This window comes from Musa acuminata, chromosome BXJ3-4, assembly GCF_036884655.1.
Source record: "Musa acuminata AAA Group cultivar baxijiao chromosome BXJ3-4, Cavendish_Baxijiao_AAA, whole genome shotgun sequence".
In the NCBI taxonomy this organism is placed as follows: Eukaryota; Viridiplantae; Streptophyta; class Magnoliopsida; order Zingiberales; family Musaceae; genus Musa; species Musa acuminata.
Genome location: NC_088352.1, coordinates 3448882 through 3733329, shown reverse-complemented (window position 1 = coordinate 3733329; position 284448 = coordinate 3448882). Strand labels below are relative to the sequence as shown.

Below are 284448 nucleotides of genomic sequence, written 5' to 3'. Positions count from 1 at the left end.
TAATACCAGCGATCCTACTCAGCAGCTTTCACAATGCCTACTTCACCAAACCTAGTCATTGGTCATTCTGAACATCAAGTGGTTTGCAGTCTGCACAAGAAGCTTATACTCCTGGATAATGCTAGCTGCTAGTTGTTACAGTTGTTGCTGGTTTCTCTATACTATCACTCTTGGAAGTAACAACAGTGCTTAGGGAACTACTCTTCTCTGTTGATGGGCCAGATTTACTTCTTTCTTCCAACCTGACAGCATGAGCAAAGTTCCCTGATATCTGGCTTATGAAATCCCCAGAGTTCGCAGCAGGGTTCCTTCGATCATCTTCAATAGCTACTGGGCCAGGCGCTGCCAAATTGGATAGCTGCTGGCGAGCCTTCCTCTCCTGCATAGCTTTCTCCCTGTCCTCATAAAACTCAAAGTCATCAAGAATCGATACTTCGTATTCATGCTTCTTAAAAATGCTTAGCATCTCCAGACCCTGTTCCAATTTCACCTGCATTTATTCAAACAAAATATCAAGTCAAACAATTTTTTTTAAAAGGAAAACAAGTTAGTAGACTGGATAAGTATGTGAAATTTTCAAATGTCAAAAAAATGAAAAAAAAAAAATGCAAAACGCATAACTAAAACAAGGCGAGCACTGAGTTAAATAATGAAATAGAAAAATCAATTTAATCAACAGACTAATGCTCCACATGGTGATTGAGATTTGAGAAAGAACAGACCAAAGAGATTCAACCTTTAAGCACAATACAACCATCTCATACAACTGTCTTAATGGATTTCAATCTTGACTAGATTCACACATCCATTTATGGGACTTGATGAATAATTTTAAAAGTTCAACTAGTTAGAAATACTATGAACAATAAACCAAACAATCCCAGAACTGATTTATTTCATTCCTTTAACTTTGACCTTAACTGACTCTATAAATGTCATCTGCTACTCCATAGGAAAATTCTAATATCAGCATGCTTACTCCAAAGTATAAAGTTGAAAATTGCTGACAAGTTTGCCTTGAAATAAAATTCCTATGGTTCTGTCTACCAGCTTAAAACCTAGCATGAGCTTGTCAGATGAGCACTGACCTCTCTATCTCCATATCCATGCAGAGTCAACTTTTGTCTAACAGCACTATTTAGAAAGAGGAAAAAAATGGCTGCAGCCTAGAGATGGCTAACATTAAAATGTTGCCTCCATGCAGAGATGACTTGAAGCTAGTCTCACTATTTGCAAAAAAGATGGAAAATTTGGTTAGATGCCCAAGGACTCAGTCTAGTGCATTTAGAAGAATTTATGACAGTTGCACAATTCTACGATCCTGTATTTGAAAAATAAAAGATAATAACTTCCAATGAATGAGGGGTGAAAAAGAGGGGAAAGGAGACAGAAAGGTGACAAGAGGATGATGTAAGGAAAGCAAGAAAAATTCCTTCACCCAGAGTATTAGCACAGCAGAAAAAGCACAACCACAGCTTGATATATCGGATGCAGATTTAATATGCACATAATCCGGAATAATGATATATCATTATATTTCATCAGATCCATATGGCAGATACTAGGATGTTCAACATGGACTTGATAACCTCTTTGGCAAATGATATTAAAAGAAGTCGATACAAGCAATTTAAAGTTCCAACGTGGTAGTTATATACTTTTATATTATAGATCAAGTGCTAGGACTCAACAGATATTCAAAATCTTCGTGACCACTCGAACAGCGACACCAGAAACTAGATCGCTATGATGAAACTTCAGCCTGAATCCATGAGAACTATTGAAGTAAGCATTTTGGATAATAAGATGGATCACCAACCATGAATTGGATTCTCAATTAGTGAAACAAGACCCTAGGCACCAAACCCAAGTTAAGCGCTCAAGAGATACAATCAGAATAGGTAGTCTAGCTTCTATATTCATGGTATATTAAATATTTCAAGTTGACTAAATGGGTAAAAAAAAATAACATAAAGCTGATGTACTTGAATTAAATAAAACAAGATTCATCATACCATGGCGTACCATTCGGTACAGGCAGTATGTACTGGTCCAACAGAGGATCGGTATGGACGGTACATACCAGTCCGTCAGTACACCCCACCATACCATGTGTTGATACTTTGGTACACATCGTACCAACAGCCGGTTGGTATACCGGTATGGATCGGTAAGATGAACCATGAAATAAGGACCTGAATTATTTAAAAGAAAAGGCTTACGATACAAAAATGGGAACATGATATCCATGAAAAGATCATATAGGTCGGTACCGGTTGTTATTAAATTTTTATTAATTAACCTGTAATACTAGGGAGTACAGTTTGTTATACAGCCCCTCATACCAGTATCATTCTAGTTCGACTGGCTGTCATTGGAATGATATTTAAATTTTCAGTCTATGATAAATTCTCATTAGGCCTAATGCCTATAACCTCGGGTCAGGTACTAATCATAAAAAAATAACCTGACTACTACTACATTCCATCCTACCATTGGTCTTATCATCCCAAATTCTAACAATAAATCTCAAGAACTCCATCTTTCTTTAGCAAATCTCTCAAGTTACACTCTCATGGACAATTGATATCCAACATAAACAGGTTTGCTGACTCCTTCATATATTTATAATTAAGTCATGTTTTACAAATTTGAGTTGCTAATTAAACTCATTTTAAGGGAATTTTCACATGACACAATTAATTCAAGAGTAGCTACACATAAACTGTCTGTATAATCACGGTTCATATCAAAAGGAAAAACTTACCTCTTGAGTGTCTCTGCTGTTGGTGACAGGCTTATTTTCATTGTTTTCAAGAATAATATGCCGAAATAGATTGTTTGGTACATCTTTCACCATATGCCACTTTAAAGGGAATTGACCACTCCACTTGTCTTGCTGCCAGTAATCCACACTCCTTTCAAAATCAACAGGTCCAATCATTTCAGCTACCCCACAGAAATGTGCACTTGCATTTACCTGTTCATGGTTTTCTTGTGTGAACAAAACTAATTAGACATTGACAAATTACAAATCAGAGAGTAAATGGGATATAAGTATGAAATTACCGAGAAAAATAAGAAAACTGGACAAGGATCTTCTTTCTTTTTTGCTTCATGGTATGCAGAATCCAACTTCTTGTTCCCATTAGAAGTGCTAGCCCAAACACCATACTTAATGCTTTTGTGAACATTATCCTCACTGTAAGACTTAATAATGAAAAACTTGGCATCCTTGTACTCTGTAACAAAGTCAGCACTATTGTACAATTTACGATCAACCAACGAAGTAGAACTGCCATTGTCGTTGTCAAGTGATGAGTTGTGTTCAGTCATCTGATTCTTTAATCTATTTGCTCTTGGCCCTCGGTTTTGTTCATTAAGAAAATCAAGAGTGCCATTGCGATTGTATAAAGTTCCCTTGCCTCGACTCCTACTTCTGTCTGCATCAATTAAGCTCTGGCCCTTAATTCCTGAGCTGGAAAAAGATGCCTCAAAGGTGCTACCATGGTACAGCCCACGAGGGGGGTACGCTCTGTCTATAGAATTCACAGAGGTCCCAAAACCATATAAAGATCTCTGTTGTTGTGAAGCCTGAATGTAATTAGACAATAAAATGAATATACTGAATGAAAAACAAATCATTAGGTCAGAACATTTAAAACAATAACACAAACTGCCATGCACAATGCATAAATCCAGCCTTGCAGCCTAAAGGTACATCCAGTAAAAGGATACACATTTTGTTCTCTGGTGAACTAATGGATGATGAGGGAATTGATTTAACTCATACCTAAATTTAACTAATGCAAACCAAGTAAAAGCATTGCCAATTCAGATCTGAAGACTGAAAAATATTAAAAAACTTGACCACTGCCTTTAATAAATAAAAGGCCAGTATAACCCCACTAATAGTCAAATGACTAAATCCTTATCAAGGCAACTCTTTTCGTAGCATGAAACCAAGCAACAAATGCGACTAATTTTCTCAGTGAAAGCATTTATAAAAGATATGTTACATCTAAAATCTCTATCGAGTTTTTTCCTTCTTTTTTGGTTGAAGCTCTGGCAATCAGAACATAGAAAAATGGTAACTAATATAGCTAATATGACAGTATGTAAAAGCATGAATATGGCAAAAGCTATGTCCTCAAGGAAAGCAGGCCAAATCATTCTGTAAAACAGAAAGTAGGTTGAATCATTATGTAAAACACTTCTAGTCATATGAAGGCTGCATTTGATTCACAAACTTCTTAAAACATACTTATTTGTGGCACCATGGTAGTCCGCACTTCGTGCAAAATACAATGATCATAAAGAAAATAATTTTTAGGAACTGATGTGACCAATTAGATTAATCTTAAAGTCTTAGAATAAGCTGCTTAATGATTATCTTCTACCTTTCCCTACTTAAATGTATGCATCCATCTTTCCATCTATGTTGTTGCAAATCAAAGGCAATCAAATCCAATTTCCAGCAATTATTGGTTTAAAATACAGTACATTGTAAAAGAAACAAAACCATAAGTATGTCTTTGGAAAGTCGCAAAACATAAAATGAATACAATTATAAATTTAGAAGGAAAAAAGAGTAGTATTTTATGAAATAGAAGATGCTCACAAACTAAGATTAAAAAAATAGAGTATATCAGAAAAAACAACCATTCCAAAAGTTGGAGGCATGGTGTTTTGCCCAAATGACACTGGGGCACCAACTGGTTGAGGTGAAGCTGCTGGTGATGATAATGGAGTCACAGTCCTCGTCCCTTCTGGGGATCTCAACCAATCTAACCAAAATCAACCATTAACAAAAAAAACCATCAAATATTGTCGCAAATAACAAAAACCAGAATTTTCTGTATTGCCAGCAATATTACCTCTACCAAAAGAACCATAGGATAGCTGATAACCAGGTCTTGGTCCAAACAGCTGGGTGTTGAAATTTTGGGTATTGACAGGAAATAGTCCTTGTCGATCAATTGGCAATGTCAAATCAGCTTGTGGTATTGAAGTTGGCGAAGGCAGATATGGCATGTTAGGAGGAGCTGGCTGCTGGTAGTATGTGCCTGGGAACTGAAATTGCTGAGTGGAGTATAGTTGACCATCTCCACTAATAGAAGGTAGAGGCGTCGTAACAGGGGAATAGGGTCCATAAGGCATTTGAGGACCGTACCCATATCCAGTATGATATAAGAATGAAGGATTCTCATTGTAGACACCCTACAATAAAATAGAACCTTATACGATTTAAAAGAAAATAAATGGTAACAAGACAGGGTCGATATTAAAAATACTGATACATACAACCGAACCAACTTCTAGGCCTTCGGCATTTAAATATGGGGAGTACTCATCACCAATCGGATTGTCATATCCTGAAACAATAGGACATGATCAGACATGTTCGTCTCCAATTTCAGATTTCATAATCAAAGAACTCAGAAGTTAGATAGGGAAAAAGAACATTGACATAACTAGAAAAGAAATGCAAACCCAACAAAATCTGGACCATTTTATTTGGATGCAAAGTAGAAGTTAAATGAACTGCAAATGAAGGTAAACTGCCAAACAAGAATGGAGGCAAACAAAGAATCTAATTCTGATAAATAACTACAAGCAAAGAAATAGAGAAGCCACAAAGGATTATAACACTTCATCATAAAGCAAAAGTTAGAAATTTCATCCAATGGAAAAACTCAAGCAAGCATCTGCTAAGGAAGAAACATGTGCATATCATCATACAATTTTGAAAAGAAACAACATTTGGACAATTGCAATGCATATTCAAATTGCAAGAGTTAATTGATTCAATAAAACTTTTGAATATACAGAAAATTCCAAGCTTGTCATAGAGATGATGCTGCATATAAATTTGCCAGAAACTAATGCTAACATGATGTATAAATGAATATAAGGATGGATAACTGACCTCTAAAGAAGAAGGACTGTGCCTGAGGGGCAAAAAGGTTCGGTGGATAAATTGTACTGTGGCCACTAACTCCATCGGAAGAATCCAAATGGCCTTGTGAATCTGCTGAGATATCCATGCTATTTGTATCATGGGTGGCATTAGAGGTCATCACTTTCTCATCTTTAGCAGAAGGTGGCTGATAGAAGATGAGATAATTATCAATAACTGGAAGTTGGACATAAGAAAAGAAAAGTATGTTGAGGCCTTGAGGAAGTAATTACCTGTTCATTTGAGTTCTCAACATCAACAGGTTTCTGGTTAGCATCCGCAATTGATGATTCCAAAGGTTCTAGTGAGTCTATTAGCAGAGAGTTAAGAACAAATTAGTTTAACTATGTAGAAATGGGAGCCAAGTGCAACTACAATGCAGGTGCAATGGTGCATGACTGCATGTACATATGTTTTAGATTCATTTGAACAGATATGTATATTCATATCTGTATGTAAATACATGCAAGCTTATGCATAGGTAAACACAACTGTCATGTCTATATAGTAAAAAATACATATAAATAAACATATGTACATATTTAACAAAACTCGGTCTAGCATCTATATATGTATATATAAAACATTAAATCCCTCTTCGCACACAAAATCAGAAAATTGAAGGTCAAAAAACAGAGCATAACTGTAAATAGCAAACAGAAGTACTAATTTAAAGAGCACGAAATAATTTAGCACAATATGTTCGTGCATTATTAAATATTTAAAATATCTGGAACAGTACTCTGTAAGCAGCAGAATTTTCAATTGCAGTATATCAAAGTTCTCAATTTAACCACTAAATCATGAAAAGATACACATATTACATGAGAGAAATGATAATTCAAAGCTCTTTCTAAAGCTGAATGTAAGAAGCATCAATAACCTGAAATAATGAACATCAACACCCAAGGCCGCACAAGAGTAATGATATCCTAACTCAAGAAGTGCTCAACCAAATGCCAAAAAATGTTTGAGCTTGCAACAAGGGCTTGATTTGTTTGATCACCATTGTACAACTCAACTAAGTCATTTGACAGATTTAGATATCAAAGAGAAGTTGAATATAGATTAAATCAAAATGTTTATGTTGAGCAGAACCCAACACTTTCTAAGCTTAGAATGTCCAAGACGTCACTAGATTCACTCTCTAGGGTAACATTAAGGGGACTTCAAGTCACTAATGATCTCTTTCCTAAAAAGGCATAAAACTGTGTACATTAACACTTCCTAAACCTTGCATTGGGAAGACAATCACGCAATAGGCCACCTTTTTTTATCAATAAAGATATAATGAGATATTATTTCATTTATAAAAGTCTAAGTATCAACCATTCATGATAAATCAAGACTTACAAATAGCCAGACATGTTTGTAAAAGATCTAATAAAGTAAGCAGAGTCAATTTAGATTTGAGGTTTTAAGACTAACAAAAGAATGCTAATAATAATAATAATAATAATAATAATAATAATAATAATAATAATAATAATAATAATAATAATAATAATAATAATAATAATAATAATAATAATAATAATAATAATAATAATAATACTACTTAACTAGTGTATTGCTTATAATAAAGCTTAATGGAAAACAAGAATCTGGGTAATAAATAATATGATTTTGTAATTGCATACAAATTGTTAAAGTAGATGAAGCATTTGATCTTCAACACAACCACAAAGGGAGACTTTGGAACACCGGATTTCTGGTTTCCAGCATGCTATAACCATAAAATACAAGATATGGAGACCACAATCTTGAAAAAAAAAAAAAAAGAGATTCATATTCTTAATTTAGCACAAAAGCTTATGTAAGTCATGGCAACACCAAATTCCTACTATCCTCGTGGATCAACCCATGTCGCAGGTCAATGCAAACTCCCTCTAGTCTACTACATACCACGAGAAACACAAAAATTATCTAAATTATAGTAAAAATTGAAAGGGAGATCTACTCAAATACCCCCAATAAAAATCACCAGACCACTCTCTCACTAGCGCTTCCAAGGTCACGAGAGACTTCAACTTACTCAATTCCTTAAACCCCACCGCCGAACCATCCACCCCCCAACAAAGAACAAGATTAGAACACAAGGATCAAGTCTTCAGCAAGAACTCTAGACCGAACCAACGCCCAAACCGCAAGAATCAAACCACGCCCCCATAAAGATCACACCTTTCCGAGTCGGACATGCGACAAGAGCGAACTCGGCGAGAAAACATCACAAGAAACGCATGAATCTGGTGAAAGAATCGGGGATACCGATACGATCCGGCGACTGCTGACTCGTCTCCATCTCCATCCGAGATCCCGAGGCCCGCCTTCTTCCAGAAGAAGTAAAAGGTAAATAATCTACGGCCCTCTCTTCCTCAATTCCCTTCCCCTTCCTTGTGATCTCGTTGGCAGCAACTAAGCAGCGCGAGGGATGGAGGAGTCTTTTGCTCCAAGATACGACTTGGATTGGGAGCCGAGAAAGCATACAGCCGCGGCCTTATTTATTCCACTTGAAGCCTTGAGGGAAAGAATATTATATTATATTATATTATATGTAAAAGAGGGAGAGCAATTTGTTATTATTATTATTATTATTTTCTCCTTCTTTAAAGTGATTTATTGTAATTTACATGTATTATAGGATTTTTGTTAATAAATTTCTTATATTTATAAGCATTTATCCTTCCAACTTTTGGAATATTAGCTTTATTAGGAAAATAATGATTCTAATCTAAACAATTTTCGTATCCCTTAAAATTATTTTCTCATATTATTATATAAATTTCATAATACAAGTCTAAGAAAAAACTATTTGAATATACTATACACACACACACAAACTTGGACTTCAAAATTCTAATTTGATTATACGGGAAAGAAAGTACATGAAAATTTCTTATCTTAATATTTAATCATATCTTTCTCTCTTCTTTCAACTAAGTTTGGATATCATTGTCATATCAAATAGGACCTAATCATCATATTATTAAAAGGTGCTAATCGATGATGGGGCTCACCCAAGTGTCAACCTAAGTGCCATTTGCCTTATTTAAGATTAGTTTACTTTCTTGCTTAGTTATTCTTGTTATTTCATAACCATGACATGAGGGCGAAAGAGAGAATATATATATATATATAGTCATTTATGTACTGTTGTTGTTGTTTCACAACAACGAGAGGGGGGAGATGGAGACAATGTTTGTGAGAGCCACTGTTGATATTTGTATTTGGTCTCTTTCTTGGACAGGGAGATGGTAGGGAGAAGAAAAAGGTTAGTGATGATGTGTAGATGAGACCTAAGGCTTAGTGAAAAGCCTTTGGGAAGGACGGAGACCTAAGGCTTATTAGTGGAATTGGATCCAAGTCCAGCTATTAATGGATCCGATCCAATTGGAATCCTTTATCATAATTATTTAACTCAACTATTTTATTTTATTTTTAAATAATACACTTTTGCAAGAATAAAAATTACTATTACTCATAAGTCATTTGGCATGAGAGTTCTTTTGGACGGACTCCTACAATTTTGTCTCTCACAATTATAAAGCTTTGCTTCCCCTTTAAACTAAATAAATATGATTATTTTTTTAAATTACTCGTATGAAAAAAGGTATGCCTTCCAAAAAAAAATCTAAAAAGAAAGATTTTTTCTTGAAAATCATCCCTACAAAAAAATAAAAATTGATTTTACAAAAAAATTTATGTTAAATTGTGCTTCTCTATTTCATAATCTTTACACAACGAGTTAACAACTTTTGCTATGCAACTCAATTTCCTGAAGAACCAATGCATTAGAGTGGTTCATATGATTATATTATGAGTATTTACGATGAGCAAAATTTAATGATGGAAAAAAAATCTTTATAATCTATTCTAAACCATTAGAATATTATGACTTATTATTGTTCTTAGATTGATTGTAAGCTAAAAGTATCTAACACTCAGCCCCAAATCGGCTCCACTAGACCGGCTCATGAGGTATAAATAAGATGTAATTCCATATTATATGAACTATGAGAAACACCCTTTCAAAATGCACGTAACAATACCAAAATTAATCTATGTCGAAAAGATATCATCTCCGTAAAATTAATCTTTTGTGATATGTGTGATCAAAGTTCAAACCACCACAATAACATAATAGTCTCTGCTTTCAAGAATAAGATTGCATAAGGTATTAACTATCCTTCATATCCACTAATAGTTGTCATTCATTTTATTTAAATCCACTTACTGACAGAACAACTATTCTTGTAAAATGAAAAGACATTCAAACAATAATATTAGCAAACATAAACTTCTCAATTACTAACCTTCTTCTGATAGATTGAGCAACATTGACCAGTATGAGCTGACATATTCCAAGCCTGACCCAAGCAATCCATAACAACAATAAGCTATAATGTTCTAATGGATAGAACATTGTCTTATTTCAACCACTAGAACACATTAGCCAACATACAATGACAAAAGGACTATTCTTGGTTTAATACACTTCTCAATGACCAATCTTCATCTGATGAATTGAAAAACGCTGATCAGTATGAACTGTTATCCCTGCTTCATCCGAGCAATCTTAGCTTGATTTCTTTTCTTTTTTGGAGGATGTTAATCTTGATGTTACAATAGCCAAGTAAAATAGAAAGAGCACTGCTTGTGATTACTTCTCTTCAGAAAGGAACTGTTAATATTAATTTCACCTACACTAACATAGACAATATTTTCATGTAAAAGCTATTGAAATAACTATTTCTTGAATTAAAGATGTTTGGCACGTAATAATTCGGGAAGAGAGATAGAAAGAGGTGTTCCATGGGGTATAAAAGACTCAGCAAGAAAAGATTCATTGATTTGATTCACCAGAATGACAGCAACAAAAAAGACTAACCATTGTAAAGTTTCTCAAGAACTTCGGTGATGATTGCATGATCCAATGTCCTGATAAAACACATGAACACTAAATATCATGTCCCTGGCATTTCATAGTATCAAATCTTAGAAACAAGTTGACCTTAATCCAACAAGTATTTCCCCAATATGCTTCGTGGAGAGATAGACCTAACAAATCATTGTTGCCTGTTAATTAATTAACATTCTAGCATGCTACACAGAAAGAGAAGAAAACAAAGCAAGAAATATTGCTACCTACAACATCAACAGGAATGTGAACCCCACCCCAGGTCAACTTTTGCCTGTTTTCCTTATTACTTGCACATGTGGATGGGCTGCCTGTGGGTAAAAACCAAACAGAACAAAATCCAATTACATCAATGCAAAGCAGGAATAAATCCATTAACTAAGAAAAAATATGACCAGACATTAAGGGGAAAATGATAGCACTAAGAAGCCAATTCCACAGGGATTTAATAAGGTACTCATCCTTAAAGAAAAAGCCTGCATGAATGGATTAGACAGATATAAAACAACAAGTCTAATGAAGAAGAGTCCAGATAGTGCATCATTCCATCTTCCAGAGATAATGTCATTTTGGGACCTTTTCAGTCTTTGTGATTCAAGATGATTTGTGCATAATGACTCCAGAGAGAAATATTTTAGGTGGTGTACCTGCTTCATAATTCATAACATGGTTTGATTGAAGTAAAGCAAATCAACAAGCCATTCTGATAAGCTGAAATGGTTACTGTTCCTATATGAGCAATTGGGACTAGTTCAGCCATCCTCAAACCAAGAATCCACAAAATACCAATCGTAAACTGATACAGACTTGGCACTTCAAATTATGCGACATTGTGAAGAACCATTGTGCTTCAAACTGCTGGACTGTTGGATCAGATTGGCTCATCAGTCGATCAGCTGCACCTTGTCACTTGGACTAGTTACCCATGTTTTCTCTATGGAAAGATTCTTCTGGTTACCCAGTTCATCAAACCGACAGGAAGAATGGTTAAAACAAATAAATTTTAGCACACTGCTGAAACTAGCCAAGTGCAGGAGAGTTCCAACAGTTTCTGCTTGCCACATCCATCTTTCCATTGGGCCATGCTAGAGGTATATGTTTAAGAGAATTTATAAGATATATGATCCATCCATAACACCTGATTGAAGGAAAGATGTGAAAACAAGGTATTGAAGAATTCACACACCTTTATCTTCTCAGACATGGATTGGATTGCATGAGCAATTGCGCGATATCTGCGACGCCCCAATATAACGAAGATATTGGAAGCATTTCTCATGAGCCAGCTGCTTCTCCCGCTCCACCTCGGGCAGAAGCCCCTGCACGACGGATGGGAGAGCGGAGGAATGGCTGGAGGGAGAGAAGGCGAGACCATGGAGTCTTTAACTCGGCGGTGGTTGCCGCCATCGATTGGGGGAGAGAACGGAGGGAGAGGGATGATCGGAGCGGACGGTAACGATTAAACCATGTGTGCTTTTTTTTTCTCACCCCCAATTTTAAATTATTTATTAAATAATAATAATTATAATGTTAAATATGTGTGTGTAAAGACTCGTATGGGTATCGGATAGGGTATATCATAATGGAAGGAGAATTCCAAACGTAAGCATTATTCATTTTCGACACGTCATCTCATCTTCCCTCTTCCTTTTTCTTTATTTTTCTTTCTTTTTTTATTTCCTCCGATGTGATTGATCTAAGCCGACAAGCGACGGTATCGTTCGTCTGGGATAAGGATTAGGGTTAGGGTTTGGTTGGTTGCATCAGAGGGAAGAGATCGATCATGACGGGCAAGGCGAAGCCGAAGAAACACACGGCGAAGGAGATCGCGGCGAAGGTCGACGCGGCGACGACGAATCGGGGCGGCGGTAAGGCGGGACTGGCGGACCGGTCGGGCCACGACAAGGGCGGCCACGCCAAGCTGGAGTGTCCCCTCTGCAAGACCACCGCCCCCGACATCAAGTCCATGCAGATCCACCACGACGCCCGCCACCCCAAGGTCCCATTCGACGAGTCCAAGCTCATCAACCTTCACGTCAGCTGCGCCCCCGAGACCTCCAAGGGCCGCCCCGGCGTCCGCGGCAGCTTCAAGAAGTAGCTTCCTCTGGTGATTGATGTCATCGGTAATACCACTAGAGACTGCTCCTCAGTTTGCCCTTTCCCTGCTTCTAGCAATATTAGTATCTTCATCTTCGTCATTGCTGCTGTCTTGAACGATGTGTTTCTTGCCCGCCTTTCCACCCATGGCCAGATCCTTGTCGCCCCCGAGCTGTTTGTTCTTTTGTGTTTGTGCGCTTGAGCGATTGGTCTTTAGTGTGGCAGGCAGGTATAATGTTCGTGCGGTGGAGAGAACATAGGGACATGTGATCAAGTTGTCATGAACAGCTGGATGTTCGACTTTATAATTGCCTATGGTAGTTCTACTACTATCGGTTTGTTCGATCCAATTAATCGCCTCCCTTTCTAGTTTCCTACATCTTTCTCCGGATAATTCCAATCCCTGTTGCTTATTGTAGTTGTTATGTTTGTTTGGAAACTTTTGTTGATATCTGAAATTATTGCAGTTGTTGTCTTCACATATTTATAGATTGCATCTGTGTGATTATGTCTCTTAAGATAGTTGTATCCAACTAATTCAAATAGAAATTTCTGTTTGCTTGTAGAAGCTCATTGGGAAGTATAAGGAAAATACTACCAGCTTCAAGGATCTTTCAGAAACAGTCTCAGTTTTGTGGAAATTATTTCTCTTTGAAAGTGGTGAACATTGTGGCCTTGGCATTGGGAACAAAAGTTGGTGTTTGAAGTGCCATGATAGTTTTGTAGATTTAGTGCCACTAATATTCTTGTGGGTTAGCTTACAGCCCAAAAAGAAAAAGGAAAGACTATGGTTGTATGGAGATTTAGGCTTTAGATTCTGGTTTCTGGCTTCTAAAAGAGTTATACATGGTTAAGAGTTTAGCTGTTAAGATGCATCATATCTTTAGACATTGATCTTGCATACTTTTACTTTCTAGAAATCGAGGAGGCAATAGGATTTTGACAGAGGAATTTTGAGCATAACATGATATTACACTTGTCAAAGACTTCATGTGCTAAACTTTCAATAGAGGATGCCAAAATACTGTGATACTGATGCATCCTCTTTTGATAAATTTAGAGTTCTGCTGATGTAGAATAATTTTTGTGTATGTTGCTTCTATGTACTTATGTTCCTTTTGAGGTTTTGGATTGTGTTGTGCAACCATAACATTCAGAATCTTGCTGATATAAGGACTCGAGCCTATGCAAAATTGATACTAGCTTTCATGCACATGTGTTTGCTTTAGTAGCGATATTGCCGGTCACTAGTAAGTGAGAATTTTGGTAAGAAGAAAATGGAGGAAGGCAACAAGAAGATGATTAATTGATCATATGACAATTGGTGAAATATTTACAGATAACAGGAATGAATCTTGGCCAATTTCTTCTTGTTACTGTTATCAAAAGCTGGGTGTGAGGGACTTCTGTTAATCTTTTAAGGATTAAGATGTGTGAGCTTCTGCGTATTGCTTAAATAGATAACTTCTTAATTAAGTCCTCTTTCTAGAGCTTTTCTTGCTGTTCCACCCTATGAACTTGTAGTTGCTTGCTTACTTCCTATATGATAATCTCACATTTCATCAATGGTGGCTGTTTCTTTGAGAATTTGCATCTCGAGTTGAACCAATGATGATGGTAGTAGAACTGTGGTTACTACAAAAGCATTTGACCTTATCATCTTCAATAAACAAATTCATCATGAAAGAGAAGCTACTTTGAGAATTTTGTGGGTTTAAAGTGAAAAGACTAAAACATATTTCTAAGAATGTTTCATTTGAGTAGCAGTTTAGAAGATTAGCTGCATCTTGGCTCCAAAATGTTTCATTTGAAAGTTTCACAATCCTTGTTGAAAAAAGAGTTCCATACAAAATCCATCACTCTTATATGTGAGGCAGCTGATCAAATTAATTACTTACATATGTATGCTCATTTAAAACTGCTATCGCAATTATATGTTTAAGCGTGTCCTTGTGTATAAGAGACATTTGGCAATCATGCTACTCATCTAAACTCCTCGATTTACTTCTTTGTGAAGGCCACCACATTTTCCTTGGATTTTATTGACTACTTGTGATATGATTGTATATCTTATTTAGTTTTAAATCTAAGGCTAGCCAAGCGTATATTTTTATTCATCTCCTTACAAGCATCACGTCTTTCTGTTATCTCTGCCTGGGGTTAGGTTAGATTTCATATAGCAAGAACAAGATGTCTATATAGTGAGTGACCGACTAAGGCATCTTGTTTTGCATGAATACAAAGATCATTGTTTAAAATTTGAAGTTCTACCGAAAGAACTTCAAGTGATTGTCGATGGGCATGTAAAGATGCTCTTGGAGTCAAAGAATAATAGGAAAGAGTCAAACTGGGTAGTGGTTTTTTAGTCTTGGATAATGAAAATTATGATCGACTAGTAACAAAAGTTTGCTTCTTTACTATGTAAATTAACAAAGATATAACTATTGATGCTGAGTTCTCTTACTGTGGTTATTGTTGTTGTGAAATTGTACCGGAGAACCGTTTTGCTTACTTGAGTCTTACATGCCAAATCAAGTGTGGTTTGGTGCCATGTTATATAGCGTCATGACTATCAAGTTCATGGCGTTGTAAATCAAGTGTTACACTTGCGTTGTAAATCTCTTATTTGAATGCATTGAAAGACAATTCTCAAATGTTACAATAAACTTCCACTGGTGAGGCTTTTGGTTGATGTTTTTGAAGATTGTTTGAGATTGTTTACACACGATGAGTTTAGGTGGTTTGGAAACCTTTGTTAATATCTAAAATTGTTGCAGTTGTTGTCTCCTGATGTGTGTAGATTTCATGTGTGATTATGCCTTTATATTAAGATGAAATTTTTAGGAGATAGATGTTAAAATCAACATATTGATAGACAATTATTTGACCTCAATTGGTGTTAGAACAAAAAGATTGATTAGATTTAATAAAACTTTACGATATTGATGTGCTCGATCTGCAATAATATCCCATAAAAACCTGGTAAATAGTGTGATTTCATGAAACATGTTGCATCTGCTTTTAATAATGTGATAATTTCTTCGTAATTAACATATATACCCAAAAAAATCACAACATTGATTTGCATGGTGGAAAAATAAAACAAGTGAGAAAACCTTTCATACAAAAAAGAATGACTTATTTCGGCACAAATCTTCATAACCAATGATCTGAATCAAGATTGCAAACCATGACACCAAGGTTTATCTATTGATGATAGAAGACCGGAAGCTTCATGTCTCTTCACAGGTGTTGCATCTTTTTTAAGAAAGAGATGTAGATTCATGATCTCCATAACTGATCCCTGGGGTGATTCTCTCTCTCTCTCTCTCTCTCTCTCTCTCTCTATATATATATATATATATATATATATATATATTCAATGTCAATAGAAGTGATTAATTATGTAAAACAAAGTTGAAATGAAGATATTGAAGAAAAAATTAGCAAGCAATTACGAGTGGAACCTTCCAAGATAAATGGTACTCCCAAGAAAAGACATTGCTGGTTGAAGTAGATTGTATTGGACCATGTCATTATCCCGTAGCCCATTCCCTGGAAAAAGTCAAGTAAATTGTTCTATTAATAAGTTATGCAGATAGCATAATTTGAATGCTTCAAATGTCCCTAATGCCAACCACCATGTCGAAAATTGCTGCGAAACCATGAAAATTGTGTTTTCTTCATAGTACCAAATAAAAGAAAACAAGATCAACCAACATATCATCACCTATGAAATATAGACAGCTAAATGAATGGTGCACAACCATTTGCAAGATTTTTCATTGCCTTCTTGAATCATACATTCTGCAATATCCTTAATTTCTCTTGATAAGAAAATTTGATTTGTTGCTCTCTCTCTCTCTCTCTCTCTCTCTCTCTCTCTCTCTATATATATATATATATATATATATATATATATATATATATATATATATATATATATATATATATATATATATATATATATATATATATATATATATATATATAAGTAGACAGAATGACAACAGGGATCAGTTATGGAGATCATGAATCTGCACCTCTTCTTCAAGAAGATGCAACACCTGTGAAGAGACCTGATGCTTCCACAAGGTTGCCTTCTACGACTCCTTAGTCCTCATGGATCATAGTAAGTTATAGATCATCAATGGATAAGCCTTGGCGCCATGGTTCGCAATCTTGATTCAGATCATTGGTTATGAAGATAAATCCTCCTGAAATCCCACAAAGGTAGCAGTCATGTCATGTGCCGCAATAAGTCTCTTTTTTGCATGGAGGGTTTTCTCACTAGAGGAAAACAAATGCTTGTTGTTTTCTTTTTCCACCATGCAAACGATGTTGTGATTTTTTTTGGGATATATGTTAATTAGAAGGAAATCGCCACATTGTTAAAAGCAGATGCAACATGCCTCATGAAATCACACTAGTTACAGGGATTTTATGAGATATTATTGCTGATAGAGCACATCAATTTCTTACCACCCATTGTTGACAAAATATGCGTATCGTAAAGCTTTATTAAATCTAACCAACCTTTTGTTCTAACACCAATTGAGGTCAAATAATTTTCTATCAATATATTGATTTTACCATCTCCTAAAAAATTCATCTTAATATAAAGGCATAATCACACACATGAAATCTACACATATCAAGAGACAACAACTGCAATAATTTCAGATATTAACAAAGGTTTCCAAACCACCTAAACTCATCGTGTAAACAATCTCCAAAAACATCAACCAAAAGCCTTACTGGTGGAAGTTTATTGTAACATTTGAGAATTGTCTTTCAATGCATTCAAATAAGGGAGTTTCAATGCAAGTGTAACACTCAGTACTATGCCAAACCCTACCGACCTTAGCAAATGTGAATTTGGTAGTCATGACGCTATATAACATGGCACCAAACCACACTTGATTTGGCATGTAAGACTCAAGTAAGCAAAACGGTTCTCCGGTACAATTTCACAACAACAATAACCACAGTAAGAGAACTCAGCATCAATAGTTATATCTTTGTTAATTTACATAGTAAAGAAGCAAACTTTTGTTACTAGTCGATCATAATTTTCATTATCCAAGACTAAAAAACCACTACCCAGTTTGACTCTTTCCTATTATTCTTTGACTCCAAGAGCATCTTTACATGCCCATCGACAATCACTTGAAGTTCTTTCGGTAGAACTTCAAATTTTAAACAATGATCTTTGTATTCATGCAAAACAAGATGCCTTAGTCGGTCACTCACTATATAGACATCTTGTTCTTGCTATATGAAATCTAACCTAACCCCAGGCAGAGATAACAGAAAGACGTGATGCTTGTAAGGAGATGAATAAAAATATACGCTTGGCTAGCCTTAGATTTAAAACTAAATAAGATATACAATCATATCACAAGTAGTCAATAAAATCCAAGGAAAATGTGGTGGCCTTCACAAAGAAGTAAATCGAGGAGTTTAGATGAGTAGCATGATTGCCAAATGTCTCTTATACACAAGGACACGCTTAAACATATAATTGCGATAGCAGTTTTAAATGAGCATACATATGTAAGTAATTAATTTGATCAGCTGCCTCACATATAAGAGTGATGGATTTTGTATGGAACTCTTTTTTCAACAAGGATTGTGAAACTTTCAAATGAAACATTTTGGAGCCAAGATGCAGCTAATCTTCTAAACTGCTACTCAAATGAAACATTCTTAGAAATATGTTTTAGTCTTTTCACTTTAAACCCACAAAATTCTCAAAGTAGCTTCTCTTTCATGATGAATTTGTTTATTGAAGATGATAAGGTCAAATGCTTTTGTAGTAACCACAGTTCTACTACCATCATCATTGGTTCAACTCGAGATGCAAATTCTCAAAGAAACAGCCACCATTGATGAAATGTGAGATTATCATATAGGAAGTAAGCAAGCAACTACAAGTTCATAGGGTGGAACAGCAAGAAAAGCTCTAGAAAGAGGACTTAATTAAGAAGTTATCTATTTAAGCAATACGCAGAAGCTCACACATCTTAATCCTTAAAAGATTAACAGAAGTCCCTCACACCCAGCTTTTGATAACAGTAACAAGAAGAAATTGGCCAAGATTCATTCCTGTTATCTGTAAATATTTCACCAATTGTCATATGATCAATTAATCATCTTCTTGTTGCCTTCCTCCATTTTCTTCTTACCAAAATTCTCACTTACTAGTGACCGGCAATATCGCTACTAAAGCAAACACATGTGCATGAAAGCTAGTATCAATTTTGCATAGGCTCGAGTCCTTATATCAGCAAGATTCTGAATGTTATGGTTGCACAACACAATCCAAAACCTCAAAAGGAACATAAGTACATAGAAGCAACATACACAAAAATTATTCTACATCAGCAGAACTCTAAATTTATCAAAAGAGGATGCATCAGTATCACAGTATTTTGGCATCCTCTATTGAAAGTTTAGCACATGAAGTCTTTGACAAGTGTAATATCATGTTATGCTCAAAATTCCTCTGTCAAAATCCTATTGCCTCCTCGATTTCTAGAAAGTAAAAGTATGCAAGATCAATGTCTAAAGATATGATGCATCTTAACAGCTAAACTCTTAACCATGTATAACTCTTTTAGAAGCCAGAAACCAGAATCTAAAGCCTAAATCTCCATACAACCATAGTCTTTCCTTTTTCTTTTTGGGCTGTAAGCTAACCCACAAGAATATTAGTGGCACTAAATCTACAAAACTATCATGGCACTTCAAACACCAACTTTTGTTCCCAATGCCAAGGCCACAATGTTCACCACTTTCAAAGAGAAATAATTTCCACAAAACTGAGACTGTTTCTGAAAGATCCTTGAAGCTGGTAGTTATACTTCCCAATGAGCTTCTACAACAGATAAATTGCTGTCAGTTGGACGAAGATTGACCCTTTGGTTAATAACATCATATATCATCTTTCTTTTTCCCCTGTTTCTGAATTGACGATGAAGAAAATTGGAAAAGTTGACAAGGAAATCCCAATGGCAAGTGGCAGACGAAGAACAAGGTGGATATTCTTTTGTCTAATGGATGAGTGCGAGAGATTGATCTCAAGGACATGAAAAAGAATTTATTGACAACACATTACAGAAATTGTAACTGAACAAAATTTGTCAATATTTATTTGGCTCTTCGGTTCTAGTTTAAAAATATGGGACAGAGATATATAATTAGTATCTCAAAAAGAAAGGGAAAACTTTAAAGGATCTTACTAAAAATTATAAATAAAGATTTTTTTATAGAATTCTACAATGGCAAAAGATCTATATACCCGACCCAAAATAATTGCGATAGTACAGCTTTGTTTTTGTTCTCATTATTTCAAAAAGGAAAGGGAAAAAAAACAAAAAATCAACTAAAATTTTTCTAATTGATGTCCGTAAACTTTTTAAGTGTCCTCAGCATAAAACTAAATTAATTCCTGTTAGGTTATATGAAACCTTTAAAGGTAAAATATAACCAATTGGGTGGTGCATCGAAGTAATTAATAAGTCAGTTTTAGACGTTTATAGAAAGAGCAATCTCAGAAAGTTAAAAGCAAACTTGATTGACTGAGCATATAAAACTTTGATAATTGAAAAAAATAAGACACGAGGCTTACTGCATATAAGACAGCAATTATTTCTGATGGTGTCAACATCCACTCTGTATGACAACCAGTGGTAAATATTCCAGTCAATACCATCCCCAAAAAAATACAAGTATGTTGTCAAAGACAAGCAGGAAGGATACTTGATCAGCATTGGAACCTGAAAGAGTTGACATCTCATAAGCAAATGAAAATATCACTGTATAACAAACAAAAGAAATGAAAGAAAAATAATCATTGCAATTACTATGTAAGACTACCAATCAAACAATAAGCTAAACTCTAGTGGCAGCTTTATGTCTCTTACATGTTACAAAAACATATATTGTTAAATAAGATTGCATAAGAGAACTATTCATAATGTGGAAGATGCGGGCAGTTAGAGATAAACTTGACAACTTAATTTTTCTTCGTGTTGTTATCAATTCTTTCACTGCTCATCTTCCACAAATGATAAATGCCGAAACATAATGTCTGGATTCCAGAAATGTGGTTTGCAATGGTGTTCCAAGCTAAAGTACCTGTCAAACAAAATAAGCAGTCATGCAGAAACAGTTCCCTATCAAGCACAAAACACCAATATGCCACTTCTCAAGACCAAAACGAAGGAGACCAGATGTTAGCCATCCAACTGATTCAGCCTGAGGCTTCATGCCTACTGCACTTTCATCAGAAAGATTGTAAATAGTGGATCCAATTATTGCTCGACCCCAGTAAAGTATCATTAGTATTGCACCAGAAACACAAACAAGCGTGCCTACAACCTTCATGTACACCCAAGTTTACCATCTCAACACTGTAACCATTAAACATCTAAATGAATATGGAAAATTTATCATCTAGTAGACACCTAGCAAAATCCAAATCAAATCGGATGTCAATCACCCCAGTACTGCTGCCAAGATAAATGTAAAAATTGTTATCGCAGGCTGAATAGCTGATGTATAGGTTGGGTTTGTGTAGCTAAGGCCGAGAAGAAACAAGCTGGTTCGCAAATATCCTGATCAAAGGATATCCAAACATGATGTTATTTTCTTTTGTGGGCAGAGAATAGCAATTACGTTTTATTTCTACAATATGTTAAGAAAAATCAAACTAAAGTTCATTAGCGAAAAATTGAGCTTACCCAGTTAAACCAAGAAGGAAAAATGATGCCAAGAGTTAGTTGAAGGTGGACACTTCTGCCAAGGACAGTACTGAATTTACCAACCCTGATTCTTATCATTATATCAAACAAGAAAAAACTCATAGGAAAACAATTCAATCTAAAGACTCACTAATTTTTTATTAAGGGTAAAAGATAATAGGAACTCATAAGAACTATATTAAATTATTAAGTCCTTTATGAACACATTGCTTCCAAATGATGTTTTACCTAATTAGTCTTTGTCCATCAAATCTGATCAAAAAAAGTGAAAAAAGTAGTTAATACTCCTACAAATGTTATAGTATATCAAAGAGTGTTAAACCAATAAACTCCCTATAACATTGAAAACGTTTGGGTAACCTGTTGTACTAACTAATATATCAACTAAAATCCTTGCTGAACTATTACAAATTGTTGCAAGTATTTATGGCCTTCACATCGTTCTTATGCCAGACTTGTGTTGATGATTAAGATTAAAAATCAGTTAGCAGCTTGTGTTGTTTCAAGTATTCCAGAGAGGAGATGGGACCTAATTATAAGTCCTAATTGCTTTTTGTAGGATCATGAATCACTATGAATTTGCATTCTGAAGAATAGGTGCAATAGCTCATTCAATATGGCAAGTAAAAACAAACTAGCAGCAGAAGACTTCTCACCTTCTACAACCTGATCATAGTGATCGATGACCCAAGATCATACACACCTCCTCCGTTGAAGAAAATTCTCATTTTCTCTATTCGTTTTTTTCATTATGGGTTCAATAAAACCCATAATGAATCTTTCCCATGTGCTTTTCTTGTATCCTAAGATAGGAGCTTCATCTTTCTTGCATTAAGAATCTATTTCTTTACCCAATCGTTGCAAAACGATTGCTTTCTCATGCAATCTACCAAATTTCTTAACCATCTACTTTTCTCGCATCTGAATTCTTCTCATTCCAACCTCCAAACTAAATCCCACTTCTGACTTATCTTGACCACAATGCCATTCGTTCATTGATTCCCTTTTCTTCCCTCCTCAATGATCAAACACATGAACACATCTCCTAACTTCTTATCGTATACGAATCAACATCATCATTCGTGCAAGTCAGAAAGAGACGGCTCATATAAGAGAAGATAGGGATTCTTTCTCCTTCTCTTTAAAGAAAGGAAAGAGGAAAGGAAACCTGCATCGTTGGAGGAGGGCGAGGATGGAGATGGCGACGAAGTCGCGGTAGACGCAGAAGGCCACTTCGTTCATGCCGACGTTGAGCACGGACTTGGTCAGCACGTGGAAGCCGCCGTTGGTCGCCTGCACCAGCGCCATCCCAAGGTGCGCCCGCAATGCCTCATTCCCCCTCATCACCATCACTCCTGCCGCCCACACACTCGTGCAAGTTCTCCTCCTCCCCAAAAGATCAAGATGTGGGGTTAAGGATGGAAGCAGAAGTGTCGGGCTACGTCGCCGTACTCGTGTTGCCTCGAACGGTGTGAAACGCGGAGGAGCCGACCGCAACATGTCGGATTGATGTCGCCAACAATAAGGCCATCAGAACCGTCCAGCCTCAATGAATCATATCTCAGCCGTTGATATAGTTGACGGGCTAATTGACTAAGTATTACAAGATTATCTTCACAAAATACCTAAAAAACCTTAATTCTGATTAAGGCCCCCAAACAATGATCAGACGGCCAGGAGAACTCCATGTCATACACCCTATTCTCACGTGCGACATCATTTGTTGGATCATCCATCAAGTGATCTGGACCGTCCAAGTTAGGGTTTTGTTTCCTTTCCTTCTCTTTCTTGCAGCTCCGCCACCGTGAGCCTTTAAAACCCCTTCGAGCGAGCGTCTCCAACCCCTTCGCGGACCCAAACTGCGGCGGAGCCGAAGGTGAGGCGGCATCGCATCCCAGTGAGGGTCTCTTGGTCTTCGCTCGATCCATGTTCCATCTGTTCTCCTACTCTTGGTTGATGATTTTGGATATCGTAGCGGGGAATAACTTGACAGCGTGCTATCATAGTTCTTCAGTTATATCTTGGGGAGAATGTTTATGGATTAATTTGAAGTCTTTTGATGATTTATTCGATGATTTTTATGCCGTTCTTCAATGTCCCTGGTAAAAACGATTCGGGGATATGTGTTGATGGCGTCTCAGATCTTGTCGATGTGAGAGCGTTAGATCGGTAGGTATGAAGCTAGCAAGACAACAAAGTTCCGATATATCAGGATTATGAGTTGGAAATATAATATGAACACTTTTTGCTGGAAATGCATTATGATGATTATTAGTTAGAAGTATATTGAATTAGTCATTAGTTTTTTTGCTAGTGGTCCATCCTATCTATCCTTACCATCTGGAAGCTGATTTTTTTGCATTACATTAAGGAACTCAGTTGGATATGGATGTTTAAATATGGTACCTTGGTTGTTCCGTGGAGGAGTTTGGTTTCAGAATATGATTTGTAGAGGTGCAGTGCATCAAAAGCACTACAGGAAGATTGTATCTAACATTTCTGGAGAAAGAAGAAAATGAACTTGAGCCAGAAAGAACACATTCAAGCTGGAGTAGGAGAGATATAGTTTAACATCTTGTTGCTTAACTTTCGTTAATTTTGCTCTTTGTTTACCTATTTCTCTTTTTGAAGGCCCCTCCAATGTGAAGATGTTAAGTTGGAAATAAGAATTTTATGGAGATTGATAGTTGTAGGTTTTCTGCTGAGCTGTGGGCTGTCTGTACTTGTCCTAAAAATATTCATGAAGTTCTTGATGCTATTTTCTCTCCATGGAGCCATATGCTCAACTTGGACTGGCTCTTTATTCATATGCTTCCCTTTTCGAAGGTCATTACAATTGAAGGATGTTACATTAGGAATAATAGTTTAATGGTGACTGATAGTTGTAGGGTTTCTGTTGAGCTGTGGGCTGTCTTTAGTTGCCTTAAAGTTTATCAGAAGTTCTCACTGTTATCTTCTCTCCATGGAGCCTTTTAAGTTTGCGATTATAGGGGTTTGGATTTCACTTAGTCATGGTGACCTTTTGCACCATAGGATCATGAACCATGATTACATGATAATTGTTCAAACAGGCATTTTATTCACTAGTATTAAAAATATTTGCTTTTCTTATTTATTCATATGCAAGCTTGTGATGTTGTTTAGGTTATGTTTAGTAGATTTGAAAATTATTTTCTTCTAAACTATGTTGTTATTCAGGTGAGCCATGGTTAAGCATAACAATGTTGTGCCAAATGGACACTTCAAGAAGCACTGGCAGAATTATGTGAAGACATGGTTCAACCAACCAGCTCGCAAAACAAGAAGACGCATTGGTAATTATCTTTTCTTCTCTTTTTCTCACCAGCATATTAGCTGGTCTACTCCTGCGAATATAGATGGCTTTGAGTAATGAGTATGGTCTCTCATTGCCTGCAGCATTGTGTTTTAATCTTCTGTCCCTTTCTCCTTCTCTTTCTCTGACCTGCTTATTAGTTGGTCCACCATCACTGATGTAAATGACAGACTTGATTATGGGCTCTCAGTGTCTGCCTTGTGTTTCAATCTTTTTCATTTCTTATTCTACTATTTCTAGTAAGATTTGTTGACATTCCATTTTTTTCTTTGTCGTACTTATTGATATATGCTATCATTTGGATTTAACAGCACGTCAAAAGAAAGCTGTGAAGATTTTTCCCCGTCCAACTGCTGGACCTTTGCGTCCTGTTGTTCAATGTCAGACGCTCAAGTACAACATGAAATCTAGAGCAGGCAGGGGTTTTACTCTTGAGGAGCTCAAGGTTAGTGTTTTTCTTAATCTTGCACATTCTCTTTTAACATGTTAAACATATTTCTAAGTATCTTACTAGTTATGAGTTCTTGTTAATCGATCCTCCTACATGCATTATAGTTCTCATCTGGTCAAGTTCTGCCAACGCACCTGTTGTACACGTTGCACGCAATTGTTTTGGAATGTAATAGAAGTTATAGGTTCAAGTGCTGAGGGGGGATGAGAAACTAGTGCATATTTGAGAAAATGTTACCTTGAAATGACAAAAGATGCAATTTACAGATTGGATTACATATCTGTTATTATGTTTTCATGTCCGGAATAATATTTGCATTCATTATTTTATTCTAAAACCTCTCATGATATATATGGCTTTGAGGTCATCTTTGGCATAGATATATTTATCCAATAGCTATTTACTTTCTGCATTTGAGTTAAATTTTGCTCCCAAAACAAGATTGGTTATTCCTTGCAGACAAATACGTGGTTTAAGCATTTTTGTGTAAATCCTCTTGCCTTAAGTTGTCTGTTGGGTAATGTAATAGCTTTGAATTAAAGTTAGGATTAATTGGAAGACCTTGTTTTGTAAGTTCTATTACATGGCCCTTTTTTGTTTCCGATCCAATTTTGGCTAGAATTTGTTCTTAGAGTGTTTATCGAACCTGGCAAGCTTACTTCTACTTGCTGGATATTTTTTTGGAAGGTATTTAAAATTATTGTCTTGGCTTTTCTTTCCTTTGAAAAGTAGTTATGAGAATTACTATTTGCCAATTGCTAACTGAAGTTAGAATTTAACTTGGAGAATGAAGCTTCTTTACCATGAAGCATGAATATGGACTGTGATAAGTGTCATCCGATCTTATATATAAGTATGGACAGAACGCGGCATGGACATGACAATGAATACATATATATTCTCATATGTCATAGTTATATTCTTGCAGGATGTATACAATATGAGTATCATATATGAGGCTTATGAGAAGCATAACAACCATTCATATAAGTAGCAAAAGCTCACGTGTAGATGTTACAAGGATCTCGCCATTGTTCTTCACTAAGTATGCATTGAGGAATGCTCAACAAGTGTTGGTGTCCAACAAGACTTCGATCTCGAATTTGGACTAGTCGATTGATGCCATGAAATTATTCTGAAAGGTTGAACTTGGTTCTATACTTGGCCTGGTATTATCTTGTATGAGTCTTGCCATTAAGTATGTGTGTCAAGCCATAGTATGCATGATCTAGGTGTGGCAAAGGCATTATAAGACTGATTTCCATATGCCAAGGGATAGGTTTCTGATCCATATCATATCTGAAGAAAGTAAAATGTCCACCAAAATTCATTAAAGGTAAAGTTTCTACCACCTGTATTTCACAAGCGAATAATGATTGCTTCTGCCGCAAATGCAGGCTGCAGGCATTCCAAAGAAACTTGCTCCAACAATTGGCATTGCGGTGGACCATAGGCGAAAGAATCGCTCTCTTGAGGGACTCCAGGCTAACGTGCAAAGGCTGAAGACATACAAAGCTAAGCTTGTCATCTTCCCAAGGCGTGCTCGCAAGATCAAGGCAAGCTAGTTATATTTTAGGAGCTGCCAGTAGTTGATCAGTCGTTGATCTGTTACATTGCTCATGCTTTTGTGTACAATTGGTTTCTCAGGCTGGAGATTCTGCTCCAGAAGAACTTGCAACTGCTACCCAGGTCCAAGGCCAATACATGCCCATTGTGCGTGAGAAGCCTACGGTCGAACTTGTGAAGGTTACAGATGAGATGAAGTCATTCAAAGCTTATGCCAAGCTCCGTGTTGAGCGGATGAACGAGCGTCAGGTCGGCGTCAGGCTGAAGAAGGCTGCAGAGGCAGAGAAGGAAGAAAAGAAGTAACCAACCAATCTGGGTGAGGGTCGCAGTTTCCTTGTTGAGACACCTCCGTGAGCTCTTTTCCTGTTTAGTCAACTACAGTACAAGTTATCCTTTTCATTCTGTCAGTACAATTCTTAATGCTTGGAGCCATTTGCTTTGACCTTTTTGGTTACTGTTATGATATTGATTCAAAAGATCAGCACTGATAGAAGGCAATATCTTTTGTGGTGGAGGAAATGGAATGAACATTTCTAGAAGTGAAAAGATTTATCGTTTTAGTAGGATATCGTAGTTAAACATGACTGCTAAACATACATACCAAAGTCCAATATTTCGGGAATTGATATGAGAGAGTTGGAATTAAGTAGGCACATTTATTTAAAAAGAAAACCATAAAACAGTATGGAATAAAGCATGAAATAAGAATATTTCATTCATCTTTTGATAGATTGCTATAAGAAATAATGCACAACTATCAAGTTAACAGTCCTAAACAATGAGCTCTCTCATCTGTTGTGATCTTGATTCCTATTAACAATTTACTGGTCGGTTCATATAGTGTGCATGATGCCACAAAGATTTAGATCTTCCCTGTTGCTGTGTGAGTGAGTGTCTTCGTAATGTAATCCACAATATGTTCCACCAATACACACTGAAGAAACAGTGGAGCATAGGCATCTGAGACAACAAACCAATTCAAAAGGTCCAACATCTGCTCTCGGATATGCTATTGTAGGGGATTCATAACACACTGAGAATAAATCCAACTGGGTTTTATTATTACAAGGGCTGCTATTCATTATGCCAACACAACGCTCAAACATAATCTGATCCGGAGACAAGCCTCCCTGTGCCATCATAGCACTGAAGGAAAGGATTAGAAGTGGAAGTCCCAGGAATTGAATAGAACAGCAATCATCAGTCCATGGATTGCTGCTGAGACTCACCAAGGAGACGACATCATACCATTAGATACAGGCTTAAGATATTTAAACCTAAGTTAATGATTGATAAATACATCTATCAGATCTTTATAGGTCAATATAAGTCTTAGTTCACATTAGATACAGGCCTAAATCAGTCAATATAATGTGGTTTGCATTTTTGTTTATTCTTGCAAAATATAAAAGAAAATTATTTATATGAAATTAATGTGGTGATTTTGTTCTAATAAGTGATGATGGGAATGAAGCAAGTAGGGTAATTATTTTTCAAAAATAATAATCCCCATCAAAGTTAATCAAACTTGATATATTGAAATGAATTAAGCTAATGCAACTATGTAAGTAAGAAGGTGCCAGCTAGCTTGATAAAAACTTTAATATTTTATCGCAAGGTCCCTATGTTTCCAAATTAAAATCAAAATTGCTAGCTAATATCTATCGAGTTCAATTGATATGAGTTTTATTTAAAATAATAATATGAGTTATTCATTTCTGATCAAGAAAGGGAGAAAAGGATGTAATTTTCAGATACTGAAACAGATAAGAGGCAATAAAAGAATTTAACTTATTCTGGTATCATCCATTCCTGGCATTCAGGGATGGGAACAGAAATGGCAGGCTGCTTTGCTTTATCATCATCCCCAGTGTTCTTTAGAAATAAGGAATTGTAATTGGCATCGATCAGATGAACGAAGCAAGCCAATGTCCACCATGAGTTTTCTCTTAAAATGCTGTGATATCCACTGGAATTTATGAGAACAGAGGAGAAAAGAAATCCATGGTAGCTACATATGTTACAACTCATCTATTGCCACCCAAATAGATACGAGGGGCTTTACAAGAACGAACAGGTTAGCAGAAACAAAAGGGAAGAAGCTGTGAAATTGGAGGTGGCTGTTGTCACACAAATGTTTCTCCTACTATGCCCATCTAGGAATGTAACTATTGTTCTACTAAAGAAAGGTTAATCACCTAGGAGGGGGATCTGATGCTTGACTATTGTTCAAAGGAGGATTGGAGGAGACGGGTGGGAAAGCTCCATTTTCCTGCAGAAGGGCTACCCCCCATTTTGAGTCTGCCTCGGATGGTTCCACTACGTGCACCGCACCATCGCTCATACCCAAGGCTATCTGATTGGGTTCAGATGGGTGAGCTGCGATCACCATGGGATAAGCTGCTCCAGGACTGCAAAAAGAAAGAAAGAAAGAACAAAGCACATCAGAGGACAACATATTTCTGATCCCCTAATATAATACTGATTTCATAAATGCCTTATACATTTGCATAACTTAGGTAGTACATGCTAATATAAGGTTCACGGCGCATAAAACATAGAGGAGGAAAAACAACAGAGTGAATACATGTTTCTGATCACCTAGGAAACATCAAAGATAAGTCACCAGTAATTTCTTAAATGAATAGATGATTTTATAAATACCTTACTGTATAACTTAGGTAGTACTTGCTAATAATGTTCTACCGGCAAAAAAACAACAGAAACGACATTCGCATACACAAAACAAAGCCTTGCAGATTCCCAACTTTTTTGAGATAGCACATGAAATCCACTGAAAGCAACTAGCATTACCTAGAAATGGATGGGCTTATGTAGGCAGTCCGTGCAATCCGGCAACGAAGCCTCAGGCTATCTGATTCAAAAACTCCAATGGCACCATCACAAAATCCAGCGTATACCAGTAGACCATCACATGAATACACTGCACTAGAAATTGGTGCTGGTAGTGTATCTCTAGGTAACCACTGCACAAGAGAAAAAAAATTTGTAAGTGCGTTGGCAGAAGGTATATTGTAAGTTAATAGTGGAAGCATAAAAACTATGGTCATGCTACTGTCATGTCAAAAAACTTTAATATCATAATCTAAAGTCAAATAACAATAGATTAAACTTAAGATGCATACCTCTCGATATCATTTAGAATACATTTCTTCTTATATGTAAACACACTGTTATTCGATTCGAAGGAAGTGATTTGTAAAGAGAACTAAACTCGTCTTCTCTTCTTTTCCTATCCTTCATAGGATCACTATAAACAATGAACTAGGGACTAAGGGGTGATAAAAGGCCATGTCTATTTATAGTCAAGAGTAGATAGCCTAAGATAAGTAATTATGAGTCTTTCCCATTAGAGTATCCCTAATAAGGAATCCTATTATAATTGAATTTTTATTGTATTGGTCGATAACCATAATCAGAATCCAATAATATACCTTATCCAATTAAACAGGGTCACGTAGTCTAACATTCTCCCACTTAGCCCATTAATTGATATGATATAAAAGAATTTAAAATCATAATAAATAAGAAAACCTTTTTTAAAAATAGTTTTCACTAATTAAATTTTAAAAAAATATTTTACATGTGACCACGAATTTTATAAAGCAGGCCAATAAATCCAATAAATACAATAATACTACATTAAATCTGACTATCAATACGAGTCATACGATTGTATATTATTAATATCATACTTCTTTCTATGTATTACAATATTGTTAGTCTTTTCTAATACAATCCATAACGACCCCCGTAATTTATCTTGTCAAGACAATCCTATTATTACATTTAATCATAATATATACATACATAAATGTGAACAAGATAACAAAAACAAATAATTTTAATTACGTAAGAGAAAATATCAATTATGATGGCCACTCAAATATGCATCATCATATCTTTTATGAGTTGTCCACAAACACAATCGTAAGAACATGTTTTTTAAATACCTTAGGTTGTGAGGCCTTAGTAAATAGATCAGCAATAAATACACTAGTTATTTTTGGAATCTTTCTTTGACGATCATATACTTAATATGATAATGCATAGAACTGCTAGAGTACTTGTTATTCTTAGAGAAGAAAATTATTGTGATATGTCATAAAATATCCTTAGTAACTTGGCAATTGAGTCTAACCACACCAAGTCCTGAGATAAATTTTCGCAGTTATAAAGCTTGATTAGTAGCCTCAAAGCATACTATGAAATAAACTTCTATTTTCGATAATACACTTTGTATTATACTATTCTTAAAAATTATCCCTCTAACTAATATAAAGATAAATCGTAAAATGAACTTTCTATTGTTAAAACAATTTGCAGAATCAACACATGAAAATTTCATCATTTCAAGCTGATCTGATCCCATATATGTGAGCATATAACTCTTTGCTTTTTATAGACATCTTATCAATTTATTTGTAGCCTTCTATTGTTCTATTTATGGGAAATTCTATATTTGCCTAGCATTCTTTATTGTAAAACTAATATCTAGTCTAGTAGAAGCTTAAGTATATTATAAACTTCCAACTACATATCCATAACCAATATTTCTTATTGATTCTTTTCCAAGTCATTCTTTGAACACTAGTTTAGACTAAAATTTTCACATACGGTAATAGGTATATCAAGCTGAATAAAGTTGCATACTAAATCTATCCAAGACCCGATAAATATACCATTTCTGACATAATCTTAGCAATATTTGAGATATATTCCTAAATATTTTAATGCCAATAATGTAAGCTATCTCATTTATATCATTAAATATTATCTCTTGAGTCATGTTTAATCTTAAAGACCAATTTACAATTAACTCTTTTACAATTATTGGATACGTCGATGATTTTCCAGACATCACTCCAATCCATTAATTTTAACTCTTCTTTTGTTGCATCGTATTACTCTTTAGAATAATCACTTTTTATAACTTGTAAAAACAATAAGAGATCCTTCTGAATCCTATGTTATAATCCAAGGTATGCAATACCGTACCGTACCGGTATTTCGAGGTTGGCTCGGTACGGTACGGTACGGTACCGGCATACCGAGCGGTACACCAGGGCTTACCGAGCTATTTTCCTCTACTGTAGCACTGTAGTACTCTATAGTGTACTACTGTAGCACTGTAGCACAGTCCGTCCGGTAGCGAGCGATCCGCGTACCAGTATATCGTCGGACCGGTACGTACCGCCCGGTACCATTCAAAATTGCATACCATGTTATAATCTAGCTTTTACACACATATAACATAATTATAAAAATTGACAGATCTCCTTTCCCTTTAAGATTTTTTCAAGACTATCGATTGTGGTTATTCATCAAGTTCATTAATAGTGATATCAACATTATGTATGAGTTTATCAATATTATTTTGTTGTTTACCTTCATCAAATCAATTTGTCTTTACCCAATACTAAATTTCAAGATTATTACTCTTATTAATTCACTACTCTATAGGAATCTAGCAAAAAGATCAAAACCCTGATCCTTATCTATAAAATTCACCACCCCTATCGAATCTGATAATTTTTAACTTTTCTATCTAATTATCTCTCAAATTTATTTATATACACGTAAGGGTGTCAACAGCCTAAAACATTAAATGAATTAGATATATATAATTATATTTTGACAAATCTTTTATAAAGATGATAAATTTTCTTTCTTCATACAATAGGAAACATGGAATGATTCACAGATGTAAGTATATATAATCTCAAGGAGTTTCTGAAACTACATTTCATTTCAAATATTTGACTGTAGAGTCGTTATAAATTTAAAATTCACATTAAATCAGTACAAACCATCATACAAAACTTCATAATAAACTTTTATTGAATCATAAATACATTGAGTTTGTCATTACTAAAACAAAGGATAATATCCTAATTCCTAACAATTCTAAATAAGAAATTAAATTCTTCAAATTGTAAAAACATAGTATGTATCCTCAATATCCATCAAATGAATCATCTTTAAACGTAAGCAATGAGTAACCATAATTATCGCTTAAAATGATTCCCTATAACAATAAATCTTTTATGCTCCTTTGACTTTTTCGAGTTAAAATGAAATCGTATCCATTATTAGTAACATGAGCTAAAGAATCAAATACAATCCACCGAATATTAAAAAAGATTTTCATAATATTTGATTCGAAACATATAAAGTTTGTATAGCCCTTATAAACTTAACAGATATATTTGGTGAATTATGTTTCAACTTTTTTTATGAGTATGTAGAATATCATGAGATATTTCCCACTTTAATCTTAATTCTTCCTAAATACGTATATTAGTCAGCTCATTTAAATTTAATTTCTACTTTATTTGTATTGTTATGAATCTTAAACGCGTCTTACTAAGAATGAAGAGAACTACAAATAAACTATACGAGAAGGATACACCATGTCTAATATTCTTGAAATTTGTAGCCTTGTCAGTCATATCGAGGATATATTATAGAATTCCTCGAATGTTGTAATACTGATATGTAATTAGTTCTTTCATTAATGTGTCAGCCAATGACTTGTTAATAAATTTTAGTGTGAAAGTTGTATATTGCAATAGAATCTAAATATTACTAGTAATTGTTATAAAGATAAGCCTAAATAAACCTTTCTTAATTATTTACTCCAACTATTTATTCTATAGAATTTTCATTAGTTAATTATATGATCCTCCTAACAAGTTCGGATAAGGTCTGACATACCTATTATAAGTTATATATGTCCAAATCATTTATAAAAAAATAATCCAAAAAAATTAGAGACACTAGAAGCATAACAATATAATAGAAAGTATCACTTTAACAATAAAAATAATATAATATTAATGTTTTGAGTTTTTCAACAAATGTTAGACTATTGATATAATCTTTATTTCACCTTTGGGTGAAATATTAGCATATCATCCTATCCCATCACATAATTATTCGACGTAAATATTATTTTAGGATTATCTAAATCTCCTAATTATGTATGTCATTATAAATATTATTTTTTAATATCATTTAAGACTAATTCTATAATATAATTTTATAAATTTATTAGTCTATACCACTTTGGTGGCTATAAAACTAATACAAAAATATAAAATACATCTTAAATATCATGTATATGGAAAAATATTATTGTAGTTTACACTCCATAATCCTATCATCAAAGGTCACTTTAGCGACTATAAGTTAGATAAAACTTAGGAATATAAATTACAAATAATATTCACTAAATTTTCTTCAATGTAATGCAAGCAGAAATAATTTAATAATAAAATAATAATAATCATAATAATTATTGAACATTAATTAACATATAAAAACTTATTTGAAGATTATAATCATAATAAAATAATAATCATGACTTTATGTGAAAAATAAATATTATTTTATAATTTTTTTAATATGTATGTGAATAATCATATAAATATCCAAAAGCAATAATTGGAATTTAAGTACCACAAGTAAATAAAAATTTTTACAAATATTTCATATGAGAAAACTATAAAAGAAATTTATAATTTTTAAATACTATATGAAACCCTAAATTAGGCCAATTGATCTTATTTAATTAGACAAGCCTAGAATTGAACTATCTAAATTGGGCTCATCGATTTGGGTCAAACATCAGCCTAATTAGACCAGTCAAAATTAGATATGACCAAGGTTAAAATTAGCCAAAATTAGGGTTCGATCAAAAAAAAAGTTGACCGAGGTCAAAATCAGTCAAAAACTTAGAATTTGAGCCAAATTAGGTCTAAATTAGGCTATGATCAAAATTCAATCAGGCTATGGTCAAAATCAAATCTGATCATAAATTGGGATTGACCATGGACAAAATTGATCAAAATTAAACTTTCCCAAATTAAGTTAAAATCAAGGTTAACTAGGTCAAAATCCATAGGATTGGTTTGAGGTCACAATTAAAATTTGACTAAGTCAAAATTAAGGTCGGATGAAAATTAAATTTAGGGTAAGATTTGATCAAATTTAATTTTGACCACAATCCTAGTAGACTCATTCCCCATTGTTGGTTCTTCCTCGTAGCTTCTCCATAGCACAGACTATGACATCCTCTTCACATTTGCTAGTGATGGTGCACCATTGATCGTGTGTCGTCGTCCGCAACATAGCAAACCATCCAAATCGTTGTCGTCTATCGCAGCGCAACAATCCGCCGTCTACCCTGTGTTGCATTGCAGTGCCTTATCGACCACCCTTCACGTCGCTGTTGGGAGCAATACCCAAATCACCGTCGCCCAAGAAGCCCTTCAACGTCACTTGAGGCGCTGCACTGCCGACCGCCTACACCCAACTAGTGCTATGCACAGCCATCTCACCATGGCATCTCTATCGCACGGTTACTACATGACCCTCGACCTTTCACTCCAATGCTAGGCTATTGTCTGCAAGTAGCACCTAAACTACCATCGCGGATCTCGATGACTCTAACACGGATAAGCACATGTCTACAAAAAACCATCCCATTGTGCACCTCATCTGCGACACCTAGATTGGTCTCAGGTTGCCATCAAGTTGGTGTTGATGACCGCCATCATGATGTGCCATCCGCAGCAACACTTTCCTGCCATGATGCCTCCTATCTCGTTGCAACATCTAGCGACCTTCGGTGATGCTTCCATTGCCAATCCCATCATCATAATGACACACAATGGCAATCTTTCCTACCATAACATGCCATGACCTTGTGCAACTACCACCCTCAACAAGGCTATCACACTGCCACTATTACCCAGGTCTCTATTAACACTTTGTGGTACAACCCTACAACGGTCATGAGACTCCTCATTATAGAGCCCAATATCGTAACGCCACCATCACCTTCGGCCATCACTAGAACCAGCGCACGTCAATGCTAGCAGCTAGACTGCTAGAGTCCTATTGCCACGACTCCCTATGATGCCACCGACAATAGTTTGTTGCCCACAGCAAGGTCGATGATAAAGCAAATCATCGCCCTATGTTGTACCATCATGGATAGCAAGTCGTTTGCCAACATAGATGACAGCTCACCGACGACCACCTATCGCGAAACCCTTAACATCGTCCCCCTCTTGTACCACCGTATTGACACGGACTTAGCTGGATTTGCCTAAGTCGTGCGGCACCCTCGCGCGTCCGTCCGCAAAGGTTAGCCTCCCCGAAGCCTCCCATTGTCCCTTAGGACCACCAAAAGAGAGAACGGGTTAGAGAGAACGCCTCCAACGGGATCCACAAGCAAACATCTCCGAAAAACACTTCATAGACAATGCAAATTACAAACAGACTTTACAAGCTCTGAACAGTGGCACAACAAAGGGTAAAATGGTCCATTACAGACCGAAAAGCTCTCGCACGTGTCTACATGACACAACCTTTATTTACAAGCCTAAAGAGGCCACCAACCCAACTAAAATGGGACTATTAAGCCTTCGGCCGCCCCTTTACATGTTGTACAAGGCATGAACATGCCAATAGACACGGACATACATAAGCATTACATCAAACACCTTGTTTAGAAGTTTGTCCGTGACATTCTCCCCCACTTATCCCTTCGACGTCCTCGTCGAAGCCTTTGTGAACACTGCAACTCTTCGCCTTTGCTGAGTCTTCAATCTTCTGCTCCAGCTGCAATGCGCCTCCTGGTTCCCAGCTGCTCTCCGCTGCTGTTTCTGAGTAGTCGAACCTTTGATCTGCCATGCTGCTTCAACTCGCCAATGACTCTGACTCTGGTGTGGGGTTGGCTGAGTTGTATTGATCCTCGTTGATTCCTGCGGATCCACCAAATGAAGGAAAAGACCATTCTTACTGCGCCAGTTTCTCAAAATTTCCACATGCTGCTTGAACTGGGTGGATGCTTGTTGGAGCTTTAACGAGCATCGCCTCACAAACTTCTGAAGTTTTGGGTCCTTCCTCCACAAAATCTGCTCATTGACTCTTCTTTCAGTTAGTTGTCACATCCAAGTAGGTTCGCATCACTTCCGCTTTCGATTGGCATTTCGTTGGGAAATGAAGCGGACAATCTACTCTCAGTAGCACTGATCACCGTTGGTGAGGATTTGACAACTATTGTCTTCCATTATCTTCGAAGGGTCTTTGAACTTGTGCAGAGCTCCTCTGCTGGATAGATAAGAGAACTGGGGTACTCGGTTTCGCCCATTCTCTTAAGAGTTGAGAAGGCAAAGGTTACTTGACTTCGCCCGCCTCCTCGAGGTTGTACTTCATGCATCGAGCTGGTTACTGGCCTTCGCCTGCTCTTTGCTCACACTTCTGAAGCACTTGAAGTGTTTGCACTCCTTGCGTTGAGTTAGCTACAGTGATTCACCTTCTCAATGCCATTGAACTTCTGGAATGCAGGAAGTTTTCACCCCAACTTGGAGTAATTCTCTGATAGATGAGGTCGCCTCTGGGATTGTACCGTCTTCTCCATCAACCATGCCGCCTACTCCACTGAGTAGCAAAGGTACAACACCACGTATTGCCTGCTTCGTTCCTTGGTCGTGCACTCTTGCATGACCCGAAGTCCTTCACTTACGGCTATCTTGATGAGAAACTTGTTGACACCGGTCTTACGAAGTTTTTTGGCCTCTGCCCTTCAGCCTTGTCTCGGTACTTGGAGATTGCCTCTGCATGCTCCACCTCCTCGGCCCCTTTCACGACCAAGCGCTCTCCCTCCGTGAGAGCAAGGGATCAATGACCTTCACGGAAGTCCCGCCTCTGCGGTACCATGGCGCTGTTATGCCCATGGCACTACTATCCATCGCCTCGCATCTCCATCCCTTTTCTTCACAATCAGTAGATATGCCTCCGTGACACACCTCCGAGTCCACCTTCATTCTAACTGATTGCTTGATTTTAGGTAGCTAAGTCCCTCTGGACTCGTCGTCGCTTCCTCGCCCCTTTCGACCTCCTGCTTCAACACCTCTGTGTTCTCCAAGCAGTCTGTTTGGTCGATGGAAAGACAGACTGCAACTCCCATGCATGGCCTCTGCCATCACGTTGTAGGGTTTGCACCGATTCTGTTCTCCTTAGCTTCCTTGGTAGCAACGTTCGCTTACTCGGCCTTGTCCTCTGACTTGCCGGGCTCCCTTAAGCGAATATGAGCTCTGGAGCAGTCCAACTCTCCAGCTGCTTCGATCATACCTCTGCATGATCAAGTTCCTCCCATGGAACTCACTGGTACTTGCATTCGAACTTTTCCCTTGGTGGAACCCAGCCCCCATATGCTGATGACCAAGGCTTTCATCCGAAGCAAAATTCGATGCACGCACGGAAGACCCGCCTCTGCAGTACTATGGCCTTCACTCCTTGAATCCATAGCCCTTCTTGCCGTCATGTTGTTCACCGAAGTGGAGCTCCCAGTAGCTCCCGATCATACCTCCATATGATCTAGTCCCTCCCGGGACTCTGTCGTGTGTATCGCATTGCCACGAACTGTCCCACCACGATCCGCTGCACCATGTCGCCTCCTGGTGACATCTCCATTGCATTCTGATCCTTGTGGAATAAACTCGAATTGTGAACCCTCCATGTGTGGCCTCTGCCAATACATCGCAGGGTCTCCTCCACCTTCGATTTTGTTCGCTCATTTGGCAATCGACCTTCATCCACCCACTCTTGGGTCACACCTAGATGAAGCACCGCTCTAGGACAGTCCGTCGCCTAGTAGCTCCCGAAGTCCACCGACTTCACTGTAATTTGTGCACCATTGTCTGGATCCTGGGCCTCTGCCCCTACCAACACAATCTCCGCTGCGCACTGCTTCCTTCATGGCAACTTTGAATGGCAACATTGTGGCATATTCTTCAAGAGTACCCGCCTCTGCGTCCTCTTGCCCCGTGCTAAGGCCTTCTGAACCCAACTTCGCCTCCGCAAATTGAGTCGCCTTAGTTCCTCCATCAAATGCTCCTCCGAGATAAGGTGCATATGCCTAGAAGCTCCCTTCGTCTTTGGCACCATGCAAGATGAGTCCGCTCCGTCAGAATGAAGGACCCATGGAACAACATGATCCTACTCTTGCCTCTGCAAGAGTTCATGTCTTTGACCTCTGTCTAAGGAAAGCACTGTGCTTCTGCTCCATGTTCCAACTTCTCTGCTGGCTCCCTTCATGCGGCTTGGGTACTTCACCAAGTTACGCCCAAGTTGCTCCGCTCCTCGTTTTCGCATTGAGTCGATGGTGGCCCTCGTGCCCACCATTCCACAGGTCAGCCCTCCCTTGAGTCCGATCTCCACATCGACTCCAAGTGTGCCTTCATTTAAGTTGCTTCAGGTCGCTCCCCCACTTGATCTCGCAATGCATCCACTAATGCATTCTCTCGAGCGAGATCATGCGACAACTCCTCGCCGCTTGCTCAGTCCATCGAGCTTCGTGGAGTTGTTGTTGTGAGGTACTCCTCCTCAACATGTGAGGTCCGTCTCACATGATTCTCCCTCTGGAGAGCCGGGACTTATCCCTCCTGGATAACTATCCCGTTGGAGCAACATCTCTCTTCATTTCGGAGACCACCTTCCCCTTGGACTACTCCGATCTGCTGAACAAACTGTGCATTGTTCTGCCTCCTGCAAACGCACTTGCTAGATTGCGACTCCACGTCAATACAGCCCCCACTGCACCCCTCAAGGCCTAGCAACATGCTGAACTCATTGCACACTTCAGCCTCCTACGGACGTATCCTTCGCTTGCCAAAGAGAAAGTTTCAATGCTCCATGGCGCCGAGTCTCGGTCGCCTTGGGATGGCCACGAACATTCCGTCGTCCGCATACAAGCCCATGCATGGGTACCAAATTCTTCGAGTTAGCAATTCCCCTCACCTTTGTGAGCTTTGCATAACTCTTTTGGTCGTTGCGCAACTCATTCCACCTTGCATGGTCTCATTCTTGCCAAGCGCCTCGCTTGCCTAGAGCACCATCAAGTATAGTTGTCAACGTTGAGTCGTAGCTCAAACTCAGCCATCCCAACCTTTGTGCGCTCCAAATTCTTCCAAGCTTGCCTGTTCTCGTGGTGCCTCTTGCGCGAAGGGTTGGCCATTCCTCTGAATGCCAATTTCAGATGCCCGCTCCTCTGAGCGACTCTTTTCCCTACATCTCCATGCCCGTTTTCCCTCAAACGGTCGCGCGTTGCTGACTGCCCTCAACGCAGCCCCGCTAGGTCCCCCACGTTTGCATGTCAAGTGTTTCTATGAGTGCTTGTCCCGCTCTGATACCATATGACACGGACTTAGCTGGATTTGCCTAAGTCGTGCGGCACCCTCGCGCGTCCGTCCGCAAATGTCAGCCTCCCCGAAGCCTCCCATTGTCCCTTAGGACCACCAAAAGAGAGAACGGGTTAGAGAGAACGCCTCCAACGGGATCCACAAGCAAACATCTCCGAAAAACACTTCATAGACAATGCAAATTACAAACAGACTTTACAAGCTCTGAACAGTGGCACAACAAAGGGTAAAATGGTCCATTACAGACCGAAAAGCTCTCGCACGTGTCTACATGACACAACCTTTATTTACAAGCCTAAAGAGGCCACCAACCCAACTAAAATGGGACTATTAAGCCTTCGGCCGCCCCTTTACATGTTGTACAAGGCATGAACATGCCAATAGACACGGACATACATAAGCATTACATCAAACACCTTGTTTAGAAGTTTGTCCGTGACAATATGTAGCACTACTGTAGCTTATGTCGTTGCTGTATACAATGTTGTCACCTACATAGTCGTAGCCCGCAATAGGGCTAGTGACCAAGGCAGGCTGCTGGCCTTTATAGCACCATCGTTGACAGTAAACTGTCGAATCAGCCTGTTAACCAAGATCAGGCAGTAACCTTCTATCCATAATTCCACTCGTGTGGACAAGAAACCTTCATTGCCCGTAAGCAGGCAACTACGAGAAACAAAATAGATCGGATCACCCTTCATTGGCAGGCTACTAGCCTTCATAGCACCATCGCCGACAATAAACTACTAACATAGCCCGTCAACCAAGATCAAGCAGCAACTTTCTATCCATAATTCCACCTGTGTGGGCAAGAAACCTTCATCACCCACAAGCAGGTGACTACGAGATAAACAAAATAGATCATATCACCCTTCGCAAGCAAAGGGTGATAACACAAAACAGATATAATGCTTTTATGATATAGGATATTTGATTTCAAAATAAGTTTTGATATAATTGTAAGCATAAAAATTATAATCATGCTACTATTATGTGAAAAACTTAACAGAATCTGAGATCAAATAACAATAGTTTAAATTTAGGATGCATACCTCTCGATAATATTCAGAATACATTTCTTCTGATCTGCAAACGCACCATCATCTAATCCGAAGGAAATAATATGCAGTGAGAACTAGGCTCGCCTTCTCCTCTCTTTCTATCCGACCACTATAAGCAATGGAATAGGGGCTAAAGGGAGATGAGAGTAGATCTATAATTTCTCTTCTGTATATAGTCCCTAGAAGATCCTGTCTATTTATAAACGAGAGCAGATAACCTAGGATAAACAATTAGGAGATTCCCTCCTATCAGGGTCATCCCCAATAAAGAGTCCTATTATTATTAGACTACTTTTCTATTGGCCGATAACCTTAATTAGAATCCAATCAGAACTATAATATACTTTATCCAATTAAACATGACTACATAATCTAACAAATAGAACTTGGAAGGCTTGAACAACAGCTATCTATTATCAAAGATAGAAGTGATTCTTCATTCTAACCTTACATACATGAAGCAGCATATCAAACACAAACAATCATTAGGATCTAGACAAAAGCATCTAAAATGCTTGGCATTTTCTCAGCCAGAAATTCCAACAATGTTGTAAATTTATTAAATATCAGATGGGTAATAACAGACCTAAGAATATAGTCACTACCAAGTATAAATTGAGTGTCTTACTGGGAAACATGCTGTGATACTTGTATTCTCATTATAACCAGAAATTAGATGAAGTATAAGAAGTGCCCTCAAGGAAAGTGAGAAGCATATGAAAACATGAATAACTAATAGATTCGAGAAATTAGCAACAACAGATACTGACTTGTTAACATGGTTCCCATGCATTCTTTAAGTAGAACTACAATGATTAGAGCACAAAAACTAACCGAGCACAAAGATTCAAGCTTGTTGTCATAGATTGCCAGTTGGCTTTCATGGACAACTAAGAGATGTGTCTGGTCATTGTGAAATTGAATTTTGGTGTCACCAACCATTGGAGCTGCATGAGTAGCCGGTGTTTGGATAATTCGTGACTTTTTCATTTCCCATCCGTCAATACTCCACATGCAGAGCTGCCATTTCACTTCATCAGTTAACAACCCTTTCGAGTGAGAATATGATGAAGTTAAAAAATGTCCTATTCTAGAATAGGACCTGCTTAAAAATCAATAAGAACTATAATTCATAATACCCATAAGAACTAGAACTTGCATAGTTAAGAGCCAAATCAATGCAAAAAACATTTTTTTTTAATTAATTTAATGACAAGAAACTAGTAATTCCTCTATTCAACATTAGTAGAAGTACAAAGCACAATACTAAAGCATAAATATTATTTGGTCTGCATACCTGAGTATCAGCACCTGAAGAAATGAGAACATTTAGTGGCTGCGAAAATGCTAGGCCAGTTATCTTTTTCTGATGACCCTTGAGCTTGATTTTAACCTACAAGCATGCATGAAATGGGAAAAGAAATAAGAAACAAATAAATTTATTAAGTTTTCTCCATGATCATGAAACGCAAAATATACCCAATATATTTAAACAATTATATAAAAAATGTGATATTGTGTTTATTTTTTATCTGAATTTATCTGAATAAGAAAGTTCCTATGGGCATATAAAGAAGCCAAATTTCTGATAAGTCGGTAATGTGATAGGATGCTAGAAATGCTGTTTTAAGTCTGATTGCAAGAACACACAGACGGAGCATACTCATAGAGCAAATACAAAAAGATGAGATTGCTCACCTCATCAAATCGAACATTGTATATCTGAATAGTAGAATCTTCCATTCCAATCGCAATAATGTTGTTGTCTTGAGGATGGAATGCTAGGAAGGTGGCTGCAGGTGGGGGTGGCATGAATGTTGTCATAACCTGTGAAACATTTTTGGTGTGAAGTGACAACGGGAAGATGCTCCTAAAGTATGTTCACTGATCCAAGGTACAAAAGTTGCACATAGAATTTAAAAACTCCTCATACCTTGAAAGTCATCATGTTAAATAAAGAAACTTTTCCACCAGATGCAGACATAACATAGGAGTCATTCTTGGACAAAGCAATACATGCAGTTGCTTCTTCTGGATTGCTATCACTTGTTTCATTGGCCATAAGAATACCGTTTGATGGTTGCCACAGCTGAGGGGCAACAGATGCAGTTGACTAGAGAATTAACACAAGAAGAAATTAGAAAACAATTTAACAGTGTATGTATTATTCTAATAAATGATAATTACTGACTTTGACAGAAGGATTTCTCTCAGTACGTGTCCATTTCCAGAGTTTATGGATAGCATTGGAACCAAGTGCCAATACTCCTAGCCCAGAGTTTGTATATAACAAACGAACAACCTGCATATCAAAAGATTATAATGTCAACAGATCAACACTTTTAAGTCCACAGCACAGCAGTCACAATTCCAACAGATAAATGTGCAGGAAAAAGAAAACATGATTTCTTCAATTAAAAATCACTGTGGTAACACAAGATCTGTAAAACACAGAGTGCATGCATGGATAGATATGCTTCTAGTATGTTCATAAAGCAACATTTACGTATATTGGGATCCAAATAAGTGTCATGGATTATTAGCAATAGCTTGTATAATATAAAACATATGTAGTTGTCGAATTTTTCAAGAGGACCCATGACTACAGCAAACTACCCAACAGCAATCAAATTCACAACTATGAAAGATGATAAGGAAATAATTCAATTTCAAAGATCTAACTGAAGCAGTTGAAAGAAGAAATTTTTTGCATATGCCATGTCAACAGATTACTAGCATGGTAGAGACTATAAAGATGTGTGCCTTATCAGTACAGTGCCAATGCATGGCACACCACATCAAATCTATCATATGTAGGCTGTAAAAATGTGATTTGGACACATGCTGGGGGTGGACACAGGACATGTATTACACAAGCAGATGATGACTGCAGGCATGGTCTGCAAGACCTTAATATTGATTGACCAATTTACAACTGCTACTCCCTTACGTATTGTATAGTATCTAAAAGCATAGGAAAAACCCTCTCCCAAGCATCTTAAACATCTAACAGAATACAGGCATTACACCTATAGTCTGAATATAGTAAGTATCCTACGGAAACATATTATGTTACAGGGTTGAACCATTTGAGGCTGCTCTGCACTTGGCCCCTCTTCTAATTACAAATATCAAGAAAATTACAACCGAAAACAATCACCAGAGAAAGCAAAAAAAAATTAAAACATTTTCAAGGAAAGAATATGTCTCATACTTGTTCTTCCCTCTAACAAAAGCCAATACGAGAAATCCATAATTCTTTTTAGGGGAACATAAACATACCTTGGTTGAGGTCGCCAATGTATCTGGCAACCGCAAGGTTCTCGGATTGGCAGAATCAACAATGTCAACTAACTTCCAGTTTTTTATCTTGTCAGTGTCATCTGAGATCTTTGGCTTAATGTCTGCTGTCCTATTATTATCCATAGCAGCCTGCAGTTATTTGATTTATAGTTAATCCCTTAATACTTGATGAAAGCTATTGTAACACTTCGTAATGCATTGCAAGCTCACTAAGCTACTCATTGACACAGCAGGTAGGATTCGATCAGCTCGTTCAAGGGTAGCTGCTATAGGACTTGAAACATTTGAAACAGTTCCCAGTGCACTGACAATTTGGGGCTGCATGAAGCAAAGAATGAAATATTGAGAAGATTGAATAAATGCTTAAGAATTTGAAAGAAACACAATCTCCCAAACACTTGAATCTACCATCAGTCTACGAAATACTTTTTCTAAGATTACTAACATATAGCAATATATATCATTATATAAATTTGGACATATGCAATCTTCAAATTGGCCGACAACTTTGTTACCTTAAATGGCATACTAGTCATGAAAATCTTTAGACTTCTTGAACAAAATCTTTAGACATAACTCAGATGAACCCCAGAATCATGGATACTGGAGCAGAAGTAATTCAGAATACAAAAACCTTTCTGGTTGCTATTTTCATTAAGGAACAGAATACCAAAAAAAAGAAGAAAAGAATATGGTTAATGAAAAGATATTAACAAAAATATTGACAAGAACCAGATCAATAATATGGTTAATCAAAAGATGCAAATCTGCAGGAGGAAAATTAAAAGAATAAATAGTTGAAAGCAGAAAAGTCTGAAAACCCTACAGAAAGATTTTCTTTTTCCAAACCAAACAGTAATCTATTTAAATCAAACCAGGACAGGAGTTCTCCTCTCTATCAGAGGAGAGGATTTTTATATGCAGCAGGGTAATAATCATATCAAATTAGAGAGCAAAAGAATAAACAGAAGGAGAACCAAGGAAGAGATAGAGATACCAGGGCCAACAAGCAAATAAAACTTTTTTAATTATCTAAATTCACATACCATCCTTTTAAGAAGGAAATAGGTGCCTCTTTGGCAAATACATGACTAAGCTAATAGAAATCCCACTATGACTCTCAAAATCTAGAGGAAACAAGATCATTTAGAGAGCTAAATTTAAAGACTAAACGAAGACTTAAGACTCAGTTTCTGTAGCATCATGTGAAATGACATCTATTAATGATACAGAAGCATGAATAATAATAGAGGACTGATACACATGATTTGACCCAATCTCAAGAATAACTCCAATGAAACTAAATAAAACACTGAACCAAAACTAAACAACATAAGATTCAAATCTGAACCAATTTGATACAGTCATGGGCCTTTGGCTTCATCCAAAGCTTGAATTTTCCCAAGCCTTTCCACAATGTCAAATCTTTACAAGATAAATTTTCATCTACCTACATGGCATCAGCAGTCCATCCCTTAGTTTAACATTGATTGCTATGCTCAAGAATCTGTATTGACTAGAGCACAGGATGTAAATAAAGCAATTTCTACTCCAATATTTTAATAAGGCATGCATCCATTTGTGACTTAATATTCCTTTGTGTATTACATAAAAGTCCAACATATGCACAACACATCAACTAATAACAAATATGTTCTACATAGAGTAACAAGATATCTCTCAAGAGTATCTATCAGAGATCATTTCTCTGAAAAAAACAGTTGGCATGAAGAATACCTTTAGATTGGCATTGATCTGTTGAGAAGCACCTCGAGAGTTTTCAAGAGCCCTCATCTCAAGCAGCCTCACCAACCTTTGCCCATCACCATTAGCTAAGATTTTAATACCATTGTCACTTGTGGTAACCGCAAGCAATGAACCCTCACGGTTGAATCGCAAGCGAGGACTTGCCTGAAGAAGAAAAGCAAGAAACTTCGGCTGAAACTTTCATGTGCAGTATAATCAAAGCAAAATAGCAAAAGGCAACTACTAACAGGCAATCCACCATCTGCATCAGTTGTAATAAGAACATTGGTATTGTCCATATCCCAAAACTTAATCATGAATTCATCACCAGCAGCCAATAAACGGTTTCTAGTTGTGTCAAATTGGACAACTCCTAGTGAGTGCTTCCTAAAACCAGAGTATGTCCTTTTAATAGCTCCCTCTGTCTCATTCCACTCAACTAAATGTGAGTCACCATCTTTACTTGTTCCACAAGAAAAAAGCCTACAAGAAGATTAAAGGACAAGAATGTCAATATTCAACAGTGACCTGCGATAATATATAAAGTTGAGCACATCTGAATGATCCGGAAGTTAAATCAATGGCTTGTATGGCCAAGTATGAACATGAACACTCAAGAAAGAGGGGGAAAAGGACTATGGTTAACATGAAAAAGGACAACTATAACACATGAGCTGAAACTTGTTGCAGCATACAGATGTAATTTACCAAACTTCTCGGACACAGAAAACACTATGCACAAGAACACACAAGAAAGAGGAAGAGAAACTGATAAGATGAAGGATGGATACCACACAACAAGTTGAACCATGTTACAGAATGCAGACATTTGAAACTTCTCGGAGCTTAGTACTTTAATTGCAATGTCAGCATTAGTTCATGAGGCAAATGTCACCTTGTTCCATCTGTACTGTATGCCATTGTTGTGCACGAATGCCCAGGAGCATCATAGTCAACTCTAGACCCCAAATAATCATAGAGCCATGCATTGATTTTACCATCAGTGGCAGTAGAGAAAATAAACTGCATAATGAAAAATTATGAAAATCAACACTTAATAGGTTTATGATTGAATGAGCAATTACCAGCTATCTCCCAACACAAACAGAAAACCAAAGAGACCAAACCAACACGTCAACTACAGCAAGCTGAGGATCTAGCAAAACTATCTTAATGGGCATGATCAAACCTGGATAGACTCTTTATAGTGTGGGCATACAGAATAGACAGGAGCTTCATGGCCCTCAAATGTGTATTGCTTCTGTCCTGTAATGGCATCCCATACCTGCCATTCATGTAATAAAAATTAAGAGACATGCATTTTAGTTTTCATCATGCTGTGCAAGTAGAAGAATATATTCTAGTGCTCACTTTGATTGTTTTGTCATCCCCACATGTGATTATTGACAAACTCTTCTTGGGATGGGAGAAGGCAATGTCGTTAACACCACCTACATGAGCATCAATCTATACAACAAGCAGTTAGATGCCAATATATGGATGCTCACAAACCAACAACCTTTTCACTTACCTCCAACTGTTGCTTCAATTCCCCACTTAAACTAAAAGCATATGTCTGAACAATATGCTTTGAAAAAGCAACACCTATAAGAGGTCATAGAGGATACAATCTGAGTTAGAGCAAAAAAGAACATGCAGTGAAGCTCAGATTACGTCATGTAGAATCAGAATCAAACGAAAACAGATTAAGTTTTGGTTTCTGTACCAAGAATAGATCCATCAGGACTCCATAAACATCTATTGACAGATACTGAAGCATCTTTCATTAGTGCAGCCTGCAAATTAGACAGAAACAGAGATTTAAATACTCCACAAAAATCCAAATGAATCAAAATTTTACATTGTTGTAGGAAAAAGAAAGGTAAGAGAAATGTTCAACTTGAGGAAGTGCCTGCAAGGGCAAAGTACAAGACCCAATGTCCCAAACCTTGAAAGTTTTGTGTGCTATCCTCTCTCGAGACCCAACTTCCCATATGCCAATGTCGCCAACATTTGTTCCAACTATGAAGCAAAGACAGAGCTGAGACAAATACATAGACAGATATATATATATATATATATATATATATATATATATATATATAACCATATGCTTTCGCTGAATAAAATGGTTCCAGAAACTACCAAGAAGTATTGTTTGATGCAAAGGGTGGAAATCCAAGCTCATGACACTCGAACCCTGATTAAGAGTTCGTATTACAGTTTTTGGAATATCATCTTGGGAGTAAATATTGGGTGGATGAGATGCACCAGAAAATGACACCTATTGAAATCATTTTGGTTGCTCAGGCATAATTAACCAAATCAATTCAGATCTTAGTACAACAACCAAAAAATGGCTAATGAAGCATCATAAAAGAGCTCAAATTTTTCTCTTCCATACCTCGTCAGATTGACCCATACGCATTCTCTTCATCAAGTATTCAGAATCTGCTGTTTGATAATCCAAACCAGGAGCACTCGTAGGGGTCCTTGGGTGCTTCAGAAAAGCAGCTATAGAAGACAAGGTAGTGAATCAACAACCTACTGTAAAATATACAAGGCCACTAAGTAGTGCATGAATTTGGAAGTGGTAAAACCTGTACTTGGAGGCTGCACAAGACCTGGAGGAGCTTGTGCCACAACGGCATGTGGCAATGATGGGTTAGCATTTGTCATCCATCCTGCTATAGCACTTGCAGGCGGAGAGACAATTGGTTGAAATGGCTGCATACATAAGGAATTCAACATTAGTCAATGAAAAGAACAACAATAAGATATCAACAAAGGAGTTGAATATTCCACTTACGCTATGAGCACCTATTGGTGGAAATGCCCCTGATTTGGGAATGGCTCCAACAAGAGGACCATTGGTAGGTGGAGGCACACGAGCTCCACTGGCAGGAGCAGCAGCACACGAGTGATCAGTAAAAAGTGTTTTAATATCAGGGTTTGGGCGTGGATTCTTGCAAAGTTGATGCTGCCAATTAAGACTAAACAAGAAAACAGATAATTGGTTTAAATTAAAATGTCAATCATTTGCTATCAATACACGAGCAAATAAACAATTATATGCATAATGATAAACCAAAATGATGCCACAAATGTTAGGAAACAAAATCTTGAATGGAAAAAAAGTCTATATTGCCAGATTATAACCAAATTGTTTGCTTATTGTCATTCACACTGAAATTGTAATTGTGAAGGGCATGGTATTGGTGATAAATGTATAAGAAAAGGAAATGCATACCTTTGGTTGATTAATGTCCGTAGCCTAGAAGCTCTAAATGGTGGAAATGTCAGCTTATCATGCAACAAAGGATTAGCTTCAATAAGCTTCTTAAGCTCCATAAACATTATATTTCTGGCTGATTTAGTATCCCCATACTTTGAAAGCTGCTCATTTTGTCTGCCAATATTTTAAAAATAAGGTAATACACAAATTATTGTGCCAAGTTGTAGAAGCCATCACCACTGAAATCCAACCTAGCTTACCTAAAATTCTCCAGGGTAAGCAAGTGGGTAATCTCCTTGAATAGCTCCTCATTAAAAGAGGCAAAAGCTTTGAGATCTTTCATAAGTATATCAACACCCTTTGCCCTGTCATGTCTGAGTACAAACACAAAATAAATTATTGAAAAAAAAAGGTGAACTAAGATTGAAAATTGAACTTTCAAATGAGTACCAAGATCTCACTTATCAAGGGCTTCAAGGTATTTCTGCTTCCTAATCTCAAAGAAGATTTTCATGGAATAGCGATTGTCTTCAACCTTGGTGAAACCACTAAGATATTTTTCAACTTCATCCCATTCCCCTGCTTGAACCAGATCCTCAAAATGTTTCATATTGAAGTAAAAGCCTGAGTCTTGCTCCAACCTACAATTCAACCGGTACCTTAATTAAATGGGAGAAAGAAAGAATACCCTCAAACGACACACGGTTCAAGAAATATAAGCTTACTTATGAACGGTTTCCTTCAATTTTTCCTCATCCAGAAACTGCAGTATCAGGAAAACCAATTCCCTGCTCAAGGAAGACATAGTTCCTGGAACCCCTAACCGCTCCAGCGTAAAGGTCTAAAATCCAAACAAGGAAGCGCGGCTTCTGATCAGAATTCAGAACTAAATACTCCCTAGCCTTCAGATAAATGTTTCTTCTTATCCTGTGATAACTGCTTCAAAGATCTAATTCGGTCCCAAGTGTTCCTCTCAAGCACGATAAAGGAATTCCTTGACGATGCGGCGCTTAGATGAACAGATCTGAGCTGCTAAAACAAATCAAATACAGATAAAACTCAGCTTGCTAAAACTGTATTCGAAATCAGATACAGTTTCAAGCAAGAAAACTCAGCTCGCTAAAAGCATCGCCCACCAAAAAAGTAATGAAACTTTTAATCCAACCAAACTTAAAAAACCACCATGAATCACAACAGAACAGGAAGATACCTCTGTAGGGCAGCCATCCAGGCCTACAAAGAACGTCGCTCGAGCGATCCAGAGCCGATCCAAACCGAGACGAGAGCTCTCTTCGCCAATCCCCACGAATCAACCTTCGATCTGGACCTCGATTCCTCAGGAACCCAGTGAAAATAGAAATCTTCAAAAACTTAAAGCACAGTCCAGACAGAAACCTTCTCTAGATCTCTAGACTTTCGAGGTTCGCCCCGCCACCTACCTTCCTCCCTCTTTCTTCTCCCCTTTCTCCTCTCCTCTCTCTCTTCTCCAGCCGCCGTGTTCTCTCTCTCTCTCTCCTCTCTCTTTCTATCTCTCTCTCTCTCGCTATATATATATATATATATCCCTGTGACCTTTGTGTAGCTTATATGGGTTTCGATACCAATCCGCCCTTAACTTTCTCGAAATTACTTCTCTGCCAGCATGACGTCACGTCCGCCCGAACTACCGGACGCTAACACAAGGTTATGTTCGTAAAATATGTCCGAATCGCAGGGGCAAACATGAAAAAGGAACACAATAGTCATTTCACAAGCCGTGTTAACAGGCTTAAGGTACACAGAAGTCATCAATCCTCAGACTCATTTTTCCGGCAGAATTAAGGCATTGTTCAATTTTAGGACCTGTTAATCTCACTCCTAATATTTTTGCGTTGATCACTGCTTGATTTCTTTTGACTTTAATAGGTGAGTGGAATTGGTGCAAAAAAGACGAGTGCGCGTAGCCCCACGTTAGCCTATCTGGTCGTGGCTTTCTGGTGGCTACATACGACTTGACAACTTATCACTTTGATAAGCACATCGCCTTATCTGACAAGAGGCTGCCCTCTTTCCCATTTTGAATACTATCCGGGAATAAAGGCGTACGGCTACATCAACCCCGAGACGGGCAACTGTCGATCCCAACCAGCGGAATCCGCATACGTGTCAGTCCTTTCGGCAGGCTTCACGTGAACCTGAAGCTCTCGCGCTTCGTGCTTTGCTTCACGAAATATATATAACCCTTCCTGTTTCACATCTAACCGTCCTTCCCTGGCACGACAGGACAGCTCACACCGATAAAGCTACGGGTAGAAATTGAGTGAACGTGGACGCGTGGACGAGCAATGCCGTTTGCAGGATGGACGCGGTCGTGTCCCTGCGCAAAAGCAAATGGGTCAAATCCACGACATTAAATTATTCCTCGAATGGGCATAAACGTCGATCGGCAATATTATACACGGAAGTGGCTTTCCTATCGTGGGCCCACCCCAGTCACATGGCTGGGCCCTGGTGATACTCACACCAAATCGTGTTCCTCGTGTCGGCGTACCATTATTCTAAATTGGGCCCCGCTTTGGCGGCCGTCATGTCCGACCTGTCCGAGAGCAATACTTTTCCCGTCCTTGCGCACGTTTACTCGCTCCGCTATCGTTGTGGTGACCGGGGCCTCGGTTCCTCCAATCCGAAGGCAGGTGTGTGAATGGGGAGTACGGAAATTGAGAAGGAGTGTTTTTTCTCGCTCTCGGGATGCTGACACGTGTGAAACGATCTCGCGGGCCCCATCTGTTCTATACAATAAATTAAGGAGGACGCGTTGGCTGATGACTCGGCGGTAATGCGCCACATTGGACGGTCACGAGCGTCCCGGTCGGCCTTCACGTCTCACAACTTCGGCCGTCGCTTTGTGTTGCATCCCCTGTCGCGTACCGGCATCACGATTTGACGCAGCGGTGGCCGTGAGCTGGGTCCCATATAGTTCATCCCTCTGCAGCCAATCATACGACTCTTAGGTGAGTGAGAACCGACATGCGTCGGCACTTTTGCGATTAATGAGTGAGAGGTCCTCTTTAGGATGTGACTGCACAAAATAAGTGTGACTGACTTCTTTAGACAATGTAAACGTAAAATTATTTATATTATTTTAATTTGGAAAGATGTATGATTATAGGTTTATTAAAGTGTTCATCTTGGATTGTGACAATAGGCGTCTATAAATAAAGAACTATTAGTTGTGTTTCCAGGAGACATTATTACTGGAGGATGGAGTTTTTTCAAAGCCACTTTTTACTTTGAATTCCATACACATCACAGAAACTTTCAAAATGGATTAGTGTATACTATACTCACACGTCACGTAAGCTTTCAAAATGGATTAGTAAATACGATACGCTTCTTGAATATGTTAAGATATAAGCATACAAAATATGATTATATTATTATTATAAAAAAATTAATATCAAAATCAAATAATAATATATCAAAATCTTTAGCCACAAGTTGATTTTATATTGTTTGATATTGCATCTTGAGTTATATTATTTAAAGGCCTAATCAATTTCTTTATAGTTATTAGATAATTCAATAAGTTCTATGACATAATTTTGATTTATCGATCTCAACTCTACTTTTATTATATCGTACTATTTTTTAGAATCGTTGTTTTTCATATGTTGTGAAATTAATAAGGGACCTTTTTTTTTCTTATGTCAAAATTTGGTTCTTTTAAGTATATCATATAATTATAAAAAATAGTATGTATCCTTCTCTTTTGAGATATTTTCATAACTTGCGATTATGGTTGTTCTACAAGATCATTAATAGTCATATCAATATGGAGTTTATCAATATTATTTTATTATTCATTCTTATTAATTTATCCAGTGATTTGAGGAACACAAACTTCTCGAACATGATAAAGGTTCATAAACCTATATCTCCTCTATATCAAATTATTTTTTTTAGAATTATTTACTCTCATATTGCTATCTTCTAGGAATCTAGTATTATCATATTCTATTATCCTCATATGATTAGGACAATAAAATTTGTTCTTTCGATTTTCTTGATAACTAATAAAATACTCAAATATAGTTCTTGGACTAAATTTATTTTCATGTGAATTGAAGACTTTTATCCAGGATAACTTCAAATATATAAATATCTTAAACCAATTTATAACTTAAATGAAATTGATAAAACTAACTTATATGAATCTTATTCAAGATATACATAGTTGTCATAAAGGCTTCGCCCGCACATAGACTCAAGTAAAATGGAAGAATTCATCATGCTCCTAATTATGTCCATAAGAGTAATGTTTGATCTTTCAGCAAATTCATTCTGTCGTGGCATATATAATAAAACATACTAAGTATAAATACCCTATTATTTTAGTGATATAGTAAAAGGATTAGGATTTTGACTTAACTCATCATATTTATCATAAAATTCACTGCCCTTATCAGATTTAATAATTTAATTTTTTTTATCTAATTATCTTTTGATTTTATTTATGTATACTTCAAGATTATAAATAGCTTAAGATTTTTCATATATGAAAAGAAAATATGAAGTAGTCTACAAATATAAGTATAAATAATCTTAATGAATTCTTTACTTCTTGTATCATTTTTTATGTATTTAGTTTAATTTTTTAATACAATATATGCAAACATCAAAATCAATAAAGTCTAAATATTTCAAAATATTATCTTTTAATAATACTTTAATTCTTTCTTTGGAAATATACCCCCAAACGTCTATATCATAATATAAAAAAAATTCATCATTAAAACTATGTTTCTAGCAATAGTAAGAATAAGACATGTATCCTGAAGATATATCAGATGGCCCATCTTTAGGCGTAGGCTATAAATTTTTACTATTATCACTTTTGATTTGAGTTAATTCCTCGTAACGATAAATCTTTCATATTATTTTTATTTTTAGTTTGAAAGAAATCTCTACATATTATTAGCAACATAAGCTAAAGCACCATAATTAATTCACCAAATATTAGAATAAACCTATGTAATGTTTTATTTTTAACATACAAATGTCAAATTTATACATTTCGTTTTGGACTAAACCTTGTGTTTAACATATTCTTTTTTATGTATCTTTTCTTATCACAAAAGAAGTATTTTACTATAAAGATATTTTTTTCATTAGTCTACTTAGCATTTTCAAACTTACAAATTTATTTGATGGATCACCTTTTAACCTTCTGTTTTTTGTTACCAATTCTTTAAGTAGTAACCAAAACATTATGATATCTTTCTTGTCTTAACCTAAATTCTTCTTAAACACATATATTAATCTAACATATTCAAGTATATTTTATCCTTATCTATATTATAAATAAGCCAAATTAATGAAGAAGATGACTAAAAATTAACTACACGTGGAAAGACTCATCCACATTCATGCCTCATGATTTAAGTTTCACAGTTTTATTAGTTATATTAATGATGTGATCCTAAATCCCTCGAGTAACGTGATTTATAGTTAGTTCCTTCTTTAATGTGTCAGTCAATAACTTATTAACAAATTTAAACCTATCTTCAATAACCCTCAAATATTTTTTTTTTGTTAGTTGCATGTGGTAATAAAGTTATTATGCTATTTACAATTGTTATTCTTATAAATATTAGATTGAGCCTATTAGATCTTTTCAAATTATTTATTCCATTAATTTATTTCATAGTGTTTTTCTTAGTCAAGTCTATGGGTCTTTTAATAAGCAGTGCTAGATCAAGATCTAATACACCCAATACGAACAATATATACTCTAATTTTTCTGAATAATTTAAATCAGTTATTACAATGACACCAAAAGAATGAAAATGTATGGAAATAAATACCACCATAAAATATAAAATAATAGTAATGCTTTGAGTTTCTAAATTATGATGAATTATTGATATTATCCATGTTTCACTTTTGATATATTTAGTGTTGACCTAAAATTATTTATGGAGGACTAATTTTATCCTTAAGAAATAATATTGTTATATTTAGGTATACAATCTTAAGCAATAAGTTATATGTGTCATCTTACTCTATCACATGATTATTTAAAATATATTATTCTTTTTTATTATCTAAATCTCCTAAATATATATGTTGAATATTTTTGGTTAAACATTTGATTGAGATAGGTCAACATTGGGTCAAAATCAATTTGGATATATTTGGCCAAGTTAGAATTAAGTTTGATAGGTCAAAATAGAATTTGACTAGATCAAAATTGAATTAGGCAATTGATTCGACGGTAAATTGAATTGGGTCAAAATTGATTTTAACTTATTCTTCTACCTAAACCCCTTTTCAGCTTTCTTATAACACACGATTTTGCACCAATTTGGCCATGGCTATGAGCGTATGCTCCTCACCGACGGTTAATGTTACTCGATGACATAGTAGCGTCGTCGCTTGTCATGCATAACTGCACGACTTCCTTTGTGGCATTGACTCACAATCGCATGACTTCCTTCACGATGTTGACTTACAACCGCATAATCTGATCAAAATTAGGATTTACCCTAATCACATAACCCCATAACCCCATATAGTTTGGCACACACAACCGTCGCACAACTACTAGGTGACCTACATCAACGATTGTTCCATGACCAATGACTTCACACAAGTGCCAGCGACGCACTGGAGAAACGTAGCATCGGCCACTATGCTACTTCACCTGCATTGTTATGAATCGCAACCTTTGACGCCCCATTGATGTTGACCATGATGAACAAATGTCATTGTGACACTTTTCTAAGTGGCACGTTTGCTGTGTAGTCGTCGTCTATCGCATGCCATTGGTCATGGCTAGCGCCCAAAAGAGCTACTACCTCCCTGTGCTATCACACGTTATGGCACCATTGAGTATGTAATGACAACGACCTAGTCCTACCATCATAGGCAATAGTGACACCATTTAAGGCAATCGTTACCCATGGTGGTAACTGGCCCACATAATGATGTTGTCTAACACTTCTACTATCGTGGCTACTACAAACAACAATCACTAAATGTAGTAGTCACCCATCTTTGTGACCAATGACGATTGTTGCCCTTAATAATGATGTTATTGATAGCAAGCTATTGACGGTAGCTCATCAATTAAACATAGGTAGCATGTCGTCCCCGATTCTACTTGCATAAGATGAGGAATCATGTATCGTCCGCAAGTAGGCGACAAGATAGATGAGATAGGACAGTCAATTGATAACATAGATGAATTGTTCATTATATTATCAAGATCAAATAATACATTTTCGCAAGTGAATGGTGCCAACAAATAAATCTAGATATAAAATAGATATGATATATTATTATAATGTAAGGTATTTGATTTCAAAATGATAAGTTTTAATACCACTTGTAAGCATAAAAACTATAATTATATTAATGTTATGCACAAAAATTTTAATGCCAAGAACTAAAATCAAATAACAATATATGATTGTATATCTTTTGATGTCATTCAAAAAATCTTATCTAATTCAAGAACAGCATATTATGTAATTCAATTAGCAAGCAACAATAATATAGATATGCAGTATAAACTAGACTTTCATTCTCCTCTCTTTATATCTTTCATAAGATAGCTATAAACGTTGCAACATTGACTAAGAGATGAGAATAGATTTATAATATCTCTTCTATATTTTATTACTAATCCCTATGAGATATTATCTATATATAAATGAGAACATAAAATCTATGATAAATAATTTGAAAATTCTCTTTTATCAAAGTTATTACTTTAGAAGTCATGTTATAAATAAACTTTCTTTTTATCAATTGATAATCATAATCAATATGCAATCAAATCTATAATATATCTTATTTAATTAAATAAAATGATATATTCTAGCAAATACTAATCTATTGTGAGACATTATGCTAGACCTCACATTTTACTTTGAATTCCATACACATCACTTTTCCAATTTTGAATGGACTTGCTGATGATTCTTACGAGAGAGAGAAAGTGTTGCATCGAGGATTAGTGTATAGTACACGCAATTTCCTTTTTTTGGTACGTCGTTATCAAGTTATGGAGTCAAAAGGAATAATCTTTCAATGCCTTTCAATTATTCTTGAAAATTTGGTGACGAGGAAATTGTTATAGAAGACAAGCATTATTAGATCGGAATTAGGAATTGACTCGGTAAGTCTTAGGTCATTCGATCATTTGCTGAATCGATATATATTTTTAATTTTTAAAAATATAAAGAATACTAAAAACACTAGATATGTTAACTAAAATAATCTTAATCGCTAAAAGGTATGCCTTTGACAATCTATAGATATTAGAAAAAAGGTTTATGTATCCTACAATGATGGTGGGTTAAAGGGCCATCATGTAATGAAAGTGTTAGATGCAACTGTTCTCTCTTACAGTTTCTAATGGCGTGTTAAGAGAGAAGAAGAAGCGAGGACTAAACAAGATGATGGGAAAGATTATGAAGCCATTGAGTTGATGACTGGGGCAAGGAGGTGGTGGGGAAGATGGGAGTGATGGGTTGGATGGTGACTGCAACACAGAAAGTAAATGATAGTTGCATCAACTGGAGAGAGAGAGAGAGAGAGAGAGAGGATAGCAATATAATAAGCAGTGACAGGTGTGGAAGAGAAGATAATTATAAGGAGGAAGAGAGAGACAATGGCTTGAAGGGGTCAAAGAGGAGAGAAGATAATGATAGGGAGGAAGAGAAAGACAATGGCTTGAGGGCAGTGATGGTGGATCCAAAACTCTCCCCCCTCTCTAGTTGTAACAAAGTTTGTCAATCACTAAACAATCATAATCCTTTTTTTTTTTGTGTATATACGATTGACTTTAAACTCAACAAAAGATTTTACAAAAGCATGTACATTCTTAATTATCTTGCTGATTTCTCCAAGAAAGAGGAATTCTTGAGGGTAAGCAAAATACCTTTAAATGTATTCTTTTCATTTCATCTTATTATTTTCATGGAAGTAAAAGATGTGGAAGTATGTAATTTATGTATGTCTCTATTTTTATCTCGATTGGTGTGAGAATCACTAATATTACTTACTTATATAAATGATCAATAAATCATTATTATTGTATATAAACATTTATTTTTGCCGATCATCCTTAAAATAAGACGACATGTTAATATTTAGATCATTTTGGTGATTTGAGGATGAAATTACAACACCGAAGAAGCAATCATATAAGCATGAAAACAATAATCGAGTCATTGCCGACGTCGATGTCCTCCAAGAAAAGGACGTGATTAGTTTCCTTTCCATGAGGAAACTTCACGTCACACCTACCGACAGATGCATGAACGAGTCCTCCCATCCCACCTTATTCACCCAAATCGTTATTGCTCGAAGCAATGGGTGTTGCAATCATTGTTATGATTGCAATAGGTTTTTTGTTTGCTTGATCATAATTTTTCCCGATCATCGTAGCTCATCCTAATAATCATGGTTGATACCTAATTAATCCCATACAATATGTCAACATCAAATTAAGTCAAACCCATGCCAAAAGATAATAACGTTGCTCTCGCTACACAATGATGTGTGTTCCCCCTGTGATTGGTGTAGTATGCATTCCACATAAATAAAGAGATTATTTTGATGATGAATCAAGAACACACTCGAATGATGTGTTCTTTTTCTTGTGTCATCATGCAAATTGAATTAAACACTAACCATCCCTCAGCCCTATACACAATGTTCTTTTAATTGTAAATTCAAAGGACTCTAAAAGCTTAATTCTTTAATTCATAGATAAAAGTATAGGGTCATTAGATGATTCACTTTCCTAGAAGATTATGTTAGCATGTTTGATTGTAGTAATCAAGATGAGTGACCTATAATACCATTCTAATCACTTTCACTAACAAACACCATAAAATTAATTACTCCTTTTATTCTTTATATATATATTTTTCAAATATTTTTTCTAGTATTATGTATATTTATTTACATAATTGAATATATTGTAAGTGTACATGATTAGTATGGGGGCATGGAATAAAGTAAACCACCAACTAGCTTGACCTTTTTCCCCACTCCTCACCACTACATACTCTTTTGCTTCTAGGCCAAGGGTTAAAGAAGACTCATGACTAGGAGGGTAAGCTCACCCCTACTGACCTCCCCTGTTCAGGAGTGGTGACCCGATCCCTCCCGACGACTTGGACCGGCGATTGATCACGAGTCGTGTCACCGCCTAGCGCGTCCCACGTCTCCTTGTATCACCCTCACCTTTACTTCTACCTCGAGCCCTTCGATCACACAGTAGTCGGCTCTTTCTAGCTTTCCAGGTGCTTTCGAGGAGGAGCAAGAGGCGGAAGAGGATGGTGGGGATTTTCTCTCGGATTTCCGGTGGCTGGGGGCACCGCCGGTCGCAAAGCGCGATGGTGAGCCTGCCAATCATCTCAAAGATGAATCTTTTGCTGGGTTTTCAAGAGAAATAGATTGATTTGTGCTGGATTTTTGGTCGTTCGACTGCTAATCGGCTCTTTGTTCTGTTGCTTCTTCTGATTTCTTTTTAGTCGAGAAATTCCAGTTCCCCCTAAATCAAAATATTATGAGAGTCATGGTTTGCTTGAATCCGATTGTTCGATTGATCTCTTTCAAGAAAAAATGCTAACGATAAACATCAATGTTTGTTAATCATGTGCTCGTAAGTTCTAGTTTGTTATTTCTTTAAGAAAAGATGGAACTTGATTTCCGTATGTCAATGTTGGACTATGCCTGCGTTGATTTAAAGAAAAATGGTGGTTATTTGAGGAATTGCTATGTTGCCTGATCTCTTGCGTATGCTAGGTTACCAGGGAAATCTTATTACATTCTCTTCCGACTTTAATTGAATTTTTGTGTCCTAGGATGCGAGGAACACACTGTCGCCAAACATGGAGGAAGGAAGCTCTGTTCCGGCTGCTGTCAGCCATGGATTTGAAGCGACAGTTGAGTTCAAGCCAGTTGAGCACCCATCTGAGCCCCTTGTCTGTGATCAGCCAGTAACTTGCCCGCTACCAGAACCTTCTATACTAAATGTAGGTTTGGATCCCTTTAATGATGTATTCTACTCCATCAAAAACCTGTCTTTGTAGTAGTTGAGTACTTTTATTGCCGTTTCATTCTTATCCTTCTTCATAACCATTCCTACTGCAGCATATTTTCTTTGTCTGGATGGTTGATGATGGTTTATCCAAGAGAAACAAAGATTGACTATGCCATACTTCATAGACATTTTTAGTGACAATTAAGTCCAAAAATATTTACTACATGCTTCTTCGTGTTTCCAGCTCATTTTTGTCAATGACCTTTATATTCCTTTTGAATCTTGTTGGCCCAACATGTTATCGGATTGACTCCTGGACATTACATCTTGTTTTCTGTTATTAGATAATGGACAAGGTTTTCCAATTATACATTCCATCCTGTAGGATACATATTCCCAGCATGACATACCGTCAGTGGCCAATAATTATGCTTGGGATATGCAGAAATATATTATTTTAGTTTCATCCTAAATATTTCATCAGGAAAATCATTATGTTGCTTTTGTATGAGTTTTGATGTGATTTTCAGTGGTTTAAGACTATGAATATATTATGTCAACATCTATGTGTGTTTACTAAATGATTAGAAGATCAAAGATTGCAGATCTTGCATGTAATGATGGGCTTTTGGGATCATCATGGGGATTCATAATTATTATATCGAACATGTCTTCACCTGATGATAAGATTAACAACCTTAAGGGCATGATAGATGTGAAGTTCCTGCTATGGATCAGCAAGAGCTATGTGATATTATAGAACGAGAATCTAGAATTAACATATCTGTTGCAGTTTGAGCGGATATGCACTACCATGAGAACAAATGCCCCTTATTCTGGTCAACTGCCTGATATACATTTTGTCTTACTCAAATTGTTATACTTAATTCTATGAGTAGTTTGAACTAATTCCGACTTCCATATAATAGATGTGTGAAAGTTGTTCAAATTTAAAATCTCATGATGGTATCAGTAGAGCTTGCTTTTTCATATTTGTGGTTTACTTTTTCAAGTCCTTTATGACATCATTTTCCTATCAAGGATTCAGGAAAATTATTTAATAAGCCACTATGTATTTATTCCATATCCATACAACTTCAAGATTATTTTTGCATAAATACACCCTTTGTCAAAATAGTTCTGCTTTGATGTACTTTTTGCTTTATACTCCATTTCAACTTCTGAACTTTTTCCGTCAACTCATCTCTGAACTACTCATTATAAATTAACTAAACATTTGCCTCAGCATTCATTATATTTCTTTTGGTTATTTAAATAAATTTTAGCTCCTGTGGTGTATTGCAAGCATGTCCTGTTGTGGCCTCAAGATGAAAAGGTATTGTTAACAGATGTTTGATAAATGAGAAGAATAGGTAATAGAAGTTTACTGGTATTGTTTATGGTGCCTATTAAATGAAAGAGAAAAGTTAATTTGATCATATCAATTTGAAAAGTTAATTCACAGTTAATCAAATTGACCATATCATAGAGGCTTTAATTTCAGATAATGTGGAAGGGTTGAGGATTTCTCATTTCTTAGACCCATTTTTTTGTCTAAATAGGGTCATAGTTTTATCTTCTTAATTATGTATTTATTGATTATAATTTTCAATAAATTCCAATTAAGCCATCTTCCCATATGTTTTCTTTCTGCCTGCCCATGAACATTTAAATGTAGTTTCTTTTAAAGATAATCTCACATATGATCCTCTTTAAGGAAAAAAAGAAAGAAGAATTTTGCAACTACCCTAGTGAATCCTTATTTCTCACGTAGATCTATTTAGAATTATTAGTTTTGGAAAGCCTGTGCTACGTCATGTAATAATTTAAATGTCATTATTTTCTTCAAACTTATTTTTTAAGAGGGGTTGCAGAAATCTTAGAGTCTAAGACTGATAACTTTCCCTTTTGGTTTGTGCATATACAAAAGCTGTTGAATGCTATATGCTAACATTAATATTGTATTTCAACATGCTTTTCATAAAAGCAGGTTATTTTGGCATTATCGTATTACTTCACTGCACATGTCATGTCTGCATGACCTTCACACTGACAGTTTTGCTATTCCACTGAATACAGTACCTATCGAACACGTCAAATCCTGAACTTACATATTGCACCAGAATTAGACAATTCTCAGATCCTCACTGAGCAAAGTGGAATTCTGATATTCTTCATTTGATGACTCTTGATCTCTCATGTGTCCTTGTCTTTCAATCATCTTTAGTGCCTATTTCGATTTATAAAGCAAACCTCTTGCTAGCAAGGATCACAATTTTCAGATATGCATGGCTGACAAAATCATAGTTAAGTGCAATTAGTTGATCCTAATGCCACGCAAGTCAACGCTCTTAGGGGCAAGATCTAGCCGGCTGGAACCCTAGATTAGACAGGAGTTGTGGTAATACATGGTATCCAGGTGAAATGGGTGTGTTCATGAAGTTACTGTAACTGTTGGGTGGATGGATGTGATAATTTAATATCATGAATACTTGTGTATTGAGTTTCTTCATGTATGTCATGGATAGTTTACCAATGGAAACATTCATTAAAGTTAAATGTATTAGACCATGATGAAGATGACAAGAACTATTACAAGATATGCGAAATTGGGAATTTCCTAGAAATGCCTGTGCCTAAGCTGGGTTGCAAGTCATGTTTGGTGCTCCTGGAATATCCAACTTCTTTGGTACGGGGTCATAATTAGAATGCCAACTTCTGCAAGTATAAGAAGTTTTTGACATATAGTTACCGAGTGTCCACTACTTTGGCAAATAATAAGATCCTCATTGGATGAGGTGTCCGCTATGAAGTGGAAGTGCAATCAGACATATGAAAAATGCTTTAGAACTGCTATTTATTCTGTCATTCATTGCCTAATATGTATAATTTTCAATTTCAGGATAGAAGAATATGGAAAGAAAGAAGAACTTCAGCTACTGCCCATGCGAAGGCTGATTTGCCAGTTGTTAAGGATGGATCACACCTCCAGTCCCAAGATGGCCGAGCAAACCCTACTCCGAATCCAGCAAAACGGCTGATATCACCGACTCTTAGCGCACCTGAACATAATATCATCACTCTCCTTGAAGAGTGTAATACATCCGAGGATCATGCAATTAACTAACAAAAGCCTGTCTGCAGCCACTCGTGTAGATACGGCTTTTCTATGTATTATGCTATACTTCCAAGCCCTTCTGTCTTATAAACGTTTGCTGGTTTCCCATCGATGAATTACGACCATGAACCGATGAACCATAAAAATAGTTGTAAAGCACCTCATGTATTATGCAATTGCTTCTTTTGGTCACATTATGCTTCAAGTAATTCTAGTGAAAAACTCTGTTTTCTCATCCGGTATGATGTCCATGATATGAAATGCATAGGGCTATGGCAGGAATATGAACAAAGAGACAGATCCTGATTGCGTATATAGTTTTGATATGTTGCCCTCTCTCTGCAGAATCTTGAAAGCTGTGTATCCTGCAACAATAATCGTCAACTACACACCACTCTCCATCATCAGTTTTTGCCATTGTTCATCAAGAGCTTCTGCAGGTCTTTATAGTGTTGCTTTTACCTGTGCAAGTTCTTTTAGAGTCTTATCAGATTTGTGGGCGCAAAAATAGTGCCTTTTAAGTGACCCTAAATCAATGAAATTGGAGTGTCACAGTGCTTGAATCTTTTTTTATTTCCAATCAAATTTAAAATTAATATTTTATAATCTCTTGTGGAATTATTACCTTAAAAAAGAATATATATATATATATATATATATATATATATATATATATATATATATATATAATTATAATGAGACTTATCGTGCCCTTAATAATATGAAGAGCAATTGTATCTTTTTTATTATTTCTGTGAAAGTTGTTTATATGTTTTCCAGCATCATTAGCGATCCTAAATAACTTATTATCATTCAAATACAATAAACAACCACTCTCTAATCCACCATCAACAATGCGTACGGTCCAGGATTACTATCCCGAATCTCAAAGCAAAGCAGAAATGGCCCCCAACCCGTCTCGAGTCCGTTCCGTAAGGCCTGCTCTTCGAGTCGGCCGTAAGAGGTAACTCAAGTCCGTCTTAAGCCCAAACGGTGTCGAGAAGTATCGCCGGACCGTGCAGGCGACTTCGAACGGCGGCAGCGAAGACAGACGGTAATATTACTTTTAGTGTCGTGTGTTTTCGTCTTTATCAGCTAATTTTAATCTCTATCGGGTCTTTAAGATCTTTGCCTTTCTCTTTGTTGTCGAACACAAGAGAACACGTTTTGAGTCGACATTTCTAAACGTGGATTGTTGGATTGACTGTTGGTAATTGGGAGTTCGCAAAACTCGCGGAAATGAAGAGTTTTTTTTGCTTGTAAAACGATAAAAAAGGCAAATTTTTTGGACTTGAACTGAACGAATGAGCGGTCGACGTTGCAAGGTACATTCTTTCTTCTCACAACCAAAGAAAGTGAAAGAGTTTTGCTTCTATGCATTTGTGAGATCGAGGTTCTTTCACGTTGTGTGATAATGCAGTTTTATTTCTTATTTTTTTGAAGTGATTATATATATATATATATATATATATATATATATATATATATATATATATATAGGAAGTTTTCAAGATTTATCTTCTTGAAAAGGTATGCATGTGGAGTACTGGATGGATTTAAAGGGTAGAACTTACTAATAATTTTATTATGCTGGCTTGGATGTCTTGTTAGCATGTGATTACTTTCCTTAGAGGAGCTTAACCAAGTCTGAAAGGGTTATTCCAGTTAATTTCAACTTATTGCGTTGCTAAGATTTTTGTTTCAGGTACTTCCTGAGTTCGGTCCTGCAGAAAGATGGTGGAGCTTGTTTTTTAAGACATTTTCACTTTGACCAGACTGGATCCAGATGGTAAAAAGTTTGATAAAGGTATCTTACATTGTTTTATTGATTGGATGGTATTTCAGACTTGATGGAATCAGAGTTGTGATGACTTTGGCTTCTCGAAGTCGTTCTTAAAGAAGTGTATAAGGATCGATATTTGCAGAATAATATCTTGAAGAGTGTACCTGATTTGTCAAAAATTTGATGCTCTGTTATCTAATGGTTTTTTTTTTGGTACTTCTTCACATGGCTCAGACTCTACAAATACGCAAGTCTGAATTTAAAAACAATGTACAATCAAAATCTGAGTAGGAGTCTAGTCTCAGAAAACTGCAAGGAGAAATCTAGTGCTGCTTTAAGTCTAGTGATTATGAAGTCTTTGAATTGGTTTTAGATAAAGGATGCAGATGCAAAATCTTTGATAATAATATGGCAAATGTTTCAGGGTTGTGCGGTGAAATGTAAATGTACAAGACTGTTTAAGCAGTCATACAAGATGCATGTACTAGTCTTTTCTTTTTTTCAGCATGGATTATTTTCTTTAGATTTATGCTGCAAGCATTGTTTTTTCTTAATGGATTTTCAATTTTTTTACTTTTATGCACATATAACTTATGTCTGCATCTGCACTAGTTATCTTGTATGTCATTTACCAGCATGGAATGCTAGTTTAAGCTAATCACTTATTGACAAAATTCTTCTATCAACCTCATTATTTTTCACCTTAAATATTCTTTTAGTGATTTGCAGTGTGATGATGCAGGTCTTTTCTGTGACCATCTATTTTATCATAATCATCCATACTGGCATTTTCATCTTAAATAACTACAGTACAATGTGCCTGAGACATCCTTTATATGTCTCGACCTTTCCATATTCGTAACTGCTCATTAGGAACCTGAATCAAACTTTAGCCAAACATGGTTTAGACTTTGTCTCACTGTTGAGGCTTGCTGAAGATAATTTTTCCTACACTGACATGGTAGAGTCTGTTATACTTCAATTTAGTCATTTATTGCGACGAACATGACTTGCAAAAGGGACTAACATGCTAGTTAGATCTTTTCTCATCTGTCTTCCTCATTTTATTTTAATCACCCTCCAAGTTGAATCAGTTTTGTTTTCCATGATCTGGTGAGTCATAGATATTCATCTTTATCATACTTCTATTGTCATACGCATTTATTGTTATTTAATTCATTTTATGCTCTTGCCTTAACTAGCGATATTTGAGGCTTGAGTCAACACGGCCTTCCCGATATCTCGAGTGAGTCCATCTTGGCAGTGGTTTCTTGATTCACTCCATCCTGTCAGTGGCATCTTGATTAAATTCTTAAATATGCTGTCAGGGAAATCTATGCTTCTTTTGGTGGACTACTGATGATGCTGAAGGGGTATCCTTCTAATGCAGCTCAGTTCGAGTTGGACCAAAGGCTTTTTCTTTTGATGAGAAAAGTGTAAATCGTACTGTCTAACTACACTGAACCGAATGAGACTTATTTGTTGAGATTACAACTGTAGACTTTGTTGGTCTGTGCTATTGCCTTTTGATTAGCTAAAATACTTTTGACCTCGACATGAAACTTATTATGAATGAAGATCTTCTGGGAAGTTGGTTTCTTCGCCTGTAATTTCTTCTGCGTCTCATATTTAGATCTGTCATGCAATCGGTATCGCCACGAGTAGGCTTTAGAAGTTCTTTGGAACAAACGAAGACCAATAGTTGCAGAAATGTTGGCATAAATTTAGAAGAGCATAGCATAGAAATGTTAACATGTTCATTGTTCATTAAAGTGTTGAATACACAACAATGCATTAGCAAGGCTGTATATTGGCAAGAATTGCTGTACTTACTAAATGAACTATACTCGGATTTATCTTCGATTTAAACACCTGACATGATAAAACACAGGTTCTTTGTTCAACAATAAGATGAAAGTTAACATTACAGCATTAGCAATAATTAGTTTCTCATGGAGCAATACATTCAATCAAAGGTTAAGCATACAAATAGGCGAGTGAGAAGGGTGTCACACTAGCCATGCTGACAGAAGAGGAAGAGGCTGGGCCTACCCACCCTATCTATATCTGCCTTAGTAGTGACAGTTTTACCTAATACCAATTGACAGCAACAACTGTAATATGCTCGGTTCTTAACCATTTTATGTTATCTGGGCGTGGGGATCCTTTGGGGTTAGACTCCAATCTCGAGCAGGGAGGGGCTAGACGCCACTCTGCCCTTGCTCTGTTTCTGCTGCTTGAGCATCAGAATCTAAGTTCCTTTTCGGGTTGTCATCTCCGGAACATTGTTCTTTTCCATCAAGACTTTGATCTTCCGCACCTTGCTTTACTTCACCGATTTTCTCCTGCAAGGTTGCATTGACAATCAATACATGCTAGAATATGCCGGCATGGATTTTAGGAGACATCAATGGCGTATTAAAGGAAAATAAGACTCATCACCTTAAGCGATGTGTTTTGAGAAAGAAGTTGCTCGTACTCCTCCTTGATCCTGGTGAGCTCTGCCCTCAAGGAAGCATTTTCCTCTCTCAAAGTATCGGCACGTTGAGCCAGTTCTTCATACTCTGCCTGCAAATCATTAACCATTAATGACACTGTTATCTTCATAAGTTGGAGAGTTATTTAATATTTGCAACAGAAAAAAAAACATGTGGAATTGTACCTGCTTACGTAATCGGGACCGACGTGCAGATTCTCTGTTTGATTGCTTTCTTCGCTGCCTTTTAAGTTCTCTATCATCCTGAATGTAGCCAAAATTGTTAATGGAAAAAACATGCTAACCAAGATAACTCTACTTTCTGTTGCTAGATCAAGTAAATCTTGTTAAGCACTTCAGCATTTGTTTCAGAGAACCTAAACTCGAGGAAAATATTAAATAAACAGTTTATCTCTGTATTTGAGAATCTACATAAAATAAAATTACTAGCACTATAATATAAATAGCATGCACATACTCACGGGTGTGCATGTGCACACACATATCTGCATATGCACACATGGGCATAGTTATATCCACACGCACACAAGCACACACAGCAAGAACCGCATCTGAGCTATGATTTTATTTGAGACACAAATAGGGGAAAAGGAATTTTTTAATGAAACTATCTAGTCCTCTAGCAACTATCGAAGCCATGGCAATGACAATGATGTGCAGCCTAATCCAACCTTTTCCATGCTGAACAATATAGATGAATCTGACGCTTCATGAAAAATGACATTTTAGGTTGCAGTGTGCATGGTTCACTGTTTATGCACATTTGGTAGGAGATGATTTTAGAAATAGTCTTACTTGTCGGCTTCTATCTTGCTTCATTGATGATCACCAAGTCCAAACCTCATCCGGATGCTAGATCGGCAGTGTTAGATATTATTATCAACTGTCTGCATCTGCTATAGAACCAGGATTGTGGGTGTAAATTATGTGCAGATTGAAGTGGTGTTTGTGACATCTAAGGTGAGTTATTGTAATAAAGTGGCCCTTGTACCATGTTGGATTCTACATGTTTGGAAAAATGAAGCCAATGTCTTGTTTAGCTTTCTGTATATTAAATGCTTTCCTTGGTATCTATCTGTGTTGTACCTGCTCCAATTGCTATTTTACCTTTTCCAAAACCATTTACTTTCCAGAAATTTATAGGTAGCATCTAAAAATGTAAAAGCAATGTTGTTTACAGTCATTTGATACTTTTCTAAACACTAGAATAGTTGTCTTTTCCAAATGCAGTGCCTTTCAAACTCTGGTGAACAACGCACAATATTATATGGATGCCCTCTATTGACATTAAGAACACCGCCAATACCGTCCAGATGAAAAAGGTGGAGGGTTGCGTTAGGTTACTAACAACCAGCGTAAGACTATGTCAAATCTCATGAATATGAATCTTAATCAATCTCAGTATAAAGCTAGGTCGACACCTAGAAGTGACGCGAGGTACCTTCATCACCTAGGTGTCCCAAATTGCAAACGATGGGCTAGGAGATTGCTTAGAAGCGGCCCATCACATTGGTGTCCGGATATGATACCAAATAGGCAAGAATTCTCTCATTGTTTTGGACCGATGGGAGTAAGATTAGTCCAAGAACAGAGAGTTAGATTAGCAACTTGAAATATAGAAACACTTTCAGCGAATGGATTAGAATTGGTATACATTATGATCAAAAGAAAATAAATATTATTTGTTTACAAGTGACTAAGTGGATATGAGAAAATTCTAAAAAGATTGATAGTACTGGATTTAAAATTTGATATATTATAAAAGTTAAGTATAGAAATGATGTAGAAATTACTACTAATAAGGATTTTAAGAAAACAATGTTGTAGATGTAAAAAGATTTGGAGATAGAATTATAGTTCTAAAATTTATGAAATGATAAAATGTTTTGAATGTCATTAGTGTTGATGCCCCTCAAATTTTATAAACAAATCAAATGAAAATTTTGGAATAACTTAGATGATATCATTCAAGGAATGTCTATAACTGAAAATTTTATAATTGAAGGAGATTTGAATTATCATGTAGGGTAAATGTATGATTCATATAAAGGGGAACGTGGGAGCTTTGGTTATGGGGAGAGAAATGAAGATGGTGGTATAATTTTAGATTTTGCAACTTCATATGAACTTATATTTGTAAATACTCATTTTAAGAAGAAATATAAATATTTAATTACTTATAATAGCGGTCACAACTATAGTCAAATAGACTTTTCTCTCACTAGAAAGGTAGATAAAGTCATTTGTACAAATTGTAACGTTATACCTAGCGAAAGTTTGACGAATCAATATAGGTTGATGATATTAGATATTCACTATAGAAAATAAAAGAAAAAAATGATGGAAAAAATTACTAGGACTAGATGGTGTAATTTTAAATATGATAATTTAAATATTTTTAAAAATAAAATGAAAAAGGAGACGACTTGGTACTTAGATAAGGATCATATTAATATTATTTGGACTACGATGGCTAATAAGATTACGAGCTTAACAAAGGAGATTCTTGGTGAAACGAAAGGTAGAAGTGTAACTTTAAGAGAGTTGGTGGTGATGCGAGGAAGTTCAAAAAATATTTTTACTAAAAGATCATGTTTTAAAGATTAGCAAAATTATAAAAATAAGAAAAAATTTAAAAGATATAAAGAATCTAAAAATGAAACTGAAATAGCGGTTAGTATGGCAAGATACAAAGCTTAAATTAGGTACTAAAGATGGTAAAAAATATATATATCGAATTACTAAAGCTAGGAAAAGAATGTGCAAGGGTTTAGGAAATATTATATGCATTAAAGACGAAGATTAAAGAATACTTGTTAATGATAACAAGATTAAAGAAAGATGAGAAAATTATTTTTATAAATTATTTAATGAATATTCCACACAGGACTTAGATTTAGAGATAAATAATGATGGTAGATTTAATAATCATAGATTTATTCGTAAAATTAGAACTAATGAAGTAAATGACGCATTAAAAAAGATGAAAATAGCTAAGAGTATGAGGCTTGATAATATCCTTATTGAGGTCTGGAATAGTTTAGGAGACAAGAGAGTCGCTTGGTTAAGATGAGAACAATTAAGTACTGCTTCGATAGAGGATAAGATGAGAAAAAATTATTTAAGATAGTATAGGCATGTGCTGAGGGGACCTCCGAATATGATAGTCAGAGAGGTGAAATAATTAATGTTAGTGGTACGAAGAGAGATAAAGAAAGACCTAAAACTACTTTAATAGAAACTATAAATAAATATTTAACTATTATGAACTTAACTAAACATATGATTTTTTACATATATCAATGACAACAAAAGATCCATGTAGTCGACCCTAAATAGTTGGGACTTATGACTTTGTTGTTGTTGTATTGACATTAATATGGAACATAGGAGACTTGAATAGTTTGTGAAGCATTAAGCCATTTATGCACTCTTTTATGAACATACAACATTGAAACTTTAACACTCATAGAAGTATGAAACATATTTAATAACCAGAAAATAGTTTGCAAGTGCAACTAGAAAAGGAGCCAAGGGAATACCTGCAACCAAAGATCAGATGGAGCACCAGGAACTGCAGCTCCTCCAACTGCAGTCGCAGGAATCTTACCATGCACCGGAACAGGGGATGAGCTTGGAGCACCCCAGTAGTCCATCCCTATATTTAAGTTTGTGGTGGGACCAACAATTGCTCCAGGTACAGTTGCTGACATAGGCACCATAGACAAAGGATGACTCAACGTTGTCTGTGATGGCATTTGAGTAACACCATTCTGAGAACCACTTGCGGAATTGCCATTCTGGGAAGCCTCTGTTGTAATGCATATAAATTGAAAGTCAGCAAACGTGATAATAAAATTAAATAAGCAAAAATATATTTGCATTCACCTACCACCAAAAGACTCATGCCCACCAGTTGTCTTTGGGTGTGAATCCTGTGGAAACCAATGAAGTGAATGGTCTAAGCTGATAAGTCTTAACCAAAAAAAATCTCAAATTTGTTCTTATGTGCAAATGCAAACAATTATTTAATCAAGATCGACAAGTAATGACCCAACTATTTGGGGTTTCAATACATAAATAGTTTCATGTCATTAAGCTCCACATAAAGCAATATCTCTAGTTAAATCAAGAGGATTAAAATATGTTTTTAATGTTTCTAGTAAAAAAATCTTTAGGTCTCTCTTTACTCTCCTTACACAACTATTTCTAATCAACAAACAGTATCTAATCACAATATCTATAGATAGAAAAAACAACTTAACTAAATCCACATCAACTTTCTGTCAGCATGTCAATTCTTAAAGAATCAGGAAGCCTTAGCACAAACTCATATTGATTTTTATATGTGCTTTCACACGAGAGAAAATACTCTTCTGTAACCACATCAGTCCTCTTCTACTGATATGATTCACTATCTATTATTAAATTAAACTTAAATTTGCATGAGCATCTTTCTTCAACCAAGTGATACAAGTAAAAATGTATCTTTTACTCCTCTAAACCAAGGTCTGCCATACTGAAGCGTACCGTCCACACCGGGCGGTATGTACCGGGCGGCACATACCGGTCCGACAGGTTACCGGTACGCGGACCGCCCGGTACCGCTATAGTGCTACAGTACTATACTGCAGCACTGCTACAGTATGAAAAAGTATAAAATTGTTCGGTACACCCTGATGTACCGCCCGGTATACTGGTACCGTACCATACCGAGCCCGGGTCGAAACGCTGGTATGGTACGGTACGACGAACCTTGCTCTAAACCATGTCTAGCTTCCAAATTTATATAAAGTCAAAACCATCATGAGTTTATGACAAATTAATATCAATTAATATCAAGTAAGGTGAATGGATACTTTGATCTACTGTTAGACTATAAATAAATGTCTAATATCCAGTGTTAAAAGTATAAAGACATTGTAACTCTTTAAGTCATAAAAGACAGGAGACCAATGAGGCACAACATAAACATGAATTTGCCCAGTTGTCCATGCAGAGTATCAAACCAAAGTAATAAAGAACACTTGTATGGAAATAACAACAATGATGGAAAAAGTAACCAAAGATATGACAGAGGTCCTGTATCTTCTCCTAGTGTCAGTAGAGGTTATAATTTCCAGATGAACTTATAGGAACTAAAAACTACTACACATCAAAGTAGGAGAAGCACCAGGTAGTAAGTGAAACAATTTAAGACTAACCTACCAAGATAAGGGACAACAAGAAGACAACCATTTGCAAGAAAGGTAAAGAATAGCATGACATTAAATTAAAATTAAAAGAAGAAGAAACATAAAAAAGCATAAGAAATGCTCACATTTTGAGAATTGGCATCACTCCCCTCACTTGAACTCTCACTTCCACTTTCGCCACTACATAAACCATGTTATCTTAGAAATAAACAATGTCTTGTGCAAAGGTGTCACCTGAATATAGTAACTAAAGTCATGATAATCAAGCCTAGATTTTGATGTACCTCTGAGAGAACGCTCCATTAACTGGTTGCGCTGATGTTTTACCTGGCTCGCTGTTGTTCTTTCCTGTAATCATATTCAAACTACCTAAACTTCCTTTGGATCTTCTTATGGGACTTCTTTCCTTACCTTCAGATGACTTACCATCCATTTCCACTCCAGGAGCACCTCCCTAGAGATATGATATGTCATAACTAGTTCAATTATTCCAGGTATATAGTGAAAACATAAGATAAAAGGCTGGCTGGCACAGCGGGTAACTCACAGAAGCCTCAACATTGCTGTTTGCAGATGTCATAGCATAAGGGTTAAAAGGGTGTGCCCCCTGTTCAACATTTGCAGAATGTGAAGTATCAAACACAATTCCATTATGGGAAAGAAAAACATTCTTGTAAGATAGATTGCAGCCAGGTATGATTTGAAAGAACATACAGGAGGCATAGATGGATGAGAATATAACCCTCCAGGAGGATACATCACATATGGAGGTGGTGGAGTCCCATATGGTGGCATAAGGTGCTGCAAGCAAAAGGCTGCAAATGAAGGTCTGCTAGCATGTTGAAAAATTTAGATACCATGCAAGATAACTATTTTGTTTTCCTACTGTTACTTCATGAAGATGATAAATACTAACAGTATAAGCAGTGGCAAATTTTGCGAGTAAAGATAAAACGAGGTGGTCCACCTAAACTTTTACTTCAACCCAACAAGTAGCTTTTGCCTGTAGGGAAAGAATGATCCAGTGTATGATTTTCCTTCTTTGATTTCCGCATGGACTCACATAGCAAGGGTTTCAAGTTTGAATAATCAAACCTAGCCATTGTATTGTAGAAAAAAGTCACAAAATGATCTTGAAAAAACAATTAGTAGTTCTTAGTGTATGGTTAACCTGCAGACTAGACACACTACAATGATTCAAGAGGCTTTTATAACCCATATAGCTTTCTGACTTCATGTAATTCACATGATGTTACCACAATAAATGAATTAGATTGACTCCCATAGTACATGTTACTGAAATTGACTAAGAAAACAAGTTTTTCTAGTATGATTATTCATAATTCACTTATTTCTTCTTCTGAAATACCTCAAAAAAAGGATATATTGAGACTCATCCAACATAGAGATAGATAAATATTCAAAAGAATCAAAACAAACCCATAAAGCAAAACAATCCTTGGAATAATTCAATAACAAAAGGCACCTGAGGTCCCCACATGTAAGGATGGGGCTGGGGATTCGATGCCACTGGAGAATGAAAAAATCCATGTGGTGGAATCGGTGAATATGCCTATCGGAATGAAAAATAATGCAACTTGATTAGTTCCCCAAAGCACATAAATAATCAACAAGCAAGAACATTTAAAGTGCAAGAGGAAAGACTTCATTGACAGAAATAAGGTGCACCACCTGAAAGCTTGACCAGTCAGGGTAAACGGTCACAGCAGGGGTGGAGCTAGTGGCAGGAGTTTGCTCCTAAAACAATAACATTAAAGAAAAAAATGATCTTTTCCAGCAGACTACAATCCAAAGAGAGATTTTTAGACCCCAAGGATGACATCTGAGTACCTGAGCTGCAGATGTCTTTGGAGCCTTGGCAGATGGGTCGGCCTCACTGCTGCCCATAATCCAATGACCCCTCCAACCGCTACTCCCAACGAATCAAATTCTTCTAAATCATATGCTAAATCAGGAAGAAACAGAGGAGAGGGGTCATCCAACTCCACATTGTTGATCCAACTTCCAAACCCTAATCTGCAAAAGAAACCAAGAAGCACAAAAGAACGTGGCAATGAAAAAGAGGGTAAACTGCATAAACTGATATCATAACAGCTCTTTAGCTCACAAGATAACCAACTTTTGTCGGATGAGATTGAACTTTTAACTGTGAAGAGGGAGATAGATACCACAGTTAGAGCAATCTTTCTAGCGAATGAATTGAAGATGGGAAGCAAGATTCAACGGTGAAACAGTGTGAGATTTTCTTGACTGTGGGACTAAATTGGACGACATCTAAGAAGTGTAAGGAGCACATAGAGCAGGATGACAAGAACATGTGAAGAAAAGGGGAAGTACACAGTGAGATGTAAGAGGAGCAGGAAGTCACAAATCTAAGGGTGGCAGCAGTGAGTCCCTTTTTTCTCTTTTTTTTTTTGGTACATGGGTCTATCTGACCTGTTTAAATCGGTTTCAGGTACCCTTTAATCAGGTTTGGCATAGGTTTTGGTAAGAAAAAATAGTACCCTAGTAGGGTTTGGGTAAGCTGAAATTCATGGGTACCTTACCCATTTCCACTCTATTACTAAATGATAATGGCAGCAGATCAGGTTCTTAACCAAGTCCTCACATCTATTTCCTGCTTAAACCAAGTTTGAGTACCCATTAGGTTGGTTTGGCATGGGTTCAAGTAGGAAAGTGGGTACCTAAATCAGTTTTGGCTCTAAATAATTTGATAACCAGACAGGTTCAAGTTAGGATTCACGTTATGGTGAAATCAATGAGTACCCTACCCATGGCCAATTGCTACACAAAACCACAGAGTGAAATAAGAGGTGAAGTTATTAGGGTAATGGTTTTGGAAACAACAAGGTGAGTGACTGCGTTGGAAAAATGTCAACAAAAATGTTTGATGAGGTAGTGTATTTTTCCTTCAAAATTAATGCTGCCATCGATGGTACACCATAGTTACCATATCCAAAGTACGCTGATCATATGCAATATAAATTGATTCCGATGAAATACATCCTATTGAGCTGATAATTACTTGTGGGCAGCATAAAAATCACATTTTCTGAGTATTAGGATTTCTGATGTTATAGTTGAGAAAACTTTATGGTAGTGTTTCAGCTCTCCTCATTTAAAAGAGAGTCTAAAGATGAAGACTAGTTTCACTTTATGATTAGAAACAATGAAAATTGAATGTAAAGTTGAAGAATTTTAGGGCTAGAGAATTCATAGAGTAGTTTAGTATTCCTAGATATCAACTTCTATGTCAACTTTAGGATATATGATCACTAAAACAATTTTTTACTTGTATCATCCAAAAAGTTTGGACTGATGGAAAGAAAATGCATGGCAAGGATGACAGGTGATTGAAGAGAGGAGGCAGAAGGATCTCAAATATAAAGCTGGCAGCCTTTTACCTAACACATTTAGGTTTGAACTACTGAGAAGAGCAGAGAAAACTAATAATTAGGTATGAAAAAAAAATTAGAATACAGATCCATCATAAACAAGATAGACACATTAGCAACGATATGGAGAAGGGGTTAAAGAAAAAGGAGTAAAAAGAACAAATAATTTATGTGGTGTATAAAGAATTAGCCAATCGTAACTCCAACTAATATTGTTTCTCACCGGATGATTCTTTTGGAACAGACAGTTCTTTATGCTTCATTCTAATCGCCCTCACAGGCAACCAAATCCAAGTAGCCAAACCAAATTATATTCTGCAATACCTTACAGTTTCATCTCTCAGTTGATGACTAAGTGATAACAACAGAAACCCCATTGATCTCGGAAGCATTTCTACCAGTGTTTCCAGATACATTGCAATAACAGGCAAATATCGAGCAGGACAACCACTAAGCACTAAAAATGTAACTTCTCAGAATTCCTAGTCAAACAACATTTCAAATACAAAACACCCAAAAGACAAAGAGGTGTGGAGAAAAAGCAGAATTTTTACGATTCTTCCGTCTAAAGACTTAGAAAATCCATACCAAATATAACCATAAAGAAAAATAGGTACGGATCGGGATAGAAAAGAACAGAGGAAATAAGCAGAACCACCACTCACCCTAAATATGGAACTTTTCGGAATTCCTACACCAAATTTCAAGCGCAAAGAATATCCAAAAGACAGAGAAAGGTATGTGGCGAAAAAGGAGCGCCTTCACGGTTCCTCCGTCTTCGACCCAAGCCTTGAGATCTAAATAGAACATGATGATAACGGCATACTGACGCAGATCGGGGTGTATATATAAGAAGAGGAAGAGGAAGAAGAAGGGACAGACACGCACCTGAGAGAGAGGGAGAGGGAGGCACTGTGAAGAGCTCGGGCCCGTCCTCTCTGCCCACGCCAACGAGATGTACTTACACCTAGGGCAGTTGCTTCGTAATCCGGGCCCATGGGCCCGGTAGCAGGACCCGGACCAGGTATTGGTTTTTACTTACTTAAATTGAATACAATTAATTATAATATCACGTTTATGTCCATAATCATTTAATTAAAAAAACATAATACATATATATAACATTTGACATTATTAACTTAAATTCGGGTGAATAAATATAGAAATTAGTGGATTCAGAGGGAGACATATGTAATTTTATTTAACTTACATAAATTGAATTAGTATTTCTGGATTCTTGGCTTCATAATTAATCATATGAAGGATATATAATTTTTTATATCAAAAATAAAAAAAAATAATATTAAGCGATTGATCCCTTTATCAAATATTAATAGTTCAAATTCTTATTGAATAATGTTAGGTTTCTTTCTTATTTTTTAATAATATTTATTGAGTTTGTTTAATTTAGTTAAAGTGAGGTAAAGATTTATTTAATATTTATTTATTATTAAGAGTCCAAGTCCTAGTGGATCCTAAGTGGAACTCTATAAATAGTAATGTAACTCTTTCTTTTAATCAATCAATCAATGAAATATTATTCCAATCGATAACAAAACCCTAGGAGGTCGATCCCCAAGAATTGATCAAGGAGGTCGATCCTCTCGAAGCGATCAAGGATGTCGATCCCCTCGAAGTGATCATTCCCTTTTCTCCCTTTTCTTTCACGATAAGATCTTAAGGTCTTATCAATTGCTCTGATACCAAATGATAAGACCTCAAAGTCTTATCGTAAAAGAAACAAGAGAAGGGAATAAGAATGATCGCTTCGAGTGGATCGGCCTCCTTAATCGTTTCGAGGGGATCGGCCTCCTTGATCGCTTCGAGGGGACCGACCTCCTAAGGTTTTATCACAGGCTGAAATAATATTTCATTGATTGATTGATTAAAAGAAATAATTATATCACTATTTATAGAATTCCACCTAAGGTCCATCAGGACTTAGACTCTTAATAATAAATAAATATTAAATAAATCTTTATCTGATTTTAACTGAACTAAATAGACTCAATAAACAACTGGATTAAATATACTCAATAAACATTACTCAAAAGGATCATAACAAATAAATTTGATATACTGATTTACTTTTGAAAGACTCAAGGTTTAAAATATCATTTAATACATTTTCATTATGTCTAATTACTCAATGCAATATATGTTTAAAGAATTATTCATCGTCATATAAAATAATATGAGGGTCTTATTATTTTATATATGAAAGAATAGGCAAAAATAGTAATTGTTCGTTGTAATTAGATCTTATTGTTGCGATATGCAACTTTGAGAGCCGTGGCCTTGGGGCCGACGCGACTCGATTCGAGTCCGGACATTGGGGATCTCTCCCTGGGGCGTCCCTCGAGCCCGCTGAGGCAGTCGGGTGCGGCGTCCGATCGGGATGGTGTGGCCGTCTCCTCCAGGCAGGAACTCCTCGTTCGCGCATTCGGCGGGGACCCTCGGCTTTGCACCTACACAAAGGTCGGGTCGGGGCGCTCGGCCCGACCCCTCCGACGATCAAGTTAGAAGATGTGGAGGGGGTTTCAGGAGAAAAAGTGTTTTTTGTCTGTCCGTCCTCCTCACTCGTTCAGAGTGCGAGGGTATTTATAGGGAAGCTTGCTATTGTTTGATGTGCCCGCCTGTAGGAGGCAGGGTGATAGCGTCTGACATGGGGGTTGGCGTGGCGTGTAGAACCGCGCCTGCGTATGCGTTAATGTGCCTCAGCCGGTGTTCTAGTTCGGTTGACCGAGTGCAGTCGCGCCGATCGAGGCGTGAGGCGTCGGCCGACATCAGCCGAGTCTTATCATAATTACTATCCTCATCATATTTTTCCCCGGAAAGAAGCTATGCGTCGGTCGTTGTAACGGGAGTCTGAGGCATGGCTTTAGTTTTCAGACGGGCTGGCCGCGCAGGTGTGTCTTGGCATTCCGAGAACATGGGAAGATGACGCCGAGGAGCACGACGTAGGCGGGCAGGCCGTGCAGGTGTGTCCCAGGAATCATGGAGCCGAGGAGCACAACACAGGCGGGCTGGCCGCGCAGGTGTGCTCTCGGGCATCATGCGATCGAGGAGCACAACGCAGGCGGGTAGACCACGCAGGTGTGGTCTCGGGCATCATGCGACCGAGGAGCACGACGCAGGCGGGCAGACCGCGCAGGTGTGTCTCGGGACAAGAGGCCGAGGAGCATGATGCAGGCGGGCAGGCCGCGCAGGTGTGTCTTGGGGGGCATTCCGAGAACATGGGAAGATGACGTCGAGGAGCACGACGTAGGCGGGCAGGCCGCGCAGGTGTGCCCCGGGAAGCATGGAGCCGAGGAGCACGACGCAGGTGGGCTGGCCGCGCAGGTGTGGTCTCGGGCATCATGCGGTCGAGGAGCACGACGCAAGCGGGTAGACTGCGCAGGTGTGTCTCGGGGAGCATGGGGCTAAGGAGCACGACGCCAGCGGGCTGGCCGCGCAGGTGTGGTCTCGGGCATCATGCGATCAAGGAGCACGATGCAGGCGGGCAGACCGCGCAGGTGTGTCTCGGGACAAGAGGTCGAGGAGCTGAGGAGCACGACGCAGGCAGGCAGGCCGCGCAGGTGTGTCTCGGGGCAAGGGGCCGAGGAGCATGATGTAGGCGGGCAGGCCGCGCAGGTGTGTCCCAGGGAGCATGGAGCCGAGGAAAACGACGCAGGTGGGCTGGCCGCGCAGGTGTGTCTCGGGGAGCATGGAGCCAAGAAGCACGACACAGGCGGGCTGGCCGCGCAGGTGTGTCTTGGGGAGAATGGGGCCGAGGAGCACGACGCAGGCGGGCAGGCCGTGCAGGTGTGTCTCGGGGAGCATGGGGCCGGGGAGCACGATGCAGGCGGGCAGGCCGCGCAGGCGTGGTCTCGGGCATCATGCGGTCGAGGAACACGACGCAGGCGGGCAGACCGCGCAGGTGTGGTCTCGAGCGTCATGCGGCCGAGTGATGAGGTTCGGACGGGAAGGCCACACTGAGGGGAGCTCGGTGCAGGCGGACTGCGGCCGTCGGTGAGGTGGGCTCGGTAGTCGGTGGCCGAGGAGCTCGGCATAGGCGGGCTGCGGCCGAGGGACACGACTCAGGCGGGCAAGCCACGTTGAGGTGGGCTCGGTAGTCTATGGCCGAGGAGCTCGGCGCAGGCGGGCTACGGCCGAGGGACATGACTCAAGCGGGCAAGCCGCGCTGAGGTGGGCTCGGCAGTCTATGGCCGAGGAGCTCGGCGCAGGCGGGCTACAGCCGAGGGACACGACTCAGGGGATTTCGAGCCGGGGCTAACCACGAGCCGAGAAGGGGTCAGGTAGAGACTGAACCTTGGCTCGAAAGAGGCTGAGGCAGGGCTTGTATTTCTTTTAATGGGGACTACATGGGGCAGCCACCGCGGGTGCTTGACCTCTGTTATGGAGCCCGTGGTCGGGGACCGTCCCTTCTCCTCACGGTCGTCCAGGCCTTCGCGGCGATGTACCGGTTAGCGCGCTGGAGCATCTCTGGCACCGTGGTGGGAGGTTGCTCTGCGAGGGACCAGAGGAATCTGGAAGGTCGCAGGCCTATCATAAATGTCTGCACTAACAGAGAGAGGTGAGTGTCCGACAGGCCCCGGATTTGCGTGGCAAAATGTTCCACAAAATGGGAGAGGGGCTTTTCCTCCCTTTGTTTGAGTCCGAGGAGCAGTGCCACGGAAGGCTTCGGCCGTGCATAGGCCACGAAGTGGAGCTCGAAGTCCCTGATGAGCTGGTTAATGGAAGCGATCGTTCCGGTCTTTAAGGCGCCATACCACGCGTGGGCCGGCCCTCTTAGAGTGGTAGAAAACGCTCTGCACATCAGGGCATCAGAGGTTCCATACAGCGCCATTTGGGTGCGAAAAGCGACTACATGGTCCACTGGGTTGGTGGAGCCATGGTAAGCGTCCAGAGAGGGGAGCTGGAAGTCCGGGGGGACCGTCAGGTCCCGTATCTCGGGTGAGAAGGGAGACCCTTGGTGTGCATTCTCCCCGGGCTCTCCCTTGGACCTGCAAACCTCTTCCTGCACCTCGTCGAGTCACTGGCTGATGAAGCGCAACTGGGCCTGTAGGGAGTCCGAAGAGAGTACCTCGGGTTCCGGGCGACCGCTCGGGTTCGCCATCACTGGATCCCCGAGTGGGGCCGATCGGACCCGAGGCGAAGTGGGGGGCTCCGGTAGCGTCATATGGGCCCGAACAGGCGCCTTGCGTAATGGTTTGATTGCGGGCAGGTGCGCCGGATGCGAAACGAGCGAAATAATGGTTTGCACCATTTCCATCAGAGCTCGCACTTGACGAGCGAGGTCCTGAAAGGCCTCGGGTGACACGGGTGTTGAGTCGGCTGGGGCGCCGTCGGGCGGCGACAAGCCCGGGTCGTTGAATATTCGCTAGTATCGTTCGGAGGTCGTGGCGGGGTGTTCGTCACGATGGTCCCCATGAGGGGGATGTTCCCCCGAGGCTTCGATCGGGTGTGACCTCTCAACCGTGGGCTCATCTGAGCCGCTCGGGTGATCACCCGACATTCCGGGCCCTTCCTCTAGCGCCAATTTGTTGCGGTAAGCAACTTTGAGAGCCGTGGCCTCAGGGCCGACGCGGCTCGGGTCGGGTCCGGACGTCGGGGATCTCTCCCTCGGGCGTCCCTCGAGCCCGCTTAGGTGGTCGGGTGCAGCGTCCGATCGGGATGGTGTGGCCGTCTCCTCCGGGCAGGAACTCCTCGTCCATGCGTCCGGCGAGGACCCTCGACTTTGCACTTGCACAAAGGTCGGGCCGGGGCGCTCGGCCCGACCCCTCCGACGATCAAGTTAGAAGATGTGGAGGGGTTTCAGGAGAAGAAGTGATTTTTGTTTGTCCGTCCTCCTCGCTCGTTCAGAGTGCGAGGGTATTTATAGGGAAGCTTACTGTTGTTTGATGTGCCCGCCTGCAGGAGACAGGGTGATAGCGTCTGACATGAGGGTTGGCGTGGCATGTAGAACCGCGCCTGCGTAGGCGTTAATGTGCCTCGGCCGGTGTTCTGGTTCGGTTGACCGAGTGCAATCGCGTCGATGAGGCGTGAGGCGTCGGCTGACATCAACCGAGTCTTATCATAATTACTATCCTCATCACTTATTAAAAAGAAACTCATAATTATAATCTAATCCTAGTTTAATTATAACCTGCAGCAAATGAGTGCTGTAGAGAGTGTGACTCAAGGGAATGTGATGGAGCCACCAATCTGGTGATCACCGGAAGGAGAGTGAAGCGCGACCCCGAGCAGTGAAATGGTGATGGCTATGAGGCCGGACCAGATGAAGACTACGGTCGGCGTCTTCCCTCCCGATCGCCTCCACATCAGCCCCTTGGCCAATGGGTAGAGATGTATCAGCACCCAGACGCTGAAGACGAGACCACCCAAGAGCTTGCTCCACTCCGGCGACGAACTGTATATGGTGCGGCTGACCCCGACCGCGATTGCGATGAGGTTTACCAACATGATGGTGATCGGCGGAATCATCAGCCACGTCCATTTCAGTCCGTGCGGTTCGCTGGACTCGTCGCCATCTGCGGATGTCTTGGTGCCGTTGGACGAGACGTCGACTCCGGTCGTCACCTTCAGCACCCCCTGGAACAGAGCAGCGAGGCAGGCGCTGGTTCCTCCTATCACCCACCACTGCTCGTTACGCCACCAGTCCACGAGTTGGATCCCCGACCACCTGATCTCGAGAATGGCGAGGATGCAGCGCGTGACGGTGAGGATAAGGATGTAGGCGAGGAAGGTCACGCTGAGGGTCTGCACGATAAACTGCCCCGAGAAGAGGCAGAGAACGGGGAGGAGGCAGTAGACGGTGAGGAAGAGGGAGGTGAAGGGGTACGTGGAGAGGTTGAGGTACGCAATCCGCTGCAGGATCTTCATGCCCGGCGTGATGAACAGCGGATTGTTGCGTGAGAAGAAGACCTCCACGAAGCCCGTCGCCCGCCGGAGGATTTGGTTTAGCCGGTCGGTGAGGTTGATGACGGCTGTCCCGCGGAACGCGTCGCCGCTGGTCACACAGTAGACCGACCGCCACCCCCGGTTGTGCATCCGATAGCCGGTGACGATGTCCTCCGTCACGGAGCCGTAGATCCACCCGACGCGCCGACCCCACTGCGTCTTGTCCTCGTAGCTGCATGCGATGACGCTCACGGCGTCGGCCACCATGGATTGAGTGACAGGGTCGTGAGGAGTAGTGAGGGCGCCCCAGGGACGGCCGTCCATCACCGTCGGGTGATCGGCAAGAGGTCGGCGTTGGAACTCAGCCATGGGGATCGAGTCGATGAGAGATGCCGAATTCCCAAACCGCTTCTGATAGGTGGAAAGGGTCTTCTCATCCTCCCTCCGGGAATCCTGCCTCTCCTCGTCCGAGTCGACGCCCCCGGGGGTTTTAGGCTTCCGAGGGAAGCAGCAGCGACAGCAACCACCATGGCGCTCTTGAGGTGGTGGAGGGTCGAACCCGTAGAGCGCCATTCGCCGGAAAAGGCAGCCACTGCCCAAGTAAACCGGCCCCTGAATACCATCAAGTGCTCGCATGTTGACCTCAAATACCACGTTGGTGTACCCTGCGTAGCCGTCGGAGGGGTCGCCGCCATCGAAGCGCCGTGGGAACTGGACAAAGCAGACGCGCTCGCCACCTCGATCCATCATGTAGCACATTCCCTCGCGGAACGCGCGCGAGTTGCAGACATAGTTGTCGTAGTCCAGGTTGAGGAAGAAGGGCCTATTCGATACGACTGCAGAGGCGCGGACGAGCGCATTCATGGCTCCGGCCTTCTCGTTATCTTCGTAGCCCGGGCGCTTCTTACGGGCGACATAAACCAGCATGGGTAGTCTAACGTCGACGCCGCTGAGGTCAAGGCACCTGCTTTCTTCATTCTTCCCCTGCACTGACTCGTTGCTCGGAGACTTCAGCATTACCTGCAACAGAAGGTTGATTCCAATGTCTGCAAACTTGTAGTAGCTTTCCATTAACAAACAAAAGAAATCACTGAAATTTGCTGACAGCACTAAATCATTACTTGAACGATAGCAGCATGATTGCTGTAAGTATGATGTGGTGAGGAGTTCATCCAAGTTCCAGGCCAGTGGCTGCCATCAGCCATCCATATCGCTTTCGGAACCTTGGGACGTTCTATTGGTTCATCACCATAAAGCTCGCGATGTCGTCTTAAGGCCCTGCTCTCCTCACGAGCAGTATAAGCATCGGATCGCCAGCGGACCGTGTCGAGCAACGCATTTATGCGGACCTTGAACTCGTCGTACTCTCTCTTCATCCTCCGCCTGTCCTTGACAAAGTCGGGGCGCATTTTGTTCCTGTAAGGATCCTTCTTCAAGCTGAAGTAGCTCTCGGGGCCTCTGGGCTCGATGTTGTGCTTGCGGCAGAAAGGAACCCAGACGGTGGCGAAGCTGGCGACCTCCGCCATTGTTTCGAAAGTCAGAATGGAGCCAGCATCGTCCGAAAGATAGCAGGCGAGATTTTCGACCGGGTAGTCAGCAGCAAGGACGGAGAGGACGGTGTTCGCCATGACCAGCGGAGGTTCCTTGTCAGGGTCCGCGGTCGTAATGAAGACGTCGATGCCTGGGAGATCGGGTCTCCCAAGTGGGTTCTGCGGACTCACAGTTTCGAACTTATCGATCAGGACTGCAAGTTCGGCAGTGCGGTTGACAGGGCTAAGCTTGGGGAGTTGCTCCAAAAGCCAAGAGAAGGTGAACCAAATCTCGCAGATGACAGACATTCCCCACAGCCAAATTGCATATTCGTTCCTGTTCTTGATTCTCCATGCAAGATACATCCCGAGCACAACAATCCGGAAGAAGATTAGCAGCCTTCAACGACACAAGATTCGAGCAAGTAAGAATCAGTGAGCTTAAGGAAAGGATTGCCGTATTGAGATCATCATGACAGTTTGCAGAGCAAGCTCAGGAAATTTACAGAAACTAGCTGCTTGTGCTTGTTACCTATATGGAGCTAGGATTGCAACAGAGACATTAATTTTGCGAGAGAGAGGCCTATCCTGCTTGCTTCTAATTAGTCCATTGCCATCGTCTTCGCCGCCATGTTCCTTCTACCAAACTGCACTTCCACGCCCATATTTCGTCAGATGCCGATCACCGTTTGGGCTTCCATTTGCCTTCACATTGGATGCACTTTGCAGGGACGGCATCGACGACTGTGGCAGCACAACTCCCGCATTCGTCATGGTCTTCTCCAGCTCCTGTGACTTATATGTCAGCATACATCTCGGACCGACATAATTGCCCACCTTGAGTTGAAAGAAATCCGAGCGGTAAACCGTCTCCTTTTTTGATTGTACAGTGGAATATATCATCAGTTTAAGCATTAAAAAGAAGGCTTTTCTCAGAAGATATATAGAAAGAAGTTTGAAGAACAGAACAGAAGAAAACATCTCCAAAATCCCAACTTTCTTAAGATAAGGAGTGCAGAGAGGCTCAAAGCATCGACTTCATGGTCAGAGAACACAAACCTCCGTGTATCAACAGGGAAGCGGGCAGCAATGCAGACAATCTTGTTCTTCTCCGTCTTAGAACGTACTACGAGGTGAGAAGATGGAGGGAGAGCTACCATCACAGTATTTAAAGTCAGGGTTTCGGCAGCTTCATGGGAGCTCTCAAACCGTTCGTTAGAATCTGCTAAACCAGAGGCCGCGAAGACGAGACCTTGAGAGAACCCGAGTTCGTCCTGGTGCTGTCCTTTTCGGGCGGAAGAATGTGGCGGCACAAATGGAACCGGCGGAACGCTTTCTCGGGTGACGACGGAGCGAGGAACGAGTCCAAGCACTATGAGAGGCGGGAAGAAGGGGGCGACAAGCCATCGGATCTGCTGTCTTTTTTTAGCTAGCAATCGTCGTTTAGCTCGACACATCTCTGGGTCCCACAGCTCTTCACTAGCAATAGCACGAAACGTGTGACATTAATATGTTTGACGCTTGAAAAGATGCAGCAGATCAAAGCATTGTCGGCCCAGCGTCGAGTACTGGGAATATTTTAAGTATTATACATAAAATATATTAGAATCATAATTAAAAGTCTTATTTCTCAAAAAAAAATAAAAAAATAATTGGTCCGTACATGATAAAATTCCTCGGTACGTCGACAACTATACTATACGCTTCGTAAACCCTACCAACCCCAATGTAAGCAATTTGGTTTCGAAGGGCCCATCCAACCCATGTCTTAAGTGGCCGACGGCCGAGGTTTGACCCGATCGCAAATTGACACCTAATTTTATTTGGATTTATCGATGACAGGAAGACGACATGTGGCGCCGTTTTGTGAGCCTCAAGGAATCATGTATTGTCTTTGCCTGTCGCGTTCTCCAAGATGATGATGAATCCACCGTCCATCCGTAGATATAATAAGGGTTATGTTTATTTGACGGCAGAATTCACACCAATAGATCTTAAAGTTGTCGAGATAATGTTCTATGTGGTAGGTGGTGTTTCATGCATGAAGAGTAGTTGATGATTATATATATGTACTTATATGGTTGACCTACATAAGAGTAGTTGATGATTATATATATATATATATATATATATATATATATATATATATATATATATATATATATATATATATATATATATGTGCATGTGTGTGTTAACATTTTAAATAAAATATTTGATATTATGGTATTTTACATATTTATCTAAAATATATATCATTTCAAGTGTGTCTGTCCGCGCGCACGCGCATATTAACCTTTTAAATAAAATATTTGATATTATGGTATTTTACACATTTTATCAAAAATATATATCATTTCAAGTGTGTGTGCGCGCGTGCACGCGCATATTAACCTTTTAAATAAAATATTTGATATTATGGTATTTTACACATTTATCTAAAATATATATCATTTCAAATAATTAAACTCCTTCATACACATAAAATATAAGAAATTATTTTGGTTAAGATATGAGAAAATAAATGTTCTTAAATTACACTCTAGAGTGAGAGATCTAAACAGGATGAAAAAACAATGTGTGAGAAACTATTCAGGATCTATATGAGGTGTATAAGTTTGTACTTGAGTTGAAATTATATTTATAATTGATTTGACGTAAGGAAGAATTTGAATTTTTTTTTTTATGGATATAAACAAGGAGTGTTTATCCCTATCGTCTGTCAACTTTTTAGTTTATTCTTTCATTGCTAATTTTTATGATTGTTTTTTCTTAGTTTTGAAATCTTTACTTCGTCGATAATCCATAATATCTTAATTTGCTTCCACAAATTTAGGGAATAGGATAACTTTGCCCCTTAGATTTAACATAGTATTTATTGCAATCATTGAGTTTTCTGTATAAACTCTTAAAAACTCAACTTAACCACTTAGAATGTGTTTAGAATTATATTTTTATTTTTAATATGAATTTAGATAAAGAGGTGTGAATAAATATGTTGTTGTGGAATGCCTTGAGTGTTTAGTAAATAATAGATGAAAACTATATTTTAAATATGTATTGACGTAAATGCTATTTAGTAAAATTATATTTCAAAAACTCACTGAATATTTTAAATTTGTTAGGATCGGAGCGGCACTAAGAGGGGGGGTGAATTAGTGCAGCGGATTAAAACTTCGGTTTTAATAAAAAAATCTTTCGTATGTTAAGAACAAAACTTGAGAAATTTAACTTGAAGGCGTGTTCTTAAAGTTGCGCAGCAAGAGTAATAAGGAACTAAAGCAGTAAGAAGATTTGCAGTAATGTAAATGACAATAATAAAAAGCAAACCAGAGATTACGCCGATTTTTAGAGTGGTTCGGTCAAATGACCTACTCCACTTGCGAGGCCCCTCTTCGATGAGGCTCCCACCTTCCACTAGCAAGTCTCTTGAAAGTGAAGGGTGAATACCCCTCTTACAACTTTTACAAGCGGTTCACTCTCTTACAGATTTTCAACAAGAAAGAAGGAGGTGAACACTAGCAAATTGAAAACAAGACAAGCTAACACTTTTCTAAGGCTTTTCTCTCAAACACTTGCTGCTCAAAAAATTGTTCTCTCAGCTGAGATTTGAGGGGTATTTATAGGCCTCAAGAGGATTCAAATTTGGGCTTCAAAATTTGAATTCTCTTTGGGTTCCCGCTGTTGGAGGTGCCACCGCCCAGCCAAGCGGTGCCACCGCCCAGGGCTCGGGTGCTGGGCGGTGCCACCGCCCAGCCAGGAGGTGTCACCGCCCAACTCTCGGGTGGTGGGCGGTGCCACCGCCCAGCTAGGCGGTGCCACCGCCTACAGTGTTTTCAGCCCAACTACAGTGTTTTCAGCCACTAGTTGGGCTTCAATCTTGGCTCTCTAGTTCGCTGGTTTAGCTTAATTTTTAGCCTAAACCAACTCTGACTTTGGGCCCAGTTGGCCCCTAACCAGGATATAGGATTATCTCTTAATCCTAATCCTAATTACAAGTGGACTACATAACCAAAACACATCCTAAGCAAATTTTCAACCGCGAACGTCGAGTCTTGTTCTGGCGAGCTTTCCGACGAACTTTCTGCTGACGGGCTTCTAGCAAGCTCCCGAACTTGTGATGACTTTAATGAGTAGCCGAGCCTTCTCGGTGATCTCCGTGAACCTCCGACGATCTCTTCGGCGAACTTCCGAAAATTCCGACAGGTTCCCGATTTCTTCTCGGTTGGTTCTGGCAGCATCTCCGACGATTCTTCGGACTCTTAAACGTCCATCGAACTTGACTCCGGTATTCTCGCTTTGTGTTTTTTGGTTATCGTAGTTAATCCTGCACACACAAGCAAACACTCTACTCCGATCTAGACAATTATTATAACGCAAATTGACATTCTGTTGCCCGGCACGTCATTGGTTGGCGCTTCATCCGATTCTTCGGTGCATCGTCCTCTCTTGCAGCTTGTTGCCCAATCGGCGGTTGACCTCCGCAACCCCGATATCCTTGGCGCAATTTCGCTCTCCTTGGCCCGATGCCCGACGCCCGAAGCCTTCTGCCATCCAATATCCTGACGTGATCTCCTCCGACGCAACGTCAATTCCTCCTGCGTTAATTGTCTAATCCTGATCGAGTAGACCTGTATCACTCAAAATGTAGTCAAACATTTAAACACAATCAATTAGTTTCATCATCAAAATCCGAGATTCAACAAAATTATATGATAAAGTTACCCTTATATATTTTTATTTAAATTAATAAGTAAATAAATAAATTAATTAATATATGTAATCTTACAAAAATAATTTCGCATGGTCCAAATATATAATAAATAAAAAATATAATCATACATTATATTGGTTTTGATGACGGTAAAAATCAAGAGAAGGGGAGAGGAAATGAAAATTACAGTTTCTATTGTACAATGATAATCTTATGATTTTAAAGAATGTTATAGAATACTTTAAAATTTTTAATATAGTATCCAAGCCAAATACGATTTAAAAAATTAATATTAAATATAAATTTTCATTTGAAATATGTATTGGGTTATTTGAATCAATATATATTTGAAATGTATTCCCAAACATAACCTACCTATTGTGATTAGCCTTAGCTAATTTGAATCAATATTTTCTTTAAAAATAAAATACCTAACTATATTAGAAACTAAGTATGAGAGTACAAAATACTTGTGAGGTCATTATAACTATGCAAATCACCATTCCAAGTACAAAAAAACCCCCCTCAACTCTTACAAAACAAGCTAAGAAACAATCACGATTCGATAAGGATACCTTGTCAAAATATAAGAAACAATCACACAAAGTATTCCTCAAATACCAAAGCAATAGCCACAAAACTATTGAGAAATATCACGGTTTGTAGGGAGTTTAATCGGATCTATATATTTCTAAAGCCACTTTCAGCAGCAAAATGAGGGACTTCCAAGATTACCTCTCGTTCTACTGATACGACTAAGTTAACTTTCATTGTTTTGCACCCCGCAGCCATCAAATTACCTGCTTGTTTTTGAGGATGAATCCCAACCCTACAATGTCATTAGCACTCAGGAAAGACACATCAGTTTCAATAGAAAGTTCAAACTCAAACTTGAAAGGGCGACACATGAAATCTTGTTGGATCTGGTGTTCCTCATCTACCTTAGGTCAGTGTATGACATTCACTTTACCACTAGTTAGAACAAGCATCTTACACCGTAGTGACATAACTTAGAACCCTATGATTACGAAAATGACAATTGTTCCAATGCTTCCATAGGATCCATAATGACATTTAGTCTTGTTATGATGATTTTTAAAGAATATTAATGCTGAAAACAAACCTAACCACAAAGCGCACACGCACACGTGCACGCGCACACACGTGCGCACATACACATATATACATACATACGTATGTATACATATACATATATATATATATATATATATATATATATATATATATATATATATATACATATACATAAAGTTAGTGAAATAAAAAAAAATTATAATTTTCCTACAAAAGATCCTAAGTACCCCTAATTTTAAAAAAGAACCGAAATACCCCTAATCAATTCTTCTCGTCAAAACTTTTTACTAATTTTTTTTTATCAGTTTTGAATTGCTAGTGTTTTTTATTTTGGCTCATTTATAATATTTTTCAATAGCATTCATATTATTTTTATTAAGGTGTTGAAAACACTAAAAAGTTATTGAAAAATTCTATAATTAACATTATATTGTATCTCTTTAGTCGTTATTGCTCGTAGACCATTACGACACCATTTTTTTAAACTTGTAATTGTTCTCATTGAAGTTAGGAGTCTATTTGGATCATTTATAATATATTTATTGTGATTATCAAAATATTATAATTTTTTTTATTTGAGTGATGTTGTTCCTAAATATTATATAAATATCTATTTGAATCTAGTATGACATATCAAAAGGTTTTTGATGTGTTTTGATTCTATTTTGCTAGCTTATAGTGTCTCATAATAATGTTATAGTATTTTTTAAATATACTAAAAATAATATAAAGTTATTGAAAAGCACTATAGGTAATATCATATTATGTCTCTTTGATTATATTATTTATATATCATTATAATATTAAAATTTTATACTTGAAGTTAATTTGATTGATGCTATGAGCCCATTTGTATCAGTTACAATGTTTTCAAATATATTTTACAATATATTTTTATTATAGTAGCCAAAATACTATAACATATCAAAATAGTATAACAACCTAAAATATTATAACGAGAGAGAAAAGTATGATCAACTTTTTGAGGGATAATTTGGATATTTTTAAATTAAGAATAATATTTAAAAAAATCAAAAGAAATATTTTAAAAAAATGAAAAGAATTTTTTAGAAAAAATCATATAATAAAAATTCAAATAATTTATAAGAATGTATATAATATAATATAATACAATCAATGATGACGAGAAGAGAGGACAGATGACGGACAAAAGCTTTCAGCGTCAATGTCGGGCAGCGGTGGTGCGGTCGCCGTCAAACACGGGCAGTGGCGGTGTAGTCACCGTCAAACACGAGGAGCTTTGTCCGCTGTCCCCAATCATAAAGCCATGGAGTGCTTTCATTTCATAATCTCCTCCTTCCTCTCTCTCGCTCGATCTCTCTCTCTCTCGTGCCTCGGCTGCCGCGCCTTCGCTCGACTCCCGCTGTCCCTCTTTCTCTCTCGCGCGCGCGCGGGACCCGCCGCCTCTTTCTCCCTCCTCTCCGGTCCTTTTTCCACTTCCCATACACGTCCTTTTCCCGATCGCCTCTGTTATGCATGGCTGTCCCCTCTTTCTCACTAATACTGTAGCTCCTTTCTGCCGTGGCGTAGGCTGAAGCTGGTAATGAACAGTTGGGATAGTACAGTCCTCATAGTTCCTGTTGTGGATTACTAGTATCTCTTTTCTTCCTCTTGTCTTGTTGTATTAGATGAGATGTTCTTATTAATACTTTGTGTTCTATGTGCTTAACATTTGCTGATTCAATCAATCCTCCTTGTTCAAAATAAACTGGAGGCAAGAATTTACTGATTTATTACTGACTATTTTGAAGCAAATCAATGAGACTGGAAGCCAGTGGTTTCATGGAATTAGATTATCGTAACAATTTCCTACATAATATGTGGAAATATTATGATTTTTGTTGTAGGATGATTAATGCAATATTCATTCTTTAGGTTTTTGTTCAAAGGATTTATTATCCATCTTATTCATGTTTAGCTTGTCAACTTTCATAGTTAGCTATTCTCATCCTCTTTATCTCTTTTTACACCATCAGTTTGAAAGATAAGATCTTTGTCTGCAGCCATCTTAACAAATCAGAGTTGTCATTAGAAAAATAAGAACTTACATAGACATTACTTAGGGATATCTTTATAGTTGAGACTAAAGATTGTAGACTATGGGCAGTCTTTTGGAACAATAATCTAAAGATATCAAGTTAAAGCTTTGGAACGATAAATTGGGAATACATCATTATGAAACTTAAGCACAATATATTTTTTATTTGAAATACTAAAATCATGGATCAACTTGATTATTTCTTAACCTTAAAAGAGTGGAAAAGCAAAGTTGTAGGTCATATATTTATGTTAATCTAATTTATTATTTTTTTATCTTAAAGACTAATCATCCTCTTAATTTGATTCGTGCTAGAAATTAACCTGCATAGGAATTCAAACCTACTCGCTTTGATTCCATTCAAGCTCTAAATTAAATTCCACATATATGATGTTTTAGCACCTCTCAAGCATTTCTCTTTGATCTTTATTTTGCCACTGGATTACTTCCTGTGACACATGAAAGCACCTTCTAAGAGCTATAGATAGTGACATCTGTTCTCATTCATCTGAAAAACTAATCTAGAACTTGAATTTATATGCATTTATGCACTTAACCTTATATATAAACATGTTCTTTACTGAATGAGTCTTACAGGCTCTTATTGGTGAACAACCTGTAAATTAAGTAGATAGAGAATAGTGGATCCTTTCCTTCATAGAGAGAGAAGGCCAGCAATATAATGATGTTGATATACCTACGAATCCCATTCATATTTGTGCAATTAGCTTCTTCTAAGAACTCTCACAGAATGATATGATGGCATTCTTGTGAGAGAATACCCGTACATGTTACAAGAATCTGCTTTGCAGAACTAAGACATGCAAGATGGTAAATGTATCAACACTACAAGTCTCTTGCAATGATATGAGATGCTTAGCTTCATGATTGCCTTCTCTCTTTCTTGGGAAGCTGTAAAGAGAAGGCGTGCACATGCATGGAAGGCACCAACTCAGGCAATTTGAGTCACTGATTGAGGCTTCAAGTCTCTGTGGAACTTTGCCTCAATCTTTCTCCTTTATGGCTGTCTTCTTTTCTTTCTTGCTTTCTTCCTTTTTCTTTCTCCACGATCAGTGAGGCCTACCCAGGGTGATCTCAAGGTTAAGCCTGCTTTGGCTTGTTGTCCCCGAGAGGCAAGGTGAGTTCAAGTCACGATACATTTCAAATCTCTCGAATGGCATCTCCTGCAGAAGAAAGAAAGGAGCTCATGGTTGTAGTGAAAAGAGGCAGGTTAAAAATACTGGATCCCAGCTGTGTCTGATACCTTGAAGGACTCCATGCTTCCATTGGTGGTGGAATCACTCACCAAGTCATCAGAAAAGCTTCCCCAGCTGTCCAAGCCACCACAGAATTCCATGCATCAAAATAGTGTCGCAATACACAAGGTTAACCTACTCAAGTACAAGAACAGATTACTGCACCATAATGGGAACCATGATGGAGGTTCAGATGTTGACTAGATCCTGGACATATGCAACAGTGTTTCTCGCTTTTCTGAGCACTTTGCATAAGTTTAATGGTGTGAAGTCAAAAAATGTCGGAAGAGAGCTTCTACAGGACACATAACGTTGACAGCTTCTAGGAAGTAGCAACTATCAAGTGGCAGAAACTTTGTTGGTTCTATCAATGTGTTCTCTCTGAGCATGGCTAGTTATGTCACCCTAGCAGCATGAGCACCAGAGAGGTTCAACTTCAATGTACAAGAATCCAAAAATCTCTCTGGGTTTCTTAAACTGTTACACTTGTTGTCTTCCCTATGTACATTCTGGAACTCAAAATTGAAAAGAAATAGGGTACTCAACTTAATACTGTTCTGGTCCTATTTCTTATCACCCAAGTTGGTTTCTTGCCATTCTTCAGCATCTGACTCTTGGTATCTGCAGCTTTATTACCTATATCAAGAGCAAGTAAATCTAACAGGAACTTGGGTTGATGCATTCTCAGCTTTAACCAGTGACTTAATACAAATTACTTTGTGGAGTTGTAGTTGAAAGGACAGCATTGTTAGTCAGACTCATACAGGCATTTTTGGGTTGTATTTTCTCACTGCTTTATCAAGAAAAGAAAGCATTCAACCAGTTAGACATCAATGCCACCAAGTGTTTAGACCCTCTCTCACCATCTACATATTGGCAATTAGGAATCTGGACAAGTAAGAAACATAGTGGTTTGGGAGAGAAGTAGACATCTAGAAGAAATGTCAAGCCTCTTGTACTGGAGGCTTAGTGTCACATAAAAAAGGGGTAGAATTGGATAATAATTTAATACAATATATCCTTTGACAATTTATGTAAAATTGATATTCATTTTGGTAACTTTTGAAAAAGAGAAGCTTATTTTGTACATCAATAAAGGAGTATAACTAATATTAAAAAGTTACACCACAAGTCCTTAAACTTTCAAACAAATTTAGATCGGCCGGTGAATTATAATTTGTTTTAGTGAACTTCAAAATTCATGTTAGTAAACCTTTTTAATTATTCCAAGATCAAGCACACTAATTATTTATGTAAGTAAAACCTTGATTCATCAACACCAAAGTAGAACAAGCTTTAATTCCTTATTTGGATCCCATCTAACTAGGCTTAAAAAGGTTCCAGACAGCAAATTGTAGACCTTTGGAGTGCTTTTAAAAATATATGTCATGTGTGATATGATAAAATTATATTGATGCAAACAAGAAGTTATAAACTAACTAAAATTTCTGAATATTTGATACTTTCAACCAAGCACTAGTAGTTTGCAAGGACAAAAGCAGTAGACATGGTTATCCAGACATTTTAAGCTCTAGTTACTAATACAATTGTTAATATTGGCAGGAAAGCCTACAGGGACAAAAAATCATAAGAGAGCTGTTGTTTTAATATTTTATATGACCTTTTTCCTGTTCTGTATATATTTATACTTATGTGCATGATCATTTATTGCTTTTAGTTTGAATGAAAAATGGAAGTTGTGTGTGCTGGATTCACAATGTAGAGTGTTGTGGCATCCAACATCTGTTATGCAAATCAATGGAGCATATGAAATGAAAGTAGTTGTTGATTTCATACTTCCCTACTCAATGACCTTAAGAATCCTTATATTTATATTCTTTCACATGGCTTTGTTTTCTTGTTATAAAATAATAGTCTGACAAGCATTATTCAAATGAATATTTGGCTTCAGAGTTTACTTGTGAAGTGAAGAATGATTATTCGAATGACTTTGGCAAGCACCATTTTTTTCTTCAGTAGTAAACCTCATTTTATTTACCTTTGTTTATAAGCATTTGGCATACAAACTATTGTGGAGAAGGATATTTTCACCTGGAAGAATGGCCCCATTGATTGATTCCATGATGTGCATCAGGTCTCCCGTTATGAGTTGACGATTCTGAATTCTGCAGATCATGGACTTCTACCAAATTATCATCCGAAACTTCTCCGAATGATCGATTCTCGAAACCATCAGATTGAACTACAAAACACAAAAAGTAATAATCGACACATTATTTGGTAAGCGATTTTACAGTCTTTGGAAGCAAACTGGAAGGACTTAAAACAAAGCTACCTGCTGAAGGATTTGTTGGTCTATCAGTTGTCTTCACGCTCCTATACATCTGCAAATGCATATCATTTCTTTGAGAAACTTTAGAACACTAGCTAGTATAACCCATCTCATCTTGGCTTTGTTTCCTGGCTACATGCCTTAAATCTGAAGCTAACTAAAACATCATCAATCTATTGTAGAGGATATATATATATACATCAAATGGATAAAACATTGAAGTATTTGTTAGAATATGGTGTGTGTGTGTGTGTGTATGTTGCGATGTGTTTATCATTTTATAACAGTGGCTTGCTTTTGCAAGCAAGTAAAACTGAGATGCTTAAAAATGGCAAAAAGGAAAAGAAAAGCTGAGACAACACTCAACCTTAAGGCAAGAAGGATTAAAGGAAAACATTCCTTTGCAGTGCAAGCCAAATGGCCATTTTAGGTTTCCAGACACAGGGAGATCCTTTACCTGTAAGTGAGATTTCACGTGAGCCAGTGTGAGATCTTTGACATCCATTAGCTCGAGAACTGACTTGGGTGTAGCCCCTGAGCTCAAAAGTTGAAGACGAAGTTACGATTGGGAAGTAGGAACAACACGTTCACCTAAATCATCTATGTATGGTCGAAGCATATGTATATACTGAGATAAGAAAATGAGAATTGTAAGCCGTACTTTCATGGCCTCCCAAGAGCTCCACAGCATGCACAAAGCGGGCGTGGAGTGCGCTTGTCCACCGCATCCGTGGACCTCTCATGCTCCTTTTTATGGGGATCCTCGACGGCAAGTACCTTGATCTTGACAGGCCTTGTGTTGTCGCAAAGTGATTGAACTCAGAAGAGGGAGAAGAGTCACACAGAAGCTGCTGCTGCTGATATGGTGGCATCAAAGTTGAGGTGGGCGGGTTTTGGTACACAGGAATTCCCCTTATGGGCCTCATCAAGCTAAAATCTTGGTGGTACCCTTGATGCAGCAGAGGGTGGTGGTGATGGTGGTGGTGGAAGTGGAGGTGGTGGTGATGGTGGTGGGGTAGGGGGTGTAGTAGCAGAGTGGTGTTACTTGTTGTGGTGGAGACAGCGGTGCTTCGAGCAGCTAAAGAGACCTCAGAGGTGTTGCTCTCGGCCTTCTCCATTAAGGCTGTCGTGATACTGTTGCTCCTCAGGAACCCTAAGTCCATGTCTTCATCTGGCTTTCTCCAACCTGATGCCGGTGTCATGTCTGGGGGGCTGATCTGAAGCGATAGATCAGGTTGTGATGAAAAGAGCTCCATCTCTCAGCCAACTTGGGACCTCTTCTTGTTCTGTCTCTTCCTCAATTATTGTCTTGCTTTCTTCTGGTAAAGCTCTTCCCTTCTCCTCTGATCAGTCTTTTGGGAGAGAGAGAGAACTGTACTTTTGGATCCATAAGTGTCTTGCTGTTTTTTACTGTGGAAATGATTACATGGTTATGGTAGCAGTATGTGATATAAAGGAGTTGCATGGAGTTAACATGGAGAGTAAAACTTGAAGTAAATAAGTGAGGTGTGTAGGGACAAAAGTAGTTTCTTGGGTTTCATGGATAGTATGTTCTGTAGACTGATGCCACTTGATGCCCATATAAGTATTAGCTAGAGAGGGAGTGAGAGTGAGAAAGAGGCTCAGATTCCCCTTGTTATCAATATGCTTTCTCTGAGTAAAAGTGGTATCTCAGCTGCAACTTGATGTTGCGTTCACTGACTCACCATGTTTTTTCTCTTTCCCCGCAAAACAAGATCACTCACTACATTAGTAAAAGTCAATAAAAGTTACAAGATTGACGAGAAGGTATGCAGTACGATTAGCTTTTCTAAGCAAAAAAGAAAATTCAGGACTGTTGATCTCATCGATCGATCATAAATATTAGCAAAAAGAGATGACTTTAGACCCATTAGCAAAAAGAATATAGTCTTTTGAGTCGGATCTAATCAAAGTATACCTATCAGTAGATTTTTTTTTGGCAGGTCACCCATGGGTCTAAAGATCGAGGATTTTTACACATTCCAAGAACATTAAGTGTTTAAGGACTAAAATTTCAAATTCGATTATTGGTTTGACCCAGGTTGAGTTCAATGTTAGTTGGTAAAGCTGCTTGAGTCCCCAAATTGGGATTATGACTAACTAGGCCATAATCAAAGGAGATGTTCTTGAATGCAATAGATTAAAAAACTTAGGAGTCTTCAATCTTGACCCAAATCCCTTGAGGAAGTGATTTTGAGAAATCTAATAGAACACAAATGCCACCAAACTTACTTCATCTAATAGTTTGACAATTGGCTCATGTTATCCGGTAAGAAATGATCATGTCAGTTAGTAATTTTCTTTGTATATATTTTATTTAAAGGATATTTTATCTCTTTCTTAAAATATTAATTAAAACTCTAGAATGAAACTATTAACAGAAGTATATTTATTGTCTACACCAAATTATTTCCTTTATATTATCTTCCTTCAAAAAATTATTCTGATAGCTCTGTTTTAAAGTATGGTGGTGTTGGTACACTTAACAAAATGATTGATCCATAAAACAACATATCAAACCATTAATGTCCCATGATAAATCTAGTATCATATTCCTTGTAATTTTATATTACACTTGGGCTGGAGAAAAAAGAGTATGTATATTAAAGAAGACAACTTGCAATCAAGAATGAGTATAGTAAATTCCATTTGCTATCTAGAGAGAGCACATTCAAGAAGACAACTTGCAATCAAGAAGACAGAATCCATTTAATATTTGCCAAAAACACACACATGTATATTTGTTATCTTCTTTAATTCTGCTGCTTGCATAGTACATTTTGTTCCTTTATACTCTTCATATAGGACCTACATTTGAATCAAATACTATCACCAATCCTCATTATGACAGATTCCTGATCACATGAAGAATGAGCAGGAGTCATTTCTCTGAACACAGGGGTAAGAACCTGCTGTCAGCCAAATAAAATGATGTAGAAAATGTGAGAAGAAAAATCAAAGACTATGATCACATGATTAAAACTAGTAGCTTGACCGACACTATGTGACACAAACATGCTGTTGTTTTATCATGAGAATGATGTTGCTACCAGGAAGGACTGTCTGATGGCAGCTAGGTGGTCCACAAATAAAGATGGTTCATTACTTGTTTTATCACACTCTTTCTTCCCCACTGCATTATTGTATTAATTGAAACATCTGTAGATGTAAGTATATCTAGTGGGGAATTCCCTTTTGGTAGTAGTTTTGTCACTGTTAAGAGATTTCCTTTGTTAGGAAGGAACAGAAGAACCTTGATGCCAATACCCACAGATGTAGAAGCTAAATATATGATGGCTGCATCATGCCCTTCTTCCAATATTTATTTCTATCTTAATTTCTTTTTCTTTGTAAATATTCTTTTGCCCTTTGCTTAAAGATTGAGAAATGAGAGATCAACAATGACATATTCCTGAAGTTAGCATGGAACCCCAATGGAGAAAAGGCAATATATATTGATAAAGAGCTATCTATACCTTCATCAGATATATCTACTCAGACTTCCACAGCATAGTTAATGAGACAATATCTGAAGTCTACACCTGTGTGTTTGTGCTACTGTGAACTGTTGAGTGGTAAAACAGAAGTGATGTCTTATCCTGATGAGCATTTTCTCAATCTCTCTATGTTCATTGCATGAATGGGAGTTTCCTATTAACTAGTTATAGACAATTTCCTGCTCTTCTTAGGGCATTAGGTGAATGATAATTTATGTTTAAGAGGGCAGGTGGCATCTGATGTCTTTGGAAAGACCCAAAAAAAAAGGATGCCAAGTTGAGCCTGGAACTGTAATATTTGATTGCATCCTTACCTGCTAATGAATTAGTATGAAGTTTGCATTAAGAAGATCACTTTCCTGTTAATGAAATCTACTATATCTTCCATATTTTTGGTACATAATCCTGAACTCAGAGGAAAGTTTGTCAGTAGACCAGCTTTTCCATGGCCAAACCGTAGGGGAATAGTGTTTTCTATTCATATCAGCCAGTGTGACCTGCAGTTTTTGTTTGGCAAATGACAAAATTCTATATATAAACGTGTATAGGCAAACAAAGAAGTCTGCACAAAGTAAAAGCCCACAAACGCTCAGAATTCACAGACATGCAAACATAAAGCTCCAAAAAATTACAGAGAGAAGAGAACAAAACACATCAAAACAAGTGTTGCTGTAATCTGCTAAATGTAGCTTCTCTCATGCAACAAACAGCAGCATCTCATCTCTACGCTGGTTCTTGTCAATGTGATTACTTTGTTCAATCCAAAAATTGTACAGAAGAAGCTGCAAACAGCGTTATCTCTGCTGCGATGATCATATGATCTATTATTCTATGGCAGTAGAAGATCTATGCTGAAATGGTCATATAACTGCCTTGAGTACTGTGCATAAGAAATTTTCTTTTGTATGCTTCATTGAGATGCTCACTTTATCTATTCTAAGGGATTGTCTGACTGAATCACAGGTAAATGAATCTAATCATAATGGCTGGCACACATACAATTCATATAGTGAATTTTATGATTTCTATGAACAAAAAAGTAGCAGAAATATGTACATACTCATCTATTATATTATTAAGCAGAACAACAGTTACCTCTAAGTTACAAAAATTCTCTAAAATCTTAAAAATAGTAAACCTATGAGGAGTATCTTTTTTTGACACATGACAGCTTATTTTGAGTAAGATTTTAATTAAATGATTAATATAATGTAGCAACAATGCAGGCATTGTTTGTGTGTAACATTAGCTATTTAATATTCAAGTACAGACATTGAACTAAATATTTACAGACTCAGAAAAGACAGAATTCCCCTGTGATGGACAAAGGAAAGATGGGAGGGAACATGCAACACCATCTAGGCATCTGCCACCTTTTCCACCTCAAGAGTTGTGTGTACTTTTCAGCTGGCTTTGATACTATTCTAAGTTGCCTTTGCCTAAACAGAGCATTTAATATTGTTGTCTTTTCTTACTCATCATTTCTGTGTGTATGCAGGTGATCCATCCAAAAGCCAAGAGGGCATCGAATTTGAGGAACTACATTTGTACTACTTGTGGACAATCATACTGTGGAATCCCACTGTATACACCTTATTCACAGATTAGGCATTGGGAATAGGCAACTTCATGCTACTTTGATGAGTGCTAACTTCAAAAAGACAAGCTAGATTGCTGATTTGGATCAATGCTTGCCAGCACCAATGGCGTTGTCATGCTGTGTTTTGGAGTACCTGTCATTTTTCACACCCATTGGCAACTTGACTAAGAGTTAGGAGTAAAGGAGTAAAGGGAGGTGAGGGCGATTAGGCACAAGTGACGAAAGCAATAGACAATGAAAAAGGGTGATGATAATAAAGAGGAAAATGTCAGAGAAAGAGGGGAAGAGAGGTAAGAATAAGGGAGAAAAAGTGGAGAAAATGCGAGAGTAGACAACAAAGCAATGAGTGATGATGATGATAAAAAAAAAAAAGTCAAAGAAAGAGAAGATGAGAGACAAGGACGGTGGAGAAAAAATGAATAAGAGATGAGGGCGGAGAAAGATGAGAGATGAGGCAAGGGCTAGAACTAGAGGTGGAGACAATCATAATGACCCGTTAGAGGCTATAGGTAATTTTAATTTTATCTTTTAGTTAAGAAGAAATATTCAGTTGGAATAAATAAAAAAGTATTAATAAAAAATAAATATATAAGACTTTTTAAAAAAATGACTACAGTAAAAAAATTTACAATATTATCACAATATTCAAGCCTTTATATCTCCTATCAACTATTTATTATTCTCATATGAATGTTGGTAGTTCTTTAAGTATTTATTATCTCTAAAAGAGTTTTATATTTTTTTTTAGAAAAATCAATAGATCAGATTTCTTTAATGAAAGGCCTCAAGGTGACATATTATATTTTTCCCTCTAGGAACTAAAAAAAATTCTAATATTGTATCATCTTACATTTTTCTAATACCTACATTACTATTTATTATCATTTTAGTTTATATATTGTTAATTTTAATAACAATAGTATATTTTTGAAAAAAAAAAAATTCTCAGAATATATTGCTAAAGGATACAATATTAGTAATGCCAATTACTATAATATGAAATATAAAGTTAAAAAATGTTTAACTTCACTGTGATTAGACTTTCATGGGAAGAATCATTATTTATAAATTACTTGTTTATATGTTATTTCAATAGCCATTTACACAAAGGCAAGTGATGATGTATCCTACTTTTTTTAATTTTGATTTTAATTTTTTTGTTCCGATAAATGTCTTCGACTTAGGATAATACCGTTTTTCCTACTTGTTAACGTTACCCAGATGTTTACCTTATGATCGGTCCACCCGTGGAGACCACCTTATTCTCCATAGTTATGCAGGTATATGCGGCGAGTAGCTAGAAATGGTGGAAAATATATGTCCGAGATATTTCTGCCCTTCGATCTAAGTGACTCCGAGTGTGTGCTAAACAGTCAGGATCCTGTCCAAAAATCCTTTCAAAGATAGGTTCGTCTCGGACCAGCCACATTCTAAATCGCTTTCTTAGAACCGTCGATCACTAGTGAACCGTTTCGATGCGAGTTGATGCTCCACGTATTTTATGGTATCATTTGAGAGGATCCGAAAGAAGAAATGGGTTCGTATCCCAACCATCAATTTATTAATCGATTTATTTATTTATTTTCGTGAGCGCCGCTCTCCGGCTTCATCCCCGTCTTCTCCGGCATCTCCTCGTTAGGGTTCCTTTATCGCCCGAGAATCCTTCCTCTTCCTCCTCCGTCTTCGCTTCCCTGACATCGATACCTTCTTCCGAAACCTGTTCCCCGCCCCAATTCTTTTTCTATCGAATGCGCTCCCTCTGATACCCCACCGGTTCCCGGCGGCCCGAGCGATGGACGGCGTCGGAGGAGACGGGGGCGGGGCCCAGACGGCTGCGGCGACGACCGCGAACGCGAGCCTGAATGGCGGCGCTCCGCCCCCGTTCCTGAGCAAGACGTACGAGATGGTGGACGATCCCGCGACGGACGCCATCGTTTCGTGGGGCTCCGCCAACAACAGCTTCGTGGTTTGGAACACGACCGAGTTCGCGCGAGACCTCCTCCCCAAGTACTTCAAGCACAATAACTTCTCCAGCTTCGTGCGCCAGCTCAATACCTATGTACGTCTCTTTCTGTCTTCCTGAAATCTTCTGGTTGTCTCCTTCAATTCGTTAGAAATTTTCTTTTCTTGGTTGTTGGATTTGATGCGCCCGAGTTTGGCTGAGTCGATTAGGGTAGCACGGATTGTAAACAATCGATGGTTAAAATGGGATTTATGGATTAAGGCCTTATTTTGTTCAATGAAGAGATTATCCTCAGAACTCTGTGGTTTTGATACTCTCTGGGTGAATTGGGAGCAGCACAGGATGGATATGGAGAAAGCCTTGATGACTGAATTGAAGAGGAAGCTTAAGTTGATCCATTAAAAGGCCTAGGTAGAAGGCTTAGATGCACAGGTGGATGCCTAAAGAAAAAAGTTCCTTAACTAAGTCTAAGAAAATTACTTGAATTATTGTACTACTCAAAATTATTATGTATCTTACTTGAAATAAAAGTACTTGAAGTAATTTCCTACTTAAAATGACAAGTTTCTTAATCATATAATGTTTGCCAAGGTTAATTGGGTTAAGCATTAATGACTGCTTATAAAAAGTGACAATTAGATGGCTGTTAAGAAGATCTGGGGGTCTCAGCAGCCACCTAATCATCATCTAAGTGCTCCAACCATCACGTGGCATCAACTCGAAAAGCATATGGAACCTAGCTGGTGAGGTAGTGAAAGTGATTACATGGTTTGCTTAGCTTTCGGATGAATATACATGATAATTGTTTCAAATTGTTGTAAACTTAATTAGTTACTTGATATAGAGATACCATTGGGTGTTGTATTCTTTTTCTGTTCCTTTTAGATATTTCTGTAATCTTGTTCTTTTTCACAAATCTGTTGTTTCTGATCTTATCACTAATTTCTATCTATAAAAATGTTATCTGTCAGTGATAGACTATTAGACTCCTAGAGTAATTTTTTCCTTCTTCTTAATGGTGCCAAATGAAGGGTTTCAAGGTGATACAGATAGCAATTTAGCCAGATCTACATGTTATATGGAGCTTTTCAATGGTGTAGATATTTGTAATTCTTTCAAATTTGACACACAAGATATTCTTCTTGCTTTGCCTCTGAGAATCTTTATAAGTTTTATTCCTCATCTTAATGAAACCATATGATACATAATTTTTCTTGCCATAAAATATTCTCCTGTTTGTGTTAACTAAACATCATTGGTATCTATAATAAAAGAATTGACCAATTGTCGAGGGTTAGCGAGAAATACTACATCTTGGAGGTGCTCGCACATGCATGGCCAAGTTAAGATGAACTTTCCTATTATTATGCTTTGTAGAAAAGCATCAATCTTGATTTTGTGATGGAAGGAACTTTTTGGTTCTTGTTTCAGATTTTATATTATAACAATGGTCAATTTTTTAGACCTTGTAAATTAACTATGGAATGAACATGAATGGTGACCTGCTGTTACCAATCATCCGTTAATTCTCTAATTGGACACTATCAATCATCCAACTTGCCCATCACACTAGATACCAAGGATTGTAATTTCGTACCGTACCAGAGTTTTAATCTCAGCTCGGTATGGTACGGTACGCTTTAGCTCATCGCTCTGTGTGTGTGTGTGTGTGCGTGTGTGTGACGTTGCCTCGTTTCTTCTACCGCGTGGGGAATGGTTTTTTCTCCCGCGTGGATGAGGAGAAGTTGCCGACGACGCCGAGGCCTTGTCACCTCAGACGAGGAGGCGACATCTCATCTGTGGCGTCCGGCGACGGATCGGGATCGTCGAGGGAGAGCAGCGTCGGATCTCCAGGTTCTCCCTTTTCTTCTCCCTCCTCTTCCTTCTTTCTCGACTAATACCAGTCTGTAGTGGGCGGCGACAATCGAGATCGATCGTCACCGACCGATTTCGCATGGTAATGGGGCGGAAACAACCCCAATCGATGGTATCACCCGGTAGTGGGCGGTCCGCATACCGATTTGTTGGCAGACCGGTACGTACCGTCCGATACGTGCAGTATTATTCGAAATTAAAAACCTTGCTAAATACTTTGAACACTCATCCATGACCTGTATAAACTTGGTCAATAAATTTTCTTTGCTCTGAATCTTGTTCAATGTTAGTCACAGGGTACAACCAACCTATCTTATACCGATCTTAGGTGTATTCTTTAGAATCCAACCAAGGTCTCAGCATGCTGCCTTTGGATCGTTCCATCTCATATCCCTAAGGGTTGGGCAAGAATGTTTTAATCATCATCATCATCTGGTTGGGTGAATATTGTAGGAGGGGAATTTCTTGGTCATCTATTGGTTTGAAATCTTTGTGGGTGTCTTTTTGTTTTTACTCTCATTGTTCATCAAAGCATTGGATTGAAATTGCCATTCTATTGGATAATGGTGACACTAGAGAGGTTAGGTAGCATTAAGGAGACTCCATGGGGTCACTTTAGATGATCCCAAATCTTTTATTGGTGGAGAGTTTAACAGTCATATGGTTGATTGAGATGACTACCTTCAATCAGCTGAACATCAGGAAGTCGAGATCGCATTGTAGGTCAACAGTGGATTGTCAACTAAGAACTTATATTTTTTACGGTGTTTGTTTTAAGAGTTAACTTTGTAGTCACATGAAAATCGATCATATTGTGGAGTTGGACAAAATCTTGAACGAATTTGTTGGAGGAAGTCATCAATGGAATAAGCTTTTCTAATATGGTCCAGCCTGAATAAGGTAAAGGTCAAGGAACATTAGTGAGATTTCATCGTTGATCAAGGTTCTTGTTAGGACCATTTTATTTTATGAGCTTTTGAATAATGTTTATTGAGTATATCTAATTCAGTTAGAGTCGGGTAAAGATTTATTTAATATTTAATTATTATTAAGAGTCCAAGTCCTTGTGGACTCTGGGTGGAACTTTATAAATCATGGTGTAACCCTTTCTAATCAATCAATCAATGAAATGTTATTTCAGTCTATGGACAAACTCTAGGAGGCCGATCACCTCAAAGCGATCAAGGAGGCCGATCCCCTCGAAGCGATCATTCCCTTTTCTCTCCTTTATTCCATGATAAGACATTAGGGTCTTATCATTTGGTATCAGAGCATTTTATGATAAGACTTTAGGGCCTTATCATTTGGTATCAGAGCAACGATCCCTGGTGTTCTCGCTGCAGTGTTGTTGTAGCTATTAAAAAAAAAAAAAGAGAGAAATTTGTGTGAGGAAGGGTGAAGTCGGCAGCCACAAACGCCGATCCTTCTCAACCGAGAAGGAACCTTTGCGTCCCGGCCAACGACCACCATTGCCCCTTCTCCACCGTCGTCGCTACTGCCCAGCCAGTAGCCACCATCGCCACCGTTTCCCCCTCGCTGTAGTTATCTTCATCTTAAAAAAAAAAAAAAACGAAGAGAGGAAGAAGAAGCCGCAGCCACGCACCCCTGCTTCCGGCCAGCCCACCCGTCACCGCTGCTCTCCGGTTAGCGATCACTGCCACCGCCGCTTCCCGACCGAGGGACCACCACTGCCACCACTGTTGCCCAGCTAGCAGCCACCACCGTCGCCGCTGCCCCCACTCGGCCTGCGACCTCTCCTCCTCGCTTCCCCATCTCGCTCGAGCGAGAAGGACCGCCGGCGTTGTTTCCCAGCCAGTAGACCACCCCATCGCCGCTTCTACCGTTGGCGATGCTGCCCTAGTCCGCCATCGTGCCCGCCCCCCTTGGGTCGCAGCCGTAGTCGCCGGTTGCCGCATCCCCTCCTTGCAGCGGTTGTAGAAACAGAGCTTCCTCTGTTGCCGCAGCCCCTCGTCGATCGCAGTCGCGACCCTCGCTGCCTCCTTCTCCATCGTCGTCGCCGCTCCCCAGCCAGCAACCTCCCCTCCTTGTTGCGCCATAACCGCCACAACCATATCTTCTCCCCTCTAAAGCCCATCTGGTCGAAAGGGGCCCTTGCCTCCCCTGCTTTCGGCCAGCCCCACCACAGCCGCTGCATTCCGGCCAGCGATCACCGTCGTCGCTGCTCCTTGACCAGCAGCCTTCCCTCCTTGCTGCTCCACCCTGCTCGAGCGAGAAGGGCCGCGGTCGCTGTTTCCCGGCCAGCGGACCAACCCCCTCGTCGCTTCTACCGTCGGTGATGCTGCCCCAACCGCGCCACCATCGCTGCCTCCCCTTGGGCCGCAGCTGCAGTCGCTCGACCATCCCTCCTCGCGGCGATCAAAACAAGGCAACCACGATCGTCGCAGCCACTGTCGTTTCCTCAACCGCACGCGATCCCTCGGCGTCACCAGCGCCTCCTTCCGCAGTGCGACAGAGACAAAGCAACGCTGCCTTCCATCCGCGCCATCGCAGCCACCGTAGCGGTGAGCCCTTGGCAGCGCTGCCCCCAGCCGCACCACCATTGTTGCCTCCCAACCCTTCCGGCACCCTCTGCTACCGCAGCCGTCGATTGCAACCACTGCCGCCGCTGCTCCCGGCCAATGTCTCACAGTCGTGACCCTCGCTGCCTCCCTCTCCACCACCGCCCACCTCCTCTTGGGTCGCAATCGCAGTCGCTCGACCTTCCCTCCTTGCGGTGACCAAAACAGAGCAACTTTGCATTTTCTGCCGCAACCATCGATCACTGCAGCTCCCGGCCAGCAACCACTGCTGCCGTTGCTCCTGGCCAACGACCAACCCCTCGTTCTGCAGCAGCCGCCCTCTAGTAGCGCACGCAGCAACCGCAGCAAGTATGCTGCCCTGTCTCAACCCCAGCAGCGCATGCACCACCAATTCCTCTTCTCAACCTCGACCGTTTCAACACCGCCTCCCCCTTGCTTAGCATCTTCGGCCACAACCGTAGGTTGCCATCACCGCAGGTTGACATCACTGCAGGTTGCCATCATCGCAGCCTCAACCCTGTTGCTCGGTGATTGCCCCCTTGGGTCGCAGCAACTGTAGCCACACCGACGTAGTCGCCTCCTAGCCCCCGGCGCTCTCACCCCACGTAGCGATAGAAACAGAGCAACAACTCTTTCTCCAACACAGCGACTGCAGCATTGCCCTCGGCAACTTCGCATCGACAGTGCCGATGCCCTTGACCAGACATCAGAAACAAGATATGGGGATTACAGATTTGCAGTCTTACACAATGGCTATCGATAACTCAGTGAAAGCACAAATGGAAGCATTGGAAATCAGAATTGAGAACCGACTGCAAGAAACACTTAATGATTTTAAAAAGAGCCTAGTGGAGAGCCTTGACAAATTTCAACAAGATGGGGGCTTAAGTTCTACGTTGCACAGATCTGAAAATACAGGAAAAGGACCCCAAGATTGTGACACAAACTACTCACACATGAAGGTGGAATTTCCGAGATGGGAAGATGGAGATCCGACCAGTTGGATCTCTAGGGCAGAAATTTTTTTTCGTTTTCACAGAACCCCAGAAGAATCTAAGGTAGAAGTGGCCTCAATCCAGCTCAATGGAGATGCAATCCAGTGGTACGATTAGTATGAAACTTGCAACGAAGTTCCTTCGTGGGAACAATTCAAAAGAGGGCTTCTTGTTCGCTTTGACCCATCTGAATATGAGAATGTTGATGGCCAGCTCGCCAAAATTTGTCAGACTTCTACAGTGTTAGAATATCATAGTAGGTTTGAAAGATTGTCAAATCAAGCTAGAGATTGGTCGGAACGATAACTTCTTGGTACATTTATTGAACGACTTATTCCAGAGATCCGGTATGAAGTTAAGGCTCGTCAACCCCGCACTATGATAGCTGTGATCTCATTCGCACATCTACATGAGAAAAAATTAGCAAGGATCAGCAAGGGGTTTGTACTATGATGAAAAGTGGAGTATGGAGTACCGATGTAAACAAGGGCAACTTCTGATGATTGAACCAATTGGAGAAGAACCGAAAGCTAAGAATGTGGATTCCGATCATGAAGGTATAAATTCTAATGAAGATGTTGGGCCTACCATACATACAATGCATACATTAGCCGACTACTCTAACCCGCAAACTATGGAAGTTGGCGAAACTCTGGAACATCAGCCTGTTATAGTTTTGATTGATATTGGTAGCACTAACAATTTTATGGACAGTGAGATTGTTGACCGATTGGCCCACCACATTTAAGGATGTGACAGATTCGAAGTAAAGATCGTTGATGGATGGATTTTAACTTATGATAGCAAATATTCAAAGATAAAATTGATTATACAGGGCCAGGAGTTTCTTGCAATGCTTAATATATTGAAAGACAGACATATTGCTGACACTATCGAAAAGTGGAGACCATATTTACTTGATCAACGGGTTGTGATGCGTTGCAGATAGCCTATGAGTGAAGTGCTGAAAGAGAAGCTCCCGTGTTTGATGCTGCTCAGCCTTGAGGACAAGGCTGATTTGAAGAGGGAGGAATTGTTAGGACCCTTTTATTTTATGAGCTTTTGAATAATGTTTATTGAGTCTATTTAGTTCAGTTAAAATCGGATAGAGGTTTATTTAATATTTAATTATTATTAAGAGTCCAAGTCCTAGTGGACTCTAGGTGGAACTCTATAAATCATGGTGTAACCCTTTCTAATCAATCAATCAATGAAATGTTATTCCAGTCTATGGACAAACCCTAGGAGGCCGATCACCTCGAAGCGATCAAGGAGGTCGATCCCCTTAAAGCGGTCAAGGAGGTCGATCCCCTCGAAGCGATCAAGGAAGCTGATCCCCTTGAAGCGATCATTCCCTTTTCTCCCATTTCTTCCACGATAAGACAAGCGATCATTCCCTTTTTTCCCCTTTCTTCCACGATAAGACTTTAGAGTCTTATCATTTGGTATCAGAGCATTTTACGATAAGACTTTAGGGTCTTATCAGTTCTTTTTACAAAAGCATTGGAACTCCATAATGATACAACTATTGACATCCTTACTTGAAGATGTTATTACGGTCACTCTCTAGCAAATTGTTGTGGTTAAGTTTGTCTTGACTCTCAAGCTGGAAATAAGAGATGCCTTGGGTTTTCATTTGCTAATCACGTGCACCAATGTTGGTCTTGTAGGATGGATAGATTGGTGCCAGAGTTTTCTATGTTCCTAGTGGAGTAGCTCTAATTTACAGGGAGAATTCTGGTGAATCTGTGTAACTGTTTTTGTCTTATATAGATGGGTCTTGTTTGGTGAAAGAAGTGTCTAGGGGGTGGTGTCCCATGTGTCCTTGAAAGCTTCTTCATGTTTGGATGTTCAAGAAGTACATATTATTTTCTCACCAATAATAAAATGGTAGAGGAGGACTTTAGTGGTGACCAATAAGGTGTAATGGCCCCTTGTCCATGTAATTTCCTTGTAGGATTCCAGTTTGACATGAGTTTCTTGAAGAAGGCCATGTGGATCTCCATGAAACTTGTGTATGTATCACGTATAGCCCACATCTTATCCAAACAAATTGCGATAGGTTTAGAAAGTGTTCCAATAGAAAAGGTGAAGTAATCAAACACTCCTTTTTGGGAAAAAAGTCTTAGACTTGATAAAGACATGCCAATTACATATATGTTTGTATCATATTATGTACACCATGGTTTTAAATCTCAGTAGTCAGTACTAGACCTGGTTTGGAATTGGTATGAGTCTGATACATACTGATGAACTAACGCAGTGTACGCTGGCATATATGTTTGCATCAATAAAAAAAAGGGAAGGTGGGGTGGGGGGAGGAGAAGGAGAAGAGTAGGAGGAGAGGATCAATGTAGGAGGTGTAGGATTTTGTTTCAACAGGCTTATAACAAGGTCCCTTTGTCTACGAAACATATTGTTATGTGGTGTCATTTGTTTCAACAGACTTAAAACAGTTTGGTGTCTTCTTAAGGCTGTAAATGTATGCACTTTTTTTTTTTCCGAGATTCATTTGTATAATAAATGGTATATAAGGTGGGTTTTGGAACTTGCTCAGATTTTTGCATGTTTTTATGTTCAAAATGGTTGGATCCAGGGGTTTTAATCTCATGTACCAGTCTCGTACTGGTCTGTATCAGTGTACATGGCGTCAGTTGAGGGACAGTATATGTACATAGGTGCATACTGGATTTCAGGGTTAGCCTAAAAAAGGACTGGAAATCAAGAAAAAAACACCATTTTTATGGTTATTTGCAATCAAATTAAGTTGCTCGGACTCATATCGGTACATCCAGTATCGATACGGGTCTAGTACCTCATATTGAAGTCCTTATAATGTTCCTACTACCAAAATAAATGACGCGAGTTGATGGACAGTGGTTCGGGGTTCTCGATCTGATGAGATTTATATTGATATAGTGCATTTGTAGGACTTTGCAGGAGTGTATTTGTAGGACTTTGCAGGAGTCAGCAAGAAACAGATCACACAGTGATTTCAATAGGCGCTCGGGCGAGGCGAGGCCCGAGCGCCTCGCTTCATTTCTAGGCGGCGCACTTCAAAGAGGTGCCGCTTGGGCGTTCGCCCGAGCCCAGGCGCCGGGTGCTTCGGGCGAGCGCTTGGGGTTAAACCAGGCGACCGAACCAGATTTTTTAGGTCTGGTTGGTCTCCGGTGCTTTAGTTGGTTTGAACCAACTAAATCACTAATATCAGGCTCCCGATTGAACCAACTAAAACATTGATATCAGGCTCCCTCTCACGATTTCCCCGACTTCCCCAACCCTAACACTCGCGATTTTGTCGTCGAGATTTCTTCTTTGTTGCCGCTGCCGCCGTCGCTACTGTCGCTACTCGCCGCTGCCACAATCGCTGCTCGCCGACTGCCTCGGTCTTCTCACACTCTTCTTACTATACTGTTAACAATATATTAACAGTATACTGCTAACTGTATACTAATGATAATATTTTTATTTATTAGATTAATAATATATTATTTTGATTTTAATACTATTAATTTTTATTTATTTAAAATTATTGTTGAGTTTCAGAATAAATGACAAGTGCACAGAGCAACTCAATAGATTTGATGTAAAATTTTATTGTTTTGATTTTTGAGACTTTTTATTAATATGACATTGTGATTTTATACCCGATTTTCTTAATTTAATAGCATTTTTTTATTTAAATAATTATATTTATTAATTATATTATATATTTTTATATTTTAGCGCCTCCCTTCGCTCGGGCGAGCGCCTAGCGCTTTTTAAATCACTGAGCTCACATAACATTCGATACTATTTGGGTGCTTTTTCTAGCCTCCCAAAACCTCTCCAACAGGTTACCCAATGGTTAGTTGGGTTGCCTCATTACTTATGTATGGTTACCCCCTGGTGCAGACCTGTACAGGGTTTTATCCAGTGATTTAAAAAACGCTAGGTGCCAAAAGGCACCAACATCCCAAAATGCCTAAAGCGCTAGGCGCTTGCCCGAGCGAAGCGAGGTGCTTTGACAGTGGAACTTTCGAACAGGGAGAAAATAACTATTAAGAGGGGGAGGAAAAGTTACCGACGGTGGAATTTTCGGACGACAGCGATGGTGGTGGAGGAAACTGTAAATGGCAACAACGACAACTACTGTTGATAACAGCGACAACGGCGGAAGCCACGAACGACGACTTCGTGGGTGGCGGAAGCTTCAAAGGTATCCGTCGGTGGCGGAGGAAGCTGCGGTTCTCTCCCTCAACGGTGGAAGGAGTTACACGTGGAAGCAGTGGCGGCGGAAGGAAGCTACGGATGAAGGCAGTCCGTCGACAACAGAGGAAGCCTCGGTCCGCTGTGTCCGCGGCGAAGGCAGCAACAGAAAGCATTGGCGGCGGAGGCAAAAGCTACGCTAGGGTTGATGGCTCGGGGTCGCGCGGTGGTGCGGGAGGTGTCTTTTGCGGGTAATAAAGTGGCTAATTGGTTCAATCGAACCAACTAGCCACTGTTGAATCGAACCAGACTTAAAGTCTAGTTCGGTTGCTCCATTTGAACTGGGCTCTCACCTGAGGTGCGTGACGCCTGGGTTCAGGTGAGTGCCTAGGTAGCACCTCACTGAAGCGCATCGCTTGGCCCATCCTTGAGGCGCTTGGGTGGCGAGCACCTGGGCGCCTATTTAAATCGCTGGTTCCATCGAGTGGTAAGTTTGGTACCCCACTTGTATCGGCGGTACCAAGTTGGTAACAGTCAGTATCATGTATGCTGGCCCTGTATAGGTCATGTTTGTGTACCCCATGTATCGGTCCTCCATTGGAACGGTGAAGACTGTATGTATCACACTGCTGGATGGTTTGGTTTTATCTTTTTTAAGTCCTCATGGCTTGTTGTTGTTGAGAATGTTGGATCAGGATCTGCTTGTGAGTGTTTATGCATTAAAGAACTAAAAATTGTTTTTTTTCACTCCTTTTTTTGCTTATGCAGGGTTTTAGAAAGGTTGATCCTGATCAATGGGAGTTTGCCAATGAGGGGTTCTTGAGAGGTCAAAAACACTTGTTGAAGAACATCAGTAGGAGAAAATCAACCCATCCACACAATCAACAACAACAGCCTCAAACACAGAGTAGCATTGAGGTGGGGAAATTTGGGATGGAAGAGGAGATTGAGAGGCTCAAGAGAGACAAGAATGTACTCATGCAGGAACTGGTTAGGCTGAGGCAGCAGCAGCAGGCCACTGATCAGCAATTAAACACCTTAGGTCAGCGCCTTCAAGGTATGGAGCAGCGGCAGCAACAGATGATGTCATTCTTGGCAAAAGCCATGCAGAGCCCTGGCTTCTTAGCCCAGTTGGTACAGCAAAATGACAGCAATCGACGCATAGTTGGAGTAAACAAAAAACGAAGACTGCCTAGGCAAGAAAATAAAGTGGATGGCGAAAGTGCTGTCCACGATGGTCAAATAATTAAATACCAGCCCTTAATAAATGAAGCAGCAAAAGCAATGCTGATGCAGATTTTAAAGTTTGATACGTCTCCTAGGTTGGAATCTTTTGGCAATTCCCAGAACCTTTTGCTTGAGAATTTTTCTTCACCCGTGGAAGCTTTTGATGGCAGGAGTTCTTTAAAGAGGATATCTGGAGTTACTCTATCTGAAGTGCCTGCAAGTACGGGCTTTCCATCTTTGCCTACGAACTCTGGGTATTCAACAATGCCCTCTTCTGTGCCATCTGACGTTCATTCTTCTTCCGTTGTAGCAGATATGGTTGCAACAACTGAAATGCCTAATATGAATACAGGGGCTGGGTCTGTTGCTCCATCACATACTGCTAATGGTACGTTGAAACTTTCTGAGGGGCAGTCTGCAATGCCTAATGGATTCAATAGCTATGTAGGACCTACTGGAGGAAACATTCCTATGAACCCGGAGTTCATGGATCAACTGGCAGGAATTGATACTGAAAAGTTTTCTTTTGATACCGATGTGGATATCTTAAATGATGATGAGAAGCTTCCAAGCATAAATGATCCTTTCTGGGAGCAATTCCTTACTGCCAGCCCACTATTAGGAGATGCTGAAGAGGTAGACTCAGGCATACATGAAACTGAGGAAATGAGGCTAGAATCAGGGGATGACTGGGACAGTTCTCCCAACATGGACCACCTCACAGAGCAGATGGGACATCTCACATCGGAGACGAATAGGCATTGAGAAGGCATGCCTCGGCGTAGTTGGTGGTGGATACTGGGAAGCAGTTGGTAAGTTGCATAGCTGTTGCTGCTCAATAGCGAGTCAAACAGACGTGTAAGAGGCTCTGTTCTACTTTGTATTATCTTTAGGCAGTTTACTATCCTGTTGCTTTTGCTGAAGAGAATTTATATAGAATGTAAACTTACGTGTTGGATCACTCTTTGTCTTATATATGTTCTTCTGTTTTGAGGCCTCCTGGGTCCTGTATAGCATCACTAACCTGCTAGTACCAATTGGTCATTATTTTGTACTGTGCTTCTCCACAGTACAAAATGGACTTCTATATTGGGTTATGACTCGTGAAAAATACATCTCCAACATCTGTCTTCTATATTGATTATATCTTCTTTGTGAATCACCATAGCTCCTGTATAACTGTTACTCCATGATATATCGATTTCTACTCTTAATGCTAACTCAGCTTAGCTGCCCTCATGAAGAACAGGTATGTTTCCACTGGAGGATCCAATGCTTCAAGTGGTGTAGGATCAAAGACAAAGATTATGTTGCTGCCTAGCAAGAACAAATAATATGATTGATACCTCAATTGGGCCATCTCTATAAAGACTTTAGATCATGTCCCAGTATTAATTCTTTGATATTCTAATTTTCATGGAGTCACACCATCTACTTCATCAAACACCTCCCCGGTAATGCATTCGGACACTCGAGAAAGAATTGGATTATTGTGTCATGCATCCTCTTTGTTATGTTCTGCATAACTATGTGCATTGAGGTCTTCTGAAGGGACTCGATTCTTCGATCATTTAACTGCACGTACAATATTTAGCTAAATATAAAGTATATGTTGTTATGATCATTATAACGGGTGATCTATACAACATAGATATAACGGACGATATATTAAACCATCAAACAGAACTTTGTAGGTGGCATCGGGGCAGGTCTGGAACTAGACGACAGATCCCGTTCGAGTCATCAGTCGCCGCCGCCGCCGCGCCGCCGCCCAGTTGATTAAAGCGAAGAGGAGAACAAGGAAGTCACGAGAAAAGAGGAAGAGAGCAACGGAGCGGAGTAATAGTGGAAGGGGAAATGGTGTTGTGGGAGATGACGGTGATCACCGCCTACTTCTTGGGCCTCAAGCGAACCTACCGGCTCGCTCTCCGAATCCAACGCCGCCTTGTCGGCCCCAACCATCCCAGGATCCGCCAATTCCTCTACAGGTTCTCTTCTTTTACGTTTGTTGTAATCGTTCTTTAGTTTCCTCCGGAAGATTTAAAATGAACAAAAATCTGTTTCCCCCCCCCTCTTTCTGCGGCTATTTCGGAATACCAACCATGTAAGGGATGTCTGTTGATCGATTCTTTTATTATATGAACAAGAAATTTTTTTAAGATTACAATTGTTGTAGTAAAATGATGTCGTCTTTTTGCTTAAAAACCTTGACTTTTGATGGATGGATGGATGGATGGATGTGAATTTAAGGAATAGTAAGAGATGATGTAAGTGCTTAGTCTTAGCCGTGTTAGTGGTTGATACATGTCCGTAACAATAAGTATTGCTGTAGACGTCGTCTGTTCAGATGCACATTACTTCTTGATGGGTCTCCAACTGAGGTTATCAAATTCTTTGAGACGTATAGTTCGCCAATTATAAGGTTTCTCCTGATCATGTAGGTTTCAATTGAGAACACAAGTCTAAGGTTTTACTCCAATAAATTGATCGTGTATTTGAATGTTGGTGTTCGGTGTGAATCCAACAATAGCTATTAAAAGGATTATGGTCAGGTTGAATAAGTGGTGTAGATTTATGCTATGTCATTCTCTGCAAACTTAGGACTCTGCATTTTAGCATTGCTGGGGAGTTCAAATGGTTGAGGGTAGGTTTGGTAGTTAGTATGGGATATGATATAGCCAACCCCTCATTCTGTAAAGGAAATCAAGGAGTGTACATTATGGTCCTTTTGAATGGCCTTGCTGATGACTCATGCTTTCTCTTTAACTTTAAGATGGTAGCAGAATCCTGCAGCTATTAGGATAAGAAATCATTCAGATTCTTTGATACATAATTATTAGACTTTGTTAGGCCTTTCATATTGGTGACAAGTACATCTAAAATTATCAGTAAATTCATCAGTTTAAGAGTCGTGCAGTAGTTCAGGGGCACTAGTAATGAGGATTGGTGACATACTGTATTTGGTGCTTTTGCTTTTCCAATTGAGTCAAATTTGCTTCTTGCAAAATTATATATCTCTAATGGTTGAGGTAACTGCTAATAGTCTTGCTACGATATTTGCATTGAAGATTGTTCTTTCTTGGTCATTCTAGTCATTTTTTGGTTTCAGAGTTGTTAAAGGTTCAGTGCATATTGAGGCTCCAAGCTCTCTTACAAGCTAGGCATGAGGCCAAGGAGAGGCATGCACCTTGGTTAAAGGATGTAAGTTACCAACTTCCTAGTATCCATATTAGAAGTTGGGGACTATAGGATTTGGACACAGGATTCGACTAGTAGTTCAATTGTAGGTCGCTAAGGCCAAATGTACGAGGAAGACATGCAAGACTATACAATGCAAGTTTCAAGATTTTGCTTAGCTGGAGAAAAAGTTGACACCATAAGGTAGAATTCACTATCTGAATCAAATTATGAATATCATTAGGTAGATTTAGCATCGAGAAAGGTTTAGTTTAGTAAACTGTAAAAGAATTTTGTAAAGATCTTAATTGGTTGAAGGGAATATTTTGTAGTCACTTATTTTTCCTTCACAGTTAATATTCTTTTCATCTTCATTACATTTCTTTGACCATATAAAATCTCTTTGTTTTAAGATTGTCTTTCCACTTAACAAAATTTATCAATTGCAACATTCTTTTGCTGTTAAATGTTTCTTATGATAAATTTCTTTCAGCAATTTTCTATTATGAAAATTTCCATAGTTAGGGAACCATCACAGGGAATTGACAAGGGCCTGAACTTGAGAAGAAGGTGATGACAGTTTAGGAAAAAGCCTAGCCTCTTCTAGGGCTCCAAACAATTATCACATTAGTGAGAAATAATTTCCAATGTCCATCTTGTCTTACTTCATGGATTCAATTTGATGGTCATTTCTGAGTTGCAAAATTTACAAGATATTGCCTTTCCTGATAAAATAATATTTGTTTTTAAAAGCCTAGTTTACTCACTGAGTGGTAAATTAGCCAACTAGATGTTCTTGAAGAAATTGCATAATGTATCGTTTGTTTGTTCTAATTGTAAAATCAGGATATTTCTTTCTTCCCAGAAATTAAATTTTTTTCAGGAAGATTTTAATCTCAGCTTTTTGTTGATTCTTGATTTTCACTGCAACAATTAATCTTAATTATTTTCTTGTATAGTAGGGTAAAAGAGGACTGATATTGGTGTATTTTTATTCTTTCGAAAAACGTATTAGTGTATTTAGCAATATAAAAGGAAAACTTGTAAAGTGAGATATTAAGAACAGGACAAGAGTATGAATTGGATATTAAGAATGCCCTGTGTCATTTGAATAATATGCCTTTGATACTGAAGTTCTGGTCCATCTGCAACCTCATTTAATTAAAACCTAGAACATCCAATGAATGATATTGAAGTTCTAGTTTGACAAAATCTTCTAGATGGAATACTGTTCTCCTTTTTCCCCCATTTGATGGTGGCAAGAGTTATTCATATTTTCATTGAAATGCAGTTGTTCAAATTTCCTTGGTCTCTAAGAATGCTATTGAGCATGCTAGCAGGCACTCGCCTTTGTTGTTTGTAGACTATAGGAACTATCTTTATTGTGCCTCTTCTGAATAGTTATGAATCGAAAATCATTTTTATGACGTATCATAGTTCCCAAGTTTCTCTTTTGCTTTTCTCAGGCGCACACGAAGTGTGTTCGATGTGGCAGTCAAAGTTCACAAAAACATACAGCAAAGGGACAAAGAAGTAGGTAGGAATCTGGGGAACTGGATCCTCCGTTGGCTCCATCGCATGAAACCTTCAGCAGAAATATGTCCACCAGTTCTGGAGGAACCTACCAGCACGAACAACATTTCAAAGCATGCTGCAAGTTCTAGCCAGCCTCTTGGGGCAAAGGAGGCCAACAACAAGGCCCCCAAAAAATCTGATGGACGAGTGCTATTCACTCCCTTGAACTCAAGGTCGACTTCCTTTCCATCCATGTCCATGATGCTGCAGCCGAGAAATTCCATGGACTGGAATTGCCAACAGAGGCACATATCCCGCTCCACACCTTATGGTATATCATTCCAGCAAAGAAGAGGGTTGGCAGGTGTTTTCCGAGATGATATTTCTCAGTGGATGCTGCACTAGTAAGAAGCCGCACCTGTCTCCCCTTCCACCCTACCATGGTCAGCATCCTGTGGCTTAAACTCCTCTCTACATGATAAATGCCCGGTGGATGATTGAGCAGGGTTACTGTCCATGCTTTCAACAGCAAAAAACATCAAGCAGCAGCTTTCCATTAATATAGACACAACTGGTACCAATTTTTTTATGTTGGTTTTCCTGAAGACATTTTGATCACAGATCATCTGTGAGTTCCTGATCAATCCATTGTTTTTGCTCGGTCAACACAGTCATATGATGTGATACACTCGTTTGCTGCATAGATTTCTGCATCTATTAGTTTCAAGCTCTCACGGTTGCAATTCTCTTCATGTTGGTAAATGCTGATATTTTTCTATAATTGTTTCGTCAAATATATATGCCTCTTCTTATTACTATGTCTTAACATTGAATTGTCGGTATCATTCTGGCAAGAACAGCAGGATTTCAGGTACGAACAAAGAGTGTTGCCATTTGGTCTCGAACAGTGACGATCTCTTAAAATTAGGCTCTTAACAGTGTCCTTTCAGTTTGAGATTGAAAGGAAAGTGATGGTCGAGGATGAGACGACAGTAAACGTCAAGCAGATTCTGGTACTTAAAACTCACAAGTGGTTGATAGCTCAGTTGGCATCCATGGAGGATGCAACAGTTTCAGATGCCAGTAATGAAGTAGCTGCTTCATCACTTAAATTCTCTATCGAAACATGGATGAAGTTTCTGCTTCTGAGGAGGATTCCGTCGAGCATTCCAAACCTCGCTTCTACAAATTCCGTGAAGTGAGGAGGATCACTTGTCTTGCATATTATGTATTATACTATCAGATCAGATTTTGTTTCTACAAATTTTTCGATTAAAGTAACAAATGCTGCCACAATGTGTGACTTAAAAAACCTTGCTTTCTTTTCTTGAGAGCTTTTTTCCTCACTTTTACATTCATTTATCACTTGCTCATCAGGTCGAAAAATAGAAAAAAAATCAATATAATTATCTACTACACATTAGTAAATAATAATAATAATAATAATAATAATAATAATAATATTTCATTTTTATGATCTACGTAAAACTAAGTTCCCATCACACCGGATGATGACATGTTCGAACGACGGCACCGCTAGGTCCAAGGAGCACATCGGACACGTGAAGTGCCCGACGAGCCATGGGTTAGTGCACCCGACGAAAACCTGTGGCCACAGCTCGATAGCATCTGGAGGGGGTCGTCGTTGTCAAACTCAGTCAGGCACACAATGCATTCTTGCCCAACCATCCCCTCTCTACCACCTGTGGCTTCGATGTGCCTCACTACCGACAACATCACCAGCGCAGTCGAGTCAAGCCCCCTTACCATCCGCTGTTAGCATAAAAACCATCTTAAGCTTCTGTAATACAAAAAAAAATTAATTTTAAAATCTGAAATCAAATAATAATTTATCATATTTATGATATATACCTTTTTGATATCATTCAAAAAGTTTTTATTTGATCTATAGGTGCACCATTGTCCAATCCGAAAGCTATAATGATACTAGTATGTAAGGAGAACTAAACTCGTATTATTTTCTCTTCTTATCTTGATAGAACCGTTATGAACGATGGACAAAAACAAATGGGAGATGAGAGAAGATCAGAAAGCTATAGTGATATCGATCTAGAACTAGACACGTCTTCTCCTCTCTTCTTATTTTTCATAGGATCACTATAAGCTATTGATTAAGGACAAAAGAGAGATGAGAGAAGATATGTAATCTCTCGTTTGCTAGTTTACATGACTAAGGAGAGATAAGAGATCCATAATCTCTCAATAATATCACATATCCCTATCTCGTCTTATCTGCATATCTACATATTTATGTATCTACCTCCACATTAAATCCCTAGGAGATCTTGTTCTTCTATAGTCAAGAGTAGAGGGTCTAGGATAATTAAATAGAAGAGTTTCTTACATCAAGATCATCTCATCTCTTAAGGAATCCTGCCATAATTAAACTTTTTTTCTATTGGTCGATTACCGTAATCAGAATCCAATCATATCTATAATATATTTTACCTAATTAGATAGAGTAACATAATTTAATAATTTTCCACTTGACTTATTAATTGGTAAGATCAAAATAAATAAATAAAAAATTATTTAAAAATAATTTTATTTAATTAGATTCTAAAACTTTAAAAAAATATTTTACATGTGCCCATAAATTTTATAACAAAAGCCAATAAGCCTAATAAACATAATACTATATTAAGTCTTATTACCAATATGAGTCATTAATTGATAAGATGAAAAATAATTAAAATAAATTTTTATTTAAAAATAATTTTATTTAATTAGATTATGAAATTAAAAATATATTTTACATGTACGTACGAATTTTTATAAAACAGGCTAATAAGTCAAATAAACATAATAATACATAAGTCTAACAACTAATGTGAGTATAATGATTATATATCATTGATACCATATTTCATTATATGTATTATAACACTGCTAGTCCTTCCGATTAAAAATGATCATTATAATTTATCTTGTTAAGAGGTTTTTATCTAATCTATAGATGCATCGTCATCAATCCAAAAGCTCTAACAATATTAATCTATAAGGAGAATCAAACTCGTCCTCTTTCTCTTTCTATCCTTTTCCAAAACTGTTTTGAGTAATGAATTAGGGATAATGGGAGAGATAGAGAGAAAATTTAATCAAATCTATAATATATCTTAATACGATATAATCTAATATTTTTTCTTTCTTTTATCTCTCCTCCTCCTCGTAAGATGAGTCGAGCGGGTGAAGGGAAGAATGAAGAGGAAAGTATCTGCCTCTATAACGAGTCTCGAGTTCCCAGGAGGTTCTATACTTTTATAAACGAAAGATTTAAAATAAATAATTAGAAGCATCGGCTAACTAGCGGGCGAGAATGAAGAGTGAGGTGAGGACCAAAGAGCATCTGACGAAAGAGAAAACATGGGGATGGATTGGTCGACATAGAACAGAGGCTTGCCATAAGGGACGGCCGGAGCCGTCGTCATCGCCGGGGATGGCCGGCGACAGGGCCGTCTCCGGAGAACCAGCCATGGCCGGCGCCATGGTGATAAGCGTCCTTCGTTTCGGCGGCGGGATCGTCTCCAAGCGCGGCCCTTAAATGGGACCCACTGTCGTCAGCCACTAACCCCGCTCATCGGGCGTGGGTCCCGTCAGGCGCCGGCCGGCCTCAACCAAAACCACACTATGCATGTGTGGGAGGCCAGTAAAGACCACAATGGGGCCCGCAACTCCTCCTCCAATTAGGAAGGGTACGTAACGGCGGGCGATAAAGCAGGAGGTCACGGACTTCGTCCATCGACACTTGCAAAGAGAGCGACATGCAAGAGTTACCGATGCGTGCCATCTGCCGCTCCTCTTTAATCCCAGCCTTCCACTCACACAACGTTCATCACACGTACGACTCCTATGGCTACGTCAAAGGATCGAAGTATGGATCAAGATTAAGATCACGTAACTCTTTGGATGCTGTATGTTCTTCCTTCTTTTGCTTGGAAAAGGAGTCGAGCTAAAGGGAATAATAGAAAGTCATTAACTCTATAACAAATAATAAAGTGTGAATTATGCTAAATGACATGAACTCTTGCTCTCAGTTACCAAGACGTAAACAGAAGAAAGAAGAGATTAGGTCGAACACATTGAGGAAAGGCTTGAAACAAACAAATCACTCCATGGAGACGATGATGCCGTGGGCGATGCTGGCCAACCTGCCGAAATCCTTGTCCACTGCGGCCAAAGTAAAGGATCCCTTGGCATCCTTGAAGGATTCCTCGCACTTGTCCGCCGCGTTGACGGCGCCGCCCACCAACGCCGACGCCCTCGGATAGAGCCGGTTGGAGAGGTTGTCGAGCGCGTCCTTCATGTGCTCGACCGCGTCCCCGTACACGTCCAAGCAAGCGCCGAAGCACCGTTTCACCTTGGGGTTGGTCTCCAGGTCCATCAGCTCCTCGATCTTGGCTTCGGTGCTGGCCGCGTGGTCGACGGCCAGCCTCGTCGCGACCACGGCGATCTCTCGCAGGTCGACGGACCCGGACAGCGACGTCACCTTGCCGAGCGACTTCACGCAGAAGTCGTAGCCGACGGAGGCCTGCTTGCTGGCGACGAGCTTGCAGGCGTCCTCGACGGTGGCGGGGCTGGTGCAGGTCTGCTGCTGGACGGCCGTGGGGGAGGCACCGGAGGTGGTGAGGAGGACGGCAAGGTAGAGGGAGAAGAGAGGTCTCATCTTGCGGAGAGGTGAGAGGAGAGAAGGAGCTGATGAGGAGAGGAGGAAAGGGTAGAATGAGGTACTTATGAAGAGTGTGGTGGAGACCTCTTCTTTGTGGGGGGAGAGAAGAGCATTGAATCGTTCATAACTAGCGAGTCTAACGTTCGATGAGTGAGGGTGAGAGAGAAGGAATTGAAGCTCGTAGTGGCCACTCATGGACGCCATTTCAGCAAATGCTTGCGCGTGGAAGCAAGTTTCTGATTGGGTTTTAGCTACATAAATGGCACATAATTGCGGTGATCGGTTTCATGGTCGTAATATAATATGATTCGCATGCTTTAGATATTAGTAGTTTAAGAGATAGGAGAAGAGGCAGAAAGACTTAAAGTGTATAATTGTATTATTGACTCATATGATATCGCACGAAGTTGGATTGAGAGCTTCGTCGGGCTCGTGATTTAGATGGATTGGGTCAAGCCGAGCTCGGATGGTTCTTTCCATGTGGCCCAATTGAGGGTTCCCATGGGAAGTTATTATCGTTAGCTAATACATGTCGGTTAGCTAACGAGGAAAAATCGATGGATTTTTTTTCTAGTATTTGAGATTTTAATTGTCTCATATATCAATTATTTGGATCAGAAGACTCGAGTAGCGGGGACTCGATAGGTTTTCTTAACACGTACTCGATAAATATTCCTCCAATGCTTAAGTCGATAAAGTTGAAAGAGTTGATGTTTTCAGATAGCCTAAGGGTTAGTTAGCTACGGAGACTAGCGTTCAGCCTTAGGTTACAGAACAATCTCATCTGAGTGATATTATTTTTATTTTTGAACTTTAAAATTATTTAATTTTTTAATCATTTTAAGTCATACCTACATGAAAAAAAAGAAAGTAAAAATAAGAGAATATGTATACCTATAAGAAAAATAAGATCACACATACATCACTATCTATACATATCTCCTAAAAAAAGTCAATGATATTTTGTAGCTAACATAAAACATATATGGATTTAAAAAACATAAAGAGAAGAAAATATTCAAATAATTCCTAACACTTTCCAAGATATAATCGAAGATTGTCCATCGATGTGCATGAATTTTGAGACAGATAATAATGATCTCAATATAGGAATTAAAAGATGAAATCCTACCTCAATCATGTGCAAGAGAGATTTATATGAACTTAAGAAACGCAAAAAACATATGGAGGCACATTGATTACCAGCATTAATCCGACTGAGATTTCTCATCCATGGAGAACTTAAGGAGCAAAAGTCATCACATTTCAAGACTTTATCCAAAAATAAATTTTAATTTTTTAATAATTAAACACTAGCATCATCTAATGCTAAAAAAGCCAATTGATTAATCAGCACTATCTAAAATTGTGGTCTATGAATCAGCAAAGGCTCAAACTGAGTTGCAATGGCAAGCAAAATAGGTGGATCAATCAACCACTGTTGTTGCTATCATACCAAGAGTTAGGTGTTGGAATCAATGCAAACAAGGACTGACTTCTTCTTGGGGCTGGTTGAGGAAGAGTTGAATTGAGGTTACACCAAAAATTCATGACGAACAACTCAACACATCATCAAAGTTTTGACATCAAGGAAACGGGAGAACAAGTAGTTCATGCATTAAAGAATGGGGCTTAGATTCATAGAACAATGTTTCCAACTCGATTCTGGTTTAAGCCGAAGTTAAATTTATATTCACTACCTTCCGAGTTTATATTTTGTTATTGATTATCTTCATGGTTCTTTTAGTATCAACATCTGATCTTATTTTACGACGAGAAAAGTGGCTTAAATACTATTATTCTTAACGTCAACATCTTCATGCATTATGAGAATGATTCGATATATTTTGTGGGAGGCCATCGCTACTTCTCACATGATAGCAGATGGCGTAGGAGTGCAAGGAACAACTATTACACGGTCAAGCTTGTATGCATGTCGACCTCAACCTAAGGAGAGCCAGGAAGAACACAGTACAATAATGGAGAAGATAAAACGATGGTGTCCGACGACAGCCGCATCCAATGCGTGGCCTAAATAAGACCTCGATTTCAATTATGAGCATCTTTAATTTTGGAAATACTTAAGGATCCAAAGCTTTTGGTGGTCAATTCAAGATATTGGGTGAAGGACCAATCAACGTCGTCCAAATTGTGAATAGCAAAAGGATTATAAATGTGTTCATATGTCAATTCTTTCGTTTCCCCGTTAATCACTCCATTGATAACCACCCAAAACCTATTTATTCATGGGAAATAAATACAAAACAAAAACGTCGGCAGAAAAATTTCTGCATATATAATTTTTTTCGTTATTGAATTTATATTCCACATGTTAGGTTTGAACTATCATATCATGATAGGATAATAAAGAGATTTATTAGTTTGTGATTTATACACGAGATTGGATGTATGAATATGTTCTTTACGTATAATCATACAACTCGGCTCATATTATTAAGTTATCTTTAAGTAAATCCTATTTTTCCCAGAAAATTTTCACCCATCGCTTCTCTTTTACCATTGCATCACTTGCACATTATTTTCTGGTACTTATCTTTTGATTGAACCTTAAAAACCCTTATATAAGGTTATTTTTCTCAAGCGATAGTTCAGATATTAATTTATATGAAAAATAAATTATTTTGTTGATGCTATGTTAAGTTAAGTTTTGGTTGTTCAAATTGGATGTTGATTCACTAAGATCTTTCTTTCGCGCTTGTCTTAAAATGATTTCAACTAATATCATCTTACTCTAATCCAATCGTGTCAAACCCTTAAAATTACATCGGGGGTACTTCCGATACTACTCCTTTGATACCTAAGTTAATAAAAACTCTAAGAATTTGAATTATATTCTTAAGAAAGAGAGAGTTTGTTTTCGGAATGCACCTAATGAGTTTTTTTATAATAAATTCTGAATATCATAGATGATATATTTTTGTAGACTTAATTACAATCGTAGTATGTCAAATTTAAGATATAACAACATTCGACCCACTCGACCTTACACTAAGGTGTGATTGCACGATGCTAAGGAGTCGGTCACATAACAATGAGGTGTTAGTTACGTTATAAGATGTGTCAATTACATAATGTCGATCATATGTCTACCCTTATATCATATTGTAATCAGAGTTTTGATGGTATAACGAATCCCTAATCGATGTGCCCTAACAATGCCGAAGCCAGGTATGTCAATTAGATATTTAATAGATGGAATGATTAACTTTCACTATAGAATGATTTGTCTGAAACAATGACATCCATGCTTAGAACACATAATAGATTGTGTAGTTCATCATTATTTGGTTGATGCAGCTGTGTATGTGGGACCGGAGATGAGATTCAAAAAATGATATGACTATTTTGGGTAAATGTTCATGTAATGGATTATATTCTATTTTTTCTTTTAGTCTAACTCTATTAAAAGAATATTCATGTATAAAATGGACACCAAAAATAGGACTAGTCTCGTCTTGCTAAACATTAAATGAGCCCGATAATATATATTAGATTTGATCTATGACGTAATGGATCTAATCAATTAGATCAAGCTGGTCATAGATTATAAAATCTTCGAAGTAGAAGAATATGACGCAATTATTATACTTATGAGATCAAACAATGAGGACATTTTGACATCAACTAGATTGAATTGAACAGTCGTTCCAGGAGATTCACAACTCTCCTAACCAGAACTGAAATGACAATGACACCTTTGGTGATGATGATGATGATAACAATAGAAACCAAACACACACCGGTGTGCCAGTGGTTTCGCTCCAGCTTGACCGATCTCTCATCTTCGAGATCAAGGATGAGTTCTCTTCGAGTTCAAGGGTCACACGCAATGTCACTAATAGCATTCAATGATAAGTTCTACCTTTTGAGATTTATTTATAGGTGTTTAAATCTTTACATATTATAGATTTTATTTGTTTCTCAAGATTTAAGTAGTATATATATATATATATTTGATATAGGGGAAGGCAATTTACTTGGTGGTTTGCAAAGATTAGGAAAAATTAAAAGAGTTAATTATATAAATAAATATATCATGTATCGCAAGATTTTGACATGAGATATGAAGACAATTTTAGTGGTCGTATAGCGTTTGTATAGCGAGAAAAAAATTTAAAGGTTTATATGAGAAAATATACAAGAGCCTTAGCCTACGTTTAATCTAAAAAAAAATCTTGTAATTTATGATTCTCATATAGTAATAGTCATGAGTTTTCTTTATCAATTTTATTCATTTTTTATTAATTGTTCTTTTCGTATAAAAGTATTCTTCCCCTCACCTACAATGTTTTATTGTATGCAATCTTATTCCATGGCATTCCTCCTATACAACAATGATCTAAAAAAATATCAATTTAAAATCATAAATAAATTGCTAGGTAATTATGCAAGTAATTTTAGATCTTGGACGTTAATCAATATTTTTTTTATTATTGTTGCAAATAATATTGATGTCTTATATCAATGTAAATTATTGGATTAAACAGAACCCTTTTCCTCCCAAGTAGGCATATATTGTGATAGGGCGTATTTTGGGTCCATCACAGCCGATGTCACACGCTAGGTCAGAATCCGTACTAAGCCGCTGCTCAGCACATCTCGGGAATCCTGAGACGGTGTCGCCCCTAAGACACGACAAGTCGAAATCCGTACCAAGGCACACTTTGGTACGTTCGTCATGTCGACCCATGTACGACCGACCCTCGGACGGTAGTATAAAGACCTCTGGCCGAGGGGGAAAAAAAAAAGGGAGACAACTGACTTACTCGTCGGAGGGGTCAAAGTCAAGGATCACCCGACGAAGGCTATTTTTGCAGGAAGCAGCCCAACCTCGGGAATCGTGGACTGGCGCCCCGTGGCAAGCCATCGACCAACCCACCCCTTGATTCAAGGATCTAGTCGGCTCCGACAACCAGCTCAACCGGTAGGAGGCTCCTGACATCGACCCGTGGACCTAATCGTGCTGACTCATTTAAATACAGCCTTTGATGGTAAAGCAAATTGTGGTCGATGACATGGGTTTGCAAAGCCATCGTGATGCTTATTAATGTGATTAGGTCGTCAAATGGACGCTCTACCTGTCATCCAAATTCATGTCCCACTCGAGCAAAATGATACTGCATAGTCCATTGTCGATCGAACCCCGCCACCTAATTAATGCAGATGACTCCAAGCATGCCAGGAACTGTGTGGGTCATCATCAGCCATGCAAGCAAATCAAGAGACGTGTGTAACACGCAGCAGCGTATACTCTTCCACAGTCTTACATGCTCGAGATTAACATCTACACAGCAAGGGAGCTCTATGATTTGGACACGAATTATTATTATTATTAAGATGGAAGGATAAGAAATCTTAATAAAAGAAAAAAATGGTTTAGTAATTGAATAAATATCTCATGTATTTTCTATTTTCTAGTGGAAGGAGGAATACAAATTTTCAAAGGATAACTCAAAGGTCATATAATTAATTTTATATGATGAAGAACTTGATTTTCTCCATAGATTGTTGAATCACATTAATTTTACATTGACTTTTTGATGTATTATTAATCATAAATCTTTGAATATTTTTTAGTTTTTCAGTTCTCCTCTACCTGTCAACAGTAAAGGGGAAGAGAAAGTGATGGCGATGTCAGCCAAGGCAAAGACTCTCTCGTGTTGTGGTGCAGCAAAGGGAGGAAGAAACAGTAGCAGTAAGTTGGAAGAAGTTGAGGGTGTTTAGGTAGTAACTCGCTGCTCATTTAGTGCTGAGAGTGTGTTCCGTCCAATGATCTTTGCAGTCTGCTTTACCGTCTCACAAGTTCTTCAAGGTCGGGCCGGCCATATGAAGACAATTAATATACTAGGAGAGAGAGGACCACTCGGCGCTAGATTACGAAATGTCAGATAATTATCAGGTAAGACCCAGAGAAAGTAATTTACCGATGAAAATGCCGGAAATGAATGAGATAGAGGACCAAGGTGTGAGGTTTGCTCGGGCATCAGACACCGGCCCCAAAAGGACAATCTACTTTAATACACGCTTTAATGAGGATTAGTTGGGACGGAGGACCACATCTCTCTCTCTCTCTCTCTCTCTCTCTCTCTCTAGTATCAAAAATATCTTGAATCCCAATCTCTTGTTCCTTCTTCTGATCAAATTGTGCAGAAGGCCAACAGAAGCCATCTGAGAAAAGAAGCATCGAGTGGAGGAGAGAGAAGGAAGGGAAAGAAGATCTCGTGGTAGGAGCCGAAGGGAGAAGCGATGTGTTGAGTGTTGTAGTAATAAGGAGGGGAGAGAGGAAGGAGTCGGAGAGGTTTACATGTCAGTCAGAGTTTAGGAAGCGATATCTTACGTACTGTTTTCCTTTTCCTCCCCTTGCTTCTTCTCTTCTTTCCTTGTAGTTCGAAGAGAACTATGATCTTTCATTCAGAATAATCTAACTTGTTGTAGAGGAGACACGCAAAGGTTGAGATCTGTTTATGAATCATCCGTAGAACTTCTTCATCATGGCTCAGGAATACAGTCAGTTCTTGCTGGGAATCAATCCCTTGATACAGGGCTTGGAGCATAACCATGAGCTCTTGGGCATCCAATCAGGCGTGGAGATGCTGGGGGTTCCATCCAAGCGCCAGGGTTCTCACTTCATGAAGAACTTCGTCCACCGAAACCTCCCCGAATCGTCCAACGGGAACTTTGGGATGGGGTCTGCAGTGAGCACATGGCCGGTGGATGATTCCTCGTCGATCTCCCTTTTTGATTGCCAAGAGGGCGAGCAACTTGACAGGAAGCTTTCCTTGTCCCACTTCAGCGTGAAGTCTCCTGATGGAATCGGGCTGCCCGACTCCTTGCAGCAGCAGCAGCTCTTCGTGCAGGCGAGGAGGGAGCACTACTTGAAGAGATCCAAGTACCTAAAACCAACACAGGAGCTTCTGAGTGAATTCTGTAACATACAGGAAGGACATAACTCAAAGGAGGGACCCAAACAGGGAAGCCGCCGGGAGGAAGGGGACCCTTCTTCGTGGCAACAGTCTCTATACTCCATGAACCATTTGGAGCTCCATAAGTTGAAGGCAAAGCTCTTTTCCATGCTAGAAGAGGTAGGTTTCTTCCTTTTTCTTCTTCTTATCATTGATTGTGATCTCTACATCAGTTATTATGATCTTAGTGATCCAATTAATTCGTCTAAGAACTGGAAACTGTGAGGCTCGATCATGTGGGACTGCACAATTAAATGGATCCCACCATGCTTCTCACAGTACATCTACTACTAGTTTCTTCTCAGAAGAATTGCTTTACTCCTATGATGTGTTATTTCTATTAGTACTACTCTTTTGTGCCTCTAAATTGCGTCGCCGATTTGGATTCAGGTGGACAGGAGGTACAGAAAATATTGTGAGCAGATGAAGGCCGTGGTCTCATCGTTCGAGACGATGGCCGGGGAAGGAGCAGCTGATGTCTACTCAACGCTGGCGTCCAAGGCTATGTCGAGACACTTCAGGCGCCTCAAGGACGGCATCGTGGACCAGATCAACGCGGTGAAGAAGGCGATGGGGGAGACGGACCCGAGTGCACCAGGAGGAACCCGAGCGGAAACACCACGGCTGAAGCTGCTCGACCAGTGCATTCGACAGCAGAAAGCACTGCAGCACGGCATGGTGCAGCAGCTGCCATGGCGGCCGCAGAGAGGCCTCCCCGAACGCTCTGTCTCTATTCTTCGAGCTTGGCTCTTCGAGCATTTCCTTCACCCGTTAGTCCTCAAACCCTTAAATCGCTCATTCTCTGCTGATTATAGATGATGAAGTTCTAATGTCTTTCTTATCCTACTCTGTCTTCCCTCTCTCACTAGCCTTATTAGTTGTGCTTAATCAAGAGAAAAAATCTGGAACATTTGTTCTCAGGTATCCAAGCGATGTTGATAAGGTCATATTAGCTCGGAAAGCTGGACTGTCACGAAGCCAGGTACATCTACATGCATTTCTTTTGGTTTTCCTTTTCTGTTGATGCCACATTATAAGTGCATATTCATCAGCATCTCCGCATGGTTTGGATTGCAGGTCTCCAATTGGTTCATAAATGCAAGGGTGAGGATATGGAAGCCAATGGTGGAGGAGATGTACTCGGAGGAGATGAAGGAACTGGACGCCAAGTCCAACCAAAACCCTAACCCTAATTCTGCCCTCAGCCTTGTCCATAAGCCTTTCCTCAACGACTCGGAATCACTCTCATCGATCATAAATAGCAGTCACCATGGAGTTCATCAACCTCAGCAGCAGCGGGTCTCCGGCGCAGACCACTTTGGAGTCGTCGACTACGACGTCTTCTCCTCCTACAGCAACTTTGCGAGTGACGACTTGAGGAGGAGCGTGTCGTTGACGCTGGGGCTACAGCAGCACAACGGAGGAGGCATGAGCTTATCCTTCTCTGCAGCCTCTCAACAGCCCCTTCACCATGGCCGACAGGGTGAGCTCTCCATGTTAGATGGGGAGGCACAAGGCGTTCCCCGCAGGACCTTGATGGGGACTCAATTGCTGCATGATTTGGCAGGATAGAAAGAGGAGGAGAGTACTACAATATGTTGTTGAGGCTAACTGAGAGCAAGAATCGATTCACTGCAAGTAGTATAGATTATATATATGGATCGTATCGATTGATCCTTACATGTTAATGCCAGTGATTAGGCAGGCCTACGTTGACTATTCTTATACATGCATACCTCTTTTGACATTTGGAGATTCACTTTATATTTACATTAGCATCATATTGATCGATATGATTAGGCTTTGTGGTTTCATACAACTTTTCATTGTGTCTATGTTCCTTTTTCTCCATCCTATACGTACATTTTGGTTTCTTTAAGCTTAGTGCATGGTGATGGTTTGTTTCTCTACCTCTCCACCTTCACTTTCATTTCTTTTCTTGGCCTTTAGCCATTTCACAGCTTCACTTGGGCATACATGAAGCTAACAACCAGAATCGAAATCGATCAATGATTCTACGATTCTACAATTCTAGAACCAAACTTCTAGAGGTTCTAAAACCTGCAAACGGAACTGAAGCTGACGATTCTGATTCGATTTCGAAAATAAAAATATAAGATTAAACGTAAATAAAAATAAAATAAAAGGTTCCGATCTGAAATTTTGTAGAACCGAAACCACACTTGGTTTGGATTGCAGAACTGCGGTTCTAAAACCACACTTGGTTTGGAATGAGGTAGAAGAAGAGAGGAGGCAACTCATCCTTTCATGGTGTGCTGTGCTTTGTTAGCCCAAACACAGGAGAGAGGAGGAAGGAGAAGGAGTGGAGGACTGCTGTTGCAGCATCACCATCTCCACCAGTACCTTTTCACCCGATTCCATCACGGCCGACACATGCAGCAACTTATGGTTGAGTTAAAATGCTGGGCAAACACAAGCTGCAAGTACTAGTGATGGCTGAAATGGTGCCAAAAAAGCCATGTGCTCCAACCCCACCATGCATGTCCCCATTCTTTGTGGCCATGAATGCTGTGTATCTAAGTGGTCATGGACCCTCATTAATTCCATAGTTAGGTTATGCCATTCTGTACCACTTGGGGTTGTGCTGCAAGCCATTCGTGTTCATCCTAGATTCTACCTCACTCCAAAGTTTTGGCCTCTGGTGAAGACATTCCAGGTTGGAATGGCCCAACATTGTCTAGAATTAATGTGAGATGTGTACCAACCTTAAATATTCCTGGCTAATCCTCCAAAACCTATTGTCACTGCACTTTCCAAGCTTGAGAATTTTGTTTTAGTAAAAGAAAATCTTCAAAACAAGTACACAGAGATTATTTGTGGTATAGATTTGGTGAAAGCCTGATCACTATGCCAAGCATCTGTTCTGGAATAGTGAGACCCAGGTTTTTTTTCTTGCTTCCAACAAGTAGATAAAATTAATGGTATGAATCTAGTACAAATATTGACAACTTAAACATGGTGGAGAAGATAAATGTTTTCAGTGCATGAAAAAGTAATAAAGCAATCACCATTGAAAGATCCACAAGATTTAAATGCTTAAAGATCAAGCAAATAGAACACATAAAAAGGATTTTTAAGACAGATAAATACAAAAGCTAAGACATATATTAGTTTCATACTAATATTTTAACATAAACAGTTATATTTTCAAAGAAGATTCGGGGAGAAAGATCTAATAACAACTGCTTCCAAGTAGTTGACAAAGGAAGATAGCACATGAAATAATCTCCCATGCAAACAGCACAAGCTTCTCAAAGAATACATTTCCGAGTAGGCAATTAAAGCACTTTTTTGGATTCAGGCTGTCCAAGTTATCATATTTCCTCAAGCCATGAATCAATTTGCAGAAGTCCAACGAGTTGCCCAATGATTAGACTTCACTGGTTTAGCAGGCTTCATTTCAAAGATTGGTTCCAACTACAAATGCCAACGGCAAATATAGAACATACAGAAAAATCCTAGCGCACTGGATCTGGATTGAACTTCAATGATTCTCTCCAAATAAGTTCTTTAATATCTTCCTCAGTATTTGATGGATGTTCAAAATCAAAACTGAATGGAGTTGGGCAAACAGGTTCATCATTAATGTCATGAAGCGACGCTAAGTATGGATGGTGCAGAGCTTCGTCAACTGCCACAAGAACATACACGAAATGGTAGTCTCTCTTGAAAACGAAGACAGCAGTCTAAAGCTCAATCAAAAATCACTTCAGCCGCATACCTGTAATTCGCTTGCTTGGATCAAATACAAGCATTTTCTCTAGCAAATCAATGGCTCCATTGGACATGGTGGGAAACTTAGCATGCAACTGTTGCTTTGGGTATTGAGGGAATTGTCTCACATATCGTCGAGCATTGTCACTTCGGAGAAATCCAAGGCTCGAATCATCAGGTGAACCTATTAGCTTTCATGATGAAGAATTTCAATGTCATGTCAGATTATTGGCTACAAGAAGTTATCAATTAATTCTACAGGACCATAAGACGCCAACTATAGGTGCTTAAGTATTTAAAAATGATTGAATTTCAAACACAATCTAAACTGATTTTTCAGAAGCACATTATTTTTCTGCATTTGTCACCAATAATATCAATTACACCACATCTACCATAATGGAATTTAACTGCAGCTAGATTACCAGAGGGAGTACACCAAGTGATGTAGATATTATGAATATGAGAAATTCTTCATAAAAACAGAGACCAAGAATTTAACAGTATGCCATTGGTTGGCTGGTGTTGACCAGTACAAGTCAATTACACTGCCATGGGCGTGTAAGCACACTAGGCTTGTTACAAATAAATAAAAGTACATGACATTGGTATACTGCTTTGGTAAACATTCAGCCACGGATATGGTTGCAAAAGATGGACTTCAGGTACTATCAAAGAAGTGCACTTGTCCAACTGAATAAAAAGGCATATATGCCTGATGGTTGCATTTCAGATGTTAATAATTGCTTTTGACCTTGTTATCAAGAGTTAAATAACCTTAGCTACATATGATAGCCTCAAGAAAAACGCAACCACCAAAATGTGAACAATGATAAACTTTCTATCAGAAAGTTTGGAGTAGAAAATAAATTGTCACTACGGTTAACGTGTTTACGTGAAGAGAATTCAAACATATGCATACTTTCCTGGTTTTTCTGATGTACATGAATATGCACAAACTGCAAACAGGAACAGTCATGGCATATCTGTTAAATAAACTAAAAATGAACAAGCACTGCAATTGGAGGTAAATGGTTCATTAGTTGTAACTAATCAAAATACACAGTCAATGTTTAGCAACCACTTAATCATTACAAAGAAAAAAATTGATCTTAGAGAGTCAAGGCACTGTCCTGACTCAGAGAGAGAACTTTTGTTGTACGGTGCACTAACACTCTAACAATATGAGGAAAGTTAAATACCAACAAGAACCATGACCTTTATCACTATGTAAACCATTATCTGCAATAATATTAAGTTGGTTGATAATAAGCGTATCATAGGAAAAGGTAAATCATCTCCAAACATTCAAAGTAAAAATTTTATTCAACCATGGAATACATTCAACGAGTGTACCTCGGTTATCAGCCTTAACTGATGGACATAGTCTTTTCCAGGAAATAAAGGTTCTCTAGTCACAATTTCACCAAATATGCACCCAACCGACCAGATGTCAATAGCAGCAGTGTACTCTGAACAGTTCAGCAGCAGTTCAGGTGCTCGGTACCATCGTGTGACAACATACTCAGTCATGAAATCCGTCTCAGAAGTTGTCCTTGCCAATCCAAAATCTCCAATCTTAAGGTCACAATTTGCATTTATAAGCAAATTGCTAGGCTTCAGATCACGATGCAAGACATTCGCTGAGTGCACATATTTCAGGCCTCGAAGTAATTGATAAAGAAAGAACTGCCAAGGATATTTGAGTGTCATGGAAGTCAAGATACTATTAGATAAGAAAATCCTTGTGATATATCAGACTATCATGCAGCACATGTAAGAAAACTAAGGTTCTTTGATATTGTGAACAAAACTATTTACTAATGAAAACTAAATAGATGGTTGGTAACTGAAGTTTGCATTAGCAATTTATTTTTAGAATAGCAAGCATTGTTACATCTTGAGCCTAGAAAAAAGAACTGCTAAGGAATTCTAGGTTAACAAGCTAGAAACCTTGAACATGTCAATAACTGAATTTTGACAGTTAATATTACAGTAACAAACATGTACTCTACTATGCATTAGAAAACTTTTCAAAATGCAGTACAGGACAAAGATTCAAGAAAAGTTCATGTAAATTCTACCAAAGTCACAGACAGATCTAACGTAAAATGTATCTGTAGATTAATTAATATTTTTGTCAATGGGTTTGGGTCAGTCAAGAGAGCCATTGAGGTTTACATCTTATGTTTCCACAGATACCCGTCATCTCATTATGCATCAAAATACCATGTCTTTTCCTTGACCTTTAAACAGTTTGCTACATGCAAGAATAAAGTCATTGGAAAGCTGTAGAGATGACACACATCATTGGATTCTTAAAGTTACCAGAGATATGCACTCAATTGATACTTCATAGCATAAATTATGAGATTTAGCTCTATATTATATGCCATAATCATTCCGAATAGTAGTTATTATGAGATTACCATCTCTGTTTGATGCTATAAACATTCCAAAAAGTAGTTCTCCATTTTGTGTAATACTTTCGGTACAATGCAAGTTTCGTTTCATCCTGCATGATTTCATCAATATTCCATTTGACTATATTATTCATGAGAAAATCTGGAATAACTAAGCTTATTGAGCCCATGAAATTTTTTTATTTAGTAATTCATCTAATGTTGCTTTTTTTTTGTCTTTTTGTCCTTCTATGTGAGTTTCTTTTGACATCCAATTAATTTAGAAATTCTTGAGCTTTGCACTTCACATAAAGTTTATAGTTTCTTTCCAAAAAGTTACATATGGACAACAACAAAAAATTGAGAAATATTAAAATCAAGGGAAAAACACTCGATGACAAAATGGATTGAGATTACAAGTGAAGGAGACTAATAACTGGAACAATATGTCCATCCAAAGTCCAAACACAAACATTAGGGCTCAGAGAAAAACTATATGTAACCCATTAGAGGATCAAAATATAAGATTCACTCAAAAATATTGACAAGGAAATGTTTCACTTGATATCCATACATGATATTTAGACATTCACAATAAGAAAAAAATTAGAATATTATATAAAACTCATGAAGAACTTCATTCCTTATTCAAGTTGGTCCAATCCGCAGAAATTGCTAGTAACAAACCTGGCAATGGTTGTCAGTCAATGGTTTGCTGGAGCGTATTATCTGATGAAGATCAGTATCCATTAACTCGTAAACAATGTATACATCATTGAAATTTTCCCTGTTTGGAGGGCGTACGATGTCCTTTATTGCAATAACCTGTAATGGATAATAGTTATCACAATGTGCAAGTACTATAAAGTATAAACTATAAAGGCAACGCTGAATGATAACAATTCCATCAGTCAAACACTTATGCTGTCTCAAAAAAATTAAATACATATGTCCTGAAAAGATGAAGATCCTCTTGGGAAACATTGAACTTCATTTTAAAAGTGTCAGATCAAACGCAACTATTCAAAGCATAAGAGAAATCTAATCTGACCAAACTGTAGCAGTAAGTAATAGTACCAAATGAACAAGATTTGTCATAACCATACATTATGCATAATTGTTTCCTTTCTTAAACTATATCCTCCAAGAAAACAGATAAATTATATATATCATATTGAATAAAAAAATATCCTCTTTCTATTTCCATCATGACTACTGCTAGATTAAGTATTCTTCATGACTAATAAAAACAATAAGAATTCCACATTTTTTTCTTTTTAGTTTTAAATCATTTTTCAGTAATTGAATTTTTTTATTACCAAGAATATTACATGAAGTACAAAGTCAAAATACAAAAAAAAGGGAAAAGAACTCAAAACTCTAACACAAGGATTACAATTCCCTCTATCCACCAACAGAAGCTACCAAAGATAAAGGCAATCAGAAGTAGCTCCCACCCAATAACACAGCAACAAGCTTCAAACAAACAGACTTCAGAGTCTATGATTACAGAGTCTCATGTTCAGTCTGTTATCTTCAACAGATTCGTTGAAGAAGCTTTTTTCATCCTCATTCATATCAGACATCCTGCTAAACTTCATTTTCTACACATCAGTGATTCTCTAAATAATTTGTATCTCAGTGCTTCTGCAATCAGAGAAACAAGCATTTCTTTCAGACAATATCAGATGGCCTGCACAATTGCCAGTGCACATTGCTGCATCCCCTTGCTTAGTGTCTTTTCTTTGATGTTTCTTTTATATCAGAAAAATCTGATCCAAACTCATGATTTATCTGCTATGTCCCTCTATTCTAAGATATCATTCCAAATTTTTAGCTGAAATATTAACATTGAAAGCTAGATGCAATCTTGTGAGACAAAGTTTCATTAACCTACCCAACAGAGCTTGCGTTACAAATGTATGATTTTGAAGCTTGTGTTAACAATAATTAGTGGCAACTTATTAGGAATTGAACAAAGGATAATTTTTTTAAAAGCTGAAAATTGTGGAGCTCCATAATTGCAAAGAAAGATAATGACTGAAATCCATAGACAACCTGATGGAAAGACCAAGAAACATCTGACCATAATTATTCCTGGGTTGTAAAGATTGGGCATCATAAAATAAAACCATAATTATTTCTGCTGGTTTTATCTGAAGTGCAGAATTAAGTCATTTCAACGATGGACAACAATTATGACAGGGCCATCCATCATCAACCATCACAAAACCTGTTTTACTTATAGATAACTTGTAATTGATATTAATGACTGAAATCCATAGACAACCTGATGGAAAGACCAAGAAACATCTGACCATAATTATTCCTGGGTTGTAAAGATTGGGCATCATAAAATAAAACCATAATTATTTCTGCTGGTTTTATCTGAAGTGCAGAATTAAGTCATTTCAATGATGGACAACAATTATGACAGGGCCATCCATCATCAACCATCACAAAACCTGTTTTACTTATAGATAACTTGTAATTGATATTAAGGAAAAATGAATGAGGAACAACAATGCAAATTAATGAATCATAGCATAACTAGAAACAACTTCAGAGAGAAAAACTAAAATCAAGGAAAAATGAATGAGGAACAACAATGCAAATTAATGAATCATAGCATAACTAGAAACAACTTCAGAGAAGCTAAAGGAAAGTTGAAGTCATTTTCATGCTTAACTTACATTCTCATGGTTCATATGACGAAGAAGCTTTATTTCCCTTAAGGTTCTTTTGGCATCAATTCTGTTATCAAATGCATTGCTAATCTTCTTTATTGCAACCTCTTCATGGGTCTGAGAATTCACTGCAGCACTAGAGACAAGGGAGAAATAACTCCTATTTAGTCTTGGAAGTACCAAATATTGATTAGAAGAATTAAGCTAACAAAGTCTTCAGCAAAGTAGATGGATTATCCTGTGCTGACAAAATGAAAAAAAAAAATCTAAATTAATTCAGAATTATAATTTTGATTCCAACTTGGTTGAAGGGTTATGCAAAGTATGTCAATGTAAAAAAAACACTCAAAAGCAAATAAGACAAACAAAGTTTGAAACAATGTACCACTTCTAGGGAAAAGCCAAAAGGTAAAAGAATGCTGCAAAAAGGTACCATTTATGTCTGCAATACAATGCTTTTTCTTCCATGCCCATGGGATGAACATCTTACCCACTTCAAAACTATAGCCTGATTGGTCATGTATATACACATTAAGAGTAGTATTTCACTCACATTAGATGGCTAACAAACGTTTGGTGTATACATGCAACAATTAAGAGTATCACCCTCTTTCCCTATTAATATCAATTGGTATCACAGTATTACGACTATACACCCCAAGTTGTTAGAAGCTCAAATCATAAAAAGCCCCTACAGTCTCTTAGAACCTACAAGTAATGTGTAAGTACAGAAATGTATCACAATGAGATATTTTGTGTAGAAGTAACAATAGAGCCAAGGAGAAATCAAGCAGAGGTGGAACAAAATATAGCAGCATAAATAAGAAAATTAAGATCACCCAAACATATGGCTACTTTGAAATGCAACAGTAGTAAAAAATAGAACAGAAAAAGAAATGGAACATACAGAAACAAGAAAAAGCCACAAATAAACATTAATTTTTATGTTTCAAGTTTGATATTGAAGATGACTGAATTGAAAATTTTTTGGCACTTCTGCAAAATAAAAGGGAGAGGGTTGACAGCAACAACAGCAGTACAGCCAAGCAGAATAGTTGAAGTGGTATCCAGAAATAGCAGCATACAGCAAGATAGGAAAAAAGCAGTAGTCAAACAATAAAAAAACAAAAAAGAGGAAAAAAAGAAAAGGCCATTAATAAGCAGATCCTTAATTGTATTCTGTTTCAAGTTTCATTTTGAGGATGACCTAAGTACAATTAATTCTTGCACTTCTGTGATTATGGGTCACAACCAGTGATTTCGTTTCGGCCATATTAAATAAAAAAATGACTCTCAGTAAATAAAGAAAAAAAGAAAATATTTTTTATGCATCACAGGACGTAGAGATACCATTAAGCAGAATTCTACTATTTTGATTATAATTTATGAACACAAAAGTATAAATGAAAAATGAAGCATAGGGAAATTAAAAATATTACTATAGGATAAGTGCCCAAGTTGTCCATAAATTCGCATGAGGTGTGCAAGGGCATCCAGGGGTTTTGGAAATGAATCAAATGATTTGGCCAGAGATGCACATTGGATGTGTATAAAATTGTTTTTTGTACACATACTTATGGAAATGGATTTTTGCATGCAATAATAAATCCACATATATTAACCTTCCCTAGTGCCCACATTTGATAAAGCCTTGTGTACCCAACAGTCCTTTTAAGAGGGTGAAGCTTGGTGTCAATGGTAAGGTTTCTCATTTGTTGTACATATAATACTGTTACAAATTCAAGGCTGCGGCATCTTTATGTCGTCTATCTTGGAAGTCTTAGGAGAAGAGGCCAAAGGACGAAATATATTATTTGGCTTTAGAAGGAACAAAGTTTGGAAAGGATAAAAAATTGGAAGAAGCATGGAAGTATTTGTGTGAAGGTAAACATCTTGTCCTTGTCTCATACATCAATCCAGTTCTGAATTCAAGCTGTTGATTAAACTGATACATTTTCAGTTTTAATCAATGTAGCCAACCAAACATTTCCCTGCTTTGGCTTTGAACTTGAGAGAAACATACTTGAAGCTTAAAATCAATTCCAAAATGCAATGCCAGTAGCCCTAGTGATAGAGAAGAATAAAGAAAAAACAGAATATGAGAGCAAAAGAGCAGAGAACAAAAGAATGAACAAAGCTTAGTAGAAAGTAGAAACAACATACAAGTGCAGTGAATTTAGTGGCGATGCTAGATAAATCACCTAAAATTGAAGAAACTGAATCTGGAAACCAAGAATCACACATATTTTTTCCTCCATCAAGCACATGGCACATTATTCAAGCATGCCATTGAACCTTATACACACGGAGTGAGTCAAGGTGTAAACTGTGTGCCTTGTTGTGAACACCATGTGCCTACTGCACATTGCTCATGGTCGTAATGGAAAAACTTGTACCTCATTATCCCTAACTTCCACTCAAGGCACATGTCAGGCATGTCTCTCATTAGACAACAGACTGGTCTTCGTGGTCATCACAGATTTCATGTCAACATAAGATCAACTACGAGCTCAAATATTCCATGGTAAATGATAGCAAATTTTCAATAGGAGCAATTCAGGTAAAATCAAGCAAAATGAGTTTCCTTTCATACTTTCATTTTAAAAGCTTAAATTATATTTTGTTTTCTTGAATATATATATGACAAATTGGGAAAAGAGTGCAGTGCCTCTTCCACAGGCTGACCTCGCATAACTAAAGTAGACAACATAAAGCTCAGGATCAGGATCCACTATAAACATCAGTCAACTAAAAGCAGCAAGGAGCACTAGCGGGATCATGAAGATGGCATGTAATTAACGTTGCAGTAAAGGTTTGACATTGAAAAGCATACCCCATAATATAGGTTGTCTTATAAAAGTGTGATCTAAAGGAGAACCCTTAAGCAAACTTCATTCCAATCATCTCAAGACTCAAGGTCATCTTTCTTGTCTTATAAAAGTATTTTCCTATGGGACGATATAGATTTCAGATCGCCTCAAGCCACTACTAGTTTAGTGTCCATCTCTCTGCTACAAGAAGTTCTGCTCGGTCTTTTTGGATGTCTCAGACATGATGATAAGTCGGAACTCCAAACCGCTGCATCATAAATCATTCGGAACCCTACCTATTCTTCTTTTTTTTCCAATTTCAATCCAGCACAAAGTAAACACAAGAACCCAATTGGAACTCGACGCTTCTCCAGCATGTGCCCGCCAAAAGCAATTCGAAACAGATGGAAAACTACAAAGATGGAAACTTTTTGGCTCACCAGATGATGCCGCAGGCGCCGCGGCCGATGGAGCGGAGCGGGGGAACGTACTTGGCGGTGACCTCGAAGAGGTTCCCGAACACATTGTACTGCACGTAGCGGCCGCCGTGCGTCGGGACGCCCTTGATGTGCCCCTCCCCGGTGGAACCGGACTCCATTCCGAGGATCTCCTCACTGGGCTCCTCCTCCTCCTCTTCCTCTACCTCCGGAGGGCTTTAAAAGGGAAGAAGAGATAGAAGGGATGGTAGAAAGGGAAAGGTAGGATCTTGTGAAGAAGGAGGAGAGGAGGAGGCAAAAGGCGGGAGGGAAGGAAGGGGAAACCCGTGAAATGGGAGTTGAGGAGTGCTTTCGTCTCTGCTTCGGTGGCTGCCTCTTCTTGCGGACGCTTGTCACCGCCATCGAAGATATCTCTCGCCCCTCTCGCTCTTTGGGCCTCACGGTGTACGCCTCCAGCCTGAGACGAGTTGTGAGGATGCAGGGGAACGTCGTCTTAGTTAAGTCCGTTTGGGGCTTTTTACACGCCTATCCTTATCCATTGCAAAAATATCATACTTGCCCCTGAATTAATATCATACATTGAATTCATCAAATAATAGTCATAAAATCCCTCAAATATTAAAAAAATAATGTAATGAAAGTTAGTATGATGTTGGAGTACTAATAAGAAAGTTTAAGATGGTTTGGACTTTGGAGCAAGTTTATTAAACAAAAAAAAGGATTCGATGACATGATTAAGTAAAACGATGAGAATCAAGGAGATCTTTATTGATTACTATTGCATTTGTAATAGCTCGCATAATAACATCTTTATTCGATCACATAATCTCTCCCATCTTATTATTGTAAAACAAAATTTTTTAAGTAATATTGTATTTGTAAATTCTAATCAAAATGGATGAGATCTTTCCTCTAATCAACGACATTCTAATCAAATGTCAAATGGACTAGCATTCTTCTATGCTCGATATAGATCATGATGAATTTCGATACATCAATATACTTTATGTCAGACAATACATCGATTACTTATCTTTATAATTTATCATGGATCACCTCATTTGCATGTATGTGCATGCATAGTTTGAGATGAATGACAGTGAATTGAATGACAAGAACAGAAAATATATGATAAGTTATTATGAGAATTCCTTCAATATCCCCTAAGGAATCCTATTATAATATAAACTTATTTTCTATTGATTAATATTTATCATTAGAATCTAATTAATTATATTATATATCTTATCCAATTATAAATGATCATATAATATAACATATAGAGCTCAACTTTAAATTTGGAAATGCCATATTTCAGCTAAGGAGTTGTAGATACTGTCACGAAGAAAAAGAGAGGATATGGAGAGGGATTGATTTGGATTGATTGATTGATTTGAATAAATTTAGAAATTTTTGAAAAAAAATTAGTTAGATGGAATTAAATGTAAAACTAAAATTTATATAAAAAAAAAGATAAATTCTGAATAAAGGAACCTAGTCCACTAAAAATAAATTAATGGGAATTTTCTGGATAAATATTTAAACACCAAAAATTTCATATTACTTGTATGGAATCCAAAATGATGCAAAATTACCAAACAATATTGCTAATACCATATATTTAGGTTTTACCATGAGTTTTTTTTTTTTTCATATTATTACTATTTTTTTTTTTGTAAAATAAAGAAAAATTAATCGATGTTTGTTAAAATTGATTGACTCTTGGATCGATTCAATAAAAGTTTAAATATTTGATTTATTCCTCTTAAATCCTAGATTATCCTTTTTTTTTTTCAAATTATATCCTGCTACCCTCATTCCCAAATTGCCTTCATCTCCTCCTTTTTTTTTTCTTTTTTTTTTTCTGCTCCTCCTCCTTATACTCTACTAGATTAGTCGTTATACCGTACAGTAATTCACTGAATATAATAAAACTAAGAAACTCAAGTTATCCTAAAAAATATAATATATATACAATTATCCTTAATCCATCATAAATTAAAAATATTATGTAAAATATCTTATAATAATATGCTAGTAGTTCTAGATAAGTTTGGATTATTTTGTTAAAAATTAACTAAATTTATACTTGATTACATATTTAACCAAAAAAATATCATTCTTGAAAACTTATCGTCCAACTCAAAAGAAATAAAAATAAAAATATTATATATTTTAGAATAAGTACTAGTAGTTCTATAAAAGTTTAAATTGATCGGATGAAAATTAACTCGAATTACACTCAAATTATGTTCGATTAAAATTCAACATAAAAATATTAGATTTCAAAAATTAATCATCATAAATTCATATAAAATAAAAAAAGTGATAATAAATGTATTAGCATCTTACCCTAGTAGTTTCAATAAAGTTTGGATAAATTTGATGAAAATTCAAGAAGTTATGCTCGATCGTGTGTTCAACAAAAAAAATCATATTTCAAAAATTAATCATCCTAAAATTATATAAAAATAAAAAATAAAAAATAAATTAGCATCTCACCCTAGTAGTTGTAAGGTACTTTAAATAGATTTGATGAAAATTTAACCAGTAACATTCGATCACCGATTTAACCAAAAAATACCTTGGTATTCACCCTAAAATCATACGAAATAAAAAAAATGCTAAATATCTTAAAATGACATACAAGTAGTTATAAAGAAGTTTAAATTGATTTAATAAAAAAATATCTTGGTTATGCTGATGGATTCAATAAAGTAGAACCTAATCTATTATCACTAAACTCGACCCGATATAAAGTGATTTGATCGGAATCACTTATAATGAAATGAATCGGCTCGTGGATTTGTGACTTGAAATAGCATAATTCAAGGGTATTAATAATTTTTTTTTAAATTTTTTTAGTAAAAACTAAATAAATGTGTATCATCTGGTAAAAGTTTAATATTATAAGCTTTTTCTGGTAAATTGTCACTAATATTTAGCATTACAGGTATCGGACAAAATAACATCAGGCATTGGAGATCCATTCGGGGTTTGTATTGGGCCGGGCTTCATTCTCTCATTCGCTTATTGGGCCTCCAAACATGAACACTTTGGGGGTTTATTAACCCGCTCCCCTTTTCATCAACCCATCAGACCTGGGGGTTATTTTGATCTGCCTTCACCGGCGCCGCTGTACCCGGCGAGCGACTTGGGGAACCCTGACACCTTTTCGAAATGATGCAGGCTGGTTGGAGGCGCTCCGGGCGGCGATTCCTAGAGCAATCGCCCGCTCTCTCGACCTTGAAATCCATCTATCCTTTGTCTTCGTCTGGTAAACTCCATCGATTTTCTTTCTTGATATCGTCCTCCTTTAATTCAATCGTCTCTGCATTGTTGATTCTTTTTTATGGGGTCAAAAAACGTAAAAATTGGTATCATTTACTGAAAGATTTGTGGGCGTAGAATGTGGAGTCGATCGCCCTCGTTATGGATCTACGGTTGCTGTGAAGGGAACGGGCCATCTCATCCGCAAGGGAACCGGTGGACGATCTTCTGTCAGGTAAATCATGCGCTTTCGTGTTCAATCTCATGCGGTGTAGAACGATTTTGGTTTATCATCTAGTGATTGTTTTTCCGGTAGTTTATGAAGTGGATTGACCTAAATTTGCTTCATTTCATGATAATTATGGTGATCCGGATAACGTTGCTGATTTGTAATTGTTGCGTTTGTTAATGAAGTTACCTGATTGAGTTTTTATGATGTTTATGATTGATAAGGCCAAAAATATCCTTTGAAGTCTGCAACATTGTTCTTCTGGAGTGCAAGTTGTACTGGAATTTTACTCTGGATAGTTTGCTGTCTTGTAATGTCTATTCAGTTGTTGTTTCATGATCTAATTTGATTGGCCATCATGGCAGTGGAATTGTTGCTACTGTGTTTGGAGCTACTGGATTTCTTGGCCGTTATGTTGTCAGCCAGCTTGGTGAGTTCTGACTTGATTTTCTCTCTCTTCTTTTGATGGTACATCATTTTGGTTTTCTTTTCATTTGCTGGACCGTGTAATGTCTCAACGTGATATGACTAATGGTTAAAGATGATCAATATAACAAAACATCATTAAAATTCTTATTAGGGAAATGGCTGATTATTGTGGTTAAGACTATTATGCATCTTGACTATAGGTTTTCTAGGAGTCTTTAAGATTTTTGGGCCATTACTGTCACCTTCAGAGGTGGAGACCAATAAGAACCCTTCATTAGTGCCTATCATGAGATATGTTTTCTTCTTCCATGTGCAGCTAAAATGGGCTCACAAGTGCTGGTTCCTTTTCGGGGATCTGAGGATTCTCACCGGCACCTCAAATTGATGGGCGACCTTGGTCAGGTATGAGAGCTTTCAATTAGATTATCATAAAATTTGCTTTCTACTTAACATAATTATTTGCTCAAGATCTTATTTCTGGATTGTTTCATTTCGCTCCCCAGATTGTCCCTATGAAGTACAATCCAAGAGATGAAAATTCAATTAAAGCTGTAATGGCAAAGTCAAATGTGGTCTTCAATCTAATTGGTTAGTATAACTTGTGCTTTCTGTGGTGTTAAGATCATGTTGGAGGTTTAAAAATTAAGCAATCATAGTGGTCATTTGATGTGACAGGAAGAGAGTACGAGACTCGAAACTACAGTTTTGAAGAAGTGAACCATGCCATGGCTGAACAACTTGCAGTGGTATGTTTTTGGAAAGATTTTTTTATCAATTATAGCAATGTATTCTCGACCATTTCAGGCTTTAGCGTGGTTTTTTCTATGCAAATGGCCTTTGGTGATTGGTCTACCTTGTGAAATTGGGAAGAGATGATCTAGATCATTTGGGTGGCTGACAACTGATTAACAATTTTCATTTTGTTATGTTAAGTTTAAATTACGATTAATGACACCGAAGAACATTTAGGATCAATTTTTAGATGGTATGCTAACTTCTATACTTCAGTATTATCAAAGGGAATCTTACAGAGCTAAATCAGTTTGTTAAAGGTAGTTTGCAACTAGTCCTAACCGATTTTTAGTAAAAGTAAACCAGATTATATCAAATCTAGTTAATTTCTTTGGTTTGTTGATGTTAGATATATGTTCCCTTCTTCATATGTTGGTTGATGCTCAAATCCCTTCCCTGAGGCCTCAGTTTGGACTCATCTTGGTTACAGCTTGTGTTTGTTGCCAACTGCTAGGACCAAGAGCATTAGACTATAGCCGTTGCTAATGACATTTCTTATTTTCTTAAATGATACTCTGTCTAGGGTTTCCTTTTTCTTTTCCCCTTGAGAATGGATGAGATCTGCGGACACCATCATATGCTGTGTTAGCACTTGTGACTATGTTGGGTTGTGCTGTTATAAGGCTGGGCAGTGTGTGTAATTCTAGGAAGACTCTCACGATTCTATGTACTGAAATTCTACAGTCATCAAACTAGGTGGCTCTTTGATTCCCATATCATTTTGAACTTCAATCAGCCGACATTTTGCTTGATTCATAATTATGATGTTGGTGTAGGAAAGTCTTAATTAGGGATGTGGTACTAATCAAAGGGGTCATGGGTGTTATTCTACTAATGAAAATCTTGAAAGGCATGCTTATCATCATAGAAGTTCACATTCAAGAAATATTTGCCACAATGGAGAACATAGGTTGCAATCGGCCAGGATGATTGATGCGTTGGCTAAATTGGAAATTTTGTTTCCAGTGTGACATTAAACAAGTTAGTGAGTGGTTTCTTGTTACGGGTTTGTTGAACCATGGTAGTGTATCGGCCTAAATTTGTCTCAAAAGATCAGAAAACGCAAGGATTTCTCATGTCTTAAGATTGCTGAACTGATGTGGTACTCTTGTATGTAGGATTTGGTTTTAAGGGTCTGTACTCATTCTAAATGAGTTATTATAGGACAGTGGGTGTTTATCTTGCAGGTTTTAGGATCTTTGTAAATGGGTTTGGGTGGAATTAAGTAAATGACTTAAAGGAATAACTGACTAACTGCTAGATAAATCTTGTTGATCCTCTTCAGGGGTCATTCAAGGGTTTATTTGGCTATGATTTCATCGGGATAAGGTCACTCAGGGATGGAACATGTTTTGGAGTTTGGTGGTGGTTAGATGAGTTTTGATCAAAATTCTGAGTGGGTACCGGCCAGTGGCAACATGGGATTGCCAACAACACTAAAAAAAGAAATCCAGCAATGAAAAAATTGATGCAAACCATAGGCTAATTATTATTGAACTCCATGCTACTGTGGTCTCGTTTTAACACCAATTTTTTTCGAAAATCTCATTTTTGAACTTTGATTCCTAGTGATTTAATCTCTTCCAACCTATAAAATAGAATTCATAAATAAGTTATGAAGCACAGACACTTCAAAGTGATTGTTTTGTCCATGTTGTGTTTGACAGATAAATTGGTACTTCTCAGATGCTTTGTGACACTTATCAGATGTTTCCATGTATGTATGTTTATTGGCTTCTGAGGTTTACCCGCACCACTATGTTCTCTCTAAGTTCAATATTCTTGTTGCTCTTCTTTGTGTTTCGAACATGAGTTGTATGATTATGTTTTATAATATGCTTAGTCTACCATTTTTGACATTGCTTCTTTGTGGTAAATCGTAATTGCAATATAAAAATAAGATGCTACTTAAGTTTGTCGTGGACTGAATTTTTTTTCTTGTGCAGATTGCTAAAGAACATGGAGGTATAATGAGATTCGTACAAGTTTCTTGCTTAGGGGCATCTTCTTCATCTCCTTCCAGAATGTTGAGGGCAAAGGCTGCCGCAGAGGAGGCTGTCCTTAGACAGTTCCCAGAGGTAATAATCATACTATGTCTTCAGTTAGTTTTAATAGTTAATAGAAATGTGTGATCATACAAACATGAAGTCTCAGATGCAACATTAAATGGTTTTCCTTGCATTGTCTACCTTTGGTCGTCTTGTTTTTCTTTAGTTTGTTATGGGCTGCTTCCTGTTGTAGGGACATTATTGTGCCTGATAATGCCAAAACACTCAATCTAAGATTTTGGCTATGAACTAGGATAGGATGGGTATGGATCTTGTGTGATTTGTCTGTATATACTTGATTATGTGTACAAATCATATGACCAAATATTAGAAACTAGCTTTCTAGGATATCTTCGATACAAAATATGATTGTTATATTGTTTGATATTAAAACCACTGAAGAGTCTGATAAGCATGCAACTTCTGGATACATAGAATACTTTAAGAATTTGGTTGATGGGCATAAATTACAGATTCCAGACTGTTGAAATTTTTTGTGATTTTTTTTAATGGTTTATAACTTGCACTAAGCTTATTGGCTATTTGTGTTCCTTTCTTCAATTTTGATAAATTTATGATTTCTTGTTGGATGTATGGCCTGATACTTTTGTCCCTTCCTATCTAGTTTTATGTTTATTAATTTTTTTTTTCTTCTGAAAACAACTAAAGTGATGTTAAGTGCAAAACTTCGTTTTTCTTGACTGAGTACTCTTGTTGTCATGACAAAGCATATATTAGTTTTTAATATCACACTTAGAATGATATAATATGGAATGTTATCTTATAAGGATTGTTGTTTTACGACTTGGGGCTGTTTTGCTGTGTTTCTGGTGTGATCCATTTATGCCTCTTGCACCAGCTGATATAAATCAAATATTGGCCAGGCTATGTGTCAGTGCAACTGGCATTTGTCAGCATGATTTGGCATTTGGGAGCCTGTGCAACCAGGGTCCCGATGCTTGGCATCTTCCTTTATTTTTCATTTAAAATTTTTATTTATGATTGTTGTGTTATTTGAGACAGATTCATGTTTAGCTTTTAGCTATTGGATGTGATGTTCTTTATTTGATCAAGGTAGGAATGTTTCTTTGACAAGTATATCAGAAATTGCATGAAATTCTAAAGGTTCTTTTCAAGGTCGTAATGTTTCGATCTGTCAACTAGTTCAGCTATAAGAGTTGGCAAACTAGCTTAACTATGTTCTGTCTTATAAGGAAACCTGAAATTTATTTAGCATTTTAAATTATTTTGGGATAGTTTTCTTGTACTGATGTGTTTTTCTTCATACGAGCTAAAGTTTTGGAATTTTTGATGTGGCTCAATTGTAATTAAAGAAGAAGACTAATTAATATGGACAGTTGTGCATTCTTCACATGGTTTTAATTCTTGTTCTGTTGTAGATGATGATTAGTTTATTATTTCAATCTTATGCCATGAAAAATGGTATTGAAAGTTTATCTCTAATCTGTGTTGAGGTTCCTAATTTTTTCAGTGGAAGGAGAGAAGGCAACTCTCATTATTCATTGGATCGCATCATACTTCATTTTGAACTAATAAAGTTATGTTTTATTTTCAGGCCACAATTATGAAGCCTGGAATTATGATTGGTACAGAAGATAGGATTTTGAATAGATGGGCACAATTTGCCAAAAAATGGAGCTTTCTTCCACTCATTGGAGATGGATCTACAAAGTATTTTACATATCTTATTTCAACTAAATTTTTTATGGAGATAGCTATTGTCATGAATTATAAATTTTTTCCCATAACAAATGCAAACTTCATTATGCCTGTGAATTACATCAGGTAATCAATGTCTGCAGGATTCAACCAGTTTACGTTATTGATGTGGCTGCTGCAATTATGGCTTCCTTGAAAGATGATGGTAGTAGCATGGGAAAGGTTTATGAGCTTGGTGGACCAGAGGTTTATACTCTACATCAACTGGTCAGTATTCTGCATAAGTTTTTAATATTTTTAGATGTATTGAAAAGATGTTATAGCCTTTCAATGTGACATACTATAAAAGAAAATTCAAAAATACCTGTTTGAAATTCATTCCCCCATAATTCTGTTACTTCGTTTGAATGAACTACAATCGAATTAATAGTTAATACTAAGATTGGAGTGATTGCAGGCAGAACTGATGTATGACATGATACGGGAATGGCCACGATATGTGAAAATTCCTTTCCCTATTGCAAAGGTATGAAAACACTAATGTTGATGCGTTCCTTGTTTTAGAAACTTTTTGACCTCATCTTTAAGAGAACTGTTATTAACATGTCTTGATTTGTCAGAACAACCAAATGAGCAAATCTTCATATAAGGTATCTGCTTTGGTCTCAATGCATTTAGGCAATGTTTTGGTAATAGGTTACACATGGAGGTCTTAAGTTTTCTTCTTTTGGTCCCAATAAGACCACTTAATTGATAGCAAGAGTATCATTTGGTGACTAGTGATTTTCCATAGCAAGTAGTATCTGGTAAAGGACTAGAGCATATACCAAGATTTGGAGTACTCCGTGGAGTATGGGTTGCTATAATTACATAATATCAAAGCCAGCTGAGGCTTAGGGAGCTTTTTTAAAATTATTATTCTTCCATCATATGAATCATATAATCTTGTGAAACACATTACATTAAGAGCTATAGTCTTCCATTGTGGAGTTGTTTCTCATAGATGTGAACCTTCTATCACAGAAATTTTGCTTTCTTCTGCTCTTTATAAGTTACAAATAATTAGAATATAGTTAGCTGCTGACCACCAGAGTCACACTAGTGTTCTTAGTGAAATATTCAGTGGTCTTAAAGGTTTTTGAGTATAGACATGGGATGTCAAAACCTGTCTGGATCCCTTGGGATTTAATGACTATAATGAAGCTTTTATGTATTTAGATAATCAATTGAATGCCATCTCTGAATATCTAATTGCACAACAGCGTGTCAATCTAGGCCGATAATGCACAGACCAAAGAATGTAGCTTCTGAAATTGTGGGTGACAATGACCTAGAATGTATAGACAATACGTGCAGACCAACATGAGAGTGACATGGATGGTCATTACACCTACTGTGTGGTGGGATCAAGGGATTAAAGTGGATGAGGGAAACTTTTTGGAAGTATGTAAATTTGCAAACCAGCAACTGTGGTTGCCGTTTCCAACACTTAACAAAGTTACCTGGAAGTGGAAGTATCCAATCCTTTATCAGCCGTTTATTTTCAACAAGTAGAACATCAACAGATATTTTCCTGAAATTCATCCTTAATTGCCTATGTGATCAATATGCTAAAGGTACTTCCATTGGTTGTGCGAGGCTGTAAACAGTTGATGCCATTGCTACCAGAGATTAAAGTATTGGCTGAAACTTAAAGTTTCGGCTAATGCTTTTCTTTCGATCAAAGCTTTGGGATGTGGAACAGTTGTGTACTTCTGGGCAATGCATTAAGGCTGAACCAGATGGTGAATCAATCCTGCTCAGTAATACCCAGTCTAGGTTATCGGAAGAGGTCAGGGACTTCTATATTTTCTGAGTCCTAGACCCTTAATTCACTGCATGCAGTGCCCTACTTAGTACTATACTGCAGAGATGGCTGCCGGCATTATTCATTGTGCTTGCCAGAACTCACTGGACCTCTCTAAGATGGAGAAGAGATGGAGACAATATTTTTGTTTTGGATCAAGATTTAGCTGCATGAACTTTTTCTTCTTTCTTGCCTTTCTTTTCATGGTGACACAACAATCAGGCAAACAGAGCTGACATTCTGGCTGCCAGTAAACACCAACTGTTTGATTGATTGCTCAAATTGCAAGTACAATTTATTGGACCTTTTTTGTTATAGCTTGTCATTTTCTCTTTTCTACGTGTATCTATGAAATTCAACTCCAACTGAATCTAACATCTGCCTGCTACTACTACTGATATTAACTAAATAGAACAACATGGGCGTTTAAATATACTAAATACACATGGGACAAGTTTAGAGATCATAAATGGAGGTACTATCTAGCTACGTTAATTGGTCTTTAAGGCAACAAAATGTATTATCAGGTGCATAAATTCATGAATGGTAAGCTTGTTAGGAGTCAAAATATCATATTAGTAAAGCCCTTGCTAGGTAGATACAAATCGACACAGTAACTTGACTTGATACATTATCACTTCTGCAATTCTCAGCACATCAGCCTATCCAGCTGCCCCAATCACAACTTTATGCTTGCAGGTATGTATTTTTTTGTCTGACATGTTTTCACTGGTTACAGGCAATTGCAACTCCTCGAGAATTGTTGTTAAAGAAAGTGCCATTCCCTTTACCCAACCCAGACATATTCAATCTGGATCAGATCAACTCTTTCACTGTGGACACTGTAGTATCAGATAATGGTAATATTAATATTATTAACATTAAAGCCATAACTGCCATCATTCTCATACATGACCATCTTGTTGTCTTACAGCTTTGACATTCAAGGATCTAGGTATTGTTCCTCACAAACTGAAAGGCTACCCTGTAGAGTACCTGATATCGTATCGCAAGGGTGGACCATCTTTTGGCTCTACAGTCAGTGAAAGAGTAACAGCAGAGTAAAATTGACCAGCTTTTGTCAATTTTAAGCCTTGGTCGAATTGACAACAATATATAAAGGATGAAGATTGTTGTAAGTACAATTTCTTGACTTTGGCTGTCGTCCAAGTTACCTATTTGGTGAGATATATATCAAACTCAAATCAAGCAGTGACTTTGCCGCTCGTCGCTTTCTGGGAGTGGTGCTTTCATTAGATTAATAAGTGGCAAGGATAGTTGTCAAAACTTCATTCCTTTGTTGCAGAGAAGATTACATATTTATAACTTCTCGTTCATCTTGTTTTACCCTTTTGAAGCTTGTACGCTAGTGTTTAAAGCCATTCTAATCAGCATCATCAGCTTTTACACATTTCGTTAATTTGCTGGTGTGTGTTGGCAACGAGTGGATCAGCATCATTCTCTCAATTCTTTATGCTCTTCAATCGCCGGTGTCCTGTTCTTTTCTTGGCAGCTTCCATGTTACGCATCATCTTTAAATATAAAGCACAACGAAGATTTCTAATTATAATGTAAAATAGAGTTAAATGTTGCTGACGAATCACTAGTTTGGACTGAATCACGATTGAAGTAATCCTCAAATGATGTTTCATGAAATGACGAGGCTTGGAGTTTCAACGTTGTTTTATTGACTGGCAATTTGATCGAGATCAATTGCACCTACATATTTGTTTGTGTTTGCTGTATAATACAAAAATTAGTGCAAGGTATGCATATGATTAATTCTTCCTTTTTATGCTTATTTTACTACAGCAAGTTTGCCTGTCGAGCTTTTCGAACAGTTAGTAATCAACTACGTATAGCGCACCCTAATAGCCCTCCAATAACCACTGTTGAAGAAGGTTGAGGTTGCTCTGTGGATTAGATTTGCACAAAAATACCAGGCACTTAAACTCCAGGCTTTAGAGGCCTTCGGTTCCATTTCTGATGAAGACGGCATTACCGTGTCATCATCAGTCTCACTCTACAAATTAATTGAGGTCACAGATATAAAGCGACATCTCTCCCCAAGCAGCAGAAAGCTCTCCTGATGTACTGTATTTGTTCTTTAGTGGCTTCATCTCGTTACAGGAGATTGTGCTGCTGTGGGCGTGGGTGTAGTGAAAAGGTGATGAACAAAGTCCGTTTCTCTCTGTTATTTAGTCCCACATGTAGAGAACAGTGTGGTTGGGAGAGTGAAACGAGTTTAAAAGGAGACCTGTGCCCGACGTTGGAACATACTTACCTGGACGGGGTTTACGGGCGATCAAAAAGGCTCGTGGCTTAGGGTAGCGGTCTCCATTGCACATGGGAGGCGCGCTGCTCTACCATCTCCCCAAAGTGGGAGAGTGGACGTCATAATTTGTGGTAGCGGGGGTACGCGTTCGCGCGGCCCCTCCCCAATCTAAATGCCAAATATTCTTCGTTGTTATGCAATTATACATGCATATTAAATTAATCAAAATCCATCATTTTTTATTTGAAGTAATAGCCAAAATAGATTGAAAAATATTATAAGGTTCGTGTTAATCATTAGCTAAATTGTTTAAAATAATATCATTGTCTCCTCGAAACATACGAAGCATCTAGCACCTTCTTGCAACGTGACTTTTATGGATTGGATTTGTACAAAAGCATCATGCAGTCAAAACTCCAGACTTGGATGCTTCCCGAAAGGTTGGTTCCCAATCAACCAATTTCATGAAAATGTCATTACCGTATCATCAGCAACGATCGATGTGCTTTTAGTCCCACATTGACTGCAATAGGTGGGCAGGGGAGGCAAGAGGTTTAGAAAAGAAGACTCGTGGCCAACGAAAGACCATACTTACCTGGACGGGGTCGACGGGTGATCAAGAAGATCCGTGGCTTAGGGCAGCGGCCTTCATTGCACTTGGGAGGCGCTCTGCTCTACCATCTCCCCGAAGCGGGAGAGTGGACGTCATAATTTGTGGTAGCGGGGGTACGCGTTCGCGCGGCCCCTCCCCAATCTAAATGCCAAATATTATAAGGTTCGTGGTAATCTTTAGCTAAATTGAATAAAATAATATCATTGTCTCCTCGAAACATACGAAACATCTATCACCTTCTTGCAACGTGACTTCTATGGATTGGATTAGTACAAAATCATCATGCAGTTAAAACTCCAGACTTGGATGCCTCCCGTAAGGTAACCGGTTCCCAATCAACCAATTTCATGAAAATGTCATTACCGTATCATCATCATCAGTCGTCTCTGTGTCAGATTTGTGATCGTAGCTAAGAGAGTGTGCGGTGAGTCCGAAACATAACCCGAAAGAAACGCAATGATCGGTATGCTTTTAGTCCCACATCGACTACAATAGGTGGGCGAGGGAGGCAAGAGGTGTAGAAAAGAAGACTCGTGACCACCCAAAAAACATACTTACCTGGACGGGGTCGACCGGTGATCAAGAAGATCCGTGGCTTAGGGCAGCGGCCTCCATTGCACTTGGGAGGCGAGCGTTCTACCATCTCCCCAAAGCGGGAGAGTGGACGTCATAATTTGCGGTAGCGGGGGTACGCGTTCGCGCGGCCCCTCCCTAATTTAAATACCAAATATTATTAATTGTTGTGCAATTGCACATGCATATTAAAGTAATCAAAATTCATTATTTTTTACTTGAATTAGAAGTCAAAATAGGTTGAAAAATATTATATGGTTCGTGTTAATCATTAACCAAATTGTTTAAAATAATTTCATTATCTCCTCCAAACATACGAAGCATCTAGCACCTACTTTTTGCGTGACTTTAATCAGATTTGCCTCTAAATAATGAACATCTACTATAATAGTATGTGATTAATATACACATACAAAAATTACTAGGAGGTATATAAAATTAATTTTTGCTTATTTGTGCTTGTGTTACTACAACAAGCATGGTCATCTTTAAACTCTTACTAACCATCAGCTTGGCACATACTTCATATAGCACCTCAATAGCCCTATAATAACCACTGTTGAAGAAAATTAAGATTGCTCTATGGATCGGATTTGTACAAAAGCACCATGCACTTAAACTCCAGACTTGGATGCCTCCAGTAAGGTTGGTTCCCAATCAACCAATTTCATGAAAATGTCATTACCGTATCATCATCAGTCGTCTCTGTGTCAGATTTGTGATCAATTGACTTCGTAGCTAAGAGAGTGTGCGGGTGAGTCCGAAACATTACCCAAAAGCAACGCAACGATCGGTATGCTTTTAGTCCCACATCGACTGCAATAGGTGGGCAGGGGAGGCAAGAGGTGTAGAAAAGAAGACTCGTGACCAACACAAAAACATACTTACCTGGACGGGGTCGACGGGTGATCAAGAAAATCCGTGGCTTAGGGCAGCGGCCTCCATTGCACTTGGGAGGTGCTCTGCTCTACCATCTCCCCAAAGCGGGAGAATGGACGTCATAATTTGTGGTAGCGGGGGTATGCGTTCGCGCGGCCCCTCCCTAATTTAAATACCAAATATTCTTAATTGTTGTGCAAATACACATGCATATTAAATTAATCGAAATCCATCAATCCTACAGTAATAATCAAAGTAGATTGAAAAATATTGTATTGTGCGTGTTAATCATTAGCTAAGTTGTTCATTAGCTAAATTGTTTAAAATAACATCATTATCTCCTCGAAACATACGAAGCATGTAGCACTTACTTGCAACATGACTTTTATGGAATGGATTTGTACAAAAGCACCATGCACTTCAAACTCCAGACTGCCTCCAGTAAGGTTCGTTCCTGATCAACCAATTTCATGAAAATGTCATTATCGTATCATCATCAGTAGTCTCTCTGTCAGATTTGCGATCAATTGACTTCGTAGCTAAGAGTGTGCGGTGAGTCCGAAACATTACCCAAAAGCAACGCAACGATCGATATGTTTTAGTCCCACATCGACTGCAATAGGTGGGCAGGTGAGGCAAGAGGTGTAGAAAAGAAGACTCCTGGCCGGCGTAAGACCATACTTACCTGGACGGGGTCGACGGGTGATCAAGAAGATCCGTGGCTTAGGGCAGTGGTCTCCATTGCACTTGGGAGGTGCTCTGCTCTACCATCTCCCCAAAGCGGGAGACTGGACGTCATAATTTGTGTTAAGGGGTTACGCGTTCGCGCGGCCCCTGCCCGAACCAAACATCAAATCTTTGTCGTCGTTTATAATGCATATCCATTTCGAATCTTTATAGTCTCTCAATGGTAAGTCAACTCTGGCCCTTGGATTTGTACGGCGCCAGTCCTTCCTCGACTCCAGGAAGTGTTTGTGCTTCGTCTCGCAGCAGGAGGTGTCGGTAAGGAATGCGGCGAAGTCGGTGTCTTTGTACAGCTTCGGATGGTCTTTGTCGACGAGATCTGGCGACAGGCGGACCACTCTGTCGAAGGAGACGCTGTGGAGGGACGCCATCGACAGCCGCGACTTGGATGTGTGTTGACGAGTGCACGGTGCAGGACTATCTTGTACCTCCGGTTGCTATATATCTGAACACATGAAGCAAGTTGACCTAAACGAGACTGCGATAGGAACTTGTCAAGCATCGGTATTGATTACATACCTCCAGGTGATCGCCGACGTTGACGATGACGGAGTTGGGGAGAGGCTCGACGGTGATCCACTCGCCCCTGTGCAGCACCTGCAGGCCCTAGAGCTCGTCCTGGAGGACGAAGGTGAGGAAGCCATAGTCGGAATGGGGTGGCATCCCGAGGGTGAGATCGGTCTCAGTGCACGCCGGGTAGCAGTTGATCGCCATTAGTTGCGATCCATCGTCGAACTCTTTTAGGATTGCAGGATCCGCACCGAGGCTCTCGGGGACGGCCGCCATGAGGACCATGAACAAGGACTTGATGTGCTTGGCATATGAGATCGCTTTATCCCGGTCACTGACTGCGTCAGATTAAGAAGCAGGTATGCAATCCCTCTCGTTGGCACCTTGATGAGAAAGCAAAGTGACGCAGAATGTAAATAAAATAAAAAATTACTATTAAAAAAGATTGTAGTAAACTGACTGATAAAGAAGAATGAGAAAAATTAAGTGGAGAAATTTTTTACAATATCTGAAGATATTATTTTTTTTGATAATTTTATAGACTTAGATAGATCTTTATTTATACTAGTTCTATATTTTAAAAATTAACATAACTAACAATGTGAGATTATTGAAATAAATATAAAATATAAAAATTAATAATATGAGATTAAAAAAATGATAAGTGATAACTTTAGACTCTATGGAGAATAGTTTTCTTTTTTTGTTCTACATTAATCCATTCCATTTGAGAAAAACTCATCATCGAGTTTACGTTTGGATATAATAATGGATTCAGTTTACGTTTGGATATAATGGATTCTCACTGGAAAGTAATCATATAAGTTTGGAAGGTTTTTGAGATTCCTCAATCATCTTGTAAATTAATCACATAGACATTGTTATTGATTTTTTTAAAACTTTATAGGGACCATACTTCTTCGGCTTCAATTTTTTATAAATACTTATGGGGAATCTCTCTTTTTGTAAGGACACTATAATCATATCTCTTTTTTGAACACATTTTCTCTCATGTGCTTATATACTGCTTCCTTGTACTTAACATTAGTAGTTTAAACTTTTCTTTTTTCAAACCGTCAGTGATAAGAGCAACAATACTGTTAAAGTTTCTAATGAATCTCCTATACAAAGTAGTAAGACTATAAAAGCTCTTCACTTATGTGATAGTCTTCGAGGTAGGCTATTCTTGAATGATATGAATCTTTTCTTTATCTACATAAATCCTATCAACACTCACAATGAACACCAGGAAGATTAGTTAATTTGTCAGGAAGTCACACTTCTTCAAATTGACATATAACTTATTATCTTGCAAAATAGTTAAGACTTGTCGTAAGTAGTCCATATGTTCTTCTCTATGTCCGTAGGTTAAAATGCCATCAAAGTAGACTACTATAAATTTTTCGATGAATGATTAAGCATATGATTCATAAGTCTCATGAATATACTATATTGGACAACCCAAATGACATAACTAACTATTCATATAAGCCTTCTCTTGTCTTGAATATAGTCTTCTATTCGTCTCTAGGCATTATGCAGATTTAATGATATCCATTGCGGAGATCAATTTTTAAGAATATCTTAGAGCCTTGTAGTTGATCTAACATATCTTCTAGTCGAGGTATGGGAAAGTGATACCTAACCATGATTTTGTTGATGACCTTGCTATTTACGCACATCCTTCAGCTTCCATCTTTTTTGGGTGTCAGCAAAGCTAGGATAACACATGGGCTCATAATTTCTCAAATATGTTTCTTCCGCATTCCTTTTTGGGTCCATCCGGTAGTGAGGTAAATTTGGTAAACTTATTTCTAAAGCCAAATCAATTTAGTGTTGAACATCTCTCATGGATAGAAGTCCATCTAGTAACTCTTTAAGGGTGATATCTTTAAATTCTTTCAATATCAATCTTAACTCTTTTATAATCTTTGCTTCAAGTGACTCTTATTCCTTCGTAACAAGAGTATAACATACTTTTTTTCTTAGTATTAGCAATGAATTTTTGCAATAAATTGAAAATCAATAAGAAAGACTTCCCCTCCACTTTAGAAGTATTGGATTCATCTAACTTTTTATTAGTCAATTGAATGATAATCTTTTTCTTGTTCTACTAGAATACATAAATATTCTTTCTTCCAAGATGAGTTACATTTATATCATACTACCATGGCCTTCTAAGTAGTACATGACATATATCTATGTCAACTACTTCATATATAACTTACTCTTTTTAGCTTTTCCTAATCGAGAGAGTAACTCTACAAATCTCAATTATAATGCTTGTATGGTGTTAGATGAGCTTTTATTTATAATTTTCAATACCTCACCCTTGATTTGGATATAATATTTTTACAAATTCCATTGTCTATAATCAATGAATAATTTTTTTTTATTAACACTATATCGAGAATGAAATATTTTCTTACGTCGAGATGGATTTTTTTGTTTTGATATGAGTAATAATCTTTTTACAATATATACAACGTGTTCTCCTTCTTCCTTTGCTATTTTAGCATTGTCAATATTATCAATCGGATCATCTTGGGCATTTCTTTTTTCTTCAAAGTCATCTTTGTAATATGTAAGATTGACAGTTTTACGAGCATGATACTCATTGGAATGATGATCAGACTCCCCATTTGAAATACTTCCTCACTAGGGGTCAAGCATATAGATTGTCTGTGGTAATCGAGATATACTTAGATTGCCTTTCTTCTCCTCTGATATTTATATCTTGTTTTATATGTTGCATTGATTTATTCATAACTTGCTTCTCTTTGTTAAGAATATGTCATATTGTCAAAGCAGAGAATTGTCAAGTAGCAATTGGAGATCGAGTCAATAACATCTCAACCTTTAATGTCATGAGCTTCATCTACTATCTATATTAGAGTTAAAAATATTCTATCTTTAATAATAAATTTCAGCCCATTGATATACCTTGTTATCTGTTGGTCTTCTGATTTTAATAAGTAATATTTGGTTGAAAGACATAAGAATTTATTAGCATACTCAATTACAGATAAGTGCCTTCGATATAGTTTTGATATCGTTGGAATAGTAGTTATTCTTTAGGGTAATAATCTTCCTTTAAAAAATTACTTCATTTTTTAGAATTGTTCAAATAATGTATCTCACCAAATTAGATACCAACTAAAATAGAACAGAAATAAAATAATAAATTATTATTAGAATGGATTCTAGTAAAATGACCTTATAAAAGAGAACAAGATAAATCAACTCTATGAAAGAAATCTTTATAATACTTAGAGAGGCGTTTATTTATACTAATCGTAGATCTTGAAAATTAGCTAACTAATAATATGAGATTATTGAAAAAATAGAAAACATAAAAATTAATAATATGATATAAAAAAAAGATAAATGATAACGAATAATTTTCTATTTGTTCCGTATTACAAAGGGGTGTGGGGGCTATGACCTCAAGTCCATGGGAGAAGTAGGCCACCATGGAAGAACACTGTCGAGGGGGTGGCAGCTGAGCTGCAAGAAATCCCTCCAACAAAACACGCGATCCTTCGTCTGGTTGAAGCTCGTCCCGTACGTCACTGGCCCCCTTACGTCGGTCTTCATATACTTCGCTCTCTCCTCGAAACGAAGCTCGAAGAATCTCTTCCCCACGTCGATCATTCTCCTAGTGACTTCACCGGCAATGCTGTGGTTCACCGTCTGCATGCAGTGGTTCACCACCACAAACTATTCACGTATAGCTGCAAATTAAAAGGTCATTACCTGAAAGAAGCCATACTCCTTGCAAGCTCGGTCTAACGTCTCGAGAACTTCGGTGCGATCGGGCGAAAGCAACTGACCTACATCGATGACAGGAAGCTTCAGACTTGGCTTACGAGCTGCCGGGGTGAGTTGAGGCCGGTCGGGGAGGAGCAAGACGTACTTGCTGGGAACCTTTGTAATGCCATTGTCACAGAGGTGCCTCACCCGCTTCATGTAATTGGTCTCGCATCTCGCCTCCCCTCTTGCCTTGAACCGCCATGTCCATTTGTGTTTCCTTTGTATTGATGGTGTTGAGAGTGGTGGACTTGTGAGGTATATAAGGGAGAGGAGGAGAAAGGAATGGAGGTCAACCACAGAGGAACGATGACAACTGTTAGAAATGCGGCTTTTGGGGTCAGCACAAACAAATACAAGTCACCTACACATTTGACTCGTGGATTTGACCTGCGCTGGATAGTGATAGAACTTAAAGTCTTCACAATGTACAAACATCGAGGAACAGGAGATAAAAAGAAGAGATTGCTTTGGGGGAAATCCTGCAAGAAACAACAGTAAGCCTGTTCTTCTAAGGTTGCAGTGGGAGGATCATCCACCTTTGTTATCACACTTCCAGTGTAAGTTCTTGACATGCCAAGACTTGCATGCAATGTAAGAGTTTGACCTGTTATTTGTAGTGAGAGCTTTATTTTTAGTAATGTCACAACCAATCAACCACTGGAGGAGACAAAGGAAGACAACACATTATGACTTTGCTAAACAAGTATATATATACATATATATATGTGTGTGTGTGTGTGTGTGTGTTTTGAATGAAACATTTGCATTCTAATGGGATGTGAAGGATACATGAAAGAATAGAGGACCATACAACACTGTTGGCATGCTTTGAATTGACCACATCCATATCCCATTATTCAAATTAATGGCTATCAATCTACATGAGCCTTCTAAACTGGCCTTTTGGCATTAAATGGAGCCAACCCATGCTGATGCTTTCTTCTTCCATGACCAGAGACAATGCATTATTTTAACATTCTTTTCATAGTAGGATCAGAAATGTTAGTGGCTGTGTGAGAGTAGGATCATTATCTCCTTATAAAAGATTGCACTAGATGTTTATTTGGCAAAGCCCGTTATCTTAGTATACGTTCATTTGTCTTATAAGTTTGGAATAAAAATATATATGAAGAAATTACTTTATATATGGTTGATTTTATCGAGGAAATATTCCTTTTATGTGTTATGCTATTATGAATTACTTAGTTGATTTTGACTGCAATTTCATGTGTCTCTACAGATTGACCATAGATTATTATTCTTAGTAACTCCTGTTCTAACATTAAATTTTGACATGATAGTATCATACATACACACACTAGCGGTATAATTTTTTGTTGGGGCATATATGATATTTAATATGACTTAGATGTCACTATCTAATTTAGTAGGATTATATGAGAATTATATTTTTTTTATACTTTACACGAAAAAAAAAAGTAACAAACATAGAGACTCATAATTTTTTAAGAAAGAAGTGAGATGCGTTTAATATTAGAAAACTATTTTTCTAATTTTGATGTCTATTTCCAATTCAATTTTACGTGGAAATGCAAAAGGAATGTTCACATTTAATGGTAACTACAGGTTAGCACTCGATGATTAGTGTTTTAATTTAAATTAAATTAGAGTTCTTCGGGTCAAACTCATATTTCAATTGATTTAAGATTAAATATTCTTGATTAGTGGTTAAGATTAAAAAATATATAATGAGTCCAACATCCTGTATAGTTAGTCATTAGCATAAAGCCAACCTAGTATTAAATATAATAAAATACTAAACATAATAAACGACTAATAAAAAATGATTGAGTATAGATAGAACAAAAGATATGTGATATCATAAAACCATCAACTAAGTCTCATATACATATGAGATTTGATTATGGGTTTGAAGACTTCAACTCGAGTTGGCTGATTATACGTAGTCCCATAATACGAGCGAGAGAAAAATTGATTTGGCCTAAAAAATCTTAGTGATATTTTACTATTAACTGGGATATAAGAATTGTGAGCTAATGTTTCGGACCTAATAAGAATAATGATTTAATTATTTTATATCATAACAAATGATATCAGAGTTGATGTAACGAGGGTTTGAGTAGAAAATAATTAGGTAGAAGATATTACAATTTATCCTTACATGCACAATGTTAGATTTTGATTTTGATAATAATTATATTTATTTTTATGATAATATTAAAATATTTAAAATAATTAATAGATGTATTGTCACTAATTTGAGTGTTCGAATTCAATAATTAATTATTTTATCTGATTAAATTATAATAAATAATATGATAGTCGAAATAACGATAGATTAAGTAGAAATTATCTATTTATTTATAGGGCCAGAAGGAATGTTACAACTTAGCCTCGTATGCACAATAGATTTTGACGCTAATTATATTTATTTGATAACATGTACTATCATTAACTTCAACTAATTATGAGGATAATGATCGCATTATAATTAACAAGTTTGGATCAATTAATCCATCGGGGTCGGATCTAATTGATGGATTCCTCCGTCCCTAATTTTGCCTTCTCAAAGCTTGAACCGATCAATTGGACGGTGACAGGTGATGGAAAAGGATATTAATTGATTTTGAATTCGAGTCAAACGTGGGTCGAGTGACAGATGATTGAATACGGTATTGGTTCAACCGGTGACCGGAGACTGGGGACGTCCGTTGGACCCACCGGTATCACAACAACGGTCCAACGGACGGAGGAGATACGCCACAACCGAAGAGATGGAGAGTTTAGATGAGACGACTATGTACGTACACAAAGTAGAATTGATTACCGCGCACACACGAGACCTACCATCCACGGGCCCCATCCAACACTGGTTCGCTAAAGGTGGGTCCCAAGTCCCTTCGACGACTACGGTACCCGTTTCCACCCACTATTGTCTCATAAGATCGGCCAATACTCTTATTTCCCACATTTATCTTATATATATATATATATAATCCTTCGCGTCACGAGAGGGTTCCCCTCAATTTCTCTGAGCGGCTTCTGATCTCCCTCGATGAAGAGCAGATCAACCCTGGTGTTCGATTCTCCTCTGGTACCGAAGAGCCGCCGGCGACCGAGAACACGTAAAGCCCGCAGGAGTCCTCTCCAAGGTTCACCCGCCTTTCTCCCCCTTTCTTTTCCCGTGGTTCTCCACTTCCATGATGTCAATTCCAGTTCTTCTCATCGCATGTGATGGATTCTCCTTGATATTTTGTTCGGATTATTCGAAAGGTACTAGTTTTAAGCTGGAGTTTGATGGATTTTGAAAGCTTGGTGTGGCTTTGACAGATTTTGGAGGAGCATGATCTCTTGGATTATTTGTTAATTATATGAAAAAGTCTAAATTAATCTATACGGTTATTATCTGAACTCGCTATTTTGAACAGAAAATGCCAATCAAATAGACTCCAAATTTTAATTTTTTTTTTCAGAGGATACAAGTTCTATTAGTGCAGGAAATACAGTGTGATGCTTCATTTCGATGTTATAGCTTGGACTTTGGAGTGGTAATGTGATGTTGCATAAGTTTATTGGAAGTCTTTTAAGTGGTTTCCACTACAATTTAGATCTAAATGCTTGTAGGTTAGAAGAGCTTTGATGTATACCCGACCTGGTCGCCTAAATTTTGGGTTAAGATGATCTTTTGACATGTTGTCGGTGTCGTATGACATCAAGTTATGTTTCTTTGACAAAGTATTGGTATTCCAAATGTTCTTACAGTTCCTTTTTTTCTCATGAACAACATACTTGCTCGTACCTTTGTTTAACAGCCATTGCATGAATCTAGGGTAGTGTCTTTATCATTCCTAATAATTAGCTACAGGCCATTCGGCTAAGTCAACTAAGCGCTAATGCCTTCATTTCTTCTTTGTTGTTTCATGAAGTGTTATTCATCTCTTACCTTTGTTTAATAGCCATGGCATGAGTCTAGGGTGGTTACTGCAGTATTGCCTGATTATTAGGTATCAGGTTCGAGTTTGTGTAAGAGCATCTTGCAATGGAAAAAAATTAATTTTGAAAAAAAGAGTTGCTTTTTCTTTTGTTGTTTTTCAAAATACTTTATTTCCTGATTTGTTAGTATGTAACTGTACATTTATTTTAGCATTCTTTTATTGACCTGTCTACTCTATTTTTTGCTGGAAAAACATTGATCAACCATCTACGGGTTGCTTATATGTCAAAGAGATAACCAAAAGTCAGAATTTAGTTTTTCTTGTCTTTTATGCATTTTTTATTCATGAATATTTGTAACTTAAGTGCCCTAAAGCTCTATAAGGTGTTGTGTCTTTCTTTTGCTTGGTAAGTCAGCTGTTGTATCATCTTATAATTTTAGAAGAACCTTGGAAGAAAAAATATATTAACTTTGTATTTTGATTGACAGGTTCTTTATCTGAATTATTAAACAGCAAGGATGGTTCTGCCAGTGGCATGACAGATATTAGCCTTGAAGCCAGCATTGGACCTCTCTCTATTGATAATGAAAAAATACCCAACCTATTGAAATGTAGCATTTCATGGGATGGAAAAGATAGAGAGACAATTTTGGAGTCTGTAGAAGTACCAGTACTTGAAGTTGAATCAGTTGATCAAATTTCTTTATTGGATACCTGCAAAACTGTTTTTGCACGTCAAGCATGGTAAACTTTTGTTTATAATATGACAGTGTAATTCTTCTGATCGAGTACCTTCTTAACTTATTGCCAGTTCTTTCTCCTTCTAGTTGCTTCTCATCTATCAGATATAGGGGTAAGATCTTAAATTTTTTTCTTTTTAAAGAATTATAATGACTAATAGGCCCTGGATGTGTAAAAATGAGTTCTTTAACACTTCTTATTTCATATATTTTTCTTGACATGTATGATTTTGTCATTGATCAAGATTTTTCAGAGTTTTTTATTTTTTCATAGCTTAATAATATTTTGGCTCTAACGATGTTCAAGTTAATGTGTGATTTTTTTTAAAATGCTTGTTTACTCCAATCTAATAAGATGGTGTACCATTGCTTTTACTGTTTAGCATATTTGTAATCTAAACTTTCCTCTTTGATGCAGTAAAAATGGATTGAATTCAAATGATCGTGTTTTAACCCACTCGTTAGCAGGACCGGCACCATTTACTGTAGATGGATCTTTGTGCCCAACTGGGAGGAATGGAGATTCTTGGTTAGCTCCAGGAAGTACCGTATGGGCTAAAACTGCATATCATGACTGGTGGCCTGCAGAGGTTCTGATATGTTTACTGTTTATTTTGATGGACTCTGATTCATTCCTCTTTTTCCTGCTTTTGTTTCTTTTCTATAGTCAAGCCTCAGTAATATTCTTAACTACTTTCTTAAATGCAAATACTTAGGTCATGGATGAGAGATCTCTTGAGTGTACTAAAAACAATCATATTGGACATATTCTAGTGCAGCTTTATGGGAGCAAGGAACAGTAAGTACAGTATTACCAGGTGTAGGTAGTTCAAGTTCAAAACAATTTGCTTTGGAATTGTCTTAATGATTGCTAAACTTTGAATCTGCTTCTCTTCTCTCTCTCTCTTTCTCTTTTCAGTGCTTGGCTAGAACCAGCTAGAGATCTGTCAGAATTTGATTATGTGAGTACTTATTCTTCACAAATACTTTCTTAAATACCGCTTTGTAGTTCATCTCAGTATCTCACACTATCACAAAATTTACCTTCTGCTTTAACATATACATCCATCTATAAGAGGATGTGATTTTGGATCTTCAATAGCTTTAGCCTAGTTGATAATGGTCTATATCAAGTTTTCTTGATAATCGTCCATATCAAGCTTTCCAATTTTGCATGCAGGTGAGTACCACTATTTTTGAGTTATCCTCAATGCAAAGTTTGGAAATGAGGCCTTATTTGACATGTTCATGATGAAAATTGAACATGTTACTGTTAAATACTATGAGATGTTCCTGTGATATTAATGCTAAATCCTAGTCTTGTGTAGATAAACTTTTGATAGTTTTCCTCATTGATATTTGCACCAAAAATGTTTATATGATGCTTACATGGTGCATCATTGTTGCTGCAGATGTTCACTGTTTGACATGCATATCACTGATAAGTTATTCAATCTAAATCAGGTAGAGAGATGAAGATATTTTATCCTCAAAATGAGATTTAATCATTTTTCATGCTGCATGCAGACGGGCTAGCTAAATGTAGACATGAAATTGAATGCTTTACGAGGGACCAATTGACTCCAGTTTTCTTCCATAACCCAAAATAAATAATGAAGTAGTCCACCTGGAAAGCTGATAACATCAAAACTGAATGGCGCTTCCATGTATAGTACTCTAAAACCGATATATGATCATTTAACTGATTTTAGCTGGCAAATGAAGCAGTGATTTAAAAAGGCGCTCGGGCGCTCGCCTAGGCGCTCGGGCGCTTGCCTAGGCGCTCGGGCTGTCGCCCAGGCGCTCGGGCGAGGCGAGGCCAGGCCCGAGCGCCTCGCTTCACTTCCAGGTGGCGTGCTTCAAAGAGGCGCCACTTGGGCGCTCGCCCGAGCCCAGACGCTGGCTTCGGACGAGCGCCTGGGTTAAACCAGGCGACCGAACCAGGATTTTAGGTCTGGTTCGGTCTCCGGTGGTTAGTTGGTTCAATCGAACCAACTAAAACCGATATCAGCTATCGTTGCCCAACCCTAACCCTGCTCGTTGCCGCTGTCGTTGCCGCTGCCTCCTTACACTCCCGTTGCCGCTGCTGCTACCGCTTCCTCTTTTCTCAGTCAACACCCCCTTACACTCCTTTTCCTTCTCCTTCTGTATACTGTTAACAGTATACTAATAATAGTATTTATATTTATTAGATTAATAATATATTATTTTGATTTTAATACGGTTAATTTTCTTAATTTAATAGCATATTTTTGTTTAAAATTTTAAATAATTATATTTATTAATTATATTATATATTTTTATATTTTAGCGTTTCGCTTCGCTCGGGCGAGCGCCTAGCGCCTCGGGCGTTTTTGGATCTTAGCGTCTTTTGGCGCCTAGCGCTTTTTAAATCACTGAAATGAAGTAATGAACCAAACAAAATCAAGATAACAAACTGCACTGACAAGTTCAGTTTGGTTTTCATTCCTTATTCTGTGGTTCTAGTTACAATCAGTTTGGGAAGCGGAAAACCAAACTTGGATCTTTTCCATTTGGAATTTAAGAGAACTGTCAAAACCAACAAGCCTGCTATGATATAATCATATTGATCTGTATATGTATAGATTTATATTTTATGCTTATATGCTAATGTTTGTATAAACATGACATTTTTTAGCACTAGCAACATGACCAACCTAAGCCAAATAGGTGGTTTAACTTCACCTATTTTTCCTTGGTCTAGTTCAGTTCAGTTTTAAAATTCTGCAACCGAACAGATTTGGTTTTAGAGTTCCTCTAATCCTAAGTAGACTGAATATATATACCAAACAGGTGTAAGCATACTAAGTTTCTGTTATCTGTTCCATTTTTGGGCTTAGAATGGTTGGTCTTTTTTCAGCCTCAACTTTTTTTATCCCACATTTCTTTATAGACAAATTGCAACTTTTGATATTCTTATATCTAGCATAGTTTCTCCTACTCAAGTTTTTATGCTCATTGGATTATGCACTGTTATCTAAATTAATCTTCATTCTGTTCAGTGCTATGAAGAAAGAAGCAGGAATCCCTTGCAAGCATTTCAAGATGCTCTTAAGCAGGTTAAGATTTATCGTTGTAGCATCTTCTCTTATTTGGATATTTGATCCCATCTTGGTACAAGTTTGATTCTATCAATTATTCAGGCCTTGTGTAAACATGTGCACACAAGCCCCAGAACACTGCTAGAAAGATGTTTAGACAACCCGAAAAGTTCTTATCAACATGACAAACTTGGTATATTCTTTTTCCCTGTTCTTATTCATTCATTCATCAAAGGACTAGTTCTGAAATCTCATATTTTCCGTGTCATCATCTGATCCATTTGCAAATAATCTGTTAGGTACATGGCAAACTTCAAGTAAAATAAGTAATAACTCTGCCGATGAAGGGAGGAGCCTAAGGAAAAGAAAAATGAAGGTCCATTTTGATGTAAGCTGGAATCCTAATAATTATTTTTGGCTCATGAAATTGCCTTAGTGCAAAGCATGTACTTCATGCTTTCTTGTTGAGACATTGAAGAAATGTTTAGCATTTATGTCAAAATTTCGTTCCTTTTTCTTCAGGAGTTAACATGTGCAGAAAATCCAAAGAGAAGAAATCGACGTCTTCGAATAATGCGGTACCTTGGACTCATGGCTCCTGTTGGATCTCCCTTCTCTCTTCAACATTGAGATGCTTGATAACTAGCTTGTCCATTGATTTTTTTTGTTCCTGTTTCAAGTAATGCTTGGTCTGGTCATCTTTACCACGTAATATGACGACGCGGCAAATATCTGTTAATAGGCAGAGGTCCTTTTGAGGTCCATTGCCTGTCGTGAGGCTTGTAGTGAGATTGATGCATTACTTGATCTTTGATATTTTGATACCGAATTATGTATCTATAGCTCAAATGTTAGACATTTAGTTAGATCGTGAAGAGAAATAAATGATGGTCACTACTTGGATATTGATTAGTCATCAGCTTGAGCAATCTTTGATATGTGATGACAAATTGGTGGATGTCGATCTCTCTTGAAATCTTATTGATCGCCGTAACAAGTAATTCTAGAAATCAGCATTGGGCACGATCTTAAATCGGCTTCCTCTCATTTGTCTCTTTCTACATCTTATGCTAATGTGAATAGTCTATTCTACGAGATAGTGGAAGTAATTACTTATCGAGGCATGTTATCAATGTTTTTCAAAATTTATTATTATTCTGTAAAAAAATCATGAGCATAATTTTTTTTAATTTAAACTTTTTGTTAAAAAAAATATATATCTAAGGCATATTCTTCTATAGGATAAGTTGATCAATTGGCACCTGATATGTATGATCAATAGGATAAGTTAATTTAACACTATATTCATTGGTTGATCAATTGCGAATTGTTAATTGGCACCTGATATGTATGCCCTGTTGTACTCGAATAAACTTGATTAAAGTTATATTAGTACTTATTAGAGTAATTTATTTTTTTAAAAAAAATATTTATTTAAGGCATATTCTCAACACCGGAGGTGTTGAGAATTGATATTGAGACCTTAAAATTCTATATTGGAGCTAAAGTTTTTGTCTGTTATTAAAATTCTTTAATACGATATTCAACCAAAAGAGTGCTTCGTTACTAAGAACACACTTTTTTTTATAGTATAGTAGATGATCATTGGGTTATGGTTATGATAAATATTGAGAATGGTTAATATATTATTTGGTCATTAATGAACTATAAAATCATATGTTAAACTTGAGGGATATGAATAACAATACGTCAACTTAATTTTTTATATTATAGTTACAATTTGATTATGTCTGTCACATGTCTGAGTCGACCTTATGAGTCGAATTCATGACATAATTAGTGCCATGTTATTTGTCTTGTAAGGGTGATAGGGGTGATCTCACATGATGTATTAATTGAATAAGATTAAGGTGTCGACCAAATAAGGATGACTTGAATAGTTGCTTAGTTGTTGTATCTATGTTGTTATAAAGTGTATTCATTATTATTATAATACACTAAGAGATTGCGCAAGGATAAAAAAAGATAGGTTGTTTATAAAAGAAAGAAGTCAATAAAAGAAGAAACGAAAAGGAAAGGAAGAAAAAGAAACTACGAAAAGGAATGGAAGAAAAAGAAACTTGAACTTATTTTAAGCTATATCGTTTATGGGGTGAAACGGCCTATTAAACGATAAAGGATGCCTTCGAGTTCATGCTATCACCGGTGACATTGTCCTTGCCTCACAGAGCCTTGGATCCTCATCATAGATGGCTTAGCCTTGCTTGCTCGAATATCTAAATGTCGACTCCATCAACTCTAAGATCATCATAAATATTATATATTATTATTTTAATTATAGAGATATTAATTATATTAGTGATTATTGATATCCATGTCGGTATCTAATTTATATTATTAGATTATATATAATATATTTATTAATAATAATATAAAATAAATTATTATATTTGAGAATTAAATCTAATACCAAAAAATTTTATTCTAATATTAATAATAAAATAATTAAAAATTAAGAGAGAAGATATGAGAGATGCGATGGAATAAGGACGGCAAGCCCTCCTTGTCCCCGCTCCATCCGTTGACATCTCTATCAAGAGTTCTTCGACAGTAGCCGCCGGGGATGCATCTCCTCGCCATGGCCGCCGCCTGCGCGAGTTACAACCTCAAGAGTTCCTACCCTGGTGGCTCTGTTCGAACGCGCTGGAGACGCACAGGGCTCAGTTGGGGCAGACACGCGACGGGACTCGGGAGGCTTCTCGGGGTGGTTCACCACAGATCGGAGGAGCACACGAGACGGACACCACTGATCTCTTCCCGTTATGCTTGACCGAGACTTGTCATGCTTCCGGTGGTGAGCAATGATTGGGCGGCATGCCGCTAAGCTGAACCACAGTACATATTTGTTCTACCTAAAGAACTGCACCTGTCACAAGTTAAACAGGACCCGATCGGTTCTGCAGCACGAAACAATTCAGGGTTCCTTCTCCACAAAAATGAGGTCATCGGTGGGGGAACGGCGGCTTACAGTTCCCATCACCTTTCCATGTCAACCCAACTCTTAAATTAAATGTCTTTTCATGCTTCATTCGCTTCAGCACAACACGATTCGACAGTATCCGCAAAATAATAAGAAACATGCAGACGTCATATAACATATGCATCAAATCGACGAAAATTAATTGCGTCATTCCCTTGACTTCAATCCAGGTTTAGATTAAGGTTAAAGAGCACGAGGATTAAATTCCAGTAAAGGATACGGTGATGCTTCGACCCAAAAGTAAATAGACCCTTCCAAAGCCATCACTCTGACTCATCCAGATACATCGAACCCAAATCCAAGTCTCCTCTCTTTCGCTCTCTTAATCCCACGTGGAGAATCCTACAAATCTCCTCCCTCGTGCGGGGAGGATTCCCTGCAACTTGATTCCCAAGTTCAGTCATCATCTTTGGATTTTGACCGTCCGATGATGAACGGGTCGAGGCAGTCGTTGGAGAGGATCCTGATCCGTCCTTCGTAGCCCACCACATCCCTCCCGGTTTAAATCCCCACGACGCCCCAAAGCCGTCCTCCATCGCGCACTGTGATCGCTTCATGGAGGAAGGCGAGCGCAAGGAGGGGGAGACCAAGTACCGGGGGGTCCGCCGTCGTCCGTGGGGGAAGTACGCGGCGGAGATACGCGACCCCAGCAAGCACGGCGCCCGCGTCTGGCTCGGCACGTTCAACACCGCCGAGGAGGCCGCCCGGGCCTACGACAGGGCCGCCTACGAGATGCGGGGCGCGCTCGCCGTCCTCAACTTCCCCGGCGAGATCCATTCCCGACACGCGAGCTCGTCGACCCCGAGCAGAGCTCGCCAGAGCGAGGGCGCGGCCACCGGGAGGCAAGTGATCGAGCTGGAGTGCTTGGATGACAAGGTGTTGGAGGAGCTTCTGGCGTCGTCGGAGAAGGGTGACGAGAAGTGAAGCGAGAGATACCAGTCTTTCTTGTCAGCTCTTCTGCTGCCTCCGACAGCTTTGCTTAGGTTACATGAAGCGTGAGAAAGATCATGTTTGCATTCCATAAATATATGCTTCAGATTCGAGCAAATTTAGCTGCTCATCATGTGTTTTCATCGAAGTAAGTCGAGGGATTTGAAGACTGGAAAAAGTCAATGGACTGTATTGACTTCTTCGAGAAGCAAAAGAGAATTTGGATGAGGGTTTCAAGGATTTAGGTTTGACGAAGAGGTCTTCGATGGTTTGGAAGAGATCCGATGCAGACAGTAAGTATTTGGGTTTGGCTGAGTTCAATCAGGAGTCTCTTGTATCAGTTAAACAATCAAAGTGAAAGCGACTACCACTCATTTGTGTCGAAACTAAAAGTAGCAGGCAATGATACAGTAAAGAAGAAGAGACTATAACTAATAATGCTTCCAAGTTCAAAAACAACACACCACAGCGGTCATCTCAGTTAAATCAATTCATAGCTCATCCTTCAAATGGCAGAGTTTAAAGCATCGGATACATGCATAAAATGGGTTATTGCGTGTCCTTCGAAGCTCCCTTAGCAAGGTTTTGTATATATTTATTTACACGTCGGATCACTAATACCTAATACTTAATATATGCAACCAATTATTCGGGTCTCATTCTCAGTCGAAGAAGGTTCGCCACTGTAACATATTGCGAATACAAAGAAAAGGCTCTGACTTTTGATTTGATCTCTAAGAAGCACACAATTTTCAGGAGGGAAACTGTTGCAATATTGAATTCAACCAAATCATCCTTCGTCATTTTGAATGTTTGACCAACTTTTTCTTATACCCATATGTTTCTAAAGTCGACGCAACCCCTTCCCCTCTCGAATGTTCGGAAGCCAAACTTTCTTCCTTCACCACTTCGAATGTTTGACCTCTCTCTCTCTCTCTCTCTCTCTCTCAGGGTGAAAAACCAACCAATCACCGGCAACAGGTACACATACAGCCTAAAGCAGTGCGCGTACCACACACGGGAATGACGACCCCCGACGGGAGTCAAAGTTTGACTTGTTGACCAGTGTAGGTCTAATCGTCCGTGACTTTATGATTAGGCCTCATGTTATATATATATATATATATATATATATATATATATATATATATATATATATATATATATACATACATACATATATGTATATATATATATGTATGTATATATATGTATATATATATTTGTATGTATATATATTTGTATATATATATATATGTATATATATATACATATATATATATATATACATACATATATATATACATATATATATATATACATACATATATATATATACATATATATATATATATACACATATATATATATGTGTGTATATATATATATATGTGTGTGTGTGTATATATGTATATATATGTATATACATATATGTATATATATGTATATATATATATATATCTATATTCTTTTAATATTTGAAATAGAATTGTTTAGATTGAACCACTATGGGAATTTTGTAGAATCAATGAATAAAAGTATTTTCTTTCATATAACTCTATATATTCATCTCAACATTTTATCTCGATAATATAAATTATATATATAATTTTTAATTATCCAATATTTATATCTACAAAATACTATCAGTTTCACATTTATCTTATAAAATATTTTTTAATCATAAAGGTATTCGATGATACACAAGATTCATGATGTCCCTCATTATTTTAACTATTTTATTTTTACTCTATGAATGATATATTAATCGATCTCTCTATCTTATTAAATAATTGAACCAAGATGCCTAAAATTTTTTATTTAAACTTTTTATTCATCCAACTTGATTAAACTTTTTAATCGATTTATCCTATTTATTTATATAATTACTAAAATTATAGTTTATATATTCAATTTTAGTCATACTCAATCTAACATTTATTTTCTAAAATTATCTCCATAGCTCAAGCTTATATTTAATTCTGTCTAGGTTCTCATCAACTAAGATAATATTATTGATAAATAACATAACGTAAAGAAGATATATCATATAAGTGATTAATTAAGTTATCCATTATCAGAAAAGTTAGGGACTCAATATATATTCTTGAAGTAATCCAACGTTAATAAGAAGCTCACTAGATATTCTCTATAGTTCTAATTCTTATCATATATATTTTTAATAATATCAATATAATTAATAATTTTTTTTTTCTAAAATCCATCGTAATAAATCTCTAATAAACCTACGATACTTTCACAAAATCAATAAAAATCATATACAAATCTTTCTTTTAAGGTATATCATAATAATTTATTATTAAGTTATATCTCAGTAAATAAGTTATTAAGTTTTAAGTTATATCTCAATAACATAAAACGCATAAATGATAAATCAACATCATTAATCAATTGTCATATGTTAGTTAACTCATAATTAACTAGAATGTTGCTTGAATCGATCCAACTGATTTGAACCAGACTCAGTTCAATCAGAACCTAATCGAACCAATTTATGATCCTTATAAGGCTAATCCAGAATCACACTCAACTAGTCTAACTTAGGCTTAGTTAGGTCCAATTTGAGTCAAACAAGTTTAATATAGTTTAAATCAATCTGAAATCATCCTAAACTAAACTGATAAAAGACAATCAAACTAGCTTAGTTGAACTTCAATTTAGGAATCGAAAGAGCCCAAACTCATAAAACAATGTTATAATAGAGCAATTGGGCCAACACAGGAGCAAGTATATTGAAACACGAAATTAAATACTTACGCTGACTTAAACAATACCCATTGATGCTGTGGTGTTTGCTCTAGCCCACATCTGTATTGATACAAGGGCTGAAAGGGGTGCTGTTGGCTTGGATTCGAGCTTAGCTCGTGTGTCCCCATTGAATTCAGGCTTTGATGTGGGCCACCAAGACTCTCATTGGTGGGATTTGGTTTAAGGGGCTAGGTTGGATGTCCATTGGGCCGTATCTGGGCCACAGGCGCTAGGCCGAGTCAAATTTGGCAGGCCGTAATGGTCCACACATGACTAGGTTGCCCATACTTCTACTGCACTCGCGTCAATCCTGTTCGGAGCTAGAGTTGAACCGATATCAAACCTATGTCGAACATGTCCACTGCAGGTCGTCGCCTTAATTGGGTCTAACCCAGTCTGACCAACGGTCTGACTTGAGTCAGACATGAGCTGATCTAATCAGATTACTTCCCTTTTGTTATAACAAAACTTTAAAATTTCAAAATAAATCATATAATAGCTCAAAAATTCCATAATAATCAACCAAGAATTTCAAAGATTATAAATAATTTAATTAAATATATAAAAATAATTTATAAAATCATAAAACTATTTTCCATGAATTAAATATCTATAAATAGTATTTCCAAATTTAGAAAATTAATAAATCATTAATAATTCAAATAAAATCATATGAACATGTTTCGTGTTAGAGAAAATATATCCTGAATTATTCAGAACAGATATATAGTCAATAAGATTACAAAACTATTTTCCATGAATTAAAAATATTATTCAAGCTAGTAATTCCAAATTAATAGATATATTACTAAAAATTTCAGAATAAATAAATAAAATTCTGGACATACAAAATTGTTTATTGAAATAAAATGTAATAAAAAAGGATTCAAAATATATCTTCATGAATTAAAATTAATATTAATTAATAATTATATATATATATATATTCCCATAATCATTACAAATATATGAAAAGCTTAGAGTTGCCAGAGTAGGTTTTAATCCGATACTCATTGGTGATCTCTCTACCAATGACCAGAAAAGATAACGATATTTGGGCATGAAAAGCAGCGATATGCTTTAGTGGGTTGATATTACTGTCAAAAGCCTCCAATGATGGGAGACAAAAGTTGATCGAGATCGACTCTTGAGTATCATTGGTGAATAATGACTGACCTGATGTGGGGTTGGTCGACCCTTCCTCTCTAGATTATTGGAATTATCATCGCATTTCTTATAAGTGCTGATCAATTTGTCATAGTTGGATCCTCAAGGAATCATTTGTCGAATTTACCAATTGTATTTGAGATTCAGATGGAACAAAATGGTAGTGTGCCGATCCATTGAATTTTGTAGTTGGGGAACAAGGTACTTGCTCGACCCCTCTCGATGAGGTCTTATCCCGACCCATAACACTTTCACTTATGGGGGCAATAGTCAACCTTTCCATACATTGATGCATCAACCTTAGCACAAACGCCAATGAGATATTGGCATCCACTCAACGACTCGGGTGTAACCTTGAGTCACTCGCTCGTCTCCCGTTGAAGCATTCTTAAACCTCACCCAATAAATACAAACGCTAATGGGTATAGTGCAAATTGTTACTTCGCTCTTGTCACAACTAACCCAACAAGTGATGCTACCACTTCAACCGTAATAAGCAAATTAATTAACACTGACACCAACGCCCATCGGGGTTCCCCCACTCGATGCGATACCAATATTTCAAGAGCGCTCGAGACTCATTTAGTGGTTGGTAGGCGTATGTTCCTAAGACATCAAGCCTTTCTTCTAGCACAAAAATATTGAGGAAAAATATCATTGACATCTTGGTTAGCCTGATATGGTTTAAACTCATATGCATAGGATTATCCGAGGTATCTTCGAGGTGAAAACACTTATCTCCTTGGGCACCATTTGCACGAAGATCGATGACGAAAGAGGTTTCGAGCTAGTCCCTCTAATGCTTAAATTAAAAACTTAAAGGTATATAAGTGTGAACATGAGTAGTCAAAAGAAATCCCTTCTTTCGCTTTTATGTCTGATTGTAAAGAGTACGAAAGAAGCTTGTTGTTATCTTTCTTCTCATAAATAATAAGAAGGAAGTTTATAATTATCTTTTAACGTCATAAATAGTAAAAAAAATGTTTCATCTTATCCTCGTTCATTAATCATTGGTGTATGATGTTTTAGATGATTAACCGATAATATACCCTCTATCAGATTAGACCTTCATCGTCTTTATTAATAGACTTATAATCACTAGTCGATGGATGGTTAATGATAAAAAATGGTGTTTTAATGTGTAATTGCTATTTTGTGGCATAGTTCAGCTCAAGATTACGGGAGAATTTACTGTTAAGATGACTAAATTTACATGGCAAATTTTTTTTACCCCACAGCAAAAATTAACTAAGCAAAAAGTGAAAGTGAAATGGAGTTACATTGCCATCGGTGTCTTCTTGTTCTCCTTCTCGCTCTCCCCCTCTCTATCATTCTGTTTCCCTGGCGTCGGTGGACGGCGGCGGTGGCGCGCCAACAGTCGTGCCATTCGTGAAGCGCTGCAGCTGCAGCATTCGCGCGTAGCACCCATCCGGGTGGTGTTTGAGCAGGTGCGAGTGCGGCCCCTGCTCCACCACCCTCCCCTCGTCGATCACCGCGATCACGTGGGCGTTCCTTATCGTCGCAAGCCGATGCGCCACCACCACGGTCGTCCGTCCCACGCCGGACCGCTCGAGCGCCTCCTGCACGCTCCTCTCCGACTCCGCGTCCAGCGCACTCGTCGCCTCGTCAAGCAGCATCATCGGCGCCTTCTTCACCAGCGCCCGCGCGATCGCTATCCTCTGCCGCTGTCCCCCTGAGAGCTGCACCCCGCGCTCTCCCACCCATGTCCGGTAGCCATCCGGCAGCCCTGATATGAACTTGTCCGCGTTCGCCATCGTCGCCGCCTCCACCACCTCCGCCTCCGTCGCTGCTTCTCTTCCGTATGCAATGTTCTCCAAGATCGTCGCAGCGAACAGACATGGCTCCTGCGGCACCACTGCGATCGCCTGCCGCAGCGACTTCAAGTTGTACTTCCTGATGTCCTTCCCGTCGATGAGCACACGCCCCGACGTGGGCTCGTAGAACCGCTGAATCAATGAAATGACGGAGCTTTTCCCGCATCCGCTCGGGCCAACAAGTGCGAGCATCTTCCCGGCTCGAGCTCGCAGGGTGAGGTCGCGGAACACAGGCATGTCCGGGCAAGACGGATAAGCGAAGTCGACATGTTTGAGCTCGACCTCCCCACGGAGGCGGTCGGAGACGGGAGCGGCGTCGGGATCATCCGGCTCTACTTCGGTCTTACGGTCAATTACTTCAAACACTGATCGCATGGCGCGCCCACCCTTGATGAAGTCAGGTGCCAGTGTCAGGGCCTCCGCAGCACCATTAGCTGACACCATGAGCACCATGAAGACGCGGATGGTCTTGGAGAAGTCGGAGAAGCCATGTTTCACCAGCCATGAAGCATACCAGAGGCCGAGAGCATATGAAGCATAGAGAAGGAACTGGGCGACACCGAAGCTGCCGCCTGCTACCTGGCCCTTCCAGAAGCAGCGCTGGAGCGGGCTTTGCAGGTTCGCTGCAAATAGCTGGGTGATCTTTTCCTCCGAATTGAAAGCCGCTACCGTGCGCACGTTGGCCACTGCCTCGCCGGCAATCTGCGTGGCCTTGGCGTGAGCCACTTCTAAGTCTCCCGAAAAGCCCTTCATGAACATTTTCTGCATCACAGTTTTCCTTGATTTAGTCTTGGACGTTCATATGAACTCTAGCCTTAGATTCAGAGAACAGAGATGTTATACTACCTGCAGAACTGTGGCAGCAACCACGACAGGGAAGACGGCAATTAGAACGAGAGCTAGCCGCCACTCGAGGACGAAGCCAGCGGTGAAGGCAACAAGCATGAGCGAAGTGTTCTGCACGATGACGGAGATACGGTCACCAATCGCAGACCTCACGTTGTGAGCATCCGCCGTGAGTCTACCGGCGATCCTGGCGCTGCCGTTCTCCTCCCTGTCAAACCACGCGATCTCATTCCGAAGAACAGAGGTGAGCATCTTCTCCCGAACCCGTTTGGTCAAATTTTCCCCGACCACATCCCAGAAGAGATGCTGCATGGTGTTGAAGAGGAGAGCAGCAGAGGACACACCGAGCATGAGGTAGCAGTACTTGCCGATCTCCCGCCGCATGTAGTTGTAGTCCTGAGCATAGTAGGCACTAAGAACAGCACTGAGGACGTACGCAAAGAAGGCACTCATGGAGCCGCACACCATGGAGCCGATCGAGCCTAAGAGCGCGTAGGTCCATTCCGGTGAGTTCATCTTGGCGAGGCGCAAGAACGAGCTGGCCTGGTCTCGGAATGCAAGCTTCTTCGTCCGGTGGCTCGGATCAATCGAGATGCTGAACTCGGACGTGCTGAAGTCGGAGAGACGGCGGGAGTACGGCGACCGGCCGTATGATGAGTTCCGGGTAATGATGGGGGAGCTCACCGAGTTTCTCGCACTTGAAGGCCTAATAGAGAAAGAAACAAGGAAGTGAGCAGAGCAAGTTGATCGAGTTCACCTACAATGAGTTCGACGTACCTTGCGCTGCTCCTCCTGGCACTGATGAGGGCTGCCTCATGGGCCTGCTCCTGCATCCGAATTAGCTTCGCGTAAAGACCATCATCACCGTTCGCCATGAGGTCTTCGTGCGTTCCGATCTCGGTGACGCTCCCTCGCTGGAGAACCGCGACGAAGTCAGCCTTGCGGATGGTCGAGAGGCGGTGGGCAATCACGAGCGTGGTGCGGCCGATCATGAATCGGTCGAGGGCCTCCTGCACGAGTTTCTCAGACTCGGAGTCTAGAGCGCTCGTGGCCTCATCTAGGAGGAGGATTGCAGGGTTCTTCAGCATTGCTCTGGCAATGGCGATGCGCTGCCTTTGGCCACCGGAGAGCTGCAGCCCCCTCTCCCCCACCTGCATTTTGAATGAGAATGAGTTGGCCAGCCAGTCTTGTGGTGGCAGTGAATGAGTTACCCAGATTACTCCAAACAAGCAGAATGTAGGAGCATAAATGGCTGAAGACATTACAAGCAGAGATCAGGAACAGCAAATGAAGAAAGCAAAGCCTACACGAAAGGACAGTGTTCTTTTCCAGTAGACAGGAAACAGACCTGGGAGTCATAGCCATGTCTCAGCTTCACGATGAAAGAATGAGCATTGGCAACTCTGGCAGCTTCTTCTATCTCTGCCTGAGTGGCATCTTCCCTGCCCAGAAGAAGGTTCTCTTTAATGGTGGTTGCAAAGAGGGCAGGCTCCTGGCTCACAAGCCCAATCTGTTGCCTGAGCCATCTCAGTTTCAAGGTCTTTATGTCATGCCCATCGAACAAAATTTGACCTAAGAGATGAGAATAATGAGTAGCTGTAGGTAGCAGATTTATGAATTTAAACAGTAGATTGAGGTTTTACCTGAAGTGGGATCATAGAACCTCTCAATTAGGGAAACCACGGTGCTCTTGCCGGAGCCGCTGCTCCCAACCAATGCAAGAGTCTTCCCCGCAGCAACAGTCAGGGAGAAGTTGCAGAGCACAGGGACGTCCGGCCTCGACGGGTAAGCAAAATCCACGTTGTTCAACTCCACAAGCCCCGTGATGGCACCCAACTCGATCCCGGTGTCGTTCTCCCGATCAATGCTCGGCTCGTGCTCGATCGTCTGGTATATCTTCGCCGCTGCCACTCTGGCCTTCGCAAATGCAGCCATGCTCGGAGCTGATTGCCCCAGAGCTCTGCCAAGCATTACAGTTCCATGATAAGAGCGCTTGCAGAGAAGCAAATGAAGGTAGGAACGCCTTTGTCTTACAGTCCTCCAATCATGACGGCGAACATGGTAGAGATGGCAAGCCCGCCATTGGTGTGGTGGTGGCGTACGAGATGCCCTCCGTACCAGAGCAGTAATGCATAGCAGCAGAAGACGGTGAAGTAGGTTGCTCCCAATCCCAAACCCTTGGCGAATCCACTCCGGTAGCCAATCTTCTGAGAGACCCTCAGGGCGGAAGAGTAGGCCTGGAGAACGCTCGACTCGCCGACGAAGGACTGCACCGTCCTGATTTGCGCCAGCGCCTGAGATCGACGAAGGAAATGAGGATCGCGTAGGGACCGATGAGCAAAACTCGTCGAGAGGGATATGAACATGAGGAGAAGACCTGCTCTGCGATGTTGCTGGCTCGAACCAGAGCATCCTGGCTCTTGGAGGAGAGCTTGGTCAGCGTGAAGGTGTGGATGCCGCCGATGATGGCGATGAGGGGGACGACAGCCAGCGTGACGAGCGCTAGCTGCCACGCCGCGGTAAAGCCCACCACGAAGCCGGACACGAAGGTGGCCATGTAGTGGATGAAGTTCCCCAGCTGCAAGTAGACCACCACGACGCATATCAACATTTCGATAGACTGCAGACTATGTAAACAGAGGCGCACCTTCTCGCTGATGGCGTCCTGCACGATGACCGCATCGGCGTTGATGGCGTAGACGACGTCGGAGGTGCGCACCTCGGTGTCGAAATAGCGCACGTCCTGGTTCAGCGCCGCCTCGAGGTATTTAATCCTCATCTGTGTGGATTGCCGCTCCCCCGTCCACATCCAACAAGATATCTCTGTTAGCAGTCAACAGTTCCACCCTCATCAATCCACAGTCCATCCTCTTTACGATACAGAAGGCGGTAGTATGAAAACTCACCAGCCCAAGAAGATGCCCATATCGCCGCCCCGACCACGAGAAAGTAGAAAGCATACTGCAGAATCGTCAGCAAAGATCAGGCCTATGAAAACAATCAAAATGAAAGGAACAGAGACGGATGCCGTGGTGGAGGAGAGAGAACCTTGACGACTTCTCGAACCATGGTGTCGGGATCGCCGGCGTTGGACCCGAAGGAGTTGACGAGATTGGCGAAGAAGCGGAGGAAAATGGGGAGGGAGCAGCCATGAACAATGGCCCCGGCGGTGCCGATAGCCATCAGCAAGCAATCCAGCCCGTCGGCGAAGCGAAACAGCTGGCTGAATCCCACCGTCGGGGCCTCCGGCGACGGCTTCACGTCTTCCTGCTTGCTAGCCACCGTTGCCGGTTGTGGGTCTTCCACCTTGACGTTACCATTAGCGGCCTCCATCTCACGGCCAGAGGCAGAAGAGCTACTAACAGGAACAGCAAGAGAAGCAGCTAAGCTCGTAGCATCAGCAGCGGCGACAAGCCCACCACCACCTCTTTCCGCCACTTCTATCACCAACTGGTTCGCCTGATGATGGACTTCAGGGTTGGCAGCAGAATGGGGAGGGGAGCACAGGTGGAAGGCCTGCATCTCAGGTTGGCGCCATTCCTCCACCACCACCCTCCGCTTTATCATCTCCTCCTCATGCCCATAACCCTGCTGTGACATTGTTCGGAGCAGACGCTACATGCAATGAATTTGCCACCCCGACCTCTCTCTCTTTCCGCAGTATGCGTGTTTAGTCCCCTGTCTCTGCTGCCCTCTTTATTGCTGCCATGTTTAACTACCTTTCACAGATTACTCGAACATAAATCTTTCTTTAATCAATCGTAACTTGCAGAAGAAGTGTGGAATGGCATTAAGTAATCTTCTGTTCATAATCCTTTTCCTACAACGAAGTTAGGGTGACTGTAGCAGTGAAAGGAACAGGCAGCGTGTTGTCCCGACACAAGGACTTGTGCGGCCTGAAATGGTCAGTAACTCGGGAGTGAGTGTTTTGACCGAAACTTGTGGGAGCTATTTTTCCTGTGTGTTTTGACTTCTGCTCGACCGAGGGCAACCTTTTCTTTAAGATAAGAAGACTAGGGAGTGAGGAAGAACAGTGGTCTTAGTACTCACCATTGACTGTAAGCCTGTGTTTCTGCTGCCATGGGTCAAAGGAAGAGAGAGAGACCGAAGACATATGTGTCAAGCAAGCTCAATTAAAAACTGGAGCAGAAGAAGCGTGAACACTACTATTTCTCAAAGCTTCAGTCTTGTGCTAAGCATGCATGCGTTTCTTCTCCTCCCCTTAAAAGCGGCCATTTTTAATACTCTTTTTCTTGTACGATCCCCTGCTTGTTTCCTGCTACAAGACTTCTTCTGTATAATTAACGATTTCGATGAGTGACACGTACATCATAACATAACAATATTATCTGACCAGAAAAATGGGGAAGAACCAATTCTCTAGACTATGAACCAACGTAACATGACTCTGATGTAATTGCATTATTTCATCATCGACAAATTACCATAATCTTTTCTTATTATCACAAAAAGATTCGGTCAATTTTCCGGTTATAATACGATATATGAACCCATCATGTCCACGTGTACTAAATTGACTCGAAGGTAAGACGAAACATTGATAGCAATGCGAGGGTTGTCGGTGTTGCCACCAATGATTTGATTGCACGTACGTGGGAGCGGCAATCTCGTACGTCGAAGCCGTGATTTGTGGTATTGTTAGGCCCGACGTCCGCGTCATGGTCTTGTGAAGATTATGAGAACAAGGATTCGTGACTTAGCTGATGATGGAATGCAAAAATTGTATGGCGAATCGATGACATTTCGAAGACTCGGAGAAGATAATTGAGATGGAGAAGGCGCATTGAACAAAGCACAAGTAATCTCTTACATTGGGCATGACAGGTTTGGATACAAGAAGAAGTTGTCGGATTGGAAAGAGTACATTCCATAGTGCTGTGCTGTACAAGAGTCAATGCATGTCCTGGTGGTATTCTCTTTCCTTTGTTGATCATCTTGTAAAGAGAAGTGATTTAGTGGTAATCATGGAACTAAAAGAACAAAAGTACAAGATGCTGCTGCACTGTGAGTGGAAGATGATGCTCATGTGAAGGAAAGCACTGATCAACACAAGTAGCACTTAAGCAGTTGTAAAGCACAGTCAATAGATCCAATCTTCAAATTATTGCATGCATTAGCCACACTAATCTTTGATTAACACATAAATATCATTTTTGGCAGTACTTCCATCATCTTTGTGGTCTGGCAAAGAGCTCCAATAACAAGTCAAAAAGAGAAAAGGAAGATTTCTTCTCGCTGGAAAACTGAAGAAGAGGGCATGGCATCCACCATGTCTCCATTCTCTTGGATCTGAGGTGATCTCTTATAATTTAAATAACCAGCATCATCAGTGGGACAGCGCTCAAAGCACACTCAAAGCTTCTGAAGAAAAGTGCAGCACATGTGAAGGACACTATTATTTGGTAGCTTTGTCTTTCTCATGCATCAGTGTGCACAAGTCTTCACTTGTCTTTTGATTTCATGGTGCCTTTTCTCCATGGCTTACAATGATTACATGGTGAACTGACAGGGTTTTGTTCATGTGTGGGTGACCTAAAAGTCAGTATTCATGGATCAATGCAATTTCAGGCTGTTTGGTGTACTGGTCAAAGCATGTCATTTTCTCGCATGGCTGATATGTAAAGGGTGCACGGCTATCATTCAGTCACATCAATCATAGTCCATAGGTTCAAACTGTTTTATGGTAGAGACAAATAGCAAGATGATTTCAGATGCAATGTGGGCCTGAGAGGTGAGAGATTGCTTCAAGTCAATATGAATCATCAAGTAGGAAAATATTTCTTACTCGGGGAAGGCAACAGTAGTCGTCTTCTTCCTTACGGACCTAAAAACACAGGCCATTTAGCAGTAGGATCATGAAAACAATCTATAAGCAGGTTCAAGATATAATACACATCAGTTCACTTCATGTCCTCATGACCTAAGTAGGTTGAACTTAGCTCAAGACTTGGCCTTTCCTCTTAAACAAATGCATGATCACAACTCCCACTGGCTTCATCCGACTCCTAAAGCTCATGAGACAAATGCCAAGTGATGCTGTTTTTCTTACATCATGTAAGCATGACAACCTTGTTTAGGTTGTGAAACCACCCCATTGCTCCACACTGGAGTGCCACATGACAGTCATGAAGAAGAAGGTTCTTTTCTAATGTGTGATTGACAGTGATACTAAATCCACAGAGACATCGTCTTTATTTACTTTAGCTGCAGCACATAGACCCTTAGCTTGCTCGACAAGGTGAGACATCCATGATGAGAGAAAATATATCACAAGACAAAAAGTGCGCAATGTGATCAATGATGGATGATGGTTGTTTCTCTAGTGGAGTTGGTCACCATGTGAGTAAGTAGAGGCCACCATTGCACACCTTTAAAGTGCCTTTGGGAAGATGGGAGGGTTTTTGTCCCTTGCATGTGGACGTGTCATTTTATTCTTCCACTTCCCTTCACTGCTCTCCTTATCTTATGACCTGCACTGCACTGGCACGAGAGGGGATTGAGCTTTTAGGTGGAACTGCGTTACAGATCTAAAGTACTACAGTTCAATGGTAGCTTCTTCTTTTCTTTTTATTGTTTTCCCTTTGTTTTCTTTCCAATGAGAGTCTTTGGCCCGAAAGCACTTCCATTTCTTCTTATCTTTTCCATTCATGTTCTATATAGTCTTTGAGACATGTTTTTATGGGATCTGCAAACACAAGCTTGTATTATAATAAGAAAAGCCTGAAAAGAGACTCTTTTATTTTATTTTTCGATGATTCTCTTAAAGAACTCTTTCGATTTTATTTTATTTTTTCCCCACATGACGTCTTGGGTTTTTTGTTTTTCTAACAGAGTTCAATCGTATTTCTTTTTTTTTTGTGGTTGAAGAGAAAAATTAAAGTTAGTATACACATTATACAGTTGTATTTTTCTAACAGAGTTCAATCCCTGTGGTTCTCTTCTTTCTTATTATTTTTATGTTTGGTTCAAGAACAGTTCAAGAATAGAACATATCCCCCATTCTTCTTCATGTAGTTAGTTCAAGAGAAAAAGGAAGAAAGAGTGTGTAGATGATCTTCATATCTTCCTTATGCTTTGTATTTGAGAATAGAACAGTTTGTTTGTCCTACTTAACTTTTTCTTAATAATTGAACGATCTTCTTTATCCTACTCAGCACTCATTCGTATCTATCCATGCAAAAAGTTACTAAAGATGGTTCCATTGCGTGATGAAGAAATCCAATCTTAAATATTCTATGATTGAAAAACAAAGTCATCTTCGAAATATTCTATTGCATTGAATAAGAGAACAATAAAAATTTATTACCCCTGAAAATTGTTGTTTAGCTAAACAAGAATCCATACACAACGGAAATGTAAAGAAGATTACCATATTTTTTTAAAGAGAGCAAAGTATTTTGATTTTTATTTTTTACTAATAATCTTTTTCAATATGTTTATTTTTATAATGAGAACAAAGAGGAATTCTTTGTTATCTTCGTTCGAGGTCCTTTTGACTTTTATTTGATCGACCTCATCTCTTACCTCTCAGATCATCCATTAATTTAAAGATCGATTTACTTTTTGTTCATAAATTAAAACCTAACCCATTAATTTATCAATAGATAATGTATTTGTACATTTAACTTTTTCTATAATAATAAAAATCATATCAAATTTAGAAAAAATACTTCATAAAACCTTTTCTACTACTATTTGATATTTTAAGTTTTTACTATAAAACCTCGTTTGATTCACAAAGAAACTTTAAAAAAAAATCAATGATTAATTCAAAATCTTTCATCATAAGAGTTTTAAATTCACAATGAAGGATTTGAAGTTTTTACCTTGTTTGTACCTCCAAGCACATTTTAATATTTTTCAAGCTTATGTTAATATTGATGCTAATATAATTCAAGAAAATATGGACTCATCTATTACTTATTATAACATATAGAGAGCTCTTATATCTTTATACATATTTTCATTCATTTGATCTTTTTAATCTTTAGTAATATTGAGATCTTACATATCATCAATAAAACTACCAAATACCAAATTTCATAATCCTTATGAAATAAATAGAGCTCATTTTAATAGTCCAGGATTAATTTTTTACCTTTAAAGATTGAAAAATAGAGCTCTTCTTAGATTTGATACCACACTTGTTGATTTTTTTAAAAAATTAGAAAAAAAAAGAGAGAAGATAGTAGAAAAAATAAACAGTGCTTTCAATCTACAACTCCTTCGACTCATCCAAAAACATGTATTTATATTAGTCAAAAGGATAAATATAATTTTTTAAATGAGAAAAAAAATCAATCATAACCTAACAAACCTTCTTGTCCTCATCTATGTATAAAAAAAACTAATAACTCATATCTTAATCTAAAATTCTATTTTTATTACTATTTAAATTAATTTTATAAAAAAGTGACCTCCTGAATCTAGCAATCATGAACTTGATCAAGACTGAGAAAATAAGGCCCTCGGTTAGGGAAGTGCTTTGGGTTACCACCACCTCCATTTTGGGAGGGTGGTGAAGTAGGGAAGGTGAACTTGAGTCATTGTTAGCGGATTAAGGAGGCTAATATGGAGGTGTACATCTTTGACTGCAAGCCAACCAGCGTGAGAGCCAACACAACGCACCGTACGAAGCTCAGCGAGTGGGGAGAAGGTGAAGCAGTCCAACCTGTTTGAGAGCCAACACAACGCCTGCCAGGAAGCTCACGGAGTGGGGAGTCGGTGAATATATGACCACCATACGTTGGAGATAAAGAATGCGCAAGACCCACTCTGCTCACCATCCTCGCCAGGTAGGAGGAGACGTGGAGAGGGGACGACCATGGGCAAGACTGCAAAACTCCAACCCCTGCATGTAGCTTCAAAGCAAACACGGTGTGGGATGGGAAGCTCTTCGCTAATCTTTGTCAAGATATCTATTGAGAGAAATAAACAATCAGGGCTATCAATGATGGTTTCTGTCTTTGCTTGTGGCATTTCTGCTTGGCTTAGGAGAATGAAAGGCCTCCCGGAAGAAGAAGGAGAGATAACTCGCAAGAGATTCTTATTGATTTTTACTTGGGTATAAATAGATACGTGTATTATATTTAAATGATATGTTGCCTAATATATCATTTATTTATTGACACTATGATCACACTTTAAACGATGTGTTCACACTCAATCCAGTAATACTTGGCAAGGATCATCGTTTTTGGTATCGGACCTATTTTGATAATCTATCGAATCGATATATATCGTGATGTATCATATGTCGATATACATGATATTTGGAAGAGGAAGAAAAAGAGAGATAAGAGGAAAAAGCAATTGAGGTAGAAATACTGGTGGAGGAAGAAGTGATAGTGGAGAAGGAAAAGTGATGGCGGAGAAAAAGAGATAAAGAGTGTTTTTGGAAGAAAATGGAATGCGGTGACAATAGTGTTGATAGCAGTGTTGCAGTTGTAACGTTATGAAATAATGATACCAACAATAATAACGATGAAGTAGCGATAGTAATAACAACGATAATGTTATATGTGCGAGCTCACGTTTGATTATTATTATAGATATAGATCGGATCGTTCAAACTAGTATATATTATCCATTTCGTATCATTTCGGGTGGTACAACCATCACTAATATTTGTAAGATAAATATTAGGTAAGATCATCGAACAACCTTCTTACCCTCTAAGATTAATGGTTATAATAAAATAGGCTCTAAAATTAATAGCCTATAATGGAGAGAATACAATCTCACCTATATAAGATTTAAATGATGTGTTGCCTAATGCACAGAAAATATTTTCGCACTGTTCGTATGATATTCACATTATATTCATACTATACAAAGATTCATTCGTACTTAATCAAGATATATTCATACATTGGTAACATAAATATTTTCTCAATCGATCAACACCTTCTTTCTAATTGATGCTTCTATCTTAATATGTTCCATAGGTTGGTGCAACAATCGAAAAATATGGATCTTAGAACGAAATTGAAGAAACTTATAATTATCTTTGTTTTTCTTAATTTGTAAAGCCTTATATGCTACATATCTCACCCATTATTAGTTTTTCCTAATTTATTTACCCTCGCTAGTCACTAAATGCTTCCTACCATTAAAACACTTGATATAAAATAATATTTTTAGAGTCTAGGAGAGATTATGATAGGTTATTTCGTCTCTTTTTAGGATGACGAAGAATCAATTATGAATTTTATCAAACTTGATAAATAACCTCAAAATGAATCCATCGGTAAAAAAAACTTATGGCATAAGTTACTCAAATATTATTGAATTGATAGGTAAGACCTCTCGGTCTCTTTTAGTGAATTTGAATCCAAATTGACCCATCCGACAATCCTTATAAAACTAGTCTAGAATTTAGAATCATCATCAAAACCGGTTTAATTTAGATTCAATTTAAAGGTTAACCGGGCTCAAACACATAAAACATATTAAACCAGAGTTAAAACTCATAAATGATATATTAATAACTTAAAACTCATAAATGATATATTAACATCATTAATATTCATAATCATACCTTAATTAATCCTTAACTAGCTTGAACCCTAATTGAATCAATCCAATTGATTCGAATCAAACTGAATTCAATTAGAACCTCATTGACCCATCCTACAACTTGTCTAGAATTATCCTAAATTGATTTAGATCGGATATAGTTAGATCTAATTTAAGGGTCAATTGCACTCAAACTCATAAAACATGTTAAAAGAGAGTTACTGAACGAACCAAAGCCTGAATACGGAATTGTAAAAACTTAAGAGTAATGCTGCGAGCCAACTGATTCGGGTCTTATAGGCTTGGATTCGGGCTCAGTCAGTGTATAGGTATCGGGTCAAGTTCTCATCCGACCCACTAAGACTCACACACACAATGCACATGAACAGGGGCGACTCGACAAGGACGACGATTGGGCTGGCTGTGCGCTGAGCCGTAGTCGGCAGGCCACAAAGGGGCCACACCTGAATGGGTTGTGCCGTCAGCTCAATCATGGTTTGCTGGACAGACTCGAGCCCGTATCGCTGCTACACCCACGTCGATCCTGTACTGAGTTCGAGTCGAATCAATGCTTAACCCACGTCGAACGGACGTCGAACCTATCGAGCCACGGCGCATATGAGTCTACCCACTAAGCCGACCACTCACCTTGACGCCACCCGGGTGAATAAGGTGCTGCTGGTCATCGACTTGGCTAGTCCTACCCATGCTCCTTCACCCGCACCACTTCACCATAGTCGCCCGTTGCACACAGCCATCGCCCGTTCCACCTTCCCTTGCTCCTGTAAATGGAACTTTGGAGAACCAGCGCAGGGTAAGCGATGGAGAGAAGGAAAAGTGAGAAGCATAGAGAAGTAGGGAGAAAGACGTTTGAATGATCGAGTCATAGCAGGATGTTGACTACATTCAGCGGCACCCAAGTATCTTCATCATCGCAGCGTTCGCTGCTTGTGCTTGCGCCGCCGTCCGCACGAGGGGAAGTTTCATGCTGCGTTCCTCATTGTGCGGCTCCCACCGCTACCCGCGCCACTTCACCGTAGTTGCCCTCCGTAGGCCGTAGCCGCCCGCGTGCTGCTCGCCGCAGTCGCCCATCGCAGCCGCACCTCTCCGCTCGCGGGCAGCGAGCGCTCCAACTTCCCTCGCTCCTATAAATGGAGCTTTTGGGACCAACAGCAGGGCAAGCGATGGAGAGAAGGAAAGGTGAGAAGAAGAGAGGAGAAGTAGGGAGGAAGACGTGAGAAAGATCTCCCACTGCTCCAACCCAAATCCAAGCAAGAATTACTCGACGTTGAAGCTTCTTCTCCGGCGAGACTCCGCCGGTCGGTCACTGTGCTCTTGGCAACAACCGCAGAGAAGAGGAAGTTGACCGTTGCTGTGGTCAACTGTGATCGACTGTGGTCAACTATAGTCAAAAGTTGGTCAACAGGAGTAATTTTATAATTTTATGTTATTTTCTGTTTTTGTTATATTTAGTAAATTTTTGGGATTTCTGGAAAAATCGTCTCGATTTAATTTTTTTATTAATTATTCATAACCTACTAATCTTTTCAACATAATTTTTTTCAATTAAATTTTATCTATTTCCTAACTTAAAATGAGTTGATTTAAGTTTAAAACTCCTTTTTAATCATCCTATCATCAAATCCAATTAAAATAAATAAATATTCTGTTTAAGATGAAATATATTCATAATTCTTAATTAATTTTAGAATTATTCTAAATTTAGTGATTTTGGGGGGATTGCAATTAATATTATTTGGTTCTATTTGATCTTACTTTGGTAATGAATGTATCTGTATGGATCTCAGATTGCTTGTTTTCTAGCTCTTTGTTGATGACTCCTTGTCGCCTTGCACATTAACTCAACTGTTCTTTATCACAGCAGCAATATTTGTGGGTAATTAAACACATCAACTATGCACACTATCTTGTGTTCTTTCTCGTTCTATGTGCTTCATAGCTGCGCGTAATTGCTCAGTAATTGTATCTTCCCCCGTCCAATGCTACTGTTCACGCATTGGGTGCCTGCGAAGAGAAGGTTGCAGGCACAAAGCAGAAGTGTTGTTCTTCGTTTTGGGTGGGAGAGATGACTCCGCCCATTCTTCACCTCATGTCATGTCATGAATGATGTGAAATAATAATCTCGTGCCTCAATTCTCGGTGCTGTGCCCGGAAAAGCTTGTCGATACCCTCCTGTTCTTTCTGAAGGAACAGTCACATGCCATGAGATGGGCTTTCCATATCACTTTTGTTCTTCTCAAGAAAATGATGTTGGGAAACTAAATTTGACTGTATTTGTCGCCATTTGTTTCTCCTTTAATCTTACTACTGCTCACTAATCTCTCATCTTCTGTCATTAGATTGCTTCCCCTCATGTGTTATGCTTTTATGAGGAAGAAAGAACACAGAGGTCAATTTCTGGCGTTGTGGAGACAGCATGAATTGGTTTCACTGCATTGGGATGTTTTGCTTCATGGAAGAGGAGAACATAGGATGATGACAGGAGGGTTGCTGCAGAGAAGAGGGGTCCCAAAGCAGTCCACCAAAGCCTGAGATGAGAGGAGGGTTGCTGCAGGAACCCTGCCTCTGAATCCCGCGCCTTCCACTCGCTTCGTCTGTTCCTTAGATGTCGCCTCTCCTCCCCCCTTTCTAAGAAGAACATACAGCCACTCTCTTCTGCAAAACCAATCCTTCTACTCCATCTACTCTGTTTGCACTTCTCCTCTCCTCTTTGCGTCCCAAAATGCCTCCTTTGGCTTCAAAAGTTTCTCCTTTTCCTCTGTTTCCTACTCTGGCATCCTCATCCATCTTCTTCTTTGTCTGCCTGTCTGTGTTCTTCTCCTTTTCTTCCTCAGAGCCGATCGCAACCGACGTTATCCTCCTCCTCGACAAAATAAAGCCCGCCCTCCAAGGCTCTGCCGCCAACGCCGAGCTCTCCTCTTGGAATGCCTCCCTCCCCCTTTGCCTATGGCGCGGTCTACGCTGGTCTGCTGGAGGCGCCGCCACCGCACTCCGGTGCGAGGACGACCCGGCCGTCCGCTCCAACCTCAGTCTTTCCTCCGACCCCTCCCTCCACCTCCTCTCCATCCGCCTACCTGCTGCCGCCCTCGCTGGCTCTCTCGCGCCGGAGCTTGGCCAGTTCTCCTACCTCGAGTCCCTTTACCTCGGTGTCAACTCCCTGATCGGCCCCATTCCCCTCGAGCTCGGCAACGCCCCCGCCCTCGCCGACCTTGACCTCGCTGGCAACATCCTCGAAGGCGCCCTCCCGCCGTCCATCTGGAACCTCTGCGACCGCCTCGTCTCGCTCCGCCTCCACGGAAACAAGCTCTCCGGCGCCGTTCCCGACCCTGCTGAGCCTAGTACGAATTGCGACAAGCTTAAAATTCTCGACTTGCGCAACAACCGATTCCAAGGGCCCTTTCCTAAGTTCATCTCCGATTTCCGTGAGCTGGTGGAGCTCGACCTCAGCAGCAATAGCTTCTTCGGCTCTGTCCCGGGCTCGCTCGCTGGGCTCAGTAAAATAGAAAGATTGAATCTTTCGTACAACAGCTTCACCGGGCCATTGCCAGAGTCCTTCCGGAAGTCCAGGTTCACGGCGGAGGCGTTCCAGGGGAACAATCTGGTGATCTGCGGTCCATCGACGGTGGGGAAATGCGGCTCAACTTCCGGTCTGACTTCCAGATCCATCGCCGGAATCGTGATTGGTTCGCTGGCTGGGGCAGTGGTCCTTGCGTCGGTGTCCTTTGTTTGGGTACAGGCGAGGAAGAGGAGGAACATGGGAAGGAAGGCGAACGGAGAGGAGGGCTTGGTGTTCGAGGAGGACGGGACCGACGGCGGGGATGGGAAGCTGATGGTGTTTCAGGGCGGTGAGCATCTGACGCTTGAGGACGTGCTGAACGCCACCGGGCAAGTGATGGAGAAGATGAGCTACGGGGCTGTGTACAAGGCGAGGCTGGTCGACGGAGGACACATTTCTCTACGGCTGCTGAGAGAAGGCAGCTGCAAGGATCAAGCTGAGTGCGTGCCGGTTATCCGGCAACTCGGGCGAGTTCGGCACGAGTACTTGTCGGCGCTGAGAGCTTTCTACCAAGGGAAGCGAGGCGAGAAGCTGCTCATCTACGACTACCACCGCAATAGAACCCTTCATGACCTCCTTCACTGTCTGTCCATTGCCGAAGATATCCAAGAATTACCTTCTTTCCGATCCAATGACATCTAAAGCTCACAACTTTGTGTTCTGCAGACTCTCGAGGGGGAAAGCCGCTGTTGAACTGGACCCGCCGGCACAAGATAGCGCTCGGTGTGGCAAGGGGACTCGCGCACCTCCACGCCGGTCTGGAGACGCCCATAACCCATGGAAACGTGCGGTCGAAGAACGTGCTGGTGGACGAGTTCTTTGTGCCGAGGCTCATCGAGTTCGGGCTGGAGAAGCTGATGGTTCCTGCCGTGGCCGACGAGGTGGTGTCCGCCGCGAGATCGGACGGCTACAAGGCGCCGGAGCTGCAGAAGATGAAGAAATGCAATGCAAGGACGGATGTGTACGCCTTTGGTATACTTCTGCTGGAGATCCTGATAGGCAAGAAGCCCGGAAAGGGGACCGGGAGGGACGGTGACGTCGTGGATCTCCCGTCACTGGTGAAGGTGGCGGTGCTGGAGGAGGCGACGATGGAGGTATTCGACGCGGAGGTCTTGAAGGGGGTGAGGAGCCCAACAGAGGAGGGGTTGGTGCAGGCGTTGAGGCTGGCGATGGGGTGTTGCGCTCCGGTGGCGTCGGTGAGGCCGGACATGAATGAGGTGGTGAAGCAGCTCGAGGAGAACCGGCCCCGGAACAGGTCTGCTCTCTACAGTCCCACGGATAGGAGCGAGAGCGGGACACCATTCTGAGGCCAATCCAAGTCATTTGAGCTCTTCTGGTTGTCCTTCCAAAGGCAGGATTTTGATACGGTGTAAGAGACCGTGATGTTTTAGCTTGGTAGTGTAGCAACTGCGTTTTTTTAGATGAGGGTAGGCATGCAAAATTATTAATCCGTTATGGTTCCTAATAGTTAATTTGGATCTTTAATATAAAGTTCTAATCTCATTATAAAAAATTATTCATATATCTTATCAGGAAAAAAATATCAATGAGTCTCTCATACTAGTTACTGAACAAGGAGCTAGTTCCTCGTTAGTATCGACAGACTACTTCCCTAACCAACTCGAGTTACTTTTGAACTTTCAAAAATTATTGTTAAGAAGTTATTTTTGAACTTTCAAAAATACTCTTACGAATTTTTCAACAGAGGCTATTTATAATCTACCCGATTTGTCTCTTGGACTTTTTTGAATATTTCATAAGAGAAATATAATTGATCCGAGCTGTTCTTAAACTTTCATGAATATTCCTATGAATATTTCATAAGGGAAATATAATTGACTCGAACTGTCCTTAAACTTTCAAGAATATTCTACATGAGAGGTAGCTAGGCAGTTTGATAACTGACCTGAGCTGTCTTTTGGACTCCTATCTATATGGGCAAGTGGGCTTCCTATGTCTTTATCTTCCTATAGGACTTATGTAGCATTGACATGGCAAGTGATGACTAGCTGATTATATATTTCCTATCATTTGTCTTATCCCAAATGTATAGTTTGAAGTTTTGGAGTTCGAAGCACATTGTTTGATTTTATTTTTTTTTGGTATGGGAGCATTTAGGATTTTCGTCAATCAATCAAGTTTTTTTTGAATTAGGCTTATCAGAGATATCAGGCCTTGCATCTTCGTCGTGATAGATTGTACTTAACATGAGTTAGATTTTTCTCGACTTATGCACCTTGGACGTCTTTTACAAATATTCGAGAGTATTCTTGCAAATATTAAAAAATATTCTTACAAATATTTTGAATGGGAGGTAGCTAAGCAACTTGATAACTGACTTAAGTTGTCTTTTGGACTCCTATCTATATGGGCAAGTGGGTGTTGGGTTTCTTAGGCCCTTATCTTCCTATGGGCCTTATGCAGTATTGACATAGCAAGTGATGGCCAGTTGATTATATTTTTTTTTATCATTTATCAATGTGTGCTTTGTAGCTTTTGGAGTTCGAAGCATGTTTGGTTTTTTTTCTTTTTTGGGGTATAAGAGCATCTAGAATTTCTTTCGACAGATCAAGTTTTTTTCGAATTAGGCACCTCAGAGATAATAGGCTTTACATCTCCATCATGGTAGATTATATTTTTATATAATCTACGGATTAGGATTTTCTAACTCACTTATCTTAGGCTTACTTTGTCATGTGCTTCTATCATAGTGGGTTTTACCTAGTGCAAGTTAGATTTTTCTTGACTCATGCGTCTCGGGCACCCTTTGGCTTGATCTTTTACTATAGTGGGTTTCTTTTATGAGTTGAGTTTTCTTGACTCACGCACCTTAGGTATACTTCACCTTGTACTTCCATTGTACCAAGTTTTACTTGGTGCAAGTCAGATTTTCCTTGACTCGTGTGCTTCGGGCACCCTTTGGCTTAATCTTCTATAACAGGTTTCTTTTTATGCGGGTCAGGTTTTCTCGACTTGTGAGTCAGATTTTCTTTGACTCATGTACCCTTTAGCCTAATCTTTCATAGTAGTAGGTTTCTTTTTTCATTGGTTAGATTTTTTTGACTCGCGCATCTTGTCGGAGCAATCTCACGTGGACACTTTGATTCAATCATGGAGAGTGGCTTCATCGTGAGAGGGCGGAAGATTGCTTTCCCCGATCGACACCACATGATCAAGGGTTTGATTCCGACAAGTAGGGCTAAGCATATATTCTTTACATCCTCCTCAATTAGCATTTTAATAATGAAAGAGAGAGAGAGAGAGAGAGAGAGAGAGAGAGAGAGACGCTCGAGGAAGACTCTGGTGCTTTAGCATCGAAAGAGAGAGGGAGATTTTCTCATATCCTCCTCGATCAATACCCTGACAGTAGAGGAGAGGGAGATTTCCCCATATCTTCTTCAGAATGGATGGGAGAGAGATTTTTTCCTTAAATGATATCTTAGTAATAATGAGGAAGTGTTCCTTTGATATGATATATATGATCTTGAAAGGACACTTGCACAAATCTTGGGAGGAGAGATGTCATCCTTTGTCTATAAACCTCCCTTAGTTTATTTAGTGAGGCTCATTCAACTACTCGAGTCCTAACTTTGGGAAGCTTTCTTTTCGGCTTCGATTCCAAAAGGTAAGTTGATCCTTAGGTCATCTAGTGTCTAGCTTTTGCAACTCAGGTCAGGATGTCTCTCTCCTCTCGCAAAAGTTCTTCTCAATTGTGAGGTTTTAGTATTAGGAGTGTAGCAATTGTATTTATTTAGATGAGGGTACACATGCTAAATTCTTAATATGTTATGATTCATAATAGTTAATTTAGGTCTATAATATAAAATTCTGATCTCATTATAAAAATTATTCATATATCCTATCAAGAAAAAATATCATTGACGTCTTCATTAGCACAACTTGACCCTCATCCGTATGCGAGGAGTCATTCGGAATAGAGCATGGTTTCTCTAGACTCGTTACCTACACACATACTAAGGTCAGGAGGAGCTTCCCGAGTAATCCCTCCGATACTTAAGTCAGTACTAAGGCACCTCTATCCTAATCAAGAGTTAAGGGTGCGTTTTTATACTAAACTTGAGGAGAAAAAAAATATTTCATAAAGATTCTACAAGGGAGGCTATTCGTAACCGACCCAAGCTATCCCTTAGACTTTCGAGAATATTCTAATGAATATTCCATGAGGGAGGTTGTTCGTAATTGACTCGAGTTGCTCTTGGAATTTTAAAAATATTTCTATAAATATTCTATATGGGAGGCAATTTGTAAATAGTTCATAATCGACCCGAGTTATCCTTTAAACTTTCGTGAATATTTATATAAATATTCTACAAGGGAGGAAGTTCAACAACTCAGTAACTAACCTGAGCTACCTTTTGAACTCCTATCCATGTGGGTGGGAGGGTGCTAGGCTTTCAGAATCTTTATCTTTTTATGAGTCATACGTGACATTGATATGATTAGGGATGACTAGTTGATTATATATTTTCTATCATATCCAAAAATATTTATTAAATATGACCAATGAATTTAATGTCTCATGCCACAAATCTCTCAAGGTTATTTAATTGATTGATGGATTTAGAAATGGATTTCTTAAATATTATTTGATGCTTCATGACAAATCCCTCAAGGTAAGTTTTTCTCATGTCGCATGTTAAACTAGCACTAGATAAATGCCCGATATGATTAGCGAGTCCGAAGTTGAAAAGATTTATTTTAATCCTCGATTATATAGACCTCTTCTATTTGTAGAGTAACCAAATGAATATTTACAAATAAGAAATATTTTAAAAAATATTCTTTCCTTCTAATTTAGTGTGTCATATCTTGTAGTCAAATTTTTTTTATTTAACATGTGCATGGTATATTTTCGACAGGACAATTCAAAGAAATATACGTTAATTAAATAAACTTATTTAAAATAAATTTTAAATATTTTTAAAAATTATAAAATCTAACATTAAATAAATCAAATCATAATGGAAACTAATTGCCTCCTTGTAGCTCTATCTAATGGTAGCGAGTAAGAGCCTCCCAAACATTCTCTTAAAATATGTAATAATATTTTTAATATATCATATAATAAATTTAGTAATATTTAATATATAAATATCACTTAGTTTTAATTAGTACCAAAAATATATAGTCATAAATATGAAGATAAGCCTTGATAACACAACTATAAAGATATTAATATCAAGTCTCATATTAGATCTCATAATATACTACAGCATACTTTCGACAGTAACTAGTATACCAAGTGAATCAATATTACACTTCGAACAAACGAAGTAAATAGAGTATTGTCATTATCTGTCGAAGCGAGGACATATTCGTCCCAACAATAAATGGAGGAACGATGTAGTTGTTATGTTTGATAGCTCATTAATCCCCGAAGAGAATTATCTTTGAGCATACTGAATCTATATATAAGAATCATATAGATTTGCTTATCATATTAATCTCATTTCTTATATTAGTCGTAGGATTGATCTACATCCATTAATAATAACAAATCATACTAAAAGGATCGGATTGGATCTAATGAATGCTACTCGCTAAATGATAATCACTTATTTATTGGGCAATAATAATTGAATTCATAAATCGATCTCAATAACTTAAAACTCTTAAATGATCTATTAACATCAGAAAACAGAGTGATTCAAGACCTAAAACCAACTTATCGTTACTAGTATGGAATTATCATAAATTGATCTAACTTGGACTTGGTTTAGTTTAATTTAGGTCAAACAAGCTTATACCAGTCTAAATCAGTTTAGAATCACTCTGATCAAAATCGATCAACTAATTCGATTCCAATTCAATTTAACGGTCAATTGAGCTCAAACTCATAAAATAAGGTTATCGGTCCAACTCATAACTAATCCAAACCATCGCAGGCCTGAAAACAGGTTGGACCGGATCAATACAGTGATGGGCCGATCGTGGATCAGCCCAGTGAACTCACATGCTGGGCCGCTGGCCAGTCGACATGCGGTGGGCCTGGACGGTCCGAGCCTGCCAAGCCTTAGGCCTGATAGGCTGCGCTGGTCTGGGCCTGTCAGCCCGTTAGACCTGAGGCGAACCAGGTTTGCACCCGGATCAAGCCTGTCTGCAGGCGGTCGGCTGGCTGGGCCTGATCAAGCCCGACACTGGTCTGACTCAGATCTGACCTGAGTCAGATCAATTTAAATTTTGATTTTTCCATTTTCTTTTTATTTTTCACATAGAGTTCTAAAATTTCATAATAAATCTAATAAATAAGAGATCTAAATTCCAGACATTAATAATAATTTAATGAAAACATAAACGTGATTTGTAAATTCCTAAAAAACTATTTTTCATGAATTAAAATAATAAAGAACTAATAAATCTGAGCTAAAAATTCAATAAATCATGAAAATTCCAGATACAAACTTAAAAAATTAGTGGAAAATTAGATCAAATAGTCTGATCAGATTTATAATAATATTTGGGTTTTAAAATAATTAATAATCCTATATTTCATGTATTGCATTCTAAAACTTGAAACAATTTATAGAAAATTTTGGATAATTTATTACTGATCCTAAAACAGATTATCTATCTTTAATATTAAAATAAAATTATAAATTTATTATTAAACTAGGAGTGTTACAAAATTTATTTCTCCGATAATATCTCGCTCCTTTCTATTAGGATCGAGGGTTATCAACATTATGAAGAACACTAAGGAGTGAGAGATAGAGTCTTGAAACTTTAATAATAAAATTTTAATGTTCATATTTAATTAATTTAATTTTATTTATTTTCTAACTTAAAAGTATTTATTTAGGTTTAAAAATTCTCTTTAACTCAACTTATCATCAAGTCTAGTTAAAAAATGATAAAATATTCCATTTGAGATGGAATATTCCTAATTTCCTATTAATTTGAAATTATTCTAAATTTAGGGTTTTTAGGGAATTACATGGTGTATTTGACCAACTAAGCTCTATATGTCGACTGTTAATTGATTCAAAATATTGATCATATCATTTGTTTCCATTATGTTTGTACAAGACTTGTATGTTATCAAAGTATAATATAAGTCTTGGTACTCGATATACCAAAGGAATTGCTCTATAAGTTCTTGTTTGAGATAAATGTATTGGACATCAAAGATACATTGGTTGCGAGGGTCACGTTGCACATGTTGCACATGATGCTATATTATGGTGCATCTTACACTTTGTTCAATTAGGGTGCATGAGCATGCTTGGTCATGAAGGTGCATTGTGTGCAAGTAAATGCATTGTCCATGAAAGCTGTATTGGTTGCATGTCACACCTTGTTGTATTAGGGCATGTCAAGCATGAATAGGTATGTTAGCTGCGAAGGCAACATTGGGTGTGTTGAGCATAGGGAGATATATTGATTGTGAAGGTTGTATCGAGCGCAAAGAGATGCATTAACCACAAAGACCATATTGAGTAAGGAAACACAAGTTTAGGCACATCGAGTGAGAGGAAGACAAATTAGTTATGTATGTCACATCAAGCATATTGCATGTTTTTCCTAGTCAATGCATGTCGAGAGCAGGGAGATGCATTGATCGCTAAGGTTGTGTTAGGTGTGTTGCACACATTGTCTGGTTAGGGCACGTTAAGTGCGGGCAAACACATGGAGACGTGTACCGAGAAGGTTGTGTTAAATGCATTATATAGTTTTGTTAGATTATATGATTCTATTTAATTAAGATATATTATAGTTTTGATTGGATTTTGATTATAATTATTGATCAATAGAAATAAAATTTAATTATAATAAAATTCTTTAGAAGATGATCTTGATGGGAGGGACTCTCCTAATTACACTACCTTCTGCTCTCGCTTATGTATAAGTAGGATCTTCTAGGGATCATATCATAATTATAAAGAATTCTTTTCACCTCTTAAGATGTCCCTACTCTACTATAGAGTCCTAAAAATAAGAAGAGATGACAATGAGAGTTTTGCTTTACAAATTTATGTCATAGAATGTGTTGTATCACGATGTATTACTTCACAACATTTAAAGTATCATCTAAGGTACCCTATTGATTATCGTATATAAAAGGTATGTATCTTCTGTCTTAAATATATGATAGTTGATTTAATTATGATATTAAAATTTCATATAATAGTCTTATTTCTTATAAGTTTACTGAGTAATAACTTATTGACCATAAGAAGATATGTTTGTTAGATCACATTAGATAAGCTGTATACTTTAAGATGAGTGCATCGACAACAAAGACCGTATCATGGATGACTGACGATGTCGCACATAAGGGACTAAGCTGCATGCGTGGATGAGGACATAGTCATCGAAAAATGTCATGGACAATGTTTCGGATGGATGCATAGCTATGTGCGGTGAATGACGGACAACGTCGTTTCCAGTGGATGGGTCATTAGGGAATGTCGCAGATACGAACGAAATTGAAGATGATGGACGAGGCCGTGTTCATCGGGCGATGTCATAGATGATGTTGTGGATGACAAATGAAGTCACACGCGACTGATGAAGCCGTGCGCATGTGGTGGTCAAAAATGCCCCTTGTTAAAATCAAAGAACTCATTTGGTATGATCAAATTGCTTTGCTAATAACCCCCAGCCCCCAAATAAACTTATTATGAGAAAGCAGTGAAGTAGAGGCACAATCTATGTCTATATTACTCATAATTGATTACGTTTTAGAGTCTTTGTTATGTGTTTTTCTAATTTCTACCGTCGCTCTTATTTCTCTCGATGAGAGTGCGTTAACTATTTGATAAAGTATATTTTGGTTGGACTGTGTTTGCTATGAGTATAGAAGCTCAAGGGGTATCCTTTATCAAGCATATGCTTCCTAATGAAAAAAAATGTATTTTTTTGCTTCTTCGGAAAAGTTATAGATCTTTTTTAGCAAGTTCTTACTTGGATTGAGTTTTCCTATCAAATTTTATAGTGCGATCATAACGAGTGACATCCGCTATTCGTGATATCGACCGAGCAATATCTCACGATATATCATTCTTGATCAAAATCGGAAGCGTGGGTTGACAACATGGCCCATTTGGTTAGCCAATTAATTTCTTTCATAAACTTGAAAAGTGCATATTTTTTGTATCTTCATTTGAGTTTGTTGTGTCGTTTATTGATAATTATTATCTTCCATTTTGAGAGAACGAAAGCTCTTTCGATATGTCTGTTCAAACGTACATAAGACACATTGATCAGTTTTACTTAGCAAATGAATATAAGAATTAAAAATTTCATGGTAAAACAAATATCACAACAAATATTTAAAAAAAATAAGGATTTTAAGTCATTAAAAAAAGAATAAATGAGACTTTGATTTGCTTAATAAGAAAATAAAATCTATATTTTAAGGTGATAAAAGTTAGGAAGAAAGAATTAACCAACCGGACTTGGACTTGGACTTGGACTTGGTTGACTTTTCCTTGGTCTTAGAAAAAAATATACATGATAATATTCAATCAAAATAAGAACAAGAACATTAATTTAGTTTCCTTCGATCGTCAAAGAAATGCTATACCTAATAAAACTACGAGGCACAGAAAGTTTCCCGATTACTTGTCCCTAATAGTAGAGAACAAATCGTGAAAGTCTTGGATGCATGATGCAAAGCAAAGTGTTGTTGCTGAGCCCTAATTGTCCATGCAACAATGTCTCGATAATAATGGCTTATATATTGAAAGAAATATGGAAGTGTTGTTCTACATGGGAATTTTCCAAATATTTCATATAACACCATAACATTTTTTTCACCACAAGATGGATTTGTTCAAGGAGTATCCCAAAAATATCATCTTTCTATTTAGCTTTCATTTGTGGAGTCTATGTATCACCATGGATGGGAGGATGAAAACCAAACTCAAATTGCATCAAGTTTAAATGATTAAGCATCACAAAGAATGAATTGTGTTTTCTTCATCTGCATTAGTTCCACTGGTGATGTGTAAATCAACCTTAAGATCCGAAAATTTTTTGCCTTATGTTCTATGAAAATATAATAAAGAGAGTCGATTTCTTCGACCCGAAACAAATATTTTCTTTCACAATTAAGTACATGCCAAAGGCACCAACTTCATTAGGCATCTCTTTGATTTGATTTCACATCTACATATTCCTTGGCAAGCTGACTTTGAATTTGAGCTTTGTAAGTTTCCTTTACAGGTCCCCTTAAAATGATGTCTGTGTGAGGATGCTCTCAATTCAATGACTTGGATGTGTATGTGTACAAGAGCAAGTAAGATTATAAACATGGCATAATTAGGTGGGATGGCATATACAAATCACCACCCTGGAAAATGATCTAATACTTGCTACAATTAGATTTTTAGGAATCTAATCAAGTAAGTGAGTCAAGTAATTAAACCAATTATTTTTCATACAATTGCAGATTTGATTCATGTTGGCATCACTGAACAGTTATGTGTTTAATGCCTTGCGCCAGAGGATTGAGTCCCAATTGCAAGAACCACCGTCTAGTCTTTTATTCTCTTTGTGGCAATGTTGCCACTAAAATTAATTACATGATCTCCAAAGCTAATTTGTGATGTTTATATAAGCCAAGCGTTAATAAGAGAACTAACGAAGAGTGGGAGGGGATGAATGCGATGTTTAAGGAAACAATGTTGTCTTTATTGTCATAAATAATGTCTATCGATCTCCTCCTATCGGTGCAAAACCTTGTAATCTAGACATGTTTGAGGGGTTGAAACATATCCCTTTTGATCTCTCGCCCACTGGTATAAAAGGAGACCAATTGTTCAGTCACAAATTGCATTGTTTTACGTCACCACAGTCGTAGCTCTCTTCATCTTCTTCTGTCCTTGATTGCGGCCCCATAACTCGCCGTGACTGTCTTTGGACTCCTTCACAGATCAAGAATGGGCGAGGAAGAAACGAGCGATGAATCGGTGCAGCAACCGGAGAAGAAAGTGGAGGAAGAGCGGACCTTCAAGTGCCAGTACTGCGACCGCACCTTCACTAGCTCGCAAGCGTTGGGCGGCCACCAGAATGGCCACCGGCGGGAGCGGGACGCCAAGACAAGAGCCGAGCACGAGGCTGAGATCTACGGCATGCAAGCAGCAGCGCCGATGCCTCCGCCTTCATCCATCCCGTTCTTGCACGCCAACCACTCGTTCATGCACGCAGCCAGAAACCATTTCCGGCCGTCAGCCTATCCGCCATACCACCACATCCCGAGACATTCTCATCGCTACCATCCTTATCATTTGCCTCACAGCTTCAACAACAACGGCAGTGGTTTCTCAACATCGAGGTTCGATCAAAGGCACCTCCCCAGATTTGCTTCTCCCTATTACGCTGGACTTGCGCGAAGAGAGGAGGAGCTCCGGCGGCATGCGTACTGGCAAGGAAGCTACACCCCCGGTTTTGCAGGTTATCTGAGGGCACGACCACCGACAGCAACCATGTCAAGGCCATCAACATCCACAAACCCAACCCTATCACTTAAGCCACATGCCGGTGCGGCTGCAAACGATACCAATGCAAACCAGGAGGAGATAGACCTGACACTACGTCTGTGATGACAACAATTATTACTGTAGCAGCAATTTGTTTGTCTTCATTCTTGCTATCATGGAACTATATGTGTTGGATAATAACATGTTGAGTCAGTCATCTTACATACTACAAGAATAGTTGATATGTCCTTTGAGTATCTATATAGACGTTTTTGTGTGGAGAAATTATACTTGTGTAGAGTGAAAGATATATATAGTAGGGCTCTTCTTCTTGACCATACTCACCATCTCTCGATCAATCACTCTCCCTTGTTGTGTGAGTGAAAGAATCATAACTTGTTCTTTGTTATATGAATTTGATTTATCTTCCTCATAAATAGAATAAAAATATTGGTTGTGATAGACAAGAACATTATCTTAAGTTAGGATTTAATGAATACTTATGGCTTTCTTGAAAGGTCCATCTGAGAATAAGAACTTAAAGCTTGAAAACCGGCTATTTAATTGGTCTGAATTATTTAAATTGACATCACATGAATTTTTTTCCCTTCTCCAAATATTTTTTGAGAAAAAAATCTTCCACAAGATATGAAATGATAGAAAATGAAAGTGAGATATAAGAAGATGAACTGTGTATAGTGTTATTGGCAACTTCAATTTTGATTTGTTTATATCACTTACAAGATTATTGTTTTCAAAATTCTACAGTCCTCTCTTTTGTTGGTGGATAAAAATAGGAATAAACATGAATTTAATCATATAAGTGGATCCATGGACAACCCCCTATCCTCACAAAATTTCTTTGTTTTAGGATTCTATAATTTTTTTTATGTAATTTAGAATATGAATATAAAAAGTTTTTAGGATGTCAGAGAATTAATTTGACTCTAATGATAAAATTAAAAATAGAATTATAATTACAATTCAAATAGGAATAAGATATTTTTGAGATAATGGACTACTAAGATTTAATAAGTGAAAATTAAAATTTTATTTTTATAAAGAATAAATGATGAATTAAGTTAAGATTCGAACGTAAGACTTTACGATAAATAGTCAAAAAATTTATCAACTAAGATATATGGCATCCTCGAAAATTATGATTCATTAGTGAACTCATCAAGCATTTTTTAGATCTTTACCAATTTATTCTTCAAATTATTGAAATTTTGGCATCATAAGACTTTAAGGTAATCATAAATTACACTTGGTAGTCCTTTCAAGTAAAAACTTGAAATTTTTTAGGCTTAGGTTTACTATCTATAAAACCTTTCTTTTTAGAATCTTAAAGCGTTTTCCTTAGAAATTTATGGACCATATGTCATCTCTTTTATTATATAGCATGAAAGTCAATCATATAACTAAGACTACTATAAATAATTACAATAAATTGGTTTAAGATTTGTATCTATACTTACGCATCAAGAATGTATAAGAGTTGGAAACCTTATTTGACAATTTTTTTAGACATATATTTACTAAACATTGAGAGCATAAAATTTTATCCAACAAGTTTTTTTGGAATGTCAACATTTTCGCTTTTCATATGTTAAAGCAATGAGGCTAATATCCATTATTCCTCCTCTCTAGCTTTGCAGTTATTTTGTAGCAAAAGACATCATGTTTATTCTAGGCTAATTACATCAGATACTAAATCTTTATTCTAGGCTAATTACATGGTATCCTTTGGTACCTTTAGTATCTCATTTTTTATATTTTCAAAAATTATATTAGGATTTCTATATTTATAAAAATAAAATATTTAATCTTGTTTCTTCTCACATTATTGACTTTGCTGATGAAAATATCGCATGTGCTCAATGATAAACTGAAGTGAGACATATCAGCAAAAAATCGATGACGTGAAGATAAATAGATTAAATATTTTATTTTCATAAATATAAGAATCTTAATAATTTTTAAAAATATAGGAATCAAGATACGAAAGATCATTAATTATAGAGTTAATATATAATTAAAAAAAATTATCTCATCCTTCACGTTTACTATTTTTCGATCATAGTTTTTTCACATGATCATCAGACCCTACAAGAAGAAATGACCTAAATTCGTCTTCTTTTTATCACACCCACATGGTTTACTTGTGATATGGTATATTTTGGCATAACTAGTGTTGCAAAGGGCGACAACCACTTCATGGCCGACATGGTGCACGTGCGCTGACAAAGCACTTCGGAACTGAGGGCGACGGGAGTTGTACCTATGTCGCCCGGATTTGTACGAGGTGGCACTGCCCTACTTCGAACCATCCGTAATGACACAAAGCGACGTCGCATGGCATGGAGCCATACAAGTCGACCCGAGCCGCATGGATCGACCTCCCGAGGTATCATGGATTATTAATAAATCTTGTACGGTCGACCCTTTGACAAATAGGTATAAAAGTTAATCCCCTCCTCCCGGACAAAGCGAGGAAAAAAAATACTACGAGAGACCTAACTTACCCTTCGAATGAGTCTAAGTCAGGAATCCCTCGCATCTTCCCGACCCAACCCAGTTCTGCCGCCACATCTTTCGGATCCTGAAGCTGGAATCAAGCAGCAGCTGCTGCTAAAAACCATTACCCATGGTTTGTGTTTGTGTTGATGTGTTCGCAAATGTCTATACAGACACACCTCGTACCTACATCTTCTTGTTGTTGGAGAATGTGATGCTGTTCTTGATCCCTTAATTTTTGTTCCCTTTTCCCACAGACTATTCATTTCATCTTTCTGACCTTTGGGATTAGAAGAATTAATTGCCACTTCATTTCAGACAATGAATTCTGTCCTTTGTTACGCCATGGATGCTGCCGGATTCCATCTTCTTCACCAAAAATGTCTCTGTAATTTCTGATCCATTCACATTGTCATTTGATGAATTATTGTTCACCAAAACCGTCTCAAAGATTCAGTTTTTTATTTATGTTTTACATTTTATTTCTTTTAGGGAAAAAGAAGACTCCAGTTCCGACGGAAACCCTAGATTTGAACCGCATCTTGCTCCAATCTAGGGTTCCAAGACCCAAATTTTTGCTCGATTTGGTGTCCTGTTGTTTACGAATTCCCATGATTTGATGTCGTCTACCCTAAGCTGCAATCGGAGGCCACAGATCCTTTCAGCGGTGTCGATCGGAAAGATACCAGTCGAAAGATCGTTTCTTGCAGCAATGCGCGATTCGTAGGCCTTCCGGTTGTCTCTCGCCTGTGGCATCCCCCTTCTCGAGTGCGTCTACTGCCTTGCGTACGGTCGCTGGGCCTGGAAGCGCCTGTTGCGCAGCGCCGGCCATGACAGCGAGACCTGGCGTCTTGCCAAGGCCGTTGAGTTAAAGACTCTGCCGCTACATCCTTGCGGTCTACGAGGATGACCTTGATAACTTCCGTTGGGCGCCACCGGCAGGGTACCGAATGAATCCTCAGCGGGTGGTCCGCAGGAAAACATACGAAGACACCCATGGCAATGCGCCGCCTTACTTGATCTACCTTGATCACGCTCATGCCGATGTAGTTCTTGCTGTCTTGTTAGACAACAGGCTTGGGAAGAGGAAATTTGATGGAGGATATGTGCACAATGGTCTGCCGAATGTGATGTCTTGAAGGAACTGTTGCAGAAGCATCCAGATTACACACTTACTTTAGCAGGACATCCATTGAGTTCTGGTGTGGCAGCAATGCTGACTACAGTGGTGGTGCAAAACAGGGACAAGGTGGGGATTGCAGATAGGAAGAGGAATGTGATAGCACCTGCAAGGTGCATGTCACTGAATTTGGCAGTAAGATATGCGGATTTGATCAAAGTGTTGTCGTCGATAGTTCATTTATCTGGTTGCAAATTACTCTGATAATGTCTGATCTTTATCTTGGGACTAAAGATTTCCAGTTCATGCATTCTGTGCCTATCAGGCTTCAAGATTGTCGAATGAGATCAAGCGACGACCAGAAGGATTAGGGGACAAACTCAAAGAAGACCTTTATCCAACCATGCTAAGAGCTCAAGCAATTACAGAGAAATTTTGAAAATTGCTATTGACAATATATATATATATATATATATATATATATATATATATATGAAGTAAAACGATAAGTACATCATTTGTTAATATTAATGTGTTGTTTGTGGGCTTTAGAATATTATAAAATGTTAGGGGTAGTTTAAAAAATAAATTAAATATTGGCCAAGGTTCTTAATTTGCATGGTTATGGAGAAAATAAAGAGAATATTGCTCTAAATTTATGATTGTGTGAGAAGACCAAATGAAAAGAATCATATTCTATGAAAGCCAAAGCCTTCTCTTGATCATTCTTAAAGACTCAAATTATAAGGAAAACAATCGGAGAAGATCAACCACCACAAATGATAGCAACTCAAACCTCAACCGACAACATGCAAGTATTCGAATTTTCAATAATGAAAACTATAATTTCTGATTTGTGAAGATGAGAACCTTATCTTTTTCACTTAATCTTTGGGATTTGATTAAGAATGATTATAATAACACTAATAACATGGGAACATGACAAGAGATCAAACAATTCGATAAAAAAAGAAACAATAAAGAGATACAGTAGCTGTTAGAAAGATGATGTTTCAGACGCAATCTTCTCAAGAATCATGCTGTCTACAAAAGCAAATAATGCATGGGATCTTTTGCAAAAAAGAGTTTCAAGAAGATATAAAAGCTAAGATTGTCAAATATTAAACTCCAAAGGGAGAGTTAGAGAATCTGAAGATAAAAGTAAATGACAAATTGAATAATTAACTAGTCTTATTTTGGGCCTAGTTAATTTCTAATTGAGTTAGTAGGATTTATTCTTGAATTAACTCAAATTAAAATTATAAGTATGATAGTTAAGGTTAAAATAATTACGATACAAGGAATTTAAGTTATCTGACACGTCAATTATTCAATCTAACTCTCGGTAAACTTCCAACGGACTCTTGGCGTTCTTCCGATCTTTCAGTGTATCTCCTAATTCATCTGGTCTTATGTCCGATCATTGATTTTGATCCAACATTTGATTCTTCTTTAATTATTTTATCTTTTTCACTTATCACTTATCTTAATACATGGATTAGATCATTAATTCACCGATTGATTTTATAATCAAAATCTGATATTCAACCAGAAATCTTTCTTAGTTATACATCATAATAGTCAATACATATATTATTTTTGATAAAAGTATTATTTTGAATTGAAAAAAAAAGAGAAAAAAATATGAATATATTAAAATAATGTTACCCAGGTTCAAGAAAATGTAAATAATAGGGGTTCATCTTCGAATACCTCAAGTTCTACTATACCATCTTGTAGTTCTAAGTTCAGAATCTCCCAACTCAACTCCAGTCAAAATGAGAAGTTTGAATGACAATTATCGAAGATGTAATTTCTGTATGTTGGTGTCAAATGGATTGATAGACTTTAGAAGATATTGATGTAATTCTAAAAAATAAGACTTTAGAACTAATAGATAGACCTCAAAGCAAAGATATTGTTGGTGTCAAATGAATTTATAAGGTGAAATACAATTTACAAGATTCATTGCAAAGAAAGATCGGTGGTAAAAGACTACTCACAATAGTATAGGGTCAATTATGATTAAATTTAGAACTATTAGTGAACCTACGAGGTTCAAGTATAATCATTGTAACTCTTTATGTTAATGATTTGATGTTCACAAGAAATAGTAAAAAAATGATAGAAGAGTTCAAAAATGATATGATGTGTGTATTTTTTTAGAGCTAAAAAAAAATAGCAATCAGTGGGCATAATCCTCTATAGAAGTTTCAACATATATAGCTACTTCTCAAGCAATTTGTTTGAGAAGAATTCTAAATGATCTTAAAAGGAAAGCAAATTGAAGGAACAAAAAACTTTTGTGACAATAAATCAATAATATCAATTGAGATTGTGAAATTCAAATGAAGTATTACAACATCAAATGATCAAATAGAATATATATATTCACCAAGGCATTACCAAAAAATATATTTGAATATTTTATAAAAGTTATGAGTGTTATAGAATAATGCATATGGAGAAATGTTAATATTAATATGTTGCATGTGGGCTTCAGAATATTATGAAATATTATGAATAGTTTAGGATTAGTAAGTAGGGTGGGTTGTGGAGAAAACAAAGGAAAAAAAAAAAGTTGCAATTTTATAATTGTGTGAGAAGATTGAATGAAAAGAATATCTATCTTTCTTCCCCCCCTGTCTGAAATCAAATCTAACCCATCAAACCTTATAAATCTCATTCTGTGTCATCCTACAACAGCATGAGGGCTTGTGAAGTTGTCTGCAGTTGATTTTTCACTTGAATTCCAAGAAAACTATTCAAGCCATGTCTCGAAGAATCCAATGTAATGTTTGTCTTCCACAGGCTTTTATGAAGAAGAAGACAGTCTTGGGTATCATACCAAGACCCATGAACAAGCTATTGCACGTTTAGGACTCTCGGTCGGTCGCCGGCCATGGTTTGGTAGCAGTTGCCTGCACGCAAATGCCAGCTATCGTACGAGCTTCTACCGCACCACGAAGCGGGCAGGTGTCGCCACCGGCCATCGCGTTCCTCGCGACAGAGCCACCCCAAAACCACGCCTCTCCCCCGCCGTCGAAACAACATGCTTGGTGGTCGGCCCCGGCCAGCACATGGCGTAGCTCTCTATCAGATAACTCACTACTCCTGATTGTTTTCTATAGCTAATCAATATAATTATCAATTATAGCATCTCCATGGAAGCAGGTTTGAGCCGTACTTCCCTCGTTGACATCCTAATATAAACACACACTTCAATCTTCAAACCTTGTCTCCCAAAACTCGCATGCTGCACATTTAATTTCACCCTGCAAACAGCACAAAGTATCTGTCATGTTGTGCGCAATGATCGGTGGCACCGACACAACGCCATCGCCGTCTCCAAATGTCTGTTTGATTCTTTGCGTGCTTCCTCACAATTGACATGCTCGGGTGGTCAAAGAATTACGATCGCATGTAATCACATTATTCACTTTAATCGAAAGGTTATACTCAAAAAAAGAAAAAGAAGAAAAGGAAAAGGCAGCAGTATGAACTGATATGCGGTTTGAATATGCTAGTAGAATTCGAATCGGAAAATCTCATATTAATTTTACCAGTCAACGCAGTTTGGTACGAGGATTAGAAATTCCTCGGATGTCATCAAGTAGGGATCCAAAATGTTACCAGTCTCAATCAGTTCTTTTGCCTTTGGAACCAAAAGCCCTTGTTTATTGTCAGTGCATCTGCGTCGAACGTGTTCCCAACATAGAGAACATCTACAATGTGAAAGATCAAGTTGTTCCACCAGCGCCAACCCAATTCTGAGATTTGCGTATCAGAAAGAAGGAAAAAAAAAATGCAGATTGAATCAGCAGAAGCATTCAAACGATGATCCATAATAAATCACTGCAAAGAGAAATAATAATAAATGACAATAATTCAGAGCGGATTCATGTGGTCGTGTGAATTCAGGTCGCCTGAAACCGGTCGTCACGCGAATCAGACAAGGAAATGCGATCTGTGCTTTTGGAATAAGTTGATGGCACGAGACACGAAGGAAAAGAAAACGTTTCCGACGACCGAAGGCAGGCAGCCGCGCAGCAGTGTGCAGCGTTAGGAGGATAGATGGTGTTTGACCATGTAAAAGTCAGCGTTCAACCCTTGGATTATTAGTGCTGGGACGTAATGCGAGCCACCTTTCCACCACTATAAAAGGATGTCCCACGGTCGTCCTTCCTCATACGAGCATCCGAGTTGAGTCATGGAGTCGCTTCTTATCTCTACGCAAAGCTTGGGGTTGGCCATGGGAGGCCTCCTGCTGTTCTTGCTTGCCGGCGCCATCTCCGTCTTCTGGGTGTGGCCGGCGAGAACGTGGCGCCGGCTCCGGAGGAATGGGTTCGGTGGCCCTTCACCGCTTTTCCCCTTGGGGAACTTGATGGAGATGAGCAACAAGGGAGAGGCTCCTTCTCCGGTCTCCTCGAGCATCACACATGACATCCACTCTTCTGTCTTCCCTTACTTCTCTCGGTGGAGAAACGATTACGGTAAGTGTGCTTCTGCTTTGCATCCATGCACGCATGCACAATGCTACGGTAACTAAAGAACACTCTATGTTACCGTGCAGGAAAGGTCTTCGTTTATTGGCTTGGAACAGAGCCTTTCTTGTATATTGCTGATCCCGAGTTCCTCAAGCGTGCAACTTCCGGTTCTATGGGCAAGAAATGGGGTAAGCCAAATGTGTTCAAGCACGACAGAAAGCCAATGTTTGGAAGCGGACTGCTTATGGTTGATGGTGACGACTGGACTCACCGCAGGCATATCATCTCACCAGCATTCTCCATGACAAACCTAAATGTACGTAAGCTTCCGTGACCACAGTGTATCTATATGGTCTCTATAAATGCTCCTCTCTGAGTCCGAGCTGTAACATGCAGGCCATGATGAGGGTGATGGAAGAGACGACGTATAAGATGCTAAACGAGTGGAGCGAGCAGGTCGCCCCGGGCCGACGTGAAATCGATGTCGAAGAAGGCATCACCAAGAATGCAGCTGAGATCATCGCCAAGACCAGCTTCGGGATCAGGGAGGAAAATGGCAAAAGGGTGTTCGAGAAGCTGCAGCTCATGCAAAAGATGCTCTTCAAGTCGAACTGCCTTGTGGGAGTCCCTTTCAGCAAGCTCTTGTGCGCTAAAAGATCGTACGAGGCATGGAAACTAGGGAAGGAGATCGACCAACTTCTCTTCGCCATCATCAGTTCGAGGAAGGAAGAAGATAGCAGCAACACGCAGAAAGACCTCCTCGGGCTGCTCCTCGCCGCAAACCAAGAGAGCGCTCAACTTGAGAGGAAGCTCACGATCCGGAAGCTCGTCGACGAGTGCAAGACCTTCTTCTTCGGCGGCCATGAGACCACTGCGCTCGCCCTATCTTGGACCTTGCTCTTGCTGGCTCTGTACCCCGAATGGCAAAGAACTCTGAGAGAGGAGGTCATGGAAGTCTCCGGAGGAAGGCCCCTCGACCCATCCATGCTCTCGAAACTGACAAAGGTAAAGGCACTGCCTTCTTCGAGCAGTCATCTTTTCCATCATCCCTAGCACAAGCTAAGGTTTAATTACTGGTGGGGGATTGCAGATGGGGTGGGTGTGGAACGAGGTGCTCCGGTTGTACTCGCCGGCGCCGAACGTCCAAAGGCAGGCGAGGGAGGACGTGCAGGTGGGAGACATGGTGATCCCCAAGGGCACCAACATGTGGGTCGACGTCGTGGGGATGCACCACGACCCTGCGCTGTGGGGAGACGACGTGAACGAGTTCAAGCCGGAGAGGTTCAAGGAGGATCTCCACGGCGGGTGCAAGCACCGGATGGGCTACTTGCCGTTCGGCTTCGGGGGAAGGATCTGCGTGGGGAGGAACCTCACTCTCATGGAGTTCAAGATCGTGCTGAGCCTCATCCTCCGCAGGTTCTCCTTGTCGCTCTCCCCGGCCTACTCGCACTCACCCAGGATCATGTTGTCTCTGAGGCCTTCCCATGGCGTGCACCTAATCCTCAGCAACATCCAAGAATCGAATTAGGTGAAGCCATTGTCGGCCGCCGAGAGATCGTTCCATCGATTCATTTGTAATCAATTTTATTTTTTTTAATAAATTATTGAATAATTAATATGTCAATTTTTCTTGCTTTTCGATTTTATCCTTTTATCATCCTTATAATAAGAAGTTTTAAATGTTCAATAAGCTATTTCGATTTCAATTAAGAAACTAATAAAATATTTAAAATGATGAAACATGGGAATAAAGTTTAAAACGAATCATGGTGTAAGATTTATCGATATTTTTACCTCAAGACTCAATCGATAATTTTGAAGAATTATTAAGTCAATTTTGCTTGCTTTTTTGATTATATTAAGTCAAGATTCAACCGATAAGATACTATCTTCTTCTAGCGGATCCAATAATACAATTAAATAATAAAAATATATTAAAATTAGCGAAGAAATTATATATCGGTATTATCCTTCCTATGGAATAACTTGACTAATCTATTTTAACGAAAAAGCGACAAAATAAAATAGCAAAAACATATTAAAACAAGAGAAAAAATTATATATATAATAAAACTATCAAAAAATAATTTAAAAATCGAATATTAATTACTTTTCGTAAAAATCAGGACGACTAGGCTTTCAACTATAATCGGTCAAAGTTGAAGTAAAAAAGCCCATCTATTAGTGCATATTTCTAATCTATTAGGTAATATGCTTTGACCACAGCCTTTCTTCAACGATTGCGAACTTGCAAGTGATTAGAACACGCTACTATGAACCTTTACAGGCTCGTGACCACCACATTTCAACTCCTTTTACTCCAACCAAACCATTGAAACTTCTCACCGAGGAGGTGAAAGTGGAACCCAACTGTTTGAATTCAACTACGTACAAATCCTTTAGGACGGCATGGGGTTGACCAAAGTCTCTTTCTGGAGTGTCAGACCTCCACAATTGACGTGGATAGAACTCGGAAACTTTGGAGTGCTCGCGATGATGGCTTTGGATGGTCAAAAGCGTGCATCGCGAGTGGGCGTCATCGTCCTCGTCATGGCCACCACCTTTTTCTCTTCCTCCGTCGTCCCATCTTTAATCTGGCGAGCAAAATTTGAGTTACTGTATTCATTCTTACATCTTAATTTGATGGAAGAGTGTTGCAGTGACACAAGGAGAGAAGACCTACGATGACCTTTCTAGATCTGTGTTCAAGATAAAAGATTATGGTTTTCCCATATTTATTCTTTTTATTCTTTCATTCATTTTGACTCGGTATAATAACCCATATTTTTTTTTCTAGTATATCATCAATATTTTATATATATGAGAAAAGACAAGAAAGATGTCGAGTGATTTAAATCATCTAAGATGAATCAAGAAATTATTCATCGTATATTTTGGTTAAATAAAAGAAATAAAAGTGAAATATGCAAAAGGCTAATTTGTAACTCTATATTGGTTATATTGCACGAGTGAAATGGAAAACAATTGAAGCTTTTAATTAAATACTTGGAAGCAAACAATTTTTCCAAACGAAACCATAAATTAGGTTTTCCACGTATTATCTAATTGCTTAGCATGTTTACTTCAATCCTAACCTTCTTTACCTTGCCTTCAAGTGATGTTTTCAGCACTACTAACATCTCATATAATTAGATTTATTTTCACAAGATATCAATTTAAGTTAGAATCAAATCTTAATACGATGCTACTTGGCTAAGTAATCGTTTCACATCATTCTCTCTCTCAGCATGGATGATCCTTTTGTAATAGTTTAAATTATTAATTCAAAATATTTTTATAAGTTAAATTTAACTATTTTTTGCTTAAAATTATAATTGGAACAACAACAATCACCTTCAAATGATGCCGTGGTTTTCTTCTGGTCAACATTCGTTGGTACGCTGCATCGCCAATGCACGTCATTGACTTGGGATGAGATCCTTTTCTCGCCGAAGCTTTTTGTTGGGGTCAAAGTCTATGTTGGACTTGGTTTAAGCTGCTGGTTTTGTCTTTGGGATACATAATATGCCAACTTGGTTAATGAGTTTAATTGGCATTATACGATATGCATAAATTTGCACGTGTGCTATCGATTGGCACCCATGTCAGCTTCCACGTCAATGATTGTCATAATAAGTCAATATTTGATCGTGTTGGTATGATCCAATATCTTCACATATTAATTTTAGCTTCAAAATATTTTCATCGAAAATAATCTAACATTAGTTTTGTAAGTTAGATATCCTTCTCGACATTAACATGCCAAAGAATTGGACTCTATTGATTCTGATAGAATGATATAATTTTTCACATTGCATCGGAATTCACAAATGTTTAGCAGTGGAATATGAGAATCTAGAAATCATAAATATAAACTTTAATGAAGCATTTGCATTAAGCTTAAATTATTGATTTGTACCGTTGATGGGAACAAATTAGTTCTTAGGCTTCATCAGTTCATACAAATAATATCTAAATTGACCTTTGATAATATAAACATAAAAGACTTCGAAGATATCAAACCCTATAAAATTACATTGAAACATTTTTAATAAACGGTTCTCGGATGCTTAAGTTAGTTTTAGGTTTAGATGATTCTACCAATGATTTAAATAGTACTAAAAAAGTGTCCAAGAATATACTTAGGGAGCACTTTTATAATAGATTTTTGGTTCGTTAGTTATGTGATCGACATCAATTATGAGAGAGAAAAATGATTACTAGAACGTTTGTCAACCACATATCGATTATGTGATCCTAAAGGATCTCCATATGACACCAAAGTGGTAATTCATATGATGTTGATATGTTAATCATGTGGTGTCGATGTACCGACATCGATGTACCGTATATATAGTGTTAATATGTTTAGTCACACGATACTGATGTATTTGGCATATGGTGTTGAGGTATCATCCACATGTATCGACCAGAAGACTTGGCATTAAGAATCTCTCAAATCATCCTTTAATTTGTCAATAAGGTAATCGGTTTTCAAGATCGATGATGAATCAATTCATCAGTTTTCAAGATAGGACAATAATATAATTTTTTGTCTTCTTTAACTTCAAGAAGATATATGGTTTAGCTCCGTGAGCTGTGATTTGAACGAGGCTTTTGGGTTATTGGATTCCATAACACCAAAGGTTGAGTTTTCTTTTAAGTTCACAAGCATAGATATTATATTGAAATTTAATTTGGTCTTTGATTTATATAAATAAGAGTGCAAAGTAAGGCATGTGAAGATAAATTCTACCATTATCTACGAGGAAGATAAATTTTATCGCGTTTTCTATGTTTTCTAGCGTTATATATTCTGATAAATTCTGAATTTATTTATTACTTAACCCTACGTAAACATGTAAAAATGATTTTATTATCTTTTTATTTAAAAACTATTCTATGTTTCTTAGTTTGAATCTTCTTTTGTGTAATTTATTTCTTAATTATTAGATAAAAATATTTGAATATTCCTTTTTTTGTTATTTTATTATCTTTTTATTTAAAAAATATTCAATAACTTTTTTCATGGGCAAGAAAAAGATATAAAAAAGTACCAAATTATTTGAATATTCCCTTTTTTTGTTGTCATCCTGCAATTAAAATAACATAATATTTTTTTAATATCCATATATATTCGACTCACTTAGTCAAATATCTTCCATTACATATTTGTTTTGACTATTCATGTATCCAAATGTAATCGGTTTCAGCTTTAGATTAGAGTTGAATGTCTAACTACTTTGTTGGATTCGGATCCAATCAAAAGCGTTGTTCCATTTTTTTTTCGAGTACTATCACGTCTGTTTTTGAGTATTTGGAACCCGAAAGAAAGAAAAAATAAATTTTGAAGATGAAAAATATTTGTATCTCATGTTCCTTATCCCTCTTTTCCCTCTTTAATTTGAGGGGAAGATACTTGTATATTGTCTTTTATGCAAAGATTATATCACAAATTTATCTTATGGTCAAGTTCGCATGTATCCAAAATTATCTAAAACTTACAAGTGCTGGTTAATTTTTGAAAACTTACTTCTTAATGTTGTTTTATGTAGCATTATTATTATTATTATTATTATTATTATTATTATTATCGATTTAGTGAGAAAATATTTTTATAGATTTATTATTATTATTATTATCGATTTAGTGAGAAAATATTTAGTGAGAAAATATTCCGATGACATGCATACTCAACAAATTTGTTTCCATCTTCGATTATTGACATGACTCGAGAAAATATTTCTCTTAGACATTAACAAGATTCTATGTGTCGAGTGATAAAAAATAATGATTATATCACTTAACAGTCTAAATAGCTTATTTTTATATTTTTCAATCAAAAAAGTATTGTTAAATTTAATTAACTATTAGTCATCTTAATACTTAAGTTGATAGATAAGATAAGATTGATCGTTTATATTTTTGATATTTAACATTTGCCATATTATGCACTGGCGCGAATTCATGTCATTTTGGATTTACATCTAAAAATAATTATGTTACTTATTAGATAATTTTTTGCTCCCTTTGGAGAATTTTAAATAATTTTAGGGATGTTTTTCACTTGATTTCTACCATGTATGATTGTAAAATAATATATATATATATATATATATTGTGTAAAAGAAATTATTTTACTAATCAATTGACTAATCGGGCCGAAAAACTTTTTTTGGCCTTAAGAGTAATTCATTTCCTGTAGACTTAGATCTTTTATTTTTTATATTACAAAAAAAGTTTTTAATATTGATAATGTCTCCTGTTGTATTAAGTTTGAACATACAAATTATATCATGTTTAACATTAATACCCCAAAAATAAGAATATTTTTCTTGAAAAATTTCAAAGTGGGTTATTTCAATATTAAATACATACAAAAAAATAAAAAAATAAGCCAGTAATTAAAATATTTCGGCAATGACATAGCAAAAAAGAATAATGGTAAAAAAAAAATGGTAGGATCATAAATAATTTGTGTCCATAAATGCATTTTTCCTAATTGGCACCACAAAGACATTATGTGCTTAATGATTCATTCCAACCAAAATGGTGTAAATTCTCAAAAGGAAAATATTATTTGTATGGACCAAATCACCCCTAAACATTCTCACAAGCCAATAATTAGATGTGACATCACCCCCACATCACCCTTATTGTAGCCTTCCAACTCACCTACTTACCATCCACTATGTTTATTTAGATTTTAAAATAAATAATAAAAATAAATTTTGATCTCATACATCTTGTTATCAATAGATAAATGGATAAGAGTAGTGGATCACTTACCCTAAACTATCATGACTACTTGTAATCATTTTGCTCATCAAGGAGAAAACTTGTAAGTCAGTTGGGGTTTAAATTTAGATAAAATTAGTCATTATCATGCTTCTTTCTATCATTGCTGGTATTTGTTATAGACTTAGAGTGGGGCTTTGGATGTGATTGTGCACTCATTGTTCTCCTTGTTTTACCTTTCTTTCAGCAGCTAGGATGTGCACCTGCACTCTTGTAAGATAGAGATAGAATTGGAGAACACTGATGGTCCACCAGGAACACCATCTCCCTGCACTGCTTTGCCTCTCTATAGCCTTCACCACTGTGTGTCTGTTTGTGCAGTTGCATGGATCATCTTCTAGCTGGGATAAATTGGCATGGAGGGACATTCCAGAGGTACTGCCTAATCTATGCTTGTAGGAAAGTGATGTGGGTTGATGGCCCTTTCAATGTCCTCTTCAATCATAATTCTCTTCATCTTTCACTCCTTTTCCTTTGAGAAATCATCTTCTCTTAGTGACTGACATATTGGAATATTTGTAGCACAGTTTTTGTGGCCAATGGAAGTATTCTCCAAAAGATTGGATTACCAGCTTATTATAATACCAAGTGAAAAGGTGAAATCAAAGATGATCTAAACCACCTTGGAACAATGGATTGGTAGATGGGTGGGGAGTCACTGCCCCAGATCCGGCTTTGGTTTGTGCCCTCTGCTCCAAGCAGTTCACATGGCTATGTCTTGAGGGTCTCAGGGAGGAAGGTGAGCTCCAAGTACACGCAATATCTTGTACCTGCTGCTGTGAGATGTTTCCTTGTAATGGAAGAAGCAGTGCAACACTGCAACCCACTGGCTTCCATTTCCTGCATTATTTGGTCACCCGATGGACCTTTTCAAGCTTTCCTTGCAGTACATAGCTGTGTCTCCCCACACCACTCTGAGGCCTATTATATTTGTGTTATGTAAAGCCGACACATTTGGTGTGTTGATGGAAGTGAAAGCTTATAGTTGCAGAAAATACTTTACAGGCCTTTGAGCCTAAGCATCATTTTTTCTTATGGCAGATTTGAGTTTTGCATGGACAGAAAAGAAAGCAAAGAAATCCAAAGGTGTCAGTAATTTTATTGGATTGCATTTTATGACAGAAAGAAAGCAAACATCACAATGCCATTATATACTTGAGAACTCAGTTCAGCCATTCACTTCTCTTTCAGAAAAAGGTTTAGGTCATTCAATTTGTTTTCTTCCCAAGTTTTACAGCTCCAATGAGAAGGATGTCTGACTCTGACATTGTTGGTAGCCATATCTTATTATAGATAGGGGATCTGGTAAGCTTCCTTGTGAACCTTGTTTTATAGTGCCTAACCCATCCCTCTATATTCTCTACTTGTCTTTTTTCTTAAAACTAGCATCAATAATTAACATTTTTGGTCCCACAAATGATGATAATAATAATAATAATAAAACCTCAAGTGGGCTATCATTTTCTTTGATGGATGAAATGCTCTCATTCTTCCTATCAAACTTGCTTGCTGATTGCAGCTGCTGCCTGCCCACAGTGGCGTCAGACTTGTAACTGTCTCTTTTACCTAGCAATTATCTCACCACTATGCCCCACCTGTTTCTTCTTCCTCACCTGAGTCCTTTTCATCTCTGCTGTTGATGCAATCGATTGTGCCAAACATGCTTTCCTTTCCATCTCAGCTCTGTTCAAGTTGTCTAAGCTACCACTCAAAGTTTGACAATTGCAGCTCAGACTCACTCACCCCTATGTTGAAGAATTAAGAAGCGAAGATACTTCCAATGGAACTATTAACAGTCTCTTAGAACCATAATGGGCGCCATCACCTTGATGCTCTGGCATCAAAATCAAGCTATGCTTTTAGGAGTTCATATCTTCCAAGGCAGTGCAACTGGCAAGCATCCATCTGGAAGAATGTGACATCCTCAATTAACTTTGGTCAAATTCTCCTCGGGAACATCAATCATATTAAGCTTCTGCAGCTTGCTCAAAGAAAAACAAAACCATAGTTGAATTACATGTGAATCTGCTAAGTTCCTTCTTGTTGATTTATCCATGGTTTGACCAGTCTAATAGTGTTTGTGTTGCAGAAATAATTTAGTGAAGGAGAAAACAGCCACAGTTTCAGAAATTGCTGTAAGGATATTGGAGTCATTTTGGAGGGAGCAGCATCTCCTTGTGTCAATAGCCTCACGTCTCAAGTGTGAAGCAGAGCAGCAACGACAACAACATCAACATACAGCCTTCATGAGATTATAGCACTCAGTTCCGACCTCCTTTACATTTCAATCAAATCTTCCACACCTTTTTCTTCCACTGCAACCCCTACTCAGTGTTGTAAGAGTTGGAGAGTTGAAGAGAAGAACTGTCCACAATGAAGAAAGCTCAGAATGTTCTTGGAATCGATCGGTGCGGGCAGCTGAAGGAGAATTCCAAAGGGATCGCATTGATCTCTTTATATATCTATAGTCTCGAGTGATCATGCGATTCCTTTGGAATTTTCCATCTGTTGCTATATATTTCTCTCTCTCTCTCTCTCTCTCCACTTAGCCAGGAAAGCAGATCCTACAGGTGATGGTTAATGTGATGGTAAATCCAGAAATATTTTGTCTAGTTGATTTCTTTCTCATTCATGACTCAGTGCCTTGTTCTTGCTGTGAACGAATCAGTGCCTTCTCTATGAGCTTCTAATTTTTTGCTTTCGACCTGATCCTTCTTGAGAAGCTCCATGGTAGACGTTTTCCAGAGCTTCTTCTCAGCATCAGCTGTTCTTCAATTGATATTCTTGATATATGCTTCCTATTTGCTGAGCCATTCTTGAAGCCACAATAGAGTGGTGGTAAGAAGTTTCTCAATTGATTTCACTCTTCAACAGGAAGAAGATACACCCAGAAGACATGAAATTCTAGAATTAGTGTGGTATGATGAACTAATAATTCTTTTGCAGCATCTTTGCAGGTTTTACAGTTGAGCAAAAAATAAATTTAGCACAATTTTAGGCAGTTCCTAATACAAGAGGGACTACACCACTATCCCTTACTCCTTGCTGCAAAACAGAGTCCAACACTGTGACTAATGCTTGCCTGGTTTTCTTATGAGATTTCTTTCATTCTTCTACCAAACATATGCAGTGAATTGGGTTAATAGTTGCAAAGACTGTATCAAGAATCATCAACCACAAGGCAAGGAGTTCAAGAAATGCAAACTGCAAGATACATTATATATTTTGTGAGTATATCTTATTCCACTGCTGGTGCTGAAAAGTTTTGTTTGTTTCTCTGAACAATGTATGTTCTTGTGACAAAATTAGTATTTGGGTCCTCCACAGGAGCTGTCTGCTATGTAAGACAAGTAGGAGGTTTACATCAACAAGCTTGTGTCAAACTCAACCAAAGTGTTTCTTATGCTCTCATGGTAAATGAGCAAAGCAAAGGAAAGCCTTTTATAGTATGCTTGTTTGAGGAGATGACACTAAAATTGAGTCAAATCACAAGGTGGAACTGTGGGCTCTTCTGCATGAAATCTGGTCTGGGAAAACAATGTATTAAATAGTGATGCCAATTTGATGGCAACACCTTTATTTATTGAAGTAATGCTCTTTACACTTATTTTATTGAACATTCAGTCTGATAAAGAATCAGCTTGTATAATAATATTATTTTTCCTATTAGATGGTGAGTAAAAAGAGTTGATTAAATGGATACTTAACCAATTGACTTGGATGGACAGAATGTTGGATAGAATGGATGCATAAATTAATTATGCTCATCAGAACAAGTTTCATGTTCTAATTTTTTGTAATGACTTGAGTGATATTTGAGTCATGATGATATTATTCTTTAGTAATCTTTCAGAGTTAAAAGTAATATTAAATATGGTATCCCTTCTTCTCCAACATTAATGTGCTCAATGTGATCCTCCTCTAAATCTCAAATCAGATAAGAAACTGACACAAAATGATCCACAAGCTTAGGGAAGATTGTTCATATCCTGTCCATTAGGGTGATTTGATGATGACATGATTCATGAGTTTATTAACCTTCCACATGACATTGCTTTGTATCTCTTATAATTCTTAGTTCAAGTAGGCCTCGAATTAATTAAATATACCTTGATCCACCTTCAAAATCAGGTTAGGTTTTGAATTAGAATCAGAATTCATGTTGGAGACAGAGACAGAAGAGAGGAAAGAGGAATCAAACAAAGAAAAGAAAACAGAGGCTGAGAAGCACTGGACTAATTACCTAATCAGAGAAAAGTATCTATTAGAAATTTCTCAGTTGGAACATTTCATCCCGGTCCTCAGCAGTCCCTCTCTTATGTTATCTTCCTGTGAGATTCTTGCAAAGCAACTCTCCAACATCCTTTACCCTATTAACAACCCTTCACTATTCTTTGTTGACCAACATCTCTCTCTCTCTCTCTCTCTCTCTCTCTCTCTCTCCCAAATGTTTATAGCTTAGGTGTATGACAATAAATGTGACGGAACTGTTTGATGCAAAAACGCCATCATCTGATGCGTAAGTGATATTAGCAGCTACTTGGAGTCATCATCTAAATTTACATGCATAAAAGTCAACAGTCGATCTTTCCACCACATGCTACCAATCCAAGGCTTGACTACACAAACTTCATCTTGCAGTCAAAGCCCGTTCTACAATTCCATGGAAGCTGTCGCGATCAACGGAGGGCCTCAAAGATGGCGTCCGTAGTGCTCGTTGTCGCAGGAGAAGTGCTGCCACAATTGACCTTGACTCATATGGTTTCCTTGACCATTCTCCTCACAGACGAACCTTCATGGAAGCTCTCTGCAACCCAGTGAAGACGGCGCATGTCGCCTGTGTCACGGCGGGAAGAGTCCATTCAACACATCTTCTGGTAAAGCATACGCACGCATACACACACACACACTCTCTCTCTCTCACTCTTCAGTATATGTTGAACGACATGCGATGGAATCACGTCCAAGAAGCTTCTTCAGCTCGCCTATTCTCGTGTTGCAGGAACTAAGAGTGGCAGCATGGCCGGAGGCGGAGCCGGTGGGCGTACCCTGGAACAAACCTCGACGTGGGCGGTCGCCACCGTCTGCTTCGCCCTCGTTATCATCTCCGTTGCCATCGAGCATGGCATCCACCTCATAACCAAGGTAAGTTAACTACCAGTTTCACCTTGCAACAGTGCTCGTCTCTATTGCCAGTTATCACAGCATGCAACTGCTTGAGTTGCCGATGCTCTCCTCCTAACCTATCTGCAGTCATGGAGAAGAAGAAAGAAACCTTCGTATGTGGTCATCATGCCACAATTGCTTTCCCAATGGAATACCACTGCAGAGGACATCGAACTTACATGAATTTTCACACCGTTTGCAGTGGTTGGAGAAGCATCATAAACGGGCACTCCAGGAAGCCTTGGAGAAGATCAAATCTGGTAAGCTGCGGTGCTCAACTCGCTCCTCGATGTCATCTTCTGACAACTTCTGCACCAACCTAGAAACCGTGTTGTCTGCTTGCCGCAGAACTGATGCTGCTGGGCTTCGTATCCTTGCTCCTGACAGTGGGGCAGAGCGCCATCTCTGAGATCTGCGTGCCGAAAAGTGTTGGTGATTCATGGCATCCTTGCAAGATGGAAGTGCATGACGACAGTTCCACGGATCACTCACGGCACTTGAGCGGTCGAAGCGGGCCTGACAAGTGTTCTAAGAGGGCAAGCATTCTATGGATACATGATTTAAGCTTCAAGCTCGGTAGATCCTAGTGTAATCTAACTCAACGAAGCTGGTTGGCATGCAAACTCACAGAACAAGATTTCCTTCATCTCTGCTGACGGACTCCATCAACTCCACATATTCATCTTCGTCTTGGCCATCTCTCATGTTATCTACTGCATCTCCACCATGGCTCTGGGTAGATTAAAGGTACGGCAAACACATTAATCCATCACAAGCACTGATCTTTTGATGAAAACATATGAGATTTACATACCTTTGAGACATTGGTGACAGATGAAAGATTGGAAATCATGGGAACTGGAGACGAAGACTGCAGAGTACCAGTTTTCACATGGTAAGTCAACAAATAAAATCCTCATATACTCACAAAATGAAATTTACACTAATTCTGAATTGTGGGAATGGATTGGTAGATCCTGACAGGTTTCGGTTTGCTAGAGAAACATCCTTCGGACGTCGTCATCTGAGCTTCTGGAGCAAATCCCCTGCTTTAATCTGGATTGTAAGGACTATTTCTTGACTCTAATGGAAGTTCTAATTATGCAGTAGCATATCGACATAATTCGCCACTCTCAAGTGGCAACAGCAATTTATTGAGCTATAAATTTCTTCTGTTAGGCGTGCTTCTTTAGACAATTCGTGATATCACTTCCAAAGGTTGACTATCTGACACTGCGCAATGGATTCATCATTGTAAGTAAATTAAGAGAAAAAAACTAGTTTTTATATTGAAAAAGGCATTTGAAATTCCTCAGTGAAATGCTAAAAATTTCAGGCACATTTGGCTCCTCAAAGCTCATCCAAGTTTGACTTCAGAAAGTATATAAAGAGGTCTCTGGATGAAGATTTCAAAGTTGTGGTTGGGATCAGGTATGCTTCTACCCAGTGATCAAATCATAGGGATGAACTATATAATCTGAGAGATCATAGTGTTTGTATTCAAGAGAGATTTCTACATCTGTAGCTATTAATTCTTCAGATTCATCAGATTGTTCCACAGTAACTATTTCCTAATTTAATAAGCCAATATGCAGCGCATAATTATTTACTTTGTACTCTGCAAATTAGTAGTCCATGTGGCTGGCAATCTATCTTCCAAACACAATGAACGACTATGATTTTTGTTTGAATGTTTGCAGCCCAGCTCTATGGTTCTTTGCAGTCATCTTCTTGCTGTTCAACACTCATGGTATGTATCATGCAATTTTTCCTCCTCGAGTGGACTTTGTTATATCTCTGATAACTCTCAAATAATCCTATTTCGCAGGTTGGCATTCTTACCTATGGCTTCCATTTGTTCCCTTAATCGTAAGTTCATTAACCTTTGCACTCCATTGATATCAAGTGTCCTCTGTTTTCTGGAGGAACCAGTGCTTGCGGCAAAATTTTTAGTTCTAATTTGATGTGAAGCATTTCATATCAAAATCATGGAGATATAGTCGCGTTTCGATCCATCAAAACCGGTTGATCATAAGTCATTTATCTACTTAGAAGATCAATCAACCCAGTGATTGGTTTCCTTGATGACTTCACTGCACTAGTTATCTGGTTCTACGATTCTGAGTGGAATGTACTCTACAGATTATTCTGCTGGTGGGGACGAAGCTTCAGGTGATAATAATAAGGATGGCCCAGCGGATCATGGAGCGTGGGGATGTCATCAAAGGTGTCCCTGTCGTCCACCCCACTGACGACTTGTTCTGGTTCCGACGCCCTCGATTAATGCTCTACCTTATCCACTTTGTTCTCTTTCAGGTTCCTCCCATACTTAAACCTGCATTTGCTACATATCCCATGTATATCTGTGAAGATCAAATCTGATTGAATATTTGTTGTTGATGCAGAATGCTTTCCAGCTTGCCTTCTTAGCCTGGAGTTGGGTATGGCTCTGAACACTTATTTCTTGTGCCTGCAATGGATGAACAGCATCTGTCACAAGAAATGGCAGTAAATGCTTCGTTATGGAGTTTCTAATATGTGTTGCTCCTGCCTTTTCACAGTATGAATTTGGATTTCCTTCGTGCTTTCACAAGCGTGTGGAAGACATCATCGTTAGGCTTTCTATGGGGTTAGCTGCCTCCTCTCCCTGCTAAAGCCATGATTACTAAACCTTTTTCTTCTACGTTCTAATCCTCATCATGTTTGCCAGTTTGCTCATACAGGTTCTTTGCAGCTACGTCACACTCCCTCTCTACGCACTGGTAACACAGGTATGTCTGCAGAAACTCGATGAAAATTAAGAACATGAAAGAAACTGCAGTACAGTCAACTGATGTGAAGGATCACAAACAGATGGGTTCCAACATGAAGCCCACCATCTTCAACGAGAGAGTAGCAACAGCACTGAGAAAATGGCATCAAACAGCCAGAAAAAACTTGAGAGAGAACAGGAAGTCCGGAAGCATCACACCGCTGTCCACAAGCAGGCCTACGACCCCAAAGAACAGCTTTGCACAAGTTTACAGGTTGCAGCATCTTCCCAGTGACTTGGAGAGCCAGACAGATTCTTCGAGGAACTACAACTTTGACAGGGATCATCTTGAGATCGAAGAGTCCTTTTCGTCCGCAAGTAGGCCTACCACTGCCACAAGCCGTTCGTCGCCGGCGTACCTGCTGCGGAACCTTCCAAGTGATCTAAGCACTCAACAAGAGTCTCCAAATCGCTCTAACCTTTGGAAAGGCCGGTATGATATGGAAGGACCGTCGTTGCCATCTGAGAGAACGGTAGATATCGAGCTACAGAGAGCAGCTCTGGAAGGAGGTGAAACACAAAGTAAGAGTTATTCACCGCAGTCGCCTGCTTTATAAGAAGAGAGTGATGGAAGGGGAAGAAGAGAGGAAGAGCGATGATAGAAGGTTGTGATACCGACAAAATGTAATCTTTGATGACAATTTTTCATACAATTACGATGATTTATATACATCACTTAATCTACATTTTGTACATTTTTTAATATATATATATATATATATATATATATATAGATATAGCTTGAAGCTTGTTATTGTCAACCCCCAATTTGCTATTGGGAACTCATAAAAAAAGATTAATATTTACAACCTCTATTTTATTATTCATAACTCTATTTTAAAAAAAAACTATTTATAATCTTTTTTATATTTATAATTTTATTTTTAAAATTTTTAATATTTTTAAACTATCTTCTTGTTGATGAACATAAATATCCTCATCTTCTCTTTCTCTTTCTCTTTCTCTTTTTCCTCTTCCTCCTCATGATCTTCGTCTCCTTCCTCTACCATCTCTTTCTCATATTCCTCCTCTTCTTCTTCTTCATCTTTGGAGGATGAGATCAAAGGAGTTAAGAGCAAAGTTATGCGATATCAAGGAGGGTGAAATAAAATATTGTAGGGAAGATAAAAAATGAAAAGGATAAAATCGATAATACGGTATAAATAATAAAATAAAAATATATTTTATTATATTTAAAAAAAGTATTATCAATAGTAAGGAGATGGCCAAAAGGAAAGAGGGAAATGTGAATAGTAAGTTTTATTTTAAAATATTTAATATTTTCAAACTATCCCTTTGTAAATATACATAAATATATTTTTTTTATTCTCTTCTCGTTCTTTCATCTTATTTTTCTCTTCTTACTCGTCTTTTTCCTCTCTTTTTCTTCTTCCTCCTCTTTTTTATCTTCTTCTCATCATCTTTTAATTCTTCTTCAACTTTTTCTGAACAATATCAAGCGACGTTAACACCAAACAATGTTAGTGGCAATGACCAACATCGATGACGATAATGAAATTTGACAACAACAACAACTAATAATGGGTTGTGTGGAAAAAAAGAAGAGTAAAACTGATAATATTGGGTTTGTAAATAGTAAAATAATAATAATTTTTTTAAAAAATATCAATAATAAAAAAGGATTATAAATAATAAACTTCCTAAAAAAATAATAAAACATAAAATATATTATTTATAGCCTCTCAATTACCAATCAGACCTTTATTCTACCATCTCTTATTTCATTTGTCTAATCTCTAACTACTCTGATGTCGCTCCCCATTACTTAGTAATTTTGATTTGACATAAATTTAATATTTCTTTAGAAAAAAAAGTATGGAAGTCAATATGGATTATTTCTTATTAAAGACCAAAAAACTTAACCTCATTTGGCCGACAAATAAAAATTTCAAAATATCAAGAAAGTGCAATCTACTGAATGAAAAATATAATTTTCAGTCTTAAAATGAATATATATATATATATATATATATATATATATATATATATATATATATATACATATACATATGTATATATATGTATATATATATATATACTGCGATCTGAAAACTTAATCATATCATGTCCTGAAAAAAAAGAAATTGGCTATATTATTATCACTATTATGAAGTATTCACAGAGCGACAAAAGAATCCTATTTCCAGGATGACAGTGCTGTGGCAACCACTTGCTTCACTTCTTCTCGTGTCCCAAACATCAAATGGTTGCCGACATCATGATCGAGTGATCAGCTCCGTAGTGTCTCCTTCACCTTAAACTGACCTGAGGGACGACAGCTTGGAGTCGGCAGTCGTATACTTCATCCTTAGGACACCACAATGAAGAGCCTTCATTGTCAGCTGCCTACTTCGAGCACAACATTTAGAGCTAACATAACTCCTCCTGTATGATTGATTAGTACATTCGAAGGCATGCATTTGCACCATTTAGGGTTTCAAGTGGTTTTGAGAGCTTCACAACCTTTCCTGCTCACGGTGGTTAATTCATGCGTGTGGTGTTATCAGTCAAATAATTCATCACTTATTCCAATTAATTGGTTGCCGTCATATCGGATGACAACCAGCAATCGCGTCCGGTCCATTCAATCGCCACCGTCCTAAGCTGGCCACAGTTGGGATCTTAGGAGGATCTCGCTAATGACAGTCAGCATGCATTGAAAGGTCCTTAATGTGCAGGTCCATGAAGCAAGATGAACATAACTTCTGCACAGCAACTCAATGTATTGCTTCCTCACACATCCTGTTTCAGAACACCTGGAATACCCTAAGATTCATGATCCGGGCATGTTGAAGACTGATAGGTTGAAAGCTGTAGTTTGACCTTTTCTTATGTTGGGCGTCACAGATTATCACAATCTATGTTGAAGTCCTCAGCCTTCTATTCTTTAGAGGTCATTCAAGATATAAATGCTTTTACACTGAAAACTGCTTCTTCATATTGTATGGTGCTTCTTTTAGTTTTCAGTCTGATATCTATAGTAAACGTATGGTTTCTTTGCACACATATCCTGAAATATTTGGAACGTATTGTTTGTTGTTCTTTCAAGCAATCTTGTTCACTTGTAATGTAATCAAATCCTGTTGTAAATAATTTAATCCTTTTCATGCTCCTAGAAATATATCTCAAGCTAAAAGATCACTTGCACCATACCAATTCAACAATTAGTTTTCCTATGACCCTCTTACTTGGAATAAACCTTAGTTCCTCCTTTTTGTCACTACTAATTTGCCATGTTCTTTTTCCTGTCTAATCTTTTCTTTTCTTTTCATCTACAATCATCTTGAGATGCAGTTTTAGAATTTGATTCTTGTATTTTCGTAAAGAGGAATGGTTAAAAGAGTTGTAGTGAGTGCAGAGATATTTAATTACGACTATAAGATGCAATCAATATGTGCTGGCTTACTATGAAGAGCATACAGCACGCTCTACAATTAAGTCTGATCGAATCACATAACAAACAATCAAGCATTCATCTGGCTGGCATTGCTGGAGCCAAGAAAAGACTGTTCTTCTCCAGAAGTTAAGTATCTGCACTGATAGTACCAACAATAATAAGCTTAGAACCGACTTTGTCTGAGATGTGCATGACAATCAACAGTTTGATCTGATAAGGCATTGCCTTTCAGCTCTCTGTCTCGTGTAGAATGAATGGCATGGATTTGACTCCTCATTAAATCTCTATAAAGCCGAAACCTACAAAGCTCCTCAAGCAAACAAATCACTCAATCTCTCCTCCCAAAGTCTCTTTTGCATGACACCATGAAGCCGCAGACCTTCACTTTGCCACCCATGCTCCTCCTGATACTGCTTATTATGGGCCACTTTTCTAGCTTAAGCTCTGGAATTAGGGTCATGAGGAAGGAGGTCGAGACCAGTAGGGAAGGTGAGCTTTCTTCCCAGTCCAGTGCATATTTCACCAAGATATCTCCTTCGCAGGCTATCTATGAAGACGATGAAGCAAGCTCTATCTATGGAGTGTCTGACAGAGGGGTGCCTCAAGGTCCAAACCCACTTCACAACTGATAGAGGTTGCATGCACTTTGAAGACCTGCAAGAGTTTGGATGATACTCGCAGTTGTACTCAATGCCCTCTCCCTCTCCTCTTCTTTCCCTTTTGTCATAGAATAAAACCCTAGAAAGGTCTCATAGACTCCATCCATGGGGTCATATATTATATCCTTGAATGTATCCTTGAGAGGTCTATAAATTAGTGTAAGCTCTTGTGATAAGAAAAAGTCATGTTGTGACAATTGAGGACTTCCAAATGACTTGGCTTGTTAAACCAATGTGGGAATTATTTTGGGTCATTTTACCAAGTCAACATGAGTGAATTAACAATTTCAAATTTTAAATTATTATATCTCTGTCTCAATTTTAAAGATTTTGAACAAATTAATGGCACTGTATTTTAAATTTTAATTAATTAACTTGTTTTTCAAATGCATTTCAAAATTATCTAAAGTGTGTTTCATTAGAGTGAATATTACTTCTTGTAAAATTGAGAGACAAATGCATGTCACAAGAAAACAGTGACTTATTTACCAAAATAATTTAAAAGAAAGTTTTGCTCCCTTAAAAAATTATTTAAGATTTTGGAAACTTTTCAAGAATATTTTATTAGCAAAAAAAATATAGATATTATAAATGAAAGCATTAGCTTATTCAAATATAATCATTTTTCTTCATTACCCGTCTTTTCCTTCGTCATTCTGAGTCATCAAGCTCGTGTCTTTTATCCCATCCCACGTGTGAAAGCCACATGGCAATATCACTGCTAGCCATGCGTTCACCTGTCTTATGAGTGGAAGGTATCGTTGTGCGCGCATGTAAAACGTCGCTGCGTCCAATTACAAGGCGGGTGTTCGACGGGCATAGAGCGAATGGGTAAGAAATATTTTTCGATAAACTACTTGCGCCGACCATGAATGCGGGTGAGAAATCTTTGAACACCCCCGAATTGGGTCCCGACACAGTATCCGAATGGATGACATGGCGTGCCGGATGTGAGACCGCCGCACACTTCTCGCCCTCCATGATTAGGCAACTGGAATTCGTATCCCAAGTCGTCATCAAACTCGACTGTGAAGCAAATCCCGCTTTCGAAAGCACTTTCCCTTCCTTGTCTGGTTTTTTACTCCATTCGCTTCCGCTTCTTCCATTGTCTAGGGTTTCGATTCATTTGTCTATTCCCCTCACGGCTCGTTGATCGATCAGTCATCCTCGATTCCACCGCTCTCTAGGGTTCATTTGACGAGGAATCATCCCCCCCCCCCTGCTTCAATTTGGATTACCTGTTTTGGTTCTTCGATTTCGACATGGGAGATTGGCAGGATCTCTGCCAAGCCGTGTTTATCGGTCTCATCTTCTCTTTTCTCATCGCGAAGCTCATCTCCGTCGTCATCTCCTTCAAGGAGGACAACCTCCGTGTTGTTCGCGAGCATGACCTGACCGTCGAAGCCCCATTGGTCGAGCGCTCGTCGCTAGATGTCGGGAAGAAGGCGGATGAAGGCGTGGGGGGATCGGAGAAGGAAGAAGAGGGCCTTTTGGAGGATGATAGTGACTGGGAGGGGATCGAGAGCACGGAGTTGGACGAAGCCTTCACTGCGGCTACGGCTTTTGTTGCGGCTACAGCTGCCGACAAGAATTCAACAAAGGTTTCGAGTGATGTGCAGTTGCAGTTGTATGGGCTCTACAAGATTGCGACCGAGGGGCCGTGTACCATTCCTCAGCCATCTGCGCTTAAGATGACTGCTCGAGCCAAGTGGTATGTCTTGATCTCTTTGGGATTGGCTGTATGCTTCAGCAAATTGTCACTTGCATTATCTATGCGAACTTGGTCTTGCCTCTGTCAACACTATATGCAAGTAGTTAACTAGTATAATATACTTCATGCGCATGATCTTGGTTTCCTGTATTGTTAGGTGAAGCAAGAGATAGCAATAATATGTCAAAATTTCTTTACGATATATCTTGAGTTTTATTTGACCTCAAGTTTTGTTTTTACCTTGAACATGATTACGTTCAATTTTCATGGTTTGCAACATTGTCTTGCCCTCTCTTCTCCTTTTTTCATTGATACTTGGTAAAGAATAAGCAGCTTGTCACTTCATCTTGCATATCATGGAGGATTCATGTTCCATCGCAATCTCTTGTTCCCAAACAATGGATTTAACTTGATTGCATTCCTTACGAACTTATAATTTTTGTGCGGTATGAGTCTGGACGGTTCCTGATTTCTTTGTGGTGCAAGCTGCAGAATAATTCACATTCAACTTTGTAGATGTCTCTTACCTTCATTATCAACCACTGCTTAACTGCATGGGACTTGCAAATATGTCTATAACAACTATACTTTGTTGTTTAAAGATTTTAGACAATTAGTCACTTGTAGTCTCTTTTGGCACTTAATTGATTGTTGCTTAAAGATTTTAGGCAACTAGTCACTTGTAGTCTCTTTTGGCATTTAATTAATATAAAACATCAATTTGGTGATTTTATGTAAGGAATGCATGGCAGAAGTTGGGTTCTATGCCTCAAGAAGAAGCTATGCAGAAGTACCTCATGATTGTGAGTGAGCTTTATCCTTCTTGGGCAAGTGGTTCTTCTAAGGTGAGTTCTTCCCAGATCTCAATTCTTCTTTCTATTGTTGAAGAAGTTACATCGTCCTACGTTGGTATCTTTTTTCTTCTAATGAATTTGACAAGCTTACAGAAAATGAATGATGAAGATACTCTGCCATCTAGTTCAGCTGCAAAGGGACCAATGGGGCCAGTTTTTAGCACCTTCGTTCATGAGGAGTCTGATACTGATATGTAAGGTCCTCACCAGCAGAGGTTTTTGTCTATTTTTGATTGATTATGTGACAATAATGGAGGATTTTTTTTTCTGCTTTTTATGTTCATTGGTGCTTTCTTCAGGTTATAATTCAATCTTCTTGTTGCTTATGTAAAACATATATGTAGATATTTCATTTCATGCAAGTTCTCGTGGATGATACTGCACTACCATTGCCTTGATTTTTGACCTTTCGAACTACTTCAGTCTCATGCATAGAGATATGTAATAGTCAACTTCTTGTTCATTGCATCCATAGTATGAATAGAAAAATAAAAGTGCAGGCCTTTGTTACAAATTTTAGAAATGAAAGTGTGTCCAACGAATAGAATCTAGTTGTTATAGCATCCCCATAAACATTGGCATCTATTAATTCAGGAATTGACTGAATTTATGAGTTGTGAATTTGTTGGTTCTTTCATTATTTCATGTATGTACTTGATTCACTAATCCATATGCACAGTCACATTTTCACGACACTTTTGTATAGGCAGGTTGTCACATGTAGGCTTACGAAGTAGCACACTTTGACATATGACTTTACATAATAAGAATAGACCAGTTATCTTTTCCATATTATATAAAATTTGATATTCATGCTTGGTTTTATTTTTTACTACTGACATGTGTCATGATCATGCTGACAATTTCAAATGAGCAGCAAGTTCTTGTCATGTAATGGATAGATACATGTTCCTTAAAGCTTCTTTAGATATCATGTCAGTAATCCTTATTTCACTTAATCAAGTAAGATTGACGGCTTCCCTGTTTTTTGGCCCCCATCCCCACTCACTCTAATCCCCATACACCACAAGCAACAACAGGTCATATTTGTAATGATATCACACAAGCAGTGAGCTGAAAAAATTCCCTACATTATTTTACATTAGTACGATTGTAGTCTTGTATGCTGAGCATAGGTTGTTAGCACAGCAGATGCTGCTCGCCATGTTGTGATTGTGTTGGACTTTTGCCTGTAGGCATGGTAATGCAGGCAGTGATTTTCCTTGGTTTGGCATTGCACTGTATGTGCTACATGAAAATCCTTGTGTTGCTCTGCTGGATCAGTGAGACATTTTTATCATAGCTTAGTGTACTCTTTTGGCAAGTATTTGCTAACTGTGTTTTGAATTATATATTACAATATCTAATTTTCTTATGTTTTTTGTCATCAGAAAGTTGGAGCCAGTACATGACTTTGCCAGAGAAGGAGATGCTGATGGGTTATTGGCACTTATTGCTAATGGTGCTTCTGTGAATTCTAGAGGTGTGTTTACTGTTTAGGATGGATCTCTTGTGGCCGAAAAGCTCTTGTATGGTTTTTCTTAATTTAATTAATTCATTTGTTTTTCTTCAGACTGTTATGACAGCAGGTAGAACTAGAAATTAAGATTTAATTTTCCAGTTGATTCCTCAGCAAATTTTTTAAAATACTTTTTGAACTGATCTTTTATTACTTTGGTGCCACCGTTATGAAATTTTTTCAATGATTTTTCCTTTTAGAGATTGTGTTTTTTGGTTGATGTATATGAATGTATATAATTTGTGAACTCTTATTGCCTAATGCACAACCTTTTTCTTTTCACTATTCCTTTCTTAGGTTCCACCTTGATTTGCCTATGATAAGTTATCCTGTCTTTTTTTTTCTGTTGGCTTCTACGTTTCATTTGGAATTTGCAATTCTATTTAGGTATTTTGATGTTGTAGGTGGATAACGAGTTCTAATGCAAACACTGACATGCATCTCAGTGATAATCTTATCATTTATATTCTTGTGGTGATTCGATACTTGTGATCCCAAATATCTATCAAGGAATTCAATGCCTGAGACAACCAAATGAGAACCATCGAAGCTTGACTTACCCATTTTTGTGTCATTGTGAGGTTGTAGTTTCAAGTTCAGTCATTTGGATGTTTCCTGTCAGAATTCAAACTTTATCTTATTATGCCTTTTTCACTTTAGTTTTGATAAACCTCAGCAAACTTTTGTCCACTTTGGTATACTTTGTGATGGATCCCAGTTATGTTGGAGCCTATACTGGTCCCTTCAGACTGTTTATTTGAATATACTCTATGGTCTACATAAGGTTCGCAATACCGTACCGTACCGGTATTTCGACCTGGGCTCGGTACCGGTACGGTACGGTATACCGAGCTGTCATGGACAAACTTCTAAACAAGATGTTTGATGTAATGCTCATGTATGTCCGTGTCTCTTGGCATGTTCATGCCTTGTACAGTATGTAGAGGGGCGGCCGAAGGCTTGATAGTCCCATTTTAGTTGGGTTGGTGGCCTCTTTAGGCTTGTAAATAAATGTTGTGTCATGTGGACACGTGCGAGAGATTTTAGGTCTGTAATGGACCATTTTACCCTTTGTTGTGCCACTGTTCAGAGCTTGTAAAGTCTGTCTGTAATTTGCATTGTCTATGAAGTGTTTTTCGGAGATGTTTGCTTGTGGATCCCGATTGAGGCGTTCTCTCTTTTGTTGGTCCTAAGGGACAATGGGAGGCTTCGGGGAGGCTGACCTTTGCGGACGGACACACAGGGGTGCCGCACGACTTAGGCAAAACCAGCTAAGTCCGTGACAGATGGTATCAAAGCGGGACAAGCACTCATAGAAACACTTAGCATGCAAACGTGGGGGACCTAGCGGGGCTGCGTTGAGGGCAGTCAGCACACGCGCGACTGTTTGAGGGAAAACGAGCATGGAGATGTAGGGAAAAGGAGTCGCTCGAAGGAGCGGGCATCTGACATTGGCATTCAGAGGAATGGCCAACCCTTCGCGCAAGAGGCACCACGATAACAGACAAGCTTGGAAGAATGCGGAGCACACAAAGGTTGGGATGGCTGAGTTTGAGCTACGGCTCAACGTTGACAACTATACTTGATGGTGCTCAAGGCGAGCGAGGCGCTTGGCAAAGGATGAGACCAAGCAAGGTGGAATGAGTTGCTCAGCGACCGAAAGAGTTTTGCAAAGCTCACAGAGGTGAGGGGAATTGCTAACTCGAAGAATTCGGTACTCATGCATGGGCTTGTATGCGGACGATGGAATGTTCGTGGCCATCCCAAGGTGACCGAAACTCGGCGCTATGGAGCATTGAAACTTTCTCTTCGGCATGCGAAGGATACGTCCGGAGGAGGCTGAAGTGTGCAACGAGTTCAGCATGTTGCTAGGCCTTGAGGGGTGCAGCGGTGGCTGTATTGACGTGGAGGCGCAATCTAGCAAGTGCGTTTGCAAGAGGCAGAACAATGCACAGTTTGTTCAGCAGATCGGAGTAGTCCAAGGGGATGGTGGTCTTAGAAACGAAGAGAGATGTTGCTCCAACGGGACATTTATCCAGGAGGGATAAGTCTCGGCTCTCCAGAGGGAGAATCATGTGAGACGGACCTCACATGTTGAGGAGTACCTCACAAACAACAACTCCACGAAGCTCAATGGACCGAGCAAGCAGCGAGGAGTTGTCGTATGATCTCGCTCGAGAGAATGCATTGGTGGATGCATTGCGAGATCAAGTGGGGGGAGCGACCTGAAGCAACTTAAATGAAGGCACACTTAGAGTCGATATGAAGATCGGACTCAAGGGAGGGCTGACCTGTGGAATGGTGGGCAAGGGCCACCATCGACTCAATGCAAAAACGAGGAGCGGAGCAACTTGGGTGTAACTTGGCGAAGTACCCAAGCCGCATGAAGGGAGCCAGCAGAGAAGTTGGAACATGGAGCAGAGGCACAGTGCTTTCCTTAGACAGAGGTTAAGGACATGAACTCTTGCAGAGGCAAGAGCAGGATCATGTTGTTCCATGGGTCCTTCATTCTGACGGAGTGGACTTGCATGGTGCCAAAGACGAAGGGAGCTTCTGGGCACATGCACCTTATCTCGGAGGAGCATTTGATGGAGGAACTAAGGCGACTCAATTTGCGGAGGCGAAGTTGGGTTCAGAAGGCCTTAGCACGGGGCAAGAGGATGCAGAGGCAGATGCTCTTGAAGAATATGCCACAGTGTTGCCATTCGAGTTGCTATGAAGGAAGCGGTGCGTAGCGGAGATTGTGCTGGTAGGGGCAGAGGCCCAGGATCCAGACAATGTTGCATAAATTACAGTGAAGTCGGTGGACTTCGGGAGCTACTAGGCGACGGACTGTCCTAGAGCAGTGCTTCATCTTGGTGTGACCCAAGAATGGGTGGATAAAGGTCGATTGCCAAAGGAGCGAACAAAATCGAAGGTGGAAGAGACCCCGCGATGTATTGGTAGAGGCCACACATGGAGGGTTCACAATTCGAGTTTATTCCACAAGGATCAGAATGCAATGAAGATGTCACCAGGAGGCGACATGGTGCAGCGGATCGTGGTGGAACAGTTCGTGGCGATGCGATACACACAACATAGTCCCGGGAGGGACTGGATCATATGGAGGTATGATCGGGAGCTACTGGGAGCTCCACTTCGATGAACAACACGACGGCAAGAAGGGCTATGGATTCAAGGAGTGAAGGCCATGGTACCGCAGAGGCGGGTCTTCCGGGCGTGCATCGAATTTTGCATCGGATGAAAACCTTGGTCATCAGCATATGGGGGCTGTGTTCCACTAAGGGAAAAGTTCGAATGCAAGTACCAGTGAGTTCCATGGGAGGGACTTGATCATGCAGAGGTATGATCGAAGCAGCTGGAGAGTTGGACTGCTCCAGAGCTCATATTCGCTTAAGGGAGCCCGGTAAGTCAGAGGACGTTGCTACCAAGGAAGCTAAGGAGAACAGAATCGGTGCAAACCCTACAACATGATGGCAGAGGCCATGCATGGGAGTTGCGGTCTGTCTTTCCATCGACCAAACGGACTGCTTGGAGAACACAGAGGTGTTGAAGTAGGGGGTCGAAAGGGGCGAGGAAGCGACGACGAGTCCAGAGGGACTTAGCTACCCAAAATCAAGGATCAGTTAGAATGGAGGTGGACTCAGAGGAGTGCCACAGAGACATATCTACTGATCGTGAAGAAAAGGGATGTAGATGCGAGGCGATGGATAGTAGGGCCATGGGCATGGCAGCGCCATGGTACCGCAGAGGCGGGACTTCCGTGAAAGTCATTGATCCCTTGCTCTCATGGAGGGAGAGCGCTTGGTCGTGAAAGGGGCCGAGGAGGTGGAGAATGCAGAGGCAATCTCCAAGTACCGAGACAAGGCTGAAGGGCAGAGGCCGAGGAACTTCGTAAGACCGGTGTCAACAAGTTTCTCATCAAGATAGCCGTAAGTGAAGGACTTCGGGTCATGCAAGAGTGCACGACCAAGGAACGAAGCAAGCAGTACGCGGTGCTGTACCTTTACTACTCAGTGGAGTAGGCGGCAGGGTTGATGGAGAAGACGGTACAATCCCAGAGGCGACCTCATCTATCAGAGAATTACTCCAAGTTGGGGTGAAAACTTCCCGCATTCCAGAAGTTCAATGGCATTGAGAAGGTGAATCACAGTAACTAACTCAACGCAAGGAGTGTAAACACTTCAAGTGCTTCAGAAGTGTGAGCAAAGAGCAGGCGAAGGCTAGTAACCAGCTCGATGCATGAAGTACAACCTCGAGGAGGATGGCGAAGTCAAGTAACCTTTGCCTTCTCAACTCTTAAGAGAATGGGCAAAACCGAGTACCCCAATTCTCTTATCTATCCAGCAGAGGAGCTCTGTATATGTTCAAAGACCCTTCGAAGATAATGGAAGACAATAGTTGTCAAATCCTCACCAACGGTGATCAGTGTTACTGAGAGTAGATTGTTCGCTTCATTTCCCAACGAAATGCCAATCGAAAGCGGAAGTGATGCGAACCTACTTGGATGTGACAACTAAGTGAAAGAAGAGTCAATGAGCAAATTTTGTGGAGGAAGGACCCAAAACTTCAGAAGTTTGCGAGACGATGCTCGTTAAAGCTCCAACAAGCATCCACCCAGTTCAAGCAGCATGAGGAATTTGAGAGACTAGCGCAGTAAGGATGGTCTTTTCCTTCATCCGGGGGGATCCGCAGGAATCAACAATGATCAACACAACTCAGCCAACCCCACACCAGAGTCAGAGTCATTGGTGAGTTGCAGCAGCATGGCGGATCAAAGGTTCGACTACTCAAAAACAGCAGCGGTGAGCAGCTGGGAGCCAAGAGGCGCATTGTAGCTGGAGCAGAAGATTGAAGACTCAGCAAAGGCGAGGAGTTGCAGTGTCGACAAAGGCTTCAACGAGGACGTCGAAGGAATAAGTGGGGGAGAATGTCACGGACAAACTTCTAAACAAGATGTTTGATGTAATGCTCATGTATGTCCGTGTCTCTTGGCATGTTCATGCCTTGTACAATATGTAGAGGGGCGGCCGAAGGCTTGATAGTCCCATTTTAGTTGGGTTGGTGGCCTCTTTAGGCTTGTAAATAAAGGTTGTGTCATGTGGACACGTGCGAGAGATTTTCGGTCTGTAATGGACCATTTTACCCTTTGTTGTGCCACTGTTCAGAGTTTGTAAAGTCTGTTTGTAATTTGCATTGTCTATGAAGTGTTTTTCGGAGATGTTTGCTTGTGGATCCCGATTGAGGCGTTCTCTCTAGCCCGTTCTCTCTTTTGTTGGTCCTAAGGGACAATGGGAGGCTTCGGGGAGGCTGACCTTCGCGGACGGACACGCAGGGGTGCCGCATGACTTAGGCAAAACTAGCTAAGTCCGTGACAGAGGGGTACACACAGGTGTATCGAGTACTGTAGCACTGCTTCAGTGCTACAGTGCACTCGGACCGGTAACAGGCGGTCCGCGTACCGACAACCTGTCGGACCGGTACGTACCGCCCGTACCGGGCAGTACGGTTCGGTACGGTAGACCCTGGGTCTACATGTGTCTGTCTCTAGCATCCTCTTTCAACTAAAGAGACATGAAATCATGAGTAAAGAGATGATACCATGATATCATGGTCTCATCTTAGTCCAGCTGTTCGTAACTAAACAAGCTTTTCCTTGATAATGATATGATGAGGCACCTAACCTCAATATGTTATTGATGCTCAACCATAGATGATCCCTCATAGTAACTTTGATCTTTTTTATTTTTTTATTTTTACCTTCAATAAAAGCAATTGCTTATCTAACATATAGGATCAGGTTTTGCATGCGAAAATTCATCTCTGAAGGGTTCATGAGAATGGTTTAACAACTAACAGCTCAAAAACTTCGTGATACGATGCGAAGTAGTATCGGTGGAGAATTGGATGAATATCCATTCATTTCTCCAACATATTAACACCCGTAATCTGTGCAAACGATTTTTCTCATTGTTTGTGGTTCGATATCTTGTTGTTACAAGACATAATTTTGCACTCTTTTTATCTTTATGGCATTATAACCTCCAAAGTTCCACATGCTTCTTTGTTTATGGGAATAATTAGTAGTTCATCTCCTGTGTTTGGATTCATAGATACAATAACTATGATTTTAGATGAGTTGGTGTTCCTCAAATATTTTTTATGTGGTTATCCATTCCCCTGCCTATACATTCCTCCAGGTGGTAAATCTGGAACTTTTTGCTCCACCAAAAAAGAATTGCTAAAATCAGATGATTTGTGGCTTTGTTGGCTCATGTTGCTGGCTCTGTGCATGGCTCTATGCATTTGATTTAACAATTAGATCAAAGTAGGCAAACTTAATGATAATTATAGGAACATTCAATTTAGAAATATTTTAATGGAACATTCTGATTATTGTTAGTACTATTAACAGCATAGACAATTATAAGAGTTTGGGTACAAATAAGGCCAATATTTGCAGTCAAATCTACTACTACAACAACAACAAACCTTGATGTTCCAACTATTTGTGGTCAGTCACATGAATCTTTTTTTGCCATTGAGCTTGGTAGAAGGCAATGTCTCTAGTTAATCAAGCTTAAACCCGAAAGGGTATATATAAAAATAGTGTATGTACCATCATTTCCTGCTAAGTGTCCAATTAATACAGTAGTTTTATGTGTAAATACAAGGCTTAAGGTAACTATTCTCCCAGTAAATTCACCATTTTATTCTAGTTGAGACTTGAGAGTAACATTGTAAATCTTTTTATACTTTGGTTGGACTAATATTGGATTGTTATTCACAGACAATGACATACTGTAGAATTTTATTTCATTTATTTGTTTAATCAATATCACTTCCTAAGATAGTTTGACATTATAGTAAATCTGCATTGTGTTATAAACTGTTATAGCTAAAGGAATTCTGAGTATTTATTTATAATTTTTCCTGTTTCTTATAATATCTTAATCTGTTTTAGGTTTTCACATGCTTTAGTCTGTGCTTGTTGCAGATAGTGAAGGGAGGACTCCATTACATTGGGCTGTAGATCGTGGACATCTTGGTGTTGTGGAAATACTTCTTAACAAGAATGCTGATGTGAATGCTCAGGTCTATACCCAACCCTTTGTTTTAGAAGTTGAAAATTGTACAAACTCATCTTTTATCTGAATTAGCCATGTCACAGATCACAGATGCAGTAGTATTGCACATGGTCCATTGTGTCATTCTGTGGATCATTCAATGCTCTATGTTATGCACTGATTGCGCATATGTGCTGGCACTTGGCACCTACTATTTGTGTCATTCTGTGGATCATTCAATGCTCTATGTTATGCACTGATTGTGCATATGTGCTGGCACTTGGCACCTACTATTTGGGAAATGAAAATCCTTGCATATGGATTTCACATTTGCTTTGCACCTTGAGATCATGTTGATTCTTATGAACTCACACATTGTTACAAGTCCACACATATTATTTTGCTTTAAAGTATAGTGTATGACTGTATTCTATGATAAAATTTGAGGCAATTAGTTAAAATTAGCTGCAATTATGTTTAAAGGCAATCATACCAATTTCAAAAAAATTGCTTTAAATTTTGTTGTATCATGTGATTTTATCATTATCAATATTTGCTTCAGAAAGATGAGCATTAGTTTATTTGTGAGAGTGGAAATAATTGTACTTCAAATGGTAACTGTGTAATCCATAAATTCACTGATAGAGCTGGGACAAGTGTGGATTTTGAGAAAGGTGAAATAGGAAATAGCACAGGACCTGAAAGTATATATGTTGAGGTTTGGATGGGTTCAAGAGATCTAAAGGTCATTTAGTCATCTAGTGTATATTACAAACTTTTGAAAAAATTGAAAAATTCTTGATGAGTAGAGAAGAAGCTTTTAAGCCTTTATATATAAGAATAAAGTAGATATCTAGTGTTGTTTGAACTTTGGAGAACTTGAGCTAGTAAAGCACATTATAAAACAAAGATTGATGCAAGTGTTGTTTAAAAACAAAAAAGTATTTCAAGAAATTAATTTATTAACTTCACATGGTTTTTATTGACCTAGAACAAGTTTATGGTAGGGTCTCTAACCATTTATTATGATGAATTTTAGATATAAAGAAGATATATGGTAGTTAAATTGATCCAACTAATACTAAATTTGATAACAGATGTATATGATAGAGTTGTCATTAGCATTTTTATAGGTTGAGGTACTACCAGTACCAAGTCTCTTGTTACTTTGTATGTATATCAAGGATCTACTTTGTGTCTTTATCTTTTTTTATTATTATTTTGGTTATGAATGAACCCACAAGATAAACTTCCACATTATTTTCTTAAGGATAGTTTAGTTGGAATTAAGCCTCTCTTACTGCTTGAGGCAAATACTAGAAATTAAGGGTATTAGACTAAATAATATTAAAATCAATTGTATAAAGTGTAATGAATTAATAGTTAAATTATATTAATAAGAAGTTTCTAGGATTTAGGTCTTAATTATCTTATATATTTTATTCAGCAGAAATAAGAGATTAGTGAAGACATTATTCATAGAGGTAAAGGACTTTCTACTCAAAAAGGAGGGCATCCTGAGTGTCTTAAAGTGTATTAATCATCTAGTGAGTTGTGACAAAATTTAAAAAGAAAATTTAATAATATTTAGTAAGATAGTTTTATGGTTACCAATGCATTATGGGTTAAAGTGTTGGATAATTAGGAAACAACAGGTAATAAATTACTGTAGCTAACATGGGAATGTGAAGATGGATGAGAATACTAAAAAAGATTAAGCATTGTCCACATTCATTTACAATAACATGTAACTTTGATAAAAGATGGGATCAGATTAAATCATTTAAGATGGGATAGACATGTCCAAAGGAGAACTACAATAAATTTGTTAGACCGTGATTCAATAAAGATTAACAATGAAAATTTTATTGAAAACAAGAAATAGGATTTGATTAATTTTATTTTGGATAGTGATATTGCTCTACACAAAGCATTGCAATGAGAAAGGATTTGACATTAAGAATTCTTGTTGTTATTTAGTTTATGGCATGCTTTGTACGTAATAATGCATCCATGCTGATGCCTTTGTGTAAATTAGAAAATTCTGTTCATTATTCAACACGGAGTCTTGGGTAGTCAAATTTATGAGTCATTCAATTGTGTTTTGTATAAATTGTTAGAAACCAGAGACATTGATGGCCACCTGGTAGACTTCCTGAATGGAAAACTTGAAATCAGAGACATTGATGGCCCCATGCAAAATTTCTTGCTTCTGTAGGAAGCATAATTTGTATGAATAACATGCCTCAACTAACATTCTTTTATTTATAACACCTTGAACTCTCTGTGCTAATGTGTAGGACGATGAACGACAAACACCGCTTCACTATGCTGTTCTGTGTGAGCAAGAAGCAATTGCTGAGTTGCTCATCAAGCATCATGCTAATCATCATATTAAGGATGAGGACGGCAATTCTCCGCTTGATCTCTGTGGATCTCAGTGGGCTTTTATGGTGACATCAAATTAAACATTCTTTTATTTAGCGAATGGTAGAAGATCTTAGCCGTTTACATGTATAATAATGGATTTATGTAGCTTCAAGCCCGCTAAGGAAAAGATTGCATCGACATCCACAGTTCATACATTCTTTCTGGCAATAACAGACTGGAAGTAGTTTCACAAGAGAAACATAGCGAGCCAACCGAAAGAGCTGCTTTATTTGGCTGGTGAACATGCTGCTATGCTTCTTGTTGTTTCATTGGCTTGACACGCCGTCCATTTTTTGTGTGAAGTAGATTGCTCATTCTAGTATGATTTAAAGGGTTTATTAGATTCCTGTCTCTACCAGCATCAATTTTGCGTGGCTTCCTCGGTTATTTTGGGGAAGATTTACTATTTGCAAGCAGGAAAACATGCCCAAAATTGCTCCTTTAGATTGGAGTATCAGCTGCGCAATGGTATCTGTCCTGTCAGGTTGAATTTGTGACGTAGAAGAGAATTCAGTGTTTACAGAAGGAAGCCACAGATTGAGCTTGCCATTGAACTTGACATAACCCTGTTAGTGTAAGTGTTTCCCTGTGCTTACTGAGCAGAGACAAAGTGTCTCCCTGGTAGTCGAAGCGATGCATTCATTCTAATTGGGCAAAGCATATGATGTACTTAATGTCATCTTTGCCGTCAACGAATCTCTTTACCGTCAACGAATCTCTTTATTCGCGATTTGCTTTATTCGAATCTCCTTTGCTTTTTTCGGATGAAGCATGTTTTCCTTTAACCGTTTTGTATATATATCTATGTCTGCATTATCGAATGATATCGCCGCAGATACAAAGTATTAGGAGGGTTCTTTGGTCGGGATGACTATGTTCCTTGGAATCAGCTTCGTCATCACTCCGCCAACAGTCTCGATTCCGAGGGTAGGCGGTGCCACGTCCAGAACATCTCATCACGCTGACGTGGCCCATCAGGAACTCGCCATGTCACACGGTAAACCAATAGCACAGAGCCATGTGTGCCACTAACAACTCGATACGTCTTTTGGATTCTAACGTTACGCAAACATCGACCACTAACAACTCGACACGTTCGAGAATTAGCCAATAGCTTAGAGCCATGTCATTGGACCGATACGAGCCGTTCTTTCGGATCTTAACGGCGTGAGTCCTTCGCGTGTTTTATTGGGTGGACTTGGCGGGCCCATGTAAGCCCACTCAACGGAGGCCTATCGGAGATATAAAAGGCATTACTTTTCATGCCCTTGTTGAACATACCAAAGTCTCCTACCAAGACTGTGGTTGGAGAGTTCATGGGACCCACATGCATCCCTTTTAAAATCTATTTTAAATGACAAGGTAGGCGAATATGTGGATAACGGAAATTGGTAGAAATTGCTTTTCAACGTTTCAGATGTCTGACCGGATTTATAAAGCAGTCAACGGAAGAAACAGATTACTTGTGCATGCAATACATTAGCACAAAACAACATAAAAAAAATTATTTATAATATCAGGCAATATCATGCTTTATTGTGCATTTTGGACAAGCAATTAATAAAAAAATAGTATTTAAATGCGCGCCGAAAAGAAATTTATAGTAAACATAATAAAGACATTAAACAAACAAAATTCTTTGATATATCATTACCATTTTATGCTAAACAATAAAATCTTAAAAGGTATATTTGGAAACATATTTAAAATATGTACATATTTCAAATATAAATTAATATTTTATACTTTTAAAATTATATTTGATCTGAGGAGGATGTGATGTATTCAATCATTAATGTAACATTAGCATTTTAACATTTGTCAAGATGTTCATAATTTTTTTAATTTTTAATATACCATATAATACTATTTAAAATAATGGAACCCTAAACCCTCATTTAATCTCCCCTTCTCTTGATTTCTCCGATTCATTCTCTCGGTTTTTTATTTTTAAAAATTATTTTATATTTATTTATATGATTAAAATTTTATTTATTATATGTCTGAACCCTACAAATTTTTTTTATAAGATTACATATATTTTATTATATATATATACTTTTAAATAAATATTAAATTTAAAAAAAATAAAAATTGATAGCATATATTAAAAATGTTAGAAGAGTAAATTTATCATATAATATATGATAGGCTCTTGAAATATAATTTCATTAAATAACACTTATGTTAACTTACATTTAAAATTTAGTTTTAATGTAATATTTCTCAAACACTTAAAAGCATTTTATAATTACATATGCACTCAAGTCTTTTTCTTCAAATGCATATTTAAAATATAAATATGTCAAAAGTGCCCCTTCAAAAAGATATTATTTTTTCTCACCCAATTCCAAAAAAAAAAAAAATCCTCTAATTGTTTATAGTGTTTTTTAATCCATAAAACACTACATAGTGTTTAAAAACGCTACAAAGTATTTTTGTTTTGAAAACACTATACAATATTTTTAAAACACTATATAATTTGGGCAAAAAGAATTTTTTGAATTTAGGGAAAAAATACTTAATAACTTTTAAGGGGTATTTTTGAAAATTTAAAAAAGGAGGTTATCATCCGAAAAAACTAAATAGAGGATTTTTTTTTTTTGGATAATCGTCCTAAATAATATAAAAAAGAACCAAAGCTAACAAAAAAAATATTGGATAAAGAACCTCCAAAGTCTACGGTCCATGATTGATTCATAAAAATTTATCAGTCATCAAGATTGCAACCGCTTGATCAACGGCATGGATCTTTGGTGAGTTACTTCGATACACGAGTCGTCCGTGGCTGCCGGACTCGTGGTCGAGACCGGGTAAACTCGAGTACGCTCGTCCACCCACAGGCTTATCGTTCACCGGATGGGTGTTTGGATCGAGGCTTTTGTTGTACGAAAGGAATCAGAGATCTGAGGCAGGAAAGCGCGATGGAGACGGAGCGGTGAGGAGGAATCGAGGCGAGAGGCAAGAAACAATGGAACGCGTTATCAAAGCCGCACGGTCGTCCGGATCCCTTAATCTCTCCAATCGCTCACTCAAGTAACTGGTTCCTCTCCCTTTATGCCTTAATTTCAGCTAGCAATTTCGTTCTGGTTTGGGCATTGCAGGATCTTGCTGCTGCTGTAGCAGTATCTATTCGATTTAATGAGAAATTTTGTCTTTGTATATAACTAGATCTGATACATTTTTCTTCAGATCCTTAGATTTATAGAATATAGTCATTCGATCGTCACTTTTAATCCTGTTTCCGTTCTTTGCAATCAGAAAGGCGCCGTTTTTTTTTGTTTGGTTGGATTTTTAATAACATTCCATCATGATTTTATTTCTTTTTAACCGTTCCAAAATGTGGTAGGGAGGTGCCCGAGGAGATTTATAGAAACTTGGATTCGCACGGGGAGGATGACAAGTGGTGGGAGGTAAAATTTTCTCTTTTCTGATTCTGAGTGGGAGAGCCAAAGCTGCATTTGATTCTAGCAGGAATTCACTCAATATTTTTTACAGGCTGTGGAATTGCAAAAGCTGATTTTGGCTCATAACAACCTTGAGGTGCTGAACGAGGATTTGAAAACTTTGAATATGCTGACTGTCTTAAATGTCAGTCACAATAAACTATCTTCGCTTCCGATAGCTATAGGAGAGTATGTATAGCTATACTTTTTGTTGTCTTTTAGTTATTAATATACACTGTTTATTTATGGCTACATGTTATTCCTTGTTAATCAGGCTTCCATTGTTGAAGGCTCTGGATGTGTCATTTAACTTGATAACAAGCATTCCTGAAGAGATCGGCTCTGTGACTTCTTTGGTCAAGTAGGCCCTTTCGCCTTTATGCAAGATTAGTAAGGATTTACCAAATAAGAGTTAAGTGTAACACTAGATCATCTTCTAGTATATATTTTTGCCACATCAGTGCTGAAGAAACTTCTAGGTAAATCATCCTCTGTAAAGCATAAAGAGTGTCATAACCTGAAGGGCATACATGGCTTGGTGATGGGAATATTTATGAATATCTAATTATCATAATAAACTCATGATAACTAAGAACTGTATATTTAAACCATGACTGGAAGCATTAATTAACGTAACATAGAGAACTTATTAACTGCTATATATTCTCACTTTTGAGTTGATGTACCATAACACATCGTCTAAATTGGCATGCGCTAATTCTAGTTATGTAATGATGCAATAGCATTAATGCACAAAAGGTGATGAATCATTTTATTAAAGAAAATGAGTAAGTCTGACTTTATGAACTAAGATGATGGACAAACATTTTCTTTATATTCTAATATTACATTATTTGAGCATTTGATGCTTTCCTCTCAAATATTTTGTTTCAAGTATGTTATGCGATTTTGTTGGTGAAGTGCACCAAGTTGAGTTGAAGTAACAATTCATTCAGTTGATGCGAATTCTGGGGAAATCAAAACTTAAAAAATGCACAGTTTCTGTAGACATAATTCATTTTCTTAGAAAAAAATGGAAACATTTCCTGTTCAGTAGAACAATTTGCAAGATGCAGATAGTGTATCGGGCAATTTTGTCTGGATATTGGTTCATGATAATCAAGTTGAGAACTGATCTTCCGAATGTATTATATATATAGATATCAACTATTACTTCAGTTTTAACAGCTGCATTGTTCTTCTTGGTGAATTGGACTCTTGTTGAGATAGAGTGCATGTGTTATGATAAATTGGTCTATCTTCGAAATTTTCATTTTGGCCGAGTATCCCAGGGTCATTCTTAACATCACACTACAATTATCCAGCTTAAGTCAATGACAGTCTATGAATAAGTTAAACCCTTTAGGATGATATTAACTCTCAAATATAGGGCCAGCAATGGTCACGTTATTTTGAGATATAAAATGAGACAATCTCAGCATAGTGGAATTCACATATGTTCCATCCCTGCAGGCTAGACTGTTCAAGTAACCAACTTAAAGAACTCCCCTTCAGTCTTGGAAGGTGCTTAGATTTGTCAGAACTTAAGGTATTCCAGTATTGGGCATATTACATGCTTCTTTTCTCTTTCATTCCTTGTCTTGGATGTAGATGAAGAGGGGACAGTAGCAACTTTACAAAACAAAGTATAGTTTTGAACTATTTTATTCATTATCCATATTCTAACTAGATATTTATATGGCGATTTTTATCTTGTTTTCACATCTTGTGTTCTTTCACATGATCTTTAGGCATCAAATAACTGCTTGACGAAATTGCCAGATGAACTTGCCAACTGTTCCAAGTTGATTAAACTGGATGTTGAGGTAAAATTTTCTGTTTAGGGAGTAGCTTTCATCCACATTCAGATAGCAGTCAAAATCTGTTAGTTCTCATATTATCTCAGGGAAACAAGCTTACATCTTTCACTGAGAAGATGCTGATGTCATGGACTCTGCTGACAGAAATCAATGCTGGTATGTAGCATTTAATCAGCTATTATGTTTTATGTTGAACTTTTCTTGTTTCCATCCAATTTTCTGGATCCTGCTTGAACATTTCCTTTAGTGTGCTAAGTTTCTTCTTTTGGTCTTCCTACAGCAAGAAATTTTCTCACCAGCATTCCAGAGAGCATAGGTCTACTTGTAAAACTGATCCGACTGGACTTTCATCAAAATAGTGAGTGACATCATCCAGTCTCTTGATAACTATATATAAGTTTAGTCAGGGCATTTATGTACTTTCTGTTGCAGCTTTCTGATGCCTCTTTTGTATATTTTTTTATCTCTAGAAATATCATCAATTCCATCTTCTATCATGGGTTGCTCTTCGCTTGCTGAGTTTTATATGGGGTGGGTCCAGTTTGCAAATTCATTATGTACTCATAACATCTTCCTTAAAAAAGTCTATTCTTTAGTCCTTATTGTTTCATGCTTGTTTATTTCCTTAAATTGCAGAACCAATTTACTATCATCTTTGCCAGCAGAGATTGGTGCACTTTCTCGTTTAGGGACGTTAGATCTTCATTCGAACCAGGTAAACAAAATAACTTATAGTTTGCAGAACCAATTTATTTTTCTATTTCTATTGCAATTAGTGTTAGTCTTTTTTGGAACATAGTTTTCTGTTGATAGTTCTGGGAGGTTTCTTCTCCACCTTGATTTTGAGTTCTTGTTAGAGACAACACCCTAAAGAATCAGGATTTGGATGTGATTAAGAACCTAAGCTATAGGTTTTGGCAAATTTAGATTTGTTAAGGAAACTAAATGAACTAAACTCTAAAGGAAATAAAATGGAAGCTCAAAGTCCAAAGGGTTATGCAGGATGTCATTGCAGAAAATTTGAAACAGAGCTGAAAAATATTAAGATAGCTAGGGAAGAAAATAAATTACTAGATTCAGCACTACCCGATCTAGGCCTTCATTGTCACTATGCTGCATAGCTGAGATTTCTGTTCAATAGTTGATGATTGGTTAAACACCTGGTCCTTGGCAATGGAGATGTTTGCAATAAGCAAAACTCCAAGCTAACGTTGGTTTATGCCAGTTCTCTTTTTTAGGTGTATATAAGCAGTAAAGTGAAGGTCTTTTTACTAAAAATGAGAAGATGCCAAACCAACTTATCTTAACTAAGTGATCAGCATGGATCTAAGTTTTCCAAACCAATCCTCAACTGCACATTGGAAGGTGTATGTATTCCCTATCTTCCAAGGTATACTTTTAGAAAAATTCTTGGAGAAGTTCATCATTAGCTTAACTTCTTTCGCCTATCTGTATACTTCTCTTTTTCATGTTATGAGCTGCATGAAATACTAATTATTTGATCTAAGAATTTAAATTTTGGCAAGTTTTAGCTGAAAATGAGACACAAAACAGAGTTTACTTCGGAAAATCTACTATGTAGCATAATTAAAGAGGTTTTACACCGCACTGGCTAGATATATTACTGAATCGATCTGGACCAAGCTATAAAATTTGAGTGCTGAACCATGGGATGGATCCTCCTTTTGTTGCTCCTTTATTTTTTAAATTCAGACAGCTGAAGAGGGAGAAAAAGATTAGAAAGCCCTAGTTTAAAACCTCTTTTGTTGTTTGATATGTTTTTTCTGAAGCTTGTTTGTTAATCAAATAATACAAATTCTGTTTCTTTTGTTCACCCTTCTGCATTATCATAGACTGTGTATTTAATTTTCTAAAATTGTAAGGAATTAATTAACTGATGGTAAGGCTATAAGAGTAGAAAGTACATTCTAAAATTGCAATTTTAATTTTTTTCTTTATACATATTGATGATGACTCTTTGTGTTTATACTGTTGGTGTCACCCTAGCCGCTGTTCTATTTTGTCCTTTTCTTAATTCTATAAAGTGGTTAGTCCTATTGCACACAAAAATATGCCTGCTAACTATCAAACTATACCAAGACTTACTTTTGTGGCATGCCTTCTTGTCAATAAAGCTAGGTTAGTATGTGTAGATTGGGATGAGTTTTGTATCAGCTTTGCACTATGTCGGCATGTACCCTGCCAGGCATTATCCTGGCCTTATACCTTCCGGATTGAACAGTTTATCACATGCAATACCTACATATCAATGACATTTTATTTAGGTTAAAGGAAATTTCTTGGGCAAGCTATAAAAGCTATGTTTTGCTTTTCCTTTTGGTAGACATGCTCATTTCCAATTGATATAGTAAATACCATAGACATTATGCTAATAATAATATTCATCGTGTCGTTGATGTATTTGATTTCACTCATTTTAGCTGAAGGAGTATCCTGTGGAAGCCTGCAATTTACGACTCTCTGTCCTAGATCTATCCAATAACTCATTGTCCGGCTTGCCAGCTGAGATTGGTATGGTTAACATATTTCAGTTGTTATTGGTGTTTGGCTCTTTTGCTTTAGTAAGCTGTTTGCTTTAAACTTGCTATCCCAAGCATAAACTGCTTTAGTTACACGATTCTGTCTTAAATAAAGAATAATAGCTGTGTGAAGTCTGCAAATACGTTCTAGTTGCGATAGATGATGAGCCCAGCATATATAAGCATAGTGAGAGATCATGAAAGTGTTATTCTGATGGTACAAGTAGCACCAAGTTTGTTTCTTATATTTGGTGAAATTTTCATTTCACACCCTGTGTTTTGGAAATACTATAATTGACACCCTCGTTTATCAATAATCACTTTTGACATCCTTTAGTTTCAGACATAATTAATTTTCCCTTATGGTTAACATCAGTTCTTAAAGGGAGTTTTCTAGTAAATATTCCCTTTGACAAACCATCAAAACTTTAATGATGAAAATGCCTCTTTTTCATAATTACAAAATATTACAGAGTTGCATGTTCCATCTTCATCCTTCTCTTTTCCACTGTCCTACCGTCTCTCCCTTCTCTCTCAGGACTAGTCCATCCCTTTTCTTTGTCTTTTTTCCTCCTCTAGTCCTTTTCTTCTGCCTTTATCTTTCCATTCTTCTCCATGTTTTAGTTAAGTTGAGCACTTTCTCATTTTGTGGAGAGGAAGTTCCTCTGTACACATGTTTAGCTATTAGAGATGCAGTATTGTACCTTCTAACAATGGTATGATAATAATTAGCAATTTCTTCACTTTTGCTGGCTTGCAATATACTACCATAGACACATTCTTTGTTGATGGAATAATGATTATGGTTATGATCCAAACTTTTATATGTAATCAAACTTTTTCTCTAGGTGTACTATCTCTACTGCTTCATGATGAATTAGTGGATGAACATTCATGATTCTGTTGTGTTTCATCACCAACTTGACCGGCTACAATTTTTCTCATCCTCCCCCTCTCTCTCCCCCGTCGCCGCGCCCCCCCCCCCCCCCCCCCTCTTCCCTCTTCTTTCTCTCTTTAATATTCATGGTTTTTATTGTTTTATTGAAGTGAGATTGACGTAAATTTCTAATTTATGTTTAGGTACAATGACTTCTCTAAGAAAGCTATTGCTGGCTGGGAATCCCATAAGAACTCTTCGAAGGTGTCAACTGTTTGGCTTTTGTTGTTTATCACATTACTTTTTATTTAATATGACAATATGTTTTATTCTGAATATATCTTCTGCTAGCTCATTAGTGTCTGGACCCACACCAATTTTGCTGAAGTATCTTCGGAGTCGGCTTTCTGCTGATGAAGGTAATGCCAGTTTCTCATGCAAAGTTGATGACTTTTACTATGCTAGTGCTTCATCGTCTTGAATGTCTCTGAGTTCAATTTCTTCACGATTGTAATATTTTGCATATTCTTTCGTAGTACATGTAATATTTAAAGTGCTGATTATAAGTCTTTTTTTATTTTTCTTTTCTTTGCCATTATGGTTCTGTGTATGGTTGTGTTGTGTAGAATCTGGGTCTGGGACTAAAACTATGAAGGATGATCAAATTGCCAGAGCAACTCGATTGTCTTTGTCTTCAAAGGTAGAGCTTGCATATCTGTTGTAATTGCTTTCTTAGTTGATTAATTTGCTCCTAGACTTGAGTGAAACTAAAATTTCTTATTGTTACCAGAACTAAGATCAAGATGCCTTCGGTACTATAGCATGTAACATCTATTAAGCTCAAGGAATCAAATCTCTATTCTACCAATTTGGATCACCATACCTAGTAATTCTCCTCCTCTTCCTCTTCTCCCCACCTTTTCTTCCTGTCTGCCTCCTCGTCCTTCTCTTCTTTGCCTCGTCTCCTCCTCTTCTTCTCCTCCTTCCTCACCTTCCCCCTTCTTGGTACTGCAATACATGCTGTATACTGACATACCATGTGTCTGTATGCTGACACAGCAGACCCATACTGGTCCAGCCATGGATCGTCATGGGTTCGATACCTGAAATGTAGAACCTTGGGTATTAGTATGGTTGGTGTCGCTTATACACTCAGTCATAGACAACAATGTTTGTTTTCAACTTTCCTGTTGCTTCTTCCTTAAGTTAAACAGACATCAGTCTCTCTTTTAGAAAGATAACAATATGTTACTTGTGGCACATCCTACTCTTTTATTAATGTGCTACTTGATCAGGAATTAAATTTGAGTGGTCTAGGATTGACCACTGTACCACCTACAGTATGGGAGACGGAAGATGTGGTAAGAGTTGATCTTTCCAAGAACTCGATTGAAGAGCTGCCAAATGAACTATCAACTTGTTCATCACTTCAGGTAATAACACAATATGATGGTGATATAGAATGTAGTATTGCTTGATGTATCAGATTATTATCTTTGTACGTAATTTAACTTTTTGCTTAGCAAACAGTTAATTTAGACAGTCAAATAGTTTTGGTTAGTCACATTGTGAGTGATCTCTTAAGATTGGCAATTTTGTCCCCCATCCAAAGCAGTTCTCGACTCTCTTGTTTACGAAATTCATCAAGAAAATTACATGTTTTCCAGAAAAGTCTATGGAACAATTGCAATTTTCCTTCTGAGAGCATAAAGAGTGCAGGGGTTTCTTCCTGTTGCAGCATCAAAGTGGTCTTCATGTAATGATACCTGAACTTCACAAGATATTAGGTCTTAACAGTCATAGAATACCGATCTAACCAACGATTTCTTATAAATAGATGCACAGTGATCTTAGACTTTCTATGGCATATTATTGCCTTAATGTGTTGTGTAGACACCTATTAAATCCAATTACAGATGGCTGTTTGATAGTTTCAACAGAGCTGACCTTTATTGCTTAATAGACTGGATTATCTGATATTCTATACTATATCTCAGAATATGCAGTCTGGAACGTGTTCACATTTCTTCATGTTCACAATTTGTATGAACTATATATTATCTTGTGATGCCTGGTCTTCACGCACTTATAATGTTGTGATGTTCGCTTGAGTCCTCATGTAAAACTTGTTAACAAAAACTATTTAAATGTTAAATATTCAGGAGAAGAAAAATAAAGGAAGAATGATAAAAGATAAACATGAGAGTGAGTGGCATAGCTCAGTAAGATCTGACTATCTTCCTCATTTTAATTGACCTGGTCAAGGTTTAAAATTTTGGTATGATACTGATGTTGACTTCATATCAGACTGGTATGGTGCTGTTATACTGGGTGGGCAGGTATTTTACCACCTGGATTACCCAGTATCATTGGAAAATGATAAAAAATGAACATCGGCCTATACAAAGCTACGAGTCTGTTAAATACCAGGTATGTATACTGGTGACTGATATTTGAGACCTGGAAAATGGAGCAAAGGTGATTTGGCAATCATCTTTCTTAGGACAACTCAACAGCCTGTTTGTTCTTAAGTCCTATTATAACAAAACTGCTCATTAAAGATGTTCTTAAATCCTATTTTGACAGTCATCTGTTCAAAATTTCCCGTTTTGTTTACATTATGTAGTTTTTTGGATTTCAAGTATTCCTGCCATATATAATTCAAAGTTAGACTTGTACATGCAGGCCTTAACTCTGTCATGTAACAAGATTAGAGAATGGCCTGGGGCAGTGCTGTCCACTCTTCCTAATCTTTCTTGTTTGAAGTTGGACAATAACCCACTAGTACAGGTATATCTGGTAGTGATTAACATTGCAAATAATGTTGATGGTACCTTTTTTTTGTATTTGATTCTTTTGATGCTTTTTCATTAATACCTAGTGCTTACAGATTACACGCAATGGCCTCGAATCCCTTACAAATATCAAAATATTGGATTTAAGTGGCAACAAATCCTCATTGCCAGAATCTTTTTCATTTTCCAGCTTACCACAACTGGAGGAACTTTACTTTAGGTTATTAAGTGAATGGTTAAACCGTTACAGATATTTCAAGCTTTTATAATAAAAAGTGTATTTATATTGACTTCTTCTCCCTCAGACGGATGCAACTCAATGAAGTGCCTCAAGGCTTGCTGACCTTGCAACGATTACAGATTCTTGACCTTAGCCAAAATAATCTTGCCTCAATGCCCAAGGTAAAATCACCTTTGATATCTATATAAAATCACCTTTGATATTTATTTAATTATGATAATTCAATTTGTTCTTTTCTTGTTATATTTAGCCTGATATATAACTTAGCATTTCTGTTATGATTGATGCAGGAAATTAAGGGTTTAACTTCACTTGCAGAACTTGATCTTTCAGACAACAACATATCCATCCTTCCTCCGGAGATGGTCTGGCTGCTTTGCTTATCTAGCTCTTAGTTTACCTTAAAATATTAATGTTTGAGCATTATATATTGTGTTTTTGCTGACTGGTTATAGAATCTTTTAACCTTAGGTTCTGTTTGGTCATCATCAATGCATTATCATGTTTGGGTATTTTGGTATAGCCACATGGCTGAATATTGAACTCTATAATTTAGAGAGAAGCAGAGGCCAATAAAGTGTCTCACATATTGCTGCAAGCTAAGCTATGACCATAATCCTGATACATATGCTGGTTAACTTGGTCAACATTAGTCAACCTATTGACGTGATATCCTTGGCAACGTATGTTGAGAATTGAAGGAACAAACAAGAAACATGCACATTACAAAATTGAGATTTTTTTCATTGGTTAAAAAGAATATTTTTTATGTTGAATATTCTCTCTGCACATATTAGGTTCAATTAAGAAGGAGAACCTTAACAATGGAATACAACACACATGTTTGATTAGAGAGTTCCTGCTAACTATGAGCACATTTGGTAAAAAAATTTTCCCTTTTTTTTTCAGGGTTTGCTGGAGCCCAGTTTACAGGTTTTAAAACTTGATGGGAATCCACTCAGAAGGTACTTATGTCTTGTTATTGAAAAATGTTATTTTGTGTATCACTTACAAAAGTTTGTATATCTCCAACCCCATAAAACGATCCATCAAAAGAGCATTCTTACTCAATGCTTTCAGTCAGACCACCTATTAAAGATCATGCTGAATTAGGTTGAGTCACTTAATAACAGGATGAAGGGGAGGGCACAAACCTATTAATGATCCAGCTGCACCCATAAAAATAATTGTTGAGGAAATGGTTCTGAAAGGGGCCCAAGGCTCAGTTTTGTCTTTGACATCTTCTACTTGAAAATTGTCCCATGTTTTGGAAGCTTATTATAATTATTATTTTATTCTGATCATGGTTTGCATTACCGATCTGTACCAGTGTATAGAACAGCTGTCGGTATAGTACATACTGAGTTGTACCAAACTGTACTGAGCATACCGACACATAATACACTGGGGTGTACCAATGTATCACCCATACTGATCCTCTATCGGACTGGTATGTACCACCCATACTGAGCGGTACGTTTCGGTATGTCAAACCTCGGTCCTGGGAGATATTCCATGTGAAGCTTTTGTAACAGCAAAACCATTGGTTATCATATTGTGTTTCGATCTTTTGTATTGCAGCATTAGACGACCAATTCTAGATCGAGGAACCAAGGCTATTCTCAATTATCTTAAGGATAAACTTTCAGATCAGTAGTTCGGCAGTGCAGACACGGGCATATTTCCTGCCTTCTGTTATCATTCACAGATCAGATCAGATCGCAGCAGTCTTCCAGATGGCAAAAATTGGTCTGACAAGAAGCGTTCTGTAGTCAGCTTTTTCCTAAAGCAAATGGAAGGCCTAAAATGCTATGTACCAAATTTTACCATGCATTTTTGTCGCTCATTCATTTGACACTTGAGTGTGTTAATCATGCTTTGTAAGCTGTTCTTGTGTTGCTTGTTTCCGTAATACCAAGACAGACAGTTGATTCTGTTTGCATTTTCTTTGTTTTATCAGTTTTGTTTATGATTGGATGTAAAATGATGCATTTTAATGGATGAACAATGTATGCTGGCTTGATTTTGTTGTTCATCAATACCAAGAATTTGTTGTTCATCATGGACTCTGATGAGTGCAAGCTATGACTTTGGCCAAGCCATGACACTGCAACCATACAGCTCCAACTCTACTGGTAACTGTTAAGTGCTTTCAATGTCTAAATGCTTTCCAGGCATCCCCATGTGACAAGTTGTAGTTGTTGATCAAGTGCTTTCAAAGTCTAAATGCTTTCAAAGTCTAAATGCCAAAGCTCTCCTCTATAATGGAAGGCTTAACATGGTAGACCCACTAAAACAATAGTTGTTGATCAAGTGTTTGAAAGTTGAAATATCTATCTTGTTCTCTACAATATGGTCAATTTCTACTACTTCAAGTTCTTCTCTTATTGTTGTTCATTTTCTTTGTACAGTAAAAGCCATAAAAATAGACCAGCCTTGCTGCTCCCAAGCGTACTAAGATCTTGAAGCTGCTTGAGCTACTAATTTTCAGGTCTGAAGAAGCTGCGACAAATTGCTCTTGAAGCAATGCAGTGGTTGAGCTACTAAGATCTTGAAACTGCTTGAGCTACTAATTTTCAGGTCTGAAGAAGCTGCTACAAATTGCTCTTGAGGCAATGCAGTGGTGGCAGACTGTGAAAGAGTTTGTAATCCTGTAGCAATCCAAGAATATTACTTTGGGAGATGCTTGTGTGTCCAATCACATCTTCTGTGTCCTTCAAATGGAGCTCAACCTCTTACTCCTGTTGCAGCAGCATCAAACTAGTCATTGGTGACATCTTACATACCCTTAGAGATGATTAAAATGCAATATCACTTCATTTTCTACATATATTCTAATTTCTTTAACTTTTCCCTTCCTATAAATGTATATGTCATACAAACACAATTCTTTTGTTTGATGTAGAAGAAGCAGTCAATTGAACATTTGGAGCAATTAATGCAGCTCTTTTATTTGATGGAAGACTCATTCAGCTACAATAATACATGCCAATTAAAATGTTGCAAAGATTTGGAATCTGTCTTTCCTGATGAGATCAAGAAATGATGACAAATTGGCAGTCCATGGCAACATTAGTGTTGGCAGCCAGATTGCTGCAGTCCAGCAGAAATCAGCATGGTTTTAATAGATATATTAACACACCAATAATATGCTGGGATGAAGCCATTAAATAAGATCTCAATCCAAGATATTATATGTGAAATCATAAAATATGATTCAATAAAGAAGAAAAAAGAAAAATATATTACTGAAGGCAGTATTATATCAGTAGCTATTTTACATATATGTACAACAACAACAATAATAAAATCGTAATGCTCCGACTATTTAATATCAACTATATGAATGAATCATATTTTTAATTAGATTAAAAATATTTAAATCTTTATCTATAGGGATTAATAAAATCTTTTTTTATCTCTTTTCGTACCACTAAATATGAAAATTATAGAAATGTCTGTCTCCTCCGAGTTTACCATTGTATCAATACACTAGCAAGTTAAGATTGCTTTCTAAAATGCCTTTCTTGAGTAGAACTATTTTTTTTACAAATATTATTGTGAAAAGTTACATTCCTCCAAATATTATTCTAAAATGCATTTAAGTCATTTGACAGTTGAATAAAATTAAGTTAACTTGGATTTGATATTGTATGTTGATGCAATTGATACTTTGAAGGGGCATTTTTGCAAACTCCACAAAGGAACTGATAACTGATCACAAAAATACAAACATATGGAGAATATAACATGCATGAATTGAAGAACTAAAACAATCAAATCAACCCCATTTTCCAATCTATAGCCTATGAACACAGTGTTTGACTGGAAGCAGATGCTGATGAAGGTTTTTGAGGATTACAAGAGAGTTGTTCTACTTTCATGACCAAATCAATCAAAGTATTATTTTCCCTTTAGATTGTTTGTCAGCAAGATTGAATAAGTCAGAAGATTTTTTCCTTCATCTTATTTCCTATCATAATTAAATCCATCAAATGATTCTTTACTTGCAAGAAGTCATTGTGAAGTTTACATTCCAACAAAGTGATTGCTTCATGTATTCAGAAAAGACATATTTAGGAGTAGAATGAGGTCACTAGTGCTGCAGAAATTGACCTTTCGAATAAGAAAACCATGGATGGATTCATCGGCAAAGCCATGATTCCCACAACCTCCTGTCAACCACCCCCCTTCTCAACAATGCGTCAGCTGTCGGAAAGGTAATAGTAGTTGGAGGAGAAAAATTGTCTCATTGGAAGCTCTTCTAGAGAAGAACAAACGGCAAAAGGAACCCTAAGAGGCGATATGGTTGAACTTTCAATCAATGAGCACATACATTTATGTTACATGTAGATAAGGATATGTAGAAAATTCATGTTTCTAGTTCAATTAAATATATTTAATTTTTTATTTATAGAATCCAATAAAATCTTTTTATGCCTTCTTCTTCCTCCCATCATAGCGCTCCTAATAATTGTTTCACGCCGGCTTTCCGATTATAGCACCTATAGATCTTCCAAGTCTAAATTCGTATCATTATACATAGTTATTCACGAATATTCTCATCTCAGTAATCTATATATTTTGTATATGTTATTTCTTGATCATCATAAAATTATGGATCTAATAATGATTATGTATGACAGACTAAAATAATTGGATTATTAGTATCATAAATGAAAAAGAATAAGAAGGATATGTTGGTAGGTGAATTATGCTGATAAATTTGGTAAAGTAAGAACTAATGTTCTTTGGTACCACAGAATGATTGCAACCTAAATGAAGTGGAAAGTAAAGGTGGTGAAGTGGAGCTCTCAAACATTTGTTTCTTGGAGAAAGAACCCAATGCTTATGAATGAAAACAACATGCCATCTTATTCCTCCACACAATCTTGTCTTCCATGTGATGAAAGGGCTAAGTCAGAAGTTTTCTTCTGCATGACAACATTGTTATCTCAACTCCATGATATCCTCCTTGACACTTAACTTCTGGTGTGGAGTTTTGCGCCCACAAGAAGACATGACCAAGAAGATGACATAGTTAGGTAGAATCTCTCCATGAAACTTTTCTTCCACAATTTTGTTGGCTTCAGAAAATTAAATGGATCTGATCCACTGCAGATTGGCCAACATATTTCCATGCTTACCTGGATTTTGATCTTGACATTTGGATAGTCTACCAAGTATATCAAATGGAGTTTTGAAGTACATTGCAAATTATCTTGACCTTCTCTTCACTCTCTGGTTGCTGATATTTTTTGTATACCAGATAGATCAAGATTATTATTAGCATCATGTGGCAAACACACACTTTGGTACAAAGAAAAGAAAAATTGGATGTTAATTCTTCTAGAGATTTCATCTTCAGAAGCTTTTTTTAGTTATCATCATCACAAATCATTGTGAGCTTTGATGAAAACTTTTTCATTTGTAGATTCTTCAGCATATGCTGCTCATCCATTCATGTCTATGATGGGTCTTAAAAAGTAGAAGGAAAAGATCTTGAATCTGTTAGTAGAAAAAGGAATCCTACAGCTACAAGTAATAGAAAGCAAAAAGGGAGGAGAAAAAATCTCTGGTCAAAGTTTGAAGTATCGTCAGTTTTCAACAACTTTTATTTGACAATTACCTCAATTTGAATAGAGGATTTGACTATATATTGCAAACACTTTCTAACCATAATTACTTCTATCATGATTTGTCTAATTCTGAGATTATGAAATAGATTTGGACATCACTCCGATTAGTATAGTGGTGTATAACCTTATCTTATTCTCATAAGTTGAGGGTCCGAATCATTGTTTAATATCTTACATGCTTATTATCATCTTTTATCTTGGATGACAAGCGATACCTGTAAAAAAATATGGATTTGATAAATTTTAATCTATTCAACGACTATAATATGAATTTTACCGATAAGAGTAAAAATGTATTTTTTTTTAATCTTGATAAATATAAATGAGTTATAGGGTATAACATAACCATATGATTATGATCGTTGAGATAATTATTTTGATGTGTAATGTACTATTAGTTATGATATAATTTATATTATGATCTTTGTATATAGGCATATATTGAGTTAATGCTACTTTATCGGAACAATGGCAAATATATCACTAAGAAGGGTTTGTATGGTTGTGAAATATGAAATAGCCTCATTTGTGGTATTTGATATATCAAGGTTGAATAAGCTTGATATCTTCTATAAAACCAAATGTTGGACCGCAAGAAGTTTTATCTATTTATGGAATGTATTTATTATGTGTTTGATGCAATAATGTGAGTCTATATCCACTCAATTATTGAGATGCATTAATGTTTACTAGCATCTTATTTCAATTTAATTTCCTTAGAAGCAAGCAATGTTAGTCATCCTACATATACAATCTTGGCTTGTTAGTATACTCATTAGAGACTAATGTGGATGCAATTCCAATCAAAATTGTAGTTGTATCAACTTGACTCTTATTTCATCCATTAGTTACATTGATTTATTTTAATTCTCGAACAAAGGCAAGTTTAATCCTATTTTTGTCACTTATCTTTAAGCATATTTCAATACATGAATAGTTTGATTAACCAAAAGATTCATATTTCATCGTATCACAATCTTTCATACTCATCGAGATACACTTTATAAACCTCTCGATCATTCGACGTATTTCTTTCTTTTTAAATGGTAAATAGTAAGGATGAAATTTCATCGATCAATAATCATATACATTGAGATACACTTCATAATACTCTAAATCATTTGTCGTATTCCTTTCCTTTTAAATGATAAATAGCAAGTAAAGATAAAATTTCATTGATCAATAATCTTACACCACGAGATACACTTCATAATACTCCAAATCATTTGACGTATTTCTTTCTTTTTAAATGGTAAATAGTAAAGACATGATTTATTAGTGTCAATATTCGTGAAATGTAATCCATAGCTACTGTGGGAGTCGAATGGAAAAGATGAGAGCAAATCTATGGACGTCACGGATTACAAGAATGTGGTTCTTGTGCTCGTCTCAATCCTAATCGGTAGATTCTTGTCTCGTATTTTTAAGTAAGGGCCCCACCAAGTACAGATTCTTTGAATCCATCATGTTAGATTTTCTCTGATTTTTATTTTTATTTATGGTACGTAATTGCTCCATAAGATATGCCTTCGCCATGGTCTATGAATTTTATGTAGCATCGTGATTGAGATCGAAATCAATCAAATGGAGTCACATTGCTTTTGATTTCCTGAATATGAATCTTTAAACTACTATTAATGGGCTGTTTCTTGTCCACCATACGAAAGCTCGTTCGTCGATTCGAATTGTGCCTCCCGATCTATTGGCATGCATGATGGACAAGAAGAGATATCGAGAAATCTTCAATTGTTTGTTTTCTCAATGATTTAGTTAGTAATATTTTTTTTTAAGATTACTATCTAAAAACTGATAGAAAAGAGATTAAAAATAAAATGAGTTATCGTAGGATTTTGTTTATAACTATGTTAAATATCGTTGAACGAATTCTAGAAAAAGAACTTCTAATTTTGAGAAAATTTTACATGACATCTTAATTTTTAAATTTTTTAATAATATATAAAAAGATCATTTTATTCAAGTTTTCGTAGCACCCGTCGTCTTACCTTCCCTCTTTATCAAGGATTACGATGGGTGGGAGGTTTCGAGTAGACGTAAATCCTTAGTTGCTTACGCTTTCACATCCAAGTTGGCTTACGCGTTTGATCACACATTCGACTCATCGATCATCCCTCTTATACCCTAAATGGTTTTTCGTTTACTCATGATCTCATCATTCTTTGTAAATATAGTCGAGCTAACTTAGGCAACACACAAAGTCAGGTAGTGATAGAGTCGAAGACAATCACCGATCGAGTAAAATTATTATTTATAAAAAAATCTCTCAAAATTTAAATTTCTATGGTAGAATTTTGCAAAATTATAATTTTTTTTCTGAAAATTCCTCCTTGCATTCACACGTGTGGGTTGCTAGTGGCACGTCGAAGCCACGCCGCCGGGACCTTATCAGAAAGGCCAAAAGATGGGCCCACGAGATACGGACGAGTGGGTCCCGCGTCCCGACCACGACCGAAACCACGAAGCGGGAAGGAACGAGAAGCGAAGCGCACGCGGCGAAGCGAACGGTGGCGGCTGTCGACCACCGCTCGTAACGTGGACCCGATACGAAACGAGACGACCCGCAATCACCGCCACAACCCAGCATCGCAATTATAATAGCAGCAACAACGGTGGCAGCGGTAGCGGTGGAAAGCAGGCATCCCATCGGCCTCGACCTAAGCCGATCTCTCCTCGTTCCTCCTCCCATTCGGGTTTGGTCTCGGTTTGTTCCCGGTGGTGGTGATTTGGGAGGTCAAGTTGATTCGGATGAACTGAATCTTGGTGATTGGACAGGATTGACGGGGTTTAAGGAAAATATTTATTCGGATTTGTCAATTTTAATGCATTAATAGATAATCGAAACCGGAAGGCTGCCTCTTTCCTTCTTTAGCGTTTGGAGAGTGGGAGATAAGGAGATCATAAATATTTATAGAGTGGGAAATCTCCTTTCTTCTTCTTGTGCCGCAATTGCTGTTCTTGTTTGGTCTCTAGTCGTGCTTCTTCTTATTTGTGTCGTGTTTATGGTGTTTATTTGTGGAACACAAGATGGAGAAGAGGAGTAGAGAGGTAAGAAAGGGAGGCCTGTTAGAATAGTGAGGCATAGGGAAAGGAAACGATGGAGATTACTGCGCGAAAGCACTCATCGAATCTGCAGTCTTTCCTCGCTCATACCACGCCTTCAGTGCCTGTTTATTCTCTCTCAAAGGTGCCTCTTTTTTTTTTTTTTTTTCGATTTTCGGTTATGTAAAGATCTCCTGTTGTCATTTCAGCAAAGTCACGAGGTTCCTTTTCTCTTTTGCTGTTCTTTGGCGACTACCATATTTACTTGTATTGATCTGGCAAGTTTTCTTTGAAAAATCTATGCTTCAATATAATCTTCTTGCCTTCAGATCAAAATATGTCGTTTCATCTCAATGGACCTTTCTATGCATAAAATTTAAATGGATATGAAAAGATTGTATGGTGGATGGATCGATATTTGGGCGTTTGATTCTTGTCTTTGCTTGCGTTTCTATTGAATAAATTAGGCTATTTGATAGTTTTGATTCTCTGATTTATAATGAAGCCAACATTTTCATAGGTCTCTGTAGTCTTAAAGAAGAGATTGGCAGACATGAACAGTGTTAATATCAAAAGATGACAATTCTAGTTTTTTTTATTGTTATGGGACCGATGTTGGAATTGTATTTTCTTCTCTTGTTGCAGATCAATTAGCAAATTCGGATGCCTTTATCTGACTTCCATTCCTGAAACAGCTTCTTTGTATTTCTTGTGATTGTTTGGTTAATTAATGGCTATTACTTTTATCACTTCTGAAAAGTTCTGGTATAACAACGCAGCCGAATACACGAGACAATAACTTTTGGCAACCAACTGGCAAGGACAGGTCGGAGTATTTCACCCTTGGAGACCTCTGGGACCAGTATAGTGAGTGGAGCGCCTACGGTGCTGGTGTTCCAATCGTCCCTGACAACTATGAGAATGTAGTCCAATACTACGTTCCATACCTATCTGCTATCCAAATATACACTAACAAGTCTCTTCCTTGTTCAAGGTCAGTGATTAAACCACTGTTATGGAACAGTGATGCTGCATATGATTCCAATCCTAGGAAATCTAATATACGCTGCATTTTAATTTTCTTTTGCAGGATTTCGCTGGAAGAAAGCGAGAGTGAATCGTTTAGTGATGACAGTGAGAGTGAAAAGATGTCCAAGTCATCATCAGATGCTTTGTCAGAAGATTCTGATGTTAGCCAGGAGAGTTCATTGCATTCAAAAGAAACCCTGGGGCAGCTTTACCTTCACTATATAGAATATGGTTCTCCTTATAGAAGGATACCCCTCGTGGACAAGGTATAGATTTTTGTGCCAATGATTCTTGTACGCTCATTGCTTTATTATGGTTCATTCTATTTTGATGAGTTGAAACTAAATTATTTTTAAACCTGCATGTCTATTTGTTATCTTCATTCATTTTCCCTTAATTGCTGCTATATAGGTAAATGAATTGGCAGAACATTTTCCTGGTTTGATGTCATTCAAGAGTGTGGAAATGTCACCAGCTAGCTGGATGTCTGTTGCCTGGTATGTCCATTTCTTTCCTTTGATATTTGGAAACATTGGGAAGGTCTTTAAAAATCCTGGGTTATTGGGTTCACTTTGGATCCCATGGCTGAGTTAGCAGTGGTATAGACTTCTTTAGTCCATAGGATGATGATTGCATAGCACATGAGTCTTTCATTTTAGTCAATTATGTATTTACTAGGAATTTACTGACATCTGGAGGTTTCTGATTGAGTTGCAATTTACTGACATCTCTTTCACCACAAAGAGATGGCCATTTCTATTTCTAATTCCTACTATATACTTTGCATAATCAGGTATCCAATTTATCATATTCCGATATGTAGAAATGCTAAGGATTTATCGGCATGTTTCCTGACTTACCATACTATATCTGCATCATTCCAAGGTATGCATTTTTTTCTTATGAAGCCATTAGATGATCAAAGCACTTCATCCCTTTGTTCTGTAAATATGTTATTTTATAATAGTTGTTTAGAAGTCGTTTGGAACGTGCCTTGCAAATATATTACTTCTCTTCTAAAATTATTTGCTAGGAAATGGTTGTGTATCAGTATCTTGATATGCTAGCATAAGTTCTCCAAACATGTCATGGTGAAGATAACACCCGATAAGAAAACATGACACAAATAGGAAGAAAAAGCTTCATCTATTGCTTTGTACAGTTATTAGGGTTAGGAAGCTTTTTCCTGAATACTAGTTGAAATTGACACAGATACCACATAAATTACAATGAAAGAAGGTGTTATATTGAGTTAAAACTTGTTCAAGACTTTCTCACTTGATAAACAATTAAGAGGATCAAGTAAGTACTGTCTATCCATAAGTTCATCCAGAAGATTAGGGCTATTCAGACAGAAAACAATTTCTCTTGCCCCTGCACAAATTTGATTTGGATGCACCAGCATGAATACTACTATACGCACCCATCCCACGTATTGCTACAGGTCGGTACTGATTATTGTGTGCTGGACCAGGCACTACCAGTTCAAGTAATTACGACTCTATTGATTTTAATTTAAAATATTTTTTTAGAAAAATTCTTAGAAATGAATCATATATGCTTTTGAGCCCTATGATAAGTCATATCAAGAAAATGTGTGCAAAAATCTTGTAAGGATGCTGGAGTGAGGAAGTCGATTTTGAGTAAAAAATCAAAACCATAAATGTCCAGTGAATAGTAGTACCAAAAATCTAACTGTACTAAGCATGTTGAAGGTCATGATCCCTAATATAAGACAGGTGTAGATTGAAATTAGTCTATACAACTCGTTGATGATGTTCTCATGGCCATTTGAAACAGGTCGTACTTGAAGTGAATTAGAAAGAGTCGCAGACTTTTGGAGCAGTATTGACCCCTTTTCCATGAAAACTTTGATTGTTGTGGTAGTATCATTCATGGGATCTAAAAAATTATAAACTTGATCACCAGCTACATATACCTCCCGTGGCACCATGATATTCATTTTGGTACTAGTATAGGAAGACATTACATAATGACATGTTATTGAACATATTTTTAATGCTCGTATGTTGTTAATTAATTGTTTTATTTTGCATTTTGGACATTTTACTTATGTTTTTATTGTTTAAAATGTAAGAGGCACATAATTAAGTCAACATAATAAAAATTTTATGGTGATCGGCTGGTATTAATGCTTGACCGTACTGACCTGGTCAAGCACTGGTGCCAACACTAATGCTTGTATTTCAATTTTAAGCCATGCTTGCCAGTGGCATTGACATGCAACAGGTTATTTTTAACCAATGGCACTTAAATGCTTGGCATGTTTTGTCCATTATTTACATAGAAGAACAAATAGTAAGTTATGTGTCATTGTTAGCCATTAAAGTGGTGCTGTTGGCACTTAAATCCTTGCTATACATTTGGTCCATGTTTTCTTAGATAGAAATCAAGAAAGAGATAGATGGTATGGATACCTTTTCCAAGCAACATGTATTTAGTGAATAAATTACTGAATTGGCTCATATAGAAAATCAATATGAATGTTGCAAAACATTTGCTGTTGGTGAGAACATGACTCCATTGCTTTATCAAGAACTGCAGATGATTGAATACTCTGTCCTATTAACTAAGGTGCATTTCCTCAGAGGTACCAGATATACCTTTATGGTTATTTATATCATGTCAGTAGCAAAACCTGAAATGAGTAGCTATAACTTGTATTAGAAAATTATGTGACATCTGCCTGTTACAGCAGTTAAAACATTACTGGAAAATTTTCAGATGCATTTTCAAAATTGGATGTTCCATTGTGTTGATGTTAGTACATTTTCGTTCTTTTTTATTCTTATGTTCTACAATTCATCTCATGTTTTTTAAGAATGTTTTCCAAGAATTCCTAGTCTCTATTGTTCATTTGCATTCATTTCACATTTTTAAGCATGGGTTCCTAGAATTGATAATATAACTCGTGTAATATTTTTCTTATGTTACATATATATTTGATCATGTTTGACATGTATGCAGTAGAGTAGTGGCAAGGTACCTGTTATTATGCCATCTCTTAAAATATATGGATTTAGACTTCAAAGATGGATTAAGGTACCAAGCATGCTTGATGTCCTTATATTTGGAAGACTACCTCTTAAAAGTGCCAACAATTTTGTTCCAACAGTTCTTTGTAGCTGTTATGCTGCTGTGACAGTTTTACTAATATCATCTAGTCTCACTATATTCTTGTAATGTGACACCCTTGCAGATAATGTTGGACATGTGGAAAGTGCAAAGGACTTCTGTTCTACAATATCGAGAACAAACCGAAGGGAGCAAAAGATAGGGAACAACTCAATTACTCTGTCGCCATTTGGTCTCTCCACTTACAGAATGCAGGGGAGCCTATGGAGAAACTCAGGAACTTCAGACAACGAAATGATAGGCACCCTCTACAATGCTGCACAATCCTGGTTAAACCAGCTTAGAGTTAAACATCATGACTTTGACTTCTTCACCACTCACTCAATGTAAATAGTTCCCCCTTGTAAGTTTTTGGATGTCACCATAGCATCACTGGGCTGAAAAGACTGTATTACTGAAAATTCTGTCTTCAAATAACGTTGACAGGTTATGGTGGAATCATCGGTTCTTTTTCGCTAAGGAGCCGATGGTACACTGAAAACTCTGGTTAAAGAAGGTTGTGGAATCATCGGTTCTTTTTCGTTAAGGAGCTGATGACACACCAAACTTGATTGTAGGATTTGGTTGTAAAAGTAGACCATTTTGGATTTGGACATTTTGGTTTACACTACTATAGAGTTTCTACCTGAGCCCAGAACAGAAAAAGTACATTTCAGCTACATTTGGTCTCTATATATGCTCTTCAAAATCACATTTGTGCTTTCATTGTCTCTTGATGATCATCTTTGGCATGTTGGTTAATCCATCAAAGTTGGCATTAGATACACCACTAGAATGCTCTTTCTATTTCTTTCTCTGTCAAATGGTCTTGAAGCAGCTGCCACAATTGTTTAGTGGGGTGAATTTAAAGTTCTGCTCAATGGTGAGCTTCATTTTTAGGCAGATTCTACTTTATATTTCTTGCAGCTTATTCAGCAACAGATGTCAAGCTACATCATAGCAAATATTTGTGTTGTGGTTAGGAAGCTTTCCACAGAGTATCAGGATATATGGTGATTATAGATAAGATTATTATTACAGGAATTTGACTAGGACTATAATGTCCTACTAAAATTGGTATGTGCATGGGATATACATGGCTTATGGTTTGTAAATTTATTGAGATGCAGCTGGTGAATAAAAGATTTAATTTGGAATGATGATGAGATAGACCGTATGAGAATAATATAAAATGTCAAAGCTTGCAAGGATCATTATGCATGGAAATAACATAAAAGGAGATCACATGAATTATTTAAGATTTTTATTTTTTTCTAAAAAAATAATTTAGGAGAGGATCTTGGAACATAAATATACTTTTGAGCTATAATAATATCTAAAATTTGAGAGTTGAGTCGAGATAAGATTATCTTTAGAGAAATTTGGTTAGGACTAGAAGTCTTGATAAAATATGTAGCTTGGACTTTGTAAACTAAGTAAGAAGGTGATGTTGAATAAAAATCTTAAATTAAAAAAATATTATTTGGGGTACCCTATCGATCCTTAGTTGATATATATCGGTCAGTACTGGTGACTCAAGTTGATATTAGCGACTCAAAGAGAAAGAAAAAGGAGAAGAGGAAGGGGTCGTGGAGGAAGAATATTGAAGAAAGAGAAACTAAGAGAAAAGAAGATAAAGTACAAGGAAGAGATAAAGGAAAGGAAGAGGAGACGCAAGAGAAAGAAATGACACACAACAATTGATGAGTGAGAACAAAAGATGAAATGCACAAGGAGGACAACACATGATGGATGGTAGGCCACAACAGGAGACAAACATGTAAGGAAAGCTCATATATAAGTTCACAAACAGCTACTTCACAAAAGTGATGTCATGTAGATATCTCCACAGCAGCAATTTGTGGCAATCCTGTTTTCTATGATTATAGTGTATTTTTTATATGATCTATAAAGTTTTGGGATGGAGTTTTTGAACCACAGCAGAGTGGTAGAAAAGACTTCTTCCAAGAGCATCAAACATACACAACAGCAATGATTTGTTATAATAAGATCTAACAGACCAAAATATTTCAAACATCTTGACCATCTGACCAACTCCTGTTATATGAATCAGGGGAGCAAAATCAGCAAAAAAGGCCAGGAACAATTCCTTTGTTCAAATCACTCTGAATACGAGTATCGAAGACTATGTTGTTTCTGATTACATAAAACAATAAAGCCAATAAGCAGCTCCTATTAACTCGTACAACATTATAGTTGATTTTGTAACATAAGCATAAAACCATTTGAAGTTTCAGGATCATGATGATTTAGTCCCGGCCAAGTCCTCCAACGTTAGGTTCAGAGTGTCAACTGAACCTTTCTTCACCTCCTCTCCTTGTGCCGCCAAAAAATCCTCGACACTACCCGGTTCACCAAACCAACCGAGTCGATCTGCAATTAGGTGAAGATTATTGCATCCACCACAGCGAGCCACCACCACTCCCTTTTCATATGATTCACGGCAGACTGTCTTCACTGATCTAGTCTCACAGACCTTGCATGTAAAGATCATGGCAAGATCATGTCTCGTGGATGCTTTTAGGATAGAGAAAGCTCTATACTTAATGTTGTTCTCCTCATCAATTGCACTAACTGTTTTGATTGAGTTGGAAACTGGTTTTGAATCATCCTGACAAGATTTAGAATTCTTGTCATCTTTATTGACTATATTAGGTGTTTCTGTCTTTGTTTGGACACCTCTTATGCCCTTAGCTAAACAGGAACAACATGCATATCCTGCATCAACAAATAATTTTTATGTTTAGTATTATGAATAATCAACTTCATCGCAGAATGTAAAATTTCTGACATTTAACAGGAAACACCAGGAAACATGATAAAAGTTGACGAACTAGAAAGGTTGTAGAATTATCTAGGCCGTCCCAAGGGATGGCTTATTAGTAGCCAATGCAGAAAATATACATGCACAATTAGTCTTTCACAAGAAAGTACAATATTTTATCTAAATTCATATATCAAAAAATATTATGATGTAAAACCTTAAAACGAAGCCTATGTGAAGGAACACTGACATAGTAATATGTCAAAGTATCATATAGAATATCTATAATTTTGCAATAACATCTTTTAGTGTCCCTTTGAAGATAATCACAGTACTACGAAAATAACAACAAACCATAATGTCCCAACTCTTTGAGATTGGCTAAATGAATCCTTTGTGCCCATTGAGCTCTGTACCGTAATGTCCCTAATAAGCAGATACTATTTTAGGAACAACGGAAAAAAATAAAAACATCTCTTTGCAGCAATAGCTTTGTGGCCTCCTCATCCACTGAATATGGATTACCACATCAAACATAAACTTAAATTTGATGTTTCTTTATTTTGTAACTCATGAGAAACTCGTGCAAGAACATCATACTCATCGAACAACTTCAGTGATGTATGTTCTCTTTCTTTCACTGCTATTTCTCAAGTTTTTATTTTCTTTGATGTTGACACTTTGTGATGAACAACACTAGGCCTTCAAAGCTGCATTTGTTGCCAATAGGTAGAACCCTCCTTATGCTTTATTCACAAATGGCCAACTTTGTATTCTACCCCTGACAGAAATATCAGATCAACCAACCATCACCTGGAACCTGGAAAAAGAAACTAATCCTACCAAATAAACCCTTCATATTTCACACTTCAGGATGGGGGCAAACTAATGCTTTGTTCCTGGGGTAATCCAATTCAAATGTTCATGACAACCTAAATTGATAAGGATTTTGATTATGTTACCACTATCCCGACAGAAGCTGTTTCTGACACTCATAAACTAAGCAACCTCATGAAAACTTAATTCCACGCTTCAACTCATTCTTATCTGTCTTAAACGAGCTTTAGCTCCAACAAAGGAATCATCATCAAATTTCTTGAAGAGTTGCTAGAATAAACCAAGAGGCGAGCATTCACGACACAGAAAAAGATAGAATAAATAGTCAATATTCCCGTCTAATCGTCATTCTCAAGCACCAAAATCTCTCGACAGAGTCTACATACTACTATCTCCTACAATTACTTAAGAAGTTGAACAAGGAAAACGACGACCCATAAAGCGCCTTCATGTACTTCCAAATTGATCTACAAAACATTAAAGATCTTTGGCTGAAAATAATTACAAGAGGGCCGAAAGAATTGCGACAAAAGTTCGAAAAAACATTTGATGCAAATCTGGAAGAGAGATTCTTGGATTAAAAGAGGTACCTTGGGGAAGAAGGTTTTGGGATCGAAGACTTCGATCCAATAGAGAGGTGAGCCGCCTCTCAACCAACCGAGCAGTCGAAGCCGCCATGGGCAAAGGCAGAGGGAGGGAGAGGGCAAAGATCGATTCTTCCGGTCCTCGCCAGATCTAATAGACCGCCATGGATTAAACCAAGCCGACACCGGTCCGACTCCCAATTTTAAGCCGACAACGGCCCGACCCGGCTCAACTATTTAAATGCTTCTGGAGGTGTCCTTTTCGTCTCCTCCCAAATCCGAGCGAACACCAAAACCCCAGAGATCCTGCGGCAATCAAGGAAGAGCAAAGCCAGCAGCGAGACGCTGAGGGCTCTTGGGGCGGCCATGCGCCACAGCATGGCGGGGCAGCAGTCGATGGATTGTATGATTTCTCGTATTCTATAAATCTCTTTCCAAGTAGGACATCATCGTGTGGTCATATACATCGTTCTTTTAGGCTGTTTCCTGAGGTAAATTGTATGTTTAATTTAGCTAGATAATTAGTTAGCATCCTGTTAGTATAATATTCACAGGATATGGCTTATTAATTCAACTTGATAGCATATATGAATTAATATTTGATTTTTTAATGGTATAAGATTTGAATGACAGACATGTAAAAACCCTAAATTGAGATATTTTATAATGCAAAAAAAAAGTAGTGACTTGGGGGTTTGCCTTTAATCGCATAAGATATTTGAATGACATAAGATTTTTTTGAATATTTTTTGTTTATGAGGTGATGATTGAAGATGGAGTTTTAAAAGTTATTTTAATGGTTCATCATCCTGATAAAAGAATGATTGCATCGAAAGTTGAAATTAGGTTACACATGTAGGGAAATATAGTTATCCACAAGCCTACAACGCGAAGTTTTGTTCTGAAAAAAGAAAAAGTGAGGTGAATGATTTTGAGATATAGACAATTGTAAAGAAAAAAAGTTCTTTTTTGATAGAAAGACAAAGAAATGAATGCTTCTCTCCAAAATTAAATATCATCATTGGTTCACTTCCCGCCATACATGATGTATTGGTTATTTATTTGTGTAAGTGTTGAACCAAGAGTTTTTCTCTTTTTTTTTTCTCAAGACAAGCTAAGGTTGAGAAGAGACTATCCTTGTCTTGCCCATCTATCTAAAAGGACCTGACAAAACTCAAGGTTAATGGAAGTGTAAAATGATGGTGAACCATGAACTAATTCATGTGTCTAGGTTAACAGAAGAGAAAAATGATGGTGAACCATGAATTAATTTGTGTGTAATTATGATGTATTTTTCAAGTCGATCAATTTTTCATGTTTTGCTACAAGAGACACAAAGTTGATAAAATATTATCACCAAGATAATGACTATTATGTTAAACGGATTCCTTACTGGAAATTATGTTTCTTTCAATATAAGTTATATGATAATGAATTCAAGTTTGAAAATATTTTTTACTTAAAAAAAAAATCCGTTCGTGGTCAGGGACTTGTTGCCCTATAAATACCTTATGAATCTCAAGGATTTTATCAGGTATAATCTTGGAACTTTCTCTAGTTGATCCAGAAAAGTTATGATAAAAATTTGTCTTCAAGGTTTATGTGTTCATACAAAAAGTTGAGTATGAGTTAAGTCAAGATAGAGTGTTTTTTTTCCAATACTTTATTATTCTCATATGAAATAATCAAATTTTATTCTCCATGGATGTAAGTAAAGGTGATGAACCATACAAATCTTTTTTGCACTATTTCTATATTTGTATTATATTTTGTTGATTCTCTTGCTTGTTCCTTTGGTACCAGAATATTTTTTTTCTACGCTGGGATCACTATTTCCTGCTAGTATCAACTCTATGGTGTAGTCTGGTTGTATTAACTTTTCAAACTAACACATCAAATAGATATCTAGAAATTTGGTATGTTCTCCTTCTAATTATATTTTTCACTTTCAATCTTTTTGGACAGGTTAGGTGACATTGTTGAGCATCTACTAAGCTCCTCCATCCCTTAAACCAAACTCTCACCATTATGAAACAAAAACCTGGAATTGCTGGTGACTGGCATGAACCCGTGATGCTTCTCGCTAAAATTCCAAGCCAGGAAGGCTTCAAGAATGGGCAAAAGGACGGCTGGCTTGATTGCTGGTGGGGGTCAAGATAAGTGGAGGTAAAAACAGGTGGTTTTCAAGTAGGGGAGGAGCTTGGCTTCTCTCATGGCTTTGTTGATGTTTGGAATTCAGTGATCTAATTTAACCCAGTGGCACTCTCTCATCCAGGCTTCAGAAAAAGCATCCAACAGAAATTGCTCAGAAGATGATGGATGCAATCAGACCAGTATCTTTAGGCATTATGGATTACATATGCAACATCACACTTCACATCATTCTCATGGAACTATTGCCTAAGCTAAATGAAGAAAAAACTTCAAAGAACATCTGTTCTCAGACAAAGGTGAGCTAAATCCAGTGAAGACAAATAGCCTTCCACTCAAAACTTGGAGCTGCATCAGCATATTCCCATGGCACACATCTTCTTCTCTTCTAGTTCTGTAGCCATTTGTTTGGACTGCTTTCCCGTGGCACTGCGAGTGTTTCCTGTGAATCCAGCTCCTCTTCCTCCTCCTCAATGGTGTCCAACATCTGCGGAGCCTTGTGCTTGACAACTGCGATCAGCTTCGGTGGCGCAACCTCTGTGACGAAGTGGAAGCCACAGCCTCTCACCATCTCTGAAGCAAGGATCGAACGCCGCAAGATCAAAAGCTGAACAGAGAGGATTTCAAGGAAGGAAGAACACCGAAGTCTTGATATCCTTGTGGTGCTCTCCAATTACCCACCTGCAATGTATTTAAATCAGCAGCAGGAAGAGATCCGAGCGCTTATACTAATTTATGCCCACATGATTTGTATGTGCAATTTACAGCCACATGATTCTGAATCGTTTGCTTGGAAACCACGTCTGCGCAATGTATTTAAAGCAGCAGCAGGAAGAGATCCGAGCGCTTATACTAATTTATGCCCACATGATTTGTATGTGCAATTAACAGCCACATGATTCTGAATCGGTTGCTTGGAAACCACGTCTTTGGTTGTCGTTGGGACACGTGTGTCTTGTGCGATATAAAATTGAAGTCACGTGTGTATCAAGTATTAATCAAAGGGCCTGCACGATTGTCACGTGTCGATCAGCGTTTCACCAAATGTGACAATGAGATGGAATTTTGAGGTAATTATTGGTACACTCTTCTTACACAGTGCTGAATAGGAATTTAAATAAGATTACTATTTATATATTTATATGTTTATATTTATATTTATATTTGTGTACGTCTTCCTCACTTATCTTAGTGAAAATTCATCATTTATCTTTTGTGTGTGTGTATATATATATATATATATATATATATATATATATATATATATATATATATATATATATATATATATATATATATATATATATGTTTCTTTTATGTTATCCACAAAGACTTCGCGGCCCCAAAAAATGGTGAACTAAGTTTTAGTTTTCCTTTTACCGCCACCGAGAGGGGAAGGAAGTGGGTGCGAGTGTAATTCTGGAAATGGCTCTTCGAGGTGGCTTCCTGTGCCCTACATATCGGCTCCCAAATCCATTCTCTTTCACCAGCAGGAGCCGAGATGCCGGCCGACGCTTTGCCGAGAGCGCCACGGCCGCCGTCGCCGGTCGTCGGAAGCGGCCACAGAACGTGGAGGGGGAATTCTTTGTAGGTAAGTTGGAATTTGATCGTTGGCGGGTAATTTGGGACTCATGACTTGTTTTTTAATCTTTGTTTGTTCGTCCGTAGATCACCTGTGCATCGATTGCGATACCTGCCGTTGGATGGCTCCGGTGAGTGATCGAGTTGATGACAAATTGCTGAACCTGTAGTATTTGATAGTTTTGGTGTTTATGTGGGGTTATTTGTATGCAGGAGGTTTTTACGCGGGTAGATGACATGTCTGCCGTGACCAGACAGCCGAGCTGCGAGGAAGAAAGGATTAAAGCCCTCCAGGTAAGTAATTGTTAACTCCTTGCTGCAAATAAATAAAGTTTCTTGTGATCCTGGTAATTAATCAGGTATATTTTAGGCAACTAATTAGTAAACTTCTTTTCTGAGGGAAAATCGAAGGATTGGATAATTAAGGCATCCTTTCTTTTCACCTTTTATATCTGTTCCTCAGAATTGTCTAATTCGTTGTGATAAGTGAACTGTACTGAAATTCTTGAGTTCATTTAACATAAAATAGAGTCTCTTAACTCGCTAGGGCTGGTCCTCAACAATTTTGGTGTTGTGTGATAAAATCTTGCTACAATTTGTGGACCAACACGATAGAGTTATGATATTTTGATGATAAATGAACTCAGATATTTCAGATAGTTGTGTCAGTTTGGATTTCATTAATGCACACTAAAAGAAGTAGTTAAATAGTTAAACTTATTTTCTGGTCAAGTAATAAAGGCACTTCCACTACTTATAGACTTTCGGAAGTCAGAGAAAAGCAGATCTTTGCTCTTTGGTGGTGATGTGCAATCTTAAATGCCTTTATCTATCAAAGGAGGAAGAAATAAAAAAATTATACAAATTTTGGTTAACATTTTATGGTTTGCAAATTTTCTTTTTTCTTTGCTAAATCCAGGCATTATAACCCTGAAATAGTTTCACATAGATGGGCATGAACTAATGATCTTAGATATAATTTAAGTTGTGCCACAAAATCTTCCCCAGTCAATTTATGTGCCTTTTGGGAACATTTCTTGGTCATTGACCTAAGAATATGGCAAAGAATATTCTACTCTGCTACATAAGATTCTGTAAGCTTAAGACCATTCAAGTAGCAGACTTTCGGAAAAAGTAGCACCGAAGATTTTTATGCACGGAGGCATGCTCCTCTAACTTTAATCATTATATTCAATTGCAGGCATTGCTTTCTTGTCCAACCAGCTCAATACACACTGAGAGGCCCACCAACAAGATTCTCGAAGTTCAGAAGATGTTTCCTCTTCCAATAGATGAGCAGAACATCCCTGTATGTTGCTGCTTTGATTTTCTTGTTATCTGCTTAATTAATGCATTGATCTTATGCTGTAATGTAATATGAATTTCTGGTGCAAAGTTCAAATGTGAAACTTTTGTTGTTATTTTCCTCTATAAATCCTCTCTCCAACCAACCAAGTCAGCAAAGATGGGAGCTACTTTATACTTGGCTTGATATTGTCAAAAACTTGCTCAATACCTTTTATCATTCAACAACTCAAAGTCTAGATTGAAGCCTCGAACCTTTGTCTGCATTTTTGATTCAGTTATGAAATAGCAAATGATTTTAGAGGAGGGAAGGAAATTATATAATACACAAAAAACATGGTTAATCTTGTAATCCTAGATACCACACTCAAATTACAAACCACTATATATATATATATATATATATATATATATATATATATATATATATATAATGTGATTTGATTTCTTGAGTAAAAAGTTGCCTTTGAAAATTCTGTTTCCACTATCATTGGAAAATTCAATTTTTACCGTCTACTTCTATCAACTTTCTACTTGATTCAATATCTGATGAGTTGAGATACTTTTTCTAGAAATTATGACCAATAGGAGAGAAAGTTAAGATAACTGCACCTCTTTTCAACATTTATTATTGCATTTTCTATAATTACTCACTTATGTGCAGGGTGTCTATCATTGTGGTTATCACTCTGAGAGATCTTATGGTGCAACTTCCTACTTTGTCACTCACCCTGAAGGGAACATACTTGTTGATAGGTAATTAATCTCATTGCAGAACCAAATAAAATGTTCTTGGATGATAGTAACTAATGCTAATGCAACCACTTCCTTAATACATAGATCATGCTTCCCACCTTCCCAACCTGTCCAACAGAAAAAAGAAAATAAGAAAGAATGCAACAAACAAAATAAACCTAATATAAAGAAAAAAACAACACCCTTTATCTAGTGCCTGTCTCATAAAATGTGGAATCACATGTGTGTTAACCACAGTTCTTCTGATGAATAGAGGCATTATAATAGTTTTTCTATGTTTTTGACCAATCTTATATTTTATGTGACCTTTTAACTGGATGTATATTACAATATTAAAGTTTGCAATGTCACAATGCTAAGTTAATTCTTAATAACTTGCCAAAAATAAAAAAGTTAATTCTCTAGTTTTCATTTGGGTCATGGACCATCCACTCAAATTTACAATATCTGATTTTGAATTTCTCAAGGTCCTTCTGGACAATATACCTGACCAAAAAGATTTTGTCACTTCCTATCTCACAATAATTAAGATCTTGAGGTATCAGGAAATAGATAAGGATTCTTTTAATTATTTTAATTGCTATTATTTTATGAAGTTATGAGTCACTTTGAATAATATTGACCATAGATACATAATCAAAGGAAGCTGTTTCTTTCTGGCCCTCATTCCTTCATTTTATGTGCCAATCCAGGCTCTGTACATGGGAGAGGATTTTTTTCTATTTTTATTGCAGCATATAAATAGAAACATCAACATAGAATATTTAACCACAGAAAGGAAATCAAGTGTTAAGAAGGTTACTCAGACGTCTAATAATGATAAAATTCGCTAATATTTACTACCAACTCACAGCAGATACTGCAGAATAACAATATAAGAGATCAGAAATTGAACAAGCTTGAGGAATAAAATGATTTTTTTCTAATGCAGGCTTTTTCATTATCTGGCATTTTAAGACCCACAAACTGAGATGCAGTTTCTTTCTCACTTAATTTTAATTGATACCCCAAGGTCTTAATCCAAGTTAGCCTTGTATTTAATTTTATTGTGCAGAAATTTTGTTGATGGTGAGCAAATATCCTTTCCAATACCAAACAATTTCCACTTCACCTAAAGTGTCTTGTTACAAGCTGCTGTCGTGTAAATTGAGGAAAATTTGATGAAATTTTATAATTTATAGATTTTTATAGTTGCATTTAGCTTGTAGCATTCTAATTTGTCACTCATTCATATTTTTCATTTTTGACTTTTGATGCAATTTGCAGAGCTAATTAATCTACTGACAAATCTTGCTACTTGTATAGAAAGTAAGCTAATCAGAAGACATGGTTATTCTGCAGCCCAAGATTCACAGAGAGATTAGCCTGCAACATAGAGATGCTTGGAGGCGTTCGCTACATGTTTTTGACTCACAAGTATGTTATTGGAAATCTTCAAGTACAGAGCATTATTGAGGTTTGACAAATGTCGATCAGTGCCCAATATATAGTACGGCTGCATTTGGGTGAGCTGTATTCCTCCTGCCTGTTGGGCACTGGCATTGTCATTTCTGCCTCGGTTATATTATTCCTAAATTTTTGTTCAGAATAATTAGCATTGAAGAGCAGGGACTGTTACCAATTTATAATAACAGGGATGATGTAGGAGATCATGAGAAGTGGAGCAAGAGGATGCGATGTGAAAGAATTCTCCATTCAGGCGATGTAAAAAGTTACACCTACACAGTTCTTTCATTGTACTTGATATTGTAAATTCCATTAGTTTCAGTTGACTACACTTGTAATCTCATTATCAACTATGCATAAGCAACGTTTTCTGGATGTGTCTATGATGATGAGGTATAGAGGATGATATTAATAGCTCTTCAGAAAGTTTAAATGAAAGAAACAAAAGATATAAAATTAAAAACTGGAACTGAAGGCTTTCACTGCTAAGGTTGTAGATAAGATAGTTAAAAAGCAGCTACAGTGTCTACTAGGGACAGTTTTGTTTGTCATTTGCTTTCTTATTTTGTGCATTTGGCTGGCCGAAGAAAATAATGCTTATCCGGTCTAGTTCAATAAATATTAATAGCACAAGATCCAGGAGTCAAAGAGTGTTGGTGTCCATGAATTGAGGTAAAATAGGTGTGTGGATTTGGAGGAGGCTCAGCCTTAGCTCTGTGATAGAGATCTTATTTTTGTCTCAAACTGGTCACTGAGGATGTGTCTACAAGGTGAATCTCCTCACTATTATAGCCTTATTTAAAAACTTGGTCATTAAAGCTCCTGATGCTTTGGACATTCCAAATTTACAACTGTCCATGTGTATGTGCTATATGTTTATAGTAGACTGATGAAAATGAAGTGATTGTAAACAAATTAGTGTTACTATGCACATCCAAGATAGTGGCACGAGGGAGTAAACTGTTTTTTTCAGAATAAAACAGTTTCCTATCTATGGTCCTTGATGTTGCAGCAGCTACTACTGTTTTAGATTTATAGCTAGTGTCTTTCTATTGGCTTACAGTTTGTCATGAGACAATGGAACATCAATGCGCTACACCTATGTGTGAATGTTCTTATATCACTACATGGTTACACAGAATGAAAAAAAAAGGTTCTGTAATCTTTAAGTGCACAATTCATTGCTAACAATTTTGAAGTGTGGATACATCATGCATGTACTGTTTCCTTTTCAGTCAAATACATTTTTTAGTTTGTGAGATTGGTCAGATACTTCCGAACACATTACTACATTAGGACATGAGTCATCTTGACATGTTTGATTTAGATGCCATGTTTGTACTTGTTATGAATGAGATTATCTCCTTAATGTTTTGAATATGAATTTGAAGTATTTTTGTGAATGATTGTTCTGATTATATAATGAA

At 38.1% G+C, this 284448-nt stretch overlaps 23 protein-coding genes, 3 long non-coding RNA genes, 5 other non-coding genes and 3 pseudogenes across 47 annotated transcripts in view; 23 read left to right on the top strand and 11 right to left on the bottom strand.

Annotated features, from left to right (window-relative positions):
• LOC103980611 (YTH domain-containing protein ECT4) overlaps positions 1-8447 on the bottom strand; it is an 8823-nt gene extending 376 nt beyond the window's left edge. The window contains exons 1-9 of the mRNA XM_009397055.3: positions 8228-8447; positions 6193-6269; positions 5930-6107; positions 5305-5375; positions 4878-5220; positions 4663-4787; positions 3070-3594; positions 2768-2980; positions 1-490 (exon numbers count right to left, since the gene is read on the bottom strand). The exon at positions 1-490 is cut by the window's left edge and continues 376 nt beyond it. Of these exons, the coding sequence (XP_009395330.3) occupies positions 122-490; positions 2768-2980; positions 3070-3594; positions 4663-4787; positions 4878-5220; positions 5305-5375; positions 5930-6107; positions 6193-6269; positions 8228-8444 (2118 nt within the window). The 5' untranslated portion in view covers positions 8445-8447 and the 3' untranslated portion in view covers positions 1-121. The remainder of the gene's footprint in view (positions 491-2767; positions 2981-3069; positions 3595-4662; positions 4788-4877; positions 5221-5304; positions 5376-5929; positions 6108-6192; positions 6270-8227) is intronic.
• A 1887-nt stretch (positions 8448-10334) lies between these two features.
• LOC103980610 (uncharacterized) lies at positions 10335-12324 on the bottom strand. Of its 6 annotated transcripts, none has more exons than XR_010495959.1 (5): positions 12064-12324; positions 11105-11188; positions 10971-11017; positions 10848-10897; positions 10335-10664 (listed from the first exon to the last, which is right to left on the bottom strand). It is a non-coding gene; the product is annotated as an uncharacterized LOC103980610 (long non-coding RNA). The 6 variants fall into 6 exon arrangements; XR_010495958.1 differs by having other exon boundaries at positions 10335-10659; XR_010495957.1 differs by having other exon boundaries at positions 10848-11017.
• Positions 12325-12499: 175 nt separating this feature from the next.
• Positions 12500-13351, top strand: LOC135636615 (protein METHYLENE BLUE SENSITIVITY 1-like). Its single transcript, XM_065148475.1, has one exon. The coding sequence runs from the start codon at positions 12661-12663 to the stop codon at positions 12973-12975; it is 315 nt and encodes a 104-aa protein (XP_065004547.1). The 5' UTR covers positions 12500-12660; the 3' UTR covers positions 12976-13351.
• A 3626-nt stretch (positions 13352-16977) lies between these two features.
• LOC135636316 (uncharacterized) lies at positions 16978-23231 on the bottom strand. Its single transcript, XR_010495872.1, has 3 exons — positions 22911-23231; positions 20608-20755; positions 16978-17191 (listed from the first exon to the last, which is right to left on the bottom strand). It is a non-coding gene; the product is annotated as an uncharacterized LOC135636316 (long non-coding RNA).
• Positions 23232-23507: 276 nt separating this feature from the next.
• On the top strand, positions 23508-27586 carry LOC135581889 (large ribosomal subunit protein eL13z). 4 transcript variants are annotated; one of them, XM_065149778.1, is made up of 5 exons: positions 23508-23639; positions 24941-25056; positions 25388-25521; positions 26925-27083; positions 27175-27586. In XM_065149778.1, exons 2-5 carry the CDS (start codon positions 24948-24950, stop codon positions 27394-27396), a joined length of 624 nt encoding a protein of 207 aa, XP_065005850.1. In that variant the 5' UTR covers positions 23508-23639; positions 24941-24947; the 3' UTR covers positions 27397-27586. The 4 variants fall into 4 exon arrangements, with proteins under 4 accessions (XP_065005850.1, XP_065005851.1, XP_065005853.1 ...); XM_065149779.1 differs by having other exon boundaries at positions 23526-23618; XM_065149781.1 differs by having other exon boundaries at positions 23539-23645.
• Positions 27587-29005: 1419 nt separating this feature from the next.
• On the bottom strand, positions 29006-51192 carry LOC103980604 (protein TOPLESS-RELATED PROTEIN 2). Of its 2 annotated transcripts, none has more exons than XM_065148235.1 (26): positions 50884-51192; positions 50399-50702; positions 50135-50314; positions 49934-50047; positions 49689-49847; positions 49248-49431; positions 49045-49165; positions 48843-48952; positions 48584-48722; positions 48339-48460; positions 48165-48234; positions 47970-48043; positions 47810-47905; positions 47628-47723; positions 47334-47461; positions 46687-46921; positions 46430-46603; positions 44903-45010; positions 44672-44821; positions 43581-43691; positions 43323-43502; positions 43088-43216; positions 42687-42782; positions 42224-42409; positions 29908-30080; positions 29006-29504 (listed from the first exon to the last, which is right to left on the bottom strand). In XM_065148235.1, exons 2-26 carry the CDS (start codon positions 50476-50478, stop codon positions 29288-29290), a joined length of 3432 nt encoding a protein of 1143 aa, XP_065004307.1. In that variant the 5' UTR covers positions 50479-50702; positions 50884-51192; the 3' UTR covers positions 29006-29287. The 2 variants fall into 2 exon arrangements, with proteins under 2 accessions (XP_065004307.1, XP_009395319.2); XM_009397044.3 differs by having other exon boundaries at positions 49039-49165; positions 50884-51191.
• An 8679-nt stretch (positions 51193-59871) lies between these two features.
• On the top strand, positions 59872-64024 carry LOC135635758 (uncharacterized). Its single transcript, XM_065147057.1, has 3 exons — positions 59872-60067; positions 60536-60706; positions 63617-64024. Exons 1-3 carry the CDS (start codon positions 60005-60007, stop codon positions 63839-63841), a joined length of 459 nt encoding a protein of 152 aa, XP_065003129.1. The 5' UTR covers positions 59872-60004; the 3' UTR covers positions 63842-64024.
• Positions 64025-65566: 1542 nt separating this feature from the next.
• On the top strand, positions 65567-67123 carry LOC135635055 (DNA-directed RNA polymerases II and V subunit 8A-like; annotated as a pseudogene).
• A 370-nt stretch (positions 67124-67493) lies between these two features.
• On the bottom strand, positions 67494-77668 carry LOC103980600 (bZIP transcription factor 1-B). 4 transcript variants are annotated; one of them, XM_009397041.3, is made up of 15 exons: positions 77612-77668; positions 77389-77520; positions 75159-75344; positions 75000-75065; positions 74794-74880; positions 74022-74108; positions 73855-73914; positions 73734-73761; positions 73592-73655; positions 73433-73487; positions 72005-72047; positions 71655-71923; positions 68278-68355; positions 68058-68183; positions 67494-67960 (listed from the first exon to the last, which is right to left on the bottom strand). In XM_009397041.3, exons 3-15 carry the CDS (start codon positions 75213-75215, stop codon positions 67817-67819), a joined length of 1164 nt encoding a protein of 387 aa, XP_009395316.2. In that variant the 5' UTR covers positions 75216-75344; positions 77389-77520; positions 77612-77668; the 3' UTR covers positions 67494-67816. The 4 variants fall into 4 exon arrangements, with proteins under 4 accessions (XP_009395316.2, XP_009395314.2, XP_065005771.1 ...); XM_009397039.3 differs by having other exon boundaries at positions 73592-73761; XM_065149699.1 differs by lacking the exon at positions 75000-75065 and having other exon boundaries at positions 73592-73761.
• A 5235-nt stretch (positions 77669-82903) lies between these two features.
• Positions 82904-85929, bottom strand: LOC135585818 (cellulose synthase-like protein D2; annotated as a pseudogene).
• An 8147-nt stretch (positions 85930-94076) lies between these two features.
• On the bottom strand, positions 94077-98028 carry LOC135636506 (probable transcription factor KAN2). Its single transcript, XM_065148202.1, has 6 exons — positions 97234-98028; positions 97030-97106; positions 96576-96624; positions 96332-96482; positions 94288-94354; positions 94077-94207 (listed from the first exon to the last, which is right to left on the bottom strand). Exons 1-6 carry the CDS (start codon positions 97826-97828, stop codon positions 94094-94096), a joined length of 1053 nt encoding a protein of 350 aa, XP_065004274.1. The 5' UTR covers positions 97829-98028; the 3' UTR covers positions 94077-94093.
• Positions 98029-103270: 5242 nt separating this feature from the next.
• LOC135581866 (heat stress transcription factor A-1-like) lies at positions 103271-115475 on the top strand. Of its 2 annotated transcripts, XM_065148466.1 has the most exons (3): positions 103271-103749; positions 114020-114573; positions 114649-115475. In XM_065148466.1, exons 1-3 carry the CDS (start codon positions 103483-103485, stop codon positions 115241-115243), a joined length of 1416 nt encoding a protein of 471 aa, XP_065004538.1. In that variant the 5' UTR covers positions 103271-103482; the 3' UTR covers positions 115244-115475. The 2 variants fall into 2 exon arrangements, with proteins under 2 accessions (XP_065004538.1, XP_065004537.1); XM_065148465.1 differs by having other exon boundaries at positions 103272-103749; positions 114020-115475.
• Positions 115476-116153: 678 nt separating this feature from the next.
• LOC135636610 (uncharacterized) lies at positions 116154-119915 on the top strand. Its single transcript, XM_065148467.1, has 2 exons — positions 116154-116466; positions 119122-119915. The coding sequence occupies exons 1-2, from the start codon at positions 116336-116338 to the stop codon at positions 119573-119575; spliced, it is 585 nt and encodes a 194-aa protein (XP_065004539.1). The 5' UTR covers positions 116154-116335; the 3' UTR covers positions 119576-119915.
• Positions 119916-130016: 10101 nt separating this feature from the next.
• On the top strand, positions 130017-132587 carry LOC135637160 (homeobox protein BEL1 homolog). The gene is made up of 4 exons (XM_065149640.1): positions 130017-130960; positions 131231-131610; positions 131762-131822; positions 131918-132587. Exons 1-4 carry the CDS (start codon positions 130370-130372, stop codon positions 132410-132412), a joined length of 1527 nt encoding a protein of 508 aa, XP_065005712.1. The 5' UTR covers positions 130017-130369; the 3' UTR covers positions 132413-132587.
• Positions 132588-134237: 1650 nt separating this feature from the next.
• Positions 134238-143345, bottom strand: LOC135636884 (mitogen-activated protein kinase 2-like). Its single transcript, XM_065149011.1, has 7 exons — positions 143236-143345; positions 142915-143127; positions 139671-139800; positions 137665-137802; positions 135932-136264; positions 134583-134766; positions 134238-134492 (listed from the first exon to the last, which is right to left on the bottom strand). The coding sequence occupies exons 2-7, from the start codon at positions 143070-143072 to the stop codon at positions 134320-134322; spliced, it is 1116 nt and encodes a 371-aa protein (XP_065005083.1). The 5' UTR covers positions 143073-143127; positions 143236-143345; the 3' UTR covers positions 134238-134319.
• Positions 143346-146004: 2659 nt separating this feature from the next.
• On the top strand, positions 146005-154431 carry LOC135636883 (NADH dehydrogenase [ubiquinone] 1 alpha subcomplex subunit 9, mitochondrial-like). The gene is made up of 12 exons (XM_065149010.1): positions 146005-146188; positions 146320-146416; positions 146776-146840; positions 147156-147241; positions 147343-147427; positions 147515-147585; positions 149578-149709; positions 151256-151371; positions 151503-151626; positions 151817-151885; positions 153945-154065; positions 154140-154431. The coding sequence occupies exons 1-12, from the start codon at positions 146092-146094 to the stop codon at positions 154268-154270; spliced, it is 1194 nt and encodes a 397-aa protein (XP_065005082.1). The 5' UTR covers positions 146005-146091; the 3' UTR covers positions 154271-154431.
• A 1050-nt stretch (positions 154432-155481) lies between these two features.
• Positions 155482-155643, top strand: LOC135637404 (U1 spliceosomal RNA). The gene has a single exon (XR_010496257.1). It is a non-coding gene; the product is annotated as a U1 spliceosomal RNA (small nuclear RNA).
• Positions 155644-156067: 424 nt separating this feature from the next.
• Positions 156068-156229, top strand: LOC135637407 (U1 spliceosomal RNA). Its single transcript, XR_010496260.1, has one exon. It is a non-coding gene; the product is annotated as a U1 spliceosomal RNA (small nuclear RNA).
• Positions 156230-156643: 414 nt separating this feature from the next.
• On the top strand, positions 156644-156804 carry LOC135637410 (U1 spliceosomal RNA). Its single transcript, XR_010496262.1, has one exon. It is a non-coding gene; the product is annotated as a U1 spliceosomal RNA (small nuclear RNA).
• A 742-nt stretch (positions 156805-157546) lies between these two features.
• On the top strand, positions 157547-157708 carry LOC135637405 (U1 spliceosomal RNA). The gene has a single exon (XR_010496258.1). It is a non-coding gene; the product is annotated as a U1 spliceosomal RNA (small nuclear RNA).
• A 514-nt stretch (positions 157709-158222) lies between these two features.
• On the top strand, positions 158223-158383 carry LOC135637408 (U1 spliceosomal RNA). Its single transcript, XR_010496261.1, has one exon. It is a non-coding gene; the product is annotated as a U1 spliceosomal RNA (small nuclear RNA).
• On the bottom strand, positions 158361-163184 carry LOC135635045 (probable 2-oxoglutarate-dependent dioxygenase SLC1; annotated as a pseudogene).
• A 2409-nt stretch (positions 163185-165593) lies between these two features.
• Positions 165594-171247, top strand: LOC135636064 (uncharacterized). Its single transcript, XM_065147607.1, has 9 exons — positions 165594-165746; positions 167018-167273; positions 167688-167859; positions 167986-168068; positions 168189-168231; positions 170293-170349; positions 170434-170524; positions 170631-170719; positions 170854-171247. The coding sequence occupies exons 1-9, from the start codon at positions 165650-165652 to the stop codon at positions 170959-170961; spliced, it is 996 nt and encodes a 331-aa protein (XP_065003679.1). The 5' UTR covers positions 165594-165649; the 3' UTR covers positions 170962-171247.
• A 2603-nt stretch (positions 171248-173850) lies between these two features.
• LOC103981548 (ethylene-responsive transcription factor ERF096) lies at positions 173851-174615 on the top strand. The gene has a single exon (XM_009398300.3). The coding sequence runs from the start codon at positions 173888-173890 to the stop codon at positions 174254-174256; it is 369 nt and encodes a 122-aa protein (XP_009396575.1). The 5' UTR covers positions 173851-173887; the 3' UTR covers positions 174257-174615.
• A 4771-nt stretch (positions 174616-179386) lies between these two features.
• LOC135635329 (ABC transporter B family member 1-like) lies at positions 179387-184554 on the bottom strand. The gene is made up of 10 exons (XM_065146337.1): positions 183928-184554; positions 183786-183840; positions 183527-183702; positions 183257-183457; positions 182914-183173; positions 182523-182839; positions 182228-182451; positions 181657-182030; positions 180880-181585; positions 179387-180795 (listed from the first exon to the last, which is right to left on the bottom strand). Exons 1-10 carry the CDS (start codon positions 184477-184479, stop codon positions 179527-179529), a joined length of 4134 nt encoding a protein of 1377 aa, XP_065002409.1. The 5' UTR covers positions 184480-184554; the 3' UTR covers positions 179387-179526.
• Positions 184555-193720: 9166 nt separating this feature from the next.
• On the top strand, positions 193721-196429 carry LOC103980591 (putative kinase-like protein TMKL1). Its single transcript, XM_009397029.3, has 2 exons — positions 193721-195578; positions 195662-196429. Exons 1-2 carry the CDS (start codon positions 194162-194164, stop codon positions 196300-196302), a joined length of 2058 nt encoding a protein of 685 aa, XP_009395304.2. The 5' UTR covers positions 193721-194161; the 3' UTR covers positions 196303-196429.
• Positions 196430-214297: 17868 nt separating this feature from the next.
• LOC135635130 (cytokinin hydroxylase-like) lies at positions 214298-216151 on the top strand. Its single transcript, XM_065146002.1, has 4 exons — positions 214298-214569; positions 214650-214879; positions 214960-215568; positions 215654-216151. The coding sequence occupies exons 1-4, from the start codon at positions 214329-214331 to the stop codon at positions 216089-216091; spliced, it is 1518 nt and encodes a 505-aa protein (XP_065002074.1). The 5' UTR covers positions 214298-214328; the 3' UTR covers positions 216092-216151.
• Positions 216152-226009: 9858 nt separating this feature from the next.
• LOC135635875 (MLO-like protein 6) lies at positions 226010-230032 on the top strand. 2 transcript variants are annotated; one of them, XM_065147291.1, is made up of 16 exons: positions 226010-226238; positions 226364-226506; positions 226730-226787; positions 226876-227063; positions 227158-227274; positions 227362-227422; positions 227502-227590; positions 227707-227781; positions 227864-227958; positions 228228-228277; positions 228356-228396; positions 228670-228843; positions 228933-228968; positions 229089-229156; positions 229251-229298; positions 229381-229517. In XM_065147291.1, exons 2-15 carry the CDS (start codon positions 226381-226383, stop codon positions 229291-229293), a joined length of 1221 nt encoding a protein of 406 aa, XP_065003363.1. In that variant the 5' UTR covers positions 226010-226238; positions 226364-226380; the 3' UTR covers positions 229294-229298; positions 229381-229517. The 2 variants fall into 2 exon arrangements, with proteins under 2 accessions (XP_065003363.1, XP_065003362.1); XM_065147290.1 differs by having other exon boundaries at positions 226018-226238; positions 229238-229298; positions 229381-230032.
• Positions 230033-234427: 4395 nt separating this feature from the next.
• LOC135635134 (acyl-CoA-binding domain-containing protein 4-like) lies at positions 234428-247338 on the top strand. Its single transcript, XM_065146006.1, has 7 exons — positions 234428-235127; positions 235867-235972; positions 236075-236175; positions 237373-237464; positions 244498-244595; positions 246868-247020; positions 247104-247338. Exons 1-7 carry the CDS (start codon positions 234679-234681, stop codon positions 247116-247118), a joined length of 1014 nt encoding a protein of 337 aa, XP_065002078.1. The 5' UTR covers positions 234428-234678; the 3' UTR covers positions 247119-247338.
• Positions 247339-249792: 2454 nt separating this feature from the next.
• Positions 249793-260739, top strand: LOC135636996 (plant intracellular Ras-group-related LRR protein 6-like). 2 transcript variants are annotated; one of them, XM_065149285.1, is made up of 21 exons: positions 249793-250033; positions 250347-250410; positions 250496-250632; positions 250718-250804; positions 251917-251992; positions 252195-252269; positions 252350-252419; positions 252544-252621; positions 252734-252794; positions 252900-252978; positions 254705-254795; positions 255884-255944; positions 256032-256099; positions 256307-256380; positions 256976-257113; positions 258366-258470; positions 258571-258695; positions 258781-258877; positions 259007-259081; positions 259626-259681; positions 259850-260739. In XM_065149285.1, exons 1-21 carry the CDS (start codon positions 249969-249971, stop codon positions 259875-259877), a joined length of 1710 nt encoding a protein of 569 aa, XP_065005357.1. In that variant the 5' UTR covers positions 249793-249968; the 3' UTR covers positions 259878-260739. The 2 variants fall into 2 exon arrangements, with proteins under 2 accessions (XP_065005357.1, XP_065005356.1); XM_065149284.1 differs by having other exon boundaries at positions 249794-250033; positions 260298-260739.
• Positions 260740-266975: 6236 nt separating this feature from the next.
• LOC103980586 (uncharacterized) lies at positions 266976-272302 on the top strand. 2 transcript variants are annotated; one of them, XM_018824427.2, is made up of 7 exons: positions 266976-267285; positions 267398-267557; positions 268192-268406; positions 268503-268707; positions 268853-268938; positions 269235-269326; positions 271662-272302. In XM_018824427.2, the coding sequence occupies exons 2-7, from the start codon at positions 267468-267470 to the stop codon at positions 271925-271927; spliced, it is 954 nt and encodes a 317-aa protein (XP_018679972.1). In that variant the 5' UTR covers positions 266976-267285; positions 267398-267467; the 3' UTR covers positions 271928-272302. The 2 variants fall into 2 exon arrangements, with proteins under 2 accessions (XP_018679972.1, XP_009395300.1); XM_009397025.3 differs by having other exon boundaries at positions 266977-267557.
• A 1358-nt stretch (positions 272303-273660) lies between these two features.
• LOC135635253 (uncharacterized protein C24H6.02c-like) lies at positions 273661-276028 on the bottom strand. Its single transcript, XM_065146212.1, has 2 exons — positions 275789-276028; positions 273661-274315 (listed from the first exon to the last, which is right to left on the bottom strand). The coding sequence occupies exons 1-2, from the start codon at positions 275874-275876 to the stop codon at positions 273837-273839; spliced, it is 567 nt and encodes a 188-aa protein (XP_065002284.1). The 5' UTR covers positions 275877-276028; the 3' UTR covers positions 273661-273836.
• Positions 276029-276042: 14 nt separating this feature from the next.
• On the top strand, positions 276043-278799 carry LOC103980584 (uncharacterized). The gene is made up of 3 exons (XR_671342.3): positions 276043-276185; positions 277748-277948; positions 278058-278799. It is a non-coding gene; the product is annotated as an uncharacterized LOC103980584 (long non-coding RNA).
• A 476-nt stretch (positions 278800-279275) lies between these two features.
• Positions 279276-284448, top strand: part of LOC135634716 (uncharacterized) — an 8406-nt gene continuing 3233 nt past the window's right edge. Inside the window, exons 1-7 of the mRNA XM_065145255.1 lie at positions 279276-279524; positions 279602-279645; positions 279728-279808; positions 280716-280823; positions 281484-281575; positions 282917-282991; positions 283210-283279. Coding sequence (XP_065001327.1) covers positions 279359-279524; positions 279602-279645; positions 279728-279808; positions 280716-280823; positions 281484-281575; positions 282917-282991; positions 283210-283279 — 636 coding nt within the window. The 5' untranslated portion in view covers positions 279276-279358. The remainder of the gene's footprint in view (positions 279525-279601; positions 279646-279727; positions 279809-280715; positions 280824-281483; positions 281576-282916; positions 282992-283209; positions 283280-284448) is intronic.

Coding starts and splice junctions, on each gene's coding strand:
- LOC135636615 (XM_065148475.1), top strand. CDS start 12,661: ATGACGGGCAAGGCGAAGCCGAAGAAACACACGGCGAAGGAGATCGCG.
- LOC135581889 (XM_065149778.1), top strand. CDS start 24,948: ATGGTTAAGCATAACAATGTTGTGCCAAATGGACACTTCAAGAAGCAC. Junction 25,057..25,387: donor CAAAACAAGAAGACGCATTG/GTAATTATCTTT, acceptor TGGATTTAACAG/CACGTCAAAAGAAAGCTGTG. Junction 27,084..27,174: donor GGCGTGCTCGCAAGATCAAG/GCAAGCTAGTTA, acceptor TTGGTTTCTCAG/GCTGGAGATTCTGCTCCAGA.
- LOC103980604 (XM_009397044.3), bottom strand. CDS start 50,478: ATGTCTTCCTTGAGCAGGGAATTGGTTTTCCTGATACTGCAGTTTCTG. Junction 50,048..50,134: donor TACCTTGAAGCCCTTGATAA/GTGAGATCTTGG, acceptor GTTTGTACTCAG/ACATGACAGGGCAAAGGGTG. Junction 49,432..49,688: donor CGGACATTAATCAACCAAAG/GTATGCATTTCC, acceptor TTTCTTGTTTAG/TCTTAATTGGCAGCATCAAC.
- LOC135635758 (XM_065147057.1), top strand. CDS start 60,005: ATGGTGGGGATTTTCTCTCGGATTTCCGGTGGCTGGGGGCACCGCCGG. Junction 60,068..60,535: donor GCCGGTCGCAAAGCGCGATG/GTGAGCCTGCCA, acceptor TTTGTGTCCTAG/GATGCGAGGAACACACTGTC. Junction 60,707..63,616: donor CAGAACCTTCTATACTAAAT/GTAGGTTTGGAT, acceptor TTTCAATTTCAG/GATAGAAGAATATGGAAAGA.
- LOC103980600 (XM_009397039.3), bottom strand. CDS start 75,215: ATGGGCAGCAGTGAGGCCGACCCATCTGCCAAGGCTCCAAAGACATCT. Junction 74,881..74,999: donor CTGACTGGTCAAGCTTTCAG/GTGGTGCACCTT, acceptor TCATTCCGATAG/GCATATTCACCGATTCCACC. Junction 73,488..73,591: donor AATGGAGCGTTCTCTCAGAG/GTACATCAAAAT, acceptor TGGTTTATGTAG/TGGCGAAAGTGGAAGTGAGA.
- LOC135636506 (XM_065148202.1), bottom strand. CDS start 97,828: ATGGAGCTCTTTTCATCACAACCTGATCTATCGCTTCAGATCAGCCCC. Junction 96,483..96,575: donor ACCAACAAATCCTTCAGCAG/GTAGCTTTGTTT, acceptor TGTGTTTTGTAG/TTCAATCTGATGGTTTCGAG. Junction 94,355..96,331: donor CAATGGGGCCATTCTTCCAG/GTGAAAATATCC, acceptor TGGCTTGGACAG/CTGGGGAAGCTTTTCTGATG.
- LOC135581866 (XM_065148465.1), top strand. CDS start 103,483: ATGGACGGCGTCGGAGGAGACGGGGGCGGGGCCCAGACGGCTGCGGCG. Junction 103,750..114,019: donor TGCGCCAGCTCAATACCTAT/GTACGTCTCTTT, acceptor TTGCTTATGCAG/GGTTTTAGAAAGGTTGATCC.
- LOC135636610 (XM_065148467.1), top strand. CDS start 116,336: ATGGTGTTGTGGGAGATGACGGTGATCACCGCCTACTTCTTGGGCCTC. Junction 116,467..119,121: donor ATCCGCCAATTCCTCTACAG/GTTCTCTTCTTT, acceptor TGCTTTTCTCAG/GCGCACACGAAGTGTGTTCG.
- LOC135637160 (XM_065149640.1), top strand. CDS start 130,370: ATGGCTCAGGAATACAGTCAGTTCTTGCTGGGAATCAATCCCTTGATA. Junction 131,611..131,761: donor TTCGAGCATTTCCTTCACCC/GTTAGTCCTCAA, acceptor ATTTGTTCTCAG/GTATCCAAGCGATGTTGATA. Junction 131,823..131,917: donor CTGGACTGTCACGAAGCCAG/GTACATCTACAT, acceptor TTTGGATTGCAG/GTCTCCAATTGGTTCATAAA.
- LOC135636884 (XM_065149011.1), bottom strand. CDS start 143,072: ATGGAGTCCGGTTCCACCGGGGAGGGGCACATCAAGGGCGTCCCGACG. Junction 137,803..139,670: donor GTCATATGAACCATGAGAAT/GTAAGTTAAGCA, acceptor TATCCATTACAG/GTTATTGCAATAAAGGACAT. Junction 136,265..137,664: donor TGACTGACAACCATTGCCAG/GTTTGTTACTAG, acceptor TATCCTTGGCAG/TTCTTTCTTTATCAATTACT.
- LOC135636883 (XM_065149010.1), top strand. CDS start 146,092: ATGATGCAGGCTGGTTGGAGGCGCTCCGGGCGGCGATTCCTAGAGCAA. Junction 147,428..147,514: donor TGTGGTCTTCAATCTAATTG/GTTAGTATAACT, acceptor TTGATGTGACAG/GAAGAGAGTACGAGACTCGA. Junction 147,586..149,577: donor TGGCTGAACAACTTGCAGTG/GTATGTTTTTGG, acceptor TTTCTTGTGCAG/ATTGCTAAAGAACATGGAGG.
- LOC135636064 (XM_065147607.1), top strand. CDS start 165,650: ATGAAGAGCAGATCAACCCTGGTGTTCGATTCTCCTCTGGTACCGAAG. Junction 167,274..167,687: donor GTTTTTGCACGTCAAGCATG/GTAAACTTTTGT, acceptor TCTTTGATGCAG/TAAAAATGGATTGAATTCAA. Junction 167,860..167,985: donor ATGACTGGTGGCCTGCAGAG/GTTCTGATATGT, acceptor GCAAATACTTAG/GTCATGGATGAGAGATCTCT.
- LOC103981548 (XM_009398300.3), top strand. CDS start 173,888: ATGGAGGAAGGCGAGCGCAAGGAGGGGGAGACCAAGTACCGGGGGGTC.
- LOC135635329 (XM_065146337.1), bottom strand. CDS start 184,479: ATGTCACAGCAGGGTTATGGGCATGAGGAGGAGATGATAAAGCGGAGG. Junction 183,174..183,256: donor CCAGCAACATCGCAGAGCAG/GTCTTCTCCTCA, acceptor CGTCGATCTCAG/GCGCTGGCGCAAATCAGGAC. Junction 182,452..182,522: donor GTTCTATGATCCCACTTCAG/GTAAAACCTCAA, acceptor CTCATCTCTTAG/GTCAAATTTTGTTCGATGGG.
- LOC103980591 (XM_009397029.3), top strand. CDS start 194,162: ATGCCTCCTTTGGCTTCAAAAGTTTCTCCTTTTCCTCTGTTTCCTACT. Junction 195,579..195,661: donor CCTTCATGACCTCCTTCACT/GTCTGTCCATTG, acceptor TGTGTTCTGCAG/ACTCTCGAGGGGGAAAGCCG.
- LOC135635130 (XM_065146002.1), top strand. CDS start 214,329: ATGGGAGGCCTCCTGCTGTTCTTGCTTGCCGGCGCCATCTCCGTCTTC. Junction 214,570..214,649: donor TCGGTGGAGAAACGATTACG/GTAAGTGTGCTT, acceptor GTTACCGTGCAG/GAAAGGTCTTCGTTTATTGG. Junction 215,569..215,653: donor TGCTCTCGAAACTGACAAAG/GTAAAGGCACTG, acceptor GGGGGATTGCAG/ATGGGGTGGGTGTGGAACGA.
- LOC135635875 (XM_065147290.1), top strand. CDS start 226,381: ATGGCCGGAGGCGGAGCCGGTGGGCGTACCCTGGAACAAACCTCGACG. Junction 227,275..227,361: donor TGGCTCTGGGTAGATTAAAG/GTACGGCAAACA, acceptor CATTGGTGACAG/ATGAAAGATTGGAAATCATG. Junction 229,157..229,237: donor ATCGTTAGGCTTTCTATGGG/GTTAGCTGCCTC, acceptor CATGTTTGCCAG/TTTGCTCATACAGGTTCTTT.
- LOC135635134 (XM_065146006.1), top strand. CDS start 234,679: ATGGGAGATTGGCAGGATCTCTGCCAAGCCGTGTTTATCGGTCTCATC. Junction 237,465..244,497: donor TGCTTCTGTGAATTCTAGAG/GTGTGTTTACTG, acceptor TGCTTGTTGCAG/ATAGTGAAGGGAGGACTCCA. Junction 244,596..246,867: donor ATGCTGATGTGAATGCTCAG/GTCTATACCCAA, acceptor GCTAATGTGTAG/GACGATGAACGACAAACACC.
- LOC135636996 (XM_065149284.1), top strand. CDS start 249,969: ATGGAACGCGTTATCAAAGCCGCACGGTCGTCCGGATCCCTTAATCTC. Junction 250,805..251,916: donor TCTGTGACTTCTTTGGTCAA/GTAGGCCCTTTC, acceptor CCATCCCTGCAG/GCTAGACTGTTCAAGTAACC. Junction 259,682..260,297: donor GATGGGAATCCACTCAGAAG/GTACTTATGTCT, acceptor TTTGTATTGCAG/CATTAGACGACCAATTCTAG.
- LOC103980586 (XM_018824427.2), top strand. CDS start 267,468: ATGGAGATTACTGCGCGAAAGCACTCATCGAATCTGCAGTCTTTCCTC. Junction 268,708..268,852: donor GGATACCCCTCGTGGACAAG/GTATAGATTTTT, acceptor GCTGCTATATAG/GTAAATGAATTGGCAGAACA. Junction 269,327..271,661: donor TATATCTGCATCATTCCAAG/GTATGCATTTTT, acceptor ACACCCTTGCAG/ATAATGTTGGACATGTGGAA.
- LOC135635253 (XM_065146212.1), bottom strand. CDS start 275,876: ATGGCGGCTTCGACTGCTCGGTTGGTTGAGAGGCGGCTCACCTCTCTA. Junction 274,316..275,788: donor CCAAAACCTTCTTCCCCAAG/GTACCTCTTTTA, acceptor TTGTTGATGCAG/GATATGCATGTTGTTCCTGT.